At 59.2% G+C, this 235,005-nt stretch overlaps 6 protein-coding genes and 2 long non-coding RNA genes across 16 annotated transcripts; 5 read left to right on the top strand and 3 right to left on the bottom strand.

Annotated features, from left to right (window-relative positions):
- Positions 1-3,227: 3,227 nt before the first annotated feature.
- STK11IP (serine/threonine kinase 11 interacting protein) lies at positions 3,228-32,727 on the top strand. 7 transcript variants are annotated; one of them, XM_050969649.1, is made up of 25 exons: positions 3,228-3,270; positions 3,665-3,728; positions 4,214-4,416; positions 13,762-13,836; positions 14,127-14,222; positions 15,228-15,335; positions 15,539-15,610; positions 17,199-17,328; positions 17,515-17,618; positions 18,793-18,882; positions 19,915-19,956; positions 20,472-20,639; positions 21,033-21,114; positions 21,235-21,597; positions 21,798-21,988; positions 23,014-23,250; positions 24,514-24,709; positions 25,306-25,764; positions 27,264-27,379; positions 27,574-27,671; positions 28,995-29,173; positions 29,446-29,530; positions 30,044-30,129; positions 31,090-31,319; positions 31,831-32,727. In XM_050969649.1, exons 2-25 carry the CDS (start codon positions 3,665-3,667, stop codon positions 31,969-31,971), a joined length of 3,615 nt encoding a protein of 1,204 aa, XP_050825606.1. In that variant the 5' UTR covers positions 3,228-3,270; the 3' UTR covers positions 31,972-32,727. The 7 variants fall into 7 exon arrangements, with proteins under 7 accessions (XP_050825606.1, XP_050825604.1, XP_050825608.1 ...); XM_050969647.1 differs by lacking the exon at positions 3,228-3,270 and adding an exon at positions 3,274-3,300; XM_050969651.1 differs by lacking the exon at positions 3,228-3,270 and adding an exon at positions 3,296-3,330.
- A 24,207-nt stretch (positions 32,728-56,934) lies between these two features.
- On the top strand, positions 56,935-63,309 carry LOC127030023 (gap junction gamma-1 protein-like). Of its 2 annotated transcripts, XM_050915939.1 has the most exons (4): positions 56,935-57,003; positions 60,534-60,582; positions 61,601-62,784; positions 62,926-63,309. In XM_050915939.1, the coding sequence occupies exons 3-4, from the start codon at positions 61,626-61,628 to the stop codon at positions 62,931-62,933; spliced, it is 1,167 nt and encodes a 388-aa protein (XP_050771896.1). In that variant the 5' UTR covers positions 56,935-57,003; positions 60,534-60,582; positions 61,601-61,625; the 3' UTR covers positions 62,934-63,309. The 2 variants fall into 2 exon arrangements, with proteins under 2 accessions (XP_050771896.1, XP_050771897.1); XM_050915940.1 differs by lacking the exon at positions 60,534-60,582 and having other exon boundaries at positions 56,936-57,003.
- A 3,859-nt stretch (positions 63,310-67,168) lies between these two features.
- On the bottom strand, positions 67,169-72,597 carry INHA (inhibin subunit alpha). The gene is made up of 2 exons (XM_050915942.1): positions 72,342-72,597; positions 67,169-67,983 (listed from the first exon to the last, which is right to left on the bottom strand). Exons 1-2 carry the CDS (start codon positions 72,595-72,597, stop codon positions 67,223-67,225), a joined length of 1,017 nt encoding a protein of 338 aa, XP_050771899.1. The 3' UTR covers positions 67,169-67,222.
- Positions 72,598-81,915: 9,318 nt separating this feature from the next.
- Positions 81,916-142,764, top strand: OBSL1 (obscurin like cytoskeletal adaptor 1). Its single transcript, XM_050916741.1, has 33 exons — positions 81,916-81,937; positions 82,807-82,927; positions 84,899-86,001; positions 90,906-91,175; positions 91,704-91,964; positions 94,383-94,688; positions 95,119-95,394; positions 96,498-96,773; positions 98,793-99,065; positions 106,961-107,233; positions 107,461-107,696; positions 107,761-107,787; positions 107,918-107,955; positions 108,021-108,085; positions 108,296-109,018; positions 113,789-114,064; positions 114,760-115,032; positions 116,818-117,093; positions 117,541-117,816; positions 120,582-120,857; positions 124,376-124,651; positions 125,697-125,972; positions 127,599-127,874; positions 128,086-128,352; positions 130,005-130,274; positions 131,783-132,049; positions 134,469-134,735; positions 135,735-135,847; positions 136,142-136,295; positions 137,739-137,900; positions 140,334-140,438; positions 140,704-140,970; positions 142,198-142,764. The coding sequence occupies exons 1-33, from the start codon at positions 81,931-81,933 to the stop codon at positions 142,203-142,205; spliced, it is 8,340 nt and encodes a 2,779-aa protein (XP_050772698.1). The 5' UTR covers positions 81,916-81,930; the 3' UTR covers positions 142,206-142,764.
- On the bottom strand, positions 128,439-129,153 carry LOC127030030 (uncharacterized). Its single transcript, XR_007768267.1, has 3 exons — positions 129,060-129,153; positions 128,837-128,895; positions 128,439-128,533 (listed from the first exon to the last, which is right to left on the bottom strand). It is a non-coding gene; the product is annotated as an uncharacterized LOC127030030 (long non-coding RNA).
- A 3,517-nt stretch (positions 142,765-146,281) lies between the features above and the next one.
- TMEM198 (transmembrane protein 198) lies at positions 146,282-171,791 on the bottom strand. The gene is made up of 5 exons (XM_050915941.1): positions 171,758-171,791; positions 150,269-150,501; positions 148,924-149,499; positions 147,836-148,026; positions 146,282-146,507 (listed from the first exon to the last, which is right to left on the bottom strand). Exons 2-5 carry the CDS (start codon positions 150,429-150,431, stop codon positions 146,361-146,363), a joined length of 1,077 nt encoding a protein of 358 aa, XP_050771898.1. The 5' UTR covers positions 150,432-150,501; positions 171,758-171,791; the 3' UTR covers positions 146,282-146,360.
- A 28,011-nt stretch (positions 171,792-199,802) lies between these two features.
- CHPF (chondroitin polymerizing factor) lies at positions 199,803-214,112 on the top strand. 2 transcript variants are annotated; one of them, XM_050969657.1, is made up of 4 exons: positions 199,803-200,086; positions 205,270-205,834; positions 206,692-206,874; positions 211,892-214,112. In XM_050969657.1, exons 1-4 carry the CDS (start codon positions 199,803-199,805, stop codon positions 213,152-213,154), a joined length of 2,295 nt encoding a protein of 764 aa, XP_050825614.1. In that variant the 3' UTR covers positions 213,155-214,112. The 2 variants fall into 2 exon arrangements, with proteins under 2 accessions (XP_050825614.1, XP_050825615.1); XM_050969658.1 differs by lacking the exons at positions 199,803-200,086; positions 206,692-206,874 and adding an exon at positions 200,632-200,650.
- Positions 214,113-226,389: 12,277 nt separating this feature from the next.
- Positions 226,390-227,751, top strand: LOC127030037 (uncharacterized). The gene is made up of 3 exons (XR_007768276.1): positions 226,390-226,707; positions 226,842-226,908; positions 227,110-227,751. It is a non-coding gene; the product is annotated as an uncharacterized LOC127030037 (long non-coding RNA).
- The last annotated feature ends 7,254 nt before the right edge of the window (positions 227,752-235,005 follow it).

The raw sequence follows: 235,005 nt of genomic DNA, 5'->3' as shown, positions 1-235,005 counted from the left end.
TTCGGGGGGGTCTGTAGAGGGGGAGGGTGGGTGTGTTTGTGGGGGAGGGCGGGGGGTGGAGGAGGGATTCGGGGTGGGTGTAGACGGGGGGGGTGTGAGATGCTGGAGGGGGAGGGGAGCTGGGAGTCCCCGCGCGGAGTGTGGGGATGCAGGGGTTCGGGGGGGGGGTCTGTGGGGGGGAGGGGCGGGGGATGGGTGTAGAAGGGGAGGGGAGGACGAGGGGCGGGAGGAGTTCGGGGGGGTCAGTAGGGGGAGGGGAAGAGTGGGTGTGTTTGGGGAGGGGCGGGGGAGGACGAGGGGCGGGAGGGGTTCGGTGGGGTCTGTAGGGGGAGGGGAAGAGTGGGTGTGTTTGGGGAGGGGCGGGGGAGGACGAGGGGCGGGAGGAGTTCGGGGGGGGGGGTCTGTGGAGGGGGAGGGGAAGGGTGGGTGTGTTTGGGGAGGGGTGTGGAGGGGGAGGGGAGGACGAGGGGCGGGAGGGGTTCGGGGGGGTCTGTAGAGGGGGAGGGGAAGGGTGGGTGTGTTTGGGGAGGGGCGGGGGATGGGTGGGGAGGGGAGGACGAGGGGCGGGAGGGGTTCGGGGGGCGTCTGTAGAGGGGGAGGGTGGGTGTGTTTGTGGGGGAGGGCGGGGTGGTGGAGGAGGGATTCGGGGGGGGGTGAGATGCTGGAGGGGGAGGGGAGCTGGGAGTCCCGGGGCGGAGTGTGGGGATGCAGGGGTTCGGGGGGGGGGGTCTGTGGGGGGGAGGGGCGGGGGATGGGTGTAGAGGGGGAGGGGAGGACGAGGGGCGGGAGGAGTTCGGGGTGTCTGTAGGGGGAGGGGAAGAGTGGGTGTGTTTGGGGAGGGGCGGGGGAGGACGAGGGGCGGGAGGAGTTCGGGGGGGGGGTCTGTAGAGGGGAAGGGTGGGTGTGTTTGGGGAGGGGTGTGGAGGGGGAGGGGAGGACGAGGGGCGGGAGGGGTTCGGGGGGGTCTGTAGAGGGGGAGGGTGGGTGTGTTTGTGGGGGAGGGCGGGGGGTGGAGGAGGGATTCGGGGGGGGGGTGTGAGATGCTGGATGGGGAGGGGAGCTGGGAGTCCCGGGGCGGAGTGTGGGGATGCAGGGGTTCGGGGGGGGTCTGTGGGGGGAGGGGCGGGGGATGGGTGTGGAGGGGGAGGGGAGGACGAGGGGCGGGAGGAGTTCGGGGGGGTCTGTGGAGGGGGAGGGTGAGTGTGTTTGTGGGGGAGGGCGGGGGGTGGAGGAGGGATTCGGGGTGGGTGTAGACGGGGGGGGGGGGTGAGATGCTGGAGGGGGAGGGGAGCTGGGAGTCCCGGGGCGGAGTGTGGGGATGCAGGGGTTCGGGGGGGAGGTCTGTGGGGGGGAGGGGCGGGGGATGGGTGTAGAGGGGGAGGGGAGGACGAGGGGCGGGAGGAGTTCGGGGGGGTCTGTGGAGGGGGAGGGGAAGGGTGGGTGTGTTTGGGGAGGGGTGTGGAGGGGGAGGGGAGGACGAGGGGCGGGAGGAGTTCGGGGGGGTCTGTAGAGGGGGAGGGTGGGTGTGTTTGTGGGGGAGGGCGGGGGGTGGAGGAGGGATTCGGGGTGGGTGTAGACGGGGGGGGGGGTGTGAGATGCTGGAGGGGGAGGGGAGCTGGGAGTCCCCGCGCGGAGTGTGGGGATGCAGGGGTTCGGGGGGGGGGTCTGTGGGGGGGAGGGGCGGGGGATGGGTGTAGAAGGGGAGGGGAGGACGAGGGGCGGGAGGAGTTCGGGGGGTCAGTAGGGGGAGGGGAAGAGTGGGTGTGTTTGGGGAGGGGCGGGGGAGGACGAGGGGCGGGAGGGGTTCGGTGGGGTCTGTAGGGGGAGGGGAAGAGTGGGTGTGTTTGGGGAGGGGCGGGGGAGGACGAGGGGCGGGAGGAGTTCGGGGGGGGGGGTCTGTGGAGGGGGAGGGGAAGGGTGGGTGTGTTTGGGGAGGGGTGTGGAGGGGGAGGGGAGGACGAGGGGCGGGAGGGGTTCGGGGGGGTCTGTAGAGGGGGAGGGGAAGGGTGGGTGTGTTTGGGGAGGGGCGGGGGATGGGTGGGGAGGGGAGGACGAGGGGCGGGAGGGGTTCGGGGGGCGTCTGTAGAGGGGGAGGGTGGGTGTGTTTGTGGGGGAGGGCGGGGTGGTGGAGGAGGGATTCGGGGGGGGGGGTGAGATGCTGGAGGGGGAGGGGAGCTGGGAGTCCCGGGGCGGAGTGTGGGGATGCAGGGGTTCGGGGGGGGGGTCTGTGGGGGGGAGGGGCGGGGGATGGGTGTAGAGGGGGAGGGGAGGACGAGGGGCGGGAGGAGTTCGGGGTGTCTGTAGGGGGAGGGGAAGAGTGGGTGTGTTTGGGGAGGGGCGGGGGAGGACGAGGGGCGGGAGGAGTTCGGGGGGGGTCTGTAGAGGGGAAGGGTGGGTGTGTTTGGGGAGGGGTGTGGAGGGGGAGGGGAGGACGAGGGGCGGGAGGGGTTCGGGGGGGTCTGTAGAGGGGGAGGGTGGGTGTGTTTGTGGGGGAGGGCGGGGGGTGGAGGAGGGATTCGGGGGGGGGGGTGTGAGATGCTGGATGGGGAGGGGAGCTGGGAGTCCCGGGGCGGAGTGTGGGGATGCAGGGGTTCGGGGGGGGTCTGTGGGGGGGAGGGGCGGGGGATGGGTGTGGAGGGGGAGGGGAGGACGAGGGGCGGGAGGAGTTCGGGGGGGTCTGTGGAGGGGGAGGGTGAGTGTGTTTGTGGGGGAGGGCGGGGGGTGGAGGAGGGATTCGGGGTGGGTGTAGACGGGGGGGGGTGAGATGCTGGAGGGGGAGGGGAGCTGGGAGTTCCGGGGCGGAGTGTGGGGATGCAGGGGTTCGGGGGGGAGGTCTGTGGGGGGGAGGGGCGGGGGATGGGTGTAGAGGGGGAGGGGAGGACGAGGGGCGGGAGGAGTTCGGGGGGGTCTGTGGAGGGGGAGGGGAAGGGTGGGTGTGTTTGGGGAGGGGTGTGGAGGGGGAGGGGAGGACGAGGGGCGGGAGGGGTTCGGGGGGGGTCTGTAGGGGGAGGGGAAGGGTGGGTGTGTTTGGGGAGGGCGGGGGGAGTGACCCCAGCGCTACGTTTTGCTCTTGCCTGGCGGGTGACTCTCTGAGGCGGACTCTATGGTAGCGCAGTAATGAAGGGCGCCCGGCGGAGCCGCTCTGCCCGTGGTCTTTGGACTCTATGGTAACGCGTAAGTGAGGGGTCCCAGGGGAGCCGCTCTGCCCGTGAGACTCCCACACTCTATGGTAACGCGGAAGTGAGGGGTCCCAGGGGAGCCGCTCTGCCCGTGAGACTCACACTCTGTGGTAACGCGGAAGTGAGGGGTCCCAGGGGAGCCGCTCTGCCCGTGAGACTCACACTCTGTGGTAACGCGGAAGTGAGGGGTCCCAGGGGAGCCGCTCTGCCCGTGAGACTCCCACACTCTGTGGTAACGCGGAAGTGAGTGGGGGGGCGCGAGGCCGCCCCGGGGTCTCAGTCCGGGGGCGGGAGCTCGATCCCCGGCCCCCTCCTGCCGGAGCCTCGCGGGTGCTGCCGAGGGGGGCCGGTGTGGGCCGCGGGGAGGGGGGGGCGTCACCCGGGGCCCGTCCGCCCCCCAGGCCTGCCCCGCCCGGGGCCGAGCAACGGGCTTCTCGGCGCGGGAGCGCGGGTGTGGCCGTGACGCTTCTCCCCGCCCCTTACAGATGGCGCCTGCGGCACCCGGGGAGATGCTGGTCCAGGGCTTAGCGCGGCTTCTCCAGGACTCCGGTGAGGCACGGCCGGCTCCCAGGCTCGGCCCGTGGGATCCCCGAGGGGGGCGGGGGCGGTGGATGCTGGGGGGCTGGGGGGGCGGTGCGGGCTGGTGGCGGGGGATGCTGGGGGGCTGGGGGGGCGGTGCGGGCTGGTGGCGGGGGATGCTGGGGGGCTGGGGGTTTGGGGGGCCGGTGCGGGCTGGTGGCGAGGGCGGTGGATGCTGGAGGTTTGGGGGGGCGGTGCGGGCTGGTGGCGGGGGATGCTGGGGGGCTGGGGCAGTGCAGGCTGGGGCAGTGCGGGGGCTGGGGGGATGCTGGGGGGCAGGGGCAGTGATTTAATGTGGTCATGTCAGGCAAATAGATTGGTGCTAGGTATGGCTCATGACCATGGGAGAAAGGTCCCCTTCCTGGCCTTCAGTCACACCACTGGAAGTGGTGAAGTGAATTATGGATGGAACTGCAGATACATTGGGTTTGTTAATGGTCTGATCTCTTTCACAGGAGACTTGGTTCTAGATGGCACTAGCACCCTCACCTTGCTCACCTCCACTCTGCAACATCTGACACAGGTCTTTGAGCAGCATCTGGTGTCTCGGAACCAGAACCATGGTTTCATTGCCCTTCCATCACATCCAGCTGACACATCTGCCATTCTCCAGGCCCAGTTCTTGTTTGACATCTTGCAGAAGACTCTCTCCCTGAAGGTCTGTAATGAAAAGGTGCCCTGTCATGATTTTTGTGGGGAAGGGGGAATGATTATTGTAAGCTTAGCATTCTGCAGGGGTAGGTTGGACTGCTGAAGCAGATTTCTCTGTGTCCCCATGCCAGAATGGGTTCATTTGAGAAGTAATGGTTATCCCTCTATTGCAGGGGTCGGCAACCTTTCAGAAGTGGTGTGCTGAGTCTTCATTTATTCACTCTAATTTAAGGTTTTGCATGCCGGTAATACATTTTAACATTTTTAGAAGGTCTCTTTCCATAAGTCTATAATGTATAACTAAACTATTGTTGTATGAAAAGTAAATAAGGTTTTTAAAATGTTTTAAGTTTCATTTAAAATTAAATTAAAATGCAGAGCCCCCTGGACCGGTGGCCAGGACCCAGGCAGTGTGAGTGCCACTGAAAATCCGCTTGTGTGCCACCTTTGGCACACGTGCCATAGGTTGCCTACCCCTGCTCTATTGCATGTGTATCAAAGTTCTTGCCTCTGTGCCCCCAATTCTGTCAATGCCTCAGGTAGAATGTGGAACCATAGTGTTCCTGTAATGACATGTATTTATTTGGTATTGCATCTTTCCCAGCAAACGGTCTCCAAAAGGTTTTGCAGGGTTAAAAACAGGACAACAGAGGAATATCAAAGCAGACCCTGGTAGGGTTGGCATTGTAGTGAATAAACTGAAGGGTAAATCATAAAATGTGTGTGAATATGTTAACAGTATCTGGTGGAGACGGAGGCATGGATGAGCTAGCTGTCTGGCTCAGGCTTTGTAGGTCTGAGGGTGTAGGTGGTGGTGGTAGGCTTGAGAAAGTTAGAGATAACATCCGTTGTCTTAGCAAGGGTGCATGGCTACTACTTGTTGGGTTCCAATGATTTGGCTAGACCAATGGCTATCTGCATGATTGTAGTGGGAAGGGGAATTGCTAGAAATGCTCTGGATGTACACTTTGTAAATGGATTGTAAAAAGACCAATAACTGAGATGAAGGCAAAGGTGAGAGTTTCAGAAGACCTTTGAACTAGTAGAGATGACAAGAGTTAGAGGAGAAGACTTTTGCCCCAAGCGTAAGAAGGGTGTGCTAGGTAGTGGGAGAGGAGTGGAGATGGGGTGAGCTGAAACCAGACCCAAGAGCATATTGAAGATGTCTATTACTGATTGTAAATGAAAACAGCCTGGGAGTTCCAGGATGGGAATGGCGTGACTTTGTCTACACTTAATGCTGGCCAAGCTGTTACAGTCATGGGTGTGAAAACGCCCTGACTATGCCCAGAAAACCCTTGGGGTAGACACAGCTGTCCAGACAGAGCGCTTCAGTCAGCACAGCTAATGTTCACAGTTCCTACGCTGCCAGATGTTCTTGGGGTAGACGGAACATAAAAACGGCCAGACTGGGTCAGACCAAAGGTCCTTCTAGCCCAGTATCGTGACTCCTGACAGTGGCCAATGCCAGGTGCCCCAAAGGGAATAAACAGAACAGGGAATCCTCAAGTGACCCATCCCCTGTTGCCTGTTCCCAGCTTCTGGCAAACCGAGACTAGAGACATTTCAGAGCATGATTTTGCATGTAAGACTGTGTACACTACCAACTTTAGTCAACATGAGTTGTCAGTGTACAGCTGCCAAAGTCAATCTGTTGCTTGTGCATGTGCATGCATGGCTGCTTGCATTGGTGTGGTGTGTACTCACCAGAAGCTCTCGTGTCAATGCGAAGTGCACTGTAACACAGGTAAGTATCCTAGTGTTTGTGCCACCATATAGCACAATGCCTTTTGGGGAAAATGCTTGCATTGTTTTGTGGACTAGAAATAAGTTTCTCAGGGAATCTCCTGGAGTTAGGGGTCAAGTTCCCCACCATACAACTTTCTCCATCCCATAATGCCAGCCAATAATTTTCATGCCCTATTTTTTTAATTTTACAAATCTGTGTGGCACTTCTTGGCTCCTGCCATCTCCAACAGAAGCCTGGATCTCTCTCAGCTCTGCCCTGTTCTCATGAACATTGCAAATACAGGATGAATGATCCTCTGGTGTTGCCGTTCTTCCTGCCAGTGTGCAACAGCAAAGGATATCACGATTTCTTCAAGGACAGATTGTTATGGGGTACAGCAAAAAACAATTCAGGGTTCTGGTGGCATTCACAGAACAGCTGCAGATGGTGGAGTGCTGCTTCTGGGCCCAAGAAATGAGCACTGACTGGTGGCATTGCATCATAATGCAGGTTTGGGAGGGTGAGCAGTGGCTGCAGAACTTTTGGGTGTGAAAGGCCACATTCCTGGATCTGTATGCTGAGCTCACCCCACTCTCAAGCGCAGACACACCAGAATCAGCTGCAATGACAGAGGAGAAGTGACCAGTCTGGAAGCTTGCCGCACCGGTCAATGGGAAATCATTTTGGAGTTGGAAAAGCCACAGTGGGGGCTGTTGTCATGCAAGTGTGTAGGGCTATTAATCATCTCCGGCTGTGGCTGGATCTGCAGCAGTAAATGGCACATCTTGTTGTAGCCCCAGACTATATTAAAAACTGCCAACAGGGTGGAGGTGGAGCAGCTGAGTTTGAAGAGGCAAACACCAGGGCCATTATAATAGCTTATTGTGGAGCTGAGTGGTTGCAGGAGGCTTTGAAAGAGCACTTCTGTGGCTGACCATTAGTAGTGCTGTGTGCCTGGTGCTGTCCTGGCCCTGAAGGTTTATATCCTCCTAGAATTGTGTAGTGCATGGTGTAAATGTACAAGTATTACACTGTTTTACTGAACCTTTGCACTGTAGGGCTTGCTGTGCACCTACACATGACTGGGTGTCTTGAACCTATGAGTTCTGTGGTGCTGTATGCTTACAAGTAGTGAATGCCTTGAGTCTGTGTTCTGCAGTCTGTACTGTGAACTAATAAAAATGAGTTTATTTTCCAAAAAAAGAAACTTGTCACTCAAACAGGGCAAAATGTGCAAACAAGACAATGCAAATATTGAACATAAATTAACAGAACGGAACTTTAAAACTGGAAAAGCAGCAAACCCTTCTGTCCATTTCGGTGCAAAAATATCATCCGTTTTGGCTAAACACACTGACCTGTGAGAACCACAGCTGATATATGTGAAGCTCTGATTTTCTTTCCTGTCCCTTGGTGCACAGTGGTAGGCACAGAGATGTGTTCATGGTGCCACTTGGTATGTTGAGTGCAGAGAGTGTAGGAGGCAGCTACCATGGAGTTCTCGACACCCTTTGCAGTCCTTTGACTGTAGGACATGTAGGTCAACCAGAGTCTGTAGCATTTGTTTGTTGCCCAAGAAGCTCCTTTGTGTCCTTGTGCATCACCCTCTCCTTTTCTTGCTATGATACCTGCATCTGTTCCCTCTGTCCTCCTGCATGCTGTGTGTTCGCCTGCCAGGCCCTTTGTTTGCAATCCAATGCAATGCTGACTTGCAGATTCTCACTGAACCTCATCCTCATCAGGGTCAGATGCTCTTCAGGGAGGGAGTGCCCATCAGAGCTGCAATAACCAGATGGATCATTGGATGTACAGTCAGAACAGAAAGGGAAAGATAAGCTTCAAAACTCTATTCCCTTATTAATATATTTAACAAGACATGCTTATTGACACGTCAGGTCTGGAGTACCATGGCATAGTCCTAGCCTTGTGAGTATGGCTGGGTGGGGGTGGAGACCGGGGGGAAGGAGGGAGGCATTAAGCTTTTTGGTTGTATGAACGAATAATATTTTGGTCACTACTGCCATGGGTACAGGTACGTAGGGCAATGGCACTGAGTATTGGTCCTGTTTTCAACAGACGGGGGTGATGTATCTCACTGCTGAGGGTAACAGGCTAACAACAGTATAGCTCAGATGCTGGTGGTGTCCTGAAGCCATCTTGGCCTGTTTGCTGCAGTGGTCTCTGCTAAAGGCCAGGCAGAGTGGCATGGGAAAAATGTCCTCCTGTGGAGGAAGAAATAAGACTGTCATCCCTAGACTGCTTTGGGAGAGGATTGCGGTGTATCTCCATGAGTGTCATTGGAGACTTCTGGGATACAAGGGACATCTCTAGGTACAGTCACTCCCTATGTCCCTCCTGCCTAACCTGACAGGAATGAAAAGCAGATGCCAACTGTGCCTCTATCTGCACCGCTGCCACTTCTATGAATAATACAATGACAAGTCATTACCTGGAGCTTAACTTGGGGATGCAGGGCACAGTCTTTGTTTAAAACATGTTGAGGAAAAACGCGTGCACACGCTACTCTTCCTTCCGCTCCATTGGGCTCCTCCGGGCTTGGCAGATGCGACTAGCTGGTTTCCAAGGAAGTCTTAAATCCAGGCTTGCTGTGTGTCTTGACACCTTCCTCCTCAGCCTCTCTCCCCTCCCCCACAGCACGTCTCCTCACTGTTCATGGCTGGGGTCCCTGTTTCCTCTGAGGTACCCACAGCAATCTGCAGGGTGCTCTTGGGATCTCTGCCCAGTGTGGCATGCAGCATGATGTAAAAGTGACAGGCCTGCAACTCGGCACCAGATGGATGGTTGACCTCCCTGGCCTTGTGGTCAGGGGTGCCGGGCCAGGGGGCTATAGCCCCATCACTTTCTACCATCTGTAAGAGTGGAGGGGGGGGGGGCATGGTTCTGGCACTGGTGGTTCCCCCCACTTTTGGGGAGGTTCTGCTGCTCCTGCTTGTGGGATGCCTACTGCTATTCCTTTGCTTTCACACGGCGCGGCGGCTGATCCCTATCATGCCCATTTGCCGGCATCCCCTGTGTCATAGTATAATTCCCAAATCTGGACGTTAGCGTCCAAAATATGGGTACTAGCATGAATTCCCCTAAGCTTAATTACCAGCTTAGATCTGATAGGCTGCCACCAATCAGGATTCTGAGTACCCAGTAAACTCTGGTCTCCCCAAATCTTTCCCTGGGGACCCCCAAGACCCAGATTCCTTGAGTCTCACAACAAAGGGGAATGAACCATTTCCCTTCCCCCTCCTTTTCTTCCTCCCAGCTCTTTCCCGCCCTGGGTACACTAGGAGATCACCATGATTCAACTCCTTGAATCACCCCTTCCCCCTCCCTTCTTCCCCGGAGAGAGATGCAGAGATCAGGTTTTTCTTCCCTCCTCCCTTTCCTTTCTCCCACCAATTCCCTGGTGAGTGCAGACTCCCTTCCCTGGAGTCTTACAAAAGATAACCCAAAAATCAATTAGATTCTAAAAAAAGGAAAACTTTAATAAAGAAGGAAAAAACATAAAAACTGTCTCTGTATTCAAGATGGTAAATATACAGGGTTTTTTAGCGTATAGACAATAGAAAGAAGCTTTCTCCAGCAGAAACACAATTTAAGCTACTTCCAGCAAGTACACATCTGCCAATAAGAAAAACAAGTTAAAAGACTATAACCGCCTTTTTACTTACTAACTATTCTGAATAGATAAGAGACTGTAGCAGGGAGATTAGCAGAAACCTGGTTGCACCTCTAGTCCCGTCCAGCACCCCGAGAGAACAACGCACAAACCCAAAACCCACAAACAAAGGCTTCTCTCCACCCAGATTTGAAAGTATCTTGTTTCCTGATTGGTCCCCTGGTCAGGTGTTTGGGTCCCTGTTTGTTAACCCTTTACAGGTAAAAGAGACATTAACCCTTAACTATCTGTTTATGACACCCTGTGCCGTCTCTCCGTAGCTGTCCATATTACTGTGGTTGGTCTGTAGCTGTGCTTGCACAGCTGCTTCTCCCCATGGGCCTAGGAGACCCGGTACCTCCTGTCTGCTCCAGGCCCATGGTATGTTGTATGCAGCAGCCCAGCAAGGGGGAGCTGCAAGGTGTGCATCAAGCTGGGCAAACAGGAAAAGCATTTAAAAATGTTGGGTATTCTAAGGGGGCAGGGGCTTCAGGTCACTATGACATCAGCCAGGGAAGTTCACATTTGTGACCTGAGCAGTCACTGCCGCAAGGAATGGTGTATTGTGGAACAGCTGCTGGAGGAATGTTAGTGTAGACATAGGTCACACGCTGTCCGCACTCATATGGCGTCGGCCTCATTAGGTCAGACATGGTCCATCCTGTTTGGGGAATTGGCTTTACTGCATCACCCTAACAGGGCGCTGATGTCAGCTGGAGACTCATCTGAATGTAGATGCACCTGCGTAGGTTGACATAAATCACTTTGCGTCGCCCTAACTTTGTGTGGACCAGGCCTAAGGGCAGTGTGCTGAGAGTCAGACCTGAGATGCTTGGCTCACTACTAATGCTTTCAGCAAAAGAAGGGTTAAAATGTGTCCAGTATTTGAATGTGAATTAACTTTTTGAATTATCTGGGCTCAAGCTGGGCATCGTTAACACGACGAGATCAGAATGTCCAGGCTCCCTGGGAAATACAGACCCATCAGAGTACAAAGGTTCTATGGTGTGTGCTTGTCTTCACATAGTTAATAAGCTAGGTCTGTAACAAGCGCTGAAAGGAAGGAAGTGGCTACTGTTACTGAGCAGTAAGTGACTGTTTGGAGAAACGGTCTGAGACTCGGCTGTACACCATGTAAATAAAGGGGGAGGCTATTAAATGATCAGGAGGCAGATCAAAGGCCAGCCTGAAACAAGCTCTTCTCAAATGTTAATGTGAGTCTGGCCCCCCCCCTGCACAGATACTCCTCTGTGCAAACCCCTCCCTGTGATTAACCACCCTTCCAGCTGCGCTCTTGACAGCGGTGTTGGGGCCTGGAGCTCCAGCCGTGGTGAGTGTCTCTTGAATGAAAACCAGTTTGGCTAACACAAGTGCTCAAGAGAAGCAGAGATCTGCGGTTGTGCCCTTATTCCATGTGCAGTGTGGTAGAACTCACAATGCTGTCTAACCTTTGATTAGACAGTGCAGTGCCATGGCTGTATAAATGGAGTGACCTCTGGATTTTCTGGCTCCTGCTCTTAGTCTCATCCTGTGTTTTTAATTAACATATTTCAATAAAACTAAATCATACTGTGGGGAGACAGTGACTGGGTGCAGCCATAAACTATAGTGGGTGGAGGATGGAAGCCCCCTTTCAGCAAGGGCTGCTGGAGCTTGAGGCCTATATACAACACAGTCTAAAACCTGGGGAGGCCCAGTCTGTTTTATAGACCCTCTGCTTGTGATCTGGTCAGACCATCGCTGCATTGGGGAAATACAGAACACTCGCCTTTCCAGCAGACTTGATGTTACCACTGGCGGGAGCTGCAGCGGAGCTGTGGCTCTGTCACTAGGGTGACAGTTACAGCACTGCAGCTGTATTGCTGTAGCACAGGCGCTTCCTGCGTTGGTATAAGGAGGTTTTGGCTGATTGTAGCTAATCCACCTCTGTGTCTACCTAGCTGTATGTACGGTGGTGGAGAGATGGGTTGGGTCAACTTAATAGGCAGCAGGCTTAAAACAAATACAAGGAAGTTCTTCACGCAGCGCACAGTCAACCTGTGGAACTCCTTACCTGAGGAGGTTGTGAAGGCTGGGACTATAACAGTGTTTAAAAAGGGAACTGGATAAATTCATGGAGGTTAAGTCCATTAATGGCTATTAGCCAGGACGGGTAAGGAATGGTGTCCCTAGCCTCTGTTTGTCAGAGGAAGGAGATGGATGGCAGGAGAGAGATCACTTGATCATTGCCAGTTGGCTTCACTCCCTCTGGGGCACTTGGCATTGGCCATTGTCGGCAGACAGGACACTGGGCTGGATGGACCTTTGGTCTGGCCTGGTATAGCCGTTCTTATGTTCTTAACTACATTGCACAAAGTACCACATTTTTTCACAGCGCGAGCAAAGTAGCTGGGTACATCTAAGTTTTAGGTGTAGACCAGGCCTAAGTCAAACCCACTGACAGGAAGGGCTAATCGGAATGGTGGGGAAAAATTAGTCCAACTTCAGAGCTTTGTCTATACCAGAGCTCCCACTCATGCTAATGCTGGTACAGCTGCACACTTTCCTATGCAAGGTCTGTGGTCTCTAATAACCTTTTTAGTGATGTGCCATGTGTGAGCCATGCTGCATTGGGGAACAAATGGTCTGGACCATTTTCTCATGCTGCTGCCAAAAGTAGCAGCCCCACTAGCCGAGTGCTGGGTTCCTGCCCTGTCTGGTCTTTGATACCGAGGGGCTGCCATCACTGCATTAGGCTTGGGCCAGCGGGGGGTGCTGCTCAGGTGTAGATTAATGAACATACTAATCGTGTGCTGGTTTTATTGTGTTACATTCTGTGAGATAGGAAACTGAAGGGCTGCTAGGATGATCCGAGGAATAGAAAACCTGTCTTATGAAAGGAGACTTAAAGAGCTTGACCTATTTAGCCCAATCAAAAGAAGGTTGAGGGGGGGATATGATTGCTCTTTAAATATATCAGAGAGAGGGAGAGGAATTCTTTAAGCTTAGTACCAATGTGGACACAAGAACAAATGGATATAAACTGACCATCAGGAAGTTTAGACTTGAAATTAGCCAAAAGTTTCTAACCATTGGAGGAGTGAAGTTCTGGAACAGCCTTCCAAGGGGTGTAGTGGGGGCAAAAGACGTATCTGACTTTAAGACTAAGCTTGAAAAGTTTATGGAGGGGATGGTGTGATAGGATAGCCTAATGTTGACAATTAATTTGGTAATTGATCTTTGATTATCAGCAGGTAAGTATGCCCAGTGGTCTGTGATGGGATGTTAGATGGGATGGGATCTGAGTTACTACAGAGAATTCTTTCCTGGGTGCTGGCTGGTGAGTCTTGCCCATATGCTCAGGGTTTAACTGATCGCCATATTTGGGGTTGAGAAGGAATTTTCCTCCAGGGCCTCTGCCAATCTGCCCTGGAGGTTTTTCGTCGTCTTCTTCAGCACGGGGCGCGGGTCACTTGCTGGAGGATTCTCTGCAGCTTGAGGTCTTCAAACCACAATTTGAGGACTTCAGTAACTCAGACATAGGTTAGGGGTTTGTTACAGGAGTGGGTGGGTGAGATTCTGTGACCTGCATTGTGCAGGAGGTCAGACTAGATGACATAATGGTCCCTTCTGACCTTAAAGTCTATGAGTCTCAGACTTTGGGAGCAGCACCCTATGGAGCACGCCTTGGGAACCATACAGGGGAGCCATTGCCTTTGTCACTGTCCTAGGGCTGCTTTTAGTTAGTCCTGTCTCCACTTTATCATCAATGAAACTCTACTCTTTTGTTTGGGGCGGACACTGCATCAGGGCAAGGAGTCGGTGTTCTTTTGGAGGGAAGGGTGCTGCCTGCTGAATCAGACCACAGGACAGCCTGGGGCTCTGGCAGCTCTGAGAAGGTGCACGAGGTTGCCATGTAACCTGCCCCCCCGGCCCCGAGGCATTCAGTGACTGTCCATTCCATCCCTCTGCAGCTTGTCCACGTCCCCAGTTGTAATCTGCAATCCTCTGTGAAGATCTTCCCCTTCAAGTCTCTCCGGCGCCTGGAGGTCAGTATTGCTGGGAGGACTAGCTGAGCCTTCATCCCCAGCCATGTGGCTTTAGGGGCGAGTCACTGGAGTGCCCCAGCTTTTCAGAGATTGGGTGAAATGCCACCCTTGCTAGAGGAGTGGGGTCTGACTCCCTACTGCACCGGAGTGGGGCTGGGAATGCTGCTGGGTCTCTCCTGTAGAGCTGGGAGAAGGGTGGCTCCCCTGACACTGGGCTGGGCACAGGGAGGTGGCTGCTCTGGTGCTGTGACACTCCTACATGCATTCTCCCCTTTCTCTCACCACCACAGCTGAAATCTGTTCCTCTGCACTGCCTGCGGGGCCTGCGGTTTGTCTATTCCCAGCTGGAGGCCTTAACTTGTAGCAAATGCGTCAGCACGCTGGAGGTGAGTGCTTGCTCTGAGCCTGGCCAGGAACTGATCTCTGAGAACAAGAACTGGTTTGCTTGGTCTTCCAGCCCTGGGAGGGAGCACTGTCTCCATCAACCACTGTTCTGTGGGGTTCTTCTCCCCCAGGCAGCTGGCTGAGACTCGCCCTCTGGTGCAGACTCACTTGTCAGGAGTGGTCAGGTCCGTGCTGTCTGTCACACAGGCTCTAACTTCCGGCTCTGGAGGTCCCCAGCTGCTGGCTGTTTGGATGGCATTGCCTGGCCTGGATACTGTCCTCACCCATGCCTAGCTAGAGCGTCTCTCCTTTGGAACCTTTCGGCACATCCCAACCTGTGACCCTGAGCCCTGTCAGGTGCTGCGTGAGGCTGCCCACGAGGAGTGCCTTGCGCCGGTACCCTGCGATCTGCAGGCTGTTTGGGGATGGAGGCTCAGGTTTTAACCTGTAGAGGCTTGAGTGGTCTTGGCAACAATTCTATCCTCATGCAACGCTTACAGCAAAGGTGCTTATTAGCAGCCTACTGGTTTGAGCTGGGTTTGCCAGCAGGGAGTTTTCTGAGGGTCCTCAGCTCAGGAACTCACTCCTCCTGGCCTCTCCAGGGCATTCGGTATAGCAGCTCTGTTCCCTGTCTGCCCTGGCAGAGAGCTGGCTGTGGTTGGCGGTAGACGGCCACTGGGGGAGGGTTTTGCTGAAGTTGTAACAATTTGTAAATGGCTTGATTAATCTTTGTGCCTCAGGTCCAGGAATAACTGATGAGAGCATGTGAATAACTGCAGGCCCTCAGACGTACCAGGCCACAGCACGTCCCCTTCCTTCTGAGTCTATCCATGGGGCTCTCATGGGTAGCAGCATGGGATGTTCTGTGGGGTGGGGCGGGCTGACTGAAGAATAGCAGGGGCGTGGCATGTAGATGCAGTACACACGGCTGCTCTCTGGTACCCAGCTACTATCCCTTTGCTTGTCAAGTGCTGGCTGCTAATCTCTTCTCACTCCCACCTTCCTAGGAGGTCATCTCAGCCTGCGGAGGGGATCTGAGCTCCGCCCTCCCCTGGCTGGAATTGCAGACTGTTAACTTCAGCTACAACACCATCACTGTCCTGGATGGATCGCTGGTGAGGGGACCCTGTCACTGTGGCTAGCAATGGGGTAGAGGGGTTGAGTATTGGTTGTGGTCATGGTACTGCCAGGCCCCACGAGGAGGGTGTGGAGAGTCTTGAGTGGCAGGGCCTGACCCTCTCATTCTGCCGTGGAGATGTTTGTTTTGTCAAGGGCCTTGAAGCTGATGCTCCAGCACCTCGTCTCCCCTCTCTTTCAGCAACTGCTGAATGCCCTGAAGGTCTTGGATTTGAGTCACAACAGAATCTGGGACTGTGAGCACTACTTAACAGTGAGTATTGTAGGGCGAGTTCTGGGGGTTGGTCCTGTGTCCCATGAGTCTTTGTTGATCATGGCTGGATCTCCACTGGTTCGCTTTGATCTGCAGCCCCCACCCTAAAGCAGGCAGCTGCTGCATAGCTGTGGGCTGTGACTCAGCCCCTTCAGCCTACCAAGGCTGTCTGGGCAGCATCCTGGTGTGTAGCCCTTTACTGCCCTGCTAGAGACAGGCCAGAGATTCCCTGAACCTTTTATCAGCTAGAGCCAGGCACATGTGGGAGTCCAGACTTGCCAGTGCAGCCTCTTGTAGCTGGCTCAGGGGAGGTGCTGCGTAGCCTCTGCTTCTGTGAGTACTGGTCAGGAGCAGCCGCATTCCAGTGCTGTGCAGACATGCAGTGCTTCCTCACTACACCAGAGTGGCTAGTGCGGGCAAGCTGCTCCATTGCTGGAATGAATAATGTCAAACACTCACTTGGAATAATTAAGGCTGGAACCAGGTGTCACTCTGCCCCGCTCAACCTACCATTCCACCACGAGCCAGAATCCAGTGTACTCCATCTATCTTCCCTAGAGTGGGGACCTCCCTGGGCATACCACATTCACCTCCCAACGTCACGAGGTCTCAGCTGCTACCCCAACATCTGTGCAGGATGTGGGGCTCACGGTCAGTGATGTGACAGTCCTGAAGCTGCTGCCTTGAGTCAGACGGAGCCAGTGCTTTGTGATCGTCTGAGCTGCACTCTCTGGCCAAGCTTAACCTTTGTCTCTCAAATAACCAAGTGGGGAGGGCATGTCTCCATGTGATGTGAACTGTGAAATCTGACAGCTGAAGGAGGGATTTTCAAACGCAGTCAGTGCTGATGTGCTGCGCTCCCCTGGGAGTGGATGTTAAAACTCGGCAGGTTCCAATAGACGCGGAGTGAGACCAGTGCTGAGTGTGTCGACAAGTGCCGCCCCTGATGTGAACTCGAACAGCTTTACTGCAGAAACCTCGCGCTGCTCTGGGACCGTGGCTGGAGCTCGGACAGACACCCCCACACGTTCCCCTGCTGTGGTGCTTGCAGCCACAGCATCTTGGATAGCTGTGCGAGTAGAGAGGAAGGATTTCGCAGTGGTTAGGGTGTCCTGGGACTTGAGAGGGGGTCAGTTCACTGCGCCACCACAGACTTCCTCTGTGCCTCCTTTCTGTCTGTAGCATGGGAATATCCGTGCTCCATGCCTCACGGGGCGTGTGCGAGGAGAAATGCACTAGTGATTGTGAGGCGCTGGAAGTGCCTTAGAATTCAGTGACGCTGAATTTCCTGACGTTCAGATTTGCTCTTTCAACCTAAGCTGTCAGTTGGCTTTAGGATAGCTCTACCCTTAATGTAAAATTTTTGTTTGGGTTCCGCTGTTCTTTAACTTCATGGATAACCAGCTCTGAGCATGCAGCTGTGAGCCAGGGCTCCTGAGGCCTAGTCCAGATCTGGCACAGACGGTTGTAAACAACTCAGAGCTTCTGAGTGCAGCCTCTGTGAATAGCTGCGGTAGGGCTCCCCCGCCTGTGACTGGAGAGAAGTAACTGAGTGCCTCTGAGGGCTCTTTTCCTTTTCTCTGCACAGACCCTTACGGAGCTGGAGTACTTAAATCTCGCTTATAACTTCCTGCCAAAGCTGCCAGACCTGGGACTCTGTAGTCGAACCAAGCTGGTGACTCTGATCTTGCGCAGCAATGAACTTGACAGCATTAATGGTGAGTCCAGGAAGGGTGATGGGTTGGAGAGTGTCATAGACACTTGGGTCCCAGAACTGGGAGTGGCCTGGGGCCAATTCCCTCTGCCTGAGGCTATTCCTTGTCTCCTTTTCTTTCCCAGCCCAGGAGGGAGAGCTTAGTGTTGGATTTCTGGGCTGAGTGATGGCTTCTCTTGTTTGTCTGCAGGGGTGGAGCAGCTGCTGAACCTGCAGCACCTGGATGTAGCCTATAACCTGCTGTTGGAACATGCCCAGTTAGCACCACTGTCCATGCTGCACAACATGAGAAAAGTGAGCACAGTGCCAAGCGGGGTGACAGGGAGACCCCTGGGTCTTGAGGTGCAAGGGAGAAGGGGAGTCTGAGTTCAGTGCAGACTCTGATATCAGTGAGGAAAGTTGGGGGGGGGGGGGCTGGCATGGCTCTCTGGCAAGGGTCCCTGCAAGAAGGACACTGCAGTCTGTGTTTACTTTCTCAATGAATCCAGCAGGGATGTCTTCCAGAACTCCCAGCCCTGCAGCCTCACCCTATTTCCAGGTCAAGCTGGGATTTTTCTTTCTCCCTCATCCATTGCCTCACATAGGTTATGCAGGCCAAATCTTGCCCTTGGTGACCCCTGTGCACTCCCCTGTATTCCAGAGGGCTCGCATGTGTCACTGGCTAGATCTGAGACCATTCTGATACACAACTAGGAATAGACTCCAGCTGCCCTCTCCCGCTGTGCAGTCTCTGGTGTCCTGGGGAGCGTGAAATGCTCAGACTCTAGTCACTGATCTGTTGCGCACAGCTGGAGGTTAAGAACGAGCTTTGCAGTCTCTTTGTAGAGTAGAAACTGAAGGGGGGTTCCAGAGGGGATGGAGCTCGGCTGTTCTCAGTGGTACCAGATGACAGAACAAGGAGTAATGGTCTCAAGTTGCAATGGGGGAGGTCTAGGTTGGATATTGGTTCGGGGGAGGGGGAGAACTATTTCACTAGGAGGGTGGTGAAGCACTGGAATGGGTTCCCTACGGAGGAGGTGGAATCTCCATCCTTAGGTTTTTAAGGCCCGGCATGACAAAGCTCTGGCTGGGATGATTTAGCTGGGGTTGGTCCTACTTTGAGCAGGGGGTTGGACTAGATGACCTCCTAAGGTCCCTTCCAACCCTAATCTTATGTGATTCTATGAACTACACATCAGGGCATTCCTGTTGGAATGGCTCTCGTAGATTCAGAAATATGACCTGGAGATCCTTTGAATTCAAATAGAGAATGAAATCAAACAGCAGGTCCAAAAGACCACAAGAGGTGGCAGTGCTAGGCTTAGCTCCTTCGTGGATGGGCCACCTCATCGCCATCCCAGCTGGAGGAAGTGGCTCTGTCTGTTGCTAGCCCTTGCTGTGTGGGAGGGGACTGGTCGCAGGCAGGCTTGATGGGAGTCTGGAATGCAAATGGATAGTGACACATACTGTGGTGTGCTCTCTCTCCCAGCTGTACTTAGAGGGAAACCCATTGTGGTTTCACCAGAACCACCGATCTGCAACCATCGTACACTTGTCTCCCAGGGCAGCTTCCTTCACTGTAAGTATTGGAGCCACATACTCCATATGCAGTCTGGGGAATGGCCATGCTGAGTCAGACCAATGGCCCATCTAGGCCAGTGTCCTGTCTTCCTACAGTGACTGGCGCTGAGTGCTTCAGAGGGAATGAACTGAATAGGGCGGTTTATCAAATGGTCCATCCCCTGTCATTCAGTTCCAGCTTCTGGCAGTTGGGGGTTTGCAGATGGCCAGGCAGGGGGTTTAGTCCCTGACCATCTGAACTGAAGCCATTGCTACATACATTCTGCCCTGGAGCTGTGGGATCGGTCTGTCTGGCAGTTTTGGGGCTGGGCAGAAGAAGAGAATTGCAGACATTAAAAGTGATTAGATGGTACCATAAAAATTTCTCATCGGTGCAGGTCTAAAATCTCCCTTGCCTCCAGAGTACAGGAACTATTCCTGCTTCTCTCATAATCTCAGGAGTAACTTTCTTGGGAGCAGCTCTTTTTTTCTATCTTACCTACTGGAAACCATGACTTCGGTTAAGCTACATCTAGTGATGGAGCTCATTGAAGAGACGGTTAAGGGATGACTTGCTCAGTCTAGAAGTACCTTTTGATAAGGAACTCTTCAGTCTAGCAAACCAAGGTATAACACAGCCCGGGGGCTGGAAGCTGAAGCTCGACATTCAGACTAGAAGTAAGATGCCAGCTTTTGCAGTGAGGGGAGTTGGGACTGTTCACCAGGGTTATGGTAGCAAGATGTTTTTCTGGAAGATTGGCTTTAGTTCTACCAGGAGCTATTTGGGAAGGTCCAAGGACTGTCACATGATCAGACTAGAGGGTCCCAATGGTCCCTTCTGGGCCTTATTCTGAGTCTCGTTCACAGGACACTGTACGGTGACTCTGCACTAGGAATGCAGAAGGAAATCTGGCTCCTGGCAGGCTGGCATCTGGCTGTGTAACAGTTGTGTCCTAGGACTGAGTGGGTACAGGCTGCAACTGATATAGCAGGCTAATAGAAGGCTGCACTGAGCTCCAGCTGACCATAGTTGGGTTTCTTGTCATTACAGCTCCTCTTGGATGGAGAATTGCTGACTACCTCAGACCTGATGGTGAGTACGGGTGATAAAATGCAGTTTGCTCTGGGGTGGGGATGCCCCTTATCCTGGAGTTTTTTCCATCAACTGCTCTGCCTCCTGAAAGCAGCTCATCTCTGCTCTGTTCTTACTGTAACTGGCTGTTCTTAGGGACCATCCACTGTGCTCAGACATGAGCAGCAGGGCGGTAGTTGTGGTGCAGTGATAGCCTGCTTCAGACCAAACTCCTAGAGACCCACATCTCCCCCAGCAAGGTGCCATGTTACATACAGCACCTCTGGGATGCCAGTTAACTAGTCAGATCTCTGCCTATGTCCATAGGAATTGCAGGTATTGGGTTAAACTGAGGATGGAGGGAAAGCCACCCTAGTCAGACAGCTAGGGACCTGCCAGCTGCTCTGGGGGAACCAGACAATCTCTTTAGGGAGGTCCCTGGCCCCTCCATGCTTTGGCTTGATTTGCCTCACTCCCACACCCTCCTTGGTCTCCCCTCATGCTCAGCTATTGTCGCTCTCTTTGGTTGGCTTCAGCACCTTCCAAAATCTGGGCAGGTCATTGCCCAGTCAATCCGCTCTTCGACCTCGGAGAAGACCCTGCTGGACCGCAGTGCCCTGGACAGCTCCTACGGCGCAGACCTCAGTGACAGCCAGTCTCCAGGGGAGAGTGGGGCTGCCAGGCTCCCGCAGAGAAAATCCAAGGTCTTCTATTGCTTCTTTCGCTCCATAGCAGGGGCTTTGGATGAAGGGCCTGATCCAGGGCTGACTGTGACTGAGTCACTCAGTACCCAGAGTTACTGGCTTCTTTGTCATGTGACATATAGTGGGGCCCTGTCTGATCCATTCCTCTGCTGGCAGCGTGGGGATCCTGGCCTTGCTGTATAAAGGGCTTAGCTACCATTTGTCTCTGAGGAAGAGGCTTGGGTTAAAATCTGGACCTACTGGAATAAATGTTCTGGGGGAGTTGTACCATGTGATGGGGAGGGGGTGCTCTGGCCTTCTCAGGCTCTCTGGGGACTGAGGGATCCTTCACGGTCTCTGTCTCGTCACCTGAATGGTTCTGCCACTCAACCCTGCTCCTTCTGTCTCTTCCAGGGAAATGTTAAGGTGCGCCGGCCGAGCATCTCCGAGCCCAGTGATACAGAGCACGAGTACCAGGCACTGCTCTCCTCAGCTGGTGAGACTCTCCCCTCATCCATAACACAGTAACTGCCCCGCCAATGGGGGGGCGGGTCTGGCTTATGAGCTCTGTGGGCAGTGACTCTCCTCAGGCCCCCAGGATGTTTTCTCTGTTCAGGGATGGTCCTGCGGCATCAGAAGGAGATGGAGCGCATGGACGCCTTCCGAGATCACTTTGGTGCTGACTGGCTCCAGTACAAGAGGCAACTGGAGGAGCATGGCCGAGAGGGGCCTGTCATCTCCCTTAGCTGTCCTGCAAAGGAGGTCCCCGGCAGCCTGCCTGGCACCGACACACCGAGCAAGAGCACCACCCAGGAGCAAGAGACGCCCTCTGAGTTGCTGAGGGACACCTTTCTCCCTTTGGACAGCATGAGGGAGGAGGAGAAGGAGTCGCAGCTGGAGGAGTCCTTGAGAGAAAGCCAGAAAGGAGAGATGGAAGCGGATGAGGTCGTGGCCCAGGAGGAAGAGGAGAAGCCAGAAGGTAAATAGTTTCTGCCTGAGGGAAGCTTTTCAGTCCATCTGCATGTAGTCCTCTTCTTGCTCTGGTCACACCCTGCTACGAGACTGCACCTGGCGCTCCCTCCGTCCTCCCCCTGGCTCCAGGGGAGCTGTTGCTCCCCTGCAAGGCACTGAGGGTGGAGTGCTGTGTGTGTACTAACATCTTGACATCTGACTTGGCAGTGGACCTTTGCCAGCCTGTGTTAGTGAGCCAGATAGAAGGTGATGGTGACCCAGAGCCAGACTGGATCTTCCTGCGTGTCACAGCCCGACATGTGATTGAGGTGGAGCTGAAGGCAGCCAGAGTCCTCCATAAACTGGAATTGAGAAGCCTGCAGAAAGTGGAGACCTCTGAAATGACCTGGAAAAGGATGGTGAGTTGGGGCTCTGTGTGAGGTGCTTTCCTGTTAATCTTCGTATGGGCCAACATCTCAGACACAGACTTGAGCGGTGGAAAAGCCTTGGTTGGAGAAGAGGTCATCGGTCCAGCATGCAAAACCTAAAGCCAGCCTCTCCCTTCCACATGTATCTAGACCTCCCTAGCTCCATGTTGCTGAAGGACGCACAGGGCAATGGTGCAGAGGTCAGCAGTACAGTTCAGTTAGAGACCAGGCAGGACGTACTCCTCTGCGTTGGCAGTAGAACAAATTGCTCTCCTGGGCAAGGGTTACGGAAATAGAGCGGTTAAAGCTCTTAACGCATCACTTGGCTGAAAGGATTGCAGTTGGGCTTTGTACTCGACCACACTGTAACCCAGCCTAGCGCTGGGTTTCGCTTCCTGGCCTGGGCAGCACCTGCCAAGTTTCTTTGAGATTGTTCCAGCAAATTTCCCCAATCGTCCAGTATAGTCCTGCTTCTCCATAACAGTAAAACTACTGGCAGCTCAGTAATCTGGTTAGCCCGTTTCCTTGCCCTCCTAGTATGCAAACCCTTCTGTCCTGCTGACCATGGCCTCCCATTGTAGCATATGATCAAGTTAAACTCTAAAATAACTTATGGTGTCCAGACCAGGTTGGAGATGGAATATCTTTTACTGGGCCAACTTCTGTTGGCGAGAGACAAGCTTTCGAGCTCAAAACAAGCTAGTCCACCTCACCCACTTTGTCTCTAATATCCTGGGGCCGACACAGCTACCACATCACTGTGTTAACTGTGTCCAGACAGTCTCACTGGACTTTTCACGTATGCTTAGAATTGGTGGTGATCTCATGTGCCTCTTGCATTTCTCCTTAGCCCTTCTGGCAGCACTGACTCATTTGATCTTCCCTGGCCCTGATCTGGGTAGAGGCATTGCATAGCACAGCAGGCGTTCTTTGAATAGTGCTTCGATCTGGGCCTTGGAACATTTCAGGTGCTTTTAGTGCTTATGGGCTCACTCTTCTGCCCGTTCCCTTTAAAGGATACCTCCAAAAAGGGTCCTGCCCAGTGTGCTGTGCAGTTCTCTGCTAAATCCCAGGAGCACATAGCCGCAGGCTGGCCTCTCCTGCCTGGGATCTGGGCTTTTTGCTGTATTTCCTCCTTGCAGGACCTGGAGCGTGTGTTCCCTGTCCTCACACTCCATTTCAGCTACATCCGCAAGGACCGTCAGAAGCGCAGATACGTGGTGCTGGATGATCATCCGGAGCTTTGTGTGCAGGTGAGGGGAGGTGTGAGCTCAATATGCTGAACTGCCACCTGGCACAGACTAGTGGCATGAGCAGGGCTGGTGGCTCCACAGTTGACCTGGCCTTTTGTTCTGGCCCTAGGCCTGCTGGGTGTGGGGCTCTGTCCCCCTCTAGGGGTGCCCAGAGACTGAGTCTGCTACAGCCGCAGCTAAGAGCCACATGGCTTTTAGCTCGTGTTTAGCTCCAAAGATCCCAGGTTCCTGCCTGCCAGCGACTGGGGTCTGTCGGTGTTTAGCGTGAGTGCATACGTACACTGACATCCCGAGGGTCTAGATGACACTTGGGGTCTGCAGCTTCTGCTGGGCGTGTCTGTCTCAAAGCTCTGGGAGGCTGCAGAGGGGTCAGAGGACCCACTAAATGGCTTGCGCAGAACCCTCAGGTGTGGGAAGTAACAACTACCCCTTGACCTGTGAGTCTGTGGAGGGAGCAGGGCTCCGGGCACAAGGGCCTTCTGGGGCTAGGGAAATACACTTGTTTTTGAGGAGGGTGTCAAATCGTAGCTAGCTATTTAGAACCCAGGCCTTTGAAGCCCTGCTGGGGGACAGGAAGTGCATTGGCGCTGATCTCCCATCCACATCCTGGATTCTGGGTGTTTAAGAGTGAACAGGCTGCTCTAGGCCGTTTCAGTGGATGGGAGCTCTAAAGAGCTGCCCTGCAAACATGGGGAAATCCTGCTGCCTCTACTCCTAGGTGTGTCCAGGCAGAGGCTGGAAATGAGCTGCCCCCTGCCTGGTCTGTTTGCACAGACCCCAAATGCGGGTCATGCCGTCTCTGGAGAGAGCGTATGTGGAGCAGCTGGGTCAGGAGCCACAGGAGACTTCTAGTGAAGCAGCAGCTGGGGTGGAGGCTTGGACAAGGAGCTAGAAGCAGGGCTGGGTTTCCTCCTCTAGCTGGAGGACCTGGTTGGACAGTACCTCTGGGTGTTCAGCATTTGGTTAGACTGAACTGTCAGTTTGCCTGTGAGGGGACCCATCATCCTGCAGACATGCTGGTGTGGAACTGAGGCAGTTGTCTCTGCTCATGCACCCGTGGCGAGGCTGAGGTTATGTTGGCCAGGTCTGATCTTGTTAGCTGGTTCTCCCCACCCGCAGGCTCTGTCGGTGCTTGTGCTCGAATTCTGAGCGCAGGTTTGTGCTGTGCCAGGTGTGCCCAACTTGCATACATGCCCTGGTCTCACTCAAACACAGCCCCCTGGAAGCCACTCTCTCCATCTCTCCCTATGCTGCTGTTTTCAGTGTGTGCTGAGAGTGCTGTCCCCAGCTCTGGAGGAGAATCGCAGACGTCCGGGAGTAGAGGAGGGGTCCATGAAGCTCCAGTGCCTGAAATGCAAGCAGGAGTTTGCCCAGCCCCTGGCACTGTGGCAGCAGAGTCCATATCCTGCACCGGCTGAAGGTGGCAAAGGCATGGAGACCTCAGCTCAGCCAAACCAAGGTATGGTGCTAGGCAGACTGAACGCACACAGAAAACAGCCCAGTGCCCAGGGCAGGTTGCCTAAGTGTTGGCAATGGTGCAGGGTGTATGAGAAGTGCAATCAGTTGGCCATGCTGAGGGAGCACTCGTGCTAACAGAACATACTCTGGAAGAGGGACAGATCAGGCCATGGGTGGGACGGAGCCTGCCCTGTCCACCAGGCTGTTCGGTGTGTCTAAGGCAAATGGCTCCTTAGGGTCTGGGAGCAGGTGAGAGAGCTGGGAAGCTGCAGGAGGATGTAGGGAGTCAGTGGAGTGTTGTCTGCTGATTAGGAGTGTGATGATGTGGCCCTGAGGACAGCTGCTCAGGGAGACTTTTTAACTAGATTGTTCTTGAATCTGGCCGAGCAGGGACTTGACCAGCAGACCAGGCTGCTGTTAGCTGGGCTTCACCCCATACCAGTGAGTGCCCTGGACTGGCCTGGATCTTCCTTATTTTTTTCCTTTTTTAAAAAAAAGTTTGTTTTGTTTTTAATTTTATTTTAACCTGAGTTGCTGGGCTGGGAAGAACTACGTCTGTCTAGTCCTGACAACCCATCACCCCCTCCCACCCCTTAGAGGCTACTGCCCCTGGTGAGCCCATGGTCTGCCCCAGCTGCTCCAGCGACCACGTCGTCCTCCTGCCCTGCGAGAGGCGCTCCAGCACCCCATTGCCCTCACAACATCACGCAGACAAAGCCCTGTCAGAGCCGGGCCCCCAGGGGAGTCTGGAGGCAGCGTCTGTCCTGGGCAGCCAGAGCAGGCAGTTCTATATTGGTGGGGAGGATGATGGCTCCGAGACCGACCCCAGGACCCAGGAGCTCAGCGGTGACCATGGCAGCACCGTCCACTCCAGCTCCGACGGGGACGGCAGGAGGAAGGAGCTGGGCCTGAAGAGCTGCTACTCGTCCCTCAGCCGGACAGACACCAGTGGGGGGAGCCTGATGGGGAGTTACCGCTATGGCGCCTCCCGTGGGCCCACGCCCTCCCAGCTCTCACTCAACTCAGAGTCCGAGGAGACCTGGAACCTCAGTCCCTGTGAGTAAAGCAGAGCTGCAGGGCTGGAGCTGTGTGCGCGGGTCCCTGCCCCAGGCGCTGGCAGTCCCAGCTGGGTGTGGGTGGGGGAGGCCCTGCTGGGCTTGGGGAGAGAGATCAGAGTGCTGAATGGAAAGGAGCCCCCACTCCAAGCAGGGATGGCGCTGACCCTTCACACCCTCCCTTCCAGAGCCCAGGCCCCATCCTGCAGATGGGAAACTGAGTCCTGGGGGTGACTTTCCCATGGGCCACCAATGGCAGAGACAGGACTGGAGCCCAAGGCTGGTGGCCAAATGGCTTGTCAGTCAGTAAGGGGCATTGGGCAGCTGTCTCTCCTGGGCGTTCTTTGCTAATTGCTCTCCCCTGATTAGATGAGGCTGGCATGCGTGGGAGCTGCTGTGGGTCTATGGCTGCTCCTGCCCATGGTGATCTCGGGGGTATGTGCTGGGCTCACAGGCCCTCACTTCACAGCTGCGTGAGAAGGGCCTGTGTTCGGGCTGTTGGCCCTGCCTGCTGAGAGGTGTCCTGGACTCCTGAAGGGTCTGGGATTCCTGCCAGTAGGGACCGCCCTGGCCCGGACTCACCCTCCCTCACAGTCCCTGGCAGTGCCCCTGTGTCTAACTCCTGTTGCTGTGCTCTAAAGAGGCACCCTGTGGGACTGTGCATCGCTTAGCTGGGGGTGCCAGACTCAGCCCACTAGATGAAGGCTGGATCGCATGGTCTAAAGTAGCCTTTTGCTAGTGCCCTCATAGCTGAATCAAACTTAGCCCTTGCTTAAGCCCTATGGCCTCTCATAGAAGTTTCAGGTGAGAGAAATCTGGTCCAGTAAAACGAGCTTCCCCCAAGGATGCCTCCACTCTTGGGGCCAGGCTGGCAGGTGCTTTAGGATCAAGTTGCGATTAGTGGGCGCACATCAAGTGTCTGAGTTGGGCTCCTCTCCAGCTTCCTCGCTGTTCTTCTGCATCTCTTCTGGCCTTGGCAGCTCTTCCTGCCCGCTAGTGCTGAGCAGAAGGATCCCAGGCTGGTGCACAAAGGAGGCCGGCTCCAGGATAGGTGATGGGCTGGATTAGCACTTCACTGCAAAGCGACTCCTGGGCTGGTTATGGGCCATGGTGGAGTTCTTGTTGTTCCATAGAAGCCAGGAGTGTTGTAGCTCCCGGGGTGCCAACACCAGAGCAGGGTGAGAACATCTGCAGATGGAGGATGCTTTTAGGAGAGGACTCCCACCATTTTGGCTCAGTACTGAAGGAACAGGGCTTCCCTGCTTGGATGAACAGAGCCTGAGGGGTGATGCTGTGGCCAAGAACCCTGTGCTGGCCTGAGGGAATGGGGTGGATGGGACCCAACAGACTGGCTTCTCCCTGTGTGTGCACATGCCCGATGACTCCAGAGCATCACTGCCTGGCTGCTGACACTGCTGGGGCCTGGTGGAGAGATTGCTCATGGGGCAGCCTTGCTGCAGGAGCACAGGATCACCAATCTGCCCATTGTGCTCTCTGCAGCCACAAACAGTACCCTGGATGTGAGGGACTTCCGCTCCGTGGACCATCGTCTCAGGCTCTACCTAGACATGGAGGTGTTTGAGGAGAATGTAGAAGAATTCCAGTGCTTCCTCAAGGTGAGGGCTTCCCACAGACCTGGCGGGTAGGCCCTGGCTGGTGCAGAACCCTCTGTACTCAGGCTGCCTGTACTGCCTGCACAGGTGGGCTGGGTGAATGCCTGGGGCAGGAGTGGCCCAGATGCTCCCTAATGCCCAGGACAAGGGAGCAGGCTGTTACGGGTTGTGACCTGCCCCACACTGTGCTCTTCCAGGTGGCCATGGTGAAGTTTGGCCGGTATGGGGAGTTCCCTGCACTCCTGGTGGCCTCGGATCTCAGGATTCATGTGCTAGAAGTCACTGGGGAGATCAGGTGAGGAGCAATGCTACACAGGCTGTGAGGCCCTGGGGCAGTTTCTTTGCTGAAGGCACTTGGTCCTGGCCTCTGGGGCATGTCCAAGTTGAGAGAGGTAAATAGTGGTGTCCCTCAGGGGTCTGCACTGGTACCAGCCCTATTCAACGTATTCATAACTGATCTGGAAAAAGGAGAAAACAGTGAGGGGGAAGTTTGCAAATGATACAAAACTACTCAAGACAAATCCAAAACAGACTGAAGAGTTACAAAAGGAGCTCCCAAAACTGGATGACTGGGCAACAAAATGGCAAATGAAATTCAGTGTTGATCAGTGCACATGGGAAAACATCATCCCAACTATACATCTAAAATGATGGGCCTGAATTAGCTGTTACCACCCAAAGATCTTGGAGTCATTGTGAATAGTTCTCTGAAAACATCCACTCCATGTGCAGCGACAGTCAAAAAAGCTGACAATATTAGGAACCATAAGGAAAGGGGTAGATAATAAGACAGAAAATATCATATTGTCTCTATATAAATCCCTGGTGTGCCCACACCTTGAATATTGTGTGCAGATGTGGTCGCCCCATCTCAAACAAGATATATTGAAATTGGAAAAGGCTCCAAAAAGGGCAACAGAATGATTAAGGGTATGGAACAGCTTCCATAGGAGGAGAAATTAAAAAGACTGTTTAGCTTGGAAAAGACAACTAAGGGGGGATATGCTGGAGGCCTATAAAATCATGACTGGTGTGGAGAAAGTAAATATGAGAGAGCAGAAATAACACTTCCTCAACACAAGAACTAGGGGTCACCCAATGGAATTAATAGGCACCAGGTTTAAAACAAACAAAACACGCTACACATAGTCAACCTGTGGAACTCCTTGCCTGAGGATGTTGTGAAGGCCAGGACTAGAACCGTTTTTAAAAAAAAAAACTAGGTAAATTCATGGAGAATAGGTCCATCAATGGCTATTAGCCTGGATGGGCAGGGATTCAAAACCATGCTCTGAAGTGTCCGTAGCCTGTTTGGAATGGGCGACAGGGGATGGGTCACTTGATTCCCTGTTCTGTTCATTCCCTCGGGCACCTTGCATTGGCCACTGTCGGAAGACAGGATATTGGGTCAGATGGGCCTTTGGTCTGACCCAGTGAGGCTGTATGTCCCTGCTGTGCTGAAGTTCATTCAGAGCTCCATGCTGTGGGTTCTCTCTTGAGCGTTCAGCAGCTGGTGGCTCTCCTGGTAGAGGCCTGCATAGGAGCCTAGAGAGGGAGTGGAGGGCTGTGGGGTACCTGCAGCCTGTTGCAGTTGTGGAGAACTCTGCTCTCTGTTTAGGGGGCAACCAGTGGACTGGCTGAAGAAAAATGACTCTCATTATCTATCCGATCTCTGCTACCTGGAGATGGGGCTGGGCCACCAGAGTCTGCGTATGGAGTTTGACAATCCCAAGGCCTCCTACAACTTGCTAATCCGAAACCAGAGCCGCTGTGACCAGTTCCTACAGTGCTTGACATGTAAGAGTTGTGGGGAAGCGGGAGGCCGTTGTCCCTCTGGGGCAGGGAATCTGCCCCCTGTCCTGGCAAGAGGCTGCACCTCACCATGTGTGTTCCCTGGTGAGAAGAAGCAGGTGAAATAGCCCAGTGTGCTTTCAATGACTCGCTCTAACATGGAAACTCCAGCTGCCCAGGGACGAGAGCACTGACCCTGGATGTGCTCTCTGGTCTTGAGACCTGTGTGCTGCCCCAGGGACTCATGGGTAACAGTCTGCCTTGCTGCTCCTGTCTAGATCTCCTGCAGGAGCTGCCAGGCAAGCCCAGGAGCAGAGTGAAGGAAATCCACACTGTTGAGATGAATCCCCAGCATCGGCTGTGGTAAGAGCAGCCTGTGGGGCAGCACCTCCCTGCCCCATGTGGTGTGTGCGGCGTGTTCCCAGCCTGCTGCCATTAATGCAGCCCCATGGAAGTGCTGGACACCCACTCTAAACACCTACCCCAGGTGCCTGCCCTCGGGCACTGGATTTATAGGTGGGTAGCAGGTTGGCTGGGGAGTGCACAGACTGGAGAAGGGATTTGGGAGGGACTGGGCAGCTGAGCCAGGTATAGAGAGTTCTGGAGCTGGGAGCAGGAGGGGGTGGACAGAACACAGCATGGCCAAACAGGAGAAGACGGGACCTGATCTGGGCAGGCACAGGGCAGCGTGGAGCCCAGAAGGGAGGGGTTTGAATCTGAACTGGGAAGGCAGCAGGAACCTGCTTGGGACAGAACTGGGGAACTGCAGGTGAGGAGGCCCCAGAGGGCAGGATGTGATGGAAGAGAGAACTGTCCTGGAGCAGGCTGCAGCCATGTGGGTGGGCGTCTGCAGCTCACTGCTCTCTTCTCTTCCAGGCCTCTACTGGAAAAGGCCCTGTGCTCGGTGGCTGTAGACAGCACGTCCAGCTGCTTCTTCTACCTGCTGGCATATTTGATCCAAGGTATGGGGTAATTATTCTGTGCTAGGCCCTGCTCGGCCTGCAGCTGTGGCAGGGTCTGCACACCTGGGAGCGGGGATGGGGGTGGCACCACAGGCCCGTTGGTGGAAGCAGACAGAAGGGTTCCCTGTAGGAGCCCCTCAGAGCTGCGGTGTGGAGGGCAGCAGCATCTCCACCTCTCTCAAAGGGCCAGTGACTGTCACAGGCTCCAGGCTGGGGCTGCACCATCTCAGGCAACCCAGTATGGGTGTCAGCGCTTTGAAAAGTGTCTGAAAAGCTGGAGGAGGTGCGGGGAAGAGCTCAGAAATGAGGGCTGGAGAAAACACCCCGCAGTGTGACTGAAGGAGCTGTCTCTGTAGATTACCAAAGAGGAGACAGAGCAGTGCCTTGATTAGCTGTATGTACCTTCCTGGGGAGATCCTGCCTGCTGCCACAGGGCTCCTGACTTGAGTGGAGACAGGCAGAACAAGTCAGTTAGAAATGTGCTGCACGCTTTGTCCCAGTGCAGGCGATTTAACCACTGGGACAGATTCCAAAGGGAAGTGGTGGATTCTCCATCTCGACTGTGCATATCCAGCCTGGTACCTTCCTGGTGGGAGCTTTCCTCAGACAAGTCCCTGGCTCGGTGCAGGAGTAGCTGCTGGCGTTCTCTGGCCTATCATACAGGAAGTCAGATTAGATGATCTAATGGGTCCGTCTGGCCATGAGATCCAGGGATTGAGGCTTGGGCCTGTCCCTCAGCAGGGCAGCTGCAAAGAGCTGCTTCCGTGTCCCCTCTTCAGCCCCCACATGACTGGTCAGGGTTCCTGCACCACCCACTCCTCAGCAATGGGGGGGGCTCCCCTCTGGGGCTGGTGTGGTGGGGCCTGGGGGCATGGAAGCCAGCCCCATGGGGAATCCAGGGCCTGAGTAAGGAGAGCCCAGTCCATCCCAGTGACCTAACTCCGTCCCATTCCCCATTAGGTGCCTCTGCCTTCCCTGTGACTCTGCTGAGCACCTGCAGCACTCTGTTCCTGCTGGAGGAGAATCACCAGTGGCAGCGGGTCCAGCCCACGCCAGGTGCGGCTGGTGAGAAGGAAGTGCCCCCCAAGAGCAGTGTCCAGCTGAAGGAGAAACAGCCAATCAGCAGCATCAGCAGCATCATCACTTACCGCTTCTCTCCCTGTGACGTCAAGCTGATGTTTTATGATGAGGTAACAGGGCAGGGGGCGTCCCTTGGCGCGTGGAGTCCCCAGTGCCTGGGGCAGGGGTTGTTGCGCTGGGCTATGACTCTGAGCCCACCCTCATGAGGACCCTCTGTTCTGTCACAACCTCTTTCTCCTGTCTCAGACCCAAGGGTCTCTGGCTGGGGTGGCAGGTGAGGCGCGGGGTCTCTCCTGCAGCCAGCAGCTGCTGCTCTTGTTCACCAGAGTGTGCATATGCCTGCACCAGCACAGCCAAGCCATGTCCTGGCAGTGAGGCACAAGGAGATCCTGTTCCTGTGCCTAGGAGCTGAATCCCTGGCTGCACGGGGCCTGCTGCAACGGGTGGCTGGGAGCATGGATCCCAGCACTGGGCACTCAGCCGCGGGAGAGTGCACCAGCTGCTAGGATCAGTAGCTGGAGCCAGCTCTCAAGGCATAAGGATACTGATCTCTGGCCTGTGAGACTGGAGCTGCAAATCACCAGAGCTGGGGCCATCGTGACCTCCCTCCTCCCCATGTAGGTGCTGAAGGTGGAAAGCACCTGGCACATCCACACAGAATGTCCTGAGCTGCTGGCTCAGCTGGTTGAGTGGATCCGTGGACCCTGGGAGGAGATGTTCTCCATCGAGCTGCGGAAGACAATGCAGGAGGTCCTGGAGTGAGCATGGTAGCTGCTGACGGGCAGAGCTGGCTGCCTGGCTGGGTGTACTGCTGTGGAGGGGCAGAGTGAAGGTGACTCTGCCTGACATTCCTGTTCATTGGCCTCTGCCTGCTCCTGTGCTCTGGACCCGGGGCTTTTGCTGGTGGGGAGGAGGGGAGCACTGAATGTTTTAGCTGGTCTGGCAGCTGAACTGACTTGGTTGGGTCTGGGGGCAGGCGCAGAGGGGTGACACGTGGTGCAGACACTGACATAACCTCATGGAAGCTGTGCAGAGCTGCAGCCCGGTGGTTTCTGAAGTCTCACTCACGGGGAGTAGCGACCATGCCAAGGTCGCTTCCTATTTATCCCTGGGGTCCAGGCCCAGTGGGAGCCCAGCAAGGTGGGTGGTGGAGCCAAAGCCTGCTTGGACAGGTAATAGGCAGGCATCTGGGGCTGGCCTTTCCTCTGTCGGGTGTATCTGCTGCATGTCCACTTGCTCTCAGTTCCGTCCTGCTGAATCCCATATTTGTGTCTGGCCTTTTGTGGCTTCCCAGATGTCTCTTGCCTTGAGCCAGGGGCTGCCTGCCGAGATGGGCCAGGGCACCCTGCCAGGGAGGGGGCCAGGGTGACCGTGGGCAGAGTTATCTGTGCCTGCTACTTGTAACTCTTCCCTCAGTGGGGTTGGGCAGCTGCTTGGGATCCTGGGAGGGGCAGTGAGTCTATTTTAACCAGGACAGTTTTACTATTTTCTATTGTAATAAAAGCTTCTATTTATTGAGCTCTGTCTCATGCATGCTGCAACCTCTGCTTCACTGTGTGCTCCTCCTGGGGCTTGCAAGCCAGGCTGGGACAGGCCCTCTCAGTACCCGACTGGGAGGCCTGCAGGGAACCCCAGGGTCCTGCAGTGAGTGGACTGGGAGCTCATTTGATGTACTCCCCCTTGTGGCTCTGGAGGCTGTGCTCCTGGACATGCAGCCTTACTCAGGTGGGTCACACAGCTGAGATCTCTCCTCCTCAAGGCCGCCATTTCACAGCCCTCTCCCAAGACAAGGGGTTTAGTTTGCTGTCCTGACCAAGTCTCAGTCTGGACTACTGCATTCTGCCTCACAAAACAGCCCCTGCTGCTCTGACTGCAAGTCATAGGACTGGAGGGGACCTCGAGAGGCCAGCTAGTCCAGTCCCCTGCACTCATGGCAGAACTAAGTGTTATGTAGACTATCGCTGACCAGTGTTTGTCTAACCTGCTCTTAACAATCTCCAGCAATGGAGATTCCACAACCTCCCTAGGTAGTTATTCCAGAGCTTAACCACCCTGACAGGAAGTGTTTCCTAATGTCCAACCTAAACCACTCTGGCTGCAAGTTAAGCCCATTGCTTCTTGTCCTGTTCTCGGAGGTTAAGGAGAAGAATTTTTCTCCCTCCTTGTAACAACCTTTTATGTACTTGAAACTGTTACCATGTCCTCCTCAGTCTTCTCTTCTCCAGCCTGAACAACCCTTCTCTGCGGCACTGTAGTGCTCCTGGCACCATCGAAGTGGTCCTGGGTCAGCCTGGAGGATGGCTGCCTTCCCCAGCTGCGGGAAGTGGTCTGTAGCTAAGTGCTACTGACCTGGTTATTCCCCACCTTGCTGCAGCGCAGCCTTGAACAGCCCCCAGGCCAGAAGGCCAAGGGGGCCTCCTCTCAGCCTCATGCTTAATCGGTAAGTTGTAGGTGTCACGGAGTCCCCAGGCGATGCTCTGGAACTGCTCCCCACAAAGCCAGTCAGGACTCTGGGGAGCCTCCTCTCCCTTGGAGCAGACTTGTTCAGGGCGAGAAGCTCACAGGGTTTCATCTCCTGAGTCTCTCCTTGGAGCATTCAGCATCCTCTGCCCCTCTGTGCGCTTCCCACAGTGAGCCTGCCCCAGCGGGGTCCTGGAGAAGCCACAAGGTCCTGCCCCTCCACTTCACAGTCAGATGTGACTCTCAGCCAGCCAGTAACACAGAGGTTTATTCGATGACAGGAACAGGGTCTAAAACAGAGCTTGTAAGTACAGAGAACCAGACCCCTCAGTCAGGTCCATTCTGGGGGGCAGTCAGCCAGACCCCCCGTCTGCCCTCAGCCAGCTCTAGACTAACAACCCCTCCAGCCCCTCCTCTCTGCTCGGCTCCTTTCCCGGGCCAGGAGGTCACCTGACCCCTTTGTCTCCAACACCTTCAGCTGGCACCTTTGCAGGGGAGGGGCCCAGGCCATCAGTTGCTAGGAGACAGAGGGCCAGGCATTTAGGGGCACTGGCCCTTTGCTCTGCCAGATACTTAAGAACTGCCATGGGGACACTGAGGCACCAACACAGTATTCAGAGAAAACATTAAGAACATTCTTAGTTCATCACAGTAGGGTGCTGGGAGAGGAGCTGTCTGCGGGCCCATGGGATTGCAGTGACCCATACACCCTGCATGCACATCAGTCAGACCCTTCGTTAACGGATCACTTAGCAGAGCTCTTGTCACCAGTAACAGCAGCCCCAGACAGAGTCTTCTTTTCCTCTCTGCCCTGGACCGGAGCCCACCGTCTCTGGGCTCATGTACTGGGCAGTTAGGGGTTTGTAGGATGGGCTAGGGCCAGGGCATGCATCAGGCCAGCCAGCTTCGGTTCCCAGCTCTGCCCAAGTCTCATTTCCAGCTGCACCTTTCAGAAACCCAGGGTCTTGGAAGCCTTGTCCCAAGAGGCAGGGGCTGCACCATGTCCTTGTCCTCAGGCATCACCACTGCAGTACCCTCCTGCAGCAGGCCCTGACACATGAGTGCCTGTCTCTTCCCCTCTCGGATAACCCAGGACTCCACTTCAGTAATGCCCTGCTGGGCTGGGGGTTGTTAAAACCAGAGTGCAAATCAGACCAATCTATTTGGGACTCTTGTTATGAGCTCTTAAAGTGTGAGCAAAAAAACACCTCTCTCCTTCACAGCCAGGCAGGGATGGCTGCAGTCCTGCAAGGGCCAGCACTATGCATTAGCCCAAGAGATCCCAAGAATGCAGGGAAGGTAGCAGTTCCATTCTGAATTCCCTGCACTCTCTGGAGCCACCATCTCCTGGTCTGGAGTTGTGGGCAGAGGAGCTGTGTAGGACCCTGAGCATAGAGGAGAAGGTGGGGAGGGGGGTGGATGGTAGATCAGTACTGGCATAGGACTAACAAAGGGAGGGTCCTTGGTGTGGAGGGTCTCACTGAGGAAGAGAGAAGCAACTTCACTCAGCAGGAGGCAAGAGCCAGTCTCTAGTTCCTGCCCTGCTTCAGGCCCCTCACCCTTGTGGTATCTGGTCTCCTCCCAGGCTGGACTTGATTTACCCTCTCCCTTACCTTCCCCCACCATGGCCCAGTAGGGTGGTGCTGGTGTTCCTATGGCACAGAGGGGACCAGAGGCCCAGACAGTCTGGTGGAGCAGGTCTCTAGAATCCCAGGCATGTGCCCGAACCATTGGGCATCCTTCCTCCCCTGCAATGCTACTGGGAACCAGCTCCATGAAAGGATGGGGGGTGGAGCAGGGAGGCCTGCTCTGTGGGGCTGTCTCAGAGATGGGTGAACTTCCCCAGCCTTGGGGAAAATGGGCTGACAGCAACATGCTTTGCTAGCTTCAGCCAGGGCCTGTGGTTAACTGTTCCTGGTGCTCGTACGTTGCTGTGTGAGCAACTCCTACCCCGTTGGGTCATACGCTGGCAGAATGACCTGGGCTCAGAGCATGCTGCTGCTCAGCAGGGCTAGGGGTTAGGCTTCTAAGCACCAGGCTAAGGGCTCTGGCCCTTCTCGCTAATCATGCTGGCTTGTACTGGGCCCTACTCTTCTCACATTTGGGCCCAGCCCCACGCCTGGCAGCTGCTGTGCAGGCCGGCCCCTTCCACGCTCCCTGGGGAAGCACAGGGAGACAGCGGTGAGTGGGAAAGGAGCTGCCACAGCCTGCAACAAAGCATATCCTGGCTGTGCCCCTAGAGAGCTGGCCTCACTTCTGCCCACACTGCGTGGTGCTGCCCATGGTATGTGGGAGTCTCCAAGCTTCTGCCCTGCTCACAGTGGTGCCTCACTACTCCCCACCTTGTCATTGCTTGAAGCTCCATGAAAAGACCTCTGCACCGTGTCCCACTCCACAGGCTCAGAATACCCGCCCTCGCGCTGTGAATGACTGAGGGTTGCTGGCTCTGGATCTCCAGCCCCCGGGCTGATGGCCAGGGCCCTTGTAGCAGGGCCACCTCAGCGCTCTGGTGATGGAGTCACAGGGAAGTTAAAGATGCAGGGGTCTGTGAGCGTAGCTGGTACCTGCAATGGGGTGGGTGCAGTGCTCCTGGAGTGAGGCTGGGGCTTCTGCCAAACTCAGCCTACCCTGCCCAGCTGGGAGACCAGCCAGGCCCCTGCAACAGTGCATTGTGGGAGGACTCCTTGGTCTAGTGGAGACTGGTGCAGTTGTGTGCATGCCCCCTCACCTGGGAGGTCACTCTGGTGTGGACACAAGGCATTTCCTGCAGCACATTGTGCCGAAAGGTTCCAGCTGTCACACTGACCCTGGAGCCCCTGGACTCACTCGTGCTGCCCCTACTCCTCTCATTACTGACCATCCCCCAAAGGAAAGGGGCAGGGGGAGGCTGCTGGGCGGATTGCTATCTGCGTTCAGGGTCAGGGCCTGTGGCCCCTGCACTCCCCCTCTGGCAGCTGTGTGTGGGGGGGGGTTAACTTGGGTATCGTCTCCCCAGGCCTTAGCCAGGGAAAACTGACAACTGGGTTGGGGCCTTGCACAGTGGCTGTGGGTGGAGCCCGCCTGGCTGCCTGGCAGTGTTTTGTGTCAGGGCAGTTGCTGCTGCAGCCTGAGTCCCTGAGAGCCAGCAGGGAGGAATGGGTTTGCAGGGGGAGCTGATGCATTTTCAGTGTAAGGGCATTCTGGCCTCTGTCTCTCCTGCTCCTCCAGGCCCCTTCCAGCCAGTAGGACTGCTCCTCCTCCCCTGGCCCTGGGACTGCTCAGCCTGTCTGCTCTGTTCCAGGTCCTGGGTCTGCTTCCCTCTCCCCACTGGGTCTGCTCCGTTCCAGGCTGGGCACAGGTGAGAATGGAGGCACGAGCTTGCTGACCCAGCACTCGCTCAGGCTGCTCTGTGGCCTCCCCAGACCAATGCAACAGCAGGGGAAGGACAAGCCAGAAAAACAGCAGCAAGAGGGAAACAGCCCCTGCTCTAGCCAGGGACCTCAGGGTACTGGCCGGGTGGTCACTGGAGAGTCCTAGTAACAATACACTGCCACTCGAATGCCAGTTACCATCACTCTTCTGCCCCTGGAGCTGTTGGGATCCTGATGATGTACTGCCCTCAAAACCCTCCAGGGCCTCGTGAGGCTCAGTGTAAGTGGTGAGGCAGGCCAGAGTGCGCCCCACCCCGGGAGCAGACAGATCTATCACCATGGCAATTATCATGCACAGTTTGGGGGATTTTTCAGAGAGGTTCAGAACAGGGTTGAGGACCTCCTGTTTGATCGGCAGAAGCTTTTCTCAGGGACTACAGACAAGTCCTTGCACGTGCTGAAGGGCTCTAGGCCTTGCTGAGTTCTCTGGATATCCAGACACCCCTACAAAGAAGAGGAGATTTAGCAGGTCTCAAACTGCCCAGAGATCACACCTAGCTCAGTTCTCTGGAACTCACTGAACCCACTAGAAAAAGCACTTCCCAGTTCTCACCCTTCTGCAGGCATTGGAAGTACCCAGGCAGCAGAACAGCAATTTTGATAAGTTGGTTGAGAGCTTGACTTCCACACCTCGAGTTTGTAAGCTGCAACCTTCTGCTGATCTCCCCATTTTTGGAGACCGCATTTGCCATTTCCCGTGGGCCTGCTGGCCTATTGCAACAGACCAGTGGGTCACAGAGGCCATAAGAGCGGGCTGCACCAGCAGTTCTCAAACTAGGGGTTGGGAGCCTGTTTTAATGCCAGGACTGGCATTAGATTTGCTGGGCCCCACTGCCCAGGGCTGAAGCCAAAGCCCAAGGGCTTCAGCCCCAGGCAGGGGACCTGCAACCTGATCCTTGCCACGCAGAGCTGAAGCCCTTGGGCTTCAGCTTTGGGCCCCCATCCTCACCCCTGTCAGGGAGTCCCTGGGCCATGCTCTGGAACTGCTCCCTACAAAGCCAGGACTTTGGGGAGCCTCCTCTCCCTTGGAGCAAACTGTCTGCAGGGCAAGAAGCTCACACGGTTTCACCTCCTGAGTCTCTCCTTGGAGCATTCAGCATCCTCTGCCCCTTCGTGCGCTTCCCACAGTGAGCCCGCCCCAGCGGGGTCCTGGAGAAGCCACAAGGTCCTGCCCCTCCACTTCACAGTCAGACGTGACTCTCAGCCAGCCAGTAACACAGAGGTTTATTCGATGACAGGAACAGGATCTAAAACAGAGCTTGTAGGTACAGAGAACGGGACCCCTCAGCCGAGTCCATCCCAGGGCCCAGCAAGGCAGACACCCATGTCTGCCCTCACTCCCTGTCCCCAGCCAGCTCCCAAATGCAACCCCCTCCGGCCCTTCCTTTCTGGCCTTTGTCTCATTCCTGGGCCAGGAAGTCACCTGACCTCTTTGTTCACCTTTAGCCATCCCCTTGCAGTGGGGAAGGGCCCCGGCCATTAGTTGCCAGGGGACAGAGTGTTGTCTAGAAACTGAGGCCCCCACGCTTTTCAGAGGAAACATTAAGAACAGTCCCACTTCGTCACAACCCTCACCTGGGGCAGTGGGGCTCAGGCAGGCTCTGGCTTCAGTTCCCCTCCTGGGGTCATGTCATAATTTTTGTTGTCAGAAGGGGGCTGCGGTGCAGTGAAGTTGGAAAACCCCCGGCTACACCATCCATTTCACACCCTCCTCCATCCCTCTTCAGGGACCCTTCTCATGAGACTAGAACAGGGGTAGGCAACCTGTGCCGAAGGCGGAACGTGAGCTGATTTTCAGTGACACTCACACTGCCCGGGTCCTGGCCACTGGTCGGGGGGGCTCTGCATTTTAATTTAATTTTAAATGAAGCTTCTTAAACATTTTAAAAACCTTATTTACTTTACATACAATAGTTTAGTTCTATATTACAGACTTATAGAAAGAGACCTTCTAAAACGTTAAAATGTATTACTGGCACGCGAAACCTTAAATTAGAGTGAATAAATGAAGATTCAGCACAGCACTTCTGAAAGGTTGCCGACCCCTGGACTAGACAGTGAATCAAGAGGTATACTCCCTTGTTTGTTTCAGAGCAATAGAACCAGTCCCTCCCCTCATGGGGGGCGGGGGAAGGGTTTCACTCAATGTATTTTCTTGTGCCAAGGAAGGACGGCAGGTGGAGACCGATTTTTAGACCTAACGCAACTGAACAAAGTTGTAGTGCCAAAGTTCTATACGGTGACTGGCAGCTAGAATCCCTTCTCTTGAGGCAGGAGATTGGTCCATACAGCAGTACATCCCCCATGCAGGAGATGCCTCTACTTCACCAGGGCCAGGCTCACTCTCAATACCATGTATCGGGGTAGCCGTGTTAGTCTGGATCTGTAAAAGCAGCAAAGAATCCTGTGGCACCTTATAGACTAACAGACGTATTGGAGCATGAGCTTTCGGGAGTGAATACCCACTTAGTCGGATGCATGTAATGGAAATTTCCAGAGGCAGGTATAAATATGCAGGCAAGAGTCAGTATGGAGATAATGAGGTTATTTCAGACTGATTCTTGCCTGCATATTTATACCTGCCTCTGGAAATTTCCACTACATGCATCCGATGAAGTGGGTATTCACCCACGAAAGCTCATGCTCCAATACGTCTGTTAGTCTATAAGGTGCCACAGGACACTGTTGCTTTTCTCAATACCATGTACTTCCCCTTGGCCTCTCTCAACCCCAGGGCTGTTCTTTAGTCTTCCCGCATCTTGAGGACTGCCTCCTCTGGGGTCAATGTTATGAAGCAGCCTAACATCCACCCAGACCAGGGGTTCTCAAACTGGGGGTCAAGACCCCTCAGGGGGTCACGAGCTGTCAGGTGTCATCCCAAACTCCACTTTTCCTCCAGCATTTATAATGGTGTTAAATACATCAAAAAGTGTTTTAAATTGATGGGGAGAGTTGCACTCATAGAGACTTGCTGTGTGAAAGGGGTCACCAGGACAAAGGTTTGAGAGTCCTGACCCAGACAGTTTTCGCCCTCTTCCATGTGTTGGGGCTGCAGCTAAATGTAAGAATCCCAAGTGAGCCCCTGGGCTGGGAGTACAGAGGCATGGTGGGAGTCACTGGCAGCCAGTGCCATCCTTCCCACAGCCAGACTTGTAACGTCATCGAGTCAGGTCAGGACAATTCAAGGAAGCCCCAGTACTAGAGTAAGGAACTGCTTGATGCTCCTGGGTCAGGGCAGCCTGCACCTTCGTGTTTGAGCATGCAGATTACTCCTTTGCTGCTCTCACGGCTAGTTCAGGGGGAGCTATTCCTCAACCAGAGAGAACTTGGCCAAACAGGTCACGGTTCCCCTCCAGGTGAAGAACTTTCTGGATTGGTGGAAAGATCAATGCAGTGTCCATGCAGGCGTCCCTGCTCTAACGATAACAGACGCATCTCTGAGGGGTGCTTCCCACCCTGACACACACACACAACTCAGGGCAGATCGTCACCTCAGGAAACTGGTTTCCATATCAGCTTGTTAGAACTTAGGGCTATCAGCAATGCAATTCCTACCCCTGCCCCATGCAGGGCAAATCAGTCAGAATCATGATGGACAATGGGCCTTGCATCTTCTGTCTCAACAACCGAGGAGATGCAAGAGCCCCCTCCCTGTGGGCTAAAGCTATCGAGTTGTGGAAGAGGTGTATAGCCCAGCAGATTCTGATCTCAGCCCTTTACCTCACTGGGGTTCAGAATGTCACCGCTGGCATGCTCGTAGGCGTTTTCCTGGGACTAGAAGTGGGAGTTGGAGAGATTTGATACTCCAGAGGTGGGGACTTCCTATAGCTGAATGTGGCAAATAGGGCCACGGTGGAAGTGCCCTTATTCTGCTCAAGAGGAGGCCTGGGTCACCTCTCCTTGCTTGGACAAGGGCCTGTTCTAGGCATTCCCTCCAACACCACTAATTCTAGGAGTGATAGGATCAGGCAAGACAAGGCTGGGGTTACCAACATAGTACTGACCTGGCCGAAGCAAAGTTAGTATCCTTACCTGCTTCACTTGTGTGTCCGAGTGGCGCTGCAGCCTCCATCGGTCCCTCATCTCCTCTCCCAGGATGAGGGTCATGTGCCTGGGGTTCTCCGTCTCCAAGCATGGCTCCCAGATGTTTATGGGATTAAATCCACCTGCTCGACCGGAGCACAAGTATTACTCCACAGTAGGAGGGAGTCGACTCAAATGACTCACCTTCAGGAATGGAGGAAGTTCAACCACTGAGGGTGGCCATCACTGCCATGTGCCTGAATCGTCTCTGCACTCAGCCCTCTGCGACTATCTGTTGGACTCTATCAATTGCTCCATGAAGGATCATCTCACTGTGATATCAGCTTTTTGTCCCTGTGATGCAGTAGGGACTGTCTGTGTGGGGAGTGGGAGAGCAGGGGAGGACTTTAGGGGATGGACGATGCCAGGGCCCGTAACCTGAGCTAGGTAAGGGAGGGGAAAGGTCAACACCTTTGCCCGGGAAGGGGACAAAGGAAGGGAGTGGCAGGAGGGAAGCAGTTGGAGTTTGGGCTCGGGGCTGTGTGGGCGGAATTCAGGGTATCCTAGCTAGGATCCAAGCACCCTGAAAGCCCAGAAGGACTCGGTGGAGGGGTCCTGACTGTGCCTGCAAGCTCTGCTGTAACCTGTGTTCCTGTTGTCCAATAAACCTTCTGTTTTACTGGCTGGCTAAGAGTCACTGTGGGTCCCAGGAAGAGGGGTGCAGGGCCGGACTCCCCCACACTCCGTGACAACTGGTGGCAGCGGCGGGAGATACTGCACCCCGTGGACGGCGCTTCCTGCAGTAAGTGACTGGGGAGCAGTAAAACAAAGGGGTGGTTAACCCCTGGGAGTGTGTGCCCAGTGAGAAGGACTTTGCAGTAACAGGGTCCCCCGGGGGATTGCAGCGAGCGGTCCCAGGGGCGGAGGAGTCTGAAGCTCGACCCTGGCAGAGAGGTGGTGACCTCAAGAAGGGCTGGTGCACTAGGGGTCCCCCTGGAAACCGTGGGGAGCGGCGAGCACCCCGGCCTGTGAGTGGCCAGCAGGAAGATGTATGCCAAGCGGCGCAAGTGTGACCTGGTGGAGCTGTGCAAGCAGAGGGGGCTGCACCCAGGGAGGCTCAGCAAGGACCAGCTGATTGACCAACTGGAGCAGGGAGACAGCATGAATGAACGGAGCCCTGTCTCTGAGGGAAGCAGCCGGGCAGATGCAGCGCAGGCACCAGTGTCTGTCCCCGCTGGGAGTGGTCAGCCGGCGGACGAGGGCTTCCCGAGACCCCCCCTTCCTAGGCGTAGAGGAAGGGCGGGGAGGAGCCCAGTGTATACCGAGGGCACCGTGACACCCCCGGCCAGCAGGGGATCCGCCCGGCGAAGCCCACCCCCCAGCAGGGGATCCTCCCGGCAACGCTCGGCATCCGTGGAGCGGATGCGGCTGGAATATGAAAGGGAGCTGAGACGGGAGGAGCTCGAGTTAAAGAGGCGAGAGCTGGAGGAGAAGGCGAAACAGCGTGAACATGAGGAGAACCAGCGCCAGCGTGAGTGGGAGGAGAAGGAGAAACAGCGTAAACATGAGGAGAACCAGCGCCAGCGTGAGTGGGAGGAGAAGGAGAAACAGCGTAAACATGAGCTGGACCTGGCCCAGCTGAGGAGCAGTGAGGCCCTGGCTGCGGTGAGTGAGGGGGGACCCAAGCCTACAAAGAGCTTTGATAAGCACTTGCTGCCCCGGCGTAAGGAGGGGGAGGACATAGATACCTTCCTGACGGCCTTTGAGAATGCCTGCGAGCTGCACAGGGTTGGCCCTGCAGACAGGATCGCAGTTCTCACCCCCTTACTGGACTCCACAGCCGTGGAGGTGTACAGCCGACTGAAAGGGGCGGAGGCAGGGGACTACGAACTGTTCAAACAGGCCCTGCTCCGCGAGTTTGGGCTGACTCCTGAGATGTACCGGAAAAAGTTCCGGAGCCAGCGTAAAACCCGTGAGGTCACATACCTACAACTGGTCAACCGGGCGCAGGGGTATGCCCGCAAGTGGACAGCTGGGGCCCAAACTAAAGAGGACCTGCTTGACCTATTCATACTGGAGCACCTGTACGAGCAGTGCCCGTCCGACCTGAGGCTGTGGTTGATGGACCAGAAGCCGGAGAACCCGCAGCATGCAGGCCAGCTGGCCGACCAATTTGTGGACAGTCGGGCAGGGGATGGCAGGGAGGAGTCTCGAAGGAGCAGGCCTGCCTCAACGCAGAGAGAGAGTCAACATGGGACCTCCCAAAGGGGGCCTATGGAGAACCCCCCCAAAAGGGGAACATCCAGCGGCAGGTCCCTCCGACCCACTCAAGGGGACCCACGAGATATGGGCTGCTATCGCTGTGGCCAACGAGGTCACATACGGGCCCAGTGCCCCAAGCTCAGGGACAGACCAAGCAGACCCAACCCGCAGAGGGTGGACTGGGTAAAAACCCAATCGGAGGAGGGGCTACATTCCCAGGAAAGGGGGGTTGGCAACATACCACCTATGGATGCTCCCGGTTCCGGGTTTTTGGTTTACCGGGTGGGCGCGGGGCTGCCCCTCCGGAAAGAGTGCATTGTTTCCCTGGAAGTGGATGGGAGGAAGGTCACTGGGTACTGGGACACGGGCGCAGAGGTGACGCTGGCCCGGCCCGAGGTGGTGGCCTCAGATCGGATGGTGCCCGACACCTACCTGACCCTGATGGGCGTGGGCGGGACCCCATTCAAGGTACCCGTGGCAAGGGTACACCTGAAATGGGGGGCCAAGGAGGGCCCCAAAGATGTGGGGGTACACCAATATTTGCCCACTGACGTGTTAATGGGAGGGGACCTTGAGGACTGGCCTAGTAACACCCAGAGTGCCCTGGTCGTGACTCGTAGTCAGAGTCGGCAAATGGCACTGCACCCCGAAAACGGGGAAGGTACTCGACCTGAGGTGCAGGACCCTAACTCAGGGAGCGGGGAACGCCCAGGGGCACGGTGCAGAGAGGCTGCGGCCTCAGACCCAGCCAGCAAGAAAGAGCCGGTCCCCATTCCTGTCCCAGCTGCTGAGTTCCAGGCCGAGTTGCAGAAAGATCCCTCCTTGCAGAAGCACAGGGACCGGGCTGACCTTAGTGCAGTACAGACCATGAGGAGAGGTTGCAAGGAGAGGTTCCTGTGGGAGAAGGGGTTCCTGTACCGAGAATGGGCTCCCCCAGGGGAAGTAGAGTCATGGGGGATCAGGAGGCAGCTGGTGGTTCCCCAGAAGTTCCGTCACAAGCTGTTGTACCTGGCCCATGACATCCCTCTCGCAGGGCACCAGGGAATCCGGCGCACCAGGCAGAGGCTGCTACAGAACTTTTACTGGCCTGGGGTCTTTACCCATGTCCGACAGTACTGCCAATCCTGTGACCCCTGCCAGAGGGTGGGGAAGGCCCGGGACAAGGGGAAAGCGGCTTTGAGGCCTTTACCCATCATAGAAGAACCTTTCCAGAAGGTGGCCCTGGACATAGTGGGACCTCTCAGCAAGATGACCCGGTTAGGGAAGAAATACATCCTGGTGGTGGTGGATTTTGCCACTCGCTACCCCGAGGCGGTGGCCTTGTCCTCTATCGAAGCAGACACAGTGGCAGATGCGCTGCTGACAATTTTCAGCCGGGTGGGGTTCCCCAAGGAGGTCTTAACGGACCAGGGGTCCAACTTCATGTCGGCCCTGCTCCGGTCCTTATGGCAGAAATGTGGGGTCCAGCACAACTGGGCCTCAGCGTATCACCCCCAGTCCAACGGGCTGGTAGAAAGGTTCAACGGGACGCTGAAGATGATGCTAAAAACATTTATGAACCAGCATCCGCAAGATTGGGACAAGTACTTACCTCACCTGCTGTTTGCGTACAGGGAGGTACCCCAGGAATCTACCGGGTTTTCACCTTTCGAACTGTTGTATGGAAGGCGGGTGAGGGGGCCCCTAGACCTGATGAGGGACGAATGGGAGGGGAAGGCCTCTCCCGAGGGAGAGTCAGTGGTGGAGTATGTCCTGACCTTCCGGGAAAGACTGGCCGAGCTCATGGGCCTGGCCAGGGAGAATCTGGCCCGAGCCCAGAGGAGGCAGAAGGTCTGGTATGACCGCACAGCACGAGCCCGTGCCTTCGCCACCGGGGATCAGGTGATGTTTCTTATCCCCGTGAGGAGAAACAAACTCCAGGCCGCCTGGGAAGGGCCCTTCAAGGTTATCAAGCAACTGAATGAGGTAAACTATGTGGTGGAGCTGTCAAACCGGGCACATCACCGTCGGGTGTACCATGTGAACATGATGAAACCATACTATGACAGGGGGAATGTGGTGTTGGCCGTGTGTGGACATTGGGAGGGGCAGGGAGATGACCCCTTAGTGGATCTATTCCCTGGGACAAAAGCTGGTTCCCCCCTGGAGGCGATTCCCCTCTCTGAGCAACTGACCCCGGGCCAGCACGCTGAGATCAGAGGGGTGCTGCATCTGTACCGACAGCTGTTTTCCAACCAGCCTGGACGCACTAATTTGACTGTCCACCGGGTGGAGACGGGGTCACACCCCCCTATAAGATGCTCCCCTTTTCGGGTCACTGGTAAAACTGCCCAGGATCTTGAAAGAGAGGTCAGGGACATGCTGGCTTTGGGGGTGATCCAGCCGTCTTCCAGCCCTTGGGCCTCACCAGTAGTGCTGGTTCCCAAGAAGGATGGGTCAATCCGGTTCTGTGTGGACTATCGAAAGCTCAATGCCATCACCGTATCTGATGCCTACCCTATGCCCAGGCCTGACGAGCTCCTAGACAAGCTGGGAGGTGCACGGTACCTCACCACTATGGATCTTACCAAAGGCTACTGGCAAGTGCCGCTGGACGCAGATGCCAGGCTGAAATCGGCCTTTATCACCCCTCTGGGGCTCTATGAGTTTTTGACCCTGCCCTTCGGCCTCAAGGGAGCGCCGGCCACCTTCCAGCGCCTGGTGGATCAGCTACTGAGGGGGATGGAGAGTTTTGCCGTGGCGTATATTGACGACATCTGCGTCTTCAGCCAGACCTGGGAGGACCACGTGTCCCAGGTTAAACAAGTCCTGGACCGACTCCGAAAGGCTCGGTTAACAGTAAAGGCTGAGAAGTGCAAGGTGGGGATGGCTGAAGTATCTTACCTGGGCCATCGGGTGGGGAGCGGCTGCCTGAAGCCAGAACCAGCCAAGGTGGAGGTGATCAGAGACTGGCCTGCTCCCCAAACCAAAAAGCAGGTCCAGGCCTTTATTGGGATGGCGGGGTACTATCGAAGGTTCGTGCCCCACTTCAGTGCCATAGCCGGCCCCATCACTGAACTGTGCAAAAAGGGGAAGCCAGACAAGGTGATCTGGACTGAGCAGTGCCAGGAGGCTTTCCGGGCGCTGAAGGAGGCTCTGGTTAGCGACCCAGTTCTGGCAAACCCAGATTTTGACAAACCCTTTATGGTGTTCACCGATGCCTCAGACACGGGACTGGGGGCGGTGTTAATGCAGGAGGATGAAAAGGGGGAGAGACACCCCATCGTGTACCTGAGTAAGAAGCTGCTACCCCGGGAACAAAGCTACGCGGCCATCGAGAAGGAATGCCTGGCCATGGTGTGGGCCCTTAAGAAGCTAGAGCCATATCTCTTTGGGCGACACTTCACCGTGTACACCGACCACTCTCCCCTGACCTGGCTGCACCAGATGAAAGGAGTCAACGCCAAGCTCCTGAGGTGGAGCCTGCTCCTGCAGGACTATGACATGGACGTGGTCCATGTGAAGGGAAGTGCCAACCTGACAGCGGATGCGTTGTCCCAGAGAGGGGACCCTGAACTTCCCCAGGTCACTGGGCAGAGTGACCCCGCTCAGTTCAGTCTCGAAGGGGGGAGAGATGTGATGCAGTAGGGACTGTCTGTGTGGGGAGTGGGAGAGCAGGGGAGGACTTTAGGGGATGGACGATGCCAGGGCCCGTAACCTGAGCTAGGTAAGGGAGGGGAAAGGTCAACACCTTTGCCCGGGAAGGGGACAAAGGAAGGGAGTGGCAGGAGGGAAGCAGTTGGAGTTTGGGCTCGGGGCTGTGTGGGCGGAATTCAGGGTATCCTAGCTAGGATCCAAGCACCCTGAAAGCCCAGAAGGACTCGGTGGAGGGGTCCTGACTGTGCCTGCAAGCTCTGCTGTAACCTGTGTTCCTGTTGTCCAATAAACCTTCTGTTTTACTGGCTGGCTAAGAGTCACTGTGGGTCCCAGGAAGAGGGGTGCAGGGCCGGACTCCCCCACACTCCGTGACAGTCCCCACAGAGGGGTTTTCTGCTTTGGCACAATGTACATCCTCAAGCTTTATTGAGAGCCTGGGGAATCTTTACCCTCAGGCTAAGGATCCCACCCCGACTTGGATCTCACCCTGGTACTTGGATACTTTTATGGGCCTCTGACTGAACCTGTGGTAACCTGCTCCTTGCCTCACTTATCTACGAAACCGGCTGTCCTGGTAGCTATTGTACCAGCCTGCAAGGCTGTGGAGATTGGAGCCTGCATAGCAGATCCCGCCATTTATGATATTTTTCAAGGATAAGGTCTCTCTACAGCCTCACCCAAAGGTGCTGTTGGATTTCCATCTTATTCAGTCTACTCACCTACCAGTATTTTTGCCAACTACATAAAGTTCAGCAGGAGGCTTCCCCTTACAGGTTAGATGTATGCAGGGCATTGGCCTTTCACCTGGATAGGACCGAGCAGTTTCAGAAATCACCCGGACTCTGTCTCCATTGCAGAAAGATCAGAGGGTTCCCAGAGCCTGTCAGGATGGCTCCCTGGGGGTAGTGCTCCTTGCTGTGATGCAGATGGTGCTTTGCCTCCCGTCACCAAAGGACTGTAGCGCGCAGTACCAGATCACAAGCAACTTCCACAGCGTTGCTCAAAAACATTCCTGAGCCGGTGCATGGCCCTCAGTGTGAACTGTGTCTAAATGCTCCAGGCCGCCAGCGTGGCCCTTGGTTCTGCTGTGCTGGCTGCAGGCCTGGTCTTGTTTCTAAGGCTCCCTGGTCTCTGTGAGGATACTGCCTGGAGTCACCTGCAGTGGGGTGGGGACAAAGGGCCATGGGCCATCCACTTTTTGCCATGGGCCCAGACCCCTGCCCCTCCTTTTCCCCCCGAGGCCCCCATCCAGGGCAGAAACTAGAGACTGTCTGTGTAAGAGCGGCCTGGGGAGCTGCGGGCCCTGCACCTGCCCGGCATGGGGGGACCCTGAGAGCAGCCCCTGGCCTATGTCCCAACCCCCTGGGCCCCCCGCCCAGGGCAGATGGAAAGTCTCACAATGGCCCGGCTGTGGCTCTTCGCCGACCCCTACCCCTGCTCCCAAGGCACTGCTGAAACTGGAGCTGGCTTGGCCGTGGGGTGAGGTCTCATGGGGAAAGGGGAAGTGTGGGGGCAGGGCAAAATGGGGCAGGGCCTCATCTCTCTCCTCCTCCCCCCTCAAGGAAGAATCGCTTGCCCCTGAATGGAGCAGGTGCAGGGATGCTACTTGAAGAAAGGATCCTCACCTTGTGTGGTTAGCGTGCTTGGACTCCTAGACTCTAAGGTCAGAAAGGACCATCATGATCATCTCACCTGACCTCCCGCAGATCGCAGGCCACAGAGCCTCGCCCATCCACCCCTCTGACAGACCCTAACGTCTCTCTGCAGATCACGATTTAAAGATTTCTGGTACTGAGATGTGTCCCCCGGGGGGTGCTCCTGCCCCCCTTCCCCTCTCTTTGGCTTGTTCTCTAGCTGAACAGTGAATGAGGAGGAACTGAGGGCGGTTCACCCACGTTGCACTGTGCACCCTCGCAGCACGGCAAGAGGTCGTCCAGAGCACCTGTGGGCTGAATGACACTGCCAACAGGACATCTCTGACCAAGGGCCCGAGAGGCGCATGCGCACCTAAGGACACACGTCTCAAACAACCACAGTCACTGCTGCATAAGGTGAGTAACCTCCTCTCAGCAGGAGAGAGAGAGGCAGCTCTGCCCAGGTGGCTGTCACCTTCTGGTTCCTCCCTCAGTCCCTGAGCTCCCCTCAGTTTCCCTGCTCCTGGAGAAAGGCACCAATGCACAACCCCTTTGCAGGCTGAGACGGCACTGCCATTAGCCTCTGCTTCAGAGCGGAAACAGTAACTTGCTAGCTCTCTGCGTCGCAGCCAGAGGGTGAAAATGGGACCCCGTGTGTCTACGGGCTGGCAAGGGGACCCAGGATTGGCAGTACTGGTGTTTGCCCAAGGGCTTCTGCCTACTTCATCCCACGCGCAACTACTAATCCTTGCACCTCTCCCTGGCGTTCCACAGGCCCTGCTTAGCCCATTGCCTGCGCTGCGGCTGGGGCCTGACTCTTTCCCCCTTGCCTCAAAAAATGTTACAATCATTGTCACCAGCCCCTTTCCTGTGATGCCTGTTCCAGGTCTCCAAAATCTGCCACTGTTCCTGTCCCCTCCACCAGCAGGGATGTGCAAAAAAAAAAAAAAAAAGGGAGGGGGCTTGTGTCTTTTGGGGGGAAAGAGTTTATTTAGTGGGGGCTTGGAGTGTTTTTACCTCAGAAATGTTAGCAAGCCTTGGCTGCCCTGGTTCTGCTGGAAGGGCCGTGGGGCCAGGGCTTAGGGCGGGAGATGGCAGCTCCTAGCACCTTCACTATGGGGTTGGGATCTGAATCTTTCCCCAAAGCATCCTTCCTCCACCCCATGTACTGATCATTGGAGTTAGATGTGGATAAACCCAAACCAAGAGCTTTCTCCCTTGTGAGCGAACGGCTTTCGCCTCCCTCTGCGGCTGCGCTTTCCAGGGCTGAGTCTGCTGGCTCCATTGGCCATGTGGGCTCCAGCCTGAATGGGAACAAGCAGGAAGGACAGGAACTAAAAACCTTTACATCAAACCATCCCCTCCACTCCTGAACTCACGTACGCACCTTCCTGCACCCCCCATGCTAGTCTCTCCCCCCAGTAACCAGAGAAACGGGACATAAGCTCCCCTCCCTTGCAGGTCACTTGGCTCTGGCTTCTCCTCCAGCATCCCAGCAGGGAGGGAATATGTCTACATGGATGTTGGTGTAGGAAATGGGGATCTGGGGGAAGTGAGCACCTGGCCAGCACATGCTGATGTCAATAAAGCCTCCTTAAGCTGTAAACTGTGGGGGCTTGCACAGAGTAAAGGGAACCAGGCTGGCCATGGCAGCTGCAGGCCCAGCGCAGCACCTGGCCTGCTTCCAGCTTTTCCCACTTGCCCAGGCCCAGCCTGAGTCTGGCCAGGCCACACCAGTGCTGGGAAGCACGTGGCAGCATGAACACTGACCAGAGCCAGGAGGCCTGAGCACCCCCCCCCCCGGGGGAGACCCTGGCCCGCTCCAGCCAGCACCACTCACTTTGCACAGTCCTGTCCGTGCCCCCATCCGCAGGGCACTGCCCCAGTTCCCTGGAGGAGGAGGGCGGAAGGGCCCTGAAAGCTGGACTGGACAAAGTGGTGGCAGATGAGCCAAGGGCAGTGGGGGGAGGAGGGGAGTGCCGCAGGAGGGACGTGTTTGTTTAAAGGGGTTGGGGGGGCCAAGTGCCACCCCCACACATTGGGCTGTTACCTCAGCACAGGCCCAGCCCTGTCCATGGCCGGGCAGGTGCCTGCAGTCCTCCTGGCCCAGGCCTGCCCTGCAGGGACTTGCCATGGGAGGCAAACGCGAAGCCCATTCGGCCCTTGGCCTCTCTGCTGAGGCTGCCAGGCAGGGCCTGTCTCAGGGGGTGATTTGAGCCATGGAGATACTTGGTGGCTGGGAACTGAGCCAGCCCCCACCCCCGAACGCCCCTTCACACAGGTTGTGTTCCCCCCTCCCGCTACACACACACGGGTGCGCTCTCTCTCTCTCACTCTCTCTCTCTCTCACACACACACAGAGCTTGTGTCCCCCCGCCCCCTACACACACATGGGCACACACACACGGATGCTCTCTCTCTCTCTCTCTCTCTCTCTCTCTCACACACACACAGAGAACTTGTGTCCTCCCTCCCCCTACACACACGGGTGCTCATACATACACACAGTCCCCCCTTTCCCTTATACATGTACGTTCTCTCTCTCTCACACACAGACACACACGGGTGCTCACGCACACACACACACATATACACACAGCTTGTGTCCCCCCTCCCCCTACACACACACGGGCACCAGGGCCGGCGCTTCCATTTAGGCGACCTAGGTGGTCGCCTAGGGCGCCAGGATTTGGAAGGGTGGCAGACTGCTCCGGTGGACCTCCCGCAGGCATCCCTGTGGAGGATCTGCTGGTCCCATGGCTCCGGTGGAGCATCCGGTGGAGCCCTGCGCCTAGGCCACCAAAAACCCTGGCGCCACTCCTGACAGGCACACACACACGGGTGCGCTCTCTCTCTCTCTCTCTCTCTCTCTCTCTCTCTCTCACACACACACACACACACACACACACACACACAGCTTGTATTCCTCCCTCCCTCTACACACACACAGGCACACACACATGGGTGCTCACACACACACACAGTCCCCCCTTTCCCTTATACATGTGCGTTTTCTCTCTCTCACACTCAACACACACAGGTGTGCACACATAGTCCTCCCTTCCCCTATACACGTATGTGCGCTCTCTCTCTCACACACACACACACACACACACACACACTCACTCTCTTTCTCCTCCCGCAGACACACGTCCACGTACAGTGCCCCCCCCCGTGCACACACAGGTTCCAGCCTCTCACCTCCCCCCCCCCCCCCGCGGTCTGTCCTGCCCCAGGCACATTCAGTGGGGGCTCCCCTTCACGCTGGGGTCCCACTGCCCCCTCTAGCTTAGCGCTGGGTCCCTCTCCAGGGGCTGAAGGGGGATGTTCAAAGGGTGTGGGGCTGGTCAGTGGCCCGTGGCCTAGCAGCTCCAGCCTAGGCCCAGCTTTCTGGCTCCGGGCTACAGCCACCCCACGCTGCCTCTCTGGCCCTAGTTCAGCACTTGTGGCTCCAGGGCTGAGCAGTGGTGGAGCTGGCGCGGCCTGTTCAGCCCCAGTGCGGCGTGTGGGTGTGTGTCTGGCCTGGGGGCTCCTGGTCTCCATGCTGCCCTGAGCCTTACCAGCAGGAGGCCGCCTTAGGGGCCAGAGGTGTACAACCAGCTGGGGCCAGGTTAGGGTGCTGAACTGTCTAATCGCACAAACCCAAACACCATTGCCTTTTGCCCCACTCCTGCCCCGCCCCTTCTCTGAGGCCTCACCCCAGCCCCCCTCGCTCCCTCCCTCACTTGCTCTCCCTCCTCATTCACTTTAACCGGGCTGATGCCCATGGAGAAGCTTTGGTAGTGCCAGGACAGGCTGGAATACGTGTTCTGATTGTCTACTCTCTGGAGGCCTCAGGGACACCAGAGAAGTTTCCAGTGATCCAAAGTTCTGCTACTCACCACCATGTACACCGGCCTGTCTCCTTCCTTACTGATCGCTAGGTGTCAGTGGCCGAAGTCTAAATGTGGGATACAGGGAGGCAGAGCCTATTGTGACAATGACCCTGTGACAACCTGGGAATTTTGTGTAATATTTTTATGAACCCTGTATGTGCCTCACTTTCCCCTATATGCACCATTGTCACCTAGTGGGGGGAAAAGGCCTGTCGCTCTCTGGGCAGGCAAACACAGAGGTGACAGGCTCCCAGCTGTCTGGGCCTTAGGTCCCATATCAGTGGAGCTCTGAGAAGACAGTGGCAAATCTGACTGCCCAGACACGGATGCCCAGCAACCAGCACTCCAGAGAGATCTGCACCCCCCACCCCTGGGCAGGGAGCTGAGCCGCATCCCCCACTGGGCTCGGGAACAAAGGGCTGGGAGCGGGGAGGGAGGAGGAGGAAGTTAAGTGCTGGCTGCTGAGGGCTCTGGGTGCACCTGCCTTGGGACAAAGGGAGGTCAGAGGGACGGGGGCTCTGGGCTGACCAGGATGGTCTCAGCTGTAACTTTCTGTTCACTGGGCTCCCTGGGCTGGTCCAGGTGACTAATCACCCGCCTGTCGGCCCACGCTGGCTGCGTGTTCCTGCAGATGCTGGTGGAGGGGATGCTGCTCCTCAAGATGGTACAAGTCTCCATCGGGGTTTGTCTCCGGGGGACTCGCTGCCCGGGGCTCATGGAGCGGGGCAGGGGGGCTGCAGGCCCAGAGGTCCAGCCCCAGGAGGCAGTGAAGCTACTCGGCTTCGCCTGGAATAAAAGCAAGACCCCTTGGGCGTCTGGCCCCTGTACCAAAGCTGGGGCCGTGGCCCCGATCCTGTGGGTCTGTAACAGCCCTGCAAGTCCCAGCCTGACTTAGAATGGCCACTCTGTGTCACCAGTTCTGTCTAGCTGCTGCTTGTAACGCTGTCGAGTTAGGGACTAGTTACATGTTTATTATAATTTGTTTAGCAGTAGAGTCTAGGAGCTCCATCACTGCCCAGGGCCCTGTGACACCAGGTGCGGTACAAACACTGAACAGTATGATGGTCCCTGCCCCAAAATGCTCACAGCCGCCAACAGCGGGTGAGTCACAGACAGAGGGAGGTGCACAAGGAAACAGTGATATGGGGCCTGGCTGCAGGCCGGGCAGCAGGCTCAGCACACCAGCTGGCTAACCAACGCCAAGTGTTTTTGTAGGCATTGTGATGCCGGAGAGTTTTAAAGGGGGATTTTAATTGTGTCTGTGGGATGGGCACTGTCAAGGTTCCTTCCCCACTCTGAACTTTAGGGTACAAATGGGGGGACCTGCATGGACGCTTCTAAGCTTAATTACTAGCTTAGATCTGGTAACTCTGCCACCATCCAGAAATTTCAGTGTCTGGATCACTTCTTGTTCACCCCAAAACCTTCCCCTCCCTGGGCAGCCTTGAGAGGCTTCACCAATTCCCTGGTGAACACGGATCCAATCCCCTTGGATCTTAAAACAAGGAGAAATTAACCATCCCCCCTCCTTTTCCCCCACCAATCCCTGGTGAGTCCAGATCCAATCCCCTTGGATCTTAAAACAAGGAAAAATCAATCAGGTTCTTAAAAAGAAAGCTTTTAATTAAAGAAAGAAAAGTAAAAAAATCATCTCTGTAAAATCAGGATGGAAAAATACTTTACAGGGTACTCAGATTCATATAGCCCAGAGGAAGCCCCTCTAGCCTTAGGTTCAAAGTTACAGCAAACAGAGGTAAAATCCTCTCAGCAAAAAAGGAACATTTACAAGTTGAGAAAACAAAAATAAGACTAATCCGCCTTGCCTGGCTGTTACTTACAAGTTTGAAATATGAGAGACTGATTCAGAAAGATTTGGAGAGCCTGGATTGATGTCTGGTCCCTCTTAGTTCCAAGAGCAAACAACCCCCAAAACAAAGAGCACAAACAAAACTTCCCTCCACCAAGATTTGAAAGTATCTTGTCCCCTTATTGGTCCTCTGGTCAGGTGTCAGCCAGGTTTACTGAGCTTCTTAACCCTTTACAGGTAAAAGAGACATTAACCCTTAACCATCTGTTTATGACAGGCACCAAGGAAATAAATGGTTGGGGTTGCCACATAGCACTCCAGACCCACACATTCACATGTGCCCTTATGCTTCTGCCCCGCACAATTCCCCAGGCACCAGAGTAGACAAGGAGCACGTCAGCTAGGTGCGTGCTGGGAGAGCAACGTTTTGCAGGGATCTGTACGCTGAATATTAAATGCTGCCCTGAATGCCCCAACCCAGTACCCCCTTCCCTGCTACCCAGGACTTCCTGCCCATCCCCAGTGCCTCAGTTTGCCCCAAGTCCCTGGATGCTGGCCCCGAGCTGCCTTTTCTGCCATCAAGTGACTCAGCAGTAACGGGAGCTGCTAGACACCCCCTGATGACACAAACATCTCCCTGTCAGCATTACACACCGTCTTAAGACAACCCAACCAAAGCTGCACGCCCACCTCAAATACATACTTAGCTATTGCAACCATGCCGTCACAGAAACCATGGTAACCCAAACATACAAATCATAACCCCAGGCACACCCAGGCACAAATACACCCCACCAGATACACTCAGAATACACCCCTAGTCCAGACACACAGGCCCCAAAAGCACACGCTGACACACACGTTCTCACGCTCACTCCAGGTGGTGTCCCTGACCTGGCAGAGACCCACGGGTTCTACCTCTTGTTTACGCTTTGCCAGTGCGTGTGGAGCTCTTCACGCCAATGGTGTTCGTGTTATCATTCTTCATTGGCACTACCATGGTGCCCAGGGCCCCGTGACACCACCAGACCAGGCCCTGCCGTGCTAGGGGCCGCTTGGACGCAGACCCAAAGCCCAGGCCCAGCCCGGCCCCCCACAGCTCTCAGGGCAAGAGGCAGCAGGTGGCCACAGCAAGCTGGGGGAGCAGTTGGTCTGAGTGATGAGCAGGGCTCCCAGCTCTCCAGCAACCCACGGCTGGCAAAGCTTGGTAGACACATGGCCAGAGGCAAGTTGTACAGAGGGATTTGGAGGCTGTAGCTGGGCTTTGGGTGGGGGGCAGCATGGGTCTTACACACTCAACCCCAGGCCCTGGCATCAGTCCCAGTGAGATGAGCAGGAAGGGAAGCAGGAGGCCGCAGCTGGAGGGGACTGGAGAGGGGGCTGAGCTGCTGGGGGGGGGAACCTGGGGGGAGAGAAGACAAGGGGCATGGCTGTTGCTGGGATTGAAACAAGGGAGCTGGGCTGGGGCTGTGGCGGGGAGGTAGGGAGGGGGCATCCCAGGGGTTGATGGGTATAGGAAGGGGGTGTCCTGGTGGTTGAGAGGAGGGACAGAGAGAGGAGTGTCCTGGGTGCTGGGGGGCAGGAAGGGGGCAGGGATGGGGTGTCCCAGGGGCTGGGGAAGGGTAAAAGGGGGGGTGTCCTGGGGCCTAATGGGGGAGGCAGGGAGAGAGGTATCCTGGGGGATGATGGGGGGCAGGAATGAGGTGTCCTGGCAGGGTGATGGAAGCAGGGAGGGGGTGTCCCGGGGGCTGGGGAAGGGCAGGAGGGGGGTGTCCTGGGAGCTGATGGAGGGGCAGGGAGAGGAGATGTCCTGATGGTTGATTAGGGGCAGGGAGAGGGGGTGTCCCGGGTGCTGGGGTGGGGCAGGAAAGGGGTGTCACAGGAGGGTGATGGGGGCAGGAAGGGGGTGTCTCAGGGGCTGAGTGGCAGGAAGAGGTGCCCTGGGGACTGTATGGGGGGGCAGGGAGGGGGTGTCCCAGTGGTTGATTGGGGGGCCGGGAGAGGGTATCCCAGTGGTTGATTGGGGGGAAGGGAGAGGGGGTGTCTGGGGGCAGGGAGGGGGTGTCCTGGTGGTTGATTGGAGAGCAGGGAAAAGGGGTGTCACGGGGCTGGATGGGGGCACAGAGAGGAGATGTCCCAGGGTCTGGATTGGGGGACAGGGAGGGTGTGGATTGGGGGAGGTTGACTGGGAAGCAGGGAGAGGGGGTGTCCCGGTGGTTGATTGTGGGGCGGGGTGTGTGTGTCCTGGGGGCAGTGAAGGGGTGTCCCAGGTGCTAGGAAGCAGGAAAGGGGTATCCTAGGGATAGAAGGCGGGGCAGGGAGAAGGGGTCTCCCGGTGGTGATTGGGGGCAGGGAGGGGGATCCCGGGGCTGGCAGGGGGGCAGGGAGAGGGGGTGTCCCGGTGGTGATTGGGGGCAGGGAGAGGGGGGGTTCCAGGGTCAGGGAGGGGGGTCCCGGGGCTGACGGGGTGCAGTAAGGGGAGGGTCCCGGGGGCGGCAGCTGGTGGCTCCGGGCTGGTTCCCGGAACATTGCAACATGTGGGTTAATCTGGTTCGCGGCCGGGGCCCTGCCCGTGGGGCTGGGGGCGGGCGTGGGGCGGGGCAGCTGGGGCCGACAGGGCCACGCTTTGTTCGGCGGGCGGGAGCCAGGCGCGGCGCTTTGTCCCGCCGGGAGCGTGTCCGGCTCTGGTGAGCGGGGCCGGGGAGCCGGGCGGATCGCGGGGGGTCCCGGGGGGTCCTGGGGGGAGCGGAGCCGGGTGGATCCCGGGGGTCCCGGGGGGAGCGGAGCCGGGTGGATCCCGGGGGGTCCCGGGGAGAGCGGAGCGAGGCGGGGCCGTGGCGGAACAAGGGGCCCCGGGGGGAGCGGGGTCCCGGTCCGGCTCTCGCGTTAGAGTTGGCGGGGGGGGCGGGTTCCAGGACAGCCTGAGCCCCCCACTCCCCAGCCGCCCCCGGGCTGCTGCACGGGTGGGCCGAGAGGGGAGGCGATGGGAGGCTCGGGGGGCTCCGGAGCCAGGCAGGGACTCAGGGGGCGGGGGGAGTCAGTGGAGGAGGCAGGAGCCAGGCACGAGTCGTGGGGGGGCTCGGTGGGGGGCAGGGGAATCAGAGGGGGGGTAGGAGCCGGGCACGGGGTGGGGGGCAGGGGAATCAGAGGGGGGGTAGGAGCCGGGCACGGGGTGGGGGGCAGGGGAATCAGAGGGGGGGTCGGAGCCGGGCTCGGTGGGGGGCAGGGGAATCAGAGGGGGGGTAGGAGCCGGGCTCGGTGGGGGGCAGGGGAATCAGAGGGGGGGTAGGAGCCGGGCTCGGTGGGGGGCAGGGGAATCAGAGGGGGGGTAGGAGCCGGGCTCGGGGTGGGGGGCAGGGGAATCAGAGGGGGGGTAGGAGCCGGGCTCGGGGTGGGGGGCAGGGGAATCAGAGGGGGGGTCGGAGCCGGGCACGGGGTGGGGGGCAGGGGAATCAGAGGGGGGGTAGGAGCCGGGCACGGGGTGGGGGGCAGGGGAATCAGAGGGGGGGTAGGAGCCGGGCTCGGTGGGGGGCAGGGGAATCAGAGGGGGGGTAGGAGCCGGGCTCGGTGGGGGGCAGGGGAATCAGAGGGGGGGTAGGAGCCGGGCTCGGTGGGGGGCAGGGGAATCAGAGGGGGGGTAGGAGCCGGGCTCGGTGCGGGGCAGGGGAATCAGAGGGGGGGTAGGAGCCGGGCTCGGTGGGGGGCAGGGGAATCAGAGGGGGGGTAGGAGCCGGGCTCGGTGCGGGGCAGGGGAATCAGAGGGGGGGTAGGAGCCGGGCTCGGTGGGGGGCAGGGGAATCAGAGGGGGGGTAGGGGCCGGGCTCGGGGTGGGGGGCAGGGGAATCAGAGGGGGGGTAGGGGCCGGGCTCGGGGTGGGGGGCAGGGGAATCAGAGGGGGGGTAGGAGCCGGGCTCGGTGGGGGGCAGGGGAATCAGAGGGGGGGTAGGGGCCGGGCTCGGGGTGGGGGGCAGGGGAATCAGAGGGGGGGTAGGAGCCGGGCTCGGTGGGGGGCAGGGGAATCAGAGGGGGGGTAGGAGCCGGGCACGGGGTGGGGGGCAGGGGAATCAGAGGGGGGGTAGGAGCCGGGCACGGGGTGGGGGGCAGGGGAATCAGAGGGGGGGTAGGAGCCGGGCACGGGGTGGGGGGGTGTTTCAGATTTATGTGGCGCCGAGCCGGCCCCTGTTACCTGACCCCGGCGGGGCTGTTGGCGGGAGCGTCCTGGCCCGGCCCGGGCAAGGGGGAAAAGGGGCTTTGGGTGAAGCTGGAAGCTCTGGCTGTGCGAACAGCTGGGGGAGGGTGTCCCACGGGCCCCACAGTGCTCGCCTGCCACCCACCACGGACTCCTCTCGGCTGCCCGCCCCACGCTGCCTGCCCCCCCCCCCCCGGCCCCATAGACCTTCCACGCTGCCTGTCCTGCCCCACGGGCTCCACACTGCCTGCCTCACCCCATGGGCCCCATAGAGCATCCAAGCTGCCAGTCCTGGCGTTCGCCCTCCAGCCGGGGCCGTTGGATGGTTTTAAAGTATCCGCAGTGCTTGGTGCTAACCCATGGCAGGGCCCGACTGCAGCGTCAGCACCCCGTGGTCCCAGCTCCGGCTGGGAAGCACCCCGAGAGCCAGCAGGCACCGCGCAGTGCTTGGATGGCACCGGGCTGGCACGCTAGCGCGTCTACACAGTAGACTAGGACAGTTACCGGGCATAAGCCAAGGTGTGGGTTTAAACCGCTGGTGCGGTGCTGGAGCGACTCCCATGGGCACACTGTTCTGGTGTGAGGGGCCTTTCCTAAGACACTGGTATTAGGGGAGCGGAGTGCTGGCAAGGGGGCCACAGCGCTCCTGTGACTGGAGGAGCTGCCCATGTAGACGAGCCCTCAGCTAGGTGAACAGGCGCTGAGAGGAGGCTGCACAGAGATGCATCTGAAGAAGTGGGTATTCACCCACGAAAGCTCATGCTCCAAAACGTCTGTTAGTCTATAAGGTGCCACAGGATTCTTTGCTGCTTTTAGAGATTACATTGTGTGCTGTGGAAGAGCCAAGCCCCAACCCCGCCTCGAGCTCTCCCAGCCCCTCTTGTGGCTTCCTTGCCACACGTCCGGCTTTGCATCAGAGTGCAGCACCCGAATGAGTAGAGCCAGGGCAGAGGGGGGTGTCTCCTCCACCTCTTACAAAGCCTCCCCTTCTTGGGTCTCCCCACAAGCAGCTCCAGGGCCTCCCTCTCTTCAGAGCGTCCCCCTATCCTCTGTAAAGGACCTTTGGGGCCAGCCACCTCTCCTGGACCCCCTGCAATTCCTTGGCCCCCTACCTACTCCCTCCTGCAGCTGTGCCCTGCTCCCCACTGACCGGCCTCTCTGGCAACTCTTTCCTCTGTGAATCCTCCTCGCTGCTGTATGTGGGATTGTGGGGTGTCCGGGCCTGGTGGGTCTGATGCTGGGAGTGGGCACTGGCTGGCCTGAGTTCTCGCCCTGCGGCCACGTGGCGGTGCTGGGATAGGCCGCGGTGTCTCCACTGCCAGAGCAGGGTTCCTCCCCCAAGGTGTTCATTGTGTGTGAGCACCAGACCCAGGCGGTGCTTCCTTCACAAAGCACCTGCCCTCATTCCAGGATGTGGCACTGGTCCAAGACCTGTGAGTCTGTGTGACAAGGACAAACAGGAGCAGCACCTGGGACGGGAATCGCGCTGGAGGGATGCTGTCTGGCTGCCTGTCCCAGCTGGTGCCGCCTCTACATTTCGTATCAGTGCCATTTCCCTGCCCTCTCCTGCCCTGAGCTGATGTGCCTCCCACCTCCCCAGTGCTTTGGGTGCACGTCCCCTCTGCCCCAGGCTCCTCTGCCTTGCTCCTTTGCCAGAATCACAGAGAGTAAGGCCCAAAAAGACCATTACATCATCTAGTCTGATTTCCCCTGTGGAGCCCAGGCCAGAGACCTTCCCCCAGTGATCCCTGGATGGAGCCCACTGAACTGGCTTTGACTAATGCACCGTCCAGAGAGGTCTCCAGGTTGAGGTGGAGAATCTGCCCATCTCTGGCCCATTCCCATGGTTAATGAGCCTCACTGTTAATTTGTGCCTAATTTTGCATTGGGATTTGTCTGGCTTCAGCTGGCAGCCATTGGTCCTTGTCCCGCCTTTCTCCACTGGATTAGGGAGCCTGTAATGTGCCCCCTCAAGATGTCTATACGCTGCAATCCAGTCATTTCTCTTTGTTTTGATAAAATAAACAGGTTGAGATCCATGCATCCCTCACTGTGAGCCATTTTCTCCAGTCCTCAGGTCAGTTTTGTGGCACTTTTCTGCATTCTCCCCCAGCAGGATGCGGGAGCTGGGAGTGGGGCAGGAGCAGTGAATTGGGGGCTGTCTGCTATGCTGGGTGGCGTCTCACGCTGCCTCTGGATGGGGGTCTCCATGTCCCCACAGTGCATGCCAGGTGCTTTCTGGGAGCAGGGTCTCTGGCTGGGTCAGGTTGGAGCAGGGAGTGTCACAGGATTGGCGCTGGATTGATTCTGGAGTGGCACCATGTTTGAAGTAGGGCCAGGTAGCTGCTGACCCAACCCCTGGTGGATGGTTGGGGCTGGGCCCCTGCCAGAGTCTCCTGCTGAAAGAGAGGATGGGGGTGGGGGCTGGACTGTCCTGTCTTGCAGATGCATTTGTGCCCTGTGGGGAGTTTGGCTTCCAGTAGCCAAGAGCACCTCTGGGGGCGAGAGCATGTGTGCAAACCTATCTGCCTGCCCCCGAGGAGCCTGGTTTAGCACACGCTCCTGGCTAACAGGATGTTTGGTCCGTGTGGTCCTGTGCATGTAGAGTGAAGGCGGGTAGGCAGGAGTTCAAGGGGGAGGGGCTTGTAGCCTGTGTTTGGTGGGGGAGGATGTCCAGTGGGGGAGCCAGCCTTTCCATGGTGGATGTGCTGGAGGGATGGTGCTGGAGAGGTCATACTGAATAGGCATGTGGGAAAGGGAGATGCACCCAGTGTTTGAGCTGTTGGCTCCCTCCCCCTCTGTGAGGTGCCTGGAACCCTTTGGGTGGACGAGCGAGCAGGGACTGGGGCTGCAGCCAGTGGAGGAGGGACACAGAATGGGGGACTGTCACAATGACTCGCCCAGGAACAGGCCCCTCTGCCTCCTGTGCTGTACCCATGGTGCTGTGCTCTGGCTGGAGCCCTGCTGCCCTGGGTGGGGCGTCCCCTCTTGGCGGTGAGTGCTGTGGGGTCTGGCGGTTCGGGGGCTCAGCTGGGGCTAGTGGGTTGCATTCACTCTGAGGTTTATCGGCTGTCTGCTCCCCTTGCCTCCTGTAGGGTCTGAGCCATCGTCCGGGCCAGGATGAGCTGGAGTTTCCTGACCCGGCTCCTGGAAGAAATCAACAACCACTCAACCTTTGTGGGCAAGGTCTGGCTCACCGTCCTCATCGTCTTCCGCATCGTGCTGACTGCTGTGGGTGGGGAGTCCATTTACTATGATGAGCAGAGCAAGTTTGTGTGTAACACGCAGCAGCCGGGCTGCGAGAACGTCTGCTACGATGCCTTCGCGCCCCTCTCCCATGTCCGTTTCTGGATCTTCCAGATCATCATGGTGGCTACGCCCTCTGTCATGTACCTGGGTTTCGCCATGCACCGCCTTGCCCGTGGGCCGGAGGCCCACCGGCGGGGGGCCGGGGGCCAGGAGGGGCGCATGCCTGTGGTGCGGCGGGGTGCCGGACGGGACTACGAGGAGGCAGAGGAGGATAACGAGGAGGATCCCATGATCTTCGAGGAGATCGAGGTGGAGAAGGAGAAGGGTGGGGAGGAAGGCGAGAAACACGACGGGCGCCGGCGGATCCGCCAGGATGGGCTGATGAAGGCCTATGTGCTGCAGCTGTTGTGCCGCTCGGTGCTGGAGGTGGCCTTCCTCTTCGGGCAGTACGTGCTGTACCACTTTGAGGTGAGCCCCTCCTACGTGTGCAACCGCAGCCCGTGCCCGCACATCGTCGACTGCTTTGTCTCCCGGCCCACCGAGAAGACCATCTTCCTGCTCATCATGTACGCGGTCAGTGGGCTCTGTCTCTTCCTCAACCTCCTCGAGCTCTGTCATCTGGGGGTCGGCCGCATCCGGGACTTGCTGCACCAAGGCAGCGACAGCCCGAGCCTCCACGACAGCCACTCTGGGCCGCACTATGCCAAGAAGGCCCCCAGCGCGCCTCCCACCTACCACTTGCTGAAGAAAGAGCCCCCCAAGGGCCAGCTGGCCAACGGGAAGCTGGACTACAGCGAGAACCTGGCCAGCTCTCCGGCCGAGCGCTCCCGCGAGCACGAGCTGGACCGGCTGCGCAAGCATCTCCGCATGGCCCAGGAGCACCTGGAGATGGCCTTCCAGCTGAACCCTCCACTGGAGACGGCCAGCCCCTCGCGCAGCAGCAGCCCTGAGGCCAACGGTCTCGCTGCCGAGCAGAACCGCCTCAACTTGGCCCACGAAAATGAAGGGTCTGCTTGCGAGAGAACCACAGGTGAGGAAGGTCTGGGCCATGCCCCTAGCTGTCTCCCAGGTGCTAGCCTGCCCGCATCTGTGTCCCCAACCACGGTGCTCTCTCAAACTCCTCTGGGGGTGCTGCAGCGGGACCCTAACGCGTGTGTTCTCCTCCCCACAGGATTGTGAGAGGCTGGGCCCCTCAGGGCAGCTGCAGAGATGGCAACGGAATGGCTGGGACTGGCAACATGCTCAGAGAAGACCACTGGAACCTGGACAGCCTGTGCTGGGGAAACGGGGTGGGGTGGGGGGACCGGATGACACAGGGTTGGGGGCCGAGCTTCCGAGGAGGGCTGGGCTGCGAAGCCCTCTGCCTCCTGTGGGGCTCCAGCAGGGCAGGCTGGCATGGGAAGGTGACTTGGGGGAGGAACATCCCTTCATTTGTCTCACTTTTTTAAAAAAGGGAATCTTGTATTTTTGTACTTTTTATAAACTTGCCAGTGCACATCCCCAGCCCCAAACACCTGCGGCCCTCCCCACTGGGACCTTCAGCCAGCCCCTTCCCAGCCCCCCCCCCACACCCAGCAGTGAGGGATGCTGCACTGTCATGGCAAAGGGCTTGTGTGCAGTCGCATGGAGGTGGTCGCTTTCCCACAGTGGCAGGGAGCTGTCGCCGAGTGGGAATCCCATGGGATGCAGCGGGGCTGGGCCTATGCACACCATTCCCTTGAGGTCCTTCCTCCAAGCTGGGTCTGACATCTTCTCGATCTCGTGGCTGCAACCGGCCTGGGGGAGCCAAGCCAGTGGACATGTCTACCCAGAGTTGCAGGCAGACTGGGTCGCACCGAGCTTTAAATATGGGGCAGCCGTTCCCTGTGGGGGGGAGGGGAGCTGGTTCCCCGCTGAGCTGCAAGTAGGAATGGCCAGTCTCTGCACGGGAGAGCCCTGGTCCCTGGGTTTTTGTCAGGGGGCCTGTTCCAGACAGGGCCCCTGGGTGTCCCCTCCACCTAATGCACATGCTCTCTGGATTGGCTGGTGTAGGGGGTTGTAGATTAGCAAGAGGCTTAGCAAGTCTCTGGGGGAGGAATAGGGCGCTACGAGGTGAGGGTTTACATGCTACCCAGCAGGAGGGCAGGGGCCGTGCTGAGGGGGCAGCTGTGCTGTAAACTCAGCCCCAAGGGCCAAAGACTCGCACTGACTAAAGCAGCTTGTGGAGGCAGTGGCACAAGGCCCCCCCACGTCGCACATGTAGGTACGAACTGCCAGGCTGGGGGCTCTGCCCAGGCCCTGGTGTCTGATTTGCACGAGGAATAGGGACTGGCATCTCTGGCTCCCTGCCAGCGGGGCCAATGTGGCAGGGTCCCCTACCCAGCCTGTCTCCTTCACTTCCCCTGCCGGCAGCTTTGCATCTGGCTGGCTGGTGCTTGGGCCAAAGCTGATTCAGTTACATTCCAAGACTCAGGCATCCCAGAGGCATCTGCTTTCCTGTCTGGGGCATGGCGCGGCAAACACGGGTTCCTGTGCTGTGGCAGGGCCTGCATGCCTTAGGACAGTCCAGAACCAGCTGGGAAATGCTGGGTGTGTCTGATCATCTCAGCCTGGGTCACGTGATTATTTTATCTTTGCTTTTTACTCAAATGATTATGAAGTTTTTATATTTTAGTAAAACTCGGAGATGTTTTGTACAGAGCCCTGCAGCTGGTTTTTCAGGGGGGTTGGCTGGGGGAACTGCATAGAAAAGCAGAATGCTGCCCCGGATCTCTCACTCCCCGTGTGGTTTTCCCTCCTCCTCCTCCTCCTGCCCCAGGCACTGTATGTGTGCACAGGGAGACCGCTGAGCTATGGTTTGCCAGATTAGAAAATACAGGGCAAGGACACATGAGGGCCCTCATCCAGCTCGCTGGTGTTCATCACAGAGCCTTACTGTCCCGGGCCATATCTGGGCTGAGGACGGAGCAGAGTGTGAATCCTGGCCCACCCTGAGGCTGGATGGGAACCTGGGCCATCTGGAGGAGAAAGGCCCTGCTCCCCGGGGCAGCCAATCCCCCCTGTCCTGGGGCTCTATTGGTGCAGGTGCTTGCTCCAGAATTGAGCTGAGTGTCTAGGTCGGAGCCCAGAGGGGCTTGGGGCAGGTCTGGGCCAAAAGGGCTTGGTGAGGCACTGGAAGGGGATCTTGGGGCCCTTGGCATGGGCTGTGTGACTGCTCAGTGAACACTGGAGTAGGTGGGTAGAGGCAACTGAGCCCAGGAATGCAGGGGAGCAGCAACAGCAAAAAGTGAGTTTTCTGCACCTGCTAGTTCAGCCAGCTCTGGTGACCCCTCATTCCCTGCGAGCTCTGAATGCCAGGCTGGGCCCAGTGTTCAACCCTTGGGCTGTGTCTGGCTGCTGGCCGCTTTGTGCCATCATGTCAGGCGATGATCAGCTGGTGAGAGACCTCCCCCTATGCAGCCGGTGGAGGAGACAGAAGTTGTGGTTTCATCTTTCCTGTGCTCACAGCTCCCTCCCATGCGAGACCTTGCACCCCCTCTGGTGCTGGAGCCCAGTACTGGTAAATAGGGGCACAAGGTCACTTCTGGCCTAATTCTGACTACAACATGGCTCTTGATTATGGCAAACCCATCTGTCACTTGGCACATCCAGCCTGAAGGACAGTGTGGCCAAATCGCTCTGTCTGACCACTACAGCCGTGACTCCTGCGGTGCCCTCCCAGATCCAGAGAACCTGGTCTCTCATCGCTGACCTGCTGCCAGCTGGCAAATAGCTGTGACCTGCTGGCAAAGTGCGTATGCAGGGCTGGTTCCCAGGTGCTCCCGGCTGGCCCTGGTCTGCGCTGGAGCTCTGATGGTGGAGTTCAACTCCTGCCAGTTACACCCTGGGAATTTTAGGGTTGCGTGTGATCAGAATTTGCATTTCCTCTCCCTCGAAACAAGGATTTATTTAATTTACCCTGTGAGAAAGCCATCTTTACAGCTACTAACCGCTTGCTGATTAGAGCGCAGCCTGCCCCCCAGCCCTTGGCTTGCTGGTGCAGGTAGAGGCTGCATGTCCCAGCCCCTGCACTCTGCCCCCGTCCCAGCCTGTCAGGCCAGGTGGAGCGCAGCTGCCCCCTCTGAGCCAGGCCTAGCACTTGCTCCTGCTTTCCCACGGGTTGCGTGGGGGGGTTATTCCCCTAAGTGTCAGCCAGTGCAGGAGCTGAAGCAGCCCCACACGCTGAGGGGGACCAGTGGTGCCCTGGGGAGCAGCCCGGGGCCCATCTGAGGAGTGGCCCTGCAGGGCAGAGACTCAGCTTCGGCTCCGTTCCCTGGGCCCCAGCCTTGTGATTTCCTGTGAGGGGTGGGAAACACCCTTCCTGCTCCCCATGGCCGGACACCACACCTCAGCTTTCCTCAGGCTGAACCATATCCTGCTGGGCTCAGCGCCTCCTTCCCCCATTCAGAGCCTTTGCCAACCCCCCCTGCTCAGGCCTCAGCCATGGGGCGGGGCAGGGGGACCGAGGGGGAGAAGCTTGGCAGGTTATTGGGGTAATGAAAGGTCCCCTGCCAAGGGCACTGAGGGGGCAGCCTGGGCTCGGTGGGGGGGGGGGGTTGAGGGAGCAGCCTGGGCTCGGTGGAGGGGGGGTTGAAGGAGCAGCCTGGGCTCGGTGGGGGGGGGGTTGAGGGAGCAGCCTGGGCTCGGTGGAGGGGGGGTTGAAGGAGCAGCCTGGGCTCGGTGGGGCTGAGGGGGGAGGTTGAAGGAGCAGCCTGGGCTCGGTGGGGGGGGGGTTGAAGGAGCAGCCTGGGCTCGGTGGGGCTGAGGGGGGAGGTTGAAGGAGCAGCCTGGGCTCGGTGGGGGGGGGTTGAAGGAGCAGCCTGGGCTGAGGGGGGGGGTTGAAGGAGCAGCCTGGGCTGAGGGGAGGCAAGGGGGGGGGGGTCACAGTGGTGCAGCTGCAGGGACTGACCCTGGGGCAGGTTTGGCGAGTTGAACTGCTTCCCTTTCCCTGCCCAGGACCTGCCCGGCTCGGTGACTCAGGGGCTGCCACCCGGGGGCTGTAGGGAGGATCCAGCCTGAACTGGCTCCCAACCCCCTTGTCTGCTCTGGGATGGGCAGATCCTTGGGGGGGGGGGTGAGCAGGGTGACCAGCCAACAAGTGTGAAAAATCGGGACGGGGGTGGGGGTAATAGGAGCTTATATAAGAAAAAGACCCAAAAGTCGGGACTGTCCCTATAAAATCAGGACATCTGGTCATCCTAGGTGTGAGCCCGCTGGGTTTGCTGAGTGCAATGACTCCCCCTCCAGAGTTGGGATCCAGTCAGAATGACCTGCTAGCCCTGGTTGAGGGAGCCCAGCTCCATCGTGCTGGGTCATCCCAATGTGGGAATGCCCCCCCCCCGCCACACCGCATGGCAGGAAAACAGCACCCCCCCACCCCCCCCCACCCCCCCGCAGAGTCAGGCCGGCTCGGCAGAGCCCAGCGCATGGCTGCATGATCCCCGGCAGCCCTAGATGCAGGCGCAGTCCTGGGTGAGGATGTTGGGCACGGTCTCGTACTTGAAGGAGTAGCCGCCGTCAGAGGTGGTGCGCACACGCAGGGAGCGCATGGTGCTGGGCAGGGCCGCACAGCACAGCCGGAAGCCCAGCGCGTGGCTCAGGGTGTGGGCGTCGGAGCAGCTGCCGTGGCAGTAGTGGAAGACAAAGCTGCTCGGGTGAACGATCCACTTGTCCCAGCCCAGCTCCTCGAAGGAGATGTTGAGGGCGGCCCGGTGGCAGTCAGCGTGGGCTGCGGCATCCTCTGACGGGCGCTGCAGCAGGTTGAGGGCAGCCGGGGACCAAGGCACAGAGGAGCGGCGGGCTCTGTCCGGCCCTTTGGGCTTGGTGGTGGCCATGAGGAAGGGCATCTTGTCTGCGTCGGCCGTGCAAGGGCAGCCCGGGCAGCGCACCAGCAGCACAAAGAGCTTCTGGCAGACGTAGCGCAGGAAGGGCGCAGCGAAGTGAAAGACCGTCCACTGCTCGGCTGCCTGCACCACAGTGGCTGCCACGGTGACCCGGCCCTGCCCCGAGAGGATCAGCACGTCTGCCCCCACCGCAGAACGGTTGGCAGCAGCTGATGAGCCGGGGGGCACGAGGACCGGGCCGGTGTGGAACCACAGCTGGGTGGACGTCACCACGCGGCTCAGGGTGTGAGGTGAAGGCTGGAAGAGGTAAGTGAAAACGCTCTCGTCCTCCGGGAGCCCGTCCGACTGGGGTGGTTCACATGGCACATCTGCAAATGGGCAGCAAGGGTCAGCAGAGCAGCCGGGAGCCCCCAGGCCTGGGCCTGCCCAGCGCCCCGTACAGGAGGTGCCTTCAGGGAATGGCGGGAACCAGGGGCCAGGGCTCTTGGCTGCACCAAGTCAGACTTCAGAATGGCACGTCGGGAGTTTGGGTCTTCAGCATTAACCACTGGGTTCAGGAGGGACTCGGTGGGACCGCAGGGGGCTGGGGGTCAGGATGGAGGGGCACCAGCAGAGATGTGTGAGAGGAGCCCAGCTGGGGCTGGGATAGCAGGGGACTGGGGGTCAGGACTGAGGGGTACTGCCAGAATGGGGGGAACCTGGGCTGGGCTAGCCGGGGCCTGTGGGGCATCGGCAGGAGGGAGGAGTGTTTGGTAAGGAGCTTTGCTACCTGGCCCATTCAGCCTCTGGCAGCTCAAGGCACCAGTCTCAGTTACACTCTGCACCAAGCGTCTCACATTCCCCCAGAGCTGGACGCCCTGTCCCAGCCGGTGCCAGGGAGGTGCCCATAGAACAAGAAGGTCTGGACACCTCGTGTCAGACAGGAGCAACTGCACAGCTCGGTGTGACTTGGGATCTTGTGGAGCCAGGGGCAGGGGCCAGACACCTTTGCGCCCCCTCTGCAGCGTGGCCTGGGACAGGGCTTGCTTGGGGCCGGGGCTGGAGTGACACCCACTGAGCCTGGGGCTGAAGTGGGACAGGCGCCAGCCACTTACAGGCATGGCCTGGTTTCCAAAAGCAGTTCTGAGCTGTGGGGCTGTGTGCTCCAGGACACTGGCCACAGGACAGAGGGGAGACTACCCTAGAGACTCCAGCCCCACCACTGCACTGGCCTTGCCTTCCCTCACCCCCTTGCCCCCCACCTGTATCCATCCCTGCCTGAGCACGTGCCCAGAGAGCCACCACCCGGATGTGCAGGCCCCAGAGCCACAGGGCTAACCGCAGCAAACCCCACCCGGGTGCCAGCCTGGCTGAGTCACTTCTCCCTGCTCCCCGGTCCCAGTGCTGATCCAGCCCCCGGATCTCCCCAAGCCTCTCTGATCCAGTCCCCGGCTCTCCCCCACTCCCTCCTTCAATCCAGCCCCCTGCTCTCCCTCACCCCTTTCAATCCAGCCCCCGGCTCGCCCCTGCTCTGGAACCATATAGAACATGGTTGCAACCAAAGTCCTGTAGTGGCACCAAATCTTCTGTGAAGGGGGTCATATAAGGTGTCTAAGACCAGGTTATAGGTTACTGGTTATGATTATGCTGTCTGTCTGTATGTGTCATTTTGTAGTTGAAATTATGAGTATTGGCTCTAAACTGTCAGTGTTTCAACTTTGTGCTCTGTTTCTGGGAAACATCCCAGACAAGTTGGCGTTAGCTCTGCCTAGCCTGCTTGATGGCCCATTAAGGACCATCAGCTACACAATTGATCCATTGAGAGAAGGCAGATAGCCTTGTAACTCAGCAAAGTGCAGGGACTTGCCCACTTGACTCCAGACTCCATTTTGCTGTAATTTTCCATAGTAAGAACAAAGAGGTTCTTACACCTGGAGAAGACTATAAAAGGCTGATGCCTCATCTCCATCTTGTCTTCAGTCCTGCTTCTTACCTCTGGAGGGACTTTGCTACAAATGGACTGATGACCCATCCCAGCTGGGGATGTTCCAGAGGCTTAGCTGCTGCAAGCCTGAACCAAGAACTTGGCCATCACTGTATGTAATTGATTCCATGTAACCAATTCTAGCTCTCATCTCTATCTTTTTCCTTTTATGAATAAACCTTTAGATTTTAGATTCTAAAGGATTGGCAACAGTGTGATTTGTGTATTGACCTGGGTCTGGGGCTTGGTCCTTTGGGATCAGGAGAATTTTTTTCTTTTACTGGGGTGTTGGTTTTCATAACCATTCGTCCCCAGGACGGGTGGCACTGGTGGTGATACTGGGAAACTGGAGTGTCTAAGGAAATTGCTTGTGTGACTTCTGGTTAGCCAGTGGGGTGAAACCAAAGTCCGCTTGGTCTGGCTGGTTTGGTTTGCCTCAGAGGTGGAAAAACCCCAGCCTGGGGCTGTAACTGCCCTGTTTAAGCAATTGGTCCTGAGTTGGCGCTCTCAGTTGGGTCCCGCCAGAACCGCATTGTTACATTCACCCGTATCCCTCCCTGCCTGAGCATGTGCCCAGAGACCCAGCACCCAGATGGGCAGGCCCCAGAGCCACAGGGCTAACCGCAGCAAACCCCACCTGGGTGCCCGCCTGGCTGAGTCACTTCTCCCTGCTCCCCGGGCCCAGTGCTGATCCAGCCCCCGGCTCTCCCCCGCCCCCTCCTTCAATCCAGCCCCTGGATCTCCCCTACCCACTCCAATTCAGCTCTTCCCTACTCCTTCGATCCAGCCCTCAGCTGCTTCAGCCCTGACCCACTCACCCCTCCAGGTCCTTTTAGCTCCTCCGCTGCCCCCCACTTCCCAGACCCACCTCCAGCCTGGTCAGGCCCCCACAAGCCCTCCCCCAGCCAGCTCCCTGCCTTGGTTCCCCCCAGCTCCACTCCAACCCCCTTACCCCCCCATCTCTGATGCAGACCCTCCAAGCTCTGCTCCAACCCCTTCCCCCACCCTCTCCAGCTCTGATCAAGCCCCACCAGCTCCAGCTTCCAGCCCCATGCAAAGCAGCCTCTCCATCTTGGGGCGCACCTATCCTGCCACCACATCCCTCAGTACTGCGATTCCCCCCACGCCTGCTCACCCTGGCTGGAGGGGCCCCCATCCCAGGCCCCTTGGTGGAGCCTTGTGGGAGCTGGTGTGACTGTCCCATGGGCATCGCCTTGGTAAGTAGCTCTGGCTTGCTGGGGAGCGGGGGGCGGGAGAGGGAGAACCCCCAGTTCTCCTGACCTCATGGGGAGCCTCATGGGGTCTTAACCCCTCCTCCCACAGGTAACGGCTGGAGCAGATCCCCAGTAGCCCCCCCCCCAACACCTCCTGCGCTGTCGGGTGCCCTGGGTTCAAATTCACCTTCAGTCACAAGTTCATTTGGGGTCTCAACTGCACCCCAGTCAGCCATGTCACAACACAGCACAACAGGGGATCCTGAGGAGCTCAGAGCTCGACTAGCAGGGGCTGTGGGTCAGGACGGCTCTCCCCATAGCCCCACTGCCCCTGTCCTGCGCAGCCTGATCCCCCCCTACCCCTGTCCCTGCCCAGCCTGATCCTCATCGCCCCGTCCTACCCAGCCTGAGCACCCCTGCCCCCGTCCCACCCAGCCTGAGCACCACTGCCCCCGTCCTGCCCAGCCTGAGTCCCACCGCCCCTGTCCTGCCCAACCTGAGCACCCCCTACCCCAGTCTCTGCCCAGCCTGATCCCCCTTGCCCCCGTCCTGCCCACACTGAGCCCCCTTGCCCCGTCCCACCCACACTGAGCCATCCTGCCCAGCCTGAGCCTCCTGCCCCCATCTCTGCCCAGTCTGAGCCCACCTGCCCCCGTCCTGCCCAGCCTGATCGCCCTTGCCCCCGTCCCTGCCCAGCCCGAGCCCCACCGCCCCCGTCCCTGCCCAGCCCGAGCCCCACCGCCCCCGTCCCTGCCCAGCCTGAGCCCCCCTGCCCCATCCTGCCCAGCCTGAGCCCCCTGCCCCCGTCCTGCCCAGCCTGAGCCCCCCTTCCGCCAACCCTGCCCAGCCTGAGCCCCCTGCCCCGTGCTGCCCAGCCTGAGCCCCCCTTCCCCCGACCCAGCCCAGCCTGAGCCCCGCTTCCCCCGACCCTGCCCAGTCTGAGCCCCCTGCCCCGACCCGCCCAGCCTGAGCCCCCCTGCCCCGTCCTGCCCAGCCTGAGCCCCCTGCCCCGTGCTGCCCAGCCTGAGCCCCCCTTCCTCCGACCCTGCCCAGCCTGAGCCCCCCTGCCCCCGTCCCTGTGCAGCCTGAGCCCCCCCTACCCTTGTCCCTGCCCAGTCTGATCCCCCCTGCCCCCGACCCTGCCCAGCCTGAGCCCCCTGCCCCCATCCTGCCCAGTCTGAGCCCCCCTTCCCCCGACCCTGCCCAGCCTGATTCCCCCTTCCCCCGTCCTGCCCAGCCTGAGCCACCTGCCCCCGTCCCGTCTCGCCCAGCCTGAGCCCCCTGCCCCGTGCTGCCCAGCCTGATCCCCCCTTCCCCCGACCCTGCCCAGCCTGAGCCCCTTTCCCCCGAGCCTGCCCAGCCTGAGCCCTCTGCCCCGTGCTGCCCAGCCTGATCCCCCCTTCCCCCGACCCTGCCCAGCCTGAGCCCCCTTCCCCCGACCCTGCCCAGCCTGAGCCCCCGGCTCTCCCTACTTCCCCTGTCCCTGCCCAGTCTAAGTCCCCTGCTCTCCCTGTGCTGTCCAGTCTAACCCCCGCACCCCCTCTCTCACCTGTGGTGGGGAAAAGTATCACCTGGGAGGTGTCCTCTAGCTCCTGGCCCCAGAGGGCTGGAGTCCCTGAGATGTGCCTCCTGTGCATCCCCCTTCGCTCCTGCTGGGCCCTGCTCCTGGGGCTGCTGGGACTCAGATACTCCAGGACCTGGGCCCGGAGCTTGGCCAGGATGAGCTGCCTGTCGAGCTCAGCACCCTGGCAGCCTGCAGCAGTGACAGGAGCCAGCAGGGCCAGCAACAGGTGCAGCAGCCACATGGCTCTGGCACATGCAGGGGTCTCAGCCGTGAGCGTCTGTCTGCACGGCCAGTGCTGCTCGCTGTGCCCTCCCTGCTGGGCTCTGCCTGTGCACAGTGGCATTGAGACGTATCTGACACTGACGCAAATGTCTGCTAGCCATGAATATTATCTCTGGGCTATGGAAACAGCGAGACGTCTGGAATGCAAGGACTGCAAGGACAACAGAGCAGGGGGACGCAGCCCCGGGCAGGGGGAGGTCACGGTGCACTGGGTGTGCAGGACAAGGATGGTGGAGCCCAGTCCAGAGGGAAGTCAGACTTCCCCAGGTGGGTGAGTGAAGGTATTGCCAGGACTGGGGAGCTGCAAAGAGAGCATAAAGCTGCCCACCCCATCCTGTGCCAAATGCCTCTGAGCGACAGCACAAACTGTGCCTGTCTCTAGTGCTTCTGCTTATAACAAGCCTGCTATATGTGTGCCCACATGTAACCAGTGCCTGGGTCTGCAGCCTGCCTGACACTACTGCTGTGTGTGCCCACCTGTAACCAGCACCTGGGTCTGCAGTCTGCCTGACACTACTGCTGTGTATGCCCACCTGTAACCAGCACCTGGGTCTGCTGCAGCTCGCCTGACACTACTGCTGTGTGTGCCCACCTGTAACCAGCACCTGGGTCTGCAGCCTGCCTGACACTACTGCTGTGTGTGCCCGCCTGTAACCAGTGCCTGGGTCTGCAGCCTGCCTGACACTACTGCTGTGTGTGCCCACCTGTAACCAGCACCTGGGTCTGCTGCAGCTTGCCTGACACTACTGCTGTGTGTGCCTGCCTGTAACCAGTGCCTGGGTCTGCAGCCTGCTTGACACTACTGCTGTGTGTGCCCACCTGTAACCAGTGCCTGGGTCTGCAGCCTGCCTGACACTACTGCTGTGTGTGCCCGCCTGTAACCAGCACCTGGGTCTGCTGCAGCTCTCCTGACACTACTGCTGTGTGTGCCCGCCTGTAACCAGTGCCTGGGTCTGCAGCCTGCCTGACACTACTGCTCTGTGTGCCCGCCTGTAACCAGTGCCTGGGTCTGCAGCCTGCCTGACACTACTGCTGTGTGTGCCCACCTGTAACCAGCACCTGGGTCTGCTGCAGTTCGCCTGACACTACTGCTGTGTGTGCCCGCCTGTAACCAGTGCCTGGGTCTGCAGCCTGCCTGACACTACTGCTGTGTGTGCCCGCCTGCAACCAGTGCCTGGGTCTGCAGACTGTTTGACACTACTGCTGTGTGTGCCCGCCTGTAACCAGTGCCTGGGTCTGCAGCCTACCTGACACTACTGCTGTGTGTGCCCACCTGTAACCAGCACCTGGGTATGCGGCAGCTCGCCTGACACTACTGCTGTGTGTGCCCACCTGTAACCAGTGCCTGGGTCTGCAGCCTGCTTGACACTACTGCTGTGTGTGCCCACCTGTAACCAGTGCCTGGGTCTGCAGCCTGCCTGACACTACTGCTGTGTGTGCCCGCCTGTAACCAGCACCTGGGTCTGCTGCAGCTCGCCTGACACTACTGCTGTGTGTGCCCGCCTGTAACCAGTGCCTGGGTCTGCTGCAGCTCGCCTGACACTACTGCTGTGTGTGCCCACCTGTAACCAGCACCTGGGTCTGCAGTCTGCCTGACACTACTGCTGTGTGTGCCCGCCTGTAACCAGTGCCTGGGTCTGCAGCCTGCCTGACACTACTGCTGTGTGTGCTCATCTGTAACCAGCACCTGGGTCTGCTGCAGCTCGCCTGACACTACTGCTGTGTGTGCCCACCTGTAACCAGCACCTGGGTCTGCAGTCTGCCTGACACTACTGCTGTGTGTGCTCATCTGTAACCAGCACCTGGGTCTGCTGCAGTTCGCCTGACACTACTGCTGTGTGTGCCCGCCTGTAACCAGTGCCTGGGTCTGCAGCCTGCCTGACACTACTGCTGTGTGTGCCCACCTGTAACCAGCACCTGGGTCTGCTGCAGCTCGCCTGACACAACTGCTGTGTGTGCCCACCTGTAACCAGCACCTGGGTCTGCAGTCTGCCTGACACTACTGCTGTGTGTGCCCGCCTGTAACCAGTGCCTGGGTCTGCAGCCTGCCTGACACTACTGCTGTGTGTGCTCATCTGTAACCAGCACCTGGGTCTGCTGCAGTTCGCCTGACACTACTGCTGTGTGTGCCCGCCTGTAACCAGTGCCTGGGTCTGCAGCCTGCCTGACACTACTGCTGTGTGTGCCCACCTGTAACCAGCACCTGGGTCTGCTGCAGCTCGCCTGACACTACTGCTGTGTGTGCCCGCCTGTAACCAGTGCCTGGGTCTGCAGCCTGCTTGACACTACTGCTGTGTGTGCCCGCCTGTAACCGATGCCTGGGTCTGCAGCCTGCCTGACCCTACTGCTGTGTGTGCCCACCTGTAACCAGCACCTAGGTCTGCTGCAGCTCGCCTGACACTACTGCTGTGTGTACCCTCCTGTAACCAGCACCTGGGTCTGCGGCAGCTCGCCTGACACTACTGCTGTGTGTGCCCACCTGTAACCAGTGCCTGGGTCTGCTGCAGGCCACCTGACATTACTGCTGTGTGTGCCCGCCTGTGACCAGTGCCTGGGTCTGCTGCAGCCCGCCTGACACTACTGCTGTGTGTGCCCGCCAGTGACCAGTGCCTGGGTCTGCTGCAGCCCGCCTGACACTACTGCTGTGTGTGCCTGCCTGTAACCAGTGCCTGGGTCTGCAGCCTGACACTACTGCTGTGTGTGCCCACCTGTGACTAGCACCTGGGTCTGCTGCAGCTCGCCTGACTCTACTGCTGTGTGTGCCCACCTGTAACCAGTGCCTGGGTCTGCTGCAGCCCGCCTGACTCTACTGCTGTGTGTGCCCGCCTGTAACCAGCACCTGAGTCTGCTGCAGCCCGCCTAACACTACTGCTGTGTGTGCCCGCCTGTAACCAGTGCCTGGGTCTGCAGCCTGCCTGACACTACTGCTGTGTGTGCCCGCCTGCAACCAGTGCCTGGGTCTGCAGACTGTTTGACACTACTGCTGTGTGTGCCCGCCTGTAACCAGTGCCTGGGTCTGCAGCCTACCTGACACTACTGCTGTGTGTGCCCACCTGTAACCAGCACCTGGGTATGCGGCAGCTCGCCTGACACTACTGCTGTGTGTGCCCACCTGTAACCAGTGCCTGGGTCTGCAGCCTGCTTGACACTACTGCTGTGTGTGCCCACCTGTAACCAGTGCCTGGGTCTGCAGCCTGCCTGACACTACTGCTGTGTGTGCCCGCCTGTAACCAGCACCTGGGTCTTCTGCAGCTCGCCTGACACTACTGCTGTGTGTGCCCGCCTGTAACCAGTGCCTGGGTCTGCTGCAGCTCGCCTGACACTACTGCTGTGTGTGCCCACCTGTAACCAGCACCTGGGTCTGCAGTCTGCCTGACACTACTGCTGTGTGTGCCCGCCTGTAACCAGTGCCTGGGTCTGCAGCCTGCCTGACACTACTGCTGTGTGTGCTCATCTGTAACCAGCACCTGGGTCTGCTGCAGTTCGCCTGACACTACTGCTGTGTGTGCCCGCCTGTAACCAGTGCCTGGGTCTGCAGCCTGCCTGACACTACTGCTGTGTGTGCCCAAGTGTAACCAGCACCTGGGTCTGCTGCAGCTCGCCTGACACAACTGCTGTGTGTGCCCACCTGTAACCAGCACCTGGGTCTGCAGTCTGCCTGACACTACTGCTGTGTGTGCCCGCCTGTAACCAGTGCCTGGGTCTGCAGCCTGCCTGACACTACTGCTGTGTGTGCTCATCTGTAACCAGCACCTGGGTCTGCTGCAGTTCGCCTGACACTACTGCTGTGTGTGCCCGCCTGTAACCAGTGCCTGGGTCTGCAGCCTGCCTGACACTACTGCTGTGTGTGCCCACCTGTAACCAGCACCTGGGTCTGCTGCAGCTCGCCTGACACTACTGCTGTGTGTGCCCGCCTGTAACCAGTGCCTGGGTCTGCAGCCTGCCTGACACTACTGCTGTGTGTGCTCATCTGTAACCAGCACCTGGGTCTGCTGCAGTTCGCCTGACACTACTGCTGTGTGTGCCCGCCTGTAACCAGTGCCTGGGTCTGCAGCCTGCCTGACACTACTGCTGTGTGTGCCCACCTGTAACCAGCACCTGGGTCTGCTGCAGCTCGCCTGACACTACTGCTGTGTGTGCCCGCCTGTAACCAGTGCCTGGGTCTGCAGCCTGCTTGACACTACTGCTGTGTGTGCCCGCCTGTAACCGATGCCTGGGTCTGCAGCCTGCCTGACCCTACTGCTGTGTGTGCCCACCTGTAACCAGCACCTAGGTCTGCTGCAGCTCGCCTGACACTACTGCTGTGTGTACCCTCCTGTAACCAGCACCTGGGTCTGCGGCAGCTCGCCTGACACTACTGCTGTGTGTGCCCACCTGTAACCAGTGCCTGGGTCTGCTGCAGGCCACCTGACATTACTGCTGTGTGTGCCCGCCTGTGACCAGTGCCTGGGTCTGCTGCAGCCCGCCTGACACTACTGCTGTGTGTGCCCGCCAGTGACCAGTGCCTGGGTCTGCTGCAGCCCGCCTGACACTACTGCTGTGTGTGCCTGCCTGTAACCAGTGCCTGGGTCTGCAGCCTGACACTACTGCTGTGTGTACCCACCTGTGACTAGCACCTGGGTCTGCTGCAGCTCGCCTGACTCTACTGCTGTGTGTGCCCACCTGTAACCAGTGCCTGGGTCTGCTGCAGCCCGCCTGACTCTACTGCTGTGTGTGCCCGCCTGTAACCAGCACCTGAGTCTGCTGCAGCCCGCCTAACACTACTGCTGTGTGTGCCCGCCTGTAACCAGTGCCTGGGTCTGCAGCCTGCCTGACACTACTGCTGTGTGTGCCCGCCTGCAACCAGTGCCTGGGTCTGCAGACTGTTTGACACTACTGCTGTGTGTGCCCGCCTGTAACCAGTGCCTGGGTCTGCAGCCTACCTGACACTACTGCTGTGTGTGCCCACCTGTAACCAGCACCTGGGTATGCGGCAGCTCGCCTGACACTACTGCTGTGTGTGCCCACCTGTAACCAGTGCCTGGGTCTGCAGCCTGCTTGACACTACTGCTGTGTGTGCCCACCTGTAACCAGTGCCTGGGTCTGCAGCCTGCCTGACACTACTGCTGTGTGTGCCCGCCTGTAACCAGCACCTGGGTCTGCTGCAGCTCGCCTGACACTACTGCTGTGTGTGCCCGCCTGTAACCAGTGCCTGGGTCTGCTGCAGCTCGCCTGACACTACTGCTGTGTGTGCCCACCTGTAACCAGCACCTGGGTCTGCAGTCTGCCTGACACTACTGCTGTGTGTGCCCGCCTGTAACCAGTGCCTGGGTCTGCAGCCTGCCTGACACTACTGCTGTGTGTGCTCATCTGTAACCAGCACCTGGGTCTGCTGCAGTTCGCCTGACACTACTGCTGTGTGTGCCCGCCTGTAACCAGTGCCTGGGTCTGCAGCCTGCCTGACACTACTGCTGTGTGTGCCCACCTGTAACCAGCACCTGGGTCTGCTGCAGCTCGCCTGACACAACTGCTGTGTGTGCCCACCTGTAACCAGCACCTGGGTCTGCAGTCTGCCTGACACTACTGCTGTGTGTGCCCGCCTGTAACCAGTGCCTGGGTCTGCAGCCTGCCTGACACTACTGCTGTGTGTGCTCATCTGTAACCAGCACCTGGGTCTGCTGCAGTTCGCCTGACACTACTGCTGTGTGTGCCCGCCTGTAACCAGTGCCTGGGTCTGCAGCCTGCCTGACACTACTGCTGTGTGTGCCCACCTGTAACCAGCACCTGGGTCTGCTGCAGCTCGCCTGACACTACTGCTGTGTGTGCCCGCCTGTAACCAGTGCCTGGGTCTGCAGCCTGCTTGACACTACTGCTGTGTGTGCCCGCCTGTAACCGATGCCTGGGTCTGCAGCCTGCCTGACATTACTGCTGTGTGTGCCCGCCTGTGACCAGTGCCTGGGTCTGCTGCAGCCCGCCTGACACTACTGCTGTGTGTGCCCGCCAGTGACCAGTGCCTGGGTCTGCTGCAGCCCGCCTGACACTACTGCTGTGTGTGCCTGCCTGTAACCAGTGCCTGGGTCTGCAGCCTGACACTACTGCTGTGTGTGCCCACCTGTGACTAGCACCTGGGTCTGCTGTAGCTCGCCTGACTCTACTGCTGTGTGTGCCCACCTGTAACCAGTGCCTGGGTCTGCTGCAGCCCGCCTGACTCTACTGCTGTGTGTGCCCGCCTGTAAGCAGCACCTGAGTCTGCTGCAGCCCGCCTAACACTACTGCTGTGTGTGCCCACCTGTAACCAGCACCTGAGTCTGCTGCAGCTCACCTGACACTACTCCTGTGTGTGCCCGCCTGTAACCAGCACCTGGGTCTGCTGCAGCTCGCCTGACACTACTCCTGTGTGTGCCCGCCTGTAACCAGCACCTGGGTCTGCTGTAGCTCGCCTGACACTACTCCTGTGTGTGCCCGCCTGTAACCAGCACCTGGGTCTGCTGCAGCCCGCCTGACACTACTGCTGTGTGTGCCCGCCTGTAACCAGTGCCTGGGTCTGCTGCAGCCCGCCTGACACTATTGCTGTGTGTGCCCACCTGTAACCAGTGCCTGGGTCTGCTGCAGCCCGCCTAACACTACTGCTGTGTGTGCCCACCTGTAACCAGTGCCTGGGTCTGCTGCAGCTCACCTGACACTACTCCTGTGTGTCCCCGCCTGTAACCAGAGCCTGGGTCTGCTGCAGCTCACCTGACACTACTCCTGTGTGTCCCCGCCTGTAACCAGAGCCTGGGTCTGCTGCAGCCCGCCTGACACTATTGCTGTGTGTGCCCGCCTGTAACCAGTGCCTGGGTCTGCTGCAGCCCGCCTGACTCTACTGCTGTGTGTGCCCGCCTGTAACCAGCACCTGAGTCTGCTGCAGCTCACCTGACACTACTCCTGTGTGTGCCCGCCTGTAACCAGCACCTGGGTCTGCTGCAGCTCGCCTGACACTACTCCTGTGTGTGCCCGCCTGTAACCAGCACCTGGGTCTGCTGTAGCTCGCCTGACACTACTCCTGTGTGTGCCCGCCTGTGACCAGCACCTGGGTCTGCTGCAGCCTGACACTACTGCTGTGTGTGCCTGCCTGTAACCAGTGCCTGGGTCTGCTGCAGGCAACCTGACTCTACTGCTGTGTGTGCCCACCTGTAACCAGTACCTGGGTCTGCTGCAGGCCGCCTGACACTACTGCTCTGTGTGTGCCTGCCTGTAACCAGCACCTGGGTCTGCAGTCTGCCTGACACTACTGCTGTGTGTGCCTGCCTGTAACCAGTGCCTGGGTCTGCAGTCTGCCTGACACTACTGATGTGTGTGCCTGCCTGTAACCAGTGCCTGGGTCTGCAGTCTGCCTGACACTACTGATGTGTGTGCCTGCCTGTAACCAGTGCCTGGGTCTGCAGTCTGCCTGACACTACTGCCGTGTGTGCCCGCCTATAACCAGTGCCTGGGTCTGCAGCCCGCCTGTCACCACTGCTCTTATCAACCCCTGGTTACACAGCGGGGTTAGCTGTACCAATGACCCTGCTGCTGTGGGGGCCAACGTCCCTGTGCCCCATCCCACCCCAGCTGCAGGCTGGCATCTCCTGTGCCGCTTCCCCCATATCTCTGTGCCCACTGCTGCAGCCTGGTGTCTCCTGCAGCCTGGTGTCTCCTGCACCCCACGTCCCTGTGCCCCACGTCCCTGCACCTCATGTTCCTGACCCCCACATCCCTGCGCCCCATCCCAGCCCTGCTGCAGTCTGGCATCTCCCATGCCCCACATCCCTGTGCCCCAAGTCCCTGTGCCCCATCCCACCCCCTGCTGCAGCCTGGCATCTCCCGCACCCCAATACCTGCACCCCACATCTCTGTGTCCCATCCCACCCCTGCTGCAGGCTGGCGTCTCCTGTGCCCCTTTTCCCCACATCCTGGTTCCCCATCCCACCCCTGCTGCAGTCTGGCATCTCCTCTGCCCCATGTCCCCGCCCCCCACATCCATGCGCCCCATCCCGCCCCCGCTGCAGTCTGGCATCTCCTTTGCCCCATGTCCCTTCCTCCTACATCCCTGCACCCCATCGCACCCCCGCTGCAGCCTGGTGTCTCCCAGGCCCCACATCCCCGTGCCCCATGTCCCTGTGCCCCATCCCATCCCCTGCTGCAGCCTGGCATCTCCTGCACCCCAATACGTGCACCCCAAGTCTCTGTGCCCCATCCCACCCCAGCTGCAGGCTGGCGTCTCCCACGCCCCTGCCCCCGACATCTCTGTGCCGCCTGCTGTAGCCTGGTGTCTCCTGCACCCCATGTCCCTGTGGCCCACCTCCCTGTATCCCACATCCCTGCACCCCATGTTCCTGCCCCGCACATCTCTGCACCCCATCCCACCCCCGCTGCAGCCTGGTATCTCCTGGGCCCCACATCCCTGCTGCAAGCCATCATCCGCTGCTCTCCATCCCACCCCTGCTGCATTCCATTGTCCCCTGCCTCCCCATCCCCCGCCTTCACGCAGCATTCAGCCCCCAGCTGTGGGCTAGCATCCCCTGTACCCCATTCCCAGCTTCCTGGCTAGTTGCTAGCGGGGAGCTGCTGGCCTCTGGGCACTGTGCACCCTGTCTAGTGTGTGCAGTTTGGTGTCATTGAGGCTGTGCTGACACCCAAGGGTCCTGCGCAGGGTCTGTCCTGGGCGGTGCTGAGCTCTGTGCCCGAGAAGAGCGGCAGGGCAAGGCCTGGCTGGGGCCGAGGGCTGCACTTCTGCTGCAGCGCTATAGATAGCTGGCCCTGCCCAGCCCTGCGTTATCAGCCCCGCGTGTCATCGGAGGGTATTTTTGGGGACAGCAGCTGCAGGCATTTGTAACATTTGGTCCCTGCATGTTGACACCCTGGAGCTGTTCAGGCAGAGGTAGCTGGGCAGGGTGACGGACGTGGGGAAGACAAGGCAGCGGAGAAAGGCGTGTGTGCCAGGAGGAGGTGCCAGGGCACAGCTGAGCTGGTGTGCAGGTGTGGGCGCAGCGACAGGGACGAGGAGCAGAGCTGGACAGACGGATGGAGCGTGTGTGACAAAGGGAGCAGCAGAGTCGCACGTACGGACGGACGGGAAAGAGGCTCTCTGAGCGGGGAGGACTTGCGGGCTCTTGGGTAGAGCCTACCTGAGGCAAAGGAGGGTCCAGACCCACTGGCCTGGTTCTGACGCTCTGTCCCCAGCTCTGTGCCTGGCACCGTGAGTATCTCGGCCTCCTGTTCTGCCAGTTGCAAGGAGCCCATGAGGAATTCGCAGGCCTCATGAGGGATGCCCTTCCCCAGGTTCCCGTGATGGATGTGGGGTGTGGCTGTAGGTCAAGGCATGGGAGTCCGTGGGTCTTAGCCCCACAGGAAGGGCCAGGTGCGGGGCCGCCCTATGGAGCCGGGTCCTGGGTTCACCCAGGGCAATCCTGACGCCAGTCACAATTTCCTGCCCAGCAGCAATGGGGGAACCTCTGCACCTCCTTCTCCCAGCAGGAGCCCTCCATGACGCAGCCCAGAAGGGGCTGTGTCTGCCCTTCTCCCCACCAGATGCCTGCCTGCCCCAGTGCCAATGGGGGGCTGTCTGCCCCCTCTCCCCACCTGAGCCCTGCCTGTCCCAGTGCCAGCGGGGGGCTATCTGACCCTCTCCTCGCAAGATCCCTGCCTGCCCCAGTGCCAGCAGGGGGCTGTCTACCCTCCCCCCCACCTGAGCCCCGGCTGCCCCACTGCCAATGGGGGGGCTGCCTGCCCTTCTCCCCACCGGAACCCTGCCTGCCCCAGTGCCTGTGGGGGGCTATCTGCCCCTCTCCCCACCTGAGCCCTGCCTGCCCCAGTGCCAGCGGGGGGCTATCTGCCCCTCTCCTCACTGGAGCCCTGCCTGCCCCAGTGCCAGCGGGGGGCTATCTGCCCCCTCTCCCCACCTGAGCCCTGCCAGCCCCAGTGCCAATGGGGGGCTGCCTGCCCCTCTCCCCACCTGAGCCCTGCCTGCCCCAGTGCCAGCGGGGGGGCTGTCTGCCCCTCTCCTCACTGGAGCCCTGCCTGCCCCAGTGCCAGCGGGGGGCTATCTGCCCCCTCTCCCCACCTGAGCCCTGCCAGCCCCAGTGCCAATGGGGGGCTGCCTGCCCCTCTCCCCACTGGAGGCGTTAATTCCACTGTCCACGCACAGCGTGACTCCCTCTCTCCCCTGCAGGCCACTCAGCTGCCAGAAGGATGGTGCCGCTGTGTCCCCAGGGGCCCATGGGGGGATTGGGCACCTGGTCTGCCAGTCCGGCTTCAGGGAGTGTCTCCCCAGGTGCCCGCCCTGTGGGCTGGTAAGTGGAGAGGGTCCATCTGGCAGGGAGGTCAGGCTGCCCTGGCCACCTCCCCCCAGCCTGGATTCTGCTGCACCAGTGACAGCCCCTTATCAGCCCCTCAGGGTGAGCCAGGCCAGATGCAGCAGGAATGCGGCTCCACCCCACACGATCTTGCAGGAATGGAAGGGAAGGAGCCAGTGGTTCCCTGTCCTGTTGCATTGCTGCCCCCTTGTCCCCGTCACCCTCTCTGCCCCACACCCGCACAGGGACCTGCCTCTGCCCCCTTCCCCCACTGCCCCACACCCGCACAGGGAGCTGTCTCTTCTCCCTCCCCACTCTGCCCCACACATCCAGAAGGGAGCTGCCTCTGTCCCCTCACCTCCTCTGCCCCATGCCCCCACAGGGAGCTGCCTCTGCCCTCTTGGCCCCACACATCCAGCAGGGAGCTGCCTCTGCCCCCTCCCCCTTCTGCCCCACACATCCAGCAGGGAGCTGCCTCTGCCCCCTCGGCCCCACACATCCAGCAGGAAGCTGCCTCTGCCCCCTCACCTCCTCTGCCCCACACCCTCACAGGGAACTGCCTCTGCCCCACCCAAGAAGGGAGCGTCTCTGTTTTCCTCTGCCCCACAGGCCCAGGATGGAGGGGGGTGTCTCTTCCCCTCCTGCCCCTGTGCCTCTGCCCCCCAGGCTCAGGAGGGCATTTCTGTCTCCTGTGCGAGAGGGAAGGCCGGGGCCCCGCTGGTATTTGCTTCCTTTCAGTGCTGGGCTGGTGCCGGGTGCTCAGGCCTGGCTTTGCCGAGTACCCAGCAAAGACGAGTCGGGGCAGGATGACGCTGGGCTCCCCAAGGGCCGAGGCTGCCATCGAAGGGGGCTGGTTAGTGCCACAGAGTTGGGATGGGGACACCTGTGCCACAGGACCTTGGATGGGCTCCCCCCTCCTCCTGCTGCATCCCACCCCCAAATCAAGTCACACGCCACCAAACGGGAGCTCGAGGAGACACATTGGTCACTGCCAACCGGCTGGACTGGGACTGGTGCCCTCGAGGGGACGGCCCAGAGTACCATTCCCCACCCCTGAGCCAGCCAGTACCCTGCCCTGGGGCCAAGTCAGAGCTGTTGTCTCCGAGAGGGGAGGGGTCCCGTGTCCCATTCCCCACTCCTTGAGCCAGCCTGGTGTCAGCAGATTTGCCTGCATGTCGATTTTCAGCTGAGCTGGTGTTCAGCAGTGACGAAACGTCACGGGGCAGCAGAGTCCTGTGAGGGCCCAGGAGGGTAGAGGGAGGCCTTTGGGTGCCAGGTATGGGATCTGCAAGGCACAGGAGATCTAGGGCGCCTTTGGGAGTGGGGGAAGACTGTATGTGCCATTGCACAGGCTCCTGGGGAGTCCCTGCCACCGCCTGAGCCTGGCCTGTCCGAGCCACCGCAAGGCTGGTTGGCTCTGTGCCCAAGGCTGACGCTGGCTAATTGCCCTGGCAGAGTGGACTGGTTGTGTTCGCGCCATCAGCGGATCCAGGAAGTGAGCGGAGTCTCCCGGGTAAGGGCCCAGTGAGACCGAAATAACCGTCTAACAATAGGCTTGGGCTGGCGACCTGCAGGGAAACCTGATGCACTGGGGCTGGGGTGGAATCCAGGGGGCTAGGGACTAAACATGGCCAGAGTGACTGCCGTCTTTTGGCCAAAGGACTCAGCACAAGATTCTTCTGAGCTTCCAGCTCCCAAAGGTCTGGGCAGCTACTTCACCTGGCCAGGGCCTGCGCCCCACGTGGCCCAGGGCGGAGGGGTCAGGGGGCTCTGCTTTGAAAGAGGTAGGCCACAGAGCTGCTTCTCCATTGGGCTGACCCTGCCGCAGCCTTGCTGAGAGGAGACTGGCTCCCTGAGGGAGTGCCATGAGGCTCCTGGTCCCTACAGTGCAATTCCTCAGCTTGCCCCATAGCCTTCTCCTACAGCGGAGTTGGAATCCTAGTGCTGTCTGTCTGCCTGTCCCTCCAGGTGTCTGGGACCAGCTCTTGTCCTGGCTGAGCCCCTGGTGCGGGGCCCTGCAGTGCCCCAGCTGAGTCTGGAGATGGACGTGTTCGGGGGGGCCCCCCGGTTCCTTGCCTACCCCCGCACTTTCACAGTGCAGAGTGGTGCTGATGCCATCCTGAAGTGCCAGATCGCGGGTGACCCACGCCCCAGCATCATCTGGGAGAAGGACAAATCCCCAATCACGCTGCTGGGCCGCTTCCAGGTTGAGGCCGAGGGGAACGTGTACAGCCTGTCGATTTCCCAGGTGACCCCAGCGGACAGCGGGCAGTATGTCTGCAAGGCCAAGAATGCCATCGGGGAGACCTACGCTGCTGCCACACTCAGGGTGGAGGCAGGGGAACTGCAGCAGGAGGGAGACCCTGAGGATGTGCCCCCCGTCTTTCTGAGCAAGCCTCTGTCCTGGAAGGTCTGCAGGGGGGAGGATGTGATGTTCACCTGCAGGGTCTCGGGGCAGCCTTGCCCTGTGCTGCAGTGGAAGAAGGATGGCCGCCAGTTGTCGGATCTCTTTGAGAGCAGCCATTTCTCTGTGGGGAAGGAGCCAGAAGACTGGCATTTCTTGAAGATCTTCAGCGCCCGGCCCCCGGACGGAGGGGTCTATGTGTGCAGGGCGCGGAACCGCTCAGGGGAGGCCCTGGCAGCAGCTGTGCTCCTGGTCGACCCCATGGCTCGTGGGCTGGCAGACTGCTGGCCCCTGAGCCATTTCAGTAAGCAGCCGGATCAGCACGGTGACAGGAGACCCTGCCATGGGCAGCGCGCCACACCCTGGACGGCCCGGCCCAATGGTGAGGTGGCGCCCGGCGCATCCAAAGCCAAGGCGTTTGCTGTGAGCGAGGGGAAGCACGCCAAGTTCCGCTGCTACGTGACGGGCAAGCCGAAGCCCGAGATTGTGTGGAAGAAGGACGGGAAGGTTGTTGAACCAGACAGGAGGCACCTGGTCTATGAGGACAGGGAAGGCTACTTCATCCTAAAAGTGCTGTACTGCAAGGCCCCAGACCAGGGGCTGTATGTCTGCACCGCCTCCAACACAGCTGGCCAGACCCTCAGTGCTGTGCAGCTCCATGTGAGAGGTAGGGGCTGGGGGGGGCCCGAGACACGGGCCTTGCCCGCAGAGGGAGAGGGGGGTTCAGAGCAGGCTGCTGCTGGTCAATGGTTTAGCCCGGGTGTATGGAGGGGCAAATCTGACCCGCTCGCAGTGGTTCCCTGGTGGGCTGGGCTTACCCAGGGGGGCTGGAGCAAGAGGAAGTGGAAACGGGATCCTGATTTGCCAGTGGGACAGTTTGCAGAGAAGCCAGGGCTCTGGGGCTGTAGGGTGGGCCGTGGTGGTCTGGAGGAGGTGGTTGTGGTAATGGTGGGATCAGGATCGGGGCCACGGCCCCAGCGTGGGGACAGGTTCTGGGAGGCCCTGTCAGTGGGCCAGGGCCCTGAGGAGTCTCGCTCTCCCTTCAGGGGAAACCACGCAGCTTCGTCGCCTCCTGGGGCTGGACCCCTGGGCCTGCAGCCCCCCTGCACCCCCCACCGTGAGCCCCGGGCAGTGAGTCCCCCTGAGACAGACCCCGAGGGAGACTTGTACCATCTTGGGGGGCAGCGCCCCGTCTGCCAGCATCTGCAGGGACATGCAGGCAGTGTGGGCCGACAGTTGGGGTATTAGTCATCTGGACCCAGCACAGGGAACTCTTGGGGAGCCCGGAGCCCAAAGCCCCATCCCTCTGGACTTGTCCCAGGCCAGGTGCACTTAACTCTCCCCTCTCTCTTCCTCCAGCCCTTTGATCCCGAGCTGGGCGATGCTGGGAGAGGTGGGGAGTCCAGATCTCTCTGGGTTGTTGGTTGCTGGGGTCCATGTCTGTGCAGTTGGATTTGCCACTTGTGATGCAGCAGGGAGCGGGGTGGATTGACCTGGGAATGTCCTTTAGTTTTACTGGGGCTGTCTGCATGGGGGAGGGGAGAGCAGAGCAGGGGGTGACTTTAGGGGAGGGACGGGACCTGAGCCTGTAACCTGAGCCAGGAAGCGGGGTGGGGCGACTGGACAAAGGGAGACGGGGAGAAGGAGGGAGAGAGCCGGCTGGAGGGGTTTTTGGTTTCAGTTCTGGGCTGTCTGGGAAGAGGCAGGGAACCCCAAGTCTGGGGTCTAATTTGCCCCCAAAATGGACCTGACTGAGGGGTCCTGGTTGTACCTACAAGCCCGGCTTGGGACTGTGTTCCTGTCGTCTAATAAACCTTCTGTGTTACTGGCTGGCTGAGAGTCCCGGAGAATCCCAGGAACTGGGGGGTGCAGGGCCCTGACTCACCCACACTCCATGACACCAGTGTCTTCTCAGAGCTCCACTGATACGAGACCTAAGGCCCAGAGAGCTGGGAGCCCGTCACCCTTGTGTTAGCCTGCCTAGAGAGCAACAGGCCTGTCTATCCCCCAGGTAACTGCTGCACATAGGGGAAACTGAGGCACACATAGGCTTCATGAATATATTACAGCCAATTCCTGCTTCATTGCAGTGGCGTTTCTGGTTAGGACATTGCAAGGCGGAAGGGTGGGCTTGGGGACGCAGAAGGCTGTTCGGTGGGTTGGGGGGGTGTCTCCGGTTCCAGTGTGAAAGGGCACGGGAAGGGGAGGCTCTCGCCCCAGTCCTAGGACATAGGCTGGGATGCCACGATGACCTAGGACTGCTCTGGCCAGCCAGGATCAGGGCCGGTCTCTCTGGCTGTCCTGCCTTCACCCTGGCTGGTGCTGCTGCTGTCTGGGCTCGGAGGCTCAAGTGAGAAGAGAGACAGGGGAGCAGGACAGAAGGGTCCTGGTGTCAGGGACTCACAGGACTCGTGCTCTCCCTTGGCTCCATACGGTCCCTGGGAGGAGCCCCCTTCAGTGTGACAACCCTTCTTGGGGGTCCACTCTCTCTCAGGAGTTAAGTCATGGGCTCCCCCACCTCCTGGAACCGCCCCTCTCATAGGCCCCCTCAGGGAGTCCACGCCCCATGGGCTCTCGGGGTCTCCACTCCCAGAGGGAATAGTGCCCCCCTGCCCGATCTCTAGACCGGAGTGACTCTCAGCCAGCATAAAACAGGAGGGTTTATTGAGTGTCCAGGGCCGGCTCCAGGCACCAGCATCCCAAGCAGGTGCTTGGGGCGGCAATCTGCAAGGAGCGGCAGTCCGTGTGTTTTTGCCTCCAAGCAGCGCGCTGAATTGCCGCCGGACGGCAGGGGCAGTCCGTGTGCCGTTAGGGCAGCAGGCGCGTTTCCGTGGCTGTGGCAATTCGGTGGCAGCTTCTATGTTCAGCTGTCCACGGCAGCGCAGCTTCTGTCTTCCGGCTGAACTGCCGCCGAATTGCTGCTGCCACGGAAACATGCGAGCCGCCTAACGGCGCACAGACTGCCCCCGCCGTCCGCAGTGACAATTCGGCGTGCTGCTTGGGGCGCCGAAAACAGTAGAGCCGGCCCTGTGAGCATCTGAACCCAGCACAGGAAACTCTCCGAGCCCTTGGGCCTAGCAACCCTCCAGCTCACCCAGCCTCGCAGGGGAGGGGTGGGGCGGCTCTGGCTGCTCCCTGCCCAGTCCAGCCACCCCCTCCTTCCAGCCGAGCATCCCCCTACAGCTCCTCCCCTGTCCATTGTCTGCAGCCCCAGGTAAACAGGTCACCTGGGCTCCTCTCTTCCCTCCTTTGTTCCCACCCCGGCTGGAACCTCCCTTCTCAGCCCTTTGTGTTCCCGCTGGCCGCCAAGCTGGGCTGGGTCTCCTGGTCACCAGTCACTTTGTCCCCAATCTCCAGGCCTTTATCCAAGGTCCGGGCTGCAGGTGAGGTCACACCTGGTTCTCTGCAACAACCCCCCCCGTCACACCCTCGTTACACACGCAGCACACAGGGAAACTGAGGCACAAACAGGGTTCATGAAAAACACTAAGACCATCCCCCACTTCATCACACCTGGCCATGTATCCCTTCTAGCACTGAGCCAGGGTGCGTGGGAGGGGGTCGATCTGTTTGGGAGGGCGGAGGGGCTGAGAGCTGTTAGTGACCATCTCCCACAGAAGTGCTGAGTGGGTTTGGCCCTAGGCTGGTGGGGCTGGGAGCCAAGTGTCTGTGCTGGAAGCGTTTCCCTCCCTCCCTGTCCGGCACATGCTGAGCCCTCAAGAAGGCAGCCAGAAACAGGGGGCACTTACTCCTCGTCTGGCCCCAAGGGAGGGTGCTCGAGGCTGCGAGGGGGAGACTGTGGGAGGTGGATGCAGCACCCAGGGGAAACACACTGAGCTCCCTTGAATGTCGGCCCTCGGAGAAGCCTGTGCTTGTGAAGGCCAAAGAGGCAAAGCGTATGTGTGTGTGTGTGTGGGGGGGGGGCTTAGTGCCTCTGGGGCGTGAGTGTGTGTGATCGGTGGGGGCTGGCTGCGAGCCTGTGGTCTCCTGCCCCTGCCTTGCTGTGCCCTGTGGATCCGGTCCAGGATTGGGTTTGGGCAGGACAGGGGAGGGGGAGGCGAAGTCGGCATTAAACACCATGTTCCCTGTGCCATGTGGCCCTAGATGGTGAGGGTGGCACTGCTGCCAGCCCTGGAGATGAAGAGAGCTCGAGGCACAGGGCTGGCCTTCGGGAGACATTGGCTTCTTCCGCGAAATCACCACATCGCCGCTTCCACTTCATTATGGCTCCCGAATCCCACCTGTCGTTAATTGAACTGCAGCGACCTTTACTGCCCAGCCAACAGTCCCACCTTCCAGCCCGCCCAGCGGGTGGGCCCCAGCCAGCCCTGGCTCCCTCCTGGGCGCAGGCTGCATCTGCTCCCACCCCACGTCTTCCAGCTCTTAAGGGTGTGGCAGTGACACATGCTCTGCCACAGCCCCAGATGCCACCTCCCTCACCCCACCCATTGTCTAGGGGCTGGCGACACATAAAACGCGACGGGAGAGGTTCTCCAGCTGACAGTGACCTAGCACTGTCTACACCAGGGCTGAGGTCCATAGAACTGTGTTGATCAGCGGTGTGGATTTTTCAGCCCCCTGAGCGATGATTTCTGCCGACCTCATTTCCCAGTGTAGACCCAGCCTCACGCTCACATTACATGTGTGTTGTTGGAGCAGCTGGGTTCCCAGTGGGGCTCAGGGCCCATTGTGCTGGGTGACAAGGCAGCCACCACGAAGGCACTGGCAGGATGGGCTGGTTTGTGCCTCCCTTGACCTATGCCTGGAAGGTTTGTATTTCTTAGCATCATGCGGTTCAACGGGACTGCAAGGGTCAGGTAGGCCGTGCCCCTGCCGCGATGCAGGATTTGCTGGGTCTAACCCCCCCAGGCAGCCAGCTACCCAGCCACCATGGAAAGAGTTTCCCTGCGACTCTGGCAGTGCCTGTCATTCTGCACTGGGGCTTGGAAAGTGTCATGCTAATCAAGCCCACAGACACCCTTGCCTGACTGGAGGTGTGCGGGGGCCTGCCCGGGGGGCCCAGCCCTTTGGAGGTGAGGGGGGCCCAGGGCGCGGGGGCCTGCCCAGGGGCCCAGCCCTTTGGAGGTGAGGGGGGCTCAGGGCGCAGGGGCCTGCCCGGGGGCCCAGCCCTTTGGAGGTGAGGGGGGCCCAGGGCGCGGGGGCCTGCCCGGGGGCCCAGCCCTTTGGAGGCGAGGGGTCCCAGGGCGTTTGGAGCAGCGGTGTCTCTGCAGGGGGGGCTGGAGACAGCATGAAGAGCTGACAGCAGGGGACTGAGTGCCGAACATAGCAAGTGCCACCCCCTGTGTCGCCTGCCACCTCTCAAAATAGCCCACTGGGAATGGAGAGCTTTCAGCTGCCCCCTCCCTGGAACAGACGGCTCTGGGCAGGGGCTGGGCCAGGCTGACTCCTGAGTGGGGCGCCCAGGGGACTGGGCAGGCTGGGTGTGTTATGGGGGTTTTGCTTTCCTCTGAAGCAGCTGCTGCGGGCCCGGGCTTGTTCTGGTGGTGGCCCTTGCCTGTCCTGGCCCCGCATGCTCTCTGCAGTTCCTGTCTCTCTCTTGCTCGGCACCAGAGCCCCGGGTGCGGTTCCAGGTGCAGCTGGAGGATGTGGAGGTGCAGGAATGTGAGGATGCTGTGCTGGAGTGCAAGGTGCCCTTGGAGACCATCCCCACCGCCTGGTACCTGGAGGACAAGCAGCTGCAGCCAAGCCACAAGTACATGATTGAGGAGCAGGGCCTGGTGCGACGCCTGACCATCCGCGACGCCCGCGCTGACGACGACGGCATCTACCTCTGTGAGATGAAGGACAAAGGGCGCAGCATTGCTGAGGTCTCCGTCAGAGGTGAGAGGGACAGGCCTGGGGTGCACAGAGCCTGAACAGATGGGCATGGAGACCGTCTTCCCTGTGCCACTTGCTGCTGCAGCCCCCTGCCCTGCCTGGTCCTGCCTCCTGCTGCCCTGTCCCTGTCCAGTCCTGCCTTTCTCCTGCCCTGTCCCTGCTGCCTTGTTCCTGGCTCCCAGCCTGTCGCCTGCTGCCCTGCCTGGTCCTGCTTCTCACTGCCCTGACCCTGCTACGCTGTACTCCGCACCCAGCCTGTCACTGATTCCCTTCCCTGGTCCTGCCTTTCCCCAGCCTTGTCCCTGCCCCAGCCAGCCAACACCTGCCCCAGCTGCTCAACCTGCCCCATAGTGCTCTGCCCCAGCTCCCAGCCTGTCCATTCCTGCCCCCCCTCAAGCCAGCCCCATTCCCGACACCCCCTTTTCTTGCTGCTGAATTTCCTGCTCCTGCACTCTCGGGCCCCAGGCTCCCCATGTCCCTCCCAGCACCGCAGCCCCATGTGACTCTGGGCCGTCCTGGACACTCTCCCAGGGGCGATCGTGAAGCGGCTCCCGCGGAAGCTGGACGTCATGGAGGGGGAGAATGCTGCCTTCTGTGTGGAGACCCGGGACGCCATGGAGGGAATCCGCTGGAGCCGGAATGGGCTGGAGCTGCGGGAGACACCATGCACTGTGCTGAAGAGCTTCGGCAAAACCCACCTGCTGGTCCTGGTACATGTGACGCGGGAGGATGCTGGGGTCATCTCCTTCAGCGTGGGGGAGTCGCAGACGTCAGCCCAGCTTCGCATCAAATGTGAGAGCCCCAGCATGGGGGTGGCACTGCACTGGAGCATGGAGCCCATCGGTCTGTGGGTCAGGGTCCCTCTGCTCTAGGGCTGGACTAGAGCCAGTGTCCCCATTAGGGACCTTGGGGCTTTTCGCCTTCCTCTGCAGCTTGGGCTGTGGCTCACCTGCTGAGATCACCTGGGCACTTCTCCCTAATCAGTCCCCTGCCACTGCGGGGCTTGGGCCGCCGGTGGCACCTGTTTGCTGCCTGTAGCCACAGCTCAGGCTCCTGAGGGACAAAATGCTTGAGTCTAACTCAGATCTTTGGGTTTAATATAGGGGTATCTGGGTAAAAATGAAGGGCCTGTGATAGGTGATCTGGTCCCTTCTGGCTTAGACCCAATGACATCTGTGAAACTAGCATGATGTTCCCAATGGTGATGCACAAGCGTGAACACCAACCTCAGGGCAGACGGCTACAAACCAGGGCACAAACCCCATGTTGGTTGTGAGCTCTAAACTTGAATTTCACCAACCTCCTGAGCCTAGTGCAAACTCCTCAGGCACTTTACCAGCCTTAACACGGAGTCTCAGCCAGTCTTGGTGCGCCGGCCTGTCTCGTCACCAGGTGAGCCTAGCTCTGCGGCAGGCGGCCTCTTAAACCAAAGATCACAGCAATATTCAGGTTACTCCCAGTCCCAAAGGACCCATCACTTACCCCAGGTCACTTGCGCTTTAGTCTCACACTGAAGACAATGCTTGCAGCCAGTCCTAGAGTAACTGTTGGAGGGTTTATTAAGTAGAAAAAGAAAATGAGAGTTATTTACAAGGCTGAACGGAGTGCACACAGACACACAAATGACTTACGGTCTTAGGTTTCAAAAGGTGACGTAGGTTTCTATAATCAGCCAGCTCTATGTGTCCTTTGGGGCTAACCCAGGCTGAGCAGCTGGGGATCTCCTGCTTATGCTTAGAAACACAGTGATCCCTAGAGTCCAAGCAGCACAGAGATACCTTGTTCCTTCGGTTTGGGGTCCCCCCGCCGCCAGCTGCGGACTCAGCTGATGGGAGATGTCCACTGACACGACTCATCATCACAGGGAGCAGCGCAGCATTTTGCTGACAGTTTTCACTCTAGATGTAGGGTGTTTCCAGTTGCAAGAACCACCGCTAGCCTGTCTGGTACTGCCGGGTCTCCTCTTTCGGGAGGCACAGAACAATTTCTGTAGAAGAGGAACTCGCTCACTAATGTCTCTCTCCTGCACGCGACTCACACAGTCCCAGAGGCTCACAATACACCCGCTCTAATAATGCATTGCAATATGGAATACACATAGCGCAGGGGAGATTAATGCAGGCAGCAGCTCACAAGCTTTCACTAGTGCAAACACTTCCTTGTAATGCTGATCCCTGTTTTACCACTATTACCCCACAAGTGAGCCAGACAGATTCCAGCTGTGTATCTGTCAGTGTCCAGCTGAGAGATGAGGGCCTTGGCATGAGCTGGCACCTGGCCTGGCAGCGTCACACCTATGCCCAACAGCCAGATTGGAGCTGGTGGTCCCTAGTGAAGCATGGCCCCGTGTCACTGTCCTGAGTTATCTGCACTTCTGGGCTCTTTGTGGCCTTCTTGAGGGCACCCCACTCCAGTCTCTAGCCTCCCTTCGGCTGCAGAATCCTACAATATATGGTGATTCTGTCAGCAGGTCTGATGTCAGTTCAGCACTGGCAATCTGGGGTTAACCAGGGACCAGCCAGCACTCATGAAACCAAGTGCTGTTTGTTCAGAACGAAAGCATAAAGCAATAAACAGCTGCTAATGCAGGTCTGTTTTGCCCTGCAATCCTTCATCTGCCACATGCAAACCCTGCTAGGTCTCGACTACTTCAGCTCCGTCCTGCAAGGCCTGGCCCCCTGGTCCTGGTCTCATGTCAGTTCCTGGATTGAGTGGGAGTGATGTCTCTCCCTGTGTCGGGAATAGGATGGTCATTCTGTACACTAGAAGGTTCTTTATTTCCCTTGCCTCGTGAACCATGTCAAACCAGTCTATGCAAAGTTCCCGGGGTGACATTCACAGCTGTGTTACCTGCACAAGGGATTTGTATTGGTGATTTTAGTTCCTGCTTGAAACATCTTAGCTCACCCATTGAGCCAGGAGCACTCTAGACTGTATAGAACATTTTTATAAAGCTGCTGATGCAGGAGTATTTGAATAATCCAGGCGTCCAGAGCAGCGTATCCATCCCCTGGAGCTGGGTTGAAGCTGGTGCCCCCAGAGGGGAAGGTGTTGTATCCCATTCCTGGTCCCCTGACACCAGGCGGCCCCTGAACTGGGGATCGCGGCTGGAATCCCCCAGAGGGGAAGGCTCCATGTCTCAACTGGTTTTTCACCCACTCGGTCGACATTTCAGAGCAAGGAGCTAACCGGATGTGGGGTTTGTGTTAGGTGCAAAGCGTGTTCCCCCGAGCGCGCCTGTGGCTGCCGAGATGAGCACGGACCGCAGCAATGCTGCCCTCCTGACGTGGTGCCCCGGGCCTGATGCGCACAGGACCCCCCCCAGCAGCTACGTCCTGGAGCGGCAGGAGGCCAGCACGGCTGAGTGGGTGCAGTGCCTTACCACGGACCTGGCCAGCATGGTGGAGGTGCTCGGGGATAGCGTGCCTGCCGAGGCAGACTACTGCTTCCGCATCTGTGCCGTCAACAAGTATGGGCGGAGCAGGCCCGTGGAATTTCCTGGCTCTGTGCACCTTGGTATGTACCACAGCCCTCTGCGGCCCATTCCCTTCCTGAGCTCACTCCCTCCAGGGCCTGCTCCTGCCTGAGCCCTGCCAGACATGGCTGGGTGCCAGGATCCTGCGAATTACACCTGCATTGCCTTGTGCAGGGCACTGACTGGCTGAGTCCAGCGCCGGTACAGTGCCCTCTTCCTCCCAACACAGAATGGAACAGGGCCACAGGCCCACCAGCTGAAGGGCACTTGCCCTGGGGAGCTGTCCCATAACTGGAGGGCAGCCCCCTGGTCCCGCACCCGGCGTGCTAGTGGCCAGCTCAGAGGGGTGAGGGGATGTGGGTAATGTGTCCCATGGCCAGTGGCTGAAGGGCAGCCATATCCAAGAAGGGGGCCAGAGCTCTGCCCAAGCTGTTGCCTGTCTCCCACTGAGGACCCTGCACTGTGCTTTAGTCCCTGTAGCCTGTGTGCGGAGAGCCCTGAAGGACGTGCAGGTGCAGGCGGGCCAGGATGCCCAGTTCTCCCTGGAGCTCTCGGCCTCCGTGGCGGGGAGCTGGTTCCTGAACGGGGCGAAGCTGAAGGAGGAAGAGGAAGGCCAGCGCTGTTGCATAAAGCGCAGCGGGATGGAGCACTCCCTGCTGCTCCGCAGTGTGCCGCTGGCGGAGAGCGGGGCCGAGGTCACCTTTGTGTCCAGTGGCGTGCGGGACTCCGCCACTCTGCAGGTGCAAGGTACGTGCTCTGCAGCTGCGGATCAGCCCCCAAACTGGGGGCAGGGGGCACTACACCCAGGCTCCAGACCACCCTCCTGGGATACCAACTGAGAGCACCGAGCTGAGGGGATGAACCAGGCGGCATAAACACAAGAGTTACAACAAGGGCCTGCCCTTCCCACACGCCTGCCCTCCCAGCAGCTCAGAGTCCTTGGCAAGGCCAAATAATCCTCCCAGCCCGCGGGAGGTTGGGGAGGGATAGGCAGGGACCACTCCACCCAGCAACGTAATGCAGCCCCCTCTGGCCTGGGTGGTGGCAGCTGTTTTGGGGACATTTGGCTAGGACACAGGGATAGTGCCCCAACTCACAGGGAAAGGGTCCTGGAATTGTTAAATGCCACAAGGGGCAGGACTTTGGTTCTCTCTGAGTGCCAGAGCCAGCACCATAACACGGGCTGCCTCTCGGGGCCTTTCCTCTCAGGCTGTTAGTATCCTGAAGCTTTTCCCTGCATTGCCCCACGCCCCCTTCCTTCACTGCAGCCTTTTCAGCACCTACAGGCCTCTGACATAGCTCCTGTTGCTGCCCTGGCCTGGGGGAGCCCTCTCCCTTCCCCCAGAGCGTGTGCTGCTTGCTCAGGCCCAGGGTGTCTCCCTGCGCTGAGCCCAAAGGAAGGGACGCTGGTTCAGCCAGGGAGAGGCTGTGCTGGGCTCCCTGGGGTGGCAGCAGGTTCTCACCTGCCCTGCTGGGTCTGGGAGCAATCTGCCCTGGGCTCCAGTGTGAAGCTGCAGCCTGGTAAGATGCCACAGAGAGAGCGAGCCCCATGTCTGCAGCAGGCTGTGCTCTGGGGTAGGGCGTGCAGCATTACATGCTGGGAACTGTAATCTCCAGGGGCTGCTCTGCTGAGGGATGCAGGAGTGAGCAGCTCCTGGCCATCTGGCAGCCTGGCCTGTGGTGGAATGGGCTGAGCAGCAGGGAGCTGGCCTGCGTGGGGTGCCTGGCAGCATGCGCTGGCCTGCAGAGCCTAATCCTGCAGACACAATCTGCATGGCGCATTGTCCTGGCTGCCTTCTGACAACGAGGACTTGCCTCCACTCTCTGCTCATTCAGGGTGATTCTCTCAGCCCTGCAGGTGCGCATCGCCCCAGTGCCCGAGGCCCAGCGCCTTCGGGAGCTCCTGGCAGGGCTGCCGCTGCTCCTGGAGTGCGACGTCTCCACGCCCGATGCCCCTGTGCGCTGGCTCAAGGACGGGGAGACTGTGCCCTCGGACGACGTCGTCGCCCTGCAGGCAGAGGGCTGCGCCAGGAGGCTGTTTATCCGCTCTGCCCGCCCCTCAGACTCCGGGACGTACACGTGTGACGCGGGCGAGGATGCACTGAGCTTCACCGTGACCGTGAGCGGTGAGCTGGGGTGGCCCACAGGAGCCCGGTGCCTCTGCCCCTCCTGCAGGTTCTTAACAGACATGGGCTCAGGGCATTAGAGCTGGAGACGTCCCATCACATCCCAGCAGGCCCAGGGCAGATGTGTGGCCCTCCGACCCCTTTCTCCCCTCCTGCCCCATCTACCCCTCCCTCAGCCTCCCTTCCTCACTGCCTCTCCCCCAGAGACCTGCCTTCTCTGGCCTTCACAGGCTCCACTGGCCACTGAAATCAAACCCTCGAGCTGTTGCGGTAGGTTCTGTCCATGGCCCTGGGGGAGGCCTATGGCCATGTGAGCCCAGGGGCTCTGCCACCCCTGATGGGTGGTAAGCAGAGGCCAAGTGACGGGCGGCTGCCCCTGTGACACTGTCCAAGGTGGATCCCATGGGGAACGATCTCCCAAGGCTGCTGGCCGCTGGCAGCACATGTGCTTCACTCTGGGGTGCAGGCTAGTGACTTACCTACCCACCTTGTTACACGGAGCACCCAGTTACTTGTCTGGACACCGGCAGGGCGCCCCACTCTGCTGTCATGTAGACACCTGCAGTGCACCTCAGGTTACTGTCTTCACCTCCCTTCAGCAATGGCCCGTTATTGCAAAGCACTTAGGGTCTGTTTACAGTGCAAAGAAACCCAAACAAAATCCTGCAGCAGGGAGTCTCAGACCCTGGGTCACTGGGGCTCGTGCTACATGGCTGTGAGTAGCAGCCTGGCTGTTCCCGCTCAGGCTGGAGCTGGGTTCTGGACCCCCCTGCCAGGTTTCAGAGTCTAGCTTGAGCCCAAGCGGGAATGTGCACACTGCTCCTTTTAGCCCGTAGCGGGAGTCCCGCAAGTCAGGTGACCCAGGCTCTGAGACCTGCTGTCGAGGGTTTTTTTTTGCGCTGTAGATGTGCTGTAAGGTTACATCCGCACTGCAAAGAAAAAAACCCACAGCTGGCCTGTGCTAGCTGACTCAGGCAGTGGGGCTCAGGCAGCTGGGGCTGTTCCCTTATGGTGTAAATGTGCCGGCTCTGGCATCTTCCTACCTCGCAGGGTCCTAGATCCTGGGCTCCAGGCCGAGCTGGGAAATCTACACTGCAGTGAAACAGCCCCTTAGCCTGAGCCTGGCTGCCCGAGGGAGCTGGCCTGGGCCAGCCAGGGGTGTCTAACTGCAGTGTAGACATACCCTTAGTCATTTCTATAATAAATCCAAACAGAAGATTATTTAACAGAGCTTGAGATAAAAATTCACGTACAAGCATGTAAAAGGATTTGGAAACATCAGGTTACAAGGGAAAGAAAAACACAGCCTGCAATCAGACCTGGTCAGCCCGTCCAGCACGGGCCCATCCACTGAGCTGGGATCTGCCTTTCCTGAGACTCGTCTGCTGGCAGGGTACCTCCTCTGGATAGGAATTCTTGTGCCTTGTCTCCTCGTACACAGCCCCAAACCGTTTGTCGCTTTCCATGAGCCAGGCGTTTCACTGGCTTCAGCTTAATCCGAGGGTCCCCCATTCACAAGCTTTTCCTGCAACTCTTTTGTCTTTGTAAATGCTCAGCCTGTGTCTGGCCCAGCCTGTAACCCAGGGCTGGGCTGGGACGAAAGTTGTCAGTTGTTCTCACTCTTGACCGAGTTAGCTGATCCCCAGCCACTGCAGGTGACTTGCTGCATCTCCAGCAGGTCTGGAGCATCGTATTCTACATTTTACACATCTCTTCAAGTAGTGCCCGTGCAGTAACTATGACACTCAGCTCGTGCTTAGCGTGTGGCAGGGACTGCACACAACTACCTACATGGTGAACTCTCGCTAGCCACTCAGGCATGGTGCGAGATGCCCACACCCAGCTGCAGGAGCCCTCCAGCCCCACTAGACAGAGCACAGCTGACCCAAGTGTGCTCCGGTTCCCCTTAGTCGATGGGCACTGGAAGCCTCTTGTAATAATGAGCAATAACCTCTCAGTCCTGAGGAATGGGCGGGGCAGCTGGCCTCTCTGCTGAGCCCGTCCTGTCTCCCTGCCCAGAGCCGCCCGTGAGGATCGTCAGCTCTAACGAGGACGCCGCGCACACCTATCTGGCCTCGGAGCGCATGGTGCTGGCGTGCGAGCTGTCCCGTGCCGATGCCCCGGTGCAGTGGTACAAGGACGGGGTGGAGGTGGAGGAGGGCGAGCACCTGCTTCTAGAGCGCGAGGGGCCCCATCGCAGGCTCGTCATCCCCTCGGCCCATCCGCAGGACACGGGGGAGTTTGTGTGTGACGCGGGCTGCGACTCCGTCTTCTACAACATCACAGTGACAGGTGAGTGGATCCCAGTTCACTGGCACAGGTGCTGTGGGTCTTTGTCCATCTGTCTGAGGGGTTTCTATAGCTCCGTCCCTGCAGTGTCCACATGCTCAGCCCCTTTGCCCTCTGTCCCTTGGTCTGTCCAGCGCATTCCCCTCTTTGCGCTTTGTTGTTCTGCCCTCATCCTCCCTGGCCACAGCGTCTCTTGTCCTCACTCCCTTCCTGTTCCATCAGAAAGCTCCTAGTCACACACACACATGTCCTCCCCATCAGCTGTCTTCTGCTGCAGCTTCATTATCCGGGAGCTGAGATTAGCTGGAGGGGCCCATCAGGAGTGGGTGAGGCTGGGGATTCGGGACCTGGGCTTGCCAGCTCTGCTCACACTGAGAGAGATCACTGGAGGGAAAACGTTTTATTGATCTTTGCTCTGATTTACTCCATTGCTACTAGTTGCACCCCTGGGACTTGCAATCCCACCTTGCCAGCCAGCGGTTAACAGAGTGCTCTTTCGGGAGGGGCCTGGGCTGAGGTCTTGCTGCTGTACAGGAAGGTGACGGGAGCCTGCTGCCCTTTGTAAGATAAGCAGGGGGTGGTCTGGCCATGCAGTAGATGGGGGATCAGTGAGGAAAGACCAGGTGGTGCTTTTGGTTACTCGGTAGATTGTGCTGGCTAGGTCCTATGATGGTGTCCCTTGAATAGATATGTGGACAGAGTTGGCACCGGGGTTTGTTGCAGGGTTTGGTTCCTGGGTTGGTGTTTTTGTTGCGTGATGTGTAGTTGCTGGTGAGTGTTTGCTTCAGGTTGGGGGGCTGTCTGTAAGCAAGGACAGGCCTGTCTCCCAAGATCTGGGAGAGTGAGGGATCATCTTTCAGGATAGGTTGTAGATCCTTGATGATGTGCTGGAGAGGTTTTAGTTGGGGGCTGAAGGTGATGACTAGTGGCGTTCTGTTATTTTCTTTGTTGGGCCTGTCCTGTAGTAGGTGCCTTCTGGGTACCCTTCTGGCTCTGTCAATCTGTTTTTTCACTTCAGCAAGTGGGTATTGTAGTTGTAAGAATGCTTGATAGGGATCCTGTAGGTGCTTGTCTCTGTCTGTGGGATTGGAGCAAATGTACTTGTATCTTAGAGCTTGGCTGTAGACAATGGATCGTGTGGTGTGTCCTGGATGGAAGCTGGAGGCAGGCAGGTAAGTATAGCAGTCAGTGGGTTTCCGGTATAGGGTGATGTTTATGTGACCATCTCTTATTAGCACAGTAGTGTCCAGGAAGAGGATCTCTTGTGTGGACTGGTCTAGGCTGAGGTTGATGGTGGGGTGGAAATTATTGAAATCCTGGTGGAATTCCTCAAGGGCTTCTTTTCCATGAGTCCAGATGATGAAGATATCAGAGGGGTAGCCGTGTTAGTCTGGATCTGTAAAAGCAGCAAACAGTCCTGTGGCATCTTATAGACTAACAGACGTTTTGGAGCATGAGCTTTCGTGGGTGAATACTCACTTCGTCAGATGCATCTTCATCACATGCATCTGGTGAAGTGGGTATTCACCCATGAAAGCTCATGCTCCAAAACGTCTGTTAGTCTATAAGGTGCCACAGGACTCTTTGCTGCTTGATGATGAAGATGTCATCAATGTAGCGCAAGTAGAGTAGGGGCATTAGGGAACGAGAGCTAAGGAAGCGTTGTTCTAAGTCAGCCGTAAAGATGTTGGCATAGTGTTGGGTCATGCGGGTACCCATAGTAGTGCCATTGACTTGAAGGTATATATTGTCCCCAAATGTGAAATAGTTGTGGGTGAGGACAAAGTCACAAAGTTCAGCCACCAGGTTAGCTGTGATATTATCAAGGATACTGTTCCTAACGGCTTGTAGTCCATCTGTGTGTGGAATGTCGTTGTAGAGGGCTTCCACATCCATAGTGGCCAGGATGGTGTTTTCAGGAAGATCACCGAAGGATTGTAGTTTCCTCAGGAAGTCAGTGGTGTCTCGAAGATAGCTGGGAGTGCTGGTAGCGTAGGGCCTGAGGAAAGAGTCTACATAGCCAGACAATCCTGCTGTCAGGGTGCCAATACCTGAGATGATGGGGCGTCCAGGATTCCCAGGTTTATGGATTTTGAGTAGCAGGTAGAATACCCCCGGTCAGGGCTCTAGGGGTGTGTCAGTGTAGATGTGTTCCTGTGCTTCTTTAGGGAGTTTATTGAGCAGGTGATGTAGTTTCTTAGGGGAGGAGGGATAGCTCAGTGGTTTGAGCGTTGCCCTCCCCCAAAGCCAGGGTTGTAAGTTCAATCCTTGAAAAGGCCATTTAGGGACCTGGGGCAAAATCAGTCAGGGACAGTACCTGGTCCTGCTGTGAAGGCAAGGGACTCAATGATCTTTCAAGGTCCCTTCTCGTTCTATTTTATTTGGTCACCCTCAGTGGGGTCAGAGGGCAATGGCCTGTAGAATGTGGTGTCAGAGAGTTGTCTAGCAGCCTCTCGTTCATATTCCAGCCTATTCATGACGACACCAGCACCTCCTTTGCCAGCCTTTTAAACCAGTAGGAAAACACTTCAGTCTCCCTGGTCACTCAATAACAGACCTAACAGTGGCAATTCTTCAGCAAAAAAACTTCAAAAACAGACTCCAATGAGAAACTGCAGAACTGGAATTAATTTGCAAACTGGGCGCCATCACATTAGGCCTGAATAAAGACCAAGAGTGGTTGTGTCATTACAAAACCTAAACCTAATTCCCCCCATACTGATTTCCCCTACTGTTACTGACACCTTCTTGTCAACTGTTTGAAATGGGCCACTTTCATTACCACTACAAAAGTTATTTTTCCTCCCTTGGTATCCTCCTGCTAATTGAATTGTCTCGTTAGACTGACCTCACACTTGGTAAGTCAACTCCCATCTTCTGTTCTAAAAAACAAAGCACAGGCTGATGCACTGGTGGGTGTCCCAGCCAAATTCCACAGGGAGCAGGATGAGCAGCTCCTTGCACTCCTGTTGGCAATGTGTAGGGGAAAAGTTGCGTGGGTAGAGGGTGGGGAGGCTTGACCCTGAGTGACACATGCTGGGGGTGTCATGCTGCCCAGACTAAAACATCCTTGGAATGACTAAATATTCTAGATGACAATTTCCTAACTCAAAATGAGCTGTATGCCCCGGGGGGAATTCCATGTTAGACCTTGTTGTGACAGAGACACTGATCACAGAATTAAAAATTGGTGACATTTTAGGTAGAAGTGACCATGACTTGATTGCACTTGTTATGTGCAAACAAAGTAAAGTCCAAACCAGTCACATGTCTACTTGGTGCTTTAAAAGGGCCCCTTACAGAAAGCTGAAAACCAATTGGAGCCAAATCAACTGAGAGACTTAAACAGAAAAATTTAAATAATCACTGGGAATTGTTTAAGAAGGTGACCTCTCGAGGTCCCTTCCAGCCCTATGTTTCTATGACTCTCTGATTTTACTAGATGCCCAAAAAGCCACAATCCAGAAAGTCAGCTACAGTGGTTAAAAAACCAACCTGGCTTAGAGGGGAAGTGAAAATGGCTCTAAAAATTATATATATAAGCTAGGATTGCATCTGAAGAAGTGAAGTGTTTTACCCATGAAAGCTTATGCCCAAATAAATCTGTTAGTCTTTAAGGTGCTACTGGACTCCTAGTTGTTTTTATGTATAAGCTGGGATTTTCAGAACATTGATAAGGGAAGCAACAAGACAAAAGGAAAAATCTATGGCCAGCAGAATTAAGGACAATAAGAAGGAGGTTCTTTAAAGTATATTAGGAACAAAAGGAAGCCTAACAATGCTATTGCTCCATTATTAGATAGAAGTGATAGAATAGTCAGTAATAATGCAGATGAGGCATACGTGTTCAATAAATATTTCTGTTCTGTATTTGGGAAAATAACCGATGATGTAGTCATATCATATGATGATGACACTCTTTCTATTCCACTAGTATCTCAGGAGGATGTGAAACAGCAGCTACTAAAGCTAGACATTTTAAAATCAGCAGGTCCAGATAATTTTCATTCAAGAGTTTTAAAAGAGCTGGCTGAGGAGCTCGCTGGCCTGCTAATGTTGATTTTCAATAACTGTTGGAACACAGGGAAGTTCCAGAGGACTGCCAGAAAGCTAACATTGTGCCATTATTTTAAAAGGATCAGTGGGATGACCCAGGTAATTATAGGCCTGTCAGCCTGACTTCAATCCTGCACAGCATAATAGAATGGCTGGTATGGAGCACAGATTCTAAGGCCAGAAGGGACCACTGTGATCATGAGTCTGACCTCCTGTATAGCATAGGCCATAAGACTGCCCTGAAGTAATTCCAGTTTGAACTAGAGCAGAGCTTTTAGAAAACATTCAATCTTGATTTAAAAATTTCCAGTGATGGAGAATCCACCAGAGCTCTTGGTAAGTTGTTCCAATAATTAATTACCTGAAGTGTGGTTGATAAAAGTAATAGTGTTGATGTAATATACTTAGACTTCTGTGTGGCACTTGATTTGGTACTGCACAAGATTTTGAATAAGAAACTAGAACAATATAAATTCAGCATGGCCCATATTCAGTGGATTAAAGACTGTTAAGTCTCAAACAGTAATTGTAAATGAGGAATCATCACTGAGCATGTGTGTTTCTAGTGGGGCCCTGCGGGGCCTGGTTCTTGGCCCTACACAATTTAACTTTTATCAGTGACCTGGAAGAAAACAAAATTATAAAATTTGCAGATGACACAAAAAATTGGGGGCAGGTACATCATAGAGTCATAGAACTGGAAGGGACCTCGAGAGGTCATCTGGTCCAGTCCCTGCACTCGTGGCAGGACTAAGTATTATCTAAACCATCCCTGAGAGGTGTTTGTCCAACCTGCTCTTAAAAATTTCCAATGACGGAGATTCCACAACCTCCCTAGGCAATTTATTCCAGTGCTTAACCACCCTGACAGTTAGGAAGTTTTTTCCTAATGTCCAACCTAAACCGCCCTTGCTACAATTTAAGCCTTTTGCTTCTTGTCCTATCCTCAGAGATTAAGAAAAACAATTTTTCTTCCTCCTCCTTGTAACAACCTTTTACATACTTGAAAACTGTTATCAGGTCCCCCTTCTCTCTCTCTTTTCTAGACTAAACAAACCCAATTTTTTCCATCTTCCCTCATAGCTCATGTTTTCTAGACCTTTCATCATTTTTGTTGCTCTTCTCTGGACTTTCTCCAATTTGTCCACATCTTTCCTGAAATGTGGCACCCAGAACTGGACACAATACTCCAGCTGAGGTCTAACCAGAGTGGAGTAGAGCAGAAGAATTACTTCTCTTGTCTTGCTTACAACACTCCTGCTAGTGCATCCCAGAAAGATGTTTGCTTTTTTTGCAACAGCATCACACTGTTGACTCATATTTAGCTTGTGGTCCACTATGACCCCCAGATCCCTTTCCGCAGTACTCCTTCCTAGGCAGTCATTGCCCATTTTGTATGTGTGCAACTGATTGTTCCTTCCTGAGTGCAGCACTTTGCTTTTGTCCTTATTGAATTTCATCCTATTTACTTCAGACCATTTCTCCTGTTTGTCCAGATCATTTTGAATTTTAATCCTGTCCTCCAAAGCACGTGCAACCCTTCCCAGCTTGGTATAGTCTGCAAACTTTATAAGTGTACTCTGTATGCCATTATCTAAATCACTGATGAAGATATTGAACAGAACTGGACCCAGAACTGATCCCTGCAGGATGCCACTCGTTATTTTCTTCCAGCATGACTGTGAACCACGGATAATGACTCTCTGGGAACAGTTTTCCAACCACTTTTGCACCCACCTTATAGTAGCACCATCTAGGTTGCATTTCCCTAGTTTATTTATGAGAAGGTCATGCCAGTATCAAAAGCTTTACTAAAGTCAAGATATACCACGTCTACCGCTTGCCCCCTATCCACAAGGCTTGTTACCCTGTCAGAGAAAGCTATCAGGTTGGTTTGACATGATTTGTTCTTGACAAATCCATGCTGATTGTTACTTATCACCTTATTAACTTCTAGATGGTTGCAAATTGATTGATTGCTTAATGATTTGCTCCATTATCTTTCCAGGTATAGAAGTTAAGCTGATTGGTCTGTAATTCCCCAGGTTGTCCTTATTTCCCTTTTTATAGATGGGCACTGCATTTGCCCTTTTCCAGTCTTCTGGAATCTCTCCTGTCTTCCATGACTTTTCAAAGATAATTGCTAATGGCTCAGATATCTCCTCAGTCAGCTCCTTGAGTATTCTAGGATGTATTTCATCTAATTTGTCCAAGTAATTTTTAACTTGTTCTTTCCCTATTTTAGCCTCTTCTGATCCTACCTCATTTTCACTGGCATTCACTACGTTAGACATCCAATCACCACCAACTTTCGTGGTGAAAACGGAAACAAAGAAGTCATTAAGCCCCTCTGCCATTTCCACTTTTCCTGTTATTGTCTTTCCTCCCACATTGAGTAACGGGCCTACCCCGTCCTTGGTCTTCCTCTTGCTTCTATTGTATTTGTAGAATGTTTTCTTGTTACTCTTTATGTCCCTAGCTAGTTTGATCTCATTTTGTGCCTTGGCCTTTCTAATTTTGTCCCTACGCACTTGTGTTATTTGTTTATATTCATCCTTCGTAATTTGACCTAGTTTCCACTTTTTGTAGGACACTTTTTCGAGTTTCCATTCATTGAAGATCTCCTGGTTAAGCCAGGTTGATCTCTTGCCAGACTTCCTATCTTTCCTACACAGTAGGGTAGTTAATGTCTCTGAAAAACTGCCAACTGTCTTTTATTGTTTTTCTCCATAGACTTGCTTCCCATGGGATCTTACCTACCAACTCCTTGAATTTGTTAAAGTTGCCTTCTTGAAATCCATTGTCTTTATTGTGCTGTTCTCCCTCCTACCATTCCTTAGAATCATGAACTCCACCATTTCATGATCACTTTTACCCAAGCTGCCTTCCACTTTCAAATAATGCGGAGGATATATCACTGATAGCGAGTGATCTGGATCACTTGGTACACTGGTCCCAGGCAAACCATGTGTAAATGTGTTGGGCATATGTACAATGGCAGGACTCTACCCTGGGAAGCAGGGACTCTGAGAAGGACTGGGGGCTCTTGATGGATAATCACCTGAACATGAACTCCCAGTGTGATGCGGTGGCCAAAAGGGCTAATGCAATCCTGGGATGCATAAACGAGAATCTCAAGTAAGAGCAGAGAGGTTATTTTATCTCTGTATTTGGCACTGGTGGAACCGGTGCTGGAACCCTGCCCCCCGTTCTGGTGTTCACAGTTCAAGGAGGATGTTGATAAATGGGAGAGAGTTCAGAGAAAAACCACGAGAATGAATAAAGAATTGGAAAACCATCCTTGTAGTCACAGACTCAAGGAGCTTAGTTTATTTAGCTTAGCAAGGAGAAGGTTACAGGATGACATGATCAGTCTGTAAGTACCTATGTGGGGAACAGAAGTTTGATACTGGACACTTCAGTCTAACAGACAAAGGCACAGCATTATCCAGTGGCTGGAAGTTGAAGCTAGACAAATTGAGATGAGAAATAAGGTGCAAGTGTTTAGCCGTGAGGGTAATTAACCACTGGAACCATTTACCACAAGTTGTGGCGGATTTTCCATCACTGGCAGGCTTTAAGTCAAGGTTGGAAGTTTTTCTAACAGATCTGCCCTGGTTCAACCAGGAATTAATTCAGGGGAGACCGATGGCCTGTGTGACATGGGGGCAGAGCAGATGATCGCAGTGGCCCCTTCTGCCTTATAGCCTATCACTTGCATAAAGGATCCAACTTCATTTCCAGCCCCAAACTCTGGGGTCTGGTGGTGCTGCAAGAACTCGACAGAACTTGTAGATCAGTTACATACGTCTCTGCTGAGCCCGTCCTGTCTCCCTGCCCAGAGCCGCCCGTGAGGATCGTCAGCTCTAATGAGGACGCCGCACACATCTACCTGGCCTCGGAGCGCGTGGTGCTGGCGTGCGAGCTGTCCCATGCCGACGGCCCAGTGCAGTGGTACAAGGATGGGGTGGAGGTGGAGGAGGGCAAGCACCTGCTTCTGGAGTGTGAGGGGCCCCATCGCAGGCTCGTCATCCCCTTGGCCCATCCGCAGGACACGGGGGAGTTTGTGTGCAACGCGGGTGGAGACTCCGTCTTCTACAACATCACAGTGACAGGTCGGTAATGTTCCCTGGCCTCCCAGTGGGTGGGTCAGCAGCGCTCCCCCATTATCCCAGCTAGCAGGTCAGTGACACCCCTGGTTCCCTGGCAGGTGGGTCATCAGGGCCCCCTCATTATCCCAGCTGGCAGGTCAGTGACACCCCTGGTCCCTCAGCGGTTGGGTCAGCAGCACTCCCCCGTTACCCCAGCTGGCAGATCAGTGACACCCCTGGTTCCCTGGCAGGTGGGTCAGCAGGGCTCCCCCACTACCCCAGCTGGCAGGTCGGTAACACCCCTGGTTCCCTGGCAGGTGGGTCAGCAGGACTCCCCCTTTACCCCAGCTGGCAGGTCAGTGACACCCCTGGTTCCCTGGCAGGTGGGTCAGCAGGGCTCCCCCTTTACCCCAGCTGGCAGGTCTGTGACACCCCTGGTTCCTTGGCAGGTGGGTCAGCAGGGCTTCCCCACTACCCCAGCTGGCAGGTCGGTGACACCCTGGTCCATGGCAGGTGGGTCAGCAGTGCTCCCCCATTACCCCAGCTGGCAGGTTGGTGACACCCCTGGTCCCTGGCAGGTGGGTCAGCAGTGCTCCCCCGTTACCCCAGCTGGCAGGTCAGTGACACCCCTGGTCCCTGGCAGGTGGGTCAGCAGCACTCCCCCGTTACCCCAGCTGGCAGGTCGGTGACACCCATGGTCCCTGGCAGGTGGGTCAGCAGGGCTCCCCCACTACCCCAGCTGACAGGTCGGTGACACCCCTGGTCCCTGGCAGGTGGGTCAGCAGCGCTCCCCCACTACCCCAGCTGGCAGGTCAGTGACACCCCTGGTCCCTGGCAGGTGGGTCAGCAGGGCTCCCCCGTTACCCCAGCTGGCAGGTCGGTGACGCCCCTGGTCCCTGGCTGGTGGGTCAGCAGCACTCCCCCGTTACCCCAGCTGGCAGGTCAGTGACACCCCTGGCCCCTGGCAGGTGGGTCAGCAGGGCTCCCCCGTTACCCCAGCTGGCAGGTCGGTGACGCCCCTGGTCCCTGGCAGGTGGGTCAGCAGCGCTTCCCCGTTACCCCAGCTGCCAGGTCAGTGACACCTCTGGTTCCCTGATGGCAGGGCCGGCTCCAGGCACCAGCCGAGAAAGCTCGTGCTTGGGGTGGCAGATTCTAAGGGGCGGCTTCTGTCCAATCCTAGGGTGGCACGGCCACTTTTTTTTTTTGTTCACTGCTCTGGCCGCCCTGTAGTGGGTGGTGGCGCGGAGGAGGGAGCGCCCTGCTGGGAGCAGGCTGCGCGCTCCGTCTGCCCCAGCCGGTGCCAGGTCTGCAGCAAGCCCGGCAGGGCAGCCAGCGTCCTTCCCTCCCTGCTGCCCGGAGCGGCGCGGAGCCCTCCTGGCAGGCAGCGCGGCGGGAGGGGCCGAGTGGTGAGCGCCCTGGATGAAGGAAGCCCTGGCCGCCCCCTTTCTCTCTCTCCCCCCTCACTCCCTCCCTCTCCCCCCGGGAGTGACCCAGCCGGCAGCCTCTCTGCTGAGCCCGTCCTGTCTCCCTGCCCAGAGCCGCCCGTGAGGATCATCAGCTCTAACGAGGATGCCGCGCACACCTACCTGGCCTCGGAGCGCGTGGTGCTGGCGTGCGAGCTGTCCCGTGCCGACGCCCCAGTGCAGTGGTACAAGGACGGGGCGGAGATGGAGGAGGATGAGCACCTGCTTCTGGAGCGCGAGGGGCCCCATCGCAGGCTCGTCATCCCCTCGGCCCATCCGCAGGACACGGGGGAGTTTGTGTGCGACGCAGGCGGCGACTCCGTCTTCTACAACATCACGGTGACAGGTGGGTGTCGGCTCCTTCCAGCCCTGGATGCCCCCACTGAGTTGTCCCCCCTTTTCATAGCGGCTCCCACCCAGCCCATAGTGCCAGCATCCCCCGTCACGGCCCAGGCCCGTCTCGGCTCGGTGTGGTACAAACACAGGACACAGGCAGTGCCTCTCACAGGGGCTCACAGGCTGAGTACGAGCCAGGAGATGGACGGACAGACGGGTGGGGGAGCACATGGAAGCATGGGCAGCTTGATGGGCAGTGGTCGTTGCTCACCAGCAGCCCAGCATCGTCACGTTGTTCGCAGGTCTCCCAGCAAAGGAGAGTTTGGGGGGGTGGATAACGAGGTTGCCTTGCAGCTGTTTCTGGGAGCGCTGCCCGGGCAGGAAGCACCAAGGGACTTATTTGCAAATGTAACTGGTGGGCAGTGGAGGCACCACGTGCTGAGCGGAGGGAAGCGTCGACAGCCAGTGAGAGGTAGGTGGGGACAGGCCAAGAAGTGCCTTGGAAGTGAGACAAGCAGCTTCCGTTTGGTGTGACGGAGGAGAAGCCGGCAGAGAGAATCAAAGCATGGGGATATGGCCACAGTGACAGGCCAGGAAAATGACCGTGGCAGCAGCAGGTGAGTGGGGCAGGACGCGTTCGTCAGGGCTGGAAAGCAGGCTGTTGCAGTGACAGAGAGACGAGAGGATGAGGCCTGGACACGAGGGTTAGCTGTGTGGGTGGGTAAGACAGACCATATTCTAGAGACGCTATCCAGGCAGAATCAGCCGGTTTTGGACACTGGTTTCTCTCCAGGGCCTCATGTACCGGCTAAGGTGAAGCTGATGCCAAGCTAGGGGCCTGTTTGTCTCTCACAGAAATTGAGAAGTAAGGCAGCAGGAGGGCCTGGGGAATGAAGAACCCATTGTAGCTATGTTGGATTCGAGCTGAGGGCTAGACATCCCTGGGAGAGGTCAGATCCCATGCCCAGATCTTAGTTTGAAGGGAAGGACTTGGCTGGGGAGCGGGAGGTGGGGCTGTGAGCTGTCAGCACAGGAGGTGGGGAGTGGAATCTGTGTTTGCAGATGAGTTTACCCAGAGACACGGTGGGGGACCAAGGCCAGAGCCCTGTGAAGCTGGAAGGGTGTGACACATTCGGGGTTAACCAAGGTGACTCGCTACTGCTCAGAGCGTGAGGGAGCCCACTGGGGGAAACTTGCCCCAAACGACCGCTGCTGGCTACACGAGTGGTCCCCTCCGGGCTCCGTGAACCCCGCTCTTCCCTCCGCAGGCCAGCAATTCGCACCCCCAGCCCTCCGTCCCCTGAGTGAGGTCTTGGGCAGCGCAGAGAGACCCTGTCACTAAATCTCTGGAGATGGTTCCCCCCTGAGCTTGGCACAGGTCCTTCCAACCTGTCTGTGCTCCCCACTGCGCACACACCCCCAAGTAGCCAGGCCTCCACTCCTGGCCTCCAGAATGCACAGATTTGCTCCCTCCGTGCAAGCAGGCCCCCATTCACTAGCTCCCCTCTGTTCAGTCCTGTCCTCAGCACCCAGCACTTAGCCGGGGCTGCAGTAAAACAAAACAGAGGTTTTGACAAAGCTGCAGAGAGATTCAGAGAGAAGCCAGGAGACGGGCTGGAAACACACGGCTACAGACCAAAGAAAAACACAACCCGCCATACGCACCGACTCCGGGGCACTCATGGGGAAAAAATGGTGGGTGCTGAGCACTCACTGGCAACTCTCCTATCAGCACCTCCCCCCAGCGCCTCCTGCCCGCCAGTGGGCCCACCGATCAGCGTCTCCCCTTCCCACCCTGCACCTCCCACCCACCGCAATCAGATGGAGGCTCTGAGGGGAAGCGGGAGGAGTGAGGACAAGATGTGCTCGAGGGAGGTGGAACAGGGCAGGAAGAGGTGGGGTGGGGCTTGGGGCAGAGTCAGGGGATCCAGCACCCCCTGGAGCCTGTACTACTTGTTAGTAAGTTGGACGTGTAAAAGGTTCAGAAAAGGGCAACAAAAATGATTAGAGATGTGTCACGGAGTCCACGGGCGATGCTCTGGAACTGCTCCCCACCAAGCCAGTCAGGACTCTGGTGAAGTCTCCTCTTTCTCGGAGCAGACTGTCTGCAGGGCAAGAAGCTCACACGGCTTCACCTCCTGGGTCTCTGCTTGGAGCATTCAGCATCCTCTGCCCGTCCGTGCGCTTCCCACAGCGAACCCGCCCAGGCGGGGTCCTGGGGAAGCCACAGGGTCCTGCACCCCCACTTTGCAGTCAGACGTGACTCTCAGCCAGCCAGTAACACAGAGGTTTATTAGATGACAGGAACAGGGTCTAAAACAGAGCTTGTAGGTACAGAGAACAGGACCCCTCAGCCAGGTTCATCCTGGGGGGGCAGCGAGCCAGATACCCACATCTGCACTCACTTCTTGTCCCCCATTAGCTCCAAACTGACTCCCCCTCCAGCCCCTCCTCCTCTGGGCTTTGTTCCTTTCCTGGACCAGGAGATCACCCGATTCTTTTGTTCTCCCACATCTTTTGTGATCACCTTGCAGGGGGCCATTAGTTGTCAGGAGACAGAGTGCCGGCCATTTATGCACACTGGCCCTTTGCTCTGCAACAATCTCACCCCCTAGAGACATAAGAAATGCATAGGGGAAACTGAGGTACCCAGACCATATTTGAAGGAAACATTAAGAACAGTCCCATTTCGTCACAGGGTGTGGAACAGCTGCTGTATGAGGAGAGATTAATAAGACTGGACTTCTCAGCTTGGAAAAGAGATGACTAAGGGGGGATATGATTGTGGTCTATAAAATCATGACTGATGTGGAGAAAGTAAATAAGGATGTGTTATTTGTGCCTTCTCATAACACAAGAACTAGAGGTCACCAAATGAAGTTAATAGGCAGCAGATTTAAAACAAACAAATGGAAGTGTTTCTTCACACAACGCACAGTCAACCTGTGGAACTCCTTGCCAGAGGATATTGTGACAGCCAAGATTATAACAGAGTTCAAAAAAGAACTAGATATGTTCACGGAGGATAGGTGCATCCATCCTATTAGCCAGGACAGGCAGGGATGGTGTTCCTAGCCTCCGTTTGCCAGAAACTGGGAATGGGTAACAGGGGGTGGATCACTTGATGATTCCCTGTTCTGTTCATTCCCTCTGGGACACCTGGCATTGGCCACTGTCAGAAGACAGGTTACGGGGCTACATGGACGATTGGTCTGACCCAGTGTGGCCATTTTTATGTTCTTAAGCTCCTTTCCTGTCTGAGAAGGTGTTTCTCACTCACTGGCTCATCTAGACAGAGCTGGGCCAATCCAGAGAGCTGGGATGCACATTTTTCATGAGACATTCCTGCTGGCAGAGCATACAGTCTCATGCGTCTTTCTCCTGAGGACCCCCCTGTTCCAAGTCTTTTTCTTGGGCTCTTTAGTGCTGTGTGAAGGCCCAAGACTATACCTTGTCTGGCCTGTAAACTCTTGGCTGGGCTTGGGAGAAAGGTGTCAATTGTTCTTACTCCGAGCTCTGAGAACCTCTCTGCCCTGGGGACTGTCTGGCCTCCAGCAGCTTTGGAACACAATAGTCTGCGGTACATAACTCTGGGAATACTTTCCAGCCAGCCAGCCCACAGTAGCCGTGGCTGCAAGCAAGGTCTTAGCCCGCCTGGGCATGTCCCTGGGCACAGACTCAGAACTGTGCAACCCCCGGCTGTTGCCTGGATCTGGAGGGGGAGGAGGAGACCCAGAGAGGCCAGAATCAGGGAAGCTAAGAGGAGGAGCATGGCCGGCTGTGTGAAGGTGGCTGACAGATCTAGGAGGATGAGGATGGAGTGCTGGGCCTGAGCCTTGGTTAGAAGGGGCACAAGAGATTTGGGCGAGGGCAGTTTCTGTGGTGTGCTGGGGGTGGGAGCTGGGCTGGAGGGTCTAGGACAGAGCAGGAGGAGAGGAACTCCAGTGTGTGCAGGGAGCTTGGGGAGGAAGGGAGATGGGGCGAGAGTCGAAGAGGCAAGTGGGGCAGGATGGGTGCTGAAGATGGGAGCGATTGGCACTTTGTGTTGTGAGGGGATGAGCCAGAGGAGCGTGAGAAACAGAGGGAGGAGGGGAGTTCAGGGAGACCAGGAGCTGGGACTGGATGGGGTCCTGGGCACAGGTGGAGGGGTTAGAGGAGGAGAGCAGAGACTCTGTATGACTGGGGAGGAGGAGGGAGAGTTGTGGGAGGGGCAGGTGAGCCGAGGGGAGGGGGAAGGGCAGGTCACATTTCGCCAGCTTTCTCTTGGCAGAAATTGGCAAGATCCTCTGGTCACATGGCGAATGCTTCCCTCCAGGCTCCCTCCCAGGTCACTGCCCCCCTCCTGCTCTGATATAGGCTCCTATTACCCCTGTCCCATTTTTCACATTTGCTGTCTGGTCACCCTACTCCTCACTCTTCAGATCCCTCCCTCCAGGCCTCCCTGTCCGGCTCTGCACCCTCCCTCCTGGCCGGCCCACATGCCCCTTCCCCAGTTCCCTGCTTTCTGCCCCCGACTCCAGCCAGTCTCCTCCGTTCACTCTGTGACTGCTGCCTATGGGAGTCCTGTGGGCTCAGCCCTCGGCGGCTTGTCCCCTCCAGCCTGGGAGTGTGGCCTGCGGGCTGTTAGTGTGTGTAGCAATGTCACCCCACCCGCGGTGCTCGTACGGCCTGAGGCTATGAGCTTTGTGGGGCTGGAATCCCGGCCTCCTCTGGGCTTTGAAATAGCCCTGCCTCTCAGGGTGCTGCCGCACTCATGGTGATAAAGAACCTGGTCTCTCAGCCCCACAGGTGCGCATCGCCCCGGTGCCCGAGGCCAGGTGCCTCCAGGAGCTCGTGGCAGGGCTGCCGCTGCTCCTGGAGTGCGAGGTCTCCCCGCCCGATGCCCCTGTGCGCTGGCTCAAGGACGGGGAGACTGTGCCCTCGGACGACGTCGTCGCCCTGCAGGCAGAGGGCTGTGCCAGGAGGCTGTTTATCCGCTCTGCCCGCCCCTCAGACTCCGGGACGTACACGTGTGACGTGGGCGAGGATGCACTGAGCTTCACCGTGACCGTGAGCAGTAAGCTGGGGGCTGGGCGACGGTCCCCTCCCTGGGAGCAGGGCTAACGCCCACAGGCAGCGCTGGGGGGGCTGTGCCTTACACTCAGATAGGAAGTCGGGGGTCTCTGCCCTGAGGTGCTGCCTGGCCAGTCACTCTGTGGGGCTGACCCTGTATCCAGCGCTGCCTTGGCCGTCGACCCCAGTAGGGCAGCAAGCGTGGCACAGGGGCTTGCCAGTGAAGCATCTGGGCTCGACGGTGCATTACCAGAGCTGGCACTTGTCAGACCCAGCAGGGCCTGGGCTCCGGCTCCTGGTCCCTGTGTGGCCAGCAGGGGACCAGCCTGCTGCCCAGCCAGCCCCTGCGGACACAGCTCTGCTCTGAAGGTAAATGAAGATCCTCAGAGTCCTGAGCCCTGGCTCTCCCTGTTACGGGGGTGACTGCAAGGAGCTGGGCCCTAGGGAGAGAAACAGCAGCTACCCCCGACACGGAGAATGCAAGCGACTCTGCGGCTGCATCTAACGCAGAATGAGCCACATCCCCACCTGATGAGGGATGGCCAGTCTAGGCTCTGCATCTCCCCCAGACAGCTGCCCCCAGGGTCACTTCCTCACCCTCTTCCTGGACATCCTGCCTTGGAGAATAGGTGGGGTGGCTGGCTGGGAGTGACCCAGCCGGCAGCCTCACTGCTGAGCCCGTCCTGTCTCTCCGCCCAGAGCCGCCTGTGAGGATCGTCAGCTCTAACGAGAACACCGTGCACACCTACCTGGCCTCGGAGCGTGTGGTGCTGGTGTGCGAGCTGTCCCGTGCCGACGCCCCAGTGCAGTGGTACAAGGACGGGGTGGAGGTGGAGGAGGACGAGCACCTGCTTCTGGAGCGTGAGGGGCCCCATTGCAGGCTCGTCATCCCCTCGGCCCATCCGCAGGACACGGGGGAGTTTGTGTGTGACGCGGGCGGCGACTCCGTCTTCTACAACATCACAGTGACAGGTCGGTGACACCCCTGGTCCCTGGCGGGTGGGTCAGCAGGGCTCCCCCGTTACCTCAGCTGGCAGGTCTGTGACAACACTGGTTCCCTGGCAGGTGGGTCAGCAGGGCTCCCCCTTTACCCCAGCTGGCAGGTCAGTGACACCTCTGGTTCCCTGGCAGGTGGGTCAGCAGGGCTCCCCCTTTCCCCCAGCTGACAGGTCAGTGACACCTCTGGTTCCCTGGCAGGTGGGTCAGCAGGGCTCCCCTGTTACCCCAGCTGGCAGGTCGGTGACACCTCTGGTCCCCGGCGGGTGGGTCAGCAGGGCTCCCCCACTACCCCAGCTGGCAGGTCGGTGACACCCCTGGTCCCTGGCAGGTGGGTCAGCAGGGCTCCCCCTTTCCCCCAGCTGGCAGGTCAGTGACACCTCTGGTTCCCTGGCAGGTGGGTCAGCAGGGCTCCCCTGTTACCCCAGCTGGCAAGTCGGTGACACCTCTGGTCCGCGGCGGGTGGGTCAGCAGGGCTCCCCCACTACCCCAGCTGGCAGGTCGATGACACCCCTGGTCCCTGGCAGGTGGTCAGCAGGGCTCCCCTGTTACCCCAGCTGGCAGGTCGGTGACACCTCTGGTCCCCGGCGGGTGGGTCAGCAGGGCTCCCCTGTTACCCCAGCTGGCAGGTCGGTGACACCCCTGGTCCCTGGCAGGTGGTCAGCAGGGCTCCCCTGTTACCCCAGCTGGCAGGTCGGTGACACCTCTGGTCCCCGGCGGGTGGGTCAGCAGGGCTCCCCTACTACCCCAGCTGGCAGGTCGGTGACACCCCTGGTCCCTGGCAGGTGGTCAGCAGGGCTCCCCTGTTACCCCAGCTGGCAAGTCAGTGACACCCCTGGTCCTCTGGGGGGAGATGACAGGTGGGCTGGGCTCTCACCAGCACCGAGCCCCTGGCCCTGAGTGGAGAGCCCAGCCCCCCGTCAATGTCCAGCCTCGGCCCTGAGGGGACAGCCCTGCGCCCCTGTCAGCGCCCGGCCCCCCGTCCTGAGGGCAGAGCCTGGCCCCCTGTCAACGTCCAGCCCTGGCCCTGATGGGAGAGCCCTGCGCCCCTGTCAGCATCCATCCCCCGGTCCTGAGGGCATAGCCGGTCCCCCTGTCCATGCCCGGCCCCTGGCCCTTATGGGAGAGCCCTGCATCCCTGTCAGTGCCCAGCCCCCCATCCTAAGGGCAGAGCCCGGCCCCCCTGTCCATGCCCGGCCCCTGGCCCTGATGGGAGAGCCTTGTGCCCCTGTCAGCGCCCGGCCCCCCATCCTGAGGGCAGAGCCCGGCCCCCCTGTCCATGCCCGGCCCCCGGCCCTGATGGGAGAGCCCTGCACCTCTGTCAGTGCCCAGCACCCCGTCCTGAGGGCAGAGCCCGGCCCCCCTGTCCATGCCCGGCCCCCGGCCCTGAGGGGAGAACCCTGCACCCCTGTCAGTGCCCAGCCCGCGATGCCTCTGGAAGAACTGGGGTCTGGGTCTGACAGAGGCTGTGATATCTGAGCTCCTTGGGCAGCTGCTCCCCACAGGTAGCACAAGCTAGCAGAGACTTTTCCTAACGACCATCAGGCTGCAGCCCCAGCACCCACCCAGATCCCGCAGAGCACTGGGGAGCCCAGGCCGCCTGATGGTCATGGGCAGTGGCCGGGGGTCTTGCTAGAGCAGAGTGGGGTCCATGGGAGTAGGCAGGCTGGAGTTGGGTAGAACAGACCCCCTGCCCTGCAGTGGGTAGAGATTGGGTATCCCTGAGCCCATCGTGTCCCTTCCGTTCGATGTGCCCAACAGAGCCCCCAGTGAGGATCCTGTGCCCCCAGGAGCGCTCCCTGGAGCTGCGGGCTCTGGCGCTGCAGCGCCTGGAGCTGAGGTGTGAGCTGTCTAGAGCAGACGCCCAGGTGCGCTGGTTCAAGGACGGGCTGGAGGTGGATGAGACAGAGAACTTGCTGCTGCGGGCAGAGGGGTCCCAGCGCTGGCTGATTGTCCCGCAGGCCCGGGCTGAGGATGCCGGCGAGTACATCTGTGAGACAAGGGACGAGTCCGTCTCCTTTGACATCAGGGTGTCAGGTGAGCATGGGGGGCCAGGTAACGTGGGGCACAGCCTCCTTATCTCTGTGACATCTGCTCTGTGACCGTCGTTGATAAACTGAGCAAAGCTCTTCCCCCACTCCGGGTCCATCACCCTCTCTCGGCTGCTCTTGGTGTCTCACGGGTTCCCGCTCTGGTTATGGTCGCTGGGGAGAGTGAGCCGTACGTTTGCCAGTGGTGAGCATCTGCTGGCATGACTGCTCCGTGTCATACATGTGCCCCAAGGCACAGCCATACGTGCTGTGTCTCCTCAGGCCTCAGGAGCCATCCCGTGATCTGCTCCCTGCAGCTCTTACACCCACCATTGCTCTTCTGTGGCGTGAAAGGAGAAATTGGCTGTGCTGGACATTGATTCAAACCAACAGGCCAGGGTGGGGGCAGCATTGTCCCCTCGCTGCCTGGGCCAGTGCTGCCCTCTCCTTTCAGAGCCCCCGGTGAAGATCCTGCAGCCGTGGCGAGCTCCCCCCACCCTGAAGGCTGTCGTGGGGGAGACGGTGACTTTGGCCTGCGAGCTCTCGCGCGGGAACGTGCCGGTGCAGTGGGTTAAGAATGGCACCAGGCTGGAAGCTGGCGGCAGCCTGATCCTGGAGGAGGAGGGTGCCCATCGGCGGCTGGTCATCCCTGCGGCTGGAGTGGAGCATTCTGGGAAGTATGTCTGCGATGCGACTGATGACAGCAGGACGTTTACTGTCCAAGTGTGTGGTGAGTGAGAGGCTGAGGAGGGCCCAGAGACCTGAGTAGTGCTCCCGTGAGCAGGGCAGTGCTGGGGGAAGCGAGTTCCCTGGGTGGGGGCATTGTCACTGCTGGAGGTGACTTTGCAGCCAGATTTGGGCTATAAAGTGATGTCCCCACAACCCTCTCTTGCCCCAGGCTGAATCTGTTGCCCCCTGCCTCACGCTGCCCCCTGAGAACCAGACCTGAGTCCCAAGCACAGCCTTGGCATGCCTGTCACTGCCCTGGTGCTCATCTGGACTCTGTTTCCAGTGGCTAGTCTGTCCAGGGACAGTTGCTGAGTCTGCGCACTCAGGCTCAGGGCTTGTGCCTTGGCATAGGCTCCAGTGGGTGCTCTTGGAGAGCCATGGTGAGTCTGTGGGGGGGTCAGCAATGGGGTGAGCAAGGTGTCACGGACCCATAGGATGGGGGTCATGTCCCCCACATGGGGACAGGCTCTGGAAGGCCCCGTCAGGAGGCCATGCCCCCAAAGGGTCTGTGATGGAGTAGGGGCTGTCTGTGTGGGGGATGGGAGAGCTGGGGATGTCTTTAGGGGAGGGACAGGATCTTTAAGCCTGTAACCTGGGCCAGGTAGGGGGGAGGGGATTAGCACCTTGGCCCGGGAAGCTGGACAAAGGAATCCGCCGGCTGGAGGAGGGGCAGTTCAGTTTCGGTTTGGGGCTGGGTGAGGGGAATTCAGGGGATCCTATGCTGGGATCCAAGCACCCTGAACCCCGAGAAGGACTCGACTGAGGGGTCCTGGTTGGGCCTCCAGGCTCTGCTGTAACCTGCATTCCTGTTGTCCAATAAACCTTCTGTTTTACTGGCTGGCTGAGAGTCACTGTGGGTCCCAGGAAGAGGGGTGTAGGGCCGGACTCCCCCACACTCCGTGACAGGGTCTCACTCCGCCTCCAGGCAGCAAGTCCCACGGAGACAGATCCTGAGGGAGAGTTGTACCATCTATGGCGGAGTCACAGGTCTGATGCTCTGGAGCTGCTCTGTAGAAAGCCAGCAGGACTCTGAGTAGCGTGACTCCCCTCAGGGCAAGGAGCTTCCTGGGACTGACCTGGAGTATTCAGCATCCCTGTTCACACCATACACTTCCCCTTGGTGGGTCCACCTGGACGAGACCTCTGGGGAAGCCAGAAGGGCCCTGCACCCCAGCTACACAGTCAGCAGTGACGCTCAGTCAGCCGGTAAAACAGATGGGTTATTAGTCGACAGGATCACAGCATAGAACAGATCTTGTTTGCACAGAATCAGGGACTTTCAGCCAAGTCCATCTTGGGGGGCCCTGGTCTGGACACCCTAGACTCCCTACTCTCTGAGTTACCCATAGCAGACTGCCCAGCTTCCAGCAACCCGACCTCCAACACACCCATTGCTCCCCCTCCTGATCTTTGTCTCATTCCCTAGGCAAAGTGTCATCTGGTTGCACACCCTCCTGGGTCTCAGATTATGAAGGACATCGTCCATCACTTATGTGCAGGCAGCCAGAGCCATCTCACCTGTCCCCAAGGGTCTCAGTAAAAGTCACACATCCTTATTCCCACCATCTAGGCATTGGTGCAATAAGCCGGGAAACTGAGGCACACAGAGTATTCATGCAAAACAGTAAGACTCACACAGGCTCACATACAGCATAATAAGGAGGAAAAACCCACTTTGTCACACCATCTTAGGGGTCAGCGCCCCCTCCGCCAGCGTCTGCAGGGACACACAGCCAGCACAGGCTGACAGGTGGGTTATTAGTCACCTGGTCCAGCCCTGGAAGCCTTTGGGGAGCCCAGAGCCCAAAGCCCCATCCCTCCGTCGCATCGACTGACCTCCTCAGTCAGACTCCGCAGTTACCTCCCACTGCTTCCTGCAGCCAACACAACCCCTCACCCCCAGCCCTTTGTTCCCGAGCCCAATGGGGAATGCAGCTCAGCCCCCTGCCCAGGGGTGGGGGGTGCAGATCTCTCTGGGGCACTGGTTGCTGGGCATCTGTGTCTGGGTAGTCGGATTTGCCACTGTCTTCTCAGAGCTCCACTGATATGGGACCTAAGGCCCCAGACAGCTGGGAGCCTGTCACGTCTGTCTTTTCCCCTGCTCCCAATAGGCAACAATACAGCATATAGGGGAAACTGAGGCAGACACAGACTTGATAAAAATAGTATCGACAATTCCCACTTGGGTGCAGCAGGCCCAGCTCGCCAGCCTGAGTTTCCCAAGTGGTCTGTGCCCGTTTCTGTCTCCTTGGCAGTCCCTGCAGGCCCCAGAGCCCTGGCAGCTGCACTGGTTGTCTCCTCCCAACAGGAAATCGAGGGGCATGATGTGAAACAGGCTAATCATAGGCAGGATGCTCAGGGCCCAGTTGGGCCCATCCTGGTCCTGGGGGGCCTGCGCTAGCCTGACCACCCACTCAGAGCAGGCCAAGTCCTGGGCCTGTGTCGGAGTTCCCAGGCTGGAGTGGAGCAGGTCTAGTCTGGTGCCCGTCTCTGACAGCGACCAGCCCCAGGCTCTTCCAGGGAAGATACAACTGCCCTGCAATGATGGCTGGGCCCAGGGGAATCACCTTCCTATCCCCAACATTGGCACAGGGGGATTCAGCGCCCTCACACGTAGTGCAGTGTCATGGAGGCTCTTGTCACTGTTGTCCATGCAAATATTGAATCCTTCTGATGCCTGCTGCGTTCTTGGGTGCAGTGAAACCTTGTGGCAGTGAGTTCTATAGACTGGTTAATCGTAGCTGCTGTTTGTCTTGGTTCTGCCAGACCCTCCCGTGACGATCCTGGGGCGGAGTGAGCTGCAGACCCACCGCCGCTGCCTGGCCACAGAGGACCTGGTGCTGGAGGTGACGCTCTCCCATGCCCACGGAGAGGTGAAGTGGTACAAGGATGGTGAGAAGTTGCAGGACATGGGGCGCGTGCGTCTGGAGGAAGATGGGGCGCGGCGCGCACTGGTCATTCTGGGCATGGAGAGCAAGGATGCGGGGGAGTATCTGTGTGACAGCCATGATGACAGCCTCATCTTCTGTGTCGCCGTGGAAGGTACGGCTGAGCTGCCGCTGCCGCTGAGCTCCTGTCTGGTGGGTGGGTGAGGGCCCTGCCTGGCATTGGGGAGCAGTGCAGGAGCTGGGCGGCCCCTCTGGAGGGATGGGCCCTTTGCTGCCGGGCCCCACAGAATGAGGGTGTGAGGAGCCTTACTCACTGGGCTAATGGGGGTCTGTGATGGGAGTGAGCAGGGCACTAGGCAGGTGGGTGATGGCACTACATGACTTAGGCTAGCTAAAATCAGAGGAGACTGAGGAAGGACAGAGGGCCCAGCCAGGCAGGCGAGGGAGGGGGCAGAGGGCCCAGCCAGGCAGGCGAGGGAGGGGGCAGAGGGCCCAGCCAGGCAGGCGGTGGAGGGGGGCAGAGGGCCCAGGCAGGCAAGGGAGGGGGCAGAGGGCCCAGCCAGGCAGGCGGTGGAGGGGGCAGAGGGCCCAGCCAGGCAGGCGGTGGAGGGGGGCAGAGGGCCCAGGCAGGCAAGGGAGGGGGCAGAGGGCCCAGCCAGGCAGGCAAGGGAGGGGGCAGAGGGCCCAGCCAGGCAGGTGGTGGAGGGGGGCAGAGGGCCCAGGCAGGCAGGCAAGGGAGGGGGCAGAGGGCCCAGGCAGGCAGGCGAGGGAGGGGGCAGAGGGCCCAGCCAGGCAGGTGAGGGAGGGGGCAGAGGGCCCAGGCAGGCAGGCTAGGGAGGGGGCAGAGGGCCCAGCCAGGCAGGCGAGGGAGGGGGCAGAGGGCCCAGGCAGGCGGTGGAGGCAGGCGGCAGAGGGCACAGCCAGGCAGGCAGTGGAGGGGGCAGAGGGCCCAGGCAGGCAGGCTAGGGAGGGGGCAGAGGGCCCAGCCAGGCAGGCGGTGGAGGGGGCAGAGGGCCCAGGCAGGCAGGCGAGGGAGGGGGCAGAGGGCACAGCCAGGCAGGCGGTGGAGGCGGCAGAGGGCACAGCCAGGCAGGCGGTGGAGGGGGCAGAGGGCCCAGGCAGGCAGGCGAGGGAGGGGGCAGAGGGCCCAGCCAGGCAGGCGGTGGAGGCAGGCGGCAGAGGGCCCAGCCAGGCAGGCGGTGGAGGCGGCAGAGGGCCCAGCCAGGCAGGCGGTGGAGGCGGCAGAGGGCCCAGCCAGGCAGGCAAGGGAGGGGGCTGAGGGCCCAGGCAGGCGGGGGAGGGGGCTGAGGGCGCACCCAAGCCGGTGGGGAGCGGGCAGAGGGTCCAGCCAGGCGGGGGAGAGGGCTGCAGTGGGGGCAGATGACATACAGTGTGGGCAATGCAGGGCGCACCCACTGGAAGGAGTAATCTGGACCCTCAGGCTCTGCCCTGGGCTCTGAACTCCCTGTGACCCCTTGGGGAGAGCCCTGAGCAGCCCCATGCACCCCGCTTGATGTGCGGCCATGAGCGAAGAGTAACCCCAGCTGCGGCCGCGCAGGGCTGGAGAGTGCATGGACAGCGCCTGCTGAGACCGCACTGGGAGGCTGAGCCCGAGGTGCAGCTCCAGGCTCTGGTCTCCCAGCTTCAGAAAGGGTCCGGTGGGTGAAAGGGCCTGGGCGAGCTTCCGCATAAAGAGACTGCAGAGGCTGAGGCAGTTCGGTTTAGAGGAGCCCCATGCCACAGGCTGACGAGGTGTGTCTCTAGGAGTAGCACAGAGAGGGGGATTGGGTGTGGCTGGTTGCCCCTCCTTTAACAGCAGACCATGGGGTGCTCAGTGAAATGGGAAGGCACTGTATTTAATAGTGGCAGCAGGAAATGCTGTTGTATTTTAGACACTACACACGTAACCTGTGGAACTCCCTGCCACATGGTATCCTTGAGGCCAAGAGGTCAGTGGGATTCAGAGAGCAGTAGTGTTCTCATGGGTTCTGGGAATATCCCATTACACGAACTGTAATAGCTCTGAAAGGGCTGTCAGCCCATGTGTCCATTCCTAGCCCTAGTGCAGGGGTGGGCAAACTATAGGGTGACCAGACAGTAAATGGGAAAAATCGGGGCAGGAGCTGGGGGGTAATAGGAACCTATATAAGAAAAAGACCCAAAAATCGAGACTGACCCTATAAAATCAGGACATCTCATCACCCTAGCAAACTATGGCCCGTATGATATTTTAATACAGCTCTCGAGCTCCCGCTGGGGAGCAGGGTCTGGGGCTTGCTGTGACGCAACAGGGAGCGGGGCGGATTTGACCTGGGAATGTTGCAGGGGGGTTACATCTAACCTGCTTCTCGCTTGCATATATATACCTGCCCCTGGAAATTTCCACTACATGCATCTGACGAAGTGGGTATTCACCCACGAAAGCTCATGCTCCAAAACGTCTGTTAGTCTATAAGGTGCCACAGGACTTTTTGCTGCTTTTACAGATCCAGACTAACACGGCTCCCCCTCTGATACTTGTGCCCCAGTGAAATATTCAGGGGAAAGTCTGTCCCAGCTGGGACTTCCCCCTGCAGCCCATGGAGAAGCCCCTCTCCCTGTGCCCCAGAGCGGGGCTCTGACCCCATCCTGCTGTCTCAGTCCCGGCTCGGATCGTCCTGGGTACCTTCTGGAGCGGAGGAGGGGAGCTCAGCTGAGGCAGAGAGTGTGCCTTCCCGCCGGCTGGTACTTGGCCAAGGTCTCTCCATGGCCTGCCTGGAGTTTGTGGCTGTTACTTCTGTCAGCCACCTGTCTAGCGTGTAGTCTGCCTGTCTGTGTCAGTCGGCCCCTCTGGAGCAGAGCCAGTACGTCTGTTGGGACAAGTTGTCACGGAGTCCCCGGGCGACGCTCTGGAACTGCTCCCCACAAAGCCAGGCAGGACTTTGGGGAGCCTCCTCTCCCTTGGAGCAGACTGTCTGCAGGGCAAGAAGCTCCCATGGCTTCACCTCCTGGGTCTCTCCATGCAGCATTCAGCATCCTCTGCCCCCCCGTGCGCTTCCCACAGCGAGTCCTCCCAGGCGGGGTCCTCGGGAAGCCACCGGGTCCTGCACCTCCACTTTGCAGTCAGACATGATTCTTAGCCAGCCAGTAACACAGAGGTTTATTTAGAGAACAAGAACACAGTCCAAAACAGGTCTTGCTGGTACAGACAACAGGACCCCCTTTTAGTTAGGTCCATCTGGGGCCCCAGGGAGGCCCCAGCCCCGTTGGGAGGCCCGAGCCCTGTCGGGACTCCCTTCCATTTCCCAGCCAGCTTCCAAGCTGAAAACCCCCCCAGCCTCTCACCCAGCCTTTGTTCAGCTTCTCCGGGCAGAGGTGTCACCTGGCCTCTAACCCCTTCCTGGGTTCTCATGTTACCTGCTCAGGTCTCCTCCCTCAGGCCAGTCTTCCATCCCTCAATGCAGACCGTCCTCCCAGGCCAACTCTCCCCACTCAGCATTCGCAGCCAACAGTTAGAACAGTCCCAGTTCATCACAGGCAGTGCTGTCTGGCAGGCCCTCTGGCACGCTGTCCGCGTGCAGCCTGTCCAGCATGCATGCAGTGGGTTGCTCTGGCTGTGGGGTGTGAGGCACGCCTGACCCCAAGCCTGGCCTCTGCCCCATGCAGTGACGCTGCCTCTCTCTGACTCCTCAGATCCCCCTGTTTGCATTGTGAGGAGCAAGGGGGTCCGGGAGCAGCAGTGCCTGGCGGCCGGCGATGACTTGGTGGTGGCCTGTGAGGTGTCTCGGCCCAGCGCTGCCGTCCGCTGGCTCAGGGATGGCCAGGAGCTGGTGGCCAGCGAACGAGTCCGGATTGAGGACCGGGGAGCTCTCAGGCAGCTGACCATCCTCAGGGTCCGGCCCAATGACTCTGGCTCCTATGTTTGTGACGCTGTTGGTGACCGAATGGTGACGACCGTGGAGGTGGCAGGTGAGCCGTCAGGGGCCATTGTACATGCCAGCTAGGTGGGCTGGGCGGATGCAGAGCAGAGCAGGAACGCTGTCCGTCCCAGCCAGGCTGGGGGCCTGTCAGCTCTCACTGGCTAGATGGGGCTGATGGGGTCAGTACCTGGAGGGGAAAGCCCCTGGGACTGCCCCCGTGCTGCAGGTAGTGGGGTGAGGTTCAGTGAGGGTGCTCTCCCTTGGCAGCCAGTGCAGTGTGCAGGGATTGGGATGGTGGCTCCGGCTACTTGTGATCCCAGAGCTCTCTCCCTAGTGTCCTCGCCAGATTCCTTTTCCAGAGATTTCATCGTGCTTCCCCCAAGCTTTGCTGGATGCAGGATCCTTCAGCACTTCTGGTCCTAAACTCTGGTGTTGTTGCTGCAGCCAGTGACCCCTACCCCGCTCCCCACAGCACCCCCTGCTGGGAGAGGCCGGGCTGGGGTAGCCAGGAACCCCCCCACCTCCCACAGCCAGTGACCCCTACCCCGCTCCCCACAGCACCCCCTGCTGGAAGAGGCTGGGCTGGGGTAGCCAGGAACCACCCCCCCACACACAGCCAGTGACCCCGACCCCACTCCCCACAGCGCCCCCTCCTGGGACAGGCTGGGACCAGAGCAGCCGGGAGCCCCCCGCACCACATGCAGTGCTCCCAGCATAGGTTGACCGTACGTCCCATTTTGGCCGGGACAGCCCCCTTTTTAAGCTCTGCCCCGGCTGTCCCGATTTTTTGGCAGCAGTGGGCATTTGTGCTGTTTGCTTTGCTGACTTGATCAGTGGGACAAATGCCCCCTTTTGTCAGAACAGTGGGGTGTGCAGGAGGGTGAGCGGCAATGCCAGCCCCGCACGGGTCGGGGGGGAGGGAGGGCTCAGGGGAGCAGCGTGGGCCAGCCCTGAACGAGGAGCAGGGCTCAGGTGAGTGGCTCAGGCCAGCCCCACAGGGTGTCCTGTTCACCCTCTCCCAGCCTGCTCCCCACAGCGCCCCGGAAAAGCTGTCCCAGGGCTGCCTGGTCACTTCCTTTCCCCTCTGGCTCCAGCCCCCCCCGTTCGCGTTGTGAATAAGGAGGAGGCCAAGATGCCCGTGGAGGTCCTGGAAGGGGAGAGCGTCACGCTGGTTGCCCGGCTCTCCCAGGAACAGGCTCCTGTCCAATGGCTGAAGAACAAGCGGGTGCTGCGTTCCGGGGCACGGCTCTTCCTGGGCACCAAGGGGCCCTCGCACAGCCTCACCATCAAGCAGACGGAGCTGGGTGACAGCGGCACCTTCAGCTGTGACACTGGGGACGATGAGGTGCACTTCACCCTGCGAGTGAGAGGTGAGCCAGGCTGTGGGGGATGTCATTGACTGACCGGCTCCCTGCCCAGCTCCTGCCCAGCCCGCGGATCCCAGCCTGGTTCTCTTCCTGGCTCCCTGCCAGTGATGAGCACCCTGCCCAGCTCCCTGCCTGGCTCCCTGCCCGGCTCCTGCCCAGCCCGCGGATCCCAGCCCGGTTCTCTTCCTGGCTTCCTGCCAGTGCCGAGTCCCCTGCCCAGCTCCTGCCAGCGCCCTGCTCCCTGCTCAGCTACTTCCTGGCTCCCTGCCTGGCTTCTTGCCAGTGCCGAGTCCCCTGCCCAACTCCCTGCCCGGCTCCTGCCAGCACCCTGCTCCCTGCTCAGCTACTTCCTGGCTCCCTGCCCGGCTCCTGCCCAGCCCGCGGATCCCTGCCCAGTTCTCTTCCTGGCTTCCTGCCAGTGCCGAGTCCCCTGCCCAACTCCCTGCCCGGCTCCTGCCAGCGCCCTGCTCCCTGCTCAGCTACTTCCTGGCTCCCTGCCCGGCTCCTGCCCAGCCCGCGGATCCCTGCCCGGTTCTCTTCCTGGCTCCCTGCCAGTAATGAGCACCCTGCCCAGCTCCCTGCCTGGCTCCCTGCCCGGCTCCTGCCCAGCCCGCGGATCCCAGCCCGGTTCTCTTCCCGGCTTCCTGCCAGTGCCGAGTCCCCTGCCCAGTTCCCTGCCCAGCTCCTGCCAGTGTCCTGCTCCCTGCTCAGCTCCCTTCCTGGCTCCCTGCCTGGCTTCCTGCCAGTGCCAAGCCCCCTGCCCAACTCCCTGCCCGGCTCCTGCCAGCTCCCAACCCCCTGCCTAGCTCCCTGCCAGTGACGAGCACCCTGCCCGGCTCCCTGTCCGGCTCCTGCCAGCACCCAACCCCCTGCCTAGCTCCCTGCCAGTGATGAGCATCCTGCCCAGCTCCCTGCCCGGCTCCTGCCAATACCCAACCCCCTGCCCAGCTCCCTGCCCGGCTCCTGCCAGCACCCGACTCCCTGCCCGGCTTCCTGCCAGTGCCGAGCCCCCTGCCCAGTCCCCTGCCCAGCTCCTGCCAGTGCCCTGCTCCCTGCTCAGCTCCCTTCCTGGCTCCCTGCCTGGCTTCCTGCCAGTGCTGAGCCCCCTGCCCAACTCCCTGCCCGGCTCCTGCCAGCACCCAACCCCCTGCCTAGCTCCCTGCCAGTGACGAGCACCCTGCCCGGCTCCCTGCCCGGCTCCTGCCAGCACCCAACCCCCTGCCTAGCTCCCTGCCAGTGATGAGCACCCTGCCCAGCACCCTGCCCGGCTCCCTTTCCGGCTCCTGCCAGCACCCAACCCCCTGCCTGGCTCCCTGCCAGTGCCAAGCCCTCTGCCCAGTCCCCTGCCCAGCTCCTACCAGTGCCCTGCTCCCTGCTCAGCTCCCTGCCCAACTCCCTGCCCGGCTCCTGCCAGCACCCAACCCCCTGCCTGGCTCCCTGCCAGTGCCCAGCCCCCTGCCCAGTTCCCTGCCCAGCTCCTGCCAGTGCCCTGCTCCCTGCCCAGTTCTCTGCCCAGCTCCTGCCACTGCCCAGCTCCTCATCTGGCTCTTGCCAGCACCCAGCTCCCTGCCCGGCTTCTACCCGAGTCCTGCCTGCGCCCAGCTCGCCTGCTCATGGTTCTCTCCTCAGAGGCTCCAGTGGTGTTTGTGAACAAGCAGGAGAAGCCGGAGAAGGTGCTGGTGCTGGAGGGGGGCAGTGCCGTGCTCTCAGCCATTGTCTCCAAGGAACAGGCTGGAGTGAGCTGGAGGGGGCCCCAGCAGCCCCTGGCAGCAGGGCAGCGCTGCGAGCTGCGACGAGAGGGCCGGGTGCACAGCCTGGTGCTGAGCAACGTGGGCAAGGACGACGCCGGCCTCTACACCTGCCTCTCCCGCCATGACCAGATGCAGTTTGAAGTGAGCGTGAAAGGTGAGGGGGCAGCACCAGGGGAGTCCCAGTCGGCAGCCCTGCAGCCCCAGGGCAGACCAGGGCAGACGCTGACTCTCTGCAGCAGGGGATCTGGCAGCAGCGAGGGCAGGACAGGGCCGCCCCATGGCCGTGGGGATCCAGTGGTGCTGGAGGCAGGGTGGGACCCCCATCAAGGGCACAGATACCGACCGGCCTCTGTTCGTGTTCCCAGAGCTGCTGGTGAAATTTGTGCGAGGCTTGTCGGACGTGCAGGCGCACATGGGTGAGACGGTGCTGCTGTGGTGCGAGCTGTGCAAAGCCAAGGGGCAGGTGCTGTGGCTGAAGGATGGGCAGGAGTTGGAGCCCAGCGGCAGGTGGGAGATCAAAGCAGAGGGGCGGGAGCGGTCCCTGGCGCTGAGCAATGTGGGGCCTGAGGATGCTGGCGAGTACTCCTGTGAGTCCAAGGATGACCGGACGCTGGCCACGGTGACTGTGCAGGGTGAGTCATGGGGCCACGGGGCCCTGCTCCAGGGACTTGATACCCCCGGGGCCCAGCCTTCAGCCCCGGGGCCCTGACCCCCCAGCCCAACTCTCAGCCCTGGGGCCCTGATCGACTGCCCTTGGGGCCTGGCCCTCAGCTCCAGGGCCCTGACCCCCCAGCCCAGCCCAGCACCAGGGACCTGATCCCCCAACACCCGTCCCTACCCCTAGAGCCCACCCCTCAGCCTCGGGGCCCTGACCCCTCAGCCCAACTCTCAGCCCTGGGGCCCTGATCGACTGCCCCTGGGGCCCGGCCCTCAGATCCAGGGCCCTGACCCCACAGCCTAGCCCAGCACTAGGGACCTGATCCCCCAAGACCTGGCCCTACCCCAGAGCCCACCCCTCAGCCTCGGGGCCCTGACCCCTCAGCCCAACTCTCAGCCCTGGGGCCCGGCCCTCAGATCCAGGGCCCTGACTCCCCAGCCTAGCCCAGCACTAGGGACCTGATCCCCCAAGACCCAGCCAACCCCTAGAGCCCACCCCTCAGCCTCGGGGCCCTGACCTCCCCAGCCCAACTCTCAGCCCTGGGGCCCTGATCGACTGCCCCTGGGACCCGGCCCTCAGCTCCAGGGCCCTGACCCCCCAGCCCAGTCCAGCACCAGGGACCTGATCCCCCAAGACCAATCCCTGCCCCTAGAGCCCAGCCTTCAGCCCCGGGGCCCTGACCTCCCCAACCCAACTCTCAGCCCTGGGGCCCTAATCGACTGCCCCTGGGGCCGGGCCCTCAGCTTCAGGGCCCTGACCCCTCAGCCCAGCCCAGCACCAGGGACCTGATCCCCTGAGACCCAACCCAGCCCTTGGGGCTCAGCCCTCAGCCCTGGGGCCCTGACCCCTCTAGACCAGCCCAGCTCCAGGGACCTTCCCACTCCCCCACAGTCCCAGCCTCTTCCACTCCCCCACAGTCCCAGCCTCTGTGACCCAACCCCTCTCCCAAGACCCAGTGGCCTGACCCCCAACAAAGTGCGCTGCAGTCCCCAAGTTGGCATGATGCAGGCAGGTCTCCTTGGGGGGCTCTGCCCCTCAGGAGGGGGGTGCACTGGCAGCCCAGTCACATCGGCTGGGGTAGGGGGGATTTTGTGGCTGTGGCTCTCGTACCAATCCCAGGTGGGTGCCATGCGCCGGGGGAGGGGGGGATGAGCTCCCCCCGGCACCAGCATCTTGCCCGGGGGTGCTCTTCACCCAGCTGCTCTAAGCAGGGTGCAGGGGAGGGGGGCAAGCAGCATGTGGCGGCGGGGTGTGAGCTGGGGGAGGGGTGTGAGCAGAGAGAGGTGAGTGAGCAGGGTGTGGGGGAAGGGGCGAGCAGGGTTCAGGGGAGGGGTGTGAGCAGGGGGAGGGGGTGAGCAGGGTGCAGAAGAGGGGTATGAGCGGGGGGAGGGGGCGAGCAGGGTGCAGGGGAGGGGGGTGAGCAGGGTGCAGGAGAGAGGGGTGAGCAGGGGAGGAGGGGTGAGCAGGGGGAGGGGGGCGAGTAGGGTGCAGGGGAGGGGAGTGGGTAGGGGAGGGGTGTGAGCAGGGATGGTGAGTGAGCAGGATGTGGGGGCGGGCAGTGGGATGCGGGGGGAGATGGGCACGGAGGCCCAGTAGGAGCCTCCCTCTCACCCACTCTGGCCCCAGTGCCCAGGGTGGTTGAGATCATCTCGGAGCTGCACAACTTGACGGTGCTGGAGGGGGATGACGCCACATTCAAGTGCCTGGTGTCCCCGGATAACGTGGCCCTGATGTGGCAGCTGAACGGCCAGGCTGTCGCCTCCTGCGAGCGGCTGGTGGTGAGCAGGAACGGGCTGTGCCATGCCCTGACCATCCGGCAGTGCCAGCTGGGAGACGCAGGCACCGTCACAGCCTGCGCTGAGGGCCTGGTGAGCACAGCCCGGCTGAGCGTGCAAGGTGAGGGGACTGGCCTGGCCGAACATCCAAGGGAGGAGCCTGGGGCGGGGTGGCCTGTCTGAGTGTGCAAGGGAGGAGCCTGGAGAAGGGGCCACCTGGCTGAGGGTGCAAGGGATGAGCATGGGGCGGAGCCACTTAGCTGAGCATGCATGTGAAGACCCTGGGGTGGGACCACCTGTCTGATTGTGCAAGGGAGGGGTCTGGGGCAGGGCCACTTGGCTGAGCATGCAAGGGAGGAGCCTGGGACAGCACAGCCCATCTGAGTGTGCCAGGGAGGGGCCTGGGGCTGGCCACACCCCGGCCTAGCTGAGTGTGGATGCGGGGGGGTCTCCCCTGGGGGTGTCGGGGAGGATTTTCTCTCTCCACTGATTTCTGAGGCCGTGGTTCTTGGGGTCTGTCTCGTTGGGGATGGAGTCTCATGGAGGCTCCCTCCTGTGTGGGGGTCTCTCCCAGAGGGAAGTATTTTGTTGGGGGGGGTCTCATGGGAGGGGTCTAGGATGGCATGGGGTGGGTTCCAAGAGGTTTCCTGGGGGTGGCGGGAATGTCGGGGGTGGGTAGTTCCTGGGAGATCACCTGGGGGGTTCTGGGATGGCTGGGGTAGTTTGTGGGAGATCTCTGGCGGGTGTCTCACAGGTTTGGGGTGATGGGGTAGTTCCCTGGGGGGTTCTGGGATGGCAGGAAGTAGTTCCTGGGGATCTCTCACAGGTTCTGGGGTGGGGGTTGGTGGTAGTTCCTCAGGGGGTAGCTCCCCAGAGGGTCTTTCAGAAGTTCTGGGATCGTTGGGGGAGTTCCCCAGGGGGTCTCTCACAGGTTCTGGGCTGGGGGTGTGTGTAGTTCCTGGGGCTTAGGTCCCCAGAGGGTCTCTCACAGGGGCTGGGCGGCGGTGGGGGGTAGTGTAGTTCCCACAGGGTGGTTCCCCAGGGGGTGGTTCCCCAGTGGGTCTCTCACAGGGGCTGGGCTGGGGGGGGTTGGTTCCCCAGGGGATGGTTCCCCAGGGGGTCTTTCACAGGGTCTGGGCTCGGGGGGGTGTTCCCCAGAGGTGGTGCCCCAGAGGGTCTGAGTGGCAGGGGGGGTGTAGTTCCCGTGGAGTGGTTCCCCAGGGGGTCTCTCACAAGATCTGGGCTGGGGGGATGGTTCCCCAGTGGGTCTCTCACAGGGGCTGGGCTCGGGGGGTGGGGTTGGTTCCCCAGGGGGTGGTTCCCCAGAGAGTCTCTCACAGGGGCTGGGCTGGGGGGGGGGTTGGTTCCCCAGGGGGTGGTTCCCCATTGGGTCTCTCTCAGGGTCTGGGCTGGTGTGTATGTGTAGTTCCTGGGGGGTGGTTCCCCAGGGGGTGGTTCCCCAAGGGGTCTCTCAGAGGGTCTGAGCAGTGGTGGGGGGGTTGGTTCCCCAGGGGGTAGTTCCTCAGTGGGTCTCTCACAGGGGTTGGTTCCCCAGAGGATCTGGGCGGCGGGGGCTCCCAGGGCTCCCCGTCGGGCCCGGTGGAAGCCCTGCCCTGCGGTGCTTTGCAGAGGCCCAGGTGCTGTTTGTGCGGAAGCTGCAGGACGTGGTGGCCGAGGAGCTGCAGGACGTGGTGCTGGAGGTGGAGCTGAGCCGTGAGGCGGGCGAGGTGCAGTGGCTGAAGCAGGGGGTGCTCATCCAGCCAGGCAGCAAGTACCAGCTGCAGGAGGCCGGGCGCAAACGGAGCCTGACCATTCGCAGCCTCAGCCCCTCGGACCGTGGCACCTACCGCTGCGAGAGCCTCCACGACCGGACGCAGGCCAAGCTGAGCGTGGAGCGTAGGTGTCCCTGCCCTTGGTCCAGCAGGGCCTGGCCAGGAGAGGCTGCAGGAAGGGGAGGGTGGGGGGTGTGGAGGGGAGGTAATGGTGTGCGGGGGGTGGCCTGGAGAGGGGAGGGGTGTGTGGGGGGAGGCTGTGGGGTGGCCTAAGGTGGGCAGAGGATTAAAGTGGGAGCCAAGCAACTGAGGCTGAATCTCAGGGAAGTTCTCTGGCAGCTGCAGCTGGCTGGGAGTCATCCCTGGGAGAGGCTGTGGGGGGTCCTGTGGCTGGCCCATTCCCTTGGTGCAACCCCATCCCTGCCCCCAATGTCAGTCCAGGTACAGACCCATCCCCGCCCCTGGCGCCTGTCTGGGTACAGACCCATCCCTGCCCCCTGGTGCCGGTTCGGGTACAGACCCATCCCTGCCCCCTGCCGCCGGTCCGGGAGCATACCCATCCCTGCCCCCCGGCGCCTGTCCTGGAGCAGACCCATCTCCGCCCCCTGGCACCGATTCGGGTACAGACGCATCCCTGCCCCCTGGCACGGGTCTGGGTACAGACCCATCCCTGCCCCCTGGCACTGGTCTGGGAGCAGACTCATCCCTGCCCCCTGGCGCCGGTCCGGGAGCATACCCATCCCTGCCCCCCGGCGCTTGTCCTGGAGCAGACCCATCTCCGCCCCCTGGCACCGATTCGGGTACAGACGCATCCCTGCCCCCTGGCACGGGTCTGGGTACAGACCCATCCCTGCCCCCTGGCGCTGGTCTGGGAGCAGATCCATCCCTGCCCCCTGGCTCGGATCCGGGTTCAGACCCACCCCTGCCCCACTGGCGCCTGTCCGGGAGAAGACCCATCTCCGCCCCCTGGTGCCGGTCCGGGTTCAGACCTATCGCTGCCCCCAGGCACGGGTCCAGGTTCAGACCCATCTCCGCCCCCTGGTGCTGGTCCGGGTTCAGACCCATCCCTGCCCCCTGGCACCGGTCCTGGTTCAGACCCATCCCTGCCGCCTGGCACGCGTCCAGGTACAGACCCATCCCTCCCCCCGGTGCCAGTCCGGGTTCGGACCCATCCCTGCCCCCTGGCACAGGTCCAGGTACAGACCCATCCCTGCCCCCTGGTGTCGGTCCGGGAGCAGAGCCTTCCCTGCCCCCTGGCATGGGTCCAGGTTCAGACCCATCACCGCCCCCTGGCGCCGGTCCGGGAGCAGACCCATCCCTGCCCCCCTGGAGCCTGTCCTGGAGCAGACCCATCTCCGCCCCCTGGCACAGGTCCGGGTACAGACGCATCCCTGCCTCCTGGTGCCGGTCCGGGAGCAGAGCCATCCCTGCCTCGTGGCACAGGTCCAGGTTCAGACCCATCACCGCCCCCTGGCGCCGGTCTGGGAGCAGACCCATCCCTGCCCCCCCTGGCGCCTGTCCTGGAGCAGACCCATCTCCGCCCCCTGGCACGGGTCCGGGTACAGATGCATCCCTGCCCCCTGGCGCCAGTCCAGGTACAGACCCATTCCTGCCCCCTGGCGCCGGTCTGGGAGCAGACCCATCCCTGCCCCCTGGCACGGGTCCGGGTACAGACCCATCTCTGCCCCCTGGTGCCGGTCCGGGCACAGACCCATCCCTGCCCCCTGGCGCCTGTCCGGGAGCAGACCCATCTCCGTCCCCTGGCACGGGTCCAGGTACAGACCCATCTCTGTCCCCTGGTGCCGGTCCGGGAGCAGAGCCATCCCTGCCGCCCTGGCGCCTGTCCTGGAGCAGACCCATCTCCGCACCCTGGCACGGGTCTGGGTACAGACGCATCCCTGCCCCCTGGCGCCGGTCCGGGTACAGACCCATTCCTGCCCTCTGGCGCCGGTCCGGGAGCAAACCCATCCCTGCCCCCTGGCATGGGTCCGGGTACAGACCCATCTCTGCCCCTTGGTGCCGGTCCGGGCACAGACCCATCTCTGCCCCCTGGCACGTGTCTGGGTACAGACCCATCTCCGTCCCCTGGCACGGGTCCAGGTACAGACCCATCTCTGTCCCCTGGTGCCGGTCCGGGAGCAGAGCCATCCCTGCCCCCTGGCGCCTGTCCTGGAGCAGACCCATCTCCGCACCCTGGCACGGGTCTGGGTACAGACGCATCCCTGCCCCCTGGCGCCGGTCCGGGTACAGACCCATTCCTGCCCTCTGGCGCCGGTCCGGGAGCAAACCCATCCCTGCCCCCTGGCACGGGTCCGGGTACAGACCCATCTCTGTCCCCTGGTGCCGGTCCGGGAGCAGACCCATCTCTGCCCCCTGGCACGGGTCTGGGTACAGACCCATCCCTGCCCCATGGCACTGGTCCAGGTTCAGACCCATCCCCGCCCCCTGGTGCCGGTCCGGGAGCAGAGCCATCCCTGCCCCCTGGCACGGGTCCAGGTTCAGACCCATCCCCGCCCCCTGGCACTGCTCTCTCTCCACTGCAGCCCGAAAGGTGTCTGTGCGGAAGCCACTGTCGGACGTGGAGACCTTTGAGAAGGAGACAGCCACGTTCCAGCTGGAGCTGTCCCATGCCGACGTGCCCGGAGTGTGGACGCGGGATGGCATCCGGGTGAAACCCAGCCGGACCTGCCGAGTCAGCGCCACGGGCTGTGTGCACAGCCTGACGCTGCTGGGGCTGATGCTGGAGGATTCGGGCACCGTCACCTTCACTGCTGACACCCTGCGTTCCAGCGCCCGCCTGACAGTCAGAGGTGGGGGCTTAGCTGTGGGTTGGGTCATGTGTCACACCGTGTGGGGCCTGCCACGGAAACACTCTGGTGCCACCTGCTCACCCCGTCCTGACGCTCTGCAGAGCCTCAGCCCGACATCGCAGACCCTGCTGCTGCAGCCTGAGCACTGGGCTCTGCAGCCCCTGCCCCAGGAGCAGATCACAGGCAGCGAAGCAGGGCCCAGCCGTGACCTCCCTGCTGTGAGCTTCTCCACAGCAGTGCCCCATGAGGGAGCCAGCGCTGTGAACTTCTCCACGGCAGGGCCCAGCCTTGACCTTCCTGCTGTGAGCTTCTCCACGACAGGGCCCAGCCATGACCTCCCTGCTGTGAGCTTCTCCACAGCAGTGCCCCACTGGGGAAGCCAGCGCTGTGAGCTTCTCCATGGCAAGGCCCAGCAGTGACCTCCCTGCTGTGAGCTTCTCCACAGTAGTGCCCCACTGGGGAAGCCAGCGCTGTGAGCTTCTCCACGGCAGGGCCCAGCCGTGACCTCCCTTCTGTGAGCTTCTCCACAGCAGTGCCCCACTGGGGAAGCCAGCGCTGTGAGCTTCTCCACGGCAGGGCCCAGCTGTGACCTTCCTGCTGTGAGCTTCTCCACAGCAGTGCCCCACTGGGGAAGCCAGCGCTGTGAGCTTCTCCACAGCAGGGCCCAGCTGTGACCTTCCTGCTGTGAGCTTCTCCACAGCAGTGCCTCACTGGGGATGCCAGCACTGTGAGCTTCTCCACGGCAGGGCCCAGCTGTGACCTCCCTGCTGTGAGCTTCTCCACAGCAGTGCCCAGCCATGACCTCCCTGCTGTGAGCTTCTCCACGGCAGGGCCCAGCTGTGACCTCCCTGCTGTGAGCTTCTCCACAGCACTGCCCCACTGGGGAAGCCAGCGCTGTGAGCTTCTCCACAGCAGTGTCCTGTGCCCCTCCGGTCCCACTCCTGAATGGAGCTCCTTGCATCTGGTTAACTCTCAGGCCTGTGTCTCCTCTCCTTTCAGAGCCGCCAGTTGCCATGGTGAAGGCCCCCCGGGACGTGGGTGTCCCTGAGACAGGGGCTGCCAGCTTCGAGTGCGAACTGTCCCGCCCTATTGCAGAGGTGAAGTGGTACAAGGTGAGGGCGGTTCTGTGAAACCTTCTGGGCCCTGGGGCCTGGCCTCTCCCGGCCTGAGGCCTCTCTGGGCTGCAGGCAGGTGTTCTGCCCTGGGCCAGGACTGGCTTCAAGCTCAGCGGGAGGGTGACCCATGAGGGGGACGAGCTGCAGGGGGGTGCCCCAGCCATGAGCTCCCCACCCGGCACGCGGTGTCAGCCCCGAGCCCCTCGTCCTGCCCCGTCCCTCCCAGGCTGCCTGCCGGGAGCCCCAGCCCCGGGCAGCCCAGTGACTGCGTCCCTCTCCGTTCCCTGGCAGGATGGGGTGGCGCTCCGAGCGGGGCCCAAGTGCCGCATCTACTCAGTGGGCCGCCGGCGCCTGCTGCAGCTCAGCCACTGCAGCCTGGACGATGCAGGGGAGTACACATGCGACGCAGGCGACTGCCGGGCCTCCGCCACGCTGCGGGTCTACGGTACGACGGGCCGGCCGAGGGGCTCCAGGGGTGAGATCGAGGGGGGCTGAGAGCCGAGAGCCGAGGGGGCTCCCGGGGGTGAGAGCGGGGGGGGGGCTGAGAGCCGAGGGGCTCCAGGGGTGAGAGCGGGGGGGGCTGAGAGCCGAGGGGGCTCCCGGGTGCTGAGAGCCGAGGTGCCTCCCGGGGGTGAGAGCGGGGGGGGGGGCTGAGAGCCGAGGGGGCTCCTGGGGGTGAGAGCGGGGGGGGGGCTGAGAGCCGAGGGGCTCCAGGGGTGAGAGCGGGGGGGGGGGGCTGAGAGCCGAGGGGGCTCCCGGGGATGAGAGCGGGGAGGGCTGAGAGCCGAGGGGGCTCCCGGGGGTGAGAGCGGGGGGGGGCTGAAAGTCAAGGGGGCTCCTGGGCGTGAGAGTGGAGGGGGCTGAAAGTCAAGGCGGCTCCCGGGGGTGAGAGCGGGGGGGGCTGAGAGCCGAGGGGGCTCCCGGGGGTGAGAGCGGGGGCGGGGCTGAAAGTCGAGGGGGCTCCTGGGGGTGAGAGTGGAGGGGGCTGAAAGTCAAGGCGGCTCCCAGGGGTGAGAGTGGGGGGGGCTGAGAGCCGAGGGGGTTCCCGGGGGTGAGAGTGGGGGGGGGCTGAGAGCCGAGGGGGCTCCTGGGGGTGAGAGCGGGGGCGGGGCTGAAAGTCGAGGGGGCTCCCGGGGGCGAGAGTGGAGGGGGCTGAAAGTCAAGGCGGCTCCCGGGGGTGGGAGCGGAGAGGGCTAAGAGCCGAGGGGGCTCCCAGGGGTGAGAGTGGGGGGGGGCTGAGAGCCGAGGGGGCTCCCGGGGGTGAGAGTGGGGGGGGCTGAAAGTCAAGGGGGCTCCCGGGGGTGAGAGCGGGGGGGGCTGAAAGTCAAGGGGGCTCCCGGGGGTGAGAGCAGGGGGGGCTGAAAGTCGAGGGGGCTCACGGGGGTGAGAGTGGGGGGGGCTGAAAGTCAAGGCGGCTCCCGGGGGTGGGAGCGGGGGGGGCTGAAAGTCAAGGGGGCTCCCGGGGGTGAGAGCAGGGGGGGGCTGAAAGTCGAGGGGGTTCACGGGGGTGAGAGTGGGGGGGCGCTGAGAGCCAAGGGGGCTCCTGGGGGTGAGAGCGGGGGGGAGGCTGAAAGTTGAGGGGGCTCCTGGGGGTGAGAGTGGGGGGGGCTGAAAGTCGAGGGGCTCCCGGGGGTGAGAGCGGGGGGGGCTGAAAGTCGAGGGGGCACCCGGGGGTGAGAGCGGGGGGGTGCTGAGAGCTGAGGGGCTCGGGGGGTGAGAGCGGGGGGGGCTGAGAGCGGGGGGGGGCTGAAAGTCGAGGGGGCTCCCGGGGGTGAGAGCGGGAGGGGGCTGAGAGCTGGGGGCTGGGGCTTCCCTTAGTCACACCACAGCCCCTGCAGAGCTGTGTGGGAATGGAGACCCCAGGAGTTTGTTCCTCTCCCCCTTGCAGAGCGCCAGGTGCAGATCGTGCAGGAGCTGGCGGACGTGCGTGTGCGTGAGAACGAGAACGCCGTCTTCACCTGCCAAGTCTCGCACGAGGACGTGAAGGGCGAGTGGTTCAGGGATGGCGAGAAAATCAAAGTCACCAGCACTGTGAAAATTCGGCAAGAGGGTGAGTGCCTCACCCCACCCCCTGCCCCCAGCCAAGCCGCTTCCGGGGCCCTGGTGTTCCTGCTGCTCCCTGTCCCGCTGCCTGCGTCACTCACACCCACACTCACCGCAGGAGGCTGCTGGACCTGCGGGCTCAGAGCCCCGTAGTCTGGGCGTAGAACAACTAGGGGATCACCCAGCCCGGGCAGGCCACGCTCATGGCACTCCCTGGGGCTCCTGCGTTCCTCCAACCCCCTCCCCAGCTCCCTGTGCCCCAACCCATCCCGCAACCTCAGTGACTCCAGCAACATAGCCTAGCCTCTCCCTCCTTCTGGGGCTCTGTGTGTCCCCGTTCCCCTCCTCCCCACGGCAGGCCCCCCTTCTCTCCTCCTCCTGCTCTCCCTCCTCCTGGGGCTCTGTGTGTCCCTGTTCCCCTCCTCCCCACGGCAGGCCCCCGTCTCTCCACCTCCTGGGGCTCTGTGTGTCCCCGTTCCCCTCCTCCCCACGGCAGGCCCCCTTCTCTCCTCCTCCTGGGACTCTGTGTGTCCCCATTCGCCTCCTCCCCACGGCAGGTCCCCCTCTCCACCTCCTGCTCTCCTCCTTCTGGGGCTCTGTGTGTCCCCATTCCCCTCCTCCCCACGGCAAGCCCCCCTTCTCTCCTCCTTCTGGGGCTCTGTGTGTCCCCATTCCCCTCCTCCCCACGGCAAGCCCCCCTTCTCTCCTCCTTCTGGAGCTCTGTGTGTCCCCATTCCCCTCCTCCCCACGGCAGGCCCCCTTCTCTCCTCCTTCTGGAGCTCTGTGTGTCCCCGTTCCCCTCCTCCCCACGGCAGGCCCCCTTCTCTCCTCCTTCTGGGGCTCTGTGTGTCCCCCATTTCCCCCCTCCTCCCCCGCTAGGGGCTCTTTGTGACCCGCCCATTTCTCCCCCACCAGGGGCTCTGTGTGCATGGCTTTTCCCCCTTTATTTCTTGTCTGTCTGTCGGGGTTAGTAACTGGAAGAGCTGGTGGGATTATAGCCTGGAAGTGTGCGTGTGCCAGCTTCAGTCTCGCTGGCCTGGGTACCAGCAGCAGTGCAGATGTGGTGGCATGGGCTAGCCACTCGAACGTGTACACGGGGGACTTGTGCGAGGGTCAGGGATGGCTCCAGGCACGAGCATCCCAAGCAGGTGCTTTGTTCGGCAATCTGCAAGGGGCAGCAGTTCGTGTGTTTTTGGCCCCAAGCAGCGCTCTGAATTGCCGCTGCGGACGGCGGGGGCAGTCCCTGTGCTGTTAGGGTGGCACACACGTTTCCAGGGTGGCGGCAATTCGGCGCGCTGCTTGGGGCAGCAAAAACAGTAGAGCCGGCCCTGGCGAGGGTTGCTAGCCTGTGCCATCGTGTCTACACTATTGCTGTTACTCGTGCTAGCCAGACTAATGCTGGCAGAGCTCTGCCATCCCATGCCACGCTGGCACCTCCCTGGCGGTGTAGACGGACCATATGAGCCGTCACTCTGGGTGGAAAGGGTTCAGACGCCAGGGGAAAGCGGGGCTGAGCCGAGCTGGGAGTGTGCTGTGCTGGAAGATGTCGGCGGCTGCCCCCGGCCGGTTCGTGGGGCTACACACAGTTAGAGGTGGCTGAAGCTGTGACACTGCTCGCCAGGTGCCAGGCCTCTGTGTGGCCATTACCCGGTGGTGTTTGTCACCCAGCTCAGGGGGTTCTGCCCATCCACGCCCAGGCTGGAACTGATGGGGTGGCTGCACTCAGCCGTTAGGCAGTGGGTCCTTACAGCAAAAGGCCGTGTCCATGGGAACCAGCCCAGGACAGCTCTGGCACACCAGCTTTCCATGGGGACGCACCGGCTCCGCACGCAGGGTGCCACGCTGGATTAACCCAACCCACACCCAGGCTGTGCGTGTCCACGAGTTACAGAGCTCGGGCGCCTCAGCGTCACCCCCATTCCTGTCGCAGGAACGGCAGCTTGGAGACAAGCCTAAGGTCTCACTTTGCTCAGCCCACCAGACACTCTGGGGGCGCTCACCAGGCTGGGTGAATGGGCAGTGTCGCAGTTCACTGGTGCACACACTGACTCTCTTGCACATGCACGAATTCACACGCTGGTGCCTAGTTCACGCACACCCCCACATTGTGATTGATGTGCAGATGCGCGCGAGCGCGCGCGCGCGCGCGCACACACACACACACTCACACACTCTGCTTGCCCCAGGCATCTCTCAGCCTGGGGGGGCGCCAGAGTCTGGCTGAGCTTCTCCTCTCTGTGTGTCACTCACACCTTCATTAATGCTGTAGTGGCCCCACACTCTTTGGCTCTCTCGGGGGGGCACCAGTGCCAAGGAGAGCTCTCTGCTTACCCTTCCCCAGTCTGCCTGACCCAGCCCAGGGCAGGGGGCCGCTCACCCATAGTCCCCTGCAATGGCTGAGCCGTGGTGCACGGCGTCATGCCAGCGCCTTCCTCCACAGGCCCCAGGCACTTCCTGCTCATCTGCAACGTGCGCCCGGAGGACGCGGGATGCATCCGGTTCGTTGCCAAGGCAGCTGCCTCCGAAGCCAGCCTGCAGGTGGAGGGTAATGTGTCCCCACGAAGCCCTCGGGGGTGACTAGGTGGGCAGCGGAGGGGGCTGGCTTGGCGGGTGTGCGAGGAAGCGGTTGGGGGCGAGTGAATGCCAGGTGCCAGCTGAGGGCTGGGCGAGCGCTGAGCTGGGCGTTTGCTGTGGGCTGGGAGGTCTAGCACTGGGTTTCGGGGGAGGGAGGTGGGAGTGACCCCCCCAGGCCCCAGCCCCTCGCTTGTCCCCTCCCATCCCCGCGGGCTCACAGGCGCTCCCCTTGGCAGCACTCCCTATCCGGATCATAAAGCCGCTGCGTGACAAGACGGCGCTGGCGCAGCACAAGGCCACGCTGGAGTGCACCGTGTCGCAGGCACGCGGCCGTGTGCGCTGGTTCCGCGGCGACACCGAGATCTTCGCCAGCGACAAGTACGAGATCTGCAACCTTGACTGCTATCGCACCCTCATCATCCACCGCGTGGGGCCGGAGGACGAGGCCTCCTACACCTGCGATGCCTTTGATGACCGCTCCACCGCCCGCCTGCTGGTGGAGGGTGAGGCGCAGGGCATGGCTGGGGACTGCCCCCAGTGGGGAGGGGGCTGGCACCGTTTGTGGGGCTGGGTGCCACTGGGCACTGCATGGGCCAGGCTGGGCGCGTGCAGCCGAGGAGCTCCAGGGGCTGTGGGGCTGCAGAACGTGGCGGTGGTGGCCCCCGCTGAGGCCTGGCTTGAGTGCGAGGTGTCTGTCCCCCAAACGGGGAGGTGCTGTGGGCTGGCACACATGCGGGTGGAGCACATGGGTCGGGTGCACAGGCTGGCGCTGCGCCGGACCTCACCCAGCACGAGCAGGGTGCTGAAGGTCTCCAGCAGCGGTGCCTGCGCCAAGGCCCAGCTCACCGGGCGAGGTACGTGTGTCCCAGCCGCATCCGTGGGCCCAGCACCGAGGCTTCACCGGGGGTGTGCCTGGCAGCCTGGCAACCCGTCACCCGAGTCAGGCCCCTGGCCAGGGTCTGTTGCTGCCACGTGGCCTCTGCCAAGCTTGGGGTCCGTTGCTCTGCTGCGGGCCCCCCCCACCTGGTCTAGATCCTTCGCTCTGCCACGGGACCCCCTCCCCTCCCTGCCTGGGGTCCATCGCTCTGCTGCGGGGCCCCCTCCTCTCCCGGCTTGGATCCTTCGCTCTGCTGCGAGGCCCCATCCCTGCCTGGGGTCCATCGCTCTGCCGTGGGGACCCCCACCCAGTCTAGATCCTTTGCTCTGCTGCAAGGCCCCCTCCCCACTTGGGGTCCGTCGCTCTGCCGTGGGGACCCCTCCCCACCCGGTCTAGATCCTTTGCTCTGCTGCGAGGCCCTCGCCCTACCTGGGGTCCGTCTCTGCCGTGGGGCCCCCTCCCTGCCAAGGATCCTTTGCTCTGCCACAGAGCCCCCTCCCCGCTTGGGGTCCGTCTCTGCCATGGGGCTCCCGCCCCACCCAGCTGGGGTCCATCTCTGCCATGGGGCTCCCGCCCCACCCAGCTGGGGTCCGTCTCTGCCATGGGGCCCCCTCCCTGCCCAGGGGTCCGTCTCTGCTGCGGGGCCACTCCACGCCTAGCCCGGGGTCAATCACTGTGCTGAGGGCCCCCTTGCCCCACCCGGGATCCGTCTCTGCCATGGGGTTCCTTCCCACCCGATAGGGGTCCATGGTCCTGCCAAGTCATGGTTGGAGGGGGTCTCTGGATGGGGGTTGGGCTGGACCCTGCCCCTCTGGAGGGTCAGTTGCTCCCTGACCTCCCCTTCTCCCCACAGGGCATTAGGTGCTGATGTCGGATGAGCCCAATCAGATGGGTCCTGGCTGGCTGCAGCAGGGGCTGCCCACTAAACATGTCCTGCGCCCCCCCCGACGCCCCGAGCAGGGCAGTGCCTGGGGCAAGCAGGCCTGCTGGGCCCTGGGCAGGGGGTGCTGTGGGGTGACCCCCACTCCCAATGCGGCTGAATCGACCTCGCAGTGGGACTCTACATTTCCCTGCTCCTCAGTAACACAAGGGCAGGCCTCCATTTCCGCCCTCACCCTGCACCTTGTGACAGGGGTTGGGGGGGGGCAGGGAGCAGCTGAGGGGGCCTGGCAGCCTGGGGACCATGGAAAGGCCTTACTTCTCCCCCCCAACGCCCCATGGGGGATGGGCAGAAAGGACCTGGGCTGGCAAGTCTCCCGGGGTGGGGGTGCTGAGCCTCAACACGACCTGCAGGGGCTGCTCCAGCAGCTTCTGCGCACTTGGGTGGGGCAGTGCTGGGGGGTCGGGGGGCTGGGTCTTGACAGAGAAGAACTGTAGCCAAATGGTGCCCTTGTGTGGGGGAGGGGCAGGTGTCCCCTCCCTCCAGCTTGTCCTGTACACCCACAAATCACCTGGCAGTGTTCCTGCCTCTCTGACAAATTAGGAAAGTTCATTTTTTCACTGAAGCTTGTGTGTGCCTCAGTTTCCCCTGTGTGTTTATCTAGGTCAGGAGTGGGCAAACTTTTTGGCCTGAGAGCCACATCTGGGTATGGAAATTGTATGGCAGGCCACGAACAGTCACAAAATTGAGGGGGTTGGGTTGTGGGGGGGGGCTCTGTGGGGGGGCTGGAAATGAGTTCAGGGTGCGGGACGGGGATCTGGACTGCGGCAGGGGGTTGGGGTGCAGGAAGGGGTGCAAGCGTCAGTTGGGGGTGCAGGCTCTGGGGTGAGGATGAGGGGTTGAGGATGCTCCAGGCTGGGACAAAGCGGTTTGGAGGGTAGGAGGGGGATCAGGGTTGGAGCACAGGGGGAAGCTCAGAGGTGCAGGCGCCAGGCAGTATTTACCTCAAGCAGCGCCCAGAAGCAGTGGCATGTCCCTTCTCCAGCTCCTATGCAGAGGCATGGCCAGGAGGCTCTGCGTGCTGCCCTGTCCACAGGTGCCGCCCCTGCAGCTCCCATTGGCCACAGTTCTCCTGGCAGTGCCCAGCCCCCGTACATCCCCAACTCACTTGGCCGCTTCCCCTCCCCTCAGTCATGGCCATGCTCCCCCTATCCCCCAGTAGTGAGAGCTGGAGGGATGAGGAGCACATGGCGGCAGGGTCTTTCCCTGGTCCTGAGGCTGGTGACTCTGCCAGGCCCCCTGCGGTGTGTCCCCAGTCCATGCCCCCCTTGCTGCCCCCCCTGCTACCAGCATGTGGGGGGCATTGGGGAACCCTGTCCCACCCAGTGCTGCAGAGACTGACAGCAGCCTGGGCCAATCCTGGCCCTTCTGTGGGCAGGACTCTGAGGCATCCCATGGGGTGGGGTGGGACCCACCAGGTGCACCAGCTGCAGCCCCTCTCTGCTGGTCATTTGCAACTGGGGAAAGCAGCCCCATGGCTCACAGGGACCTGCCCAGGCTTGGGTGCAAGGGCGGGGGGGCGATGGCCCTGTGCCCCCCATGCCCAGCCCCACAAGCAGGCAGAGGCGCGGCTCCAAAAGGCTCTTTACTGCGTGGCTGTGTCCCGGCAGCGTTTGGCACATTTACAAAAAGACTGAAAGGGGGGAAGGAACCAGGGCGCAGGGTCCTGGGCATTGCGGCCAGAGAAACATGCAGTGGCCCATGGCTGGACGGGGAGGGGGCCGGCCATGCTGCGGCTGAGCGCACAGGTACGACCCTGCCCCAAGGACAGGGGGGCAGGAGTTCCCTGGTCCCAGTTGATCTGCTGGGGCACCTCGGCTGGGGGAGCTGGGGGGCAGGGAGCAGCAGCGGCTCCTGTCTGTGGGCTGGGCTCCCTGGTGGGCGTTTCAGGCAGGCCCAGTGACGGCTGGGGCAGCGATGGCAGGAAAGCCCTTAGCAAAGTGCCCCACAAAGGGCCCCATCCTCCTCCGGCTCTGTGCAGACCCAGCAGCCTCCTGGGGGCCCCGCTCCAGCCCGGCGGAGGGCAGGGTCCATCCCAGGTCTGATGGCCCCGTTCAGTCAGTGAGAAATAAATACAACTCCCAGCCACACGCACAACCCATGGGCTGGGGCAGGGAGATCTGCCAGAGCGGCTGGCTGGAGGGGAGGCTCCTTTGTGCCCCCGCAGCTGCAAAATGCAGCCCCAAGTGTCCCAGCATCAGCTCTGTAACTCCCCCCCAGCCGAGCCCCCTCCCTCCCCAGCCCCATTCGAAATCCAGTCACCCGCAAACAGCACCAGTACGTGTCCCGATTCAGTCCCAGAGATGAAGGCTCCATATCCCTGAGCAAGCCAGTCCCCCGGCCCTGGAGGGGAAAGGCCTCGGCTTCCATTCCTGAGCCCCCCAGCCAGTCTGTCCCAGCCTGACCAGGGGCAGGGCAGGGCCTCCTGAGGGGGGAAGGCCCCATGGTCCATTCCCCACCTCTCGCCAGCCAGGTGCCTCTTCCTCTGTGCCAGCAGAATGGGCAGTGAGATGCAAGTGTCAGGGGCGGTTCCAGCTGCCATGAGGCCCCCGGGCAGACACAGCTGGAAATGCCCCAGCCCCAGGCAGGCCTGGCAGCTGCTGGCCCTGGGGCATAAGTGGCCCAGTCCCCAGGACAAGACTATCCCTCATGTGCACTGGGGAGCAGAGCAGCCAAACTCACACTGCCCCTCCAGGCGGGCAGTGCCCGCAGCCCCCAGCCCAGTGCCTGGCAGGCGAGCGCATGGTGAGGGCATGGGACAGCAGCTACCCTGGCCCGTTCTCCGAGGGAACAGCCTCTCCTGGTGCTGCTCTGGCCCAGGGCCTTTGGGGGGCAGCTCTCAGGGAGCTGGGCTGGGTACAGGCACCATGGCGCTATGCTGCGGGGGGGGCAGAGAATGGGCGGGAACGGGCACCATGGAGCTATGCTGGGGGGGGCAGAGATGGGGGGAACAGGCACCATGGAGCTACGCTGTGGGGGGCAGAGAATGGGGGGAACAGGCACCATGGCACCATGCTGCGGGGGGCAGAGAATGGGCGGGAACGGGCACCGTGGCGCTACGCTGGGGGGGCAGAGAATGGGGGGAACAGGCACCATGGAGCTGGGCTGGGGGGGCAGAGAATGGGAGGAACAGGCACCATGGAGCTACGCTGGGGGGGCAGAGAATGGGGGGAACAGGCACCATGGAGCTGGGCTGGGGGGGGCAGAGAATGGGGGGAACAGGCACCATGGAGCTACACTGGGGGGGCAGAGAGTGGGGGGAACAGGCACCATGGAGTTACGCTGGGGGGGCAGAGAGTGGGGGGAACAGGCACCATGGCGCTACGCTGGGGGGGCAGAGAGTGGGGGGGACAGGCACCATGGCGCTATGCTGGGGGGGCAGAGAATGGGGGGAACAGTTTCTCAGAAAGCTGCTCACCGAGCTGCTTGGGGGTCAGTGGGGGGCTAAGGGCTGGCATTGAAGGAGCTGCTCCTGGGGGCCTCTGGGAGAAAGCTGGGTGATACCAGGCGCTCTGGGGCAACTTTGGCTCATCAGGCCCTGGCACGGGCTGTGCCCCCTCAGGGAGTGGCAGTGAGGCGCTCACCCTGCTCCAGGAGTCCACGTGTCCCATGCCGCCATGCAGAGCCTGTGCCAGCGAGCGGGATTTACCCTCTCCCTGCATTGCTCGCCGGCTAGCGATCTCTGGGCACAGCCCTGTGCATGCCCCGTCGATGGCCTCCCTGCCCCAAATGGGCCACAGCCCTCCCCTCAAAGACCCCCTGGCTCTGACTCCTGCTGGCCCTGGTGTGTCTGGAGGGCTGGTCCATGTTGGCCCTGGCAGGGCCCTGGCATGTCGGTCCGTGCTGGCCCTGGCGGGGCCCTGGCGTGTCTGGAGGGCTGGTCCATGCTGGCCCTGGCGGGGCCCTGGTGTGTCTGGAGAGCTGGTCCATGCTGGCCCTGGCATGTCGGTCCGTGTTGGCCCTGGCAGGGCCCTGGTGTGTCTGGAGGGCTGGTCCGTGCTGGCCCTGGCGGGGCCCTGGCGTGTCGGTCCCTGCTGGCCCTGCTGCTGGTGTCACGAGAGGTCAGGGGGTCTGGGCTATACCCGAAGAACTGGGCCAGAGCCCATGGTCAAGGGCACCGTAGAGCTGCAGTCATAGTCCAGGTCGACCACGGCGTGCGTGCTTGCGATGAGGCTGCTCAGCGACGTCCCCGTCTGCCGCTCCCGGAAGCTCTGGATGTAGCTCTGGATGAGAGAGGAGGGACATGAGCATCTTGTCTCCAGCCCTCCCGCTGCCACCCCAGCCCCTTCCTCTCCCCCAGCTCTGGGGCTCTGCTGGCCCTGTCTGGGGGAAGGACCTGCCAGGCTGCTGCAGTACAGCCCTTCCCCAGCAGGTGGGGCAGGGTGGGGCGGGGCAGTCAATTCCCTAGTTCAGGTTGCTGCAGCCAGGTGGTTCTCCCCTGCCCCCTGTAGCCTGGGGCAGCATGTGGGAGTCTGGGGAAAAGGCCAGGGGGCACTCGCCCCCCAGGGGTGGGACCACAGGGGAAGTCTAGGCAGCAGAGCACAAGATGGGGGCAGAAGGTGGGGGGCAAACTGCACGTGACCTTGACAGGCAGGAAATGAGGGGAGTGGTTGGGGCCATGGATTTCACGGATCCTTGAGGCCTTTTTCTGGGCATGTCCAGCCCAGTTTGGGCAGCTGCTTCTGCCCTGGCGCCAGCCGGCCCTGATGAAGGCAGCAGGCTGGAGGCCAGGGCCAGCATGCAGGTGGGCAGGGGTGAGGGATGTGGGGGGAGGAGGGAAGGGTGCTGGGATGTGGGCGCTGTGTCAGGAGCAGAGAGGAGGGTTTGGGGATCAATGGGGCGTCACCCCCTGCTGGTGCTCAGCCAGGGAGGCGTTGCCAGTGTGGCCAGCTGGGTGTCTGCTCACTGGGCTCAGCGCTGGGGCCAGTCTCCGGCCCAGGCCTTCCCCTTGGGCTGCTCCCAGCATCCCCTGGAGCCTCAGGTTCAGCCACGGCCCCTTGCCACTCGCTGCCCCACAGCAGGTACCAGCCCCCTCTCCCAGGAACCTGGCACTGGGCCTGCTCTAAGCTCTGCCACCCACCAGCTCCTCACCTCGGCCAGGCTCTTGCCCTCCCACCTGGTCCCGGGTCACTCCCGGGGTTGGCACAGCCCTGCTACGGCTCACTGAGGCTCCCTTAGCTGGCAGGCACTGGGCTGTTTGATGCCTTCACACGGGGGAGCAGCACCTGGCAGCCCCCATCAGCTGTAGCTGAGGACGGAGGATGGGAAAGCTCTCCCCACCCCCACCCCCGGAAGTGGGGCAGGTTCAGTTCTGGTCTCTGTCCAGAACGCCTGGCGCTGGCGGGAGAAGGCAAAGGGGCCCCCGGCCAAGGCTGATGCCCGTGGGGAGTTGCAGGGCAAGGAGGCCACGGGCTGGCTCAGTCCCTCCCGCTAGTTTATTGTGTTTCTGGCAGAACGAGGCGACGCTGTGAATGTGCAGGGCAGAGCCCACCCGTTCCCAGAGCGCTGGGCTCCTGCCTCCCCCGGGCCCACACACAGCCCCAGCGCTCACAGGAGAGAGCACGTCCCCGTCAAAGCGGCGCACGGGGGTTGGCTTGCGGCGGTAGCTGGGTTCGGGCAGGTGGGCTTTGTGTGGGTGGGGAGGGGGACGGGGTGGCCTCCGCTGCTGCTGCTTCTCCTTCCGCTGCTCCCGCTGCTTGATCCTCATCAGCTGCACCCGGCGCTGCTGCCGGCTGATAACCACTGCGGGGCGAGATGGGGAGTGAGGGGTCTGTTCTGCACCTCCACCGCACCTGGACCTGCAACCCCCCCCACCCTGGCACCCAGACCCTGCAACCCCCCTGGCACCCGGATCCTGCAACCCCCCCGGCATCCAGACCCTGCAACCCCCCTGGCACCCGGATCCTGCAACCCCCCCCGGCATCCAGACCCTGCAACCCCCCTGGCACCCGGATCCTGCAACCCCCCTGGCATCCAGATCCTGCAACCCCCCTGGCATCCAGACCCTGCAACCCCCTGGCACACGGACCCTGCAACCCCCCCCGGCATCCAGACCCTGCAACCCCCCCGGCATCCAGACCCTGCAACCCCCCCGGCATCCAGACCCTGCAAACCCCCTGGCACACGGACCCTGCAACCCCCTCCGGCATCCAGACCCTGCAACCCCCCCGGCATCCAGACCCTGCAACCCCCCCGGCATCCGGATCCTGCAACCCCCCCGGCATCCAGACCCTGCAACCCCCCTGGCACCCGGATCCTGCAACCCCTCCCGGCATCCAGACCTGCAACCCCCCTGGCACCTGGATCCTGCAACCCTCCTGGCATCCAGACCCTGCAACCGCCCTGGCATCCAGATCCTGCAACCCCCCTGGCACCCAGATCCTGCAACCCCCCCAGCATCCAGACCTGCAACCCCTTTGGCACCTGGATCCTGCAACCCCCCACCCCACGGTACCTAGATCCTGCAACTCCCACAGGACCCGAATCTTGTAACCTCCCACCCCACATACACGCAGTACCCGGACCCTGTAAGCCCCCCATGTCATCCCCCTAATCACTCAGAGCCTGCGAACAGCCCACACCACCCATCACCTCTGATCCCCCATTCCCCGAGTCCCTCGCCCGCCCGTCCCGCCTCACCTTCGGTGTGGGAGTACCCCTCGGCCGTGACTTTCCACTGCACCAGCACACCCAGCGTGGCGAGGACGGGCCAGACACCCAGGATGACCCAGCTGTACCAGCACATGGGCCGTGCGGGTGCCACCTTGACGCGTTCGTAGACGTACTGCACCAGCAGCAGCAGCTCGATGAAGTAGTCGACGGTGACGGTCATGATGGCGCTGCCAAAGACGGCCGTGGAGAGGGTGGTGAAGAACTTCTGCCACTGCAGGGTGAGCACGGCGCCGAGCATGCCCACGCCCAGCAGCAGCCCGATGGGGATCCACACCGTGGGCGGGTGGTAGAACTGCTCCATGGCCACCAGCGTGGCCAGTGCCAGCAGCAGCCCCAGCAGCAGCCCCACCATGAAGAGCCCGACGCTGCGCACCAGCATGGTGACCAGCCCGCACAGGACACCGATGCCCAGCCCAATGCCCACCGAGGCCTCCACGCTCAGCTGCGTGTCCAGCACCCGTTCCTTGTAGCACAGCATGAAGATGATGATGGAGCCAAACATCAGCCCGGTCAGGAACATGATGGCCTTGAAGCAGCGGTAGCCTAGGGAGAGCAGGGCTGGTCATTGCCACAGGCTCTGTCCGGCCAGCGGGGACGCAGCGTTGGCAGGAGCCCTCCCTGGAGCACACTCAGCTCCCCTCTGCGCCACCCGAGGGCAAGGGGGCTCCTGCTGGGGGGTGCGCTGCCAGGGTTCGCCGCAGGCGACCTCTGTGCAGGCACGGATGTGCTAGGCCAGAGATACTGACTGCGGCTTGGTGATGGCCTGGCTGACTGGGCCGGGTGCTTTCAGGATGTGATAAAATGACACCACGTGTGCTGCCATTTTGCGGGGAGAATTACGTCGCATCCATGGCAGAACGAATTCCCACTCCTGGGTGCTCATGGGCAATGCCCCTGGCTGTGTCGCCCGAACTCCTCAGCTCTGAGTATCAGAGTCATTGTCAGATTGGAGCCAGCTGCCCTGGCCCTGTTGCCCGCCCCAGCTCGGCCTCAGCCCCATCCGCTGGCTCTCCCTGGTTGTAGGGAGGAACATGGGCTGGGAGCCAGGGGCCCCGCACACAGAGAAGTGGGCTCAGGTGGACCAGAGCAGCATGGCTGGGCGCCAGGACTTCTCACTTCTGCCACTGACTCGCTGTGAGCAGGCGGGAGGCCAGGCCCCACCCCTGCGCCTCAGTGTCCCCACATGTACGGGGGAGAGCAGGGAAGCAAAGCATGCTGGTTACGGCTGCCGCTCTCTGCCTGTGCTCCCGTCACCCTCGCTCCCCGCCCTGCTGCACAGCTGAGGCGGCCAGCCCGGCCTTGCCGGACTCACCGAAGAAGCAGTAGATGATCCCGAAGAGGCAGCACATGGCACACACGACAGAGGGCACCACCTGGTACCGGCGCTGGATCTCCTGCTCACAGCTGTGCACCCACTCCTGCCCGGCGTCGTGCGGCAGCAGCCTGAAGTGCAGCGTCTGCACAGTCGAAGTCATGGCTCTTGGTGATTCCGGCAGGGGCGTCAGACGCCCCACAGGCCGCGCTGCATCCAGGAGCCTCCTCCAGCTGGCGAGAGGACAGAGCGACAGGGGAAGGGGGTGGGATAAGAGCTAGCCTGCCCCAAGCACCCAGCGCAGCCCGGCACCTGCCGGCCCCAGGCAGCACCCACCTCTGCACCAAGAACTGCAGGCTGGGCGCTGTGACGAACTGGGAATGTTCTTAATGTTTTCTCTGAATACTGTGTTGGTGCCTCAGTGTCCCCATGGCAGTTCTTAAGTATCTGGCAGAGCAAAGGGCCAGTGCACCTAAACGTCTGGCACCCCGATGGGGCTACAAGAGGATCTGAGAGCAGCTGGAGCAGCAGTCAGGCATTCCCAAGAATCTGGTCCCCAATCAGATGAGGGTCTTCACGATTGGGATCCCCATCAGGAGATTGGAGACAGATGGGATGGGAGCAGAGCCCGAGAGAGCGAGAGGACCGTGAGAGAGAGCAAGATCCCGAGGAAAAGCTGCAGGAGAAGCAGCAGCAGCGTGGACTGGTGATGGTGGAGCAGAGAGACCTAGGGGACTGCCCAGGGGTCAGTGGGGAAACACGCCTGCAGGGGCGAGACCCTGGGACAGAGAGAACTGTGGTGGTGCAGCCCCAGATGCTGAGGGACTGTGGAACCTGGGTGAAGTTCCCTGGGGTGAAGCCCCTCGCCCTGCCTATGGCCCAGATCCCTGTGCAGACCCAGGAGGGGTCGGGCTGGCTGGTAGTTGGGGTTCTCCAGGATATCGGCTGGGAGGCCCTGTTGGGGGGTGACTGTCTCCCCATGGGACAAGATCCAGGCCCCGCTCCTGTAACGGCCGAGGGTTTGAATTCAAATCCAGGGAACGAATTGGCTAGGATGGAAATGGTCAGTGAAAATGCAAATAACCTGGCTGGCAGGGGGGAGGGGCTGCTGGGCTCAGGATACCTGCCTACCTATAACCAGCCCCCTGGGGCTGAGTGGGAGGGAGAGATGCTCCCCGCCCCCCTGCACACCAGAGTGGGGGCTCACGCTGGCTCTGATGCTGTGACCAGAGCAGAGAGCTCGCTGCCTGGCCCCACTGGGACAGCAAGGGCAGTGCTGAGCACAGGGGAAGCTGAGACCCCAGCTTAGTGTGGGAACACCCAGGCAGGGCAGGTTGGCTGCCAAACAGGTTTGCCTGGTCCAGACATGCTGCTGGGAAGTGATTACACAGCAGGGAGGGAGCTACCAGGGACAGGGCTCAGGGGGGCTGTGACCCCAGGCCCAGCCAGCGAGAGGGAGCAGGTCCCACTCCCTGCCCCAGCGGCTGAATCCCAGACCGAGCCGCAGAAGGATCCCTCCTTGGAGAAGCTGAGGGAACTTGCTGGCCACAGCGCTGCAAACCCCCTTGGGGAAGGCTGCAGGGACAGAGTCCTGCAGGAGGAGGGATTCCTGTGCCGGGAATGGGCTCCCCAAGGGGAAGTAGAACTGGGGGGAATCAGGAGGCAGCTGGTGGTGCCCCAGGAATCCACAGGGTTCTTCCCATTTGAGCTGCTGGATGGGAGGAGAGTGAGGGGACCCCTGGACCTGAAGGGGGAGGATTGGATGGAGAAGGGGGAAGACCCCCTGGGGGATCTCTTCCCTGAGGTGGGAGACAATCTCCCCATCAGGTGTTCCCCATTCAGAGTCACTGGGAAAGCAGCCCAGAACCTGGAGAGAAAGGTCAGGGACATGCTGGCTTTAGATGGGATCCAGCCAGTTTTACAGCCCATGGGCCTCACCCGTGGGGCTGATCCCCAAGGGAGACAGGATGATCTGGTTTTATGGGGGCTATCAAAAGCTTAAAGCCATCACAGTATCTGATGCCGACCCCATGCCTAGGCCTGGGGAGATTCTAGACAAGCAAAGGGCGGTGGAGAACTTGGCCCTGGCAGACACTGATAACGTGCATCTTTAGCCAGACCTGGGAGGAACAGGTGTCCCAGGTGAAGAGGGGACTGGGCTGCCTCAAGGAGGTGGGACTGACATTAAAAGCTGGAAAGTGTAAGTTGGGGATGGCAGAGGTGTTGTATCTGGGCCACAAAGTGGGAAGCAGCTGCCCAAGCCCAGAGCTGGCCAAGGCCAAGATGGGGGCTCTTAACCAAGGGAGCCTGAATTGCAGCCCAGAGTGCTGGGAGAAGACCCCGGCCCAGTTTGAACCCCAGGGATATTGGGGATAGCAAAAGGGTTCAAGCCGCATAAACCTTCCCACATGCGGCCTGCAAGTGCCATCAAGCACACCCGACCTAAGGGAGGGCGTGAGACTGGACTGTCCTGGTGTAACTCACACCAAGGGATGGGAGAGATGCTGGGGCATCCATGGGAACCTTGGGGGGTTCGAACTTCCCCAGGTCACCGGCTGAAGTGACCTCGCTCAGTTCGGCCTCGAAGGAGGGAGAGATGTGACGAACTGGGAATGTTCTTAATGTTTTCTCTGAATACTGTGTTGGTGCCTCAGTGTCCCCATGGCAGTTCTTAAGTATCTGGCAGAGCAAAGGGCCAGTGCATCTAAATGCCTGGCACTCTGTCTCCTAGCAACTGATGGCCTGGGCCCCTCCTCTGCAAAGGTGCCAGCTGAAGGTGTTGGAGACAAAGAGATCAGGTGACCTCCTGGCCTGGGAAAGGGGCTGAGCAGAAAGAAGGGGGGGGGTTGTTAGTCTGGAGCTGGCTGAGGGCAGACCTGGGGGGCTGGCTCACTGCCCCCCAGAATGGACCCTGCCGAGGGGTCTGGTTCGCTGTATCTACAAGCTCTGTGTTAGACCCTGTTCCTGTCATCGAATAAACCTCTGTGTTACTGGCTGGCTGAGAGTCACGTCTGACTGCAAAGTGGGGGTGCAGAACCCGGTGGCTTCCCCAGGACCCCGCTGGGTGGGCTCGCTGTGGGAAGCGCACGGAGGGGCAGAGGATGCTGAATGCTCCAAGGAGAGACCCAGGAGGTGAAGCCGTGTGAGCTTCTTGCCCTGAACAAGTCTGCTCCAAGGGAGAGGAGGCTCCCCAAAGTCCTGCCTGGCTTGGTGGGGAGCAGTTCCAGAGCATCGCCCGGGGACTCCGTGACAGGTGCCCACTCCAGAGCCACCCTGATCCCTGAAGCACTGTAGTGGGGGCAGCTCATCCGCCCCCGCCCCCCCATGCCCGGTGTCCTCCCAGGTCATGGGACAGAGCGGGACCCTGTGCTGGGACCAGGGCAGCCAGGCTGGAGTAGGAGGCAGCCCTGGAGTGGCTGTGGGGAGGAAGGCGTAGGGACAAGGGGGCTGTGGCAGGAGCTGGAGGAAGGCCATGGGAAGGGGGCTTGGGATGGGAACCCAGGGGGAGCTTCCTGATGGGGGCCCAGGCCAGGGCTGCCAGCAAAGGTGTGAGGATCCCCCCTGCATCCAGCAAAGGTGCGAAGAACCCTCCTGCATCCAGGCAGGTAGGAGAGGGGCCCCGAACGGGAGACTGCCGGGATGGCTGAGCGTCACACTATAGTGCGTGTAAAAGGCGAGTTGGCACGACAGAGCCATTCACCCTGAAAGGGGGGGGGGGAGAGTCACAGAGCAGGTCCCCTGGTGTCTGGGGAGGGAACTGAGGCTGGGGATGGCCACGGAGCGGCTCCCCCAGCGTCTGGGGGGGACTGGGGCTGGGGATGGCCACGGAGTGGCTCCCCCAGCGTCTGGGGGGGACTGGGGCTGGGGATGGCCACGGAGTGGCTCCCTTGGCATCTGGGGGGGGCAGGACTGGGGCCGGGGATGGCCACAGAGCGGCTCCTCCGGCGTCTGGGGGGGGGGCTGGGGCCAGAGATGGCCACAGAGTGGCTCCACCGGCGTCGGTGGGGGGAGGGGGACTGGGGCCGAGGATGGCCACAGAGCGGCTCCCCAGCATCTGGGGGGTGGGGACTGGGGCCAGGGATGGCCATGGAGCAGCTCCCCCAGCATCTGTGGGGGGGACTGGGGCCAGGGATGGCCATGGAGCAGCTCCCCCAGCATCTGTTGGGGGGACTGGGGCCACGGATGGCCAAGTAGCGGCTCCTCTAGTGTCTGGAGCGGGACTGGGGCCAGCGATAGCCACGGAACAGCTCCCCCAGCGTCTGGGAGGGACTGGGGCCGGGGATGGCCACAGAGTGGCTCCCCTGGTGTCTGCGGGGGGTAACTGGGGACGGGGATGGCCACGGAGTGGCTCCCCTGGCATCTGGGGGGGCAGGACTGGGGCCGGGGATGGCCACAGAGCGGCTCCCCAGCATCTGTGGGGGAGATTGGGGCCAGGGATGGCCATGGAGCAGCTCCCCCAGCATCTGTGGGGGGGACTGGGACCGGGGATGGCCAAGTAGCGGCTCCCCTAGTGTCTGGAGTGGGACTGGGGCCGGGGATGGCCACGGAGCGGCTCCCCCGGCGTCTGGGGGGGGACTGGGCCTGGAGAGGCGATGGAGGGTGACAGGGGCTCAGGAAAGTCAATAAAGGGCTGTTTTGTTTTGGTCCTGTTGGCTCCCCCACAAGTGAAAGGTTGTTAGTTTGGCTCAAGGGCCAAACTACTCTGAGAGGAGGGAAACTGAGGCCATAATTGCCCCACTACCAGAGCGAGATGTAAACCAGAAGGGAAAATGAGGCAGCAATGCTGGAAAGGTAAGAGCTGTTACAGGTGCTAACCCCCTCAGGACCCAACTCAAAGCCTTGGCACTAACCCAGAGATCCCAAGCCTGAACCAACAGCACCTCCCTGCACAGAGGGAACCCAAACGGACAGGACTGATCCGAGAGAACGCAGCCACCGGGCGCTAACTGAGGGAGCCCACACCATCAGCACTGTCCCACAGGGCTCCAGGCCAGACGGGACCCTCAAAGCACTAGCCTGACTCCTGCCTAGCCCCAGCCCCACCGCACTGCGCCCAGTAACTTCTGTTCAGCCAAAGCGACCCCCAGAAAGGCCCCGGCTGGATGGAAACCCTTCAAGTGAAGGGGAATCCACTGCTTCCCCTGGGAGCTCATTCCACGGGTGAAGCACCTGCACTGTTAAACATCGGGGCCTTAACTCATATAGGGATTTGTCCAGCTGCAGTGTCCAGCCACGGGCTCCGGTTCCGGACATCTCTGCCAGACTGAAGAGCCCTTAGTGCTGCAGCTCAGCCAGTGCCTGGGGGTGCCGTGCCATGGCTGAGCTGGGTGGCCAGGGGCGAGGGGTGCTGGGCTATGGCTGAGCCGGGTGGCCAGGGGCGAGAGGTGCGGGGCCATGGCTGAGCCGGGTGGCCAGGGGCAAGGGGTGCGGGGCCATGGCTGAGCCGGGTGGCCAGGGGCGAGGGGTGCGGGGCCATGGCTGAGCCGGGTGGCCGGGGGCGAGGGGTGCTGGGCCGTGACTGAGCTAGATGGCCGGGGGTGAGGGGTGCTGGGCTGTGGCTGAGCCAGCTGGCCAGGGGTGTTGTGCTGTGGCTGAGCTGGGTAGCCATGGGCGAGGGGTCCCAGGCCATGGCTGAGCTGGGTGGCTGGGGTGCCCAGCATGGCAGGCTGGGGGTGAGGGGTGCAGGGCCGTGGTTGAGCCAGCTGGCTGAGGGTGCTGCACCATGGCCGGCCAGTGGCAAGGCGTGCTGGGCCATGGCCGGCGGCAGCGAGGGGTGCCGGGCTGTGGCTGAGCTGAGTGGCCATGGGCGAGGGGTGCTGGGCCATGGCTGAGCCGGCTGGCCGGGGGTGCTGCACCATGGCCGGCCGTGGGCGAGGGGTGCCGGGCCATGGCTGGCCGGGAGCAAGGGGTGCCGGGCTGTGGCTGAGCTGGGTGGCCGGGGGTGAGGGGTGCCGGGCCATGGCCAGCCGGGGGCGAGGGGTGCCAGGCTGTGGCTGAGCTGGGCAGCCGGGGGTGAGGGGTGCCGGGCCATGGCCAGCTGGGGGCGAGGCATGCCAGGCCATGGCTGGCTGGGGGCGAGGGGTGCTGGGCTGTGGCTGAGCCGGCTGGCCGGGGGTGCTGCACCGTGGCTGGCTGGGGGCGAGGGGTGCCGGGCTGTGGCTGAGCTAGGTAGCCATGGGCGAGGGGTGCCGGGCCATGGCTGAGCTGGTTGCTGGGAGTGTCCAGCATGGCAGGCTGGGGATGAGGGGTGCAGGGCCGTGGCTGAGCCAGCTGGCCAGGGGTGCTGCACCATGGCCGGCCGTGGGCGAGGGGTGCCGGGCTGTGGCTGAGCTGGGTGGCCACGGGCAAGCAGTGCCGGGCTGTGGCTGGCCCGGGGCGAGGCGTGCCGGGCTATGGCTGAGCTGGGTGGCCGTGGGCGAGGGGTGCCCAGCGTGGCAAGGACTTGGGCTGCTCTCTGGGTCTGGGCTCCCTGCACTGTGCGCCCCTTGCTGCCCCCCCCCCCCCCCCGCAATGGGGCCTGGTGCTGAGCTGACTCAGGGGCGCCGGCCGGGCAGCCTCTGGCAGCAGACGCCAGCTTGGGCCCGGAGCTGGCAGAGGGGCCCTGGGGCGAACCCACGTGTGGGGGGGCGGGGGGCTGCCGGCTCGCTGCCGCCCCATTGGTGCACTCACTGTTGCTAAGGGGGGCAAGACACTTGCTGATTGGCTGCAGGGAAATTACCCACCGGCTGCTTCCTCTGCTACAGCCTCTTGTTACATCCACCACCCGACGCCGGGCCGGCCCCCCCGGCCGCCCTGGCCCCCCCAGCCCCCTTCCCGCCCTGCCCCTCAACCTGCCCCAGCCCCCCTGGCAGCACCCTTGCCCCGTCTGTCCCCCCAGGTCTGCCCATTGGTCTCCTTGCCCCCCATCCAGCCCTGCCTGGGGATGCTCCTCCGCCCCTCCCGGGCCCCACCTGGCCGCCTGTCTGGTATTCTAGCCCGAGACTCCCCGGCCATACACAGCTTTGCTGATGCCCCCCAGTACTGACCCACAACCACCAACGTTACACAGTTTGGATCTGATCTAAGATTAGGGAATTGGGGAAGCAGCCTCTCTGCCCTCCCCCGCCCCCAGGCGGGGCTGCCAGGCAGAGTTCGGGGGAAGCCTCTCTGCACCTGTGCAAGTCTGGGGCTCCAACCATCAGGAAAAGTTTCACAGGGACAGGGCTGAGCACAGATGCCAGGTCCGACTGCAAAGCCTCCTCTGCTAGGGAAGGTGCCAGTGCTATAGCAAAGGGAACGGAAACTGAAAACGTTGTCTCATCCTGACTCCTCAGCTGTGGCCTGGCGAAAGGGCTTAGCTTGGGCTGGAGCAGGCACCAGCTGGGAGACAGGTGCTGACTCCGAGCACAACCCCTCACACACACACAGTGAGAGGGGATTTGCTGGCTGGCAGTTCCAATGCCCTGGAAATCCATGACAGGACCCTTGCTATGTCCGGTCCCCTGAAGGCCCTAGCACTGAATCTGCTCAGGTTCTGCTGCATGCACTTTGCCTTGTTATGTTTCCAGCCCTGTAAATAGTTTGACGTTGAGGTGGTTTAATGTTGGCCTTTGCTGGCGGATGAAAACCGCTGAGAGCTGTGTGGGTGTACAGCTCCTGGAACAGTCCCTCCTTGCACCCAGGACAAGTCCCACTACCCCTGTAACAAGCGGGGATAACCTCAGAGCAGGGACTCCCAGCGCCACTGCAGGCTGCAGGCTTGCCTCTGCCCCCACCAGCAGATGTGACCGCAGGGGCACTGCCTTTCTCCGATCCGGGGTCGCAGGGGAAGCAAGGTGTTTAACTGGGGAGCTCACGCCTGGGGCCGGGAAGGGAATGGGAATGCACCCCTCACTTGGAACACGTACAGCTGGGCTGGACTAGCCACTAAAGGAAGAGAAGGTCCTGCCCTGGATGAGGGGCTGAGCTAGCTGAAGCCAAACAAGTCCTTGTGTCTGCGATTCCCATCCAGACCCCTGGGGCAGGGCCAGGAGTGAATTTGTGTCTTGGGGCTTCACAGACCACGTCTGCAGCCTCCTGACAGCTGCATCTTGTGATTGCACAGCTGGCCGCAGTGCAGTGTTTGACTGACCTTCCTGTGGTGCTCTACCGGGGATCATCCTCCAGTCTCATGCGGCGTGAGCCCTGTGCCACCTCTGGCACGGCATGCAGAATGCCATGTTCTTCTTCGAGTGATTGCTCACATCCATTCCAGTTAGGTGTGCGCGCCGCGCGTGCACGTTCGTCGGAAACTTTTTACCCTAGCAACTCCAGTGGGCCGGCAGGTCGCCCCCTGGAGTGGCGCCGCCATGGCGCCTGATATATACCCCTGCCGGCCCACCCGCTCCTCAGTTCCTTCTTACCGGCGTGTCGGTCGTTGGAACTGTGGAGCGCGGCATTGCTGTCCTCCTCGTCCCTAGCTCTCCTTGTTAACTCTCGTTATTGTTATAGTTGTTAGTAGATCGTTAAGTGTAGTTAGTTAAGTAATTAGGTGTAAATAGTGTTGTAGATAGTTGTTCGCCGGGGGCTGTAGCCCTTCCCGGCACCCGGCACCGGGCTCATGCCTGGTTCGCCGGGCTTTAAGCAGTGTGCGGCCTGTAAGAAGCCTATGCCTACCAGCGACCCCCACGACGCGTGCCTGAAGTGCCTGGGGGAATCGCACAGATCGGACAAGTGCCGCATCTGCAAGGCTTTTAAGCCCAGGACAAAAAAGGAGAGAGACCAAAGACTCAGGACTCTCCTCATGGAGGCGGCACTTGACCCGGCGGCTTCGCAGGCCGTGATCTCGGCGCCGGCACCGGATCGCACCGGCACCGGGAAGACTCCCCGGCACCGACCTTCTCCGGCACCGGGTGCAGAGCCGAGACCGTCAGCGTCTGCTACCCCAGCCAGGCAGACCCGACTGGAGTGCCCGGCATCGACATCGGCCGCGGCGCCGCCGGCACCGTCGACTCCGGGCCCGGCGGGTCCGTCGAGTCCGGTGCCGCCAAGCTCCCCCATAAGATCTGGGGTTGAGCTATTGGTCCCATCCACGCCGGAGACCTTCGCCTCGGCACGGGACCTTATTGCCTTAACGGAGTCTACTCAGCTGCCACCCCCGGTACCTCCGGTGCGGGTCGCATCTAGAGGCAAGCCCATGATGTCGGCACCGTCTCGGGACTCGCGCTCGCGATCCAGGTCCCGACGCCACGGCCGATCAAGATCCCACCGCAGCTCGCAGTCCCGGCACCGCTCCCCTCGGCGGTACCGGTCGCACTCGCGGCACCGATCGACCTCCAGACGGTCGCGGTCTGACTCCAGCCGCCGATACCGGCACCGTGACTCCAGGAGCCAGTCCCGCCGTCATTCGCCGCACCGGTCGACCTCCCGGCACCGAGCTGGTGGCAGGTCCCGGTCCCGGTCGACCTCCCGGCACCGCGTCGGTGGCAGGTCCCGGTCCCGATCCCGGCACCGAAGCGGCGGCCGGTACCGGTCCAGATCCCGGCACCGAGACAGAACCCGGTCCCGGTCCCGATCCCGGCACCGCTATGACTCCCGGTACCGATCCCCGGCACCGAGAAGATCTTCGGTGCCGACCCGCGCAGACCCTTACCAGCCAGGGTCGGCCCCGCCATGGCCTTCTAGGTAGCCGTCGGTGTCTTCACAGACAGACAGCGGGTATGCGCTGGGCACCGACTGGCAGGCGGCGCTCTTCCAAGACCCGCCGCAACAGGACCAAGGCCCGCAGCAGTGGGGGTTTTGGACTCCCTGGGCATACCATCAAGCCCAGGGCCCCCAACAGCTTCCTGCTAGGCCTGCGACAGCGGAGCACAGGGTGCCGGAAGCCTCGTTGTCTCGCCCCCCTCCCTCCCCGGATGGAGAGGAAGGGTCCAAGCAGCAAGACTCCGCTCTGGCTCCTGAGACAGAGGCGAGGGCCGAGGGAGACCCCCCATTGGACACCTTCTTGCCGGGGGTCTCCTCATCCTCCTCCCCTGATGAAGCGGTGGCTGGCACCTCCTCCAGTAGCCCCCCCCCCACTGGATCTCAGGGCGCACCAAGACCTCCTTAGGCGAGTAGCTCAGAATCTGAGCCTACAAGCCAAGGAGGTCTCTGAGATCGAGGATCCGATTGTCACCATCCTCTCGTCGGATGCTCCCACCAGGGTCGCCCTACCCTTCATTAGGACGATCCAGGCCAACGCCAATACAATCTGGCAGTCACCGGCCTCCATCCCCCCTACGGCGAGGGGCGTCGAGAGGAAGTACATGGCCCCCTCCAAAGGCTATGAGTACCTCCATGTCCACCCGACACCGTGTTCCCTGGTGGTGCAGTCGGTGAATGATAGGGAGCGTCATGGACAGGAAGCTCCAGCCCCCAAATCCAGGGAGGCCAGACGTATGGACCTCCTTGGACGCAAAGTCTACTCGGCTGGGGCCCTGCAGCTCAGGGTTTCGAACCAACAAGCCCTGCTCAGTAGATACGCGTTTAACTCGTGGGTGGCAGCGGACAAATTTAAAGAGCTGCTGCCACAAGACGCCCGCCAAGAATTTGCGGCCATCCTAGACGAGGGCAAGAAGGTTGCACGAACATCGTTGCAAGCTTCTTTAGACGCTGCAGACTCGGCTGCCCGCACCCTCGCCTCGGGGGTAACGATGCGCCGTATCTCCTGGTTGCAGGTCTCTGGCCTTCCACCGGAGCTCCAACATACCATCCAGGACCTCCCGTTCGAAGGCCAGGGCTTGTTTTCGGAAAAGACAGACCCCAGACTTAAGAGTCTCAAGGACAATCGGGTCATTATGCGCTCCCTAGGGATGCACACGCCGGGAACGCAGCGCAGACCCTTCCGGCCACACCAGCAACAGCAGCGCAGGCCATACCCCCAGTTCCGCCAACGGCAGGACCTCAATAGGCGCCGTGGCAGGAATGGAAGGCGTAGGCATTCGGGGAACCAAGGGGGGCAGAATCAAAGCTCCTCTAAGCCCCCGCCTGGACCCAAGCCTTCATTTTGAAGGTGCGCCCGAGGGCGCAGTAACAGTTTCCCCCACGGATCCTTCCCCCCCGTTTTCCAACCGCCTTTCGTTTTTCCTTCCGGCGTGGACCCAAATAACATCGGACCGCTGGGTCTTGCGTACGATGCAGACGGGATACCGCCTGCAGTTTACATCGTTTCCTCCTTCCCGCCCCCCTTCCTCGTCCCTCTTCAGGGACCCCTCTCACGAGCAATTCCTTCGACAGGAGGTACAGACGCTCCTCAACAAAGGAGCTATAGAGGCGGTTCCGGAAAACGAGAAAGGCAAGGGGCTTTATTCCCGCTACTTTCTGATCCCCAAGGCCAAGGGAGGCCTCAGGCCTATCCTCGACCTGCGAGAGCTCAACAAATACCTGGTGAAGTTGAAGTTCCGCATGGTATCCCTGGGGACCATTATCCCATCCCTGGATCCGGGAGACTGGTACGCCGCCCTCGACATGCAGGACGCTTATTTTCACATTGCCATTTGGCCACACCACAGACGTTTCCTTCGTTTCGTGGTGGGCCCCCTTCACTACCAATTTGCAGTCCTCCCATTTGGCCTTTCTACGGCCCCGAGGGTATTTACAAAATGCATGGCAGTCGTTGTGGCACATCTTCGGCGCAGTCGTATCCACGTGTTCCCTTACCTAGACGATTGGTTAATTCGGGGCACGTCGGAACTGCAAGTTTGCAGCCATGTCCGCGTGATCACCGGCCTGTTTGCTACCTTGGGCCTCATGATCAACACGGACAAGTCCACCCTGATCCCCACGCAGAGGGTGGAGTTCATCGGGGCCGTCCTGGACGCCACCGTGGCCAGGGCTCTTCTGCCGTTGCCGAGGTTCCAGGCATTGTCGGCGATCGTTCAGCGACTGCGGGCAGCCCCCTTGACATCAGTACGGACATGTCTAACCCTGTTAGGCCACATGGCAGCATGCACGTTTGTGACCGGTTATGCTCGGCTCCGCATGAGGCCCCTCCAGTTGTGGCTCATCGAACATTACCGGCCGGCAAGCCAGCCGCTAGACATGCTGATCACAATCCCCGAGGGGGTGTTAGATTCTCTCGACTGGTGGCTAGACCAGTCCGTAGTGTGTGCGGGGCTCCCTTTCCACCCACCCCAGCCCTCGGTGTCCCTGACAACGGATGCCTCAGATCTCGGCTGGGGGGCCCACCTGGGAACCCTGAGAACGCAGGGCCTGTGGTCCCCGCAGGAGGTGAGGTTGCACATCAACATGCGGGAGTTGAGAGCGGTCCGCCTTGCTTGTCAAACGTTCTGTCACCAGCTTCAAGGTCGTTGTGTCGCGGTGTTTACCGACAACACGACGACCATGTACTATATCAACAAGCAGGGCGGCACCAGATCCTCTCCCCTATGTCACGAGGCGATGCAACTCTGGGACTTTTGTGTAGCCCACTCCATTCACCTCACGGCTTCCTTCCTCCCCGGAGTACGGAACACGCTGGCGGATCGCCTGAGCAGATCCTTCCTATCGCACGAGTGGTCCCTTCGCCCGGACGTCGCCCTCTCCATCTTCCAGAGGTGGGGTTATCCCCATGTGGACCTCTTCGCGTCCGGGGGAAACAAGAAGTGCCAGGCGTTCTGCTCCTTTCAGGGCAGGGAGCCCGGGTCTATAGCGGATGCCTTCCTTATTCCGTGGTCAACCCACTTGTACTACGCGTTTCCCCCGTTTCCTCTGGTCCACAGGGTCCTTCTGAAGGTGCACAGGGACAGGGCTCACGTGATCATGGTAGCCCCGGCGTGGCCCAGGCAACATTGGTACCCCATGCTGCTGGACCTGGCCATAGCCGACCCAGTTCCCCTGCCCCTTCACCCGGACCTGATTACCCAGGAGCACGGGACTCTCTGTCACCCGGACCTGCAGTCGCTGCACCTAGCGGCGTGGTTCCTGCGTGGCTGACCGGTTCTGAACTGCGCTGCTCCACACCGGTACGGGAGGTGCTTTTGGGCAGCAGGAAGCCTTCCACGAGAGCGACATACTCGGCCAAGTGGAAGCGTTTCTCCTGTTGGTGCGTGGAGAAAGGTCTCCGCCCTATGGAAGTTTCGGTGGCCAATATCTTAGACTACGTTTGGTCCCTCAAACAACAGGGTCTGGCGATATCGTCGTTGCGGGTCCACCTGGCAGCTATCTCCACCTTTCACCCGGGTGGGGATGGTCGCTCCGTTTTTTCTCACCCGACGGTGTCTAGATTCCTTAAGGGGCTGGAACGTTTATACCCTAACGTCCGACTCCCTGCTCCAACCTGGGATCTTAACCTGGTGTTGTCTCGGCTCATGGGGCCCCCCTTTGAGCCGTTAGCTACTTGCTCCCTACTTTATCTCTCTTGGAAGACTGCCTTTTTAGTAGCTATCACCTCAGCTAGGCGGGTGTCGGAACTCCGGGCTCTTGTGGTAGACCCCCCGTATACAGTCTTCCACAAAGATAAGGTGCAGCTGAGGCCACACCCTGCCTTTCTCCCCAAGGTAGTCTCGACCTTCCACATCAACCAAGAGATATTCCTCCCGGTTTTTTTCCCGAAACCTCACTCTTCAGGCAGGGAGCAGCAGCTCCACTCGCTTGATGTCCGTAGGGCTCTCGCGTTCTATGTGGAGAGGACCAAACCCTTCCGCAAATCCCCCCAGCTTTTCGTGGCGGTAGCGGACCGCATGAAGGGGCTTCCTATCTCCTCCCAGAGGTTATCCTCATGGGTAACATCCTATATCAGGACCTGCTATGACTTGGCCCACGTCCCTACGGGCCGTGTGACTGCGCATTCTACCAGGGCGCAGGCGTCGTCGCTGGCTTTCCTCGCCCGTGTGCCCATTCAGGAAATCTGTCGGGCAGCGACCTGGTCATCAGTCCACACCTTTGCTTCCCACTACGCCCTGGTCCAGCAGTCAAGAGAGGACGCAGCCTTCGGATCTGCAGTGCTCCATGCCGCGACTTCTCACTCCGACTCCACCGCCTAGGTATGGCTTGGGATTCACCTAACTGGAATGGATGTGAGCAATCACTCGAAGAAGAAAAGACGGTTACTCACCTTTGTAACTGTTGTTCTTCGAGATGTGTTGCTCACATCCATTCCACACCCGCCCTCCTTCCCCACTGTCGGAGTAGCCGGTAAGAAGGAACTGAGGAGCGGGTGGGCCGGCAGGGGTATATATCGAGCGCCATGGCGGCGCCACTCTAGGGGGCGTCCTGCCGGCCCACTGGAGTTGCTAGGGTAAAAAGTTTCCGATGAACGTGCACGCGCGGCGCGCACACCTAACTGGAATGGATGTGAGCAACACATCTCGAAGAACAACAGTTACAAAGGTGAGTAACCGTCTTTTCCTTAGACAGACAAGTGATAGCACAGCTCAGATACCAGTCATGACAGACAGACAGACGGACCCGTGGGAAAAGGGATGCTCCTTGCAGAGGACCAGAAACTGCCCTCTGACAATGTGCGGTAAAGATCTTCTGTGGGCCAGCCCCACCTAGCACATGGCTCCGGAGCGCTAGCTCGGAAGAGCTCTCCGATGTCCCGCCGCTCTCAGCAGAGGCTGCTGCAGAGAATGGTGCAGGTGATGGCAGGATGGATCTGTGGAAGGGAATCCTCTGAGCTTCATCCTCTCCCCGCCTGGAGACGATGCTGGCAGCCTGCAGGAAAGCTGCTAACGAGAGCTCTGGGTGCCTAATCACCGAGTGCCCCAGGGAAGAGGCCCATGTGCATGGGCCAGCTGCAGCCCAGCGACCACAGGCTGCTCCTGGGGGAGGGAGGAGACCCACAGCTGATGCTGCAGAGCGGAGCTGTGGCCACTCAGGCTCTGAGGGCCCTACTGGGTGACCAGGGTATGTGATTGAAAATGGGCTCCCTGGGGGCCATGCACTCGCAGTATTAAACTGAGGCCCCTGAGTCAGCTCTGTGGTTGTGGGGAGGTGGGAGGGGACATCACCTTCCCAGCTGGCTCCCAGTGCTTCTCCCGCACAGCAGGAGCTGCTCTGGGGTGGGCCAGCTGCAGCCAGAGACTCCCCTGCCTCTGCTCAGCAGCATTCAAGCCTGCTGGCCACCTGCCATGACTCGAGGGAGAGTCATGGCAGGTGCAGGCGCCCCAGAGGGCAGGGCAGGAGCTGACGGGCTCTCTAGGGAACCAGGTACTGCGTGGATGGTGGTCCCAGCCTTGAGGCTGGACAGCAAGGACTTGCTGTGGCTCCTATCGCGCCAAGGTCCAGCAGTGGGGACTGGCTGGCTCGGGCGTTTGCCCCTGCTCTGCGCCTGGCCCCAGGCTGGGAGGGACTGAAAGTCCCTCCTGTACCTGACAGCACTGGGCCAGCCTCCTGGCAGGAAGAGGCTCTTCTGAAACCTGGGGGTCCCTGTGGCCACAAGGACCCGGAGGCTGTGAACTGCCAGCAGCAGACAATTTCCTCGATCCAGGGGGCTGCTAGTGCGGCAGCTGGGTCTGAACGTATCCCCTTCTCACCAGTCCCCGACACCTGTCCATCCCGCCCCGGGCCAGCTTCACCAGCTGCCTTTCAGTGTGTGCTGTTCTCCACCCGACCCCGGGACTGCTGGAGTTAGGAGACAGGCGGGAGACATAACTGCGCCCACTCCAGCCAGCAGTGCCCCTGGCCTGACTTCTCCTGGACCCAGCAAGGGGCTGCGCTGGGCTAGAAAGTCAGGAAGTGACAGCACCCAGATTCCCATGCCTCACTGGCTTCTGTGCCGGCATCATTGCAAACGAGGCTCTAATTACAGGGCACAAGCTCATTCTCAGCCAGTGCAAACGTCCCAGGCCCTACTGCCCCGTCCCAGCCCCGACTGCCCTGTCTCATGCCAGCCTGCCCCGTCCCAGCCCCTACTGCCCCATCCCATGCCAGCCTGCCCTGTCCCAGACCCGACTGCCCCGTCCCATGCCAGCCTGCCCTGTCCCAGCCCCGACTGCCCCGTCCCAAGCCAGCCTGCCCTGTCCCAGCCCCTACTGCCCCGTCTCAAGCCAGCCTGCCCTGTCCCAGCCCCTACTGCCCCGTCCCAGCCCCGACTGCCCCGTCCCACGCCAACCTGCCCCGTCCCAGGCCCTACTGCCCTGTCCCAGCCCCTACTGCCCCGTCCCAGACCCGACTGCCCCGTCCCAAGCCAGCCTGCCCTGTCCCAGCCCCGACTGCCCCGTCCCAAGCCAGCCTGTCCTGTCCCAGCCCCGACTGCCCCGTCCCAAGCCAGCCTGCCCTGTCCCAGCCCCTACTGCCCCATCCCAAGCCAGCCTGCCCTGTCCCAGCCCCTACTGCCCCGTCCCAGCCCCGACTGCCCCGTCCCACGCCAGCCTGCCCCGTCCCAGGCCCTACTGCCCTGTCCCAGCCCCTACTGCCCCGTCCCATGCCAGCCTGCCCTGTCCCAGCCCCGACTGCCCCGTTCCATGCCAGCCTGCCCCATCCCAGCCCCGACTGCCCCATCCCACGCCAACCTGCCCCGTCCCAGCCCCTACTGCCCCATCCCACACCAACCTGCCCCGTCCCAGCCCCTACTGCCCCGTCACACACCAGCCTGCCTCGTCCCAGCCCCTACTGCCCCGTCACACGCCAGCCTGCCTCATCCCAGCCCCTATTGCCCCGTCACACGCCAGCCTGCCCCATCCCACACCAACCTGCAGTGTCCCACACCAACCTGCCTCATCCCAGCCCCTACTGCCCCATCCCATGCCAACCTGCCCTGTCCCACACGAACCTGCCCCGTCCCAGCCCCTACTGCCCCGTCCCACGCCAGCCTGCCCAGTCCCAGCCCCTACTGCCCTGTCCCATGTCAGCCTGCCCCATCCCATGCCAACCTGCAGTGTCCCATGCCACCCTGCCCTGTCCCAGGCCAGCCTGCCTCGTCCCATGCCAACCTGCCCTGTCCCAGCCGCTACTGCCCTGTCCCATGCCAGCCTGCCCTATCCCACGCCAACCTGCCCCGTCCCAGCCCCTACTGCCCTGTCCCATGCCAGCCTGCCCTATCCCACGCCAACCTGCCCCGTCCCAGCCCCTACTGCCCTGTCCCACGCCACCCTGCCCTGTCCCAGGCCAGCCTGCCTCTTCCCACGCCAACCTGCCCTGTCTCAGCCCCTACTTCCCCATCCCACGCCAACCTGCCCTGTCTCAGCCCCTACTGCCCCATCCCATGCCAGCCTGCCCTGTCCCACGCCACACAGTTCCAGGCCCCCATCTTGCTCACAGCACTGGGACTCTGGCTTGCCCTTTCCAACACCACGTCACTCCATCGCCCCACCCCATGCCATCCCGCCCTGCCACCCAGCACACGCTCCAGCCCCACCCCAGCCATGCTGCCCTGCTCTGCCCATCCACCCACCCACCCAGGCAATACTATGCCATATTCCGTCCCAACCCACTGGACTCCTCCCCACCTTGTCCCACCCCCTACGGCCTGTACCACCCTGTCCTGCCCTAGCCAAGCCCACTCTGCTCTGCTCACTCCACCCAGCGCTTTCTGCCTGTGCCCACACATGCCACCCCAGTGCTCCAGTGTCCTGCCCCATGCTCCCCTCTCTGCCCCGTTCAGTCCCAGGCACCCCAGTGCTCCAGTGTCCTGCCCCATGCTCCCCTCTCTAATCCGTTCAGTCCCAGGCCTCCCCTCTCCATCCCCCATGCCCTACCAGCCTGCCACTTGGCAAGCTCCCATTTGCTCCCAGCAGCCAGGTGCACCCTCCAGATGTTCCCAGAAGGCAGGGAGCTGAGGCCAGGACGGTGTTGCTAGGATACCGTGTTTCAAAGCCTTCTGGAGAGCCAGCCGGCAGCAGCAAATCCTCTCTTTGTCTGGCGCCCAGGGGTCTCCGGCGGGAAGGGTCCCGGCTCCGGCCTGGCAGGGCTGGTCTGAGACCTTGTTCCTGGGAAGCCGGAGCTGGGCAGAGGGTCCGGACGGGCGGGGCGTTCCCCAGCCCAGGGGCTCACACTCTAGTGTGCAGAGAGAGGAGCAGGATGGGAGCCCGGTTACGCCCCCGCCCCTGACCCCCCCGACCTGCGCCCACCTGTGGAGAAGAAATGCCTGGGGCTGCTGGCTGGACACCCGCTGCCCTTCGGCCCTTGGAGCCTTCCCAGGCCAGAGCGGGGAACCGCGGCCCTGGCGTTCTCCAGGCCCGGGCGGGAGGGAGGGCAGAGTGTTTACATGCTCTCTGAACCCCAACACTCAGCAGACGCCAAGGCCACGGGCTGGTGCGGTGCAGAGACATTATTACTGCCCCACCTGGTCACCCCATCCTTCCCCCCTGCCTTCCCTCCTCCCCGCAGCCTGGGGCACCTGTTCCCATCCACCCCCACACCAGGAGTTATCCCCACCCACCCCCACCACCCCCATACCAGGACAGTTATCCCCACCCACTCCCACCACCCCCATACCGGGGCAGTTATCCCCATCCACCCCCGCCACCCCCATACCGGGGCAGTTATCCCCATCCACCCCCGCCACTCCCATACCAGGACAGTTATCCCCACCCACTCCCACCACCCCCATACCGGGGCAGTTATCCCCATCCACCCCCACCACCCCCATACCGGGGCAGTTATCCCCATCCACCCCCGCCACCCCCATACCGGGGCAGTTATCCCCATCCATCCCCGCCACCCCCATACCGGGGCACTTATCCCCATCCACTCCCGCCTCTCCCATACCAGGACAGTTATCCCCACCCACTCCCACCACCCCCATACTGGGGCAGTTATCCCCATCCATCCCCACCACCCCCATACCAGGACAGTTATCCCCATCCACCCCCGCCACCCCACCAGCATAGCTATCCCCGTCGATCCCTGCCACCCCCACACCGGCGCAGCTATTCCCGTCCATCCCCGCCACCCCCACATCAGCGCAGCTATCCCTGTCGATCCCTGCCACCCCCACACCAGCACAGCTATCCCCGTCCATCCCCACCACCCCCACACCGGCACAACTATCCACATCCACTTCCGCCACCCCCACACCGGCGTAGCTATTCCTGTCCATCCCCGCCACCCCCACATCAGCACAGATATCCCCGTCCATTCCTGCCATCCCCACACCGGAGCAGCTATCCACATCTACACTCGCCACCCCCACACCAGGGCAGCTATCTCCATCCATCCCTGCCACCCCCACACCGGCGCAGCTATCCCCATCCACCGCTGCCACCCCCACACTGGCGCAGCCATGCCCATCCATCCCCGCCACCCTCACACTGGCACAGTTATCCCCATCCATCACCGCCACCCCTACACCGGCGCAGCTATACCCATCCATCACCGCCACCCCCACATCAGCGCAGCTATCCTCGTCCATCCCCGCCACCCCCATACCAGGACAGTTATCCACATCCACCTCCCCACCCCCACACTGGCACAGCTATCCATATCCACCCCCGCCACCCCTACATCGGCGCAACTATCCTCATCCGCCCCCGCCACCCCCACACCGGGGCAGCTATCCTCGTCCATCCCTGCCACCCCCACACCGGGGCATCTATCCCCATCCATCCCTGCCACCCCCACACTGGGGCAGCTAGCCCCATCCATCCCCGCCACCCCCACACCGGGGCAGCTATCCTCATCCATCCCCGCCACCCCCATACCAGGACAGTTATCCACATCCACCTCCCCACCCCCACACTGGCACAGCTATCCATATCCACCCCCGACACCCCTACTCCGGCGCAACTATCCCCATCCACCCCCGCCACCCCCACACCGGGGCAGCTATCCTCGTCCATCCCCACCACCCCCACACCGGGGCAGCTATTCCCATCCATCCCTGCCACCCTCACACTGGGGCAGCTAGCCCCATCCATCCCCACCACCCCCACACCGGGGCAGCTATCCCCATCTATCCCCACCACCCCCACACTGAGGCAGCTATCCCTGTCCATCCTCGCCATCCCCACACCGGAGCAGCTATCCCCATCCATCCCCACCACCCCCACACTGAGGCAGCTATCCCTGTCCATCCTCACCATCCTCACACCGGAGCAGCTATACCCATCCCTCCCCGCCACCCCCACACCGGGGCAGCTATCCAGGTCCATCCCTGCCACCCCCCACACCAGCGCAGCTATCTCCATCCATCCCCGCCACTCCCCACACTTGCAATGCTATCCCCGTCCGTCCTCGCCACCCCCACACTGGGGCAGCTATCCCCATCCATCCCCCCACCCCAACACCGGCACAGCTATCCCCATCTACCCCCGCCAGCCCCATACCGGGGTAGCTATCCCCATTCATCCCCCTACACCCACAGTGGCACAGCTATCCCCATCTACCCCTGCCAGCCCCACACCGGGGTAACTATCCCCATTCATCCCCCCACGCCCACAGCGGCACAGCTATCCCCATCCATTCTTACAGCGGTGCAGCTATCCCCACCCAACTCTGCCACCCCTACACCGGGGCAGCTATCCCCATCCATCCCCCCACCCCAACACCGGCACAGCTATCCCCATCTACCCCCGCCAGCCCCATACCGGGGCAGCTATCCCCATCCATCCCCCCACTGCCCCACCAGCGCAGCTATCCCCATCCACCCCTGCCACCCCCACACTGGCACAGCTATTCCCATCCACCCCCCTCCACCGGCGCAGCCATGTCCATCCATCCCCGTCACCCCCATACCGGGGCAGCTATCACCATCCATCCGCACCACCCCGACACCAGCGCACCTATCCCCGTCCACCCCCACCACCCCCACACCGGGGCAGCTGCCCTAACCCTGCCGTCCCCGGCCGTGGGGCGCTGCTGCAGTTTCTGGGCTGCCTGTTGGGCGGTGACAAGGTTACAGCTTCCAAACCTGCCGGCCAAGTCCCTGGGCAGCAGAGCCAGGAAAAAAACCTGCTGACCCGGAGCCACAACGCGCCCCACAGGTCCCCGCTGGAACCCCAACATGCCCCGCAGGGTCCCCCCAGCTCCTCAGGACCCCCAGACCCCCGCCCCGCAGGGTCCCCCCAGCTCCTCAGGACCCCCAGACTCCCCACCTCCCAGGGTCCCCCCCGGAACCCAAACCCACCCCGCAGGGTCCCCCCAGCTCCTCAGGACCCCCAGACCCCCGCCCCGCAGGGTCCCCCCTCGGCTCCTCAGGACCCCCAGACTCCACACCTCCCAGGGTCCCCCCCGGAACCCAAACCCACCCCGCAGGGTCCCCCCAGCTCCTCAGGACCCCCAGCCCCCCCGCCCCGCAGGGTCCCCCCAGCTCCTCAGGACCCCCAGCCCCCCCGCCCCGCAGGGTCCCCCCAGCTCCTCAGGATCCCCAGCACCCCCACCTCCCAGGGTCCCCCCCGGAACCCAAACCCACCCCGCAGGGTCCCCCCAGCTGCTCAGGACCCCCAGCCCCCCCGCCCCGCAGGGTCCCCCCAGCTCCTCAGGACCCCCAGACCCCCGCCCCGCAGGGTCCCCCCAGCTCCTCAGGACCCCCAGCCCCCCCGCCCCGCAGGGTCCCCCCAGCTGCTCAGCGCCCCCAGCCCCTCCCCCAGGTCCCCCCCGCCCCGCTCCTACCTGCGCCCCCGGCCGGGCCCCGCCGCATGGTCCCGGCCCGGCCCGCGGTGCTGAGCGGACAGCTCCGCTGACGTCACCCCCGCGTCACGGGGCAGGGCCGCGCGTGGGGGGGGCGGGGCAGAGCAGAGGCCGCGGGGGCGGGGCTGTGAGGGAAAAAACGGGGGTGAAGCGCACGTGCAGGTTCGGGCGCGTGAGTGTGTGTGTGTGCAAGTGTATGCATGTGCAGTGCACACGCAGGTGTGTGTGTGTGTGTGTGTGTGTGTGTGCAGTCTGAGTGCAGGTGTGTGTAGATCTGGTGTGCATGCAGATGATTGCAGGTATGTGTGTGTGCCTGCGTCTGAGGGGCTGTCAGTCTGAGGGGTGCCTGTGTGTCTGTGTGTGAGGGGCTCTTGGTGTGAGGGGTGCCCGTGTGTCTGTGTGTGAGGGGCTGTCAGTGTGAGGGGTGCCCGTGTGTCTGTGTGTGAGGAGCTGTCAGTGTGAGGGGTGCCTGTATGTGAGGTGCAGTCGGTGTGAGGGGTTCCCGTGTGTCTGTGTGTGAGGGGCTGTCAGTGTGAGGGGTGCCCGTGTGTCTCTGCGTACAGGGCTGTCGGTGCGAGGGGTGCCCGTGTGTCTGTGTGTGAGGAGCTGTCAGTGTCAGGGGTTCCTGTGTGTCTGTGCATAAAGGGTTGTCGGTGCGAGGGGTGCCTGTCTGTCTGTATGTGAGGGGCTGTCAGTGTGAGGGGTGCCTGTCTGTCTGTATGTGAGGTGCAGTCAGTGTGAGGGGTGTCCGTGTGTCTGTATGTGAGGTGCAGTCGGTGTGAGGGGTTCCCGTGTGTCTCTGTGTGAGGGGCTGTCAGTGTGAGGGGTTCCTGTGTGTCTGTGCATAAAGGATTGTCGGTGTGAGGGGTGCCTGTCTGTCTGTATGTGAGATGCAGTCAGTGTGAGGGGTTCCCGTGTGTCTGTGTGTGAGGTGCAGTCGGTGCGAGGGGTGCCCGTGTGTCTGTGCGTACAGGGCTGCCAGTGTGAGGGGTGCCCGTGTGTCTGTGTGTGAGGGGATGTTGGTGAGAGGGGTGCCCGTGTGCCTGTGTATGAGGAGCTGTCGGTGCGAGGGGTGCCCGTGTGTCTGTGTGTGAGGGGCTGTCGGTGTGAGGGGTGCCTGTGTGTCTGTATCTGAGGTGTCTGTGCGTAAAGGGTTGTCGGTGCGAGGGGTGCCTGTCTGTCTGTATGTGAGGTGCAGTCAGTGTGAGGGGTGCCCGTCTGTCTGTATGTGAGGTGCAGTCGGTGTGAGGGGTGCCTGTGTGTCTGTATGTGAGGTGCAGTCGGTGCGAGGGGTTCCCGTGTGTCTGTGTGTGAGGGGCAGTCGGTGTGAGGGGTTCCCGAGTGTCTGTATGTGAGGTGCAGTCGGTGTGAGGGGTGCCCGTGTGTCTGTGCATAAAGGGCTGTCGGTGCGAGGGGTGCCCGTGTGTCTGTATGTGAGGGGCTGTCGGTGTGAGGGGTGCCCGTGTGTCTGTATGTGAGGTGCAGTCGGTGTGAGGGGTGCCTGTGTGTCTGTATGTGAGGTGCAGTCGGTGTGAGGGGTTCCCGTGTGTCTGTGTGTGAGGGGCTGTCGGTGTGAGGGGTGCCTGTGTGTCTGTATGTGAGGTGCAGTCGGTGTGAGGGGTTCCCGTATGTCTGTGTGTGAGGGGCAGTCGGTGTGAGGGGTTCCCGTGTGTCTGTGTGTGAGGGGCAGTCGGTGTGAGGGGTGCCCGTGTGTCTGTGCATAAAGGGTTGTCGGTGCAAGGGGTGCCCGTGTGTCTGTGTGTGAGGTGTAGTCGGTGTGAGGGGTGCCCTTGTGTCTGTATGTGAGGTGCAGTCGGTGCGAGGGGTTCCCGTGTGTCTGTGTGTGAGGGGCAGTCAGTGTGAGGGGTTCCCGAGTGTCTGTATGTGAGGTGCAGTCAGTGTGAGGGGTGCCCGTGTGTCTGTGCATAAAGGGCTGTCGGTGCGAGGGGTGCCCGTGTGTCTGTATGTGAGGTGCAGTCGGTGTGAGGGGTGCCTGTGTGTCTGTATGTGAGGTGCAGTCAGTGTGAGGGGTTCCCGTGTGTCTGTGTGTGAGGGGCAGTCGGTGTGAGGGGTTCCCGTGTGTCTGGGTGTGAGGGACAGCCGGTGTGAGGGGTGCCCGTGTGTCTGTATGTGAGATGCAGTCAGTGTGAGGGGTGCCCGTGTGTCTGGGTGTGAGGGACAGCCGGTGTGAGGGGTGCCTGTGTGTCTAGGTATGAGGGGCTGTCGGTGTGAGGGGTGCCTGTGTGTCTCTGCGTACAGGGCTGTCGGTGCGAGGGGTGCCCGTGTGTCTGTGTGTGAGGGGCAGTCGGTGTGAGGGGTGCCTATGTGTCTGTATGGGAGGTGCAGTCGGTGTGAGGGGTGCCCGTGTGTCTGGGTGTGAGGGACAGCCGGTGTGAGGGGTGCCTGTGTGTCTAGGTATGAGGGGCTGTCGGTGTGAGCGGTGCCCGTGTGTCTCTGCGTACAGGGCTGTCGGTGCGAGGGGTGCCCGTGTGTCTGTGTGTGAGAGGCTGTCGGTGTGAGGGGTGCCCGTGTGTCTGTATGGGAGGTGCAGTCGGTGTGAGGGGTGCCTGTGTGTCTGTATGTGATGTGCAGTCGGTGTGAGGGGTGCCCATGTCTCTGGGTGTGAGGTGCAGTCGGTGTGAGGGGTGCCTGTTTGTCTGTGTGTGAGGGACAGTCGGTGTAAGGGGTGCCTGTGTGTCTGTGTGTACAGGGTTGTCGGTGCGAGGGGTGCCCGTGTGTCTGTGTGTGAGGGGCTCTTGGTGTGAGGGGTGCCAGTGTGTCTGGGTGTGAGGTGCTGTCAGTGTGAGGGGTGCCCATGTGTCTGTGTGTGAGGGGCTGTCGGTGTGAGGGGTGCCCGTGTGTCTCTGCGTACAGGGCCGTCGGTGTGAGGGGTTCCCGTGTGTCTGTGTGTGAGGGGCAGTTGGTGTGAGGGGTGCCCGTGTGTCTGTGCGTAAAGGGTTGTCGGTGCGAGAGGTGTCTGTCTGTCTGTATGGGAGGTGCAGTCAGTGTGAGGGGTGCCCGTGTGTCTGGGTGTGAGGGACAGTCGGTGTGAGGGGTGCCTGTGTGTCTGGGTGTGAGGGGCTGTTGGTGTGAGGGGTGCCCGTGTGTCTGTGCGTACAGGGCTGTCGGTGCGAGGGGTGCCCGTGTGTCTGTGTGTGAGGGGCTGTCGGTGTGAGGGGTGCCCATGTGTCTGTATGTGAGGTGCAGTCGGTGTGAGGGGTGCCTGTGTGTCTGTATGTGAGGTGCAGTCGGTGTGAGGGGTTCCCGTGTGTCTGTGTGTGAGGGGCAGTCAGTGTGAGGGGTTCCCGTGTGTCTGTATGTGAGATGCAGTCAGTGTGAGGGGTGCCCGTGTGTCTGGGTGTGAGGTGCAGTCAGTGTGAGGGGTGCCCGTGTGTCTGTGCATAAAGGGCTGTCGGTGCGAGGGGTGCCCGTGTGTCTGTGTGTGAGGGGCTGTCGGTGTGAGGGGTGCCCGTGTGTCTGTATGTGAGCTGCAGTCGGTGTGAGGGGTGCCCGTGTCTCTGGGTGTGAAGTGCAGTCGGTGTGAGGGGTGCCTGATTGTCTGGGTGTGAGGGACAGTCGGTGTGAGGGGTGCCTGTTTGTCTGGGTGTGAGGGACAGTCGGTGTGAGGGTTGCCTGTTTGTCTGGGTGTGAGGGGCTGTCGGTGTGAGGGGTGCCCGTGTGTCTGTATGTGAGATGCAGTCAGTGTGAGGGGTGCCCGTGTGTCTGGGTGTGAGGGACAGTCAGTGTGAGGGGTGCCTGTGTGTCTGGGTATGAGGGGCTGTCGGTGTGAGGGGTGCCCGTGTGTCTCTGCGTACAGGGCTGTCGGTGCGAGGGGTGCCCGTGTGTCTGTGTGTGAGGGGCTGTCGGTGTGAGGGGTGCCCGTGTGTCTGTATGGGAGGTGCAGTCGGTGTGAGGGGTGCCTGTGTGTCTGTATGTGAGGTGCAGTCGGTGTGAGGGGTGCCCGTGTCTCTGGGTGTGAAGTGCAGTCGGTGTGAGGGGTGCCTGATTGTCTGGGTGTGAGGGACAGTCGGTGTGAGGGGTGCCCGTGTGTCTGTATGGGAGGTGCAGTCGGTGTGAGGGGTGCCTGTGTGTCTGTATGTGAGGTGCAGTCAGTGTGAGGGGTGCCCGTGTGTCTGGGTGTGAGGGACAGTCGGTGTGAGGGGTGCCTGTGTGTCTGGGTATGAGAGGCTGTCGGTGTGAGGGGTGCCCGTGTGTCTCTGCGTACAGGGCTGTCGGTGCGAGGGGTGCCCGTGTGTCTGTGTGTGAGGGGCTGTCGGTGTGAGGGGTGCCCGTGTGTCTGTATGGGAGGTGCAGTCGGTGTGAGGGGTGCCTGTGTGTCTGTATGTGAGGTGCAGTCGGTGTGAGGGGTGCCCGTGTCTCTGGGTGTGAAGTGCAGTCGGTGTGAGGGGTGCCTGATTGTCTGGGTGTGAGGGACAGTCGGTGTGAGGGGTGCCCGTGTGTCTGTATGGGAGGTGCAGTCGGTGTGAGGGGTGCCTGTGTGTCTGTATGTGAGGTGCAGTCGGTGTGAGGGGTGCCCGTGTGTCTGGGTGTGAAGTGCAGTCGGTGTGAGGGGTGCCTGTTTGTCTGGGTGTGAGGTGCAGTCGGTGTGAGGGGTTCCCGTGTGTCTCTGTGTGAGGGGCTGTCAGTGTGAGGGGTTCCTGTGTGTCTGTGCATAAAGGGTTGTCGGTGTGAGGGGTGCCTGTCTGTCTGTATGTGAGATGCAGTCAGTGTGAGGGGTTCCCGTGTGTCTGTGTGTGAGGTGCAGTCGGTGCGAGGGGTGCCCGTGTGTCTGTGTGTGAGGGGATGTTGGTGAGAGGGGTGCCCGTGTGCCTGTGTATGAGGAGCTGTCGGTGCGAGGGGTGCCCGTGTGTCTGTGTGTGAGGGGCTGTCGGTGTGAGGGGTGCCTGTGTGTCTGTATCTGAGGTGTCTGTGCGTAAAGGGTTGTCGGTGCGAGGGGTGCCTGTCTGTCTGTATGTGAGGGGCTGTCAGTGTGAGGGGTGCCTGTCTGTCTGTATGTGAGGTGCAGTCAGTGCGAGGGGTGCCTGTCTGTCTGTATGTGAGGGGCTGTCAGTGTGAGGGTTGCCTGTCTGTCTGTATGTGAGGTGCAGTCAGTGTGAGGGGTGCCCGTGTGTCTGTATGTGAGGTGCAGTCGGTGTGAGGGGTGCCTGTGTGTCTGTATGTGAGGTGCAGTCGGTGTGAGGGGTGCCCTTGTGTCTGTATGTGAGGTGTAGTCGGTGTGAGGGGTGCCCTTGTGTCTGTATGTGAGGTGCAGTCGGTGCGAGGGGTTCCCGTGTGTCTGTGTGTGAGGGGCAGTCGGTGTGAGGGGTTCCCGAGTGTCTGTATGTGAGGTGCAGTCGGTGTGAGGGGTGCCCGTGTGTCTGTGCATAAAGGGCTGTCGGTGCGAGGGGTGCCCGTGTGTCTGTATGTGAGGGGCTGTCGGTGTGAGGGGTGCCCGTGTGTCTGTATGTGAGGTGCAGTCGGTGTGAGGGGTGCCTGTGTGTCTGTATGTGAGGTGCAGTCGGTGTGAGGGGTTCCCGTGTGTCTGTGTGTGAGGGGCTGTCGGTGTGAGGGGTTCCCGTGTGTCTGTGCATAAAGGGCTGTCGGTGTGAGGGGTTCCCGTGTGTCTGTGTGTGAGGGGCAGTCGGTGTGAGGGGTTCCCGTGTGTCTGTGTGTGAGGGGCAGTCGGTGTGAGGGGTGCCCGTGTGTCTGTGCATAAAGGTTTGTCGGTGCAAGGGGTGCCCGTGTGTCTGTGTGTGAGGTGTAGTCGGTGTGAGGGGTGCCCTTGTGTCTGTATGTGAGGTGCAGTCGGTGCGAGGGGTTCCCGTGTGTCTGTGTGTGAGGGGCAGTCAGTGTGAAGGGTTCCCGAGTGTCTGTATGTGAGGTGCAGTCAGTGTGATGGGTGCCCGTGTGTCTGTGCATAAAGGGCTGTCGGTGCGAGGGGTGCCCGTGTGTCTGTATGTGAGGTGCAGTCGGTGTGAGGGGTGCCTGTGTGTCTGTATGTGAGGTGCAGTCAGTGTGAGGGGTTCCCGTGTGTCTGTGTGTGAGGGGCAGTCGGTGTGAGGGGTTCCCGTGTGTCTGGGTGTGAGGGACAGCCGGTGTGAGGGGTGCCCGTGTGTCTGTATGTGAGATGCAGTCAGTGTGAGGGGTGCCCGTGTGTCTGGGTGTGAGGGACAGCCGGTGTGAGGGGTGCCTGTGTGTCTAGGTATGAGGGGCTGTCGGTGTGAGGGGTGCCTGTGTGTCTCTGCGTACAGGGCTGTCGGTGCGAGGGGTGCCCGTGTGTCTGTGTGTGAGGGGCAGTCGGTGTGAGGGGTGCCTGTGTGTCTGTATGGGAGGTGCAGTCGGTGTGAGGGGTGCCCGTGTGTCTGGGTGTGAGGGACAGCCGGTGTGAGGGGTGCCTGTGTGTCTAGGTATGAGAGGCTGTCGGTGTGAGCGGTGCCCGTGTGTCTCTGCGTACAGGGCTGTCGGTGCGAGGGGTGCCCGTGTGTCTGTGTGTGAGAGGCTGTCGGTGTGAGGGGTGCCCGTGTGTCTGTATGGGAGGTGCAGTCGGTGTGAGGGGTGCCTGTGTGTCTGTATGTGATGTGCAGTCGGTGTGAGGGGTGCCCATGTCTCTGGGTGTGAGGTGCAGTCGGTGTGAGGGGTGCCTGTTTGTCTGTGTGTGAGGGACAGTCGGTGTGAGGGGTGCCTGTGTGTCTGTGTGTACAGGGTTGTTGGTGCGAGGGGTGCCCGTGTGTCTGTGTGTGAGGGGCTCTTGGTGTGAGGGGTGCCAGTGTGTCTGGGTGTGAGGTGCTGTCAGTGTGAGGGGTGCCCATGTGTCTGTGTGTGAGGGGCTGTCGGTGTGAGGGGTGCCCGTGTGTCTCTGCGTACAGGGCCGTCGGTGTGAGGGGTTCCCGTGTGTCTGTGTGTGAGGGGCAGTTGGTGTGAGGGGTGCCCGTGTGTCTGTGCGTAAAGGGTTGTCGGTGCGAGAGGTGTCTGTCTGTCTGTATGGGAGGTGCAGTCAGTGTGAGGGGTGCCCATGTGTCTGGGTGTGAGGGACAGTCGGTGTGAGGGGTGCCTGTGTGTCTGGGTGTGAGGGGCTGTTGGTGTGAGGGGTGCCCGTGTGTCTGTGCGTACAGGGCTGTCGGTGCGAGGGGTGCCCATGTGTCTGTGTGTGAGGGGCTGTCGGTGTGAGGGGTGCCCATGTGTCTGTATGTGAGGTGCAGTCGGTGTGAGGGGTGCCTGTGTGTCTGTATGTGAGGTGCAGTCGGTGTGAGGGGTTCCCGTGTGTCTGTGTGTGAGGGGCAGTCAGTGTGAGGGGTTCCCGTGTGTCTGTATGTGAGATGCAGTCAGTGTGAGGGGTGCCCGTGTGTCTGGGTGTGAGGGACAGTCTGTGTGAGGGGTGCCTGTGTGTCTGGGTATGAGGGGCTGTCGGTGTGAGGGGTGCCCGTGTGTCTCTGCGTACACGGCTGTCGGTGCGAGGGGTGCCCGTGTGTCTGTGTGTGAGGGGCTGTCGATGTGAGGGGTGCCCGTGTGTCTGTATGGGAGGTGCAGTCGGTGTGAGGGGTGCCTGTATGTGAGGTGCAGTCGGTGTGAGGGGTGCCTGTGTCTCTGGGTGTGAAGTGCAGTCGGTGTGAGGGGTGCCTGATTGTCTGGGTGTGAGGGACAGTCGGTGTGAGGGGTGCCTGTTTGTCTGGGTGTGAGGGACAGTCGGTGTGAGGGTTGCCTGTTTGTCTGGGTGTGAGGGACAGTCGGTGTGAGGGTTGCCTGTTTGTCTGGGTATGAGGGGCTGTCGGTGTGAGGGGTGCCCGTGTGTCTCTGCGTACACGGCTGTCGGTGCGAGGGGTGCCCGTGTGTCTGTGTGTGAGGGGCTGTCGGTGTGAGGGGTGCCCGTGTGTCTGTATGGGAGGTGCAGTCAGTGTGAGGGGTGCCCGTGTCTCTGGGTGTGAAGTGCAGTCGGTGTGAGGGGTGCCTGATTGTCTGGGTGTGAGGGACAGTCGGTGTGAGGGGTGCCTGTTTGTCTGGGTGTGAGGGGCTGTCGGTGTGAGGGGTGCCCGTGTGTCTGGGTGTGAGGGGCTGTCGGTATGAGGGGTGCCCGTGTGCCTGTGTATGAGGGGCTGTTGGTGTGAGGGGTGCCCGTGTGTCTGGGTGTGAGGGGCTGTCGGTATGAGGGGTGCCCGTGTGTCTGGGTGTGAGGGGCTGTCGGTGCGAGGGGTGCCCGTGTGTCTGTGTGTGAGGGGCTGTCGGTGTGAGGGGTGCCCGTGTGTCTGTGCATACAGGGCTGTCGGTGCGAGGGCTGCCCGTGTGTCTGTGTGTGAGGGGCTGTCGGTGTGAGGGGTGCCTGTGTGTCTGTATGTGAGGTGCAGTCGGTGTGAGGGGTTCCCGTGTGTGTGTGTGTGAGGGGCAGTCGGTGTGAGGGGTGCCCGTGTGTCTGTGCGTAAAGGGTTGTCGGTGCGAGGGGTGCCTGTCTGTCTGTATGTGAGGTGCAGTCAGTGTGAGGGGTGCCCGTGTGTTCTGGGTGTGAGGGACAGTCGGTATGAGGGGTGCCTGTGTGTCTGGCTGTGAGGGGCTGTCGGTGCGAGGGGTGCCCGTGTGTCTGTGTGTGAGGGGCTGTCGGTGCGAGGGGTGCCCGTGTGTCTGTGTGTGAGGGGCTGTCGGTGTGAGGGGTGCCCATGTGTCTGGGTATGAGGGGCTGTCGGTGTGAGGGGTGCCCATGTGTCTGGATGTGAGGGGCTGTTGGTATGAGGGGTTCCCGTGTGTCTGTGTGTGAGGGGCTGTCGGTGTGAGGGGTGCCCGTGTGTCTGTGCGTACAGGGCTGCCGGTGTGAAGGGTGCCCGTGTGTCTGTGTGTGAGGGGCTGTTGGTGTGAGGGGTGCCCATGTGTCTGTGTGTGAGAGGCTGTCAGTGCGAGGGGTGCCCGTGTGCCTGTGTATGAGGAGCTGTCGGTGTGAGGGGTGCCCGTGTGTCTGGGTGTGAGGGGCTGTCGGTATGAGGGGTGCCCGTGTGTCTGTATGTGAGGGGTGCCCGTGTGCCTGTGTATGAGGGGCTGTCGGTGTGAGGGGTGCCCGTGTGTCTGTGTGTGAGGGGCTGTCGGTATGAGGGGTGCCCGTGTGCCTGTGTATGAGGGGCTGTCGGTGTGAGGGGTGCCCGTGTGTCTGGGTGTGAGGGGCTGTCGGTATGAGGGGTGCCCGTGTGCCTGTGTATGAGGGGCTGTTGGTGTGAGGGGTGCCCGTGTGTCTGGGTGTGAGGGGCTGTCGGTATGAGGGGTGCCCGTGTGTCTGGGTGTGAGGGGCTGTCGGTGCGAGGGGTGCCCGTGTGTCTGTGTGTGAGGGGCTGTCGGTGTGAGGGGTGCCCGTGTGTCTGTGCATACAGGGCTGTCGGTGCGAGGGCTGCCCGTGTGTCTGTGTGTGAGGGGCTGTCGGTGTGAGGGGTGCCTGTGTGTCTGTGAGGTGCAGTCAGTGTGAGGGGTGCCCGTGTGTCTGTGTGTGAGGTGCTGTCAGTGTGAGGGGTGCCCGTGTGTCTGTGTGTGAGGTGCTGTCAGTGTGAGGGGTGTCCGTGTGTCTGTGTGTGAGGGCTGAAACGTTGTGAGTTTGTAAACACCCACAAGCAGCCTTTCAGGTATTACAGTAGAAAGGCCAAAAAATGTTAATGGCTTGTTGAGGAGATGCACACAAGGGCAAGGATCACTCCAGGAACTGGGTACAGTAGAAATCTCTGAGATAGCACGACACAATGGGAACGGTCTCACCCAGGTCACAGCCACAGAGCTTTCCAGCAAGGGGGAGAGGATGGATCCCGCTCTTCTCTCCTATGCTCTGTTAGCTGTCGTGAGAACATCACGCATGGCAGCACAGTTACTCGCAGAGTTAAGAGAGGATGACTCGGAGACACTCGAGTGTGATGTGGACGGCAGCAGCTTACCAGTGCTTTGTGCATTCACAGAGCAGCTGCATACGGTAGAATGTGGCTTTTGGGCGAGAGAAACAAGCACCAATTGGTGGATTTGCATTGTCATGCAGGTGTGGGATGACGACCAGTGAGTACAGAACTTTAGGATGCGTAAAGCAACCTTCCTGGAGCTATGTGCTGAGCTGGCCCCCGACCTGCGGTGCAAGGAAACCAGGTTGAGAGCTGCCCTTCTGGTAGAGAAGCATGTTGCAATCGCTATGTGAAAGCTGGCGAATCCAGACTGCTACCGGTCAGTCTCAAATCAATTTGGAGTGGGGAAGTCCACTGTTGGGGCTGTATTACTCCAGGTGTGCAGGGCAATAAATGGCATCCTGCTGCGGAGGACCATGACTCTGGGAAATGTGCATGAAATAGTGGTTGGCTTTGCAGAGATGGGTTTCCCTAACTGTGGCGGGGCGACTGATGGCACACACATTCCAATTTTAGCGCCAGACCACCTTGCCTCTGAGTACATCAGTAGGAAAGGATACATCTCCATGGTGTTACAGGCATTTGTGGATCCCCGTGGGCGTTTCACAGACATCAGTGCAGGCTGGTCTGGAAAGGTGTTTGACGCACGCATCTTCAGGAACAGTGGCCTGTACAGAAAGCTGCCAGTGGGGACTTTCTTTCCAGACCAGAAAATCACAGTGAAAGATATGGAAATGCCCATAGTAATCCTGGGAGACCCAGCTTACCCCTTTCAGCCCTGGCTGATGAAACCTTACACAAGGCACCTGGCAGCAACAAGGAGCATTTTAACAACTGGCTGAGCAGGTGCCGCATGGTAGTCGAACGTGCCTTTGGCCATTTGAAAGCTCGCTGGAGGTGTCTCAGTGGCAGGCTAGACTGTGCCAAGGATAATATTCCTGTAGTCATAGCCATGTGCTGCACAGTGCATAATCTGTGTGAATCTAAGGGTGAAATGTTTGCTCAGGTGTGGAGCACTGAGGCACAGCGCTTGGCTGCACAGTTTGAACAGCCAGATGCTAGGGCTGTCCGAGGAGCCCAGAGGGCTGCTATTAACATCACAGAGGCTTTGAGGAACCATCTGGACAATGAGGGGCAGTAACACGTCTGCTTTGGAGTTGCTACATTTTGGGACCCAAGATCCATGCAACAAAATGCTTTAGAAGCCTGTTGGCTTTTGTAGAACATGGAATAGAAACGCTGCACCATGAAATACCTTGTTAAAATGGGTAAAACCTCACAAGTGTGTTTAGCTCCAGCTCTCATTGTGCAAGCTGAGAGGGGGTGGAGTGATGGGGAAACTGAGGGCGGCTGTGAAGTTAAAAGGAATGTGTGGGCATAGAGGTGGGTGTGGTTGGCAAAGAACTGTGCATGTGCTGGAGTGGAGGTTGACCACGGATCTGCTCAGTCTACAGCTGTATCAAAGACTTGAGCATCTCTGTCTGACCCTCCATGACTTTTATCATCTGCTCCGTCACTTGCCTAGCAAATGCAGCATTCTCTTTTCTGTCCTGACTTTAGGCTCCCCAGCACTCTTTGCGTTCCCTGGTCTGTCATCGCACTGCAGCGCCTCCTGGAACATGTCTTCTTTGCTGCACCTGGGTTCCTCCTTATCTGCCGAAGCCAGTCGGCGGGGGTGCATGTGTTCCTCAAGGTCTGTGCTGAACAGAAGAGGGATTGTTACATTCCAGCAAATGACTGAAACATTTCAGTAACAAGGGCCTTTTGCTAGCAGAAATCACTTTCTCACTGACTTTAGGCAGGCACCCAGCTCCACGAGGACCCCAATCATGGTGAATGTCGGGAGTAGGGGGAGGGCAATTGTGCATACGGACAAAACGGTCACGGCTTGCAGGGAAGCCTTGCTGGGAACTCATTCTAAAATTATCACACACGTTTTCACATGCGGCCAACCTGCTGGCTGACGTCTCACTGCTGCGGGTGAGCAGGGAAACCAGGGCTCAGCTGCTGAATGCTTGCGGCTTTCACCCCGGTCTGTATGCAGCTCAGCCATGTGCCACTTTGGTCCCAGCTCCAGCGATTGCTAAATGGCAGGGAACAATTTCCTGCAATGGGAGAACTAATAAGGCTGCAATCCTTTGGAATTTGCGGCAGAGGATTAACAAGTACCTCTCCTGGAAACGTTCGAGAGCCTCTCTCTGGAGGATTCTCTGCAGGTCTCGAGGTCCATCGACACCCTGCTTGGCCATGCAGATTAGCTACACAGGGCAATGTCCAGCTCACAGAAAACACTACCTGCCTCCCACTTTTCAATTCTCTACACAAGCCACAGCAATTTACCCGGAGCCCTTCTGGAGTGGAGAAAAGTTCCTGGCTGCCTGCCCCATCAGACGATCCCACTGGGGGCTCCACATCCTCTTCCAGCTCGACTTCTTCATCCACAATTTTAGCCTCCGGGTTACCCCCTCTTTCTGCTGCCTGCAAAGTATCCACGGGGCTGTCGTGCTGGAAAAAGGTGGGCCAAGAGGCCAAGGCCATCCCAATTTGGAAAGTGGACAGGCATGTCCTGTCAACTTTTTGCTACGGGCCGGCCCCCTGCCCTTCCTCGGCCCCCCCGAGCTGTAGCCCGGCCGGGTAAGAGCAGCCTGGGGAGCCTGGACAGCTGTGGGGAGCTGCAGACCTTCCACTTGCCCTGGGAGGTGGGCCCAGGGGGCGGGACACAGGCCGGGGGCTGCTCTTGGGCCACCCCACCTCAGGCAGGTGGAGGGGCCCAGGCTCCCCAGCCTGGCTCTGGCTTGGCCGGGTGGTGGGGCCTTGTATGCCCACACTTCTAGGAAGAATCTGTTGCTCCTAGTTTGGGGTACGCTATAGGAGGGGAGAGCCCTTGGGACGGTCTGGTGTGAGCCTGGCAGTGTGTTGCTGCTCAGGGCCTCATGTCCTGATACCATGGGAAAGAGGAGAAGGGCCTGTGGGGAATCCATGGTGGAGCCAGGGTGAAAGGGGGCTGGAGATGGGGCTCTCCATGCTAGCTGGAGGGAAACCTGGCTGCAGCAAGGGGCAGGAGCAGAGGTCTCAGAAAGGATGAAGTTTTGAGGAAGTGGCAGGCAGTAGCAGCTGGTTTTTGGAAAGAACTGTTCATAGATTGTAATGCTACTAGAGCATTGTGATGTTATCTGATTAGAATACGACCATGTAAATCACTGCTTCCACTGTTATATAATTGCAACGAATCTTATACAAAGTGTATCAAGAACGTGTCAATAGAAAGAGTCAAGCAGCTCGCAGTCTAAATACCCAGAGTCCACCTGCAGAGACATATTAGAGAAGTGTGTGGATGGTAATTAGGGCCATTCCATGCTAGATAGGCCAAAACTTTGAAATTCAAACCTGTATTGTTAGAAAATTAGAGGTGATGCTAATTGTATGTGTTTACTCATATCTTGTTAGGAGGTTAGCCATGTAAACAGACAGTTCCTGTCTGTCACTATAACTATTAATTCAGAGATCAAAAGTACATCTAACATTTAAATGAACTGTAAGCATAGTGATATCACTATATTCATCTCTCTTTGAAATGTACAGCAAATCACCTACGAATGGTGGAAAACAGGCAACTCCCTAATGTTAATCCATGTAACTAACTATTGGTGATGCTTAGGAAATAGGTCCTGGAGGTTTGGGGCATGGGTCACTTGCTGGAGGATCCTCTGCACCTTAAGGTCTTTAAACCATGATTTGAGGACTTCAATAGCTCAGACATAGGTCAGGGGTTTGTTACAGGAGTGAGTGGGTGAGATTCTGTGGCCTGCGTTGTGCAGGAGGTCAGACTAGATGATCATAATGGTCCCTTCTGGCCTTAAAGTCTATGAGGTCTACTTCAAAGTCTCCATGATTGCCTATTGTTCGCCTAAGGACTCCGAGCTGTCAAGAGAAGGCGTGGAACTGTATAAAAAACCCCTTGGGTCCAGATCCTTTTTATCTCAGATCTGCTTGATGCTTCATGCAGGGGAAGCTTAAGTGGTAAGAATGAGTTCTCCAGATCTACCTGGATCACTCTGAATATGGCCATTGGACTATAACCTATGGACTAATTCTGAAAGAACTCTTTGCAACTACAAAGCTCACCCTCTCTTCTATGAATCTGATCTCAGAACTGTACTCATGTCTGTATGTATATTGATCTTTTAACCAATATTCTCGCTTTTCTTTTTTAATAAATTTTAGTTTAGTTAATGAGACTTGGCTGTAAGCCTGCATTTGGGTAAGATCTGAAATATTCCTTAACCTGGGAGGTAATGTGTCCGATACTTTGGGATTGGTAGAACTTTTTTATACGATGAATGAGATTTTCAGTAATCCTCCTCAGATTTGACTTGGGGTGTCTGACTGGAGGCCTGAGGCTGGGTTGCTTTAAGAGAACTATTGTGGGGCAGGTGTCTGGCCTGTGCTCTGCAGGAGGTCAGACGAGATGATCACAATGGTTCCTTCTGGCCTTAGAATCTATGAATGTACATAGAATATCCTGACGTTTTGGAATTAAGTGGACGTGGCATTCAGAAGTTACACTGCATTGCATCCAAAGAGATACACGGAGAAACGTCACTGAATTGAGCATACAGCCTCATGAGCTTGGCCAGCTATGTAAAAACGTCGCCTCAGCTTGCAAAGCAGTGTGACAAGTCCAGTTTTGGATTGACAGAGTCTGCGCTATGCCCCACAGGTTTTATAGAATCTCTTTGTACAGGCTTAGTTTTCCATGAGGGCAGGCCATGGGCCCTCAATGGCTCCAAGACTGGGCCCTTGGGCTCCAGCACCCGTTTGTCACCATGACTCTCAGCAGTGATTCCAACTTCATTCAGACTCTAGAGAGAGGCCTTGTCTGTTAGGGATTGATGCCACCAGCCAAGCATTGGCAGCAAGGCAGGGCAGCCTTTTCAAAACAAGGCAGCATTGCTCAGCCACCTGGAATACAGCACTGGAGAGACTTCAGGGCAGCACAGAGAAGCAAAGCTTAAGTCAGAGTCCATGGATTGCTCTACACTCTATTGGCAGGTTGACAAAACAGAATCATCAGACCCCTAGGTCAGTCAAGGGCTAGGTCCATCAACAGCTATTAGCCACGAGCATCAAGGATGTTGTAGTAGTAGGATTTTATGTTTGTATTTTGTATAATTTAAAATGAAGGATAAAGAATAATAATGTAACATGCATTAAATGTATTGGTGTATGATTTGACCATATCCTGCCAGCCACCCTTTCTAAAAGCAGAAAGGAGTGGCCTACTGTGCCATTGGTAAAGATGCATCAGCCAGAACCTTGTGTCTGAAGCTGATTTCAAGGCCGTAATAGACCTTTAGGGTCACCACTTTGTTGTAGGTTTAAAATTAGAATTTTGAAATATGTAAAAGAATGTAATGATTCTTTTCTCCTGCATTGCAATTTGATGTTCCTGTTCAAATGCTTTGTGTAAATCAATCCTGTTTTGTGTGTGAATGAGGAATGTGTGTGTAGATAAGTGTGAAGGCCATCACCAGACCAGATGTTCTAGGGAGGAACCGAGGACAGATGTAAAGGCGCCAAGAGACTGCAACACGCCCCTATTGAGATGTCAGAGGAGGGCAGATTGATGACTCTAAAGATGGGGCAGGCACCTATCAATGGGGACAAGAGAGCTGTGATCAAAACCAGCCTGGGCTAACTCCCTGAGGGATGGATGAAAGAACAAGATAAAGGACAAGAAGAACAATTTAAGAAAACAAGCACTCGTCAAACGGCGACTGATTGCAGCATAACGGTGCAAAACTCACTGGTCCCAAGGAAGGAAGATCACTATATAACGAGGGGCCTTGCCATGAAATATTGGGTTCGTCCTGCCAAGACCTCCCTGGAGCATCGTGTCGCGATCGACAGAACCCAGCTCCTCCCTATTGGTCATCAACCGAGCTGGCCACTAGATTGATCCACACTCTGGCCTGGTAACTGTAACATCGAATGGCGGCAGAGAGGGGGTGTATGTGTGCGTGTGACCAATAAATGCAGCGTATTTCCTTTTCCCTTGAAAAAGATCCCATATGCTTCTTATAAGCATAACAATGTAAACCCATGCTCAGGGTGACCCTGAACCTCCAACTGCCAGAAGCTGGGAGGGGAAGACAGGGTGGATCTCTCCAAAATTGCCCTGTTCTGTACACTCCCCCTGAAGCTCTGGTGCTGACCACTGTCAGAGACAGGATACTGGGCTAGATGGACAACTGGTTTGATCCAACATGGCCGTTCTTATGACAGAAGTTGTCTTGCGCTGACCTAAGTTGGCATGTGTCTACACTCCAATTTGTCTCTGGCTTGTGTAAGTGTCCCTTACAACAGCGCAGTACAATGACACCCCCAAATAGCACAAAGCCATGGTTGATGCAGTGTGATTTAGACACTGAATGACCTGTGTCGAACCACAACGCCCCAGTGCCTGCGACAGTGACCACTCTGCTCACAATTTTAAACTCTACCGAGTTAGGGAAATTGTTAAAAACCAGTGCAAAAGTTATGGGACGGTGAAAGTTGCATGTTGGGAACTTCACCCCTAGCAACCAGGATCCCTGGGCGAATTGTTACTGTCCCCTCAAAACACTGCAAAAATGTCCCAAAAGACACTGTGCTGGAAGGGGCATGTGGCACACTGGGATACCTTCCCATGGTGCACCATGCTTTATATTGATGCAAGCACGCCTGGTGAGTACATTCAGCCAAGTATGCATGTGCCTGAGCCATATACAAATTTCAGCAGCTGTCAATGATATAACTTGTGTCAGCTGTAGTTTGTAGCAGAGAGGTGGCCCGTGTTAGCAGAACCCTGTGGGACAGTCTTCAGAGACTCCTCAAATCCATCTGTCTCCTTGTCTCTCTGTCCTACTGCGAACCCAGCACCTAACACAGATACCTGGCACCTCGTCCCTTTGTTCTCCAGCTCCCGCCAGGCTGCGTTCACATGCTCAGCCTGTTTTAATGCTGAAGGGCTGTGTCATAAACAGATAGTTAAGGGTTAATATCTCTTTTACCTGTAAAGGGTTAAGAAGCTCAGTAAACCTGGCTGACACCTGACCAGAGGACCAATGGGGGGACAAGATACTTTCAAATCTTGGTGGAGGGAAGTCTTTGTTTGTGTTGTTTGTTTTGTTCGTTGTTTGCTCTTGGGACAAAAAGGAACCAGACGTACAACCAGACTCTCCAAATCTATCTGAATCAGTCTTTCATATTTCAAAATTGTAAGTATAGCCAGGCAAGGCAGATTAGTCTTATGTTTGTTTTCTTTCAACTTGTGAATGCTTTTCCTTTTGCTGGAAGGATTTTCACCTCTGTTTGCTGTAACTTTGAATCTAAGGCTGGGGGCGGGGGGGAGGTCCCTCTAGTCTATATGAATCTGAATACCCTGTAAAGCATTTTCCATCCTGATTTTACAGAGATAATTTTTACTTTTTTTCTTTTTTAAGAATCTGATTGATTTTTTCCTTGTTTTAAAATCCAAGGGATTGAGTCTGAACTCACCAGGGATTGGTGGGGGGAAAGGAGGGGGGGAAGGTTAATTTCTCCTTGTGTTCAGATCCAAGGGGTTTGGATTTGTGTTCCCCCAGGGAAGGTTTTGGGGGAACAGGAAGTGTGCCAAACACTATATTTTTGGCTGGTGGCAGCGTTACCAGATCTAAGCTAGGAATTCAGCTTAGAAGGGTCCATGCAGGTTCCCCACATTTGTACTCTAAAGTTCAAAGTGGAGAAAAAAACCTTGACAGTCCGGAACGCCAAAGTTCAGTCCTTGGGGCACCCATTGTCTCTTCTGGGCCTTCCACTCATAGGCACTGATTCCACTCAGTTCCTGAGGGTGCATGTGCACCCAGCTCAGACAGGCCACCCGTCCTCGTTCTTTGCCCACTCTCCGTGGAGCCGTACAGTGTGAGCAGATAAACTGACACACCCATATAGCTAATAAAAACATGACCCAAAACACCCGTGTTCATCACAGCTCCCCACAGTCTGAAAGCCTGGCTGAGTGCCAGGCAGCTGCTGTCGTTACGAGCGGTCCCCAGTTCCTCTCACAAGCTGCTACAGCAGGCAGGCTCAAGGGAGTGGATAGGATCAAGTCACTTCTTGTGGACATCACAGCTCTTCTTGGAAGTCCTGTGACAGAGCAGGAGTTGGACTCTTTTCTCAGATCCGCAGACAGCTCAGAAAGGCCCTAGCTTGATAGATCAGCAAGACCTCCCCGCAGTGAGCACATAGATCAATCCATATTCACATTTCTGTCAGTATTGCTTCTGTTTGGTGATGCTCATGTGTAAAGGAGCAGGGAGCGTTTAAGTACTAGCGGGGCCCAGCGCTGAGAGGGAAGCAGTTCTGATCCCCAGTAAGAATGCCCTTGGATGGAGATTAGTGCAGGAGGTTGTGGTTGTTTAAAGGTTCTTGGATTTGCTTTTACCTGGCTTTGAGCAGGGCTGTTTCCAGTCTGAGCTCCTGAGCTGGGGAGCAGTTCCCATCTGCAGCCGCTTACAGCCAGCTACAAACCACAATCAGAGAGACAATCAGCTGTATCCAGATTACAGAGGAAGGAAGCCAAACATCCCTGACCCGGAGAAACCTGTGATCAAACCAGCTAAGATGTTTTATCTCTCGTTCCAGTTAAACCACAAGGAGAGCACTTCAACCTCCCTGGCCACACTATAGCAGACCTTAAGGTGGCCATCCTGCAGCAAAAAAACTTCAGGACCAGACTTCAAAGAGAAACTGCTGAGCTTCAGTTCATCTGCAAATTTGACACCATCAGCTCAGGATTGAACAAAGACTGTGAATGGCTTGCCAATTACAGAACCAGTTTCTCCTCTCTTGGTTTTCACACCTCAACTGCTAGAACAGGGCCTCATCCTCCCTGATTGAACTGACCTCGTTATCTCTAGCTTGCTTGCTAGCATACATATATATACCTGCCCCTGGATATTTCCATTACATGCATCTGAGGAAGTGGGAATTCACCCACGAAAGCTCATGCTCCAAAACGTCTGTTAGTCTATAAGGTGCCACAGGATTCTTTGCTGCTTAAACCACAAAGACATTTGCTTTCAGAGCTGGGATGTGACTTATCCATCTGCTGAGCTTCTAGCTCCCAGACAGACTGAGCAGGGCTCCCGCCTTCTCATTCAGAGCCCTCCCCCAACTCTGTGTCTTCTCTGTTCAGCTATTCCACTGCACTGCCATTCCCCAGGCGATTGCACTCTCCACACAATCATTGTGATGTTGTTAAGCAGAAACACAAACCGTCTGTCCGTCCATCTGTGTCACGGAGTGTGGGGGAGTCCGGCCCTGCACCCCTCTTCCTGGGACCCACAGTGACTCTTAGCCAGCCAGTAAAACAGAAGGTTTATTGGACAACAGGAACACAAGTTACAGCGGAGCTTGCAGGCACAGTCAGGACCCCTCCACCGAGTCCTTCTGGGCTTTCAGGGTGCTTGGATCCTAGCTAGGATACCCTGAATTCCGCCCACCCAGCCCCAAGCCCAAACTCAAACTGCTTCCCTCCTGCCACTCCCTTCCTTTGTCCCCTTCCCGGGCAAAAGTGTTGACCTTTCCCCTCCCTTACCTAGCTCAGGTTACAGGCCCTGGCATCGTCCATCCCCTAAAGTCCTCCCCTGCTCTCCCACTCCCCACACAGACAGTACCTACTGCATCACATCTCTTCCCCCTTCGAGACTGAACTGAGCGGGGTCACTCTGCCCAGTGACGTGGGGAAGTTCAGGGTCCCCTCTACGGGACAACGCATCCGTTGTCAGGTTGGCACTTCCCTTCACATGGACCACGTCCATGTCATAGTCCTGCAGGAGCAGGCTCCACCTCAGGAGCTTGGCGTTGGCTCCTTTCATCTGGTGCAGCCAGGTCAGGGGAGAGTGGTCGGTGTACACGGTGAAGTGTTGCCCAAAGAGATATGGCTCTAGCTTCTTAAGGGCCCACACCATGGCCAGGCATTCCTTCTCGACGGCCGCGTAGCTTTGTTCCCGGGGTAGCAGCTTCTTACTCAGGTACACAATGGGGTGTCTCTCCCCCTTTTCATCCTCCTGCATTAACACCGCCCCCAGTCCCGTGTCTGAGGCATCGGTGAACACCATAAAGGGTTTGTCAAAATCTGGGTTTGCCAGAACTGGGCCACTAACCAGAGCCTCCTTCAGCGCCCGGAAAGCCTCCTGGCACTGTTCAGTCCAGATCACCTTGTCTGGCTTCCCCATTTTGCACAGTTCAGTGATGGGACCAGTTATGGCACTAAACTGGGGCATGAACCTTCGATAGTACCCCGCCATCCCACTAAAGGCCTGGACCTGCTTTTTGGTTTGGGGGGCAGGCCAGTCTCTGATTACCTCCACCTTGGCTGGTTCCGGCTTCAGGCAGCCGCTCCCCACCCAATGGCCCAGGTAAGATACTTCAGCCATCCCCACCTTGCACTTCTCAGCCTTTACTGTTAACCCAGCCTTTCGGAGTCGGTCCAGGACTTGTTTAACCTGGGACATGTGGTCCTCCCAGGTCTGGCTGAAGTCGCAGATGTCGTCAATATATGCCACGGCAAAACTCTCCATCCCCCTCAGTAGCTGATTCACCAGGCGCTGGAAGGTGGCCGGTGCTCCCTTGAGGCCGAAGGGCAGGGTCAGAAACTCATAGAGCCCCACAAGGGTGATAAAGGCCGATTTCAGCCTGGCATCTGCGTCCAGCGGCACTTGCCAGTAGCCTTTGGTAAGATCCATAGTGGTGAGGTACCGAGCACCTCCCAGCTTGTCTAGGAGCTCGTCAGGCCTGGGCATAGGGTAGGCATCAGATACGGTGATGGCATTGAGCTTTCGATAGTCCACACAGAACCGGATTGACCCATCCTTCTTGGGAACCAACATCACTGGCGAGGCCCAAGGGCTGGAAGACGGCTGGATCACCCCCAAAGCCAGCATGTCCCTGACCTCTCTTTCAAGATCCTGGGCAGTTTTACCAGTGACCCGAAAAGGGGAGCATCTTATAGGGGGATATGACCCGGTCTCCACCCGGTGGACAGTCAAATTAGTGCATCCAGGCTGGTTGGAAAACAGCTGTCAGTATAGATGCAGCACCTCTCTGATCTCAGCGTGCTGGCCTGGGGTCAGCTGATCAGAGAGGGGAATCGCCTCCAGGGGGGAACCAGCTTTGGTCCCAGGGAATAGATCTACTAAGGGGTCATCTCCCTGCCCCTCCCAATGTCCACACACGGCCAACACCACATTCCCCCTGTCATAGTATGGTTTCATCATGTTCACATGGTACACCCGACGGTGATGTGCCCGGTTTGACAGCTCCACCACATAGTTTACCTCATTCAGTTGCTTGATAACCTTGAAGGGCCCTTCCCAGGCGGCCTGGAGTTTGTTTCTCCTCACGGGGATGAGAACCATCACCTGATCTCCGGTGGCGAAGGCATGGGCCCGTGCCGTGCGGTCATACCAGACCTTCTGTTTCCTCTGGGCTCGAGCCAGATTCTCCCTGGCCAGGCCCATAAGCTCGGCCAGTCTTTTCCGGAAGGTCAGGACATACTCCACCACTGACTCTCCCTCGGGAGTGGCCTTCCCCTCCCATTCGTCCCTCATCAGGTCTAGGGGCCCCCTTACCCGCCTTCCATACAACAGTTCGAAAGGTGAAAACCCGGTAGATTCCTGGGGCACCTCCCTGTTCGCGAACAGCAGGTGAGGTAAGTACTTGTCCCAGTCCTGCGGGTGCTGGTTTATAAATGTTTTTAGCATCATCTTCAGCGTCCCGTTGGACAGGGGGTGATACGCTGAGGCCCAGTTGTGCTGGACCCCACATTTCTGCCATAAGGACCGGAGCAGGGCCGACATGAAGTTGGACCCCTGGTCCGTTAAGACCTCCTTGGGGAGCCCCACCCGGCTGAAAATTGTCAGCAGCGCATCTGCCACTGTGTCGGCTTCGATAGAGGACAAGGCCACCGCCTCGGGGTAGCGAGTGGCAAAATCCACCACCACCAGGATGTACTTCTTCCCTGACCGGGTCATCTTGCTGAGGGGTCCCACTATGTCCATGGCCACCTTCTGGAAAGGTTCTTCTATGATGGGTAAAGGCCTCAAAGCTGCTTTCCCCTTGTCCCGGGCCTTCCCCACTCTCTGGCAGGGGTCACAGGATTGACAGTACTGTCGGACATGGGTAAAGACCCCAGGCCAGTAAAAGTTCTGTAGCAGCCTCTGCCTGGTGCGTCGGATTCCCTGGTGCCCTGCGAGAGGGATGTCATGGGCCAGGTACAGCAGCTTGTGACGAAACTTCTGGGGAACCACCAGCTGCCTCCTGATCCCCCATGACTCTACTTCCCCTGGGGGAGCCCATTCTCGGTACAGGAACCCCTTCTCCCACAGGAACCTCTCCTTGCAACCTCTCCTCATGGTCTGTACCGCACTAAGGTCAGCCCAGTCCCTGTGCTTCCGCAAGGAGGGATATTTCTGCAACTCGGCCTGGAACTCAGCAGCTGGGACAGGGATGGGGACCGGCTCTCTCTTGCTGGCTGGGTCTGAGGCCGCAGCCTCTCTGAACCGTGCCCCTGGGCGTTCCCCGCTCCCTGGGTTAGGGTCCTGCACCTCGGGTCGAGTACCTTCCCCGTTGTCGGGGTGCAGTGCCCTTTGCCGACTCTGACTACGAGTCATGACCAGGGCACTCTGGGTGTTACTAGGCCAGTCCTCGAGGTCCTCTCCCATTAACACGTCAGTGGGCAAATATCGGTGTACCCCCACATCCTTGGGGCCCTACTTGGCCCCCCATTTCAGGTGTACTCTTGCGACGGGCACCTTGAATGGGGTCCCGCCCACGCCCATCAGGGTCAGGTAGGTGTCGGGCACCATCCGATCTGAGGCCACTACCTCGGGCCGGGCCAGCATCACCTCTGCGCCCGTGTCCCAGTACCCAGTGACCTTCCTCCCATCTACCTCCAGGGAAACAATGCACTCCTTCCGGAGGGGCAGCCCCGCGCCCACCCGGTAAACCAAAAACCCGGAGCCTAGAGCATCCACAGGTGGTATGTTGCCAGCCCCCATTTCCTGGGAATGTAGCCCCTCCTCCGATTGGGTTTTTACCCAGTCCACCCTCTCTGGGTTGGGTCTGCTTGGTCTGTCCCTGAGCTTGGGGCACTGGGCCCGTATGTGACCTCGTTGGCCACAGCGATAGCAGCCCATGTCTCGTGGGTCCCCTTGAGTGGGTCGGAGGGACCTGCCGCTGGATGTTCCCCTTTTGGGGGGGGGTTCTCCATAGGACCCCGCTGGGAGGTCCCATGATGACTCTCTCTCTGCGTTGAAGCAGGCTTGCTCCTTCGAGGCTCCTCCCTGCCATCCCCTGCCCGACTGTCCACAAATTGGTCGGCCAGCTGGCCTGCGTGCTGTGGGTTCTCCGGCTTCTGGTCCATCAACCACAGCCTCAAGTCGGACGGGCACTGCTCGTACCGGTGCTCCAGTATGAATAGGTCAAGCAGGTCCTCTTTAGTTTGGGCCCCAGCTGTTCACTTGCGGGCATACCCCTGTGCCCGATTGACCAGTTGTAGGTATGTGACCTCACGGGTTTTACGCTGGCTCCGGAACTTTTTCCGGTACATCTCAGGAGTCAGCCCAAACTCGCGGAGCAGGGCCTGTTTGAACAGTTCGTAGTCCCCTGCCTCCGCCCCTTTCCGTCGGCTGTACACCTCCACGGCTGTGGAGTCCAGTAAGGGGGTGAGAACTGCGATCCTGTCTGCAGGGTCAACCCTGTGCAGCTCGCAGGCATTCTCAAAGGCCGTCAGGAAGGTATCTATGCCCTCCCCCTCCTTACGCCGGGGCAGCAAGTGCTTATCAAAGCTCTTTGTAGGCTTGGGTCCCCCCTCACTCACCGCAGCCAGGGCCCCACTGCTCGCCAGCCGGGCCAGCTCCAGCTCATGTTTACGCTGTTTCTCCTTCTCCTCCAGCTTTTGCCTCTTTAACTCGAGCTTCTCCCTTTCATATTCCAGCCGCGTCCGCTCCACGGATGCCGAGCGTTGCCGGAAGGATCCCCTGCTGGGGGGTGGGCTTCGCCGGGCGGATCCCCTGCTGGCCGGGGGTGTCACGGTGCCCTCGGTATACACTGGGCTTCTCCCCGCCCTTCCCCTAGGCCTAGGAATGGGGGGTCTCGGGAAGCCCTCGTCCGCCGGCTGACCACTCCCAGCGGGGACAGACACTGGTGCCTGCGCTGCATCTGCCCGGCTGCTTCCCTTAGAGACAGGGCTCCGTTCATTCATGCGGTCTCCCTGCTCCAGCTGGGCAATCAGCTGGTCCTTGGTGAGCCTCCCTGGGTGCAGCCCCCTCTGCTTGCACAGCTCCACCAGGTCACACTTGCGCCGCTTGGCATACATCTTCCTGCTGGCCACTCACAGGCCGGGGTGCTCGCCGCTCCCCACGGTTTCCAGGGGGTCCCCTAGTGCACCAGCCCTTCTTGAGGTCACCACCTCTGCCAGGGTCGAGCTGCAGACTCCTCCGCCCCTGGGACCGCTCGCTGCAATCCCCCGGGGGACCCTGTTGCTGCAAAGTCCTTCTCACTGGGCACACACTCCCAGGGGTTAACCACTCCTTTGTTTTACTGCTCCCCAGTCACTTACTGCAGGAAGCGCCGTCCACGGGGTGCAGTATCTCCCGCCGCTGCCACCAGTTGTCACGGAGTGTGGGGGAGTCCGGCCCTGCACCCCTCTTCCTGGGACCCACAGTGACTCTTAGCCAGCCAGTAAAACAGAAAGTTTATTGGACAACAGGAACACAGGTTACAGCAGAGCTTGCAGGCACAGTCAGGACCCCTCCACCGGGTCCTTCTGGGCTTTCGGGGTGCTTGGATCCTAGCTAGGATACCCTGAATTCCGCCCACCCAGCCCCAAGCCCAAACTCAAACTGCTTCCCTCCTGCCACTCCCTTCCTTTGTCCCCTTCCCGGGCAAAAGTGTTGACCTTTCCCCTCCCTTACCTAGCTCAGGTTACAGGCCCTGGCATCGTCCATCCCCTAAAGTCCTCCCCTGCTCTCCCACTCCCCACACAGACAGTACCTACTGCATCACAATCTGTCCTGCAGCCTCCTGTGCTGCACCCACAGTGGCACAAACGGTCCGTCTCCTATCTTAGGCAGCATCACCTTGCTGCTCAGCCAGTGGAAACAGACTAAATTCTACCAGGGGAACAAACCTTTGGGAAGCCTAAATAGTGGTCATGGCTTTGAGGCTGATGAGCAGAGTTGACGGGATGGTGGTGGTGCTGCAAGCTGGACTTAGCTAACTGAGCTTTGCAGTTGTTGTAGCCAGGATATGAGAGAGACCAGGCGGGTGAGGGAACATCTTTTATTGGACCAAGCGAGAGAGACCAGCTTTGGAGCTTCCACCTTGTATCTCAGTTAGTTTCCCAGACCCACAGAAGAGCTCAGTGTAAGCTCGAAAGCTCCTCTCTCTACCCAACAGCGCTTGGTCCAATGAACGATATCACATCACCCACCTTCTCTCTTGCTGGCCATTGGGTAGCTCTACCAGCGGCTTTTCCTGAGCCTTTGGCAGTGAGCAGTGCAGTGAGTGATCAGTCGCTGATAGCAGTGGTCAGACCCAGTGAGGTGCACTGCTCTGCAGTGCCCTGGCGTTTCTTTTCCAGTTACTGGTACCTCCTTGCTGTGTTCTACCAGGCCTAGTAGGCAACTGAACCTGCAGTTCCTTTACTGCTCTTTCTACAGCTCTGCACTGGTGCCTTCAACGCGAGTAGTTTTGCTTTTGGACTGAATCACTCGGGGCTGGATTTTGCATGACACCAGCTCAAACAGCTGGTGACTCTTCGGCAAACCTCCTCCTGCTTGTGTTGAGCATTTGTTCACAAATGTCATGTAATGGTGCAGCCTTTGTGTTAACACATTACTCAGACCTGGCATTGCATCACACCAGCAAGCCCTCGGGGCAGCTACTTCCCCAATGGCTTCCAGCCAAGCGGAGGTTGGTAGATCCTGATATGAGCAATCATGCAGTAAGAACGAGATGGCTCCTTTTACAAAACTAACTCCTCCATCTTCTTCCGGTTCTCTTCTCTCTGCCTTGCAAGCTCCCGCTCCTGTTCTCCACCATGCCTTCCATCTACCTGCTAGCCAAGGCCTTTCTTTACAACACGTAGAATCATAAGGTTAGACCGGGATGGCCAACCTGAGCCTGAGAAGGAGCCAGAATCTACCAACGTACATTGCCAAAAAGTCAAGTAACACATCAGCAGCCTATCAGCTCCTCCTACGCCCTGGCTCCCAGCACCAACTGCCCACAGGCAGGCCTGCTGATCAGCCTCTCCCCCCATCTCCCGTGCAGCAGGCAGGGGGAGGGCACAGCAGGCTGAGGGGAGGGGGTGGGAAGGGGTGGAGTGGGGGCAGAGCCTGTGGCAGAGCCAGGGGTTGAGCAGTGAGCACCCCCCAGCTCCCGCCCCAGCCCCGGAGTTGGTGACTATACTAAGAGCCATATTAACCTCTGAAGAGCCGCATGTGGCTCCAGACCCAGAGGTTGGCCATCCCTGGGTTAGACGGACTGCAAGGGTCAAATCCTTTCCAGATATATTTCCCTAACCAACCTTAGGCTAATGTGAATTCTTTAATTTTATACTTACCCTACGTTTCCCCTTCTGAGAAATAGGGACAATGAGACTGACCTTCTCTGGGGAGCAGTGAAGACTGATTCACTCCTGCCTGGGAAGCTCCTTGGGAGCCAGATGGGACGTGCCAGAGAAAGGGGAAGGCTGAGGGTGCTGGAGGGCGTGGAGGCCTTTCCAGGAGCACTGCAATGTCTCATTGTGAGCTCTGCACCACGCTCCCAAGCAGCAGGACCATGGCTGGCTCCCTTCCTTCCTGCCCCATGCTAGGAGAGTGACTGCAAGCTCACTAGGCTAATTGGGAACAGTCTTTGGACTCCAGGCATGGGGGACTCCAGCGATCCCTGCTCAGGTCCCAGGCAGGCAGCCTGAGCCCTGCCACTCTTCATCTTTGCCCTTCTCCCTGCCCGCGGGCCTGCCCTGCCCAGGGTACCATGGAGTCGCTGGCTTCCAGGCTGCAAGACGAACAAGGAGCCGAGTCCGGCAGAGTTGGGCTGGGCCTCACACAGAAGTCGCTAATCCAGGGATCAGCAAAGCCTCGGGAGGCCCATTCCCAGCTGGCCCGTCTGCCCCTCATCCAGTGCCCCATGGGCCCATCCAGCCCCCCAGGCCCACTTCCGCTCTGCCCCTCTGCCCTCCATCCAGCCCCCCCAGGCCCACCCCCGCTGTGCCCCTCTACCCCCCCATGGGCCCATCCAGCCCCCCTCTGCCCCCCATCCAGCCCCCCTAGGCCCACCCCCGCTCTGCCCCTCAGCCCCCCCATGGGCCCCCCCCAGCCCCACCCCCGCTGTGCCCCTCTGCCCCCCCATGGGCCCATCCAGCCTCCCAGGCCCACTTCCACTCTGCCCCTCTGCCCTCCATCCAGCCCCCCCAGGCCCACCCCCGCTGTGCCCCTCTGCCCCTCATGGGCCCATCCAGCCCCCCTCTGCCCCCCATCCAGCCCCCCTAGGCCCACCCCCGCTCTGCCCCTCAGCCCCCCCATGGGCCCCCCCAGCCCCACCCCCGCTGTGCCCCTCTGCCCCTCATGGGCCCATCCAGCCCCCCTCTGCCCCCCATCCAGCCCCCCTAGGCCCACCCCCGCTCTGCCCCTCAGCCCCCCCATGGGCCCCCCCAGCCCCCAGCCCCACCCCCGCTGTGCCCCTCTGCCCCTCATGGGCCCATCCAGCCCCCCATCCAGCCCCCCTAGGCCCACCCCCGCTCTGCCCCTCAGCCCCCCCATGGGCCCCCCCAGCCCCACCCCCGCTGTGCCCCTCTACCCCCCCCATGGGCCCATCCAGCCCCCCCAGGCCCACCCCCGCTCTGCCCTGAGTGGCCCATTCCCAGCTGCCCCTCTGCCCCCCACGGGCCCATCCAGCCACCGAGGGGCGGGGCCGAGAGGAGCCTGCGCGCGGCGGGACCCCCAGGGCAGCGCGGCCCCGCCCCGCCCCGCCCGCGGGGAACCGCCGGAGAGGCCGCAGGCGGGCGCGCGCCGCGCGGGGATTGGCTGGCGGGCGGTGACGCGGCGCTGCTGACGCGGGGCGCGCGCGGACACGTCGCACCCGCCATGCGCCTCTCGCTGCTGCTGCCGCTGCTGCGGCCCGCGGCGCCCGTGGCCGTCGGGGTGTCGCTGGGGCTGACGCTGAGTCTGCTCAGCGCGGGCTGGGGCCAGGCGCCCTGCGGGCCGCGCGCCGCGCGCCGCCCCGCCCCCCCGCCGCGCGCCGGCCCCGCCCGCCCGCCGCGCGCCGGCCCCGCCCGCCAGCCGCCAACCGCCGCCGCCGCCGCCTGGGAGCCGCGCGTGCTGCCCGCCCGGCCCGCCGCGCCCGCGCGCGCCGCCAGCAAGGCCGTCAGGTGGGGGCGGGGAGACACGGGGGGCTGGGGGCTGTGGGTTGGGGGCCTGTGGGAAGACGGGGGTTGGGGCAGGGAGTGGAGGGGCTGTGGGAAGATGGGGGGCTGGAGGTTGGCGGGTGGTGGGGCTGTGGGTTGGTGTGGGGGGGATGTGGGTTGAGGGGATGTGGGAAGATAGGGGGTTGGGGGGCTGTGGGAAGATGGGGGGCTGGAGGTTGGGTGGTGGGGCTGTGGGTCGGTGTGGGGGGGCTGTGGGTTGAGAGGATGTGGGAAGATGGAGAGTTTATGAAGTCACAAGTGTGGGGGTCAGCTCTGCTCACCATCCATGTCATGGACAGAGCCTCCCCTGTCTGGTGCCTGCAGCCCCCATTCACCCAGTATCCCTAGGGCTGGCCCTCCAGCCTCCACCGTGTAGGAGCCAGGCCCTGGGGCACTGGCACCCTTCACTTACCATCCAATGGCACCTGCTGCGCCTGTCGATGGTGCTGGGCTGCTCCGTGCCCAGACTCGCCGTCCTGGGCCAGCCCAAACCCCATGGGGGCAGAGGACACAGCAGGGCATGCCGAGGTGAAGTGGAATAGGTGCCTGATGAGTCTGGCTTCCCGGTGCCATAGGGTGGGGAGCTGGTGTACCAAGCACCCTGAGGCTGCCTTCCTTGAATGGAACAACCACTGCAAGGAGCCCACGGGGAGAGATGAGTGGTGGTGGTGGTGAGTGACTAGAGTCTGCCCAGTGGAAAGTAATTGGCAGCAGCCTGGTCCTGACCCTGCTGTTCCCCAGCGCATTTCATACCAGCTCCACAGCCAGACACCCAGCAGCTGGCCCATCATAGTACAGGGATTGGGGTAGTGGGGAGTGACCTTAAATGGGAGGCCTGGGGCAGGGGGAAGGCTCAGAACTGCTGCACTGGGCAAGGTCTGTTACAGAAGCATGGCACAGCTGCCTCTGGATGTGAAGCGCAAGGGTGATGCTGTGGGTGTGGGGGAGAAGTGCCAGGCTGTGGCATGTAGCTTGTCCCTAGGGCAGTGGCTGCTGTGGTGGTTCATATTGGTGCAGCTTGCATGCTGGCTTGGAGCGGTCAGTGGGGACACCGTTAGGCAAATGTGGGGCTCTGACTTGATGCGGACGGGGCCATGAAGGGGTTGGGCTTCAGCTGTGGCTCAGCAGGGTGAGTGCTGCTGGCTGGCCAGACAGTGCTGCCTCCATCTGCTCAGTGAGACTAACTGGTTCATCGGTTTATTGGCCCTTCCAGGAGAGCGCAGGTCTCGGCTCTGGCCGCGCAGGAAGTCTTTCTGCAGAAATAGTTTCCTTTGGGAGCAGCCTGGCTGTGCACAGCCTCTGCTGGCCGAGCTGGCAGTACCACTGTTCCCAGTGCTGCTGCTCTGCATTCTCAGACTGTTCTTGCCCCAGGCCTTGCCTTATCGCAAAATGTTTCCTGGCCTAGGGCCTGCCCCATTGATAACTTGTTCTCTCTATCAGGAAGCTTTTTCTCTTATCTAATGTCAACTTGCCCTGTGGTGGTTTGAGGTTATTCCACCTAGGGCTGCAATATCCCAAGCTAAGCAGGGTTGGGCCTGGTCAGTATTTGGATGGGAGGCCTTTGTGGACATCCAGGTGCTACAGAGAGCAGGGTGAGTGACTGCAGGAGCTGATCCCTGGGCTCAGTGTTTGGCAGTGCTGGGGCCCTCTCAGGGTGCAGCACAGAGGGCCCAGGGCCCAGGCCAGTGAACAAGCCCTGTTGTCCCCTGGACGAGGCGAGAGGGCAGGAAGTGGAGGGGCTGAATGAGTCCAGTGTGCGGGAGGCAGCAGCTCCGGGTTGTTTCCTGCCTCTTGGCTGCGCTGCATTGATTAAAACCTGAGAGTGATGTGTGAATCATGCAGCTCTGGCTGGGGCTGCTGTGAGTGGGGCTTGGCCCCCCAACAGCCAGCACTGAGACCAGCTCTTTCACGCCCTCTTCACAGGCTTCAGGCGCCTTTTGTGCTGGTGCTGCCTTTCATGGCCTCCCATGTTTGGGCCCTGGGCCCTCTCTGGCTCAGGTGGGCTGGGCTTAGGAGCTGAAATCATCCCGCTTGGGGAACAGCAGAGGCCCTGTGATTGAGTGGGTGCTTGGGGAGAGCAGAGCCCAGCTGTCCGTGGGCAGGAAGGGGCTGTCAGTGACTCTCACTGCAGGAGTGGGTCTCTGGTCTCTCCCCCAGTGCTGGTGCTGCGTGGGCAGCGGGGTGCTGGAGCTAGTCTCTTTTGAGCTGTGGGACTGTGACTTGTGACAGCTCACTCCTGTGGGAGGGATGGGTCTCCTAGCAAGGGGGAGCTGCAGCAGAGCAGGTGTCTGGACGGTGGAGGGCGGGAAATGCATGGGGCAGGGCAACAGAATGGGGGCTCTGGGAACTCGCTGTGTGTGGCTGTTCCTGGGGCGCTCAGAACCTTTCCCTGGGCAAAAAGCTGCCCTGGAGCTGGGATTCCTGCCTGAAACGTGGGCTTAGTGGGGAGACGGTGCCATTGCTACTGGGCTGTGGAGAGCCCCTCCCCTCGCTGCACCTCATCAGTGGTCTGCCAATATCTTCCCACAAAGCAGACTGGGTCCCATCCGCAGCTACCTCTTCTCTGCTGCAGCAAGTTCAGGTGTCTCAGCCTCACCTCCTTTGGGGCTCTGCCCTGCCTCATGTTCATCACACCTCCACTGTGCCAGCATCTCGCAGAACCTCTCCTCGCCCTGCCCTGCCCTGCATGGTGTCCTCTCGTCAGCGCCCGCCAGTGGTGCAGCTGCCCTGTCATGGGCCTGCTGGTTGATATGAGCCATGCGGAAACCAAGAGAGCAGGGTTAGTAGATTTGGGACCCTTGAGCTGTGCCCTGGGGAGCCTCATGCTACCGCCACCCTCCCCCATTGCATACCCAGCTACCTAATTAGACTGAACTCTTCAGGGCAGGGCCTGCCTGACTCTGGGTCTGCGCAGCCTGGGTGCACTAATCAGGATGCTCTCTGCAGCCATCCATAAGGGACAGCCTCCAGCTGAGTTGGGGCCATGGTGCTGTGTCCCACCCTTGTCCCTGCCTGAGTGGAGTTGGCAGGTGGGCAGGGGCACACTGGAATAGGGCACGTAGTCCTGTCCCTTAGCAATGCCCCGGGGCTGGTGGTGGGCTGTCCCGGAGCTTGTCCTGGACCTTGTGTCTGCCCTGGCGTGTGCTCCATTGAATGTGGGAGCCCTGGGGTGGTGACCAGGAGGGCAGCTTTGCTGCATGTACACGCCCTATCCAGAGACTCTCCTGGGCTGCCCCATGTTGCCTACAGGAAACTTCAGTACCCACTGAGGCCTGTGGGGGTGGGGGTCTCCATACCAGGACATACAGCTGCTTTGCTCCATCAAACTGCACCCTGCTCCCCTCCTAAGAAGGGTTTGTTTGGGATGCTGTGATGCCCTGTCGGTGGGGGAGCATATCCCACCCCTCCTGCAGTCCAGTGGGCTCAGCATAGCAGCTCCCTGGCACAGACCGGGACCTGGCCCTGGCCCTCCAGGCACAGTTATGGGATGCCGCGTGTCACAGGCCAGGCCCGTGGGGGCAGTGGAAAGCCTGTGTTAGCAGTGGCTGGGCTGGTGCTGCCTGGGCCCATGGTGTGTGTCGCCCTGTGTGTGGCACGTGCCTTAACCTCTGGGGCCAAGGCAGGTCAAGTCCCCCTTCCCTGACGCTGGGTCGGGGGAGGGAAGGAGAAGTGTGGTCAGCAAACTCCCTTTCTCCCCACCCATGACATGTGCCCCAGGGCCACCTCCTGCAGGGCTGGGACATGCTCTCCCGGGCCCCATGCAGCCTTGTCCTGCTCCTGTGTGGGGGATTAGGAATTAGCCTCTTTAGAGCACCACAGAAGAGGGGGTTCTGGAGGACCAGAGAGGCCCATGCGAAGGCCGGCTGTCGGCTGTTCTGGTCTATATAGGTTTTGTACTGTACTTGGCCCTGCTGTATCTGGGCCCCTTCCAGTGGGGCATTCAGCCAAGTGACTCCACATCTGCCACGTGTTCATTCTGCTGTCCCCTCCCCAAAGGAAGGGGAACGTGCTGCGGGGAGTCTGGATTTGGGTCTATATTAATAAAATAAATGTGCCTGTTGCTGTGTGTGCTTTAGAGGAGGCGGGTCGAGAAAACATGCCTGATGCTTGGAGGCTTTTGAGAGACCTTAGTTCATGGGGGTTCTGCTGGGGTTCCTCATAACCTAGGATGTCCCCTCACCTACCTCTGCCCCAGCTATTCACCCCCGCAGTCCTCTTGGTGTCATGACATTCTCTGTGGGGAGGGAATTTCCATGCTTGGAGCTGAAGCTGAGACCTGGTGAGGGCACGTATTGGGTATCTGTGCTGGGGCAGTGTCTCTGTGCCGGGCTGGTGGGAGGGACCATTGGCTGCCCCTGTGCCAGTGTGGGAGTCCTGGGGACTCAGACACGCGAGGGGCCCCTGCGAGTGTGGCTGGAGGATTAGTGGGTGTGACCCAATGGACAGAGCACTGGACTGGGATGCAGGAGCTCTGGGTTCTCTTCCTGGCTCTGCTGCTGGCCTGATGGGTGCTCTGGGGCCAGTCACTGCCTATCCCTACGATGGGGTTGGTGATGCTGGCGTCTTTTATGAACTGCTTTGAGAGCTGTGCAGGAAACTTGCCAGACAGGAGCAGGGCTAGCCAGGGTGGCGCTCTCTGCAAACGGGAGAAGGTGGCGAAGGGCAGCTGAGGTGTTGGGGTCTGCAGGAGGGGTTCTGCACCAGGATGGGGCTGTGAGACAGGGTAGATCACTGATGGTTTGAGGGGATGCCATGGGGGGAGGGGGACGTGCTGTGTATCCTGCCCCACCCAGGCCCTGCCTCTCACTTCCTTGCCCTGAATCTGCCCTGCCCTCTGCCCTGGAAGGACGCTTGCTGGGCAGAGATGGGCTGGTCATCACCTACTACTCTGCCGCCCACCCGTGTGTCTCTGGAAGCTTTCTCACATCAGTGCCCTGCCTGAATCCAGCCCTACTCAATGGCTCAGATGCAGCTCATCTGTGTTTGGGGAGACGCCCAGAAATCCAAAGCTGTGCCTGGGTGCCATAACTCGCGTGGTCAGCAGGATCAACCCTGCAGGGCTCGGGCAGGTCTGAGCCTAGCTGGCTGGGGGCAGGTTCCCTGGGCTGGGGAAAAGGCTCGCTGACATGCGCTCTCTGCCCTTCCAGGACGCGATACATCAGTACGGAGCTGGGCATCCGGCAGCGGCTCTTTGTGGGCGTGCTCACCTCCAAGAGCACACTGAACACACTGGCTGTGGCCGTGAACCGCACGCTGGGGCATCGGCTGGAGCGGCTAGTGTACTTCACGGGCACGCGGGGCCGCAAGGTGCCGCACGGCATGACGGTGGTGACACATGGCGATGAGCGGCCCATCTGGAACATGTACCAGACCATCAAGTACATGCTGGACCACTACGTGGGTGACTTCGACTGGTTCTACCTGGTGCAGGACGACACCTACACTGAGGCCCATCGCGTCAGCCACCTGGTCGCCCACCTCAGCATCGACACCCTCCTCTACCTGGGCCGGCCTGAGGAGTTCATTGGGGGTGACACCGAGGGGCGCTACTGCTACGGTGGCTTCGGCTACCTGCTCTCCCGCAGCCTGCTGCTGCGCCTGCAGCCCCACCTGGAGAACTGCCGCAACGACATCCTGAGCGCCCGGCCCGACGAATGGCTGGGGCGCTGCATCATCGACTACACGGCCATCAACTGCATGGAGGAGCACGAGGTCAGAGCTCCCCTCTCGCCCCTCCCCGGCCTCCTGCCCCCGTCAATCCCCGCCCCCATCAACCTTCGCCCCTTCATTGATCCCCTGCCTCCATCAACCCCCACACTGGCCCCCTCCTCCCCGTCAACCCTCACCCCTTCATTGATTCCCTGCCTCCATCTGCCCTCATCCCCATCAACCCTTGCCCTGGCCTCCTGCCCCCTCGCCCCCATGCTGACCTCCTGCCCCCGTCAATCCCCACCCCCACCCTGCCCCCATCAACCTTCGCCCCTTCATTGATCCTCTGCCTCCATCAACCCCCATCAACCCCCACACTGGCCCATTACTTCCTTGTTTCTTTCCTGGCATTTTTAACACCCCCGCCCCTCCGTGCTATCTGGCTGCTTTCCCCACCACATCTACAAGCAAAGGAAAAGGGAGTTTCAAACTTCCTGGGGCTTGCAGGGGGAGGGGCAGACGTCCCTTTAACCGGCATCAGAGCAGTGGAGATGCTGGCCAGAGTGGTCACTTTTGGAACTGTGGGATATCCTCCAGAGGCCAGAAGGTGTTTGCACAGGTAGAACCCCAGCTCAGGGCCTGCGGTACTGGTTCTCGGAGCAGGGTGTGATTTGGGGCAGGTATTATCCCCTCTCTCTCCGGTTCAGGGCCTGCGGTACTGGTTCTCGGAGCAGGGTGTGATTTGGGGCAGGTATTATCCCCTCTCTCTCCGGTTCAGGGCCTGCGGTACTGGTTCTCGGAGCAGGGTGTGATTTGGGGCAGGTATTATCCCCTCTCTCTCCGGTTCAGGGCCTGCGGTACTGGTTCTCGGAGCAGGGTGTGATTTGGGGCAGGTATTATCCCCTCTCTCTCCGGTTCAGGGCCTGCGGTACCAGTACTTTGAGCTGGGGAAGAACACCGACCCGGAGCGGGAGAGCGACCCCCGTTTCCAGAGCGCTTTCACTGCCCATCCTGTGCTGGACCCTGTCCAGATGTACAGGTTGCACAAACACTTTGCCCAGGTGGAGCTGGAGAGGACCTACCAGGAGATCCAGCAGCTCCAGGTGAGGCCCAGCACTGGGAGAGGGGGAGTGTAGAGGGGATGGGCCTAGAGCTCCGAATCAGATGGGCAGGGAGCAGCCTGGCTACGGCTTGCGTCACCTTGTCTCAGGGAGGTGTCTCATTCAATCTCAATCTGCTTTACCTGCCTTAATGAGGCAGCCAGAGCACAGAATCCCCCTGGCCTGTGCCCTGGCACCGGGGCCAGGCATCTTCCTTCACCCTCTGTGCTGGTGATCGACCCCGGCAGAGATGGTTCTGCTAGGAGAATGGGCCTGCCAGGGTGACAGAGCATGCTCTCTGCGGGCAGTTACTCTGGTAGATCTGGACTGGCCTGATCTCTGAGCCCAGCCTGGCACTATTGCCCAGCTCAAGTGCCCCACTGCTGGCTGCCTTCCTCCTGAAGGGTTTCATCAGTTTATTTCTTTTGAAGGCAGAAAGGATCTCTGTGATGGAGGTTATGCTCTGACCTCTGCATAACACAGACCGAGAACTTCCTCGAAACAGTCCCTGGCTGAACTAGAGCAGACCTTCTAGGAAATGTTTAGTCCTGATTTAAAAACTTCCGGTGGTAGGGAATTTTCCATGACCCTTGGCAAACTGTTCCAGCGGCTAATTACTGTTACTTAAAAATGTGCACCTTATTTCTAGGCTGAATTTGTCTAGCTTCAACTTCTAGCCATTGGATCATGTTCGACCTTCCTCTGCTAGACTGAAGAACCTTCTACTAACAAATTTCTGTTCCCCATGTAGGTACTTACAGACATGATCAAGACACCCCTTAACCTTCTCTTTGTTAAGCTAAACAGATTGAGCTCCTTGAGTCTGTCACTATAAGGCAGGTCTTCCAATCTGTTAATCGTTCTTGTGGCTCTTCTCTGAAACTCTCCAGTTTATCAACACCCTTGAATTGTGGTCACCAGAATAGGATGCAGAATTCCAGCAGCCATGGCACCAGTGCCGAATACAGAGGTAATATAATACCCCTTCTCCTACCTGATATTCTAAGGATGGCCTAGTCCCTTTGGCCACAGCATCTCACTGAGAGCTCATGTTCAGCTGCTGCCCCAGATGCAATCCCCCATTCTGTAAGTATGGCTACATTCTTTGTTCTTAGATGCATGTCTTTGCATTTGGCCGTACTAAAAACACATTGTTTGCTTGCGCCCAGCTTACCAAGAAATCCAGGTCATTCTGTGTTGATGACTTGTCTTTCTCTTTTGTTTATTTTTCCCCCAATCTCTGTCATATGCAAACTTTATCAGTGACTTTGTTTTTTCAAAGCCATTGATAAACATGCTAAATAGCATAGGACCATAAACTGTTCCCTGCAGGACCCCATTAGAAACAAGCCAGCTCGATGATGATTTCCCATTTACAATTACATTTTGAGACCTAGTAGCCCGTCTTTCATCCATTCAATGTGTGGCCATGTTGATTTTTTTTGTATTTTTCTAGTTTATTAATTGAGTTGTCATATGGTGCCAAATCAAACCCCTTACAGAACCGTCTAGATGTAATATATTTACCAACTTGTATCAACCAAGTTTGTAATCTCATTAAAAAGAAATGTTGATTGGCATTAATTACATTACCTTCCTTTAATTCTTTATTAATAGAGTCCTGTTTCAGCTGTCCCATTATTTTGCCCAGGGCCGATGTCAGACTGATAGGCCAGTAATTCCTCAGGCCATCCCATTTACCCTTTTTGAATATTAACACAATAGCTTTGTGCCAGTGCTCCGAAAATTCCCCAGGGTTCCATGACTTGTTAAAAATCAACATTAAAGGTCTGGAGACTTTCTGTGCCAGCTCTTTTAAAACTCTTGAAGGCAGGTTATCCAGACCTGCTGATTTAAAAATGTCTGAATTTAATAGCTGCTGTTTAACATCTCCAGAGTTACTCTTGGAATGGAAAGTGTTTGATCATCACGTGACATGACAACATGATCTGGCTTTTTTCCACCTTCAGAACAGAAATATTTTTTGAACACTTCAGCTTTTTCGCATTATCATTGACAGTTAGACTCATAGACTTTAGGGTCAGAAGGGACCAATATGATCATCTAGTCTGACCTCCTGCACAAAGCAGGCCACAGAACCCTACCCATCCACTTCTATAACAAACCCCTAACCTATGTCCGAGTTATTGAAGTCTTCAAATTGTGGTTTGAAGACCTCAAGCTGCAGAGAATCCTCCAGCAAGTGACCGGTGCCACACGCTGCAGAGGAAGTCGAAAAACCTCCAGGGCTTCTGCCAATCTGCCCCAGAGGAAAATTCCTTCCCGACCCCAGATATGGCGATCAGCTAAACCCTGAGCATGTGGGCGAGACTCACCAGCCAGCACTCAGGAAAGAATTCTCTGCAGTAACTCAGATCTCATCCCATCCAACATCCCATCACAGACCACTGGGCATGCTTATCTGCTGATAATCAAAGATCAATTGCCAAAATTAAGCTATTCCATCATACCATCCCTTCCATAAACTTATCAAGCTTAGTCTTAAAGCCAGATATGTCTTTTGCCCCCACTACTCCCCTTGGAAGGCTGTTCCAGAACTCCACTCTTCTAATGGTTAGAAACCTTTGTCTAATTTCAAGTCTAAACTTCCTAGTGTCCAGTTTATACCCATTTGTTCTTGTGTCTGCATTGGTACTAAGCTTAAATAATTCCTCTCCCTCCCTAATATTAATCCCTCTGATATATTTATAAAGAGCAAGCATATCCCCCCTCAGCCTTCTTTTGGCTAGGCTAAACAAGCCAAGCTCTTTGAGTCTCCTTTCATAAGGCAGGTTTTCCATTCCTCAGCTCATCCTAGTAGCCCGTCTCTGAACCTGTTCCAGTTTGAATTCATCCTTCTTAAACATGGAAGACCAGAACTGCACACAGTATTCCAGATGAGGTCTCACCAGTGCCTTGTATAACGGTACTAACACCTCCTTATCTTTGCTGGAAATACCTCGCCTGATGCATCCTAAAACCGCATTAGCTTTTTGAACAGTTCTACCATTTGCATCTAGTCATGGACCAATACCATAGGTAGGGTTCCTTTGGCTCTTGATAGACTTTAAAACCCATCCCTTTTATTGTCTGTAACTCTTCTGGGCGTGTGCCACCAGCGCTGAGCCGGCTGGGACGGAGCCGCAGGTCGCTCTGGTAACAGGAATCCCAACTGGGCGTCCGTCTCTACCAAAGCTAGAGCTCTTGGCCATGGCCCCTGACCTTCCCGGTTCCTGTGAATCCTCACGGCCATGTGGAGGCCCCTCTGAGTGTCTCTATTGTTAGTGTTTGACATGTAACAAATCCTGGAGCCCCGAGTAAGTATCCGGGGACGGGAGAAAAGCCACCATGGCGCCAGGGTTAAAATCCAATCTGTGATTGTGTGTGGCTGAATCACAGGTTTCGATGGTAAAGGTAACTGTGTTACCATGATGCACCGAGACTCTGTAAGGCATGTTTTAGCTCCACATGGTGGTTTTGATTAAACAGAAAAAATTAAGCACTTCATAAAATCAATGCAGCCTGTCTGCAATGGATTAGAAACTGGTGAACAGATCTCCAGATGTCGTCATAAATGGGAAATTGTCATCCACTGGGGTCTGTCTATTGGGGTCCTGCAGGGCTCTGTTCTGGACCCATTGCTATTCAATATCTTTTATCAGGGCTGGTAAAATCTGCAGATGACACGAATTGCTGAGTTGTAAATAAGGATGAGGACAGGTCTGTGACACAGCCTGGCCTGGATCACTTGATTAAGTTGACTCACCTGAACAGCATGTGTTTTAACACTGCCAAATGCGAGGTCATACACCTACGGAAAAAGAATGTAGGTCATGCTTACAAGATGGGTACCGTATCCTGGACACAGTGAACAGGATTTCGGGGTCACGGTACGTAACCAGTTGAACATGAGCGCCCAGTGCAGTGCTGTAGCTAAATGGGCGAACTTGATCCCTAGCTGTATAAGCAGGGGAATGCCAGGTGGAAGCAAGGAGGTGGTATTCACCCTGTGTATGGCGTTAGAGCAGGACTGCACACTGTGTCCAGTTCTGGTGTCAACCCTTCAAACAGAGCATTGGAAAAACGGGCTCAGAAAAGAGCTACAGAAGGGATTTGGGATCTGAAAAGCTACCTGACAGTGAGAGACTAAGCAGCTCAGTCTATTCAGTCCATCCAAGAGAAGAGTATGAAGTGCCTTGGGCATATGCACTGTACAAGTACTGACAGAGGTAGATTTCTCCTGACAGAGGTCTCTAACCTAGCAGACAATGCAGAGCGAGACCCAGTGGCTGGAGCTGAAGTGAGACAAATTCAAAGTAGAAATAGGGCACAGATGTTTAATGGGGCAGGGAATTAACCACTGGCACAAGTCACCCAGGGACCAGACTTAGTTCTAAAGGTCCTGCCCCAGCTCAGCCAGGAGTGGGAGGCTGGATGCAGGAGTTTCTGGAGAGGGTTTGAGACTGGAAGAGGGGTCAGACCCTCTTGCCTTCTGTGAATTTATAAATGTTATATGATGGTAACGCCCACAGGCCCCGCTCAGGATCGGGCCCTGTCATGCCAGGTGGGCATGGTCAGAGCAAGTCCCTGCCCTGAAGGTCTCAGCCTGAAGACCCAGCTGAAGGGTGGAGGTGGGAGTGGTGCAGGACAGCAGATGAGCTGGGGGGATTGGCCAACCAGCTGGAGTCACTGTAGGGTTTGTGTAACCTTGAGCAGCCGAGGAATAGTCTCAGCTCCTTATCGTTCGGGTTGGTGCTGCCATCTGATGGGGGAATGGTGTCTTCGCGGTCTGTTAGCTGTGCATCCCTGCCCCTGGAGTGACAATCTTTTATTGGACCAACTTTGGCTGGCGCGAGAGACGCTTTCGAGCCACGCAGAGCTCCCCTGGAAACTCAGGGATTTGGTAGGAAACCGGGGGTGACTGTGTGCCTGGGAGGAGCTAAGCCAAGCCATGGAGGGTTGGTGTGGGGGACTGGAGGGTGTCTTGTTCCTGCTTCAACTCCCCTCCCCCCTTGTGCAGCTGGAGATCCAGAACACCAGCAGCCTGTCTGTGGATGGAGACCACGGCGCCACGTGGCCTGTCGGCATCACACCCCCATTCCAGCCCAAGACGCGCTTCGAGGTGCTGCGCTGGGACTACTTCACGGAGGAGCAGTTGTACTCGTGCGTGGATGGCTCCCCCAAGTGCGAACTGCGTGGCGTGGACATGGCTGACGTGGCCGACGTGGTGGCCATGGCCATGGAGGAGCTGAACCGCAAGTACCAGCCTGTGCTGCACATCCACAAGCAGCAGCTGGTGAATGGGTACCGGCGCTTCGACCCCACGCGGGGCATGGAGTACACGCTGGACCTGCAGGTGGAGGTGGTGACGCAGAAGGGGCACAGCCGCTCGGTTGTCAAGCGCGTGCATCTGGTACGCCCCCTCAGCGAGGTGGAGATCATCCCCATGCCCTACGTGACTGAGGCCAGCCGCATCAACGTCATCCTGCCGCTGACGGCACATGACCGGGACCACGCTAGCCACTTCCTGGAGGTGTACGCAGCGGCCGCCTTCGAGAGCAGTGAGAACGCCGTGCTCACCTTCCTCTTCATCTACGACCCCTTCGAGGCCCAGCAGGTGGCACAGAATGACGTTTTCGCCCCGGTCAAGGCCAGGATCGCCGAGTATGAGCGCAAGTACACCGAGGTGAAGATCCCTTGGATCAGTGTCAAGACAGACGCACCCTCCCAGATCAAAGTCATGGACATCATTTCCAAGAAGCACCCCGTGGACACGCTTTTCTTTGTGGCCAGCGTGGACACCGAGGTCACCACCGACTTCCTGAACCGGTGCCGCATGAACACCATCAACAGCTGGCAGGTCTTCTTCCCAATCCACTTCCAGGGCTACAACCCGGCTATTGCCTACCACAGCCAGGCGCCACCCGCCGCCCTGGATCTGGTGCGGGACGCTGGGCGCTTTGACCGAGACATCTTCCACGAGGCCTGTTTCTACAACGCCGACTACATGGCCGCACGCACCCGCATGGCAGGCGACGCGCAGGAGAACGAAGACATCTTGGAGACCGTGGACATCTACGACATGTTCATCAAGTATTCCAACCTGCACGTCTTCCGGGCCATGGAGCCCGCCCTGCTGCAGCGCTACCGGCAGCACGTCTGCAACCCCCGCCTCAGCGAGGAGATCTACCACCGCTGCATGCAGAGCAACCTGGAGGGGCTGGGCTCCCGCTCTCAGCTGGCCATGGTGCTCTTCGAGCAGGAGCAGGGCAACAGCACCTGAGCTGCAGGAGGGGCTGGCTTGGCTGCCTCCCCACGGCCTGCCCCACCTGCTCTGCTGGCTCTGGTTGTTCTCCCCCTCCTGCGTGGTGCAGCGGGCACGCTCCCTGCACACAGTGGGCTGGGTGGGGGATGGGCTCAGACCATCAGCTCTAGACTAGTGCTGGCACTGGCTGGGCTGGGGCACTGAGGGGGGGACCTGTAATCTCCTGGGGCTGGAGAGACTCCCCTGGGAGCTGGTTAGAGGATGGGGCTGGGAGTCAGGCCACTTGGGTTCTGATCCCAGCTCTGCTCTGGACCCTGTCTGGTCTCAGTGTCTCCCTCCCCCCTCTTTTCATGGGACAGTGATACTGAGCAGCCCCTGGGAGGGGGCTTCATTTGGGCTGGCACTTGCATTTGTCCTCATTCTGGGCTGGGCAGGTCCAGGGTTTGCTCCAAAACCTCTGCTCCCATGAAATGGCCGTGGAAGGCTGTGAGTGGCTGGTGGAGGAGGCTGGAGACTGCAGTGGGGCTGGAGCATCTCCCTGTCTCCTCCACACAGCGCGTCGGCCATGTTGGGGCTGCCACCTCCTCGAGCAGCATGGACCCTCTGCTCCTGTATGCACGGGGTGCCTGGCTCTGCCCCACAGTGTGTGGCTTTGCGTGCTGGTGAGTGTGGGGTGTTGATGTGAGTAGAGTGACTTGTGAGGACAGGGCTGGCCATGCGACTCCATCCCGCAGTGAGGTGCAGCACCCCATCTCTTGCCTTCTGCCCCATGAACTCTGCTGGCTCCAGTGGGCTGAGGCTCCCCTCCGCCTCCTGTGGCTGGCAGGGTGTGGGGCTCCAGCCCTGGAGCATGTGGCTTTAAAGAGTAATTGCCTGGCTTTGCCCCCCAGGTGCTGCCACTTGGGGTTGGAAGCTCTGAGAGCCCCCGTTTGGTCAGTGTGGGATGCTCTTGCCCTGTCAGCCCCTCACCCACGGAGGGCAGGAGGGATTAGAGCTGCAGGCCCAGTCCAGGGCTCTGTCCCAGGTTGCTCAGGGTGCCGGCTGCTGGCTTGCATTCCTGAAAGCACAGCGTGGGCTCTGGGCAGTTGGCGCCTGCTGCTGTAGAGCGGGGGGAGGTTTTCTCTGGTAGGTATGGAACAATAAGGCATTTGATGTCAGTGCAATGCAGCTCTGGCAATAACCCACTGGCCGAAGCACTCCTGGTTTGGGGGAGGGGGAAGCCTACAGGGCCCGGGCCCCAGGATGTGTGTTGGGGGGGTCCCTCTATTCATTGACTATGCTGCTCCCCATGGGAACCAGGACCCAGGCCGGTTTGGCCTCAGCAGTATTTTAGCAGGACGGGAGGAGGCTGCAGCCCTTGGACGAGAGCTTCCCATGGGAGGTTTGAGCTATCGCTGCCGCTGGCTCAGCAGGTCTGACGCAGCTGCCCCTGCTGGTGCTGTCACCCTCTGGCTCTCCATACCGCTGCGGGGCTGCATAAGGGGACAGGGGGTCCTGTCCCCATTGGCCACAGGCAGGGCCCGTGCAGGGACACGGCTGCTGGATTCGGGCCCTTCTCCGAGCAAGCATTGACTCCTGGCTTCTCCATGGAGCTGTGCTCTCTGCCCTGAGCTCGCCAGGTGGGGGGCCGTGCCCGGGGCTACCCCCAGTCAGTGCTGCTGGGGCTGCCAGAAGGAACGGGACAGATGGGCTGCAATGTGAGTCTCCACGGAGAAAGTGACCGAGGAGCCAGACTCGGCTCCAGGTTTATATTTAATGGCAGGGTTGGGCTATCGTGTTTACACGGCAATAAAACAGAGGACAAACTAGTCTGGCTGTGAATTCTTCACTGCGGGGGAGGGGGGGGCAGCAGGCACCAAAGGAGGGGAGAGAGGGAGTTGTACCTGGGCATCGGAGCTGGGCTCAGAGAGGGGAGCTGGACCGGGGAGGGTCCCAGGGCAGGACTGTCCCTCCTTTACTGTGCAGCTGAGGGGTGACTGGCTGTGCTGGGAGGTCAGGCACTGTTGCCCCTGTGTGCTGATGGGTGGCTGTGCTGGGAGGTCGGGCGCTAATGACCCCGTGTGCTGATGGGTGGCTGTGCTGGGAGGTCGGGCGCTAGTGACCCCATGTGCTGGTGACTGGCTTGCTGGGAGGTCGGGCGCTAATGACCCCGTGTGCTGGTGGGTGGCTGTGGCTGTGCAGGAGGTTGGGCATTGATGCCCCTGTATGCTGCCCTGGGGGGGGAGCCTTGGGGCTCTGCAGCAGAGCCGGCGTGAGGCTGCTGCACTCTGCCTGCTGGGGCGCTGTGGGTGCACAGGACGACAGGTCAGCAGCTTCTGGGCTGCCTCACCCCCTTCTCCCTGAAGCCTGACTGCGGGGAGCCTCTCCCAGCCCATGCTCCTCTCTGGCTGTAATGGCCACTCCTGGTCCTGGGATGGGCCTGTCACCTCCCAGTAGGAAGCTCGGTGGTGGGTCGCTCCCCACGGCCTGTTCTCTCTCCAGTCTAGTACTAAGGGCCCTGCTCACTGGGCCTCCGCCCCACCCCAGCCCCTGGGGTCTCAGCGGGTTCTTCTTCGAGTGCTTGCTCATATCCATTCCAGTTAGGTGTACGCGCCGCGCGTGCACGTCTGCCGGAAACTTTTTACCCTAGCAACTCCAGTGGGCCGGCAGGTCGCCCCCTAGAGTGGCGCCACTATGGCACTAGATATATACCCCTGCCGGCCCGCCCGCTCCTCAGTTCCTTCTTACCGCCGTGTCGGTTGCTGGAATCGTGGAGTGCGGTTCACTGACCTCCACGTCCCTAGCTCTCCTCGTCGTTTAGCTTATAAAACCTTTTTTCTCAGTTAGTTATAGTTACCGTTTCAGTATAGTTGTAGTTAGTTAAGTTTTTGTAAATAGTTATTGAACATTGCCTGTGGGTGGGCTGTTGCCCTCCCCGGCACCGGGCCCATGCCTGGCTCGCCGGGGTTTAAACAGTGCTCGACTTGCAAGAAGCCGATACCTACAAGCGACCCCCACGACGCATGCCTGAAGTGGCTGGGGGAATCGCACATTAGTGACAAGTGCCGCATTTGTAAGGCCTTTAAGCCGCGCACTAAAAAGGAAAGAGACCAACGTCTCTGCGCCCTTCTCATGGAAGCGGCTCTCTCTCCGGCACCGGCAGCGCAGTCCACCGCTTCGGCTCCGGCACCGGACCGCGCCGGCACCGGCAAGACTCCCTGGCACCGACCATCTCCGGCACCGGGAACAGACCTACGTCCCTCGACGTCTGTCTCCACACCCAGGCAGACCCGAGTGGACCGCCCGGCTCCTACCTTAGCCGTGGCACCGCCTGCAGGACTGTCAACTCCGGGCCCGGAGGGTCCGTCGAGTCCAGCTCCTCCTAGCTCCCCAATACGATCAGGGGTCGAGCTAAGGGTCCTGTCAACGCCGGAGACTTTCGCCTCGGCTCGGGACTTGATTGCTCTCACGGAGCCAACTCAACCACCCACGGGACGCATCGTATCCACGGGCAAGCCGATGCTTCATCCGTCCTCTCCCGCATCCCGATGCCGATCACCCCGATGGCGTTACTGCTCACGCTCGGGGCACCGCTCGGAGTCCCGGCACCGATCGCCTAGACGGTGCCGGTCGTACTCGCGGCACCGATCACCATCTGGCCGGTCCCGATCGGCTTCATCACACCATCGGCACCGAGCCTCCAGGAGTCGTTCGCCTCGGCGTTCGGCACCGCGGTCGACCTCCCGGCACCGAACCGGTGGCAGGTCCCGCACCCGGTCGACCTCCCGGCACCGCGCTGGTAGTAGGTCCCGGTCTCCATTGCCGTCTCGGCACCGGGCCTCCAGAAGGTCGCGATCTCGCTCCAGACATCGACATCGCTCCCGCTCCAGGTCGAGATCACGGCGCAGGTCATCACGCCGCTCTCGGTCCCGGTCCCGGTATGAGTCACGGCACCGACCCCCGGCACCGAGGGCAACGTCAGTCGCGGCACCGGCGGCGCTGTACCATTCCAGCTCAGCGCCTCCCTGGCCTGCTACGGAGCCCTCCGTCTCCTCCCTCGATGATAGTGCCTATGACAAGACACTCGACAGGCACGAAAACCGCTTCCCGGAGCAAGATAGAGGACATCCGCAGTGGGGATTCTGGACCCCGTGGGCATATGCCCAGACGCAAGGTCCTCATCACGTCACCCCCCGTCCATTGGTGGAGCGTAGACCACCGGAGGCTACGGTGTCCAGGCCACCCCTCTCTCCGCAAACGGAGGACACTTCCCGTGACCCGGAGCTCCCTCAGGATACCGAGGTGCAGCCCCTTGTACAACCCCCCGTGGATACTCTGTTGCCCGGAATCTCCTCATCTTCATCCCCGGATGAGGCGGTGGCCGGTACCTCTTCCTCCAGCCCCCCGCCATTGGATTTAAGGGCACATCAGGATCTCCTCCGCTGAGTGGCTCAAAATCTAAACCTCCAGGCGGAGGAGGTAGAGGAAGTGGAGGACCCAGTGGTGAGCATCCTGGCAGCCGATGCGCCAACCAGGTTTGCCTTGTCCTTCATAAAGACCATACAAAATAATGCCAATACCATCTGGCAGTCACCGGCCTCCATTCCCCCGACCTCTCGGGGGGTGGAGCAGAAATACATGGCCCCATCTAAAGGGTATGAATATTTGTATGTTCACCCGACTCCCTGCTCTTTGGTGGTCCAGTCGGTGAACGACAGGGAGCGCCACGGACAGGAGGCCCCGGCGCCTAAGTCAAGGGAGGCCAGGCGCATGGACCTTTTGGGCCGCAAGGTCTATTCGGCAGGGGCTCTACAGCTCCGCGTATCCCAACCAGCAGGCTCTCCTCAGCCGCTACTCCTTTAACACCTGGGTAGCGACGGAGAAGTTTGCGGAGCTCTTGCCACGGGACGCACGCCAGGAGTTTTCCACCATCCTGGACGAGGGCAAGAAGGTGGCGAGAACTTCACTCCAGTTCTCCCTTGATGCCGCTGACTCGGCCGCGCGAACCCTGGCTTCCGGGCTCACCATGCGGCACCTCTCGTGGCTGCAGGTCTCCGGCCTTCCGCCGGAACTCCAGCACACGATCCAGGACCTCCCCTTCGAAGGCCAGGGTCTGTTCTCCGACAAGACTGACCCTAGGCTAAAGGACTTAAAAGATAATTGGATCATCATAAAGTCGCTCGGAATGCATACTCCGGCGACCCAACGCAGGTCCTTCAGACAACAGAACCAGCAGCGGCGTCCATACCCCCCGTTCCGCCCGAGACAGGACCCCTCGCGACGCCGGGGCAGGAACAACCGCCGCAGGCAGTCGTCCATCTGGAATACTGTGTGCAGTTCTGGTGTCCCATGTTCAAGAAGGATGAATTCAAACTGGAACAGGTTCAGAGACGGGCTACGAGGATGATCCGAGGAATGGAAAAACTGCCTTATGAAAGGAGACTCAAAGAGCTTGGCTTGTTTAGCCTGGCCAAAAGAAGGCTGAGGGGGGATATGCTCGCCCTATATAAATATATCAAGGGGGTTAACGTTAGGGAGGGAGAGGAATTATTTAAGTTTAGTACTAATGTAGCCACGAGGACGAATGGGTATAAACTGGATATTAGGAAGTTTAGACTTGAAATTAGACGAAGGTTTCTGACCATTAGGGGAGTGAAGTTCTGGAATAGCCTTCCGAGGGAAGTAGTAGGGGCAAAAGACTTTCCTGGCTTTAAGACAAAGCTTGATAAGTATATGGAGGGGATGTTATGATAGGATCGTCAATTTGGGCAATTGATCTTGAATTACCACCAGACAGGTCTGCTCAATGGTCTGCGGGGAGATGTTGCATGCGATGGGTACTGAGTTGCTGCGGAGAACTCCTTCTTGGGTGCTGGCTGGTGACTCTTGCCCACATGCTCAGGGTTTAGCTGATCGCCATATTTGGGGTCGGGAAGGAATTTTCCTCCAGGGCGGATTGGCAGGTGCCCTGGAGGTTTTTCGCCTTCCCCTGCAGCGTGGGGCACGGGTCGCTTGCTGGTGGTGTCTCTGCAGCTTGAGGTCTTCAAACCATTTTTGAGGATTTCAATAACTCGGTCCTGGGATAGGGGTTGTATAAAATTGGATGGGTGGGGTTCTGTGGCCTGCCTTGTGCAGGAGGTCAGACTAGATGATCAGATTGGTCCCTTCTGACCTATGAGTCTATGAGTCTATGAGGTCAGGCAGGACAAAGCCAGGGTCCCGCTAAGGCCCCCCCAGGGCCTAAGCCTTCATTTTGAAGGTGCGCCCGAGGGCGCAGTACCAGTCTCCCCTACGGATCCTTTCCCGCAGTTTTCCAACCGCCTTTCCTCTTTCCTCCCGGCGTGGTCCCAAATAACATCGGACCGCTGGGTCCTACGCACGATACAGGACGGTTATCGCCTGCAGTTTTCCTCACCCCCACCCTCCCACCCTCCTTCCCCGTCCCTCTTCAGGGACCCCTCTCACGAGCAATTCCTCCGTCAGGAAGTGCACACGCTCCTGACCAAAGGAGCCATAGAGGTGGTTCCGGAGAGCGAGAAGGGCAAGGGGTTTTACTCCCGCTATTTCCTGATCCCCAAATCCAAGGGCGGTCTCAGGCCCATCCTCGACCTGCGGGAACTCAACAAGTACATCGTGAAGTTGAAGTTCCGCATGGTGTCCCTCTGAACTATCATCCCATCCCTGGATCCCGGAGACTGGTACGCCACCCTCGATATGCAGGACGCCTATTTCCACATTGCTATCACCCCCCATCACAGGCGTTTCCTCCGCTTTGTGGCCGACCGCCAGCACTATCAATTTGCGGTCCTCCCATTTGGCCTCTCTACGGCCCCACGAGTATTTACGAAATGTATGGCAGTAGTCGTCGCTCACCTGAGACGATGCCATGTCCACGTCTTCCCCTACCTGGACGACTGGCTGATCAGGGGTACGTCAGAGCAACAGATCAGAGATCATGTCACCAGGATCAGCTCCCTTTTTGCTGCTTTGGGCCTTGTAATCAATGCCGACAAGTCCACTCTACTCCCCACGCAGCGGATAGAGTTTATCGGAGCTGTTCTAGACTCTACCCTCGCCAGGGCCTTGCTGCCCCTGCCCAGGTTCCGGTCATTGTCAGACATTATTCTCCGGTTGCGAGCGGCCCCGCTGACCTCAATCCGAACGTGTCTGGCCCTAATAGGCCACATGGCGGCCTGCACGTTTGTAACAGCGTACGCCCGTCTCCGCATGAGGCCTCTTCAAACATGGCTGATTGCTCAGTATCGACCGACCAGACGGTCCTTGGATTCAGTCGTCACCGTCCCTCAGGCCGTGCTGGACTCTCTACACTGGTGGCTGGACCGATCCGTGGTGTGTGCGGGGCTCCCGTTCCATCCGCCCCAGCCTTCCGCATCCCTAACCACAGACTCTTCCGACCTGGGCTGGGGAGCTCACTGCAGCACCCAGAGGACTCAGGGCTTGTGGACCCCACAAGAGATCAACCTCCACATCAACGTACGGGAGTTGAGAGTGGTCCGCCTTGCTTGTCAAGCATTTGTCCATCTCCTCCACGGTCGTTGTGTTGCGGTATTCACCGACAACACAACGACCATGTTCTACATCAACAAGCAGGGCGGCACCAGGTCCTCTCCCCTCTGTCTGGAGGCGATACGTCTCTGGGAGTTCTGCATAGCCCATTCTATTCACCTGTCCGCCTCCTACCTTCCCGGAGTGCGGAATACCCTCGCGGATCGGCTGAGCAGATCCTTCCTCTCACACGAGTGGTCCCTCCGTCCGGACGTCGCCCTCTCACTCTTCCAGAGGTGGGGTTGTCCCCGGATAGACCTCTTCGCATCCCGGGTGAACAGGAAGTGTCGAACATTCTGCTCCTTCCACGGTCGGGAGCCCGGGTCTCTCGCGGATGCATTCCTGATCCCTTGGACAACACACCTCCATTATGCTTTCCCGCCAATTCCCCTGATTCACAGAGTTCTAATCAAGGTGCGCAGGGACAAAGCCCAATTGCTTCTAATAGCCCCGGCATGGGCCAGGCAGCACTGGTACCCAGTGTTGTTGGACCTCTTAGTGTCCAACCCAGTTACCCTACCTCTTCATCGGGATCTCATCACGCAGGACCACGGCAGGCTCCATCACCCTTAAGGCCCAGGGGTTGTCATTGTCGTCCCTACGAGTTCACCTCGCTGCTATCTCCGCTTTTCATCCTGGCATGGACGGCTGTTCTGTTTTCTCTCACCCCATGGTGGCGAGATTCCTGAAGGGGCTGGAGAGGCTCTATCCCCAAATTCGCCCTCCGGCCCCCTCATGGGACCTCAACCTGGTCCTGTCCCGGCTCATGGTCCCTCCTTTCGAGCCATTAGCTACCTGCTCCCTGCTTTACCTCTCATGGAAAACCGCCTTCCTTGTGGCCATTACCTCAGCTAGAAGGGTGTCAGAGCTGAGGGCCCTCACGGTGGACCCACCGTATACGGTCTTCCACAAGGATAAGGTACAGCTGAGGCCGCACCCTGCTTTCCTTCCTAAGGTGGTCTCAGCTTTCCATGTCAACCAAGAGATTTTCCTCCCAGTTTTCTTCCCTAAGCCCTATTCGTCCCGCAGGGAGCAACAGCTTCACTCGCTAGATGTCCGACGGGCGCTAGCCTTTTACATGGACAGGACAAAACTCTTCCGCAGGTCCCCTCAGTTATTCGTGGCAGTAGCGGACAGGGTCAAGGGGCTACCGATCTCCTCTCAGAGGTTATCGTCATGGGTTACGTCCTGCATCAGGACCTGCTACGACTTGGCCCAACTCCCGTCGGGCCGAGTGACTGCTCATTCTACCAGAGCACAGGCATCCTTGCTGGCCTTCCTCGCCCGAGTGCCCATTCAAGAAATATGTAGGGCAGCGACCTGGTCATCCATTCATACATTTGCTTCACATTATGCCCTGGTCCAGCAGTCCAGAGATGCTGCTGCTTTTGGATCTGCAGTGCTCCAGGCCGCGACCTCTCACTCTGACCCCACCGCCTAGGTAAAGCTTGGGAATCACCTACCTGGAATGGATATGAGCAAGCACTCGAAGAAGAAAAGACGGTTACTCACCTTTGTAACTGTTGTTCTTCGAGATGTGTTGCTCATATCCATTCCACACCCGCCCTCCTTCCCCACTGTCGGAGTCGCCGGCAAGAAGGAACTGAGGAGCGGGTGGGCCGGCAGGGGTATATATCGGGTGCCATGGCGGCGCCACTCTGGGGGCGACCTGCCGGCCCACCGGAGTTGCTAGGGTAAAAAGTTTCCGACGAACGTGCACGTGGCGCGCGCACACCTAACTGGAATGGATATGAGCAACACATCTCGAAGAACAACAGATACAAAGGTGAGTAACCATCTTTTCTCGCTGGGGAGCCTGGCTGAGCGGGCTTGATGTGGACAGGTTTCTGCAGGGAGCCAAGAGCTGGGGAAGGCTGTGGTGTGCTCAGCACGCTGGGGTGTGGAGCATCTGAGTGTGTGAACCCTGGAGGACGGAGGGCTGGTTAGACCGGCGGAGAGTGGAGAACAGCTGTGCCTGAGGGGGATGCAGCCGATTCCAGCCTCTGCCCCCCAACACCAGCCAGCGTCTCGACCATCTCCCCACACCCTGCCGCCTGAGGGGAGCATGGCCCCACCCCCACTGATGGCCTCCCTCCCCTGCCTGCCTGGGGGGAGCACGGGCCACTCTCCCAACCATTCCCTCCCCACCTGAGCCCCCTGACAGTTCCCCTGCCCCATGTCTAGGGGGAGCACTGCCCCCTCACCTGCCTGGAGGGAGCACTGGCCATTCTCCCAACCATTCCCTCCCCTCCCCACCTGAGCCTCCTCACAGTCCCGCCCCCATGTCTATGGGGAGCACCCCCCACCCCCCCACTGGTGGTCCCCCCCGCCTGCCTGGGGGGAGCACCGGCCACACTTCCCAAACCAACACGGGTCTGAGAGCCGTCGGGATCTCACACCTAGACGGGTGCAGGAGGCATTCCTGGTCAGGGTGCTCGTTTTCCTTTCCGTGTGCCAGGGAGATCGGCATGCAGAGGCTGAGCACGCTGCGGCTGTGGCCACTCCACAAGGACGCGTCACCATGTGGCCCCATCCCAGCATCATGCCTAAGGTGCTCTCAGATTAGTGTGACCATATTTCCCCAAAGGGAAAACAGGACACAGTGTGGGGCCAGCCTGAGGCCCCCTCCCTGAGCTGCTTGTCCGAACCTCTCCCCACCCCACCCCCCACGCGTGAGGCTGGCCTGAGCGACTCATCTGAGCCCTGCCCCCTTCTTCCCAGCTGGGTCTGGAGTCGCTGCTCACCTGTGCCCTGCCTGCCCCCCCATGTGGGGCGGGGGGTGGCATTGCTGCTCCCTCGAGCCCTGCCTGCCCGAGCCCTGTCTCCCCCCCCGTCCAGGGCTGGCATCACCACTCCCCCTGGGCATTTGTCCCTTTGCTCTTGCCAACGGATCCAGGCAGCAAGCGCAAACAGGACAAACGACCACCTTTGCCAAAGAAGTCACAGCTGGGACAGGCTTTAAAACAGGTACTCTCCCAGCCAAACCTGGATGTCTGGTCACCCTATCTCAGATTCCCACTCCCAAAGCACCTTCCTGCCCTAGTTCTTAGCAAGACCACAGCCCCCTCCATCCCTAGCTGTGAAATGGGGCCCTGACCTTACCTAGAAAAGACTTCGGCCTTTAACAAAATCTAACGGGTTATCTGCAGCATGCGAGGAGCTGTGGCAGGGAGAACCTCTCGCCAGGCAGGATGAGGAAGTGCGCGAACACTGTTACACCAAGGCAGAAAGCCGGTTCCCCCGGATACATACCGCTCTGTAAGAGCCACCGCAGCAGCCGTGCTGTGCCGCAGGGAAGCTCTCTGGTGGGAAACGGCAAAGTGGCAACTTGCACAGTGGTGCCTGTTTTCACTCTTTGGATTTAGCTTCGTGCTCCGATGCTCAGTGTGGGAGTGCGACATGCTGGCCACACTGACCTGGATCTCCCTGCCCACCATCTGTTGGGTGGGGCACTGCTTGCTAACCTCCCTGCAGGGGAAAAGCACCTCAGCCCCCAATGAAGAGAGGTTCCTCGCCCCGTGCCCTGTCTCCTCCCTCTCTGCCTTGGGGTTCTCGTCAACGGCAGGACTCTGCAGTGAGGGTGAAAGAACAGCCGGCTGCGTGGTAATGTCGACGTCCTCCCTCGTATCGATAGGGCAGCGACGTCGCCCTGGCATGAGCCCGCTGTGGACACTGTGATTTCACGGCCTGCGTGGAAATAGCGGCATTAGCAGAAAGCCGCAGCTTTTGCCAGTGCTGGGGGAGGTGGAAGTGCACATCTCTGCTTTTGCACCGGTGCTGAGGCGGTGGCTGCTCGGGGGGCGTCACTGGGCAGGTCCCATCCTGGAGGGGACAGGGAGGGGCAAGCGGGTCCTGTCCTGGGGTGTGGGGGGCTGAAACCCACCTGGACAAGCAGCGAGAGCCAGCGCAGTGTGTACGTCAGCAACATGGCACCGGATGGGCCAGCGTGGGGCAGGGATCAGGGCCTGGCTCACCCTGTGCCCAGCTCCCACTCAGGCTGCTGCTGCTGCTTCCTGCCCAGCTGGCGGGGTGGGGGGTGGCTGATGGCACAGAGATTTGGAGCCTGGCCTGGCTCACACCAGCACCTGCAGGCCTGGGAGACACTGGAGCGCCGGCTGTGAGGAGCTGAGACCCCGCAGAGACAACGGGCACCCGCTGACCAGTGACCAACACCGAGCGGCAGGGGCAGCTGAAGTGTGAACACGGCAAGGCTGTGTCGGGAGAACAAGGAGGGGAGAGGCAGGGCCGGATCTAGGGTTTTTGCTGCCCCAAGCAAAGAAATTTTGGCTGGCCCCCACCCCAGCCCTGGGCTCACCCTCCTCCCCACCCACCTCCACCCCAGCCCTGGGCTCTCTCCCCACCCCACCTGCACTCCTTGCTGCCTCACCCCTGGGCTCTCCCCCACACCCCACCCGCACTCCCTGCTGCCTCAACCTTGGGCTTCCCCCCATCAGTGCTGGCTCCGTCTGCTCCCCCTTCACCTCCAGCCGGTCCGGCACTGGCACGGTCAGGGTAAGAAATGGGGCTCCCAGGCTGCACCTCAGCTCAGGGTCCCTCCAGCTGGGGCTCCCGCCTCCCAGACTGTCCAGGACCCAGGATGGCAGAGCCGGCGGACCGCCTGGCAGAGGGCTGCAGAGCCAGGGCAGGGCAACCCCAGAGGGAGCGGGATGTGGGCTCCACATGGCAACGCCCTGGGCACCAGCCCCCACCATGGCCCTGCTGTTGCTGCAGCTCCTGGCTGCCCTGCCACAGTCCCTGGGTGGCTTGGGCTGCTTCGCCCAGCCCTGGCTGCAATGCTGGGGGGCAGCCACCCTGCGGCACCTGCAGGATGCTCAGTGCACCCCATGGGGCAGCCCCTAGCCCGAGTTTCCCATGCTTGGCGCCCACCCGGCCATAAGGTGCGGGCGCTGCTCCCAGACACAAACTGCAGCGGCCCCAGGGTGCCCCCCCTTGCAGGACGCGCTGCTGCTGCCAGGGCCAGCTCTAGGCTTTTGCCGCCCCAAGCAAAAAAAAAAAAAAAAAGGCTGTCTGGAATGCCGCCCCTGAAAATGTGCTGCCCCCAGCACCTGCTGAGAGGTGTCTGTGCTGAGAACTGGGCTCGCAGACACAGCAGCTCCCTGAGGGCACAAAGCCAACGGGAAGGTACATTTCCACAGCCTGTTAGGTACTTTTAGCTGAGTTGCAGGTTTTTGTGCTTAATGCTAATGGCCGGCTCTTCCTCTGGGCGCTTGTGTGTGCGCTTTGATCATGCCCTGCCCCCCCTCCCCCTTTGCCAGTCTCTAACCTTCCCCCCCCCGCCTCTGCCTCCCAGCCAATGGGCTGCAGCGATTCTTTTAAAAAGTGAGCAGAGGCACATGATTGGCCATCCCACTCGTTTGAAAATACCCATTAATTTCATTGGTTAGTTCAGTGCGGCTATTTAAAGAGCAACGTCCATCTCTCTTGGCTATGGTGCCGTGGTCTAACAGGGCGGTTGCCCCTCTTTAGCAGAGGAAGGGTTAAAGCAGGCTGGAGGGAGCCTGTGCAGAACCCAGCCAATCAGAGAAGGGCAGAAAGGCAGCCAATCAGGGCCAGGCTTGGCCGTATATAAAGGCTGCAAAGCAGAGGAGAGAGCAGTCAAGCAAGGGAGGATGGGGACCTGTCTGTCTGTGCAGTGAGCAGCACTGGCCAGGCTCAGGGGAGCCGCAGGAGGGGAAGGCTCCAGCCTGAGGCCCCGAAGGACAGGGCTGGAAAGGGCCAAGGGGAAGTGGCCCAGGGAACCTGAGCAGTGGAGGAGAGAGAAGCAGGGCAGGACATGGCTGCTGCCAGAGGGTCCCTGGGCTGGAACCCAGAGTAGTGGGTGGGCCTGGGTTCCCCCTCCCCCCCTCACACTGCACCTGGCCAGGGAGGAGCCTGGTCCGATACAGACGGGGGCTGGACCTGAGGCTGGGGGCTAGACTCGGGTTGCAGTTGGGCACAAGGCAGGGCCAGGCTGAGGACTGTGGATACCCCTGGAAGAGGGAGAACTGAGTGGGGCACAGCTGGAGGTCAGGGCCAGGCTGAGGACTGTGGATACCCCTGGAAGAGGGAGAACTGAATGGGGCACAGCTGGAGGTTAGGGCCAGGTTGAGGACTGCGGATACCTCTGGGATGGGGAGAACCGAGTGGGGCACAGCTGGAGGGCAGGTGCAGGCTGAGGACTGTGGATACCCCTGGAAGAGGGAGAACTGAGTGGGGCACAGCTGGAGGTCAGGGCCAGGCTGAGGACTGTGGATACCCCTGGGATGGAGAGAACTGAGTGGCGCACAGCTGGAGGTTAGGGCCAGGCTGAGGACTGCGGATACCTCTGGGATGGGGAGAACCGAGTGGGGCACAGCTGGAGGGCAGGTGCAGGCTGAGGACTGTGGATACTCCTGAAAGAGGGAGAACTGAGTGGGGTACAGCTGGAGGTCAGGGCCAGGCTGAGGACTGCGGATACCCCTAGGATGGGGAGAACTGAGTGGGGCACAGCTGGAGGGCAGGGCCAGGCTGAGGACTGCGGATACCCCCGGAAGGGGGGAGAACTGAGCATGGCACAGCTGGAGGGCTCTGTCCAGGAGAGGAGGCCGCAAGCCAGGGAGCAACGTGGGTCCCAGACAGCACAACAGACCAGACAACGGGTGAGATGCCACCTGCAGAGGGCGCCCCACAGCTGGGCAGAGCTAGTTCCTGGAGCAGCCAGCAGGAGGTGCCGCGGTGATGAGTCTGCATGTGTTACAGGTGGGTTGGGACTGGGGCATCGCTGCTGCTACCCTGAGTAAATGGCCTCTGCTGGAAGGAGTCGTCTGGAGGGGGTTGGGGGTGGAATATGTCCTCAGTGCCTGCACTGCCATGCGTGCTGACAGACAGGACTCGTGGAACGGTGCACTTGGCACTTACACTTCAGATCGAGGGAAGTGATCATTCCCCTCTAGTCGGCACTGGTGAGGCCTCATCTGGAGTCCTGTGTCCAGCTTTGGGCCCCACACTACAAGAAGGATGTGGAAAAATTGGAAAGAGTCCAGCGGAGGGCAACAAAAATGATTAGGGGGCTGGAGCACATGACTTATGAGGAGAGGCTGAGGGAACTTGGATTTTTTAATCTGCAGAAGAGAAGAATGAGGGGGGATTTGATAGCTGCTTTCGACTACGTGAAAGGGAGTTCCAAAGAGGATGGATCTAAACTGTTCTCAGTGGTACCTGATGACAGAACAAGGAGTAATGGTGTCAAGTTGCAGTGGGGGCAGGCTAGGTTGGATATTAGGAAAAACCTTTTCACTCAGAGAGTGGTGAAGCACTGGAATGGGTTATCTAGGGAGGTGGTGGAATCTCCTTCCTTAGAGGTTTCTAAGGTCAGACTTGACAAAGCCCTGGCTGGGATGATTTAGTTGGGATTGGTCCTGCTTTGAGCAGGGGGTTGGACTAGATTCCTCTTGAGGTCCCTTCCAATCCTAATATTCCATGACTTACAAATACGGGGGCAAGTCTGGTGTGGAAATTGTGTTGCTTACGTATTTATATGTAGCAGTACAAGTGTGTGTGGGACACTATAGTGCACAGACCGCATCTCATTCCACAAAATGAGCATTCTTATTCCATAGCACATAGTCTCCAACAGATCATCCAGGCGATGGTTCCTTTTTGACAAAAGGATCTGACTCACTCCTGGGCTGGGCCGGGCCACCATGGCTAGTTGCATTGACCAACCCAAAGTGCAAGGTATTCACAAAATGGCTGGCGTGCCACGCTCCCTGGCTGGTGCAATAGCAAGGCCAACGGAAAATGCCCTGGCAGCTGGAACACAGGGCCTGAAGCTCCCGAGTTGGGGCACTGAATTCTGGGGCCAACCAGAACTTGGGACAGTCAGGAGGGCTGGGGTTGTTTTTTTTAAAAAAAAAAAAAAAAAAAAAAAAAAACTGTTCTGAAAAAGGGTTTGGAGATTGAAAATGTTCCTTATGCTTTAAGTACCTTTACCATGTTCTGAAATGCTACTAAGTACAGACCAATCCAACTACTTCAAGTTGAGATATGAAGCATGGAGAGGTGGATGAGGCTTTTTTCAAACAACTAACAAAATCATCCAAAGCCCAAGATTTGGTGGTGATGGGGGACTTCAACTATCCAGATATATGTTGGGACAATAACACCGCGGGGCACAGACTATCCAATAAGTTCCTGGACTGCATTGCAGACAACTTTTTATTTCAGAAAGTTGAAAAAGCTACTAGGGGGGAAGCTGTTCTAGACTTGATTTTAACAAATAGGGAGGAACTTGTTGAGAATTTGAAAGTAGAAGGAAGCTTGGGTGAAAGTGATCATGAAATCATAGAATTTGCAATTCTAAGGAAGGGTAGAAGGGAGTACAGCAGAATAGAGACAATGGATTTCAGGAAGGCGGATTTTGGTAAGCTCAGAGAGCTGATAGGCAAGGTCCCATGGGAATTAAGACTGAGGGGAAAAACAACTGAGGAAAGTTGGCAGTTTTTCAAAGGGACGCTATTAAGGGCCCAAAAGCAAGTTATTCCAATGGTTAGGAAAGATAGAAAATGTGGCAAAAGACCACCTTGGCTTACCCTTGAGATCTTGCGTGACCTACAAAATAAAAAGGCGTCATATAAAAAATGGAAACTAGGGCAGATCACGAAGGATGAATATAGGCAAATAACACAGGAATGCAGAGGCAAGATTAGAAAAGCAAAAGCACAAAATGAACTCAAACTAGCTATGGGAATAAAGGGAAACAAGAAGACTTTTTATCAATACATTCGAAGCAAGAGGAAGACTAAGGACAGGGTAGGCCCACTGCTCAATGAGGAGGGGGTAACAGTAACGGGAGACTTGGAAATGGCAGAGATGCTTAATGACTTCTTTGTTTCGGTCTTCACTGAGAAGTCTGAAGGAATGTCTAGTATAGTGAATGCTTACGGGAAGAGGGTTGATTTAGAAGAGAAAATAAGCAAAGAGCAAGTAAAAAATCACTTAGAAAAGTTAGATGCCTGCAAGTCACCAGGGCCTGATGAAATGCATCCTAGAATACTGAAGGAGTTAATAGAAGAGGTATCTGAGCCTCTAGCTATTATCTTTGGGAAATCATGGGAGACGGGGGAGATTCCAGAAGACTGGAAGGGGGCAAATATAGTGCCCATCTATAAAAAGGGAAATAAAAACAACCCAGGAAACTACAGACCAGTTAGTTTAACTTCTGTGCCAGGGAAGATAATGGAGCAGGTAATCAAAGAAATCATCTGCAAACACTTGGAAGGTGGTAAGGTGATAGGGAATAGCCAGCATGGATTTGTAAAGAACAAATCATGTCAAACTAATCTGATAACATTCTTTGATAGGATAACGAGCCTTCTGGATAAGGGAGAAGCGGTGGATGTGATATATCTAGACTTCAGTAAGGCATTTGATACAGTCTCGCATGATATTCTTATAGATAAGCTAGGAAAGTACAATTTAGATGGGGCTACTATAAGGTGGGTGCATAACTGGCTGGATAACCGTACTCAGAGAGTAGTTGTTAATGGCTCCCAATCCTGCTGGAAAGGTATAACAAGTGGGGTTCCGCAGGGTTCTGTTTTGGGACCGCTTCTGTTCAATATCTTCATCAACGATTTAGATGTTGGCATAGAAAGTACGCTTATTAAGTTTGCAGATGATACCAAACTGGGAGGGATTGCAACTGCTTTGGAGGACAGGGTCAAAATTCAAAATGATCTGGACAAGTTGGAGAAATGGTCTGAGGTAAACAGGATGAAGTTCAATAAAGATAAATGCAAAGTGCTCCACTTAGGAAGGAACAATCAGTTTCACACATACAGAATGGGAGGAGACTGTCTAGGAAGGAGTATGGCAGAAAGAGATCTAGGGGTCATAGTGGACCACAAGCTTAATATGAGTCAACAGTGTGATACTGTTGCAAAAAAAGCAAACGTGATTCTGGGATGCATTAACAGGTGTGTTGTAAACAAGACACGAGAAGTCATTCTTCCGCTTTACTCTGCGCTGGTTAGGCCCCAACTGGAGTATTGTGTCCAGTTCTGGGCACCGCATTTCAAGAAAGATGTGGAGAAATTGGAGAGGGTCCAGAGAAGAGCAACAAGAATGATTAAAGGTCTTGAGAACATGACCTATGAAGGAAGGCTGAAGGAATTGGGTTTGTTTAGTTTGGAAAAGAGAAGACTGAGAGGGGACATGATAGCAGTTTTCAGGTATCTAAAAGGGTGTCATCAGGAGGAGGGAGAAAACTTGTTCACCTTAGCCTCCAATGATAGAACAAGAAGCAATGGGCTTAAACTGCAGCAAGGGAGATTTAGGTTGGACATTAGGAAAAAGTTCCTAACTGTCAGGGTAGTTAAACACTGGAATAGATTGCCTAGGGAAGTTGTGGAATCTCCATCTCTGGAGATATTTAAGAGTAGGTTAGATAAATGTCTATCAGGGATGGTCTAGACAGTATTTGGTCCTGCCATGAGGGCAGGGGACTGGACTCGATGACCTCTCGAGGTCCCTTCCAGTCCTAGAGTCTATGAGTCTATGAGTCTATGCTCCGGAATACTGGAGTGCATGGGAACACGGCCCACTGTTTGTGGGTGGTTGGTTGTTGTGTGGGCTTGTTTCAGAGTCTAGGCTGCCTAACGCTTTTGAGACCCATTTCAGCTGGTGGTTTGAGAGGAATCTGATGTCCCTGTGGCTGCCTGCTGGGCAGACCTTAGTTCTCACTGAAAGCCTGCTGTGAAATGGGAGGCTCTAAAATCGTTTCTTGGGGAGGGCTCCAAAATCTTCAGCAAACTCATCTGTGCTGTTTTGTCCCCCTCTCTGCCTGTGTCACTCCTGTGCTGTCCGAGTTCTCTGTGCTGCACGTTCAGGCTGCTCCAGTGACCAGCCATGGGACTGGCAGAGCAGCTGTCACGTTGTACAAGGGCAGGTGTAGGTTGGTTTGAAAAACCTTGGTGACAAGAGACCTTTCCAGTCCTCTTCCCTTCTCCAAGAACCTACCAAGATTAACCACTGCCACGGACAGCGGATTCTCCTCTTTCTGGGAAGAGGCTGGTAGAGCAGGACCCTTGGTAGGACATCGGTCCTTAAAAAACATTCTCATTTACATCTCTCTCGCTCCCCCGCCTGGCAGGCTTGTTATGGCCTTTAGCAGCTGTTGAGAAAATCGCTGCCCCTAGACAGCAGAGCTTGATGGCTCTGGAGCAGCTTGTGTCCCAGGGTCCTTAGGGCCCTTCCACCCTAAGGACATTAGGTGCCACATTCAGAGGTTCTAAGGCCAGACGGGACCATTACATCATCTGATCTGACTTGCTGTCTGGCCCAGGCCAGAGAATTTCAGCAGTCACCCTGTATTGAGCCCCATAACTTGTGTTCAGCTGAAGCATCTGCCAGAAGGGCCCCAGGCTGGATCTGCAGCCCTCAGGAGATGGAGGAGCCCCCGGTTCCCTGAGGAGTCTGTGCCAATGAGTAATGACCCACCTTGCTCACAACTCTCACCTAATTCTAGCTTGGATCTGTCTGGCTTCAGCTTCTGTGGGATTTGGGTGCCTGGCTCTCTGTGGTGCCTTTGAACATCCCAACCTCCATCTTGGCTCTAGCAGTTTGTGAGCTTTGATCTGCTCAGGTTATCTCAGAATTGAAGTAGGGACAGAAGTTTATTCCAGTCTCCAGTTACATGGTCAGTTAGGCCTGAGAACAGTCGTGGGAGTTGCTGAGGAATTACTATTTCAAAGGGCCGGCACAATTCAAACCAATGAGGAAACAGTCGCTGCCCCAGGGAGCTCCCATTCTCGGGTAAATTTAAATCAGTTCCCAGGAATCCCCCTGTCTCCCAGCTAACGGTGTTTGCAGAGAGCTGGGCTGGGGGTGAGCTAGCGGCAACCTTTCACCTTCTCTAAGCTAGAACAGGCTCCATTCAGTCCTTTGGGGTCCCTTCACTCAGATCCCGCAGCCAAAGCCAACTGATCATTTGTAACCATTTGTTGAGCTGAGCATGTAGCATCGCTTACCCTGGTCTGTGAGCTTCGGGGCAAGAACTGTCGTCATCTTGTCTGTTTTACCACGTTTGGGGCTGTCACAATAGACGTAATTCATAAATTAAGGCTTAAGGCCTCAGGTGACCATTCAGACTGTCCAGTCTGACCTCTTGCATAACACTGGCCAGAGACTAACTCAGTAATAGCTGTCGGGCTAGAGCAGAGCTAGGAAAGTTGTCCAGGGAGGATTCAAGTGATGGAGAATCCACCATGTCCCTAGGTCAGCTGTGCCAGTGACCATTATTGTTAATGTTTGCACCTGATTCCTAGTCTGAATTTATCCAGCTTCTAGCCCCTGGCTCTTGTTCTGCCTTTTTCTGTTAAAGAGCCAGCAACAGTCAGAAATCTCCTTCCCATGTGGGGGCTTGTTAGCGTCCAAAAGATGGGGTACCAGCATGAATTCCTCTAAGCTCAATTACCAGCTTAGAACCTGTAGCGCTGCCACCAACCAGGAATTCCAGTGCCTGGTACACTCTGGTCCCCCCAAAACCTTGCCCAAGGACCCCCAAGACCCAGACCCTCTGGATCTTAACACAAGGAAAGTAAACCCTTTCCCCCACCGTTGCCTTTCCCAGGCTTCCCCTCCCTGGGTTACCCTGGAAGATCACTGTGATTCAAACTCCTTGAATCTTAAAACAGAGAGGAAAATTCACCTTTCCCCCTCCTTCTCTTTCCCCCTCACAGACTCTCCCGGAGAGAGAAAGTAATCCTAACACAGAGAGAAAATTAATCTCTCTCCCCCCCCTTCCCTCCTTTCTCCCCACCAGTTCCCTGGTGGATCCAGACCCCATCCCCTGGGGTCTCACCAGAATAAAAAAAATGAGGTTCTTAAACAAGAAAAGCTTTTAATTAAAGAGGGAAAAACAGTAAAAAATATTTTTGTAAATTTAAGATGGAATAGGTACAGGGTCTTTCAGCTATAGACACTGGGAATATCCTCCCAGCCTAAGTATACAAGTGTTGGTGTCACTAAGCATAACCCTATGTAACTCGGGAGGGTGGAAGGCCACAAGAGTATGGAGCCTTCCTGGTTTTAGGCCTCAGCAGACAAGAGTCCCTCCATGTTTGAACTTTAATCGACCTAAAAGGCCAGGTGTAACAGCCGTTATCAGTTGCAACAGTTCTAACTGGTCTAAAGCAGAAATAATGAGGCCTGTGCACCTTTAGCAGAAGGACAAGATAACTTGCAGAAGGAAAACTTACTAACGAGCTGCCGCGGCCAAGATTACTTAATGCACCTGCGCTTACGTAATTGCTACAGGGGGAGGAAGGAGGAGGAGGGAGGGGAAACGGGGGATTGCTAGTCAGTGAGAAAAGTTCTCATGGATATAAAGGAACAGACTGCTTGTTTTAGGTGTGCTTGATCTGAGTCAATCTCCCTGCACCGCTTTGAGATCTCAAATAAACTTGGTTTGCTTCTCCACCCTGGTGTGTTTATTGGCGCGGCACCAGGCGACGGACCCCCCGCTGTTGCTTGGCCTCAGGCAGTTATCTGCCGGCAACAGTTCTTGGCGCCCAACGTGGGGCATTGAGGCTAAAATTAGCCTTGCCTGGATCCCTTCTGGTGGTCGACGGATCGCGGTGACGACCGACGCCCAGCGCGCACTGGTGACTTCACTGGGGGCCTCGGCGGAGACGCGGTATGAGCGACCCCAGAGGGCACAACGGTGCAACGCGCTTGAGTAGTGGAGAAGCAGTTGAGGGCGACGGTGAGGAACCGGTCCCTTGGATAAGGTAGGAACAGTCCAGTGGTCTGGATTTTTGCCTGTTATGACCTGGGGACGCCCAGTGTCACCCTAGGATATGGGGCAGGGACAGAGTACAGGCAGGGCACGGTGTACACCCTTAGAATGCATTCTAGCGAATTGGGAAGTGCTTGGATCAGATCCACTAACTAAAAGCAAACTAAAAAGTTCTGTATAGTAGACTGGCCTCAATATCAACTAGAGGACCAGAAAGGTGGCCACCGGAAGGATCACTTAATTATAACACGATCCTCCAATTACTCCTGTTTTGTCAGCAAATGGGTAGCTTCTGAAGCTGTTTGTATGGAGAGCTCTTGTAAAAATACCCCACTGTAGCTCCAGTTCTTCCCTCTGTCTGGCAGAGTGCAAGGATCGAAAAGCAAGTTAGGGATAGTGCAGGGACAAAGGAGGGACCTGTTTAGAAAGGGGAGACCCTATGTCCTAGTGCACTCTCTCCCTGTTGTAGCTAAAAAGCAAGATCAGATGCAGAATGGTACTGGGGGCCAGTGTGAATGACTGTTACCGGAAGACGCCCAGAGTACCC

This window comes from Gopherus flavomarginatus, chromosome 10 (assembly GCF_025201925.1).
Source record: "Gopherus flavomarginatus isolate rGopFla2 chromosome 10, rGopFla2.mat.asm, whole genome shotgun sequence".
NCBI lineage: Eukaryota > Metazoa > Chordata > Testudines > Testudinidae > Gopherus > Gopherus flavomarginatus.
Note: the sequence above shows the minus strand (reverse complement) of the source record. Positions and strands in the feature narration are given on the sequence as shown.

What these genes read in the sequence shown, in the direction of transcription:
- STK11IP (XM_050969649.1), top strand. Translation starts at nt 3,665, where the DNA reads ATGGCGCCTGCGGCACCCGGGGAGATGCTGGTCCAGGGCTTAGCGCGG. An exon ending in GAAGTCACTGGGGAGATCAG is followed by an intron (nt 27,672 to 28,994) that starts GTGAGGAGCAAT and finishes CTCTCTGTTTAG; the next exon opens with GGGGCAACCAGTGGACTGGC. An exon ending in AATCCCCAGCATCGGCTGTG is followed by an intron (nt 29,531 to 30,043) that starts GTAAGAGCAGCC and finishes CTTCTCTTCCAG; the next exon opens with GCCTCTACTGGAAAAGGCCC.
- LOC127030023 (XM_050915939.1), top strand. Translation starts at nt 61,626, where the DNA reads ATGAGCTGGAGTTTCCTGACCCGGCTCCTGGAAGAAATCAACAACCAC.
- INHA (XM_050915942.1), bottom strand. Translation starts at nt 72,597, where the DNA reads ATGTGGCTGCTGCACCTGTTGCTGGCCCTGCTGGCTCCTGTCACTGCT. An exon ending in GATACTTTTCCCCACCACAG is followed by an intron (nt 67,984 to 72,341) that starts GTGAGAGAGGGG and finishes GCCCATTTGCAG; the next exon opens with ATGTGCCATGTGAACCACCC.
- OBSL1 (XM_050916741.1), top strand. An exon ending in TGTGCAGCTCCATGTGAGAG is followed by an intron (nt 86,002 to 90,905) that starts GTAGGGGCTGGG and finishes GCTCGGCACCAG; the next exon opens with AGCCCCGGGTGCGGTTCCAG. An exon ending in TGTGAAAATTCGGCAAGAGG is followed by an intron (nt 137,901 to 140,333) that starts GTGAGTGCCTCA and finishes CTTCCTCCACAG; the next exon opens with GCCCCAGGCACTTCCTGCTC.
- TMEM198 (XM_050915941.1), bottom strand. Translation starts at nt 150,431, where the DNA reads ATGACTTCGACTGTGCAGACGCTGCACTTCAGGCTGCTGCCGCACGAC. An exon ending in GATCATCTACTGCTTCTTCG is followed by an intron (nt 149,500 to 150,268) that starts GTGAGTCCGGCA and finishes TGCTCTCCCTAG; the next exon opens with GCTACCGCTGCTTCAAGGCC. An exon ending in GGGGTACTCCCACACCGAAG is followed by an intron (nt 148,027 to 148,923) that starts GTGAGGCGGGAC and finishes CTCGCCCCGCAG; the next exon opens with TGGTTATCAGCCGGCAGCAG.
- CHPF (XM_050969657.1), top strand. Translation starts at nt 199,803, where the DNA reads ATGCGCCTCTCGCTGCTGCTGCCGCTGCTGCGGCCCGCGGCGCCCGTG. An exon ending in ACTGCATGGAGGAGCACGAG is followed by an intron (nt 205,835 to 206,691) that starts GTCAGAGCTCCC and finishes TCTCCGGTTCAG; the next exon opens with GGCCTGCGGTACCAGTACTT. An exon ending in AGGAGATCCAGCAGCTCCAG is followed by an intron (nt 206,875 to 211,891) that starts GTGAGGCCCAGC and finishes CCCCTTGTGCAG; the next exon opens with CTGGAGATCCAGAACACCAG.